The sequence below is a fragment of the Saimiri boliviensis genome, chromosome 4, assembly GCF_048565385.1.
Source record: "Saimiri boliviensis isolate mSaiBol1 chromosome 4, mSaiBol1.pri, whole genome shotgun sequence".
In the NCBI taxonomy this organism is placed as follows: domain Eukaryota; kingdom Metazoa; phylum Chordata; class Mammalia; order Primates; family Cebidae; genus Saimiri; species Saimiri boliviensis.
In genome coordinates, this window is record NC_133452.1 from 89,250,646 (window position 1) to 89,476,223 (window position 225,578).

The 225,578-nt window shown below is 50.6% G+C and overlaps 5 protein-coding genes and 4 pseudogenes across 25 annotated transcripts; 7 read left to right on the forward strand and 2 right to left on the reverse strand.

Annotated features, from left to right (window-relative positions):
- Positions 1 to 79,785: 79,785 nt before the first annotated feature.
- MRPL14 (mitochondrial ribosomal protein L14) lies at positions 79,786 to 96,062 on the reverse strand. Of its 2 annotated transcripts, none has more exons than XM_010333938.3 (3): positions 96,038 to 96,062; positions 82,648 to 82,736; positions 79,786 to 80,299 (listed from the first exon to the last, which is right to left on the reverse strand). In XM_010333938.3, exons 2-3 carry the CDS (start codon positions 82,716 to 82,718, stop codon positions 79,933 to 79,935), a joined length of 438 nt encoding a protein of 145 aa, XP_010332240.2. In that variant the 5' UTR covers positions 82,719 to 82,736; positions 96,038 to 96,062; the 3' UTR covers positions 79,786 to 79,932. The 2 variants fall into 2 exon arrangements, with proteins under 2 accessions (XP_010332240.2, XP_003923108.2); XM_003923059.4 differs by lacking the exon at positions 96,038 to 96,062 and adding an exon at positions 94,745 to 94,845.
- LOC141584295 (splicing factor U2AF 35 kDa subunit-like) lies at positions 84,497 to 88,492 on the reverse strand (annotated as a pseudogene).
- Positions 94,308 to 123,925, forward strand: TMEM63B (transmembrane protein 63B). Of its 6 annotated transcripts, none has more exons than XM_074397853.1 (25): positions 94,440 to 94,458; positions 94,993 to 95,046; positions 101,948 to 102,130; positions 102,397 to 102,476; positions 102,708 to 102,746; positions 103,709 to 103,799; positions 105,554 to 105,591; positions 106,514 to 106,656; positions 106,758 to 106,809; positions 107,282 to 107,390; positions 108,054 to 108,124; positions 114,520 to 114,600; positions 115,075 to 115,198; positions 115,948 to 116,081; positions 116,209 to 116,346; positions 116,486 to 116,639; positions 118,283 to 118,389; positions 118,600 to 118,686; positions 118,940 to 119,005; positions 120,199 to 120,361; positions 120,957 to 121,062; positions 122,091 to 122,258; positions 122,506 to 122,621; positions 122,795 to 122,875; positions 123,119 to 123,925. In XM_074397853.1, the coding sequence occupies exons 3-25, from the start codon at positions 101,972 to 101,974 to the stop codon at positions 123,308 to 123,310; spliced, it is 2,499 nt and encodes an 832-aa protein (XP_074253954.1). In that variant the 5' UTR covers positions 94,440 to 94,458; positions 94,993 to 95,046; positions 101,948 to 101,971; the 3' UTR covers positions 123,311 to 123,925. The 6 variants fall into 6 exon arrangements, with proteins under 6 accessions (XP_074253953.1, XP_074253954.1, XP_074253952.1 ...); XM_074397851.1 differs by lacking the exon at positions 94,440 to 94,458 and adding an exon at positions 99,274 to 99,346 and having other exon boundaries at positions 94,945 to 95,046; XM_074397852.1 differs by lacking the exon at positions 94,993 to 95,046 and having other exon boundaries at positions 94,308 to 94,458.
- Positions 123,926 to 133,903: 9,978 nt separating this feature from the next.
- Positions 133,904 to 155,366, forward strand: CAPN11 (calpain 11). Its single transcript, XM_003923056.4, has 22 exons — positions 133,904 to 134,090; positions 136,311 to 136,561; positions 136,901 to 136,970; positions 139,599 to 139,717; positions 140,255 to 140,388; positions 140,533 to 140,701; positions 145,519 to 145,602; positions 145,705 to 145,790; positions 146,032 to 146,106; positions 146,287 to 146,447; positions 146,679 to 146,857; positions 149,699 to 149,710; positions 150,029 to 150,240; positions 150,849 to 150,888; positions 150,986 to 151,051; positions 151,137 to 151,194; positions 151,321 to 151,385; positions 151,607 to 151,675; positions 154,308 to 154,386; positions 154,481 to 154,597; positions 155,065 to 155,123; positions 155,265 to 155,366. The coding sequence occupies exons 1-22, from the start codon at positions 134,060 to 134,062 to the stop codon at positions 155,289 to 155,291; spliced, it is 2,163 nt and encodes a 720-aa protein (XP_003923105.2). The 5' UTR covers positions 133,904 to 134,059; the 3' UTR covers positions 155,292 to 155,366.
- On the forward strand, positions 143,136 to 143,879 carry LOC101042017 (chromatin target of PRMT1 protein-like; annotated as a pseudogene).
- A 5,079-nt stretch (positions 155,367 to 160,445) lies between the features above and the next one.
- On the forward strand, positions 160,446 to 165,975 carry LOC101033337 (RNA polymerase II subunit A C-terminal domain phosphatase SSU72 pseudogene; annotated as a pseudogene).
- A 9,933-nt stretch (positions 165,976 to 175,908) lies between these two features.
- On the forward strand, positions 175,909 to 176,687 carry LOC120363286 (small ribosomal subunit protein uS14-like; annotated as a pseudogene).
- An 18,351-nt stretch (positions 176,688 to 195,038) lies between these two features.
- Positions 195,039 to 196,644, forward strand: MYMX (myomixer, myoblast fusion factor). Its single transcript, XM_039467789.1, has 2 exons — positions 195,039 to 195,081; positions 195,865 to 196,644. The coding sequence occupies exon 2, from the start codon at positions 195,887 to 195,889 to the stop codon at positions 196,139 to 196,141; it is 255 nt and encodes an 84-aa protein (XP_039323723.1). The 5' UTR covers positions 195,039 to 195,081; positions 195,865 to 195,886; the 3' UTR covers positions 196,142 to 196,644.
- A 902-nt stretch (positions 196,645 to 197,546) lies between these two features.
- On the forward strand, positions 197,547 to 211,838 carry SLC29A1 (solute carrier family 29 member 1 (Augustine blood group)). Of its 15 annotated transcripts, none has more exons than XM_039467132.2 (14): positions 197,547 to 197,643; positions 203,793 to 203,899; positions 204,980 to 205,059; positions 207,091 to 207,172; positions 207,287 to 207,489; positions 207,601 to 207,740; positions 208,042 to 208,176; positions 208,263 to 208,360; positions 208,506 to 208,584; positions 209,367 to 209,491; positions 209,724 to 209,832; positions 210,068 to 210,153; positions 210,532 to 210,731; positions 211,136 to 211,838. In XM_039467132.2, exons 3-14 carry the CDS (start codon positions 205,031 to 205,033, stop codon positions 211,245 to 211,247), a joined length of 1,398 nt encoding a protein of 465 aa, XP_039323066.1. In that variant the 5' UTR covers positions 197,547 to 197,643; positions 203,793 to 203,899; positions 204,980 to 205,030; the 3' UTR covers positions 211,248 to 211,838. The 15 variants fall into 15 exon arrangements, with proteins under 15 accessions (XP_039323066.1, XP_039323099.1, XP_010332247.2 ...); XM_039467165.2 differs by lacking the exons at positions 197,547 to 197,643; positions 203,793 to 203,899 and adding exons at positions 197,739 to 198,169; positions 199,687 to 199,786 and having other exon boundaries at positions 209,394 to 209,491; XM_010333945.3 differs by lacking the exon at positions 197,547 to 197,643 and adding an exon at positions 199,265 to 199,554.
- The last annotated feature ends 13,740 nt before the right edge of the window (positions 211,839 to 225,578 follow it).

Consider the following 225,578-nt stretch of genomic DNA (forward strand, 5'->3'; position numbering starts at 1 on the left):
CAGGCATTTAGACTCTTTCTAGCAATTTGACACAGTGATTTTTTTTCTCTTGAATCTCATGATACAAAATTGGAGTTTGGGCTAGGTGCAGTGGCTCATTCTTGAAATCCTAGCACTTTGGGAGGCCAAGGCGGGCAGATTGCCTGAGCTCAGGAGTTCAGAACAGACAGGCCAACGCAATGAAACCTTGTCTCTACTAAAACACAAAAAATCAGCCAGGCATGGTCGCAGGTTCCTGTAATCCCAGCTACTCAGGAGGCTGAGGCACGAGAATTGCTTGAACCTGGGAGGCACAGGTTGCAGTGAGCCAAGATCCTGACACTGCACTCCAGCCTGGGCAACAAAGTGAAACTCTTGTCTCAAAAAACAACAACAACAAAAAAAACTTGGCATTTGTACTTTGTCTTATTTTTTTTTTCTAATCATTCCTTTGCATTATATAATATTATCAGTTTATGACAAACTGGTATTTTTTTCAAGACAGAGTCTCGCTTCATCAACCAGGCCGAAGTGCAATGGTGCAGTCTCAGCTCACTGCAACCTCCACAATTCAGGTTCAGGCAATTCTCACGCCTCAGCGTCCTGAATAGCTGGGATTACAGGTGTGTGCCACAACACCCAGCTAATTTTTGTATTTTTTAGTAAAGATGGGGTTCCACCATCTTGGCCAAGCTGGTCTCGAACTCCTGGCCTAAAGTGGTCCACCTGCCTCAGCCTCCCAAAATGCTGGGATTACAGGCAGGAGCCACTGCACCCAGCCGACAGATTAGAATTTAAAAAAAAAAAAAAAAAAAAAAAAAAAAAACTGGTCCTTCTTTCAGGTAGCTTGAAAAGCACTGTATTGGAGGATATGGGCCCTGCCCAGCAGCTCACAGTCCCAGAGGGAAAACTCCTCTGGCCTTTCCACACTGAGGAGCAGCCTGTGGGTCTCCCTTCCACAAATGCCCCCTTCTCTGCCTGTCAGAATCCTCCAAGGCTCAGTTCAACACCATCTCTGCAGGAAAACTTCCAGGATGGCACCTGCCTGCACTCACTGCTGCCCTGGAGCTCCCACAATGCACTGCCTGCGCCTCAGGAGCTCCCACAATGCACCAGCTGCACCTCAGGAACTCCCACAATGCACCGCCTGCACCTCAGGAACTCCCACAATGCACCGCCTGCCCCTCTTTACCCTATTTCAGGTTCTTGTCTGGGTGGCCGTCAATGGACCCGTTTGGCATAGATTCAGCCTATGGGTCTGACACAAGCACAGTTTTGCACACAGTAGGCACATCAAAGGTAAGAGAGAAAGAGGAGCAGAGACAGGGTGGAAGAAGGAGGGAGGTGGAGGGACGGGCTCTATGGATTTTCACCAAGGATGAGAAGTCTGAGTCCAGGTTCTTCTGACACCACCAAGTCTGAGGAGAACTGTGGGTAGAAATCCTGGGTGTTTCCTAGCCTAAGTTGTCCAGGGAGGGGAGCAGGGTAGGGGGCCCACTGGAGCAGGAAGAAGGGGGTTACTCCAAACCAGCTCTCCCCAGGCACCTTGAAGCCAGTCCTGAGGAGGGGAATAAGAGGTGGGTCTGGGGGAAATGGGCAGGGCTGGGGGGCTGTTAATTGTTTGCCCTCAGAGGTGGCAAAGGGGGTGAGTCCTCTGAAAGTGGTGCTGGGAGGTCTTCACAGGGAGGGCAGAGAGCAAGCTAAACCCAGGCAAGCCCTCAAAAGTCATTTCATCCATCCTCCTGCCTCCTTCCCAAACTCTGGTAGCCACATCTGGACTTTCCATCCTATCATGCCCTGGAGCTGGGACATACAGACTCCCGTACCTATTGTTCCCACATCATTTTGACAGCTTCTTAGCTTCGAGATTGTGCTGTGTGACCTCAGGCAAACCAGTTGATCTCTCAGAGCCTCTGTTTCTTCATCTGTTCAATGGGGATAATAGCACCAGGGGTGCTATTGTGGGAGCAAAGTGAACAATGCGTGGGAAGTGCCTGGCAGGGGGCGGGTGTTGGTCTGTGCCCCATCTTGTCCCAGCAGCTCCCTGGAACAGCACTCAGACAGAAAACTTGAATATTATGTAGTGTGTTTGCTGTGGGTCTAGCAGTCCGGCAGGGCAAGGAGGAATGGGCTATCTGAGATGGAAAGGGGGCAAGCAAGAAGGCCTCCCACAGGAGGTGAGTTGCAGCCAGGAACTGATGCCTGGTGTATGGAGTAAAGGGAGAGCAATCTTCCCACGTGGGAGACCTGATCTCTGCAGAGACTCATGGGAAAGAACAAGCTGGGGTGGGAGTGCCGGGCAGGACAGCTGGGCCAGCTCCTGGAATGGAGAAGGGTGTGCAGAGGGGACAGGCTGGCAGAAAGGGCCATCGGTGCCATTCCTGAGGGTCAGCAAGCCTGGCATGCTCCTGGCCCTGTGGTGACGAGTCAGCAGGGGAGGAACCACCACTGGGCCAGGTGAGCAGCCCTGGCCTCAGGAACGAGGCTGCCAGCTCACCTCCAGGAACTGGCAGCAAACCTGGCAGGGACGGGGCGAGGGCCTGGGGAGCAGAACAGTGTGCTTCGTGTGCACTGGCCATGGTGGGGCTGGCTCCTGAAATTTTCCTAGAATGAACTGGAGCCCAGGGGCAGAGCTAGGGCTGCCTCTGCTGAGAAATTCTGACCCTGCACTCCACCCAGGGTGACAGGAGCCCCCACCCCAGTCCTCACCCCTCTATCTTCAACCAGACCCTTCACAGCCTATCCCACCCTAGCTCAACCAGTAGCTCCTCCACACTCAGCCACACCCTTCACTCCCCCCCACACACCCTGTGCTCAGCTTATGTACCGCCCCCACCACCACACACACACAGGCAGGGGTCACCCAGTGTCCAGTGGGTTTATGAAGACAGGGTTCTCCTTGTGCTAGACAGTACGATGAAGCCGTGGTGTGGGGGGCAGAGAGCAACAGACACAAAGACAGGAGGGCCTGATGGGAGAGTTAGGGGCAGAGAACAGGACGAGAAAGAAGAAAGGGACAGAGAAAGGGGAGTAGATAACAGACACAGAGAGACAGAGGCAGTGAGAAGAAGGACCTCAGCAGAAGAGCAGGACACTATCCCGGGGGTTCCGGGGGCTCTGGTGGTGGGCAGTGATGTGCTCTGCCCTTGGTCATCCACTCTGGGCCTCCCACCAAGAAATTTCCTAAACTCTCTCCTCTTCTCACAGTTCCCTCCCCCTGCCCTGGGTCAGGTTCAGGTAAAACAGTCAGGGCTCAACCACCACTTCTAGGGGGAGGAAGTCCTGAGTTCCCAGGTCCAGCCTTCACGAGCTGAGGACGAGGCTCTCGACTTCTGCACGGTGCCCCCCTCCGCTGTGTAGACTACAGGGCCCTCTGACATCTGTCCGTTCCTGGTGTAAGCAGACCTCACTTGAGCCCCAGGCCTACTTACCTCCAGGAACAGCATCTCTGCCACTCACTCACAGGAGCCCCCAAGATCCAGCCAGCATAGCTCCATTTTCTCCCCCAAAGTCATTGCCTGCTTTGGAAAGGAAATACTCCTCCCAGCTTTCCAGGCCTATCATGCCACCCCAGGACCACTGGTGGCTCCCATTGTCCTAGTCTCTTTTCTAGGAGCTCATTTCCTGACACTCAGAGCTCTTCATCTCCTGCCTCCTTCAGATGTCCATAAAGAGGCCAGGCAAAGCTAGCCTAGCTCAGGTACCGGGGAAGCCACTGACTGGCCAGATAAGAGTCTGGTCACCTTCCTCGTTTGTTTCTTGCCTCTCAACCAGTCTCCTCTCCGTGAGAAAATACTGTCTTCAGTCCCACCGACAGTTTGGAGGTGGATGTTTTGCAGGGGAGGCTGCAAGCCTAACTACTATATGCTCTTCATTTTTCCCTCAACTGGGCACCCAGAGTTTCCCCCTTAGGGAAGCAACTGTATTGCCTCTCTTCTAGAATATTAAAGCCACCCAGGGCTTCAGTGCCAAGCCCTTTATTATGAATTCCTCCAACAGGCCTGGAATGAAAGCCAGGCTGCTGACTGGAGCCAGCCCTCCAAATCCCCTCCGACCTGACAAGGAAGCTATCTCTGTGGAGAGAGAGCGGAAGAGAGAAAGAGATGGGGAGAGAGACAGGGAAACGAGAAACAAGAGTCATGGTAAGAAAGAGACAGGAACAGAGAGCGTAGGGTTCCCCTGGCTTCTCTAGACATCTCAGTGAGATTTAAGACCTCAAGTAATCCTGGAGATCAAGATGAAGGCTTGGCCTGGGGCTCGAGGATCAAACTGTCTCCTGGGAACTACCTCCATGCCCTGAACCCAGCCTCCGTGTCCTAGGACAGTAGTAGCAACAGGTAAAGGCAAGGGAATGCCTCTCCAGGGCCTCTGGGAAAAGAGACTGCAGGCCCCAATCGTGGTTAATGTCCAAGGACATGCGAGAATGCAGCAGGAGAGACTAGGATTAGACAACAGAGAAAACTCAATGACAGCTAGAGCCCTGGGATTCATTCCCCGCAAGGGCAGGGAGGTTGAGGGGGCAGAGGAGGAAGGAATCTGGAAGGCTGGAAATGAAGCACAGGCAGCCCAGTCTTCTCCCACCTCCCTCCACCCCCAGCGATGAGTCAGGGATTCCGCAGAATGCTGAATTCCTGTCTTCCTTTGGGCAATGATACTTGACACTCTCCTGGGTTTTTTCTCCTGCCACAGAAGTAAAATCTTCAACTATTCTCAAGGACTTCTTTCTCCTCAGCTCCCCAGACAGGCCCCTGCTTTCCTGTGAGTCACACTGTATCTGCAAAGCTCCTTCCTGCCTCAGCCTACCCTGATAGCTCTCAGGCTCCTGGCTTTGCATGTGTTGTTCTGTCTGCCTGGAACCCCCTTCCCAGAGCTAGCTTCTTCTCATCCACCAGAAACCAGTTTAGATGGCACCTGCTGCAACAGATCAGCTCACAAGAGCCCGGCACAATGCCTAGCAAGAGGCATCCCTGAGTGGCTGTGAATGAATGAACTAGAATGTGAGTCAATGAATGCAGAAGATACTATGAGGGGCAGAAACCACCTGCCTTACCCTTCGGGAGCCCACCACCTGATGTTGGAGACTCAGCCTCTGCCTTGGAAGCCCTCAGTGAGCAGAGCTATGGAACTCAAAGAAAGGAAAGCCTTGCCTGGGGCCTGAAGCCAGGTTCCCTCTGAACCTCCTGGCACAGAAATTGTCTTTTATGGTCAGGGCCCAGCCCACACCTGCTACAAAGGCAGGACCCAATAAACATTTCTGGAAGGGAGGGAGGAAAGGAAAGGGAGAGGAGGGGAGGGGAGCGGAGGGGAGGGGAAGGGAGAGGAGGGGAGCGGAGGGGAGGCATCTCATGGCCCTTTGGCTTTTCTTTGAAGGCTGTACTCTGGTCAAGAGGCTCCCTGGTGACCAGGACCAACTGGCCCTTTCCATCAGAGCCAGGCACAGGAGAGCACAAGTGGGTGCTTGCACCATATTTGAGAGCACAATAAAGCTGGAGGACTCTGGGCATTGAGAAGCCAGGCCCCAAGCCCAGCGACAAGACTACCTCAGTCTCCAGACCCACAATGAGAGCAACCAGAGGAAGGAGGGGAGAGGAGGCAGGCTGCCACAGGGCCAGGAAGAGGTGGCTAAGGCAGCATGGGACCCACCTGGGATGAATGGATGGCTGAGCCTCCAGGGTGGCAGCAGAGACCAGACAGGGCTAAGGGTTGCAATCCTGGTGGGATCTGAGCCTGGGGAAAAGGGAGGAGCTGGGGAGGAATCCTTCCACCAGCCCTTCAAGTTGAGCAAAGCCCCCTGCACTCCCCATGCCCCCACAAGAGCAGCTGGTTAGTGGATGAGGATCATTGCCTCAGGAAGGCAGGGGAATTTCTGTGAATGAATCTTTTCCATGCTCCAACCAAACCTAAGCCCTTAGTCCTGCAGGCAAAGCTGCCACTTCCTCTCTCTGCAAAAACCTAAGACACTGGGAAGAGACCTGCCACTTGGGACACCTCTTCCCCCTTCAGGCCATGCTGGGGGTGGCTGCTGTGGCAGAAGAGGAGGAGAGACAAGTCAGGATGGGAGACTTTCTCCTGAGCTGGCCTCTGTATTCTGCAGTGATATCTCTGCCCCAGGAGACAAAGTGCCATAGAGGATAAATAGTAGGGGTGGAATTTAAACCCTGAGAAAGTGAGCAGAAAGTAAGAGACTTCCTGGGTCTATGCAGGGATAAGAGCTAAGTGCCAGGGAATGAGTAAGTGCTGAGGCATGAAGCCAGGGGTTAGTGGGTCAGTGACCCACTCCATCCACCTATTCCTTAGATGGCCATCATTAAAGAAATGATGTATTTATTTAACCAACATACACATAGCACAAGGTAAAGCACAAAAACCTAACAAATATTAATTCAGTGAATCCCCAGAACAAACTTAGGAAGATAGCACTACTGTCATCCCCAGTTGCAGCTAGGGAAACTGATGCCCAAGGAGGTCACCTGACTTGCCCCACATCACACAGCTGGAAAGTGGCTGAACCGGGATTCAAACCCAGGTATCATGCTTCCCTAGATGAGTCTAACTGCTGCCACGATTTCAAGGCCTGAAAGGAGTCAGAGAAAGTCAAAGTTCAGAAGGCCAGCATCAGGGGTGGCAGGACTCCTTCAGTATGAGCTTACTCTTTCAGGGAGAAGGTCAAGGACCTCCCCAAGCAATGGCCAGAGCCTGAGAGAGAGCAGCTGATGTAATTGCACCCCTTGTTGGGGGGGTGGGGAGTTGGCCCAGGCCCAGGCCCAGGCCCAGGGGGTGGCCAATGGCAGGGCCCTCAGCCTCCCCCAGCTTGCCAGGGAGAAAAGGAACCCCTCCAGGGTATTTCTATTATCTGGAGGAGAAAGCTAGGCGGCAAGAAAAGTTGGCTGGAAAGCAGACTGAACTTGCAGCTTGGTTTAATAACCAAATCCCAGTTCTCCCTGTAAGCCAGGGCTCCCTCCCACTGTCCCCTCTAGAAAAATCCAGGCCAGGCCTGGGTCTGGGAACAGAGAAGCCTGTCCCCACAACTAACCCCCTCCCCCAGCTCCCAGCTCCCTCCTAGAGTCGCAGAAATGGGGTCCATTTCTCCTGGAACCTGCAATGGCCCCTCCAAGCCTCCAGTCCCGCTGTGGCAGGTCAGGTGGAGAAAACTCTTCCTGAACTCAAAGAGAAGAGGAGGACCCCAGGGATGGGTGACTGCATTTTCCACCCTGAATATGAGGCTGTGTGGGCTGGAAAAATAAATGGCACTGGTGGGGGCAGGGGGCGTGGACTGTTTGAATGAGGGCTGTCCTGAGAAATGCCGGTCATGTGGTCCTTGGTCCAAATGAAAGGTCAGAGCACCCACTGCGCAGTCAGAATGGCTGGGGAGGGGGAGGAAGGGGGGGGAGCAGAGTGGGCACTGCTTATACACACTCACACACAAACATTCATATACATCTTCACACACACCTACGCTCACATACACACACATATTCATATACACATTCACACACACCCACACCACATACATACACATTCACGTACACATCTCACATACACCCACACACACACATTCATATACACACACACACCCCCACACTTATACACATTCACACACATTCACACACACCCACACACACACACACACCCATTCATATACACATTCACACACATTCATATACACATTCTCACACTCACACATGCACATTCATAAACACATTCACACATACTCATACACACATTCATATACACATTCTCACACACCCACACTTATACACACACACATTTATATACATCTTCATGCACACTCACATACAGATAATCATATGTACATTCACACACATTTATATACACATTCACACACATCAACACACACACATTCATATACACATTCATTCTCACACACCCACACACACATTCATAAACGCATTTTCACACACACCCACACACACACATTCACATAACCTTCTCACACACATTCATATACACATTCACACACACGCCCACACACAAACATTCACATACACATTCTATACCCCCCCACACACATACAAAACACAATAATATTCATATACATATTCATACACACATTCACACACATCCACACACACACATTCATATACACATATTCATTCTCACACACCCACACACATTCATAAACGCATTCTCACACACACCCACCCACACACATTCATATAACCTTCTCACACACATTTATATATGTCTTCACACACACCCACACTCACATACGCACATCCATATTCATATATACATTCACAGACATTCATATACACATTCACACAAATCCACGCACTCACACACATTCATATACACATTCTCATACTCATTCGTACACACACACACACATTCATATACATCTTCACATACACCCGTACTCATATACATTCACCCACATTCATATATACAGTCACACACTCATACACATTCACACACACACATTCATATACACATTCACACACACCCACAAACATTCACATACACATTCTATACCCCCCCACACACATACAAAACACAAAAATATTCATATACATATTCATACACACATTCACATACATCTCACATACCCACACACATTCATATACATATTCTCACACATACTCATACAAACTCATATACACTCTTACATTTATAGACACATTCTCACACCTCCACACACTCAGACACACATGCACTTAACTCATACATGGAGACACTCAGATACTAATGTACACACCCCAACAGTCTTACATACATACATTCACCCCCTCCTGTGCACACACGCACACGTATATACACTCACATCCTGAGCCACACTCAGGCACACATACTCACTCTCAGAAACACACTTCTCCCTCAGAGGAGTAGGACCAGCCTTGGAAGGAGAGAGGCCTCTCTGGGAGAATGGCGTGACTGGTGGCTGCCAAGGGGTGGGCAGAAGCCTAGGACTGGGCAGTGAGCCCAAGAGTAGGGGGTGGTGCTGTGGGCCACTGTGTAGAGGCCAGGACTGTGAATGAAGTGGGCACTGCTCCTGCCCCTCCCAGGCCCGCCTCTGGCCAGGCCAACCTCCATCCCAGCATTGTCTCAGGCACCTCAGGCAGGGTTCCCAGAGCTGGCTGAACTGGGGGCCTGGCCAAACAGCCCTCCCCTGCCCTCCCGTTCCTCTCTCCTCTTGTGGAGAGGGGGTGGGGAACCTTCCCCACAACCGTGGCATTTCACCCCCAGCCCACACAGGTGGCTTTTGGAGAAGCTCAGGTGCCAGAGTTTGACCCCAAAACTCCAGGTTCCACAACACCCCCCAGCTTCCTTCCCAGGGCAGGTAGCCTTGGAAGTCTAGCCCGCCCCCACCTGTCCCCTCGACCATGATATTCATTTCTTCTTATTATTCCTCTTCTTCTTCTTTCTCCCCCTCGCCCCCTCCTCCTTCTTTTCCTCCTCCTCCTCCTTTTTTATTTTTGATACAGAGTCTCGCTCTGTCACTCAGGCTGGAGTGCAATGGTATGATCTTGGCTCACTGTAATCTCTGCCTCCTGGGTTCAACTGATTCTCTCACCTCAGCCTCCTGAGTAGCTGGGATTACCTGCCATCATGCCTAATTTTTGTATTTTTGTAGAGGTGGGGTTTCACCATGTTGGCCAGGTTGGTCTTGAACTCCTGACTCCAGATGATCCACCCACCTCGGCCTTGCAAAGTGCTGGGATTATAGGTGTGAGCCACTGTGCCTGGCCCATGATACTCATTTCTACCACATCCCAGGTATCCCATCTGCCCTCCTCCACGGGCTGAGTTTAGTGCAGGGCAGATTGTCTCCCTCCTCAAATTCCCCACCCAAAGCAATGGGAACTACTGGCATTTTAGTCTTAAAGGCCAAATGAATTCCCTGTGTGCATATGGTGGGGGCAGGCAGGGCAGGCATTAGTAGATTGATCTGAAGCAGCTCTCTTTTTGAGAACTGACTCTCTCCTGCCCACTCCAAAATGTCCTCCACCCACACCTCAATATCCAGTCCTGGCAGGGTGAACCCCACTTCTCCCTGTTGGTGCCAGAGAGCTGAGCCACCCTCACAGTGGCTATTTCTCAGCCAAAGGAAGGGACCCTATGGGCAAGAAGACCAGCCATCATCCGGACCCTGGTGGCCTCCCTTAAGAGGACTTGGATAACACCCTTTACAGGATGTAGTAGGGTAACAGCAAGATGATCACCATGATGTTTTCACAGGGCTTGCATCTGGGCTTGCACCCCTGTCTTGCAACTGAGCCTGGATAGCTCAGGTACCCTCTAACCTGTTCTCTACCTGAGCCAAAGAGGTTTTTCCAAAACACAAATTGGATCCCAGCAGCCCTTGCTTAAAAGCCTTCAAAGATTTCCCAATGCCCTCCAGATAATTCTTTCATGCAGCACAACATGCAAGATCTGCCGCTGCACCTCGCCTCCTCTTCCCCCTGTTGTCATGATCCTCACCCGCTGAAAAGAATGCCACCCCCTGCCAATTCTGGGATGCTCACTCCCACTCCCAGCTCACTCATCATCCTGCAGGTCTCAGCTCCTCCTTCCCTGGAAAGTCTTTCTAGATCCACCCTTGGGTCTGAAGCCGAAGTCTCCTCTCTGCTCTTGGGGACACTGCATCTCTTCTGTCCTGGCACTGATCACAGTGTGTTGAAACTGCCTGCTTGCTCCTCAGCCTTCCCATCTCAACCAGGAGCTCAGGAGGGAAGGTATACATCTGTCTTACTCATCATTAATCTCCTAGCCCCAAGCACAGCACCTGGCACAGAGGAGGTACTGGATAAACTTGAATTAATGAATCGATCAATCAGTCAACAGCCCATCACTACCCAGGGCCATTTTGCACACCTTCCAGGGCTGGCCTAAGGCAAGCATGCCCTCACCCCTCTGCTCATGCCCCTCAACCTACTGCTTCATATGGCACAGTAAGGCTGGCTCCCCACCCTCTGGAAAGAATCCCCTGTATAGACCCTCTCCCTTAACCAAGCCCCACCACCTTCAAGGAATGCTCAGCTCTGATTCAGGACACCACCCTAGGAAGTCCCCGACTGCCTCCACAACTTCACCTACTCCGAACTCCTGTAAAGCCTTTCACCAGGGCCACTCTTTGGTTTATATCATAATGTACTTTTCTGGGCTCACTGTCAGCTCCCCTAGGGCTCTTGGCCTCCCATGAAGGCTGGGGCCCTGGCAGACAGAACCAACAGGTGCTACCTGGGCTGCGCTTTGAGGCAGACCCTGTGCTGGGTCCTCTAGAAAGATAGGCCAGCCTGGCTCTGCTGAGAACTCAGGGTGGAGCAGGCTCAGGAAGCCAAGGGTTCTACTGTTTCCTTCATCATCCCAGACCCTGCTGGGGAACTCCAGGACCTGGAAATGAGCATCAGAGGAGGAAGGACCCAGTGTGGAAGGGTATCAGCCAGCAGGAAGAATCCAAGGAGAAGAAAGAGCTAAGATGGGGCCATCAGAAGCCAGACTCCCAGTCCTGGGGCAGGAACCCAGGGGCATCAGGGAACAGTCCCAGCAGAAGAGAAGGAGAATGGGAGGCTTCTCCCCATCCGCCTTGGCTGCTGCTCAGTCGGGAGAAGCTTCTACAGAGGTGAAGGGTTCATTAAAAGGGTATAGCTAGGTATGTGTCTTCCCCAAACCCCCGGAGCCCCACCTGCCCCTGCACCAGTGCACCAGCCTCTTGGCAGTGGCTCAGCCAGCCCCCTACCCAAATCACCAGTGGTCTCAGTACCAATCAGCAGAAGTTAGATGCGTTCTGGCCTAGTGCGTGCTGTCCCCTGGCAATGGGCCATAAGTACAGAAGATGGCGCTGGCATGACTGGTGGGCTCCCTGCACAGACATCCTCATGACCCCTCCCACACACAGACACATTTTCAAGCTTAAGGATGGGGCTTGAGAAGGTAGTTCATGTCTCCTGGGCAGCCATGAGATGTGGACTTAGGTCCCTCACTCACACTGGGGCATCCATGTTGATGCTGGCCAGGTGACCCATGTTAGCTCCTGGCTTTGCCATCAACCTGCTGGGCAACCTTGCATAAGCCTCATCCTCCTATCTGTGGTGCAGGTGCAATAATCTCTGCTCAACTCACCCCACAGCGTCGCCATAATGATCAGATGAAGTTGTGCCCATGAAAACACTCAGTGAACTTTAGAGTCTACAAAATGACATGTTTCTGATTATCATTCTTGTTGTTATCATCATCTAAGGAAACTTACGCTGCTGCCTCTTTTAAATACAGCAGTTTCATCTCCCTTTCAAGATCCCCTTGCTCAACAACCATCAGTGGCTCCCCTTTGCCTACAGGATCAAGGCCACATTCTGTGGTCTAGATGTTCATCTGGCCTAAGCCTACTTTCCACTTTGCTCTCCCTTGCCTTTTAGTCTGACTGGTCCTTTCAGAATTTCCCCAGCACATTGTTTGCCTTCCTGCCTCCATGCCTTTGCCCATGCTGTTCCCTGTCCTGGGAATACCCTCCCCCGTTGCCACCTATGGAATTTAACTCCATCTTTCAAGACCAGACAGTGGTACCAGCACCTATATGAAGCCTCACTCTCAGCTCAGCCAGAAGGGCTTTCCTTCTCTGTAAGGGATGTGCTTTACATCAAATGCCATGACAGTTTCTGGTACAGAGTTGGTGCTCACAAAATGAGAGTTGCAATGACCATGCCCTGGGCTCTACACACTAACTCATTTAATCCTTACTACCACCCCATGGTTGTGTACTATTGGCATCCCCATTTTCCAGATAGAAAAATCAAGATGTAGAAAGGCTAAATACCTTCCCCAAAAGAGCATCGGACCAGGGTTTAAACCTGATCAGCTGACTCTGAAACCCGTACCTGTCCCTAAGCATGAGAAACTGCACCATGGCTACTTACTCAGTTTTGCCATGCCCTGGCCAGTCCTGGGCCTGGCTTGGAGCAGGTGCTCAGTAAATACTGGTTGGCTTCAGCACTCATTCCTCAAGCCTCCTATACATAGTCATCTCACTGTCCTGGGAGTCTCTTAAGGACAAGGCCCAGTGGCTGGCTCAGAGGGGTCCCAGGAAATGTGACTAAATGGCTCCACTCACCTGCATATCCATAAATGTCCTCATGCATCAGAGTGCCAGGCTAAGGTTGGAAGAGATGGGGCAGCAGCTCTGTGGACAGCAGCCCGAGGCTGTCTGGTAGCACACTTGGTGACCGAGTTGACTGCTGGACAAGGTCAATGGTTAACCCACCCACTGTGGTCAGGACAGGGTGTTCAGGAGAGCCCTGAGCAGTGTGGGGAGGGAAGCAGGTGTAACTCTCAAAGTCTGAGCGCAAGCGACTGTAAGAACCACCTAACCATTTCTGTTCACTCCCATTTAATGGATGAGGGAATTGAGGCACTGGAGTTGGAATGACTTGCTCAAAGATGAAGCTCACAGAAAAGGTATGCAAAGGTGCCAGCATTTCTGGCCCTTCCTTCCTCATCCTGTAGGTGGGTGTGGGCCCCCTCCTTCCCCTTGGAGAGCTTGATAGTCAGCCCCGTGTAGACCAGGAACCAAGAGGCCTGTGCCCTTCAGCGATCTCAGCCCCGGAGAAAAGGGTGCCCTCAGTCGGATTTGCTAGGCTGCTGTGCCCAGCCAGCAGCAGGCCCTTCAAAGAGAACAAGGCGAGAGGTTGGGAGAAGGCCAGCCACTAATTGTGGAAAATAAATCAGAGACATCTAAACCACGCAGTTGAAGAAGGGCCAGTTACACATAGACATGTTTCCTTTTGTGTTCTTCTCACCAAGTGTAATTGTTAATTGAAAGCTGGGAGTTATATAAGTTACGGGCATACCAAAGAAGGAGTTGGAACAAGCTGTTGAAAATTACCCACTTGCTGAGTGGTTTGTGGGGTGGGGAGGGGTCTCAGAAAAGCAGGCAGCTGACCCCAAGTGGGCAACCGGGACAAAACCATCCCCTAATGAGAGCTCTCTCCATCGGCAGCCACATGATTCCCGGAGCTTAAGAGCAAAGAATGTGTGTTCAAGTTGCTGATTCCCCACAAGTGCATACAGAAAGTCAGAAGTAAGGCCGTGATATTGACTTATCAGTTTAATAATCAGACAAGACCTCCCACATCTCTGACCCTGCGCTACTTGTAAGCAGGGCTGAGTCTCTCTCTGAGGGGGCTCCCTGAGGACGGGGCTGCGTCTCCCTTCAGACTGGCGCTCCCCAAGTCAGGGCTGTGTCTCCTGCAGACTGGGGCTCCCTGAGTCAGGGCTGTGTCTCCTCTCAAACTGGGGCTCCCTGAGGATGGGGCTGCATCTGCCTTCAGACTGGGGCTCCCTGAGGTTGGGGCTGTGTCTCCCTCAGACTGAGGCTCCCTGAGGACAGTGCTGTGTCTCCCCTCAGCCTAGGTCTGAGCTGAATCTTCCCCTTGACTGGAGTGTCCCTGAAAACAGGAAGCTGTTTTTCCTCTCTCTGATTAGGGGCTCCTTGAGGCAGGGTGTGGTCTCTCCATTAAATCAACCTCTCCTCACCAACCTGGGCTGATGAACCAGAGACCTGCAGCCACCTGTCACCACTGGAAAATGTCAGGACACACCCTTGTGTCAGAGTGAGAAGGGTTAACAGAGGGCTTGGAAGCTGCAGTTCTCAGGAACACCTTTCTCATCAGTCAGCCCTTCCTGTCCTGACTGCTGCCAGGGCTTGGTTTTGACTCTGATGGGTTCCAGCTGACAGCCGGGCCTCCTGCATTCTGACCCTCAGGCAGTGATGTCCTGTAATGACCCACCCAGGGTATTCCCAGCCGCCTGCGCCAGGGAGGGCTGGCATTAGGATGGAGTGGGACGCAGGGAGGGAATGGGCACTCCTGTCATGGGGAGGAAGCAGAGCACAAGGGAGGGGACGCTGGGGGCCGGGGTAGAAGCAGACCACAAGGGAGGGGACGCTGGGGGCTGGGGTAGGAGGGGACTCTGGGGGCCCAGGGTGGGGAGACATGGGCTGCCCTTCCCACACGGGCTAGTTTCTTTTGCTGCCACCAGCCCTAGGAAGAGGCATCCCCATAGCCTCCAGCCTGGGCAGCACCCCATAGCTTTCCCAAGCCCCTCCTCAGCCGTGAGTCATTCCCAGCAGTCTGTGTGAGCCAAGGCATCAAACCCCATCCCACAGCCTGCAGAGAGCCCAGGACAAACTGCATGAGTAGCCAAATGTGGTGCCCAGCACTGGAGCATCCAGCCTGGTCTGGACGAAGAGACTGAATCTTGGATCTTCAGAAATCCCTGGTTTGGTTTCCCAAACACTCTCTCCTCCCCACCCTCACCCCCCAGATCCCTCCTTGCCTGGCTCTCTGAGATTATGGTACATTTCTCATTTTTACCTGGTCTCTCACCCAGACCTCCTCCAAGCATCCTGAGGCCTTTCAAGATTCAGCTCAAATGTCTTCCACCCTGGACAGTCCCCTGTTCACTGTTTTGCACCCTCGGCTGCATAGGCCCACGCCTCTTCCTTGTTAGACAGAAAGCTGCAAACAGCAGCCAGGACTCCCTTTCATCCTTTTCTGTCCCCCAACACGCAGCGCAGTGCCTGGCCCATAGGAGGCGCTCCTGGTAGCGTTTCCAAAGACAGATCCAGCCAGGGGTCAGATAAAACCACTCAGACCCTAATGACCAGTATTTGCTGGTCCCAGCTGCTGACAAAGTCCCACCAACTATTCCTGGACAGGCCTCGGAGGCTCTTTGCCAAGTACAATGACCTGCTACAATGACCTGGTATCACACTCCCCGAGGACCACACACAAATGGCACCACTGATGTGCCTGAGCCTTCAAGGTGTCCCCAAACAGTATAGTGGTATGTGGTAAAAAGGGGAGAAGCCTTCTTACTCCCCTTCTGTTCCTTTCTGAGAACATCCAAAACAGAGCTGCTGTGCCTGGCATCTTGCAGAAGGTTAGAAGACAGTGTGTGGTCAGTATGGAGGACTGACTTTCAACATCATTCCACCCCCTGCTGTGTGCCTTCCTGGCCTGCAGAGACAGGAAAAGCCAAAAAACTACGTTTCCCAGTCTCCTTCCCTGCCATTAGGATTGGGATATAATTTGGGTTTAGCCAATCAGATGCACGTGCATGAGATTTGGAAGGCTGTACTTCTGCGGTGCCAGCTGCTTTCTGGAAATAAGAAGCGGTGTGTGTTGTGTGTTGTTGTTATTGTTGTTTTGCTGCAGTCCTGGCAGAGGGGGTCAAGAGGAGAGACACAGTGTGTCTGTCTTCTAGCACTGACCCCAGCAGGTGCAGTGTGGAGAGCTGGCAGCAGTGGCAGCCTCCTAATCACACTGCACTTGGTTCTGGAGCTGGTGACCTCATGATTGCCAAACAGGCAGCAGCTCCCTTGGTGGCCCAGTTCTGCGGTGTGACTTTGAGAGCTGTTCCTAAAAGCTCAACCTCAAGTCTATGTCTTCAGCCCTCCCAATAGTTCCGTAGCTGTTTCCTACTCTGTGATAAATCCCTTTCACTTAAACTAGGCAGAGCAGATTCTGTTCTCTGCAACAGAATCCTGAGGGACACACAATGTCCTAGTCATATACAGAGCCACACAGCTCCTGGTTACAGACTGAGAATGGGACTAAGATCAAAGCTCCTTTAAATAAGGCCTGACTGTGCATGTGTGCACGTACTGGGGAGGCAGGGGCTCATCCGGCCCCATCGGAGTCTTCCTGGGAAGAAGACAGGGAGAACCCAGTGCCTGTGAAAGGTTAAACAGCAGTGCGTGGGCTGAGCAAGTGTGCCGGGGCTACGTGGCTGGGCATGCTAGGGGCTGGCAGCAGAGCTCAAGTGCCAGGGAATGGAGCCGCTCTGTAGGTTTAGACAGGAAGTGGAGGCTGGGATGGTGGGCTTCCTGTGGCCTGCTCTCTTTGAAACCCAGATATAAGTCTACCAGAGAGCTGGACCAGAGCAAATCCAGTGACGATCATCAGCCTGGCTTAAAAGTGCCCTCGTCCTAGGACTGTCCACCTGACTCTCTCTTCCGTTTGAATGAGTTCTCTCCTGGGAGTTTCCTTAGGTCTTATGCATGTCTGAATTCCAGCATGGCGTGGTTAATTGGGATGTCTTAGCGGGCCATGGAAGGTAAATAGATTCTCATTTCATCTCTCAACTCTGATCAGTAAATTGTGATGACCTGGACCAGTACATGAGAAAAAGTGTGAGGCTACTTCTGGACTTGAAAGGAGAAAGTGTTAGGATTGGCTAATGAGACCTGCCACGGGTGCAGAAGCAGATGTTGACAATATGTGTATTGTGTGATTGCTTACATATTTGCGGAAGAAATGAACAAAGGTGCTTCCCACTTAAGGCAGACTGGGATTCATCTAGCCATACACTTCCCCAGACAGCTCCTAGCCCTAATGCCACCCCAAAGATTCCTGACCCCACCCACCAATTTCCCCGACTCAGCATTTGTTCACTGGCCCATTTTATCAACTATTTTCAAAGCTTCCCGATTCCTTTTCCCCAGTGTAAGCCCTTTCCAACTCTTAAACAGTTCCCTACCCCATGCTCCAGGTTCACACTAACTCTCATGGTCACTGGGGTTCTGGCCTCAGGAGCTGACCTCAGGAAAGAGCTGGAGCTGACAGGGACTGATTCCTTGAACTAAAGAAAGTGCAACCCCCTCCAGGAACATTCCTGACCTTTCGGGCTCCCCACAGGCCCTTCCTCCTGTGGCCTCGTCTCAGGTGCCCAATCAGTGCTGGGCACTCAGCACTTGATAAATCTGTGGATCACTGAGAGGATACTCAGAAGTTTGGGAGTGACCTCACCAACCGCTGGTTTCCCTTTTCCCATCCTTACCTCCTGCCTATTCCCGTACTCAAATACCTTTGTTGACACTGACATTTGGCCTCTCAAATCTCCAGGAAGCCTGCACGCAATGGGGCACCCTGCATCGCCTCTGAGTCACCACTGAACCCACATCTGGCCTGCTGCAGAAGCTAGCTGCTGGGTGGGACAGAAAATTGTGCCCTTTGAGGGGCTCCCAGGTTCCCCTTTGAGGGAGGGCAGCCATCCCCTGCCCACTGCAGAGGTCAGGGTGGGTGGTAAGTCATTTTTCAAGGAAGAAAACAAGCCCTGAGCCCACCCCACAACATCCCTACTCAGGGTTCTTGCTCACCCGCCACACTGTTTCTGCTAAAGGAAAACAGATGGCGTGGTTAATTGGGATGTCTTAGCGGGCTCTGGTCCTCATTAAGGCTGAGGGTGGGGACAATGAGTGATATACCAGGTCACAAACAGCAGCTTGAGGGGGCAGGTGCCATGTGCCCACAGCCCCAAGGACTGAGGGAGTACTGGGCAAGGCCACTGGTCTTGGGCAGCCAGATCAGGCTGGAGTCTGACCTCTCCCTGATCACTGGGCTCTGAGCCCAAAGCAGAGCCCAGTGACAACTCCTGGGGGGTCCAGATGCTCACAGCTGGAGAAAGTGAATGTTGACTGCAGCGGGCGTGTGGGGCCGGGTGAAGGCAGCAATGGCGGAGGAGGCAAAGAAGCCCAGGGAAGGGTGGGCAGAAGCTGCTGGAGTCAGAGAATGCCCAGAGGCAAATCTGGGGCCTGCCTCTTCCCGCCAGAGTACCAGAGCTTGACTCAGAGAGCCCAGCCCCAGAAGCCCAGAGAGGGACATGAAGGAAAGGCACAGCCATCGTCTCTCCAGGGGGCCCCATGCTAGAGAGGGGCCGTGGCTAAGAGCCAGGCTGCCTGGGTTCAAGTCCCAGTCCTGCCAATCACTAGCTATGTGATGCTGGGCTCCTGCCTCAATCCCTCTGTGCCTCAGTTTCCCTATCTGTGAAATGGGATAACAATTCCTCTACAGAATTACAGTCATCAATGAATTCAGAACAGCACCTGGCACATAGTGTTATGTGTTCCATTTACATTATTATTCTTAAGGCAGAAGTCCCTGTGTTGGTGAACTGTGGGGGATGCACACCCCTCCCTGTCACCAGCAACAGCAACCATTTGGGAGCTTCTCCTTGCATAACCATCTTTGCCAACCTCTGAATCACTCCCTCACCCCATCAGGATCCCCAAGTGATGAGCGAGACAAGAGGTCCCACCCTCCCCAGAAAGTGAACCAGCCAGCTGCATTCTGAGGACAGTAATTATTGGGCATCTTTTATGCGCCAGGCCTGACACCGATGCTTATCTGCAGTGGCCTCATTCAGTCCTCAAGGTAGGTATCACTCATTACACAGGTAAGAAATCTGAGGCCTTGAGATGAATGTCCAAAGTCACCCAGAGAGCAAACAGAGAAGCTCGTCTGGAACTAAGACTCCCCACCCTCAGAATCTGTGATCCTTCCTTAGTAGTAGCAGGGTGTGCTCCTTGGCCATTAATGTCACAAACACTGGGGGACTTTTTTTCAGTGCAGAGTCCTATGGCCCTCCCTGGAGCTAGAGAAGCAGAATCTGTGGGTGGAATCCAAGAGTCTACCCCGGAATAAAACAGCTGCCCCTGGCCTTGGACCTCCTTCGATCTAACACAGCCCTTATCTCAGACAATTGGACCCTGAAGAAGGAGAAAGGAGACGGAGCCCAGTCAATCTGCACTGCTTACCTCTGAGGAGATGGATGCAACACCCCTTCTGTGCCCCCTTCATCCCCAGGATCCTTCTCTCTCTCCTGGTACTTGGGCCCCAGCAGGCAGAGTAGGACAAAGGAGGGCAGGAAAACATCTCCAACATGTTTTCCAAAGGACGGGGCTAAGAGGTGCAATAGGGTCAATGGGCCCCACCTCCTCTGTCCGCTGAGGGGTGCAAACAAAATGCAGAGGGACTGATAACCTGGACAGTGCCCAGGGGCTCCATCAGCTGATGGTGGAAGATCAGTTCTGGGGGTGGGGGAGGTTCTTTGAGACTGGCCCTGCCGCCTGCAGCACAAGGAGGACCCTCTGTCCACTCCTACATCTCCCTCAAGCCCCCATGCATGTGATTGGACAGCGCCCCAGGCTCTCTGTGCTGTGGGGGCAGCAGACGCTTGGTCCTCAGCGAGGAGTGGAGAGGGATCGGCACACATCACATCACACTTGGCACGGCCCCCATTGGTGGGCAGCATGCCACCGTGTTGGTGAGCCGTCTCCCTGCAGAACCTTCGCAGGCAGCAGGGGAGGGGCTGCCAGGGGAATCACTGCCTATCAGGAGTGGCGCAGCCCCAGGAAGCCCCCCAGACCAGCCCTAGTCCCTGCCTTGCCTAGTCCCAGCCAGAGCTGGGCTGAAGAGCAGAAAAGGGAGAAGGGCACTGGGACTGGGAGATGAATTCCAGGCTGGGCCATGCTGGAGACCTCAGGCCACAGCCAAGGGCTCCATCTCAGAGGGAGAGGCCTCCCACTAATCATATTCAGGTGACTGGAAGCTCTGAAGCTCTGGATCCTGCTCCTTGGAGATGTAAGCGGGTGGAGGGGAGGAGTTTCTTGGCTCTGGGTCAGTCCACAGACTTCTCCCCAGAGGCCCACGGGGCTGCTAGGGGTGAAATAGGAGGCCCACTATCAACTCCCACGTCCACGCACACCCAAATGGTGCCCCAGTCTATAGAAGCCAGTCCCCTAGAGTCGAGGGAGCTCACAGTCTGAAGGAGGAGACACTTCCTACTGTCTGGGATCTGCCAGTCTGAGGGCAGAGACATGTCCCCCGCTCCCAGAACATCAACCTCCCAGTCTCCTCATTATCTCCAAACAGAACTAACACACTCCTGTCATCCCCTTCATCCTGATCTCAGTCCTTCCAGACTCAAAGCACTGCCTTCCTCATCCTCAGAAACTTCCTGGACCACCACACAACCCCAATCCCCCACCCTGGCACTCCTAGAGCAGCTAATTTGGTGGTGGGCAGGTAATTCCGAATGGCATGCAAAGAACTCACATGTCCTGGACACCACCTGTACCAGAGGCCTGGTGGCAGCACCTCAGTCATGCAAACACGAAATATGATCCAGGCATGCAGGGAGCTTCCAGTTCAGGGGCGTTAGGATGGACCAAGAAGATACAGTAAACTGTCACTTAAACATCATCTTTTCCCAGACATTTCCATGTGTGTGTGTGCGCACGTGTGCGTGTGTGTGTGTCTGTCCCCAGCTAGGCTGGGACTTTGTGAGAGGAAGGCAGGAGCTCAGTCTAAATATCAGGCCACACCCCCATCTAAACTAAGTCCCTAGGATATCCTCCCAGAGCCCCATGTAATTTTCCCTCTCAGCACATGTTACAGTTTGTAATTCTTTTTTGTGTGACTACTAGCTTTAAGACTCTCCTTTAAGGCCAGGCATGCCAGCTAACGCCTGTAATCCTAGCACTTTGGGAGGCTGAGGTGGGTGGATCACCTGAGGTCAGGAGTTCAAGACCAGACTGGCCAATATGGCGAAATCCCGTCTCTACTGAAAATACAAAAATTAGCCAGGTGTGGTGGTGTGTGCCTGTAATCTCAGCTACTAGGGAGGCTGAGACAGAAGAATGGCTTGAACCCAAGAGGTAGAGGTTGCAGTGAGCTGAGATCTCACCACTGCACTCCAGCCTGGGCGAAAGAGTGAAAATCTGTCTATAAAAAAAAAAAAAAAAAAAAAGACTCTCCTTTTCCAGACTCTGCAAGAACAGCTGAGTCCATAGCTTCACCACTGTATCCTGAGCACTTGGCATATTTGATGTATGAATGAATGATTTGAATGAAAACACCACATCCCTATTTATATCCTTGCCCTTAACACAGAACCCGTAGATGCTCAGATTTGCCAGGATGGTAAAGTAAAAAGAAACCCATCTTGCCATAGCTAGGAATTCAAGGTCAACCCCAGAGCAATCTCAAGACAGTTAATCAAGGAAGACTTCCTGGTGGCGGAGGACAGGGACTGGGGGATTTCACCCTCACGTCTGTTTTTCTAGTTCATCATCTGTTTCTGGCAGGAGTTCCGGAGGACAGAGGTTACGTCTGGGTCTCAGGGCCACCCCCAGCACACCCCCATTCAAGCTGCGCATGACCTGCCCCACTGTCGACAGCCAGCTGTGACTCACAACTCATGAGCTTTTCCTCTTGGCCAGAGATCGGGGAGCAGATATTACAGTAACATTACTAACCACAGTAGAGGCGGTGACCGTGCTTACGCGCAGAGCACCTCCCCCTACCTCTGAGACCAGAGCAATGACCTCACACTCGTGTTTGGCAGCAAGCACAGACAGTCCTGCCCCGAGGCAGGGGGATGGCCCAGATGGCCCTGGTCTTCCTGAGAATCCCTGTGTCTGGCCTCTTCCCCTCAGCACTGGTCACGTTCTCCCCACCAAGCAGCCCACCTGTGGTAGGTGCCGAGTCCCCTGGTGCCCGCTCCTCCAGGTGAAAGCAAAATAAGCAATGCCCCACTCCCCCGCCTCCCAGGGGTGGGCTGGAGGAAAGAAAGGGAAGTGACAAAAGCTGCCCTATCCCCGTCCTTCCTCACTGCTGGGTCTAGGACACTTATTCTGGGGAAAGTGGCGTCTGAGGATGTGGCTGCAGTGGCCAGTTCCTGGCGCCAGCAGAAATCCCCAAGCCCGTCAGTAGACTCTGTTCAGACGCGTTCACTGACCATGGCACTGAGTAAGTGCTGAGAAGACACCTGCAGACGAGGTCACGCCCCTGCCTGCCCTCTCCTCCCAGACAGGCCCCTCCTAGGGCTCAGACCATTCCAGTTCCTCTTGTCAGGCCCTGGAAGGCCCAGGGCATCCACCCCTACAGGGAAGGCTCAACAGGAAAGAAAGAATTACACAGGAACTGGGCCCAGAGCCCAGCTGCGTGCTCTTGGGCAAGTTACCCAACCTCTTTAGGCCTCAGTTTCTCAACTATAAAATGGGACTAAGACTAGCTGCCTGTTGAGCTGTCGTGAGATAAATGAGCACACTGGCCTGGATCTGCGGACGGTGGACAGCAGCCAACAGCAGTGGGATGTGGCATTGTGCTGCTGCCTTGAGCAGCTCCAGGCAGTAACTACCAAGTAGTATCAGGGAAGAACTGAGACCTCAGAGAAGGGAGAGAACCAGGATTGCTTGAGGCAGGGAGTTGGGAAGGCCCCATCTACCCTCCACCAGTTGCCATCTAAAGGGGACAAACAGGCTTTGTGGCAAATGCTGTCTCCTAATATCTATTCTTAATTTATTCTCCAACTTTTAGCCAGACCCCCACAGAATAAAGATGATACTACCCAGCTTCCCTTGCAGCTAGGTGTGGCTAGATGACTGAGTTCTGGCCAATGGAATATATGTGTGTGACTTCTAGGAAGCTTCCTTGAAGGGAAGGGGTGTGCCCTTCTTCAGGATTTCTTCTTCCTTCCTGCTGGCTGGGGTTCCAGCAGCCATCCTGGGCAATGAGGTGACTCTGGAAATGGAAACCACACCTACCAGATCAGAAAGATAGAAGGAGCTTAGGTCTCTGACCACATGAGCACATCCTGGAAATGTTTTACATGAGGAAAAAAAATTCACTATCTATCTTGTGTAAATCAAAATTTAATGGATACAAGCGTCTTGTCTGATGAAATAATCTCAAGACTCATGTGCGGCTGGGCAGAGTGGGATGGATGAGGTGCCTAGAAGAGACGAGTTCCCAGGGATTTGATGTTCCCACCCAGGAGCACTTCCTTCTACTCGCCCTATGAGGCCAGGAGGAACCCAGCTGGGAGGACTTGGCTCCAGGAGGATGGATGGATGGATGGATGGATGGATGGATGGATGGAAAGGAGGGAGGAGCCAGGTAAATGCATGAGGTGAGAAGACATATCTAGAAGGATGAATTACCGGGGAACACTTCGGGTGACAGAGAGCCAGGCTAGGGGTGTGGGGACAGCAGAACAGGATGGCCTACCTGACTCACCACCCAAGTCTGACTCTCAGTTTTCCCATCTGTGCTTTGGGAATGGGCTTTATTGCCTCACTCAGGGAAAGCGTGAAGTTATTCAAAAACCAAACCAAAACTAAACAGAGAATCAGTCTAGCATTAAATCCAACGTTGGCCCCAGACAAAACCCTTCTCTGTGCCTGGGAACCACGGAACCCACTTCACCTGACTGTTGTGAGTATTCAGGGAAAGGGCTGTTGTAATGTGCTCATCACAGCGTCTGGCACAAGGCAAGTGCTCAGTAAGCAGACGGTGCTCATTATTGCCACTGTTGAAATCCTGCCCTGCGGTGTGAGGGGCAAGCAGCTGCCACCTGATTGGTCTGTGGCATGAGTTAGGGAAAGAAACCTGGACTCCTCACCCCAGAACAACATGTCCAGTGCTTCGGGGACCTAAAGGACCGGGTAATGCCTTGGGAGTGCCACACCTTAAACCCACATCAGGATCCCGACAGCATAAGACAGAATGGGGGTAGGAGGGAGACCTGGCAGGCTAGGAGCAGCCAAGGCTTCCATTTTGGTCCCACTGCCTAGGACCCCTGGAGGGACAGCTGTCAAGTCAGGCCCTGACCCCCAAGCTCTCCTCTTTAGCCAGGCCAGGCCACAGAGGTCACAGAGAGGGCAAACACAGGCCTGAAGGAAAGGGGGAAGAAATCAGGCTTGTTCCGCCTGGGCAAGAGAAGGCTCAGGGGTGACCTCAATGCCATGATCAGCAGTTAGATGAGTTAACGTTCAGGGATACTCTTCCTAAAATGCCTCAGAGAAAGTTGGAGGCTAAATTATGAGTATGTTCGCAGGTTAGTACCCTAAAAAGATGAGGAGCATGACCACTGTTAACAATGAGCAGGGAATTTAAGAGGAGAACTGAGGAGCTGCCATTTATCTCTGGAGGAGTGAAGGAGAAGCAATGATCTTACATGAAAGTCAACATGACTCCGGATGACCTAAGGGTAAATTCTGACTGTCCATGACACGAGCTCTCTGTGTACAAGGAGCTGTGAGCCGAGTCTGGAACTGAACAGGGCAAGTGGCCTCAGTGGCCTGGTCCTGAAACCCTAGCACAACCCCCAGGTTCTGGGCTTCTGTTCCCACCTGTGTTAAATCAAACAATTAGGGGTTTGGGAATCATACAGGGGTCAGTCTGAAGTCACTTTGGACAAGTTACCTAACGTCTCTGTCCCTTGTTTCTTCCTCTATCTGGAAACAAACAAACAAACAAACAAACACAAACAGAACTGGGTGCAAAGCGTTGCTGGGAAGATTAATTCAGTGGATGCCAGCTTAGAGCCTGGCACCCAGGACGAGCTCCGTAAATATTCTCTAGCAGGGCTGCTATTTTTCTCCTGTCTGGGTAGGGATTGGACAGTGTTTCTTGAGTTCTTTTCAATTCTAGAATTCCTTGATTCCACAATCCTGTGACTCACTGATTCTGCTTCTGCGGTGTGAGGACTGGGGATGACCTGATTGCACAGCTCTGCCCTGCAGGGCCCTGGCCCAGCACCTGGACATAGCCCAGCCTATAGTCTGCACCATTTTATTTCTACCAGTGGAGCTCACCTTGCCTACCATGTGCCCTCAGCCTCACGGGAAGTCTTGTGGCCACAGGTGGCCCTGCCAGCTGTCCCTGACCTCTGTGCTGCATCGTCACCTGGGGTGGGGCAGTGTGACCCCTCCAGCTAACTCCTTCCTCACACCTACGGTCCCCTGACAATGTCACATGCAGTACAAGTTGGCAGGGCTAGAGGGGCCACAGATGCCAACACAAACACCATTCCTGTGGAGGGAGAAGAGCCCATGGGTGTTATTTTTAACCTGCTGATTAGAGGCCACAGCTCTGCCCCTGGGAGTCCTGGGACTAGGGGCTCTCAGGAGGATGTGAGCTGTCAGGCCTCACCTCAACCTCACCTCAATGACTCCCAAGGGTATTGGGCTACAGAAACCCCAGCACTTCCACTACTCTGATGGAGAGGTGGGAGAGGGAGACACAGATGGAGACATGTCCCATCTTGCCCACTGGTTTCAGCTGGGGCTGAACTCAGCTAGGAAGAGCAAGGGTGCCACAAATCACAGAACATTAAACCTAAAGATGGGTCCTCTCCAGTCCCTGCGTTATACAGATAAGGAAACTGAGATCTGAGGCAGGAGGACCAAACTCACACTGCTGGTCAACACGAGCTTTCTACCCCTTTGCCCACCTGGAGTCTGACAAGGACATTTCAATAACTCTCCCAACGCCACATCCTGGGGATCACCTTGCTCCACCCTCTGCCCAGGTCACCCACCTTGCCTCTACCCTCTCCCCAGTCTGCCACACCCCAATGGGCTGAGCTTCCGACAACCCCTCGATGAGGGCCCCAGGCCCTGGCTCACCTTTCAAGGGCTTCCTAGGTGCCCAAGCAGTGCCCCCTAGAGGCCAGCGGCAGCAGCAGCCAGCAGGGCGGGCAGGACCGTCATGGCTGGAGGCCCAGGCGAAGACGTGCGGGCCGGGGCGTGCCTGTGTGGGGGGAACAGGACCGAGCTTCTGCCAAGGGCCCGCTGCCGGCTGCTGCTGAGCTGGTGCTCGCCGGGGGGTGGGGGGCGGCGGGCAGACAATGGACCCCACGGCCCAGCCTCCCGGCCTTGGCCCCTTGAGCTGGGTAGGCAGCTGCTGGCCAACACAGCCGCCTCCATTGGTCCCTCACGTAGCCCACGTCCTGCCTGCTGGGTGGCCCTTATCACCGGGTACGTGCCAGAGTTCCACATGCCCACACTCCACAGTGGCGGGGGGGGGGCGGACAACTGGGGGCCAAAGAGGAATGGGACTAGTGGGAAGTTCAGCTTCCTGTTTCTCTGCATCCCACTCCCAAGGAAGGGCTGAGCAGGCCTGAGCGCCCCTTGACGAGTCTCTCCTTCTGAGAGACCTTAGCCTCATCTTGCCAAGTCCCAACTCTCAACTACTGTTCCCCCTTCGGACTGAAGGGGTTGGGTGCAAAAGAACAAACAAAGAGGCCAACAGGTTCATTTGAATGCTCTGGGTCACCGGTCCACGAATACCAACTGTTCCTCTTAACCAGCTAACACAAGAGGTAGTATTATATTGTGCGTATTACTATGCAGGGAAACGGAGGCACAGAGAGGTTGAGTAACTTACCCACAACCATACAGCTGGTAGGGACAGAGTCAGGATTCAAACCCTAGCAGAGCCACTCCAGAGCTAAATCGCTCCTCAGAAAAGCAGGGACGGACTGGCTGGTACTCAGCCTCCTACCCCACAGAAATGATGGCTTTGGGGCCCAACAGGCATGGGCTGAGGCCTGGAACTGCATGCTCCAGGGCCAGTGAAGGGCCAATGGCCTTCCCCTGTGAAATGGGCGGAGTGTGGTCGTGAGGAGCCTCACTGGTGGACGCTGCTCACAAATGCTTCTCTCCTTCACCCAGCAGAGCTCAAAGCATCCTTCCACTGAATAATTAGAATGTCTTCTGCCTGGCCATCTGAAGCCCACCATCACAGCCTCCACTTCCTCTGTCCAAACCTACAGAGCAGCTCCATTCCCTGGCACTTGAGCTCTGCCGCAAGCCCCTAGCATGCCCGGCCAGGCAGCCCCGGCACACTTGCTCAGCCCACACACTGCTGTTTCACCTTCCACAGGCACTGAGTTCCCCCTGTCTGCTCCCGAGGAAGACTGTGAGTGCCCACTGGAGGGCCAGGGGAGGATGGGGCTGGGGGAGCCCCGGCCTCCCCGGTACGTGCACACATGCACAGCCGGGCCTTCTTCAAGGAGCTTGGGCCCTGGTCCCAGTCTCAGCCTGCTACTGGGAGCTATGTGGCTCTGCACAGGTCCTGTCACGTCACTGGGCCACATCTACATCCCAGGCTGAAGACACAGTCAAGCCACATCTGGGACACACCCCTCCCAAAAGACTTCCTCATGATTTCTGCTAGCAGATTAGGACTACAGTGTGTGCGGGCAGGGAAGGGGTCTGGCTAGGAGGACGGGAGAAATGGACATAGACGTCAGAGAAGGCAGGAAGCAGAAGGGTTTCCCCATCATGATGAGGCCGCCCAGGCAGGGGAAGAAAGTCCTGGGGGCTGACTCACTGTGTCTAATCTGCTGCCTTCCCAGTCACTGAGAATGAAGTGCCCACAGGCAGATCACAGGAGATCACAGGAGGGAGGGGGCAAGACTGTACAAGAAAGGGAGCTGCAGGGACTCTAGAGGAGGCAGCCTGAGAGGAGAGGCTCACCCCCTGCCCTCAGAAGGTCCCCTAGCTGATGGGGTAGTAGACACAGCTGCTGCTTCAGTGAGCTCCCAGTCTGACAGGGGAGACAGCCTTTTCTCTCAGGGGTGAAAAGAGGTCTGCAGGCCAGGCACGGTGGCTCACACCTGTAATGCCAGCACTTTGGGAGGCCAAAGCGGGTGGATCATGAGATCAGGAGTTCGAGACCAGCCTGGCCAACATGGCGAAACCCTGTCTCTACTAAAAATACAAAAATCAGCCAGGCGTGGTGGTGGGCATCTGTAATCCCAGCTACTCAAGAGGCTGAGGCAGGAGTATCGCTTGAACCTGGGAGGTAGAGGTTGCAGTGAGCCAAGACCGTGCCACTGCACTCCAGCCTGGGTGACAGAGCAAGACTCCCATCTCAAAAAAGGTCTGCCTTCAGGGAACTCCCAATCTGACAGGAAGTTTTATCACCTTCTGCCTTAAGGGAATTAGAACTGTGATAGGGGACTCTCAACCTTTGCTCTCAGGGAGCCCCAGCCTCAGGTGTCTATGTTTAAGGGAGCAGGTGCCTGAGTGAGTGCTGTACATGTGTGTTTTGACACCCTTCCTGGCTTCCTTCAGACCCTCCAATCTGATGGAGGAGACACAGCTGTGCTCTCCAGCAGCTCCTGTCAGATGGGGGAGACATAGTCTCCACAGGAGGCAGCCACTAAAATGAAGGGGGAGACTTAGCTCCTGCCCTCTGTCCTCAGGGAGCCCTGTCTGCACCCATGGGCACTCAGGTTTAGCAGGCATGCGTGTGCACATGGGAATGTGTGCAGGCCCTGTTCTAGCCGTCTCAGGCACCGCTCCCCACCACGCCCACCTGAGAACCCCTCACAGTAAGGAAGGAGAATCCTTGTTGGAGTCCAGGGTGAGGGGCTTCCGCAAGAGGGCTTCTGGGAGCCTAGAAGACAGAGGGTCGGGAGACAGAAGTGCTACCACATCTAGGGTGACTGGGCTCACTGTCCTGAACAGCTGAGCCTCATCTGGCTTCCAGACCTCCAACTCCAGATCCCTGATTCACCCCGGCCTCACATGTCCGTCGAGATGCAGGACACGGTCTCTCCACACATGCACAGCTCCAGCCCGTGGGAGACGGTGGCTGAGGCTTGGAGCTAGAAGGAGCCTCTTCTTTTCTTCCCCCTGGCCTTCATGTTGCCTTTCATGCAGCCACTCTGGGTGATGGGAGAGGGGTGACCGGTCCACCCCTGAGTCACTATGACTCAGTCTCCCTGCCTGGAACCCACATACTCGGTTCACAGACTCCATGCAGGGACAGTGAGCAGGCAGGGAGTCAGCAGGAATGACCCAGGGCAAGCTGGGAGCCCCAATTCCCCCACTCAATTCCCTCCTAGGGCAGGAAATCTTCAGGAGAGCAGAGGATGGGGCTGGGAGGGAAAATAACACGCAAGGGAGGAAGCAGGGAGCACAGAGCATTTCCCCTCAAGTGGGATTCCCCTGAGGGCAGGGCTGTGTCTCCCCCCTCAGACCGGGGCTCCCTGAGTCAGGGCTGTGTCTCCCCCCTCGGACTAAGGCTCCCTGAGTCAGGGCTGTGTCTCCCTCCTTTCAGACTGGGGCTCCCTGAGTCAGGACTGTGTCTCCTCTCAGACTGGGGCTCCTTGAGGACAGTGCTGTGTCGCCCTCAGACTCGAGCTCCCTAAGTACAGGGCTGCATCTCCCTCAGACTAGGGCTCCTTAAGGACGGGGCTGTGTCTCCCCTCAGACTGAATTCCATGAAGACAGGCACTGTATCAATCCCATCAAACTAGGTGAGAACTAGACTCCTTTAGCATCTAAAACAGCAACTCATCCACCATCCCCAACATCATTTGGGGGTTTTCAGACTGGGTGGGATGGTGCATCTACTTCCCAACAAGCCACCCTCCTGAGGAAGGACAGTCATGCTCACTGGCAGGGCTTCCTCCGTGAGCAGCCTGTTCCCAGTTCACCCACTCAGCCCTCTGGGTGGTCCCTCCCACAGTCTAGCCCCAGTCTCTCACATTAAATCACCATGGGTAGCTGGGCAGGCAGGACCCACAGGATGTGTGCGCAGGGCCTGCCTGGGCCTGGTGGGGGGTGTGTAGCTGAGAGCGCAGGCATTTTGTAGCATTACCTCATGCCCACTGCCCTCAGCTGGGGGCTCTTCAGGACCATTTGAGCATGGGGAGTGGGCAGACAAGCCTGGGCAGCTATGCCCATGGCCTGAGGAAGCCAAGCCTGGCAGGTTCCTGCTTCCAAGAGTCCAAATCAGCACACGAAGTGGGTCCCAACACTATTAGCTTTCCCTTCTCCTGTGCTCTGGCCCCCTGGACTAGAGGAGGGAGAGGTACCCCAGCGGGTCCCTGTTTCCTGAAGGAAGCAGGAAACAGCTGAAGAGGCCTGGGAATCCTTCCCCACTCTCTCATCACCTTTCAATACGAGGAGCTGGGCTTTCCAGCCCTCTATCCCTACACTCCTCCCTGCCTCCTCTTGACCTCCCGTGCCTTTTTCAGGGAAATAAAATGGAGCCATGTAGAGATTGGGACCGGACTTCTGTGCTCTCCCTGTTCCACTGACAACCCCATCTCCAGGCTGGCAGGGTCAGAGTCAGTGCCTCCCACCTAACACTGAGAACTGAGCATTGCTATGGCTGAGAGCACCCTAAGATGCCAACCCCATTGTATAGATGGGCAGACTGAAGTCTGTGGCTGTCACAGAATCAGGGCAGATCCTGCCTTAGGGTGATGCAGTCAGGTTGTGGTCAATACCCACTCCGCCTGAGTCAGGGTAGCTCCTCTCTCAGCCAGACTGTGAGCTCCCTGAGCTCAGGGACTGGTCTCCAGCTTCCTGAAAGGGGTTTGCTGCACAGGATTGAATGGGGGCAGGCTAAGTGCGGACCTGCGCTGCCCCTGGGATGGGGTTCTGTGGCCCCATCAGCCTGGCCCGTTTAGCTGCACGGCCTCCTTACCTCTGGACGCCTCCCTAGTTGGTTCCTGGAACCCAGACTCTTGGTGCCTGGGGAGGGAGGGTCAAGGCTGGCATGAGCAGCTGTGCATCCAGGCCAGAATGGGCCACCTGAAGTCCCCAGTGCCCAGTGCAGGAGCCCTCTCCCCCAGCTGGCAGAAGGGCAGGTGGAAGCCCACATGCTGTCCCCTGCCTCTGGGCCCCAGCCAGTTGGCTGAGCCAGGCCTAGCTTGGGCAGGTTCTCCCACATCCAGCGCTCCTCCCCCTTCCCCCACCCTGGCCTGATCCCTTTTTCAAGTACAGTCCCTTCTCCAGCCAGATGACCGAGCACAGGCTTGCTCCCAAGAAACCCATGCTCCTGCCCCACCAATCTCTACTCATCCTGCCCTCTCTCCCTCTTCTCCCCATAGAAGCCATCTCCACAGGGGCACTGGCCCACCACACTCCCTGCAGAGTCTGACCCTCTAGGAGAGCAAGCCCCACCCCAGGCCAGGAAAGGGTCTCAGCAGAGGTGGCAGGGAAGGGGCAAGAATCCAGCTTCCCCAGTACCCTAGCATGCCTCTGTCTTCCAGCAAGTCACCAAACCACTCTCCCACCTGTCCCTACTGTCAACCTATGCCATCCCTCAAGGCAGCAAGTTCTTAGATCTGCTTCCCATTGTGTGGGTGAACAAGCAGCCTCACTCTTACGGGACGCCAAGACTTCCCAAAATCGGGCTCAGCAACAGAGAGTTCTCAAGAAGCCCAACCCTCAAATACATACTCTGTAATCTAGATGGAGGCTCTCACAGAACCTGCCAGCTGCAATCACTAACCCTGCTTTACATACCTAAAAGTAGCTCTTTTAACTTTAAAAAAAAAGTTGGTGATAAAATACACAAACATAACATTTACCATTTTAACCATTTTAAAGTGTATGTTTCAGCGGCATTAAGAACTTTCACGTTGTTGTGCGACTATCATCACCATCCATCTCCAGAATTTTGCATCTTGCAAAACAGAAACTCTACTCATTGCACACTAACTCCCCAGCTCTCCAGCTGCTGGTGACCACTATTCTACTTTCTGTTCCTTTTTTTTTTTTTTTTTTTCCCTTGCTTATCACTTTGTTCAATGACTTTTCAGGACTAAGTGCCTGTCTACTTTCTGTTTCTATGAATTTGCCTACTTTAGTTATCTCATTAAAGTGGAATTATATAGTAATATAAAAATCCTTTTGTGATTTGCTGTTTTCACTTAGCACAATGTCCCAACGGCCTTAAAGTTCATCCCTGTTATAGCATGTATCACAGTTTTCTTCCTTTTTAAGGCTTAATAATATTCCATTCTATGTATGTACCACATTTTCTTTCTCCATTTGGGTATCTTTTTTAAATTGATAACTACTTTTTTTGTTTTTGAGACTGACTCTTGCTCCGTCACCCAGGCTGGAGTGCAGTAGCTTGATCCCGGTTTGATCCTTGCAACCTCTACCACCTGGGTTCAAGTGATTCTACTGCCTCAGCCTCCAGAGTTAACTACTTTTTTTCTGAGACTGAGTCTCATTCTGTCACCCAGGGTGGAGTGCAGTGGCGTGATCTCAACTCACTACAACCTCCGCCTCTCAGGTTCAAGTTCTCCTACCTCAGCCTCCTGAGTAGCTGGGACTACAGGTGCACGCCACCACACCTGGTTAATTTTTTGTATTTTTAGTAGAGATGGGATTTCACTATGTTGGCCAGGCTGGGCTTGAACTCCTGACCTTGTGATCTGCCTGCCTCGGCCTCCCAAAGTGCTGGGATTACAGGCGTGAGCCACCACCATACCCGGTCCAGAGTTAACTACTTTTTAAAAAACCAAAGTAAGATATTCTCATGGCAAAAATTCTGAAACATATAAAGTAAAAAGTGGATATTTCCACCCCTTCTCACTCTGCTCATGGAAAGCCCTTCCCGGTGAATCTTTGAAATTTTAGAGGTAGAAGGGCTAACTGGTTTTTATCCATTTTTTACACATATAGTGACATAGACATACTTTTCATCAGTACTTCTCAAACATTAAGTGTTCATCAGAATCACAGAGTCCCGTCTCAAAAAAAAAAAAAAAAAAAAAAAAAAAAAAAAAAAAATGCCGGGCGCGGTGGCTCAAGCCTGTAATTCCAGCACTTTGGGAGGCCAAGGCGGGTGGATCACAAGGTCGAGAGATCGAGACCATCCTGGTCAACATGGTGAAACCCCGTCTCTACTAAAAATACAAAAAACTAGCTGGGCGTGGTGGCGCGTGCCTGTAATCCCAGCTACTTAGGAGGCTGAGGCAGGAGAATTGCCTGAACCCAGGAGGCGGAGGTTGCGGTGAGCCGAGATTGCGCCATTGCACTCCAGCCTGGGTAACAAGAGCGAAACTCCGTCTCAAAAAAAAAAAAAAAAAAAAAAAAAAAAACAGAATCACAGAGAGAACATGTTAAAAACACAGACTGCTGGGCCCCAGCCCTAGAGTTTCTGACCCTGTAGTTCTGTGGTACCCAAGATTTAGGGTTTCTTTTTTGTGTTTTGAGACAGGGTCTCTCTCTGTAACCTGGGCTGGAGTGCAGTGATGTGATCTTGGCTCCCTGAAACCTGCTTCCCAGCTCATGCGATCCTCCCACCTCAGCATCCCTAGTAGATGGGACTACAGGCTAATTTTTTGTAGAGAGGTTTTGCCATGCTGCCCAGGCTGGTCTTGAACTCCGGGGCTCAAGCAATCCACCTGCCTTGGCCTCCCAAAGTGCTGATATTACAGGCATGAGCCACTGCTCCTGGCTGAAGATTTTGGGTTTCTAACCGGTTCTGTGGGATGTCGATGCTGGCAGAGGGCACACCTTTCCTTAAATAGCACCATCCAAACAATGTCCCGCTGCTTGCTTTTCCACTTAGTGAATATCAACACACAACCTCAACCTCACTCTTTTCAACCACTGCATACTACTCCGGTGTTTGGATGCCTCATGGCATATCCAATCAGTGCCCTATTAATGGACTTAACGTTGCTTCCAGTTTTTCAGGTGTGGAAGCAGAACAGCAATGAACACGCTTGTATGTATACTTTGAACGCCTGTGACATTTATAACAGTGAATCTATAAATTCCTGGATATGGAACCCTCAAGTCAATGGTTTGTGAATTAATTCTTCTCATGAATATTACCAATCCCCTTCACAGGTGGAGGTGTCTTCCCCTCAGCTTCTGAGGGTGCCTGTGTCCACACAGTAAGGGGTTGTCTGTTTTAGTTGTTGTCAATCAAATTGGCAAAAAGAGAATCTTCTCATGTCTTCATTTTGATTTCTTCTATGTTGACTGAGGGAGAGCATTTTCACCTGCTTGGTAACCATTAGTATCTCCTTACCGGTTTATGTGCTTTGCCCATTTTTCTATTTGTTTTTATTTTTCTTATTGACTTGTAAGAACTCATTTGTCATCTATGTTAAAAATACTTTTTCCAGATGGTTATTTGTCTTTAGGTTTCAGGATATTACTTTTCTTTTTTTCTTTTTTTTTTTTTTTTTTTGAGATGGAGTCTTGCTCTGTCACCAGGCTGGAGTTGCAGTGGCGTGACCCTGGCTCACTGCAACCTCCGCCTCCTGGATTCAAGTGATTCTCTTGCCTCAGCCTCCTGAGTAGCTGGAACTACAGGCACACACCACCACACCCGGCTAATTTCTTATATTTTAGTAGAGACAGGGTTTCACCATGTTGACCAGAATGGTCTCTATCTCCTGATCTCGTGATCCACCCGCCTCAGCCTCCCAAAATGCTGGGATTACAGGTGTGAGCTGCTGAGCCCAGCCAATATAAAATTAAAAAAAATTTTTTTTTTTCAGTGATGGGGGTCTCACTACAGTGCCCAGGCTAGCCTCAAAGTCCTGGGCTCAAGAGATCCTCCCACCTCAGCCTCCCAAGTAGGTGGGACTACAGGCATGTACCACAACAATTTTAACACAGCCAATTTTAAAAAATTCTTTCCCTTTGTGACTCCTAAGGTTTGTGTCATACTTTCCCCAACCCAAGCATATACACTTTTAAACTTTTAGATGTTTTCTTCTAGTAATTTTATGGTTTCCTTTTTACATTTAAATCTTTGCTCCATCTGGGATTTATTTCAGAATAAGAAATGAAGTGTGGAGCTGGCTTTCTTTTTTTTCCCCCCTAAAGAGGTAGCCAGTTGTCCAATTTGATTGAATAATTCATCTTTTCTCCTCTGATCTACAATGTCACTTTATCATATATTTAATTTCCATTCGTTCACGGGTGTGTGTCTGGACTCTACGCTGCTCCTTTGATCTGTCTGTCTGTTCTTGTGCCAGTACCCAACTATTTTATTACTGGAGCTTTATACAACATTTTAGTAGCACTAGGCGCCCCTTATAATACTTCTTTTTCAGGATTTTCCAAGCTCTTTTTGCATGTTTATTTCTCCAGATGAACTTTAATATAATTTGTCAAGTTCAAAAGATCTTGTTTTTCACATCTTCCAACAGATGTGATTTTCGGGTCGCAGCCCACAGCCAAATAGAAACAAGTTGAGAAGAATAGGGTGGGTTTGGTGGTCTGCCCTGGAGGCAGGGAAAGTGATGGTAACAGAAGTGACAGTTTATATGGAGAGAGTTGATGAAGTGATAAAGAACTATAAAAAGTAGACACAAGAACTATGAAAACGTAGCCTTCATGGAATGGCCCTTTAGTGTGGGGCCAAAAAAGGCCTTGGATTTTCACTGTATTACAACCAGGACAGTGATGGACCCTTGTAACCACAACCCTGAGTCATGAAGACTCACATGTTCTGTAACCTCTGATTAAAAGGCCGGAAAGTGTGTAATATCCACTAGTGATTCCTATCCAAAATATCTCTTTTTAAGGTTTCAGATATTAATGTCTGGAAAACTAGTATGAACTGGTTCATTCTTGGATGGTGACATAAACATGACATGTTACTGGCCTCTCTATAGCTTTCTGAAAGCCCATCTTCAAATTCCAAGGAGCTGCCAGCTCTGGGAGTTGAATTCACTCTCTCCGTGGAAACAAAGCTGAGGGAAATGTCCCCAGACTTTCAGCCAGTTCAAACACAATAATAATAATAATAAAAAAATTATCTCATACTGAGCCTCTGCCGCCAACATATGAGGCACGTTATAGGCAGATTATATTTTAAGCTTCGGCAGCCCCGCCAAATGAATTCTGTGCTCCCATTATACAGAAAACTGAGGCTCAGAGAGGTCAAACAACTGGGGGAAGTTCAAGTGAGTATGTGACAAAGAGCTCTCAGCCACCATCACCTACACGTTCCACAAGCCAGTCCCCTTCCATTCACTCCCATAGGGAGCTCGAAACATCACCAACCCTATTCAGACATCCCTTTGCAAGGCCCTGCCACCTGCCTTGCCCAATGCCCACCTACCAGGAGAGCCAGGATGCATATCCAGGCGGGTGGAGTGAGGTGCCAGCCTGGCCCATCCAGGGAAAAAAAAAGACAGCCCCTCCACTACCACCCACTTGCCAGGGGCCCAGGTGGCCAGCCAGCCGCCACCTGCCAGTCCCCTTCCTGATGAGGGATTCAGGAAGTGAAGAGGGTGCCCCTGGAACTCAGGAGACACCTCCAAGATGACGGCCCTGCCTGCCATAGCCTGACACAGCCTCCCTGTCCTCCCTGGATTATCCCAGGACGCGGACTCTGTGCTTACCATGCCACACCTCTGCCAGTGGTGTGGGCAGAGCCCAGCAGAGTCCCGGACACCCCGGGGAGTAGGAGTTGTGCAGGTGACATAGGAGGAGGTGACAGGGAAATGAACTCCCCTGGGAGTTTCCCATCCCAGAGGAAATAAAAGTCAAGGCACTCCTTTGTTTTTCCTTCCCAGGCCCTTATAAGGGGCTTTATGGAGCCTGCCTGGGATTGAGGTACAGCGAGGTGGGAAGGTGAGGGCCTCCAGGCTGAGAGATCCTGGGGCAAAGGTGAAACTATATGCTCACGAACATGGGTACGTGAACTCTGTGAACCCCTAGCCTAGGACCTGGCTGACTGTACATTTCGTAACCCGGCACTCCGTAGAAGCGCCTACTCCGCTCAGACGAAAGCACTATACCGGTGGCAACTGAAAACGCGTCTGGGTAGAGGCGGAGCTTTGCTGGAGGAGTAACAGCGTGAGCGGAGGAGAGGGTACCGGAGCTCCCCGCCCAGAATCCCCAATCCTTGGCTCAAAGGAGCAGCGCGCTCTGAAGCTCGGCGCGCACGATCAAAGCGAGCGCCGCACGCGCACGCGCGCCCGCAGCCTCTCCCCCGCCCGCGCGGCTCCGGTTCCCGCGCGCGCGCACTTGAGGCCTCCCTTGTGCGTCTCCTCCATTCGCTACGTGCAGAATGGTCCGTCGGCAGCAGCTGCAGCGCCGGGTGGGAGGGGGAGGAGGAGGGGAGGGGGAGGCGGCGCCCAGGTCTCGGGGAGGGGCCGCGGCGGCCCTGGAGAGAGAGGCGTGGGGGCGAGGGGCTGGGCCCCCCGCCGCGGGAAGGACCCAGGGAGAGTCCGGGTGGGCTCGAAGCTCAGCCCTCGCCCTCCCCCTCCCCCGCTCCTTTCTGCAAGGCCATTACGGCCATCTCCCCGCCCGAGCGTCCTGGAACGGAGCCGACCAAGAGGGGTTTTCTCCGTGTTGTCTCCTCCCCAAACCCAGAATCCAGACCCAAGAAAGAACCACTCCTCCAGACCCCTCTTCCCGCTTCCCGTCCCAACCGCATTCCCAAGCTTTCGTGGAGGTGACCCTACAGCAAGCACTGCCCCACTCCGCCTTTCATGGGTTGGGGTCCCTAAGAGGTACGGCAGGCTCACTCCCTTTTCCTCCCTGACCCCACCTAGAGGAAGAGGCATGGCCAGGATGAGCACCAGAGCACAATTCCCAGCGTTTCCAAGGGGAAAGGCCAGTATCTCAGCATGCACACTCTAACATGGCCACAGAAAGGTCGCAAGCTCCTCCCAGAGGAGCAAGCTGCCGCCCAGGCCCCTAGGGCCACTTCCAAAGGAGTGTGGCCAGGACTGGGTTGCTGCGGACCCTCTCGCATTACAGGTCTGGGCTCTATACACCTGTTTGTAAAGGGTCCTCCTGGAATGTAATGGTGAGGGACCACCAAGTGGTAGGTCGAGGATTCCAAACAGGCCAGCTCCCTGCCCTGCCGGGAAACCAGATGTGGCCCAGATGTCCACAGCACTGCCTCCCACAGGGTGGGACATCAGCTATTCTATGCAACCCCTCCCAAGCCTTCTTCCAGGGTCAGGGGAGGAAAGCTGGTGACCACCGTTGTCTCTTCCCATTTGGGCTGCTGGAAGGGAGCAACTCACTCATCCTCCTTTTCCTGCCCAGAGCCACCTGGGCTTACCTCTATAGCAGCCGCCTAGGTTCAACCTGTGCTCTAACCTCAAGCTCTCTGCTGACAGGTTAAGTCAAGATCGCCGGGAAGGAAAACATCCAGTTTCATTACACACATACGTATACACACACCCGACACCGACCCATGCGCCTGGGTTCTGCAGAGGCCAGACCCCAAAAAGCAGATTCTCCCGTTTCCTCCCTGGTGGCCTCAGACTTTTGACGGCGCCCTCTGCTGGCCACTAAGAAGTGCAGGAAAAAACAGTCTTCAGATAGACACTTGGTGGGTCCGAGAAAAGGGACAAGAGGCAGAGAAACAAATGAAAACTAGGAGTTGAGAGCAGCGCTGGGCTGGCCACAAACAAAGGAGGCATGGTGAAGCCTTCCTGGAGGTGGGGAGTTTTGAGCCAGCTTTCCATGGGCCCAGGGGGACAAGCCAAGCTGACAGACAGGGGCGGCCCATCCTGTGTGCTGAGCCCTACCTCTGTCCTGGATGGCTCACACACCCACTAACTCTGATGGCTGCTGTGCCTGGCTTGGGGGTCCTTCCTCTCCTAGGGTGGTAGGTGGGGAGGAGCAGCCATGGAAACCCTCATCCTCCTAGTCATAGCCTGGCTCCTTGGGGCTGTAAGAGGTGTCCCCAAAGAGAAGCTTGCAATTGACAAATCTTTGCCCCGCCCCACCTCACATACACACAGGATGGCCCAAGCCCAGGTCCTTGGCATGGTGGGGCAGGGGCCTGAGTCAGAGCCTGGCGTGACCCTGCCCGGTCCCAGGAGTGGCCAGCTCGCCCAGAGGTGAGACCCAGGTCAACAATCCATCATTCTGCCTCCTGCCGCCAGGTGTCCTCCCCATCACGTCCCACACGTGGGACAGGCCAGGACAGTGCTGGGCAGAGCTAGTGTTGGGCCTGTGCCTCACTAAGGGGAGCCCGGAGGAAAAGAATGAAGGGGTTTTTATCTCCTGAACAGCAGGAGGAGCCAGGTGGGGTTCCAGACAGGAGGGACTGAATGGACCCACAAGCATTTGGAGTCTCTCCCTACCTGCTGGGTGACGGAGCAGTGGGTGCCAAGAACTGCTAGCTTCTAGGACCTGTCCCTGCTGAGGAGGGACTTCTAGGGTCACCCTCAGGGCCTTGACATCTGCACAGGCCCTTCTCCAGGGACCTACCTCCAAAGGCAGCCTCTGCTACCAGCCTTCACAGGCTCCACTACAGCCCAACTCCCAGACCCAACCTCAGTCTGCAGCCTGGCCAAGTCAGAGGGCCTGGCTGCCTGGACCACTCCCAAGCAGTAAATGGCCCTGTGGGCTTCCTCCATCCTGCCTTCCCTGCCCCCCCTTCATTGATTCACTGACTTCCACCTTACTGGCCAGGCCCCCTTCGAGACCCTACCTGGGTAAAGAGGACTCCCAGGAGCAGTGAGTGCAGGCCCAGGAGGACACAGAGAGCCAGGTGCTTTAATTGGAGGTAATTAATTTACTCTGAAAGCAATGGCGGGGGGAGGCGGCTGGAGAAGGGGATGGTAGGGAAGGAGGTAGGGGGCTGTGGCCTAACTGGGCTCAAACTATCAAACTCTGGTCAGCCTCCTCCTGGACCAAAGCTACCCTGAGTGTACCCACCCACTTAGAAGACCCTCTCCTGAGCCCCAGGTCAGAGCAAGACCCAGTGGACTGGGGTGGCTCTACAGAAAAAGCAGGTGCCCTGCGGTGGTGGGAACCAGGCTTTTGAGGTGAGGCAGGTGTGGACTGGCATGAGGGGATTGGAGAGGTGGAAGGGGCTCTGGGATGGGAACTGGTCCCTCTCCTGTCACCGGATACTGCCATCCCTCCCAAGGTCATTGCTCCCACTTGTTAGGGGCCCAGCCCCCTCCTTTGGTCAGTGAAGTCCCAGGGCAGCCCATTTTAAATACAACGGGGCCTGAAGGCTAACTTCTGTCCCTCCTGCCTTGGGAAGCCCTACCAATAACTGGGAAAAAGGGGGACAGAAGACAGAGCCCCTGCCGGGCCCCAGGGGGCGTGTCGTCGGCTCCTCTGCGTCGCCGGCCGGCGGCGTGGCGAGGACTCTGGCCGGCAGCTTCCCGCGCCGTCCGGAGCAGCTGACCCGCTGGCGGTGGGCCAGGTCGCGGCAGGGCCTGGAGGCAGCAACGTGCGGCGCGGCATGTCGCGGCAGGGAAATGTGAGGGCGGACCGGCGCGCCCCTCCCCCCGCTACGCTGGCCCATTCATAAAACCTGCAGGCGCTGCCTGGCCTGGCAGGCTTGGTCTCCCTAATTGCAAACTCATTAAGGAGTTTGCATCTCATTTGCATGGAAATCATTTCCTGGCCCTAAACAGAGAAACTCTCCGCCCCTCCACCAGCCCCTCTCTGCCCTGCTTTACCCATGCACAGTCTGGGAAGGAGAGGGGCATATCTCCGACCTGCCCCCCTTCCCTGGCCTCATTCCCCGACTTTAGAAATGAGGGAGGGGATTGGCAGAACACCCACCCAACCAGGAGCCCTGCCTGTGCCCTAGGTGAGCTGGCCCTGCCCTAGTGGGTCCAAGTGAGGGGAGGTGTCTGCCAAGTCATTTGCCCCCCGGCCTGGCCGTGCCCAGAGAAGGGAGGAGGCGGTCTGCACTTGGCCCCAGCAGCTGGCTGTACCTGGCAGGAGTGGGTGGGTGAGGCTTTTCGTGCCCAGCCTCACGTACATGCCCTGCCACAGGCCTTGCCCCCACCCCCACACCCCTCTCCCCGCAGAACAAGCGCCCAGTGACTGCAGAAACAGACACCCAGTCACAGCACACAAAGGCACCCACACCAGGCCAGCCATCATGGCTGCCACTCTGGCAGCCACCCTAGAGGGCAGACAGATGCCTTCACAAGCCATTTTGTCTTTCTCCAGCTTGGTGCCAGGACTGGGGGTGGCAAAAGGGTTTCTCCTGAGACTTTTCTGAGTAAGGGGGCCCATAGAGGGGTTTCCTTATGCACCCCAGCTGTGGCCTCTTGCCCCTCTCTCCTGTAACCCATGATTGAGGCATCCAGGTGTTCTACCCTGCATGAGGACCTGCCCAGGCGAGGCGGGCACAGGAGCCTCCAACGCAGGAGGGGAAGTGGGTGATGAAGCCCCCCAGGAAGGGACACCTAGTGCCTCCCGAGCCAGGTTCTGTCCTTCCCGTCCCAAGTGTGTTTGATGGAGAGAGTGCTCCTCAATTTCCTGGGGGCTGAGGGGGTGGTATTTTAAATCTTTGGAAGTGGAATAGAACTACCTAAAGTATATGAAATTAGATACTACTTGGGACACTATGTCCTGGTTCTGTATGTCCTGGGACAGTGTAAAAAGTGATCACAAAATTTCAGCATCACAGTCTAAATCAAAACCTGCCTCCTGACTGCCTCCCCAGACACAGCGCTGCTTACGCCTCCCATCTGCCCACACTCCCACCTGCTGTATCTGAAGTTTCTCCCTTCCATTGCTAGGGCATAAAGGGGTGAAGAAGGATGTTCTAGAGCACTGACCACCCATCTGTCCTGAAGAGGGCTGGACTGACCCTACCCTCCCAGCTGCTGGAGGAGTTGGTTTCAGGTGCCATATGTGTGCATGGTTCAGGGGTGCTGGAAAAAAGTTTCAGAATGCCTATTTTTCATCAAATCCTTTTTTCATTAGTGTATTTTTACAAGGTAAACTATATAAAAATATACTCATGTGACAGGTGTGTACTCAACAATTTTTTTTATTGCCAAGGGCATATGATGAAAAAACTTCAGAGGTCACTGGCCTAGACTTCAGGTGGGGCAGCTGTGGACAGGAGATGGCTTGTCTTGTCCGTCTAAGTATCTAGCCTGACACATGATTCGTTCAGAACCTGGCAGGGAACAGAGGTCAGGGGACACAGCATTGAATGAACAAAGTCCACTCCTAGAACTGACAGCTGAGGAAACTGAAATAATTCTGGGGTGGGGAGATTGCTCAGAGGAGGATATGGGCAGGTTGAGTCTCCCCCCACTCATTGCTGCTATGTCTGTAGCCTACCTATGCCCAACACCCAGCACCCACCAAAACCCTATTTCTACCCACTCCAGGGGCACAGGTCCCTCCTCTGCCTGCCAGCAGAGTGGCCACCTGTCTTGAGTGCCGTACTGAATCCTGATTAGCAGAGCCAGACAGGGTTGCCACCTGCTGAATCTCCCAACCTGGCAGAAAGTCTGTGGCCAGCTTTGTATCCTAGAACTCTCTGGAAGTCAATATGGTGTAGGAGAAAGAATGTAGGCTCCAGACAGGCCTCAGTCCTCATCCAGCTTGGTGACCTTGGTCACAACACATAACTGGTGTAAGCCTCAGTTTCCCAATCTGTATCTTGGGACCAGTATTCGTACTTACTATACAGGGGTGTTGTGGATGTTGAGTAGCCTACTGTGTGTATAGGATCTGGCATAGACTAGTTGTTCAGTAAGATTCCTCTCTCTGTGTGCAGCAGGTGCCCCATAAAGAACCTGTTGCCTTGTGATTTGACATTAGCATGGGAAGAAGAATTCCGAAGGCAGACCACTGTTCCTGCTGGCATACTGATCACCCATCTGAGCTCTGTACTGCGCCTTCCTGCAGAAGTGAAGCAGCCACTCAGGCAGCCTTGGGGCCTCTCCAGACTCATTCTCTCCGTGGCGGGGTGTCCTCCCTCTTGTCTCCCTTACAGCTTCTTTCTGCACTGCCTTCTCTTCAAGCATGAGCTGAGGGTGACACCTGGTGGCCATTTCTATAACTGCAGAATGTTATAGGACTAATATGGAGGAATGACACCTCCATCTGGAAGTGTATGAAGTCGAGTGTGCTAGGAAGCCATCCTTTTTTGTTGTTGTTTTGGTTTGGTTTTTTTGAGATGGAGTTTCTTCGCTCTTGTTGCCCAGGCTGGAGTGCAATGGCGCGAGCGCAGCTCACCACAACCTCCGCCTCCCGGATTCAAGGGATTCTCCTGCTTCAGCCTCCCAAGTAGCTGAGATTATAGGCATGCACCACCATGCCCAGCCAATTTTGTATTTTTAGTAGAGATGGGATTTCTCCACGTTAGTCACGCTGATCTCGAACTCCCGACCTCAGGTGATCTGCCCACCTTGGCCTCCCAAAGTGCTGGGATTAGAGGCGTGAGCCACCATGCCTGGCAAGGAAGCCATTTTTTACAGCACTTTACCTATACCTCCCAACTCCTTATCAGGGCCCTGGGGAGCCCCAGGAGTGCCCACTCCCCACTCCACCCTCCAACGTTCTACCTCTAAGGGCTTCACTTACCTGATGGGTGGAGATGATCAAGGCGGCCTCTGCCCAGGTCATGCAGCACCAGGCCTGGCTCCAGGCAAAAAGGACAGTGGCTGCTCTTCCCCCAAGTGCTACTGAACACCTTGCAGGCATCATTTTCTCCAATTCTTATCACTAGAGCCCATGATCATCACAAAGAAGAAACCAAGAAACAGCAATGTTAAGCAACTTGCCAAGGCTCACACAGCTCCTTGGTACCCAAATAGTGAAATGGATACAGATGACACTCAATGGGATACCAGACCAGCCCCCAGGAGACAAAGGAAGCCTAGAGGAAGCAGCTTGCCATGGGGTTAGAAGACTCAAATTCTGATATGGCCTTGCCCCAACTAGTGGGGTGGCCTCCATCAAGGGCCTCTGCTCACGGAGCCTATGTCTCCTTGACAGCACCATGGGGCAGAGGACAGAGCAGTGATTCTCAGATTGGCTGTACATGGGACTCACTGGGAGAATTTTTCGAATACCCATGTTTGCCCAGCCCTTGCTGAGGAAATCAAAATTGGTAGGGGTTAGCTGAGGCACAGGTAGTATTAAGAAAATCTTTCTACGTGATTCTGTAGGCAGCCAGGGTTGAGAATGGGTCCTCTAGGAGTTCCCCATCTTCAAACCTCCCAGCCCTCCAGAGGTCAGCTCCCCAGGACTCCCCTCGGTCATGAGTTCTCCAGAGAAACTTTCTTAACTTGTCCACCCAGACCCACAAGAAGCTGCCTCCCAACCCCCCAAGGGGACCCTGGCCCATCAACGCTTTCCAGAGGGGACACAGCAGGCTTGAGCCTCTTGAGTCTCTGACCCCAAGCCTGGCCTCTGGGGTGGGGGGAAGAGAAAGCCATAGGGAGCTTAACCTCATCAGGATGAAGGCGCCATAATTAGGGTCAGGCGGTTGGCTCAGCCTGCGGAAATCCCCAGCTTAGTAGGGATGGGGAGTGGCACTGCAGCCTGGGGGAGGGGTCAGGGCATACATGAGGGGGCCGGGGAGCCCAGGCATGTGGAAACTCAGGGCCTGGTCCCCAGTTGTCTCCTGAGAGAGCCCACGAGGGGCTTCTCAACACAGTTCACTCCCTCCCTAGGGTTGCTGAAGCCCAGGGAGGAGGGGAAAGGCTAACCAGCCTCCCAACCCCAGAGACCCTGCTGCTCCCTCAGGCTGGGGTGCCTCAGGATCACCCCCGTACCCCAGCCTCTGTCAGGTGGAGGAGGGCACCGCTGGGAAAAGGCTACGTGAGTGTTCCTAGGGCGACCCAGGCTTCTCTCCTGCCTGTAATCCTCAGACCTTGAGTGAGGGTTCACTTTTCACTGTGGAATTTAACACCAAGGAGACAAAATGGGGCAGGGAAGGGGGGGCAGAAGCCAGGGAGGGAAGCTTGCAGGGGAGTACTTTTAGCCCCCAAAAGGCCCTCCAGGAGGCAGCTGCACAGAGAGAACCCCTATCCCCATTACTCCTTGAGCCCGTCATGTGGCTCACCCCAGGGCACAGGATCTCAGGCTGTGCTGTCCAGGTAGCTCCCAGCAGACTCCTGCCACGCATCCCAGTGCAGAGAGAGTTTCGACCAGCACCCTTGCCAACCACTCATTTTGAAAGGGAGGAAACGTTCCAAGAGATGAGAACTAGCCAAGGCCATGCAACACCAACCACACCTAGAAGCCCCAGCTTCCCAAGAGACAGCTTCAGTGAGCCAACAAAAACGAGCCTGCAGCCTCAGGAGTTCCCACACACACCTAGGCCAGAATCCCTCTGCCCCCACAGCAGGACACCCTCTATCTTGCCCTTCAGGGTCATAGGTTGGACATAGCAAGGTAAGCAGAGGGCAGATACATACTAGTCCACACGAGCTTGTGACGGCTGGGACTAGGGGCCAGACTAGTGACTCCCACATCGAGAATAAATGCCAATTCCAGGAAGCCTTCCCAACTGACCCCCAAAAAGCTGGCAGTACTTCCCTCCCACAACACAGCCTTGGCCTCTCAAAGGCTGTTCTTTCCCCCAAGCCTCACCACACCTGATGCATCATGTAGGTTCTGCATGGGCCTCAGTTCTCCTGGCCATGGGCTCTCCCCATACCTTAACCTGAGAACCTCTGTAGGCAGGACCATGTGGGACAAAAATGTCCTGTGCCAACCCAGTACCAATCACAGGGAGGCTCAGGGATAGGGAGGGGCTCTTGGAAAGGGGGCAGACTGGGCTCAAGTCACAGAACTTGGGAAGGACCTTGAGTGGGAAATCGCTTCAAATCTCATCTAGGATGAGCATGGTAGCTCACACCTGTAGTTCTAACACTTTGGGAAGCTGAGGCTGGAAGACTGCTTAAGGCCAGGAGTTCAAGATTAGCCTGGGCAACATAGTGAGACCTCATCTCTTTGCATTTTTTTAATGTTAAAAAAAAATTAAGGTCATCTGGTCCAGTCCCTCATGCCTGCCAGCTAGGAGGCATCTAACTTCTCAACACTGCAGAGATGGGCATCTATTCATGTATTCATTCATTCAGCCACTCATCAAATGAACCTTGCCCAGCTATCTTCTACATCTCTGAAGAAGATGGCAACCCAATCCATTCTCAAGGGCACAGGCTATATCCTTACCAAACAGAGCCAAGGGTCCATCCATTGCCCCTCCTGGGCCTAGCATGCTGCTAAGTGGAAGCAAAAGGTGCTGATCAGCAACTGCCACCCACTTTTATGTTGCATGGTGGCATTCTCACCTGTTTGCACATCATGGGGTTCATTAGAGATTCAGCCACCATTCCAGACAGGTTGGCCCTCACTGGCAGATGGGAAGCTGAGGCTGAGCAGGTGAAATGGTCTTGCAGCTGGAAGAGAGGCAGTGCCAGGACTTGGCCCAGGCAGCTGAGCTCCGAGCCCCGGGTTCATTTTACACACCCACTCCCAGCCTTCCACCAGCTTGGGTTTCATGTGGAAGACAGGATTTACCTGGGGGGTGAGGGGCGGGGCGGGATGAAAATGTGATTTTGGCTTTTGATTATAAAAATAATAACAGTGAAGATGTATCAGAGGCATGCTGGTCTCAGCACCGTGCTGATTTTGCTAAATGCACAGGAGTCAAGTGTTGCACACAGAACCTTCCTCAGGGCCAGACTCACAATGCCCTTGGCAGGCACAGCTGCACATGCAGAGACACACGCACGCACACACATGCATGCATGAGTCCCCGCACGTCCCAGGAGATGTGTCCCACCCCTTTCATTCCCTTCTGATAATCCAGCGGCTTCCAGCAGGACAGACACATACCCTTCAGGCTTCCCAGGCCAGGCACGTGCCAGACCAGCTGCCAGGGCCCAACGCCTCAGGCCTGCTGGGCCCCAGAGGGTGACCTGCTACATAGTTGACCCTGCTCAACCTCAGGAAGGATGGTAACTCCCCGGGATGTGAGACCCCACCCAAGCCCTCTGTGGAGTCAGTGTCCATGTAAGGTAGGGTTTAATGAGAAGCCTCAGGGAGCCCCTCAGCTTCCTGTGGGCACTCAGCCCCCACTGGAGTCCTGGAGAGAGTGGGCATACTCCAAGGAGATGCAGAGAAACAAGCAGAAGCTCAGGCGGGGCCAGCAGGGCTCCAGCAGGAAAGGGGGTGAATCTGGGAAGGGTGGAGGTATGGCGGGGTGGGTAAGAGATGCATGGCAAGGGCTTGGCTGAGGAGTGCTAACTGGTCAATGGTTGGAATTTAAGAAAGGGAAGACCCATGTGACCTGGGAAGAGATTAGAAAATGGGCTCTGGAGCAGGCAGAGCTGGGTTTGGATCCTGGCCCTGCAGCTTATAAGCTGGGTGACCTTGGGCAGGTGGCTTACCCTCTCTGAGCCCCTCAGTGTCATCTGCAAAATGTGGATACTAGTAGTACCCAGCTCACAGATCGTGAGAAGAAAATGAGGTCCTCAGTGTAAAATGCTAAGCATTGCATCTGGCACACAGGGCCTGCTCAATTCACAGTAGCTATTCTTTGAAAAGTACAGAGGCTCTGAAAGAAAACCCTGAGAAGCGAGCCACAGCCTTGCCTGGGGGCTGTTAGAAAGGGGGTCCACATAGGTGAGAGGCAGCAGAGGGTCTGGGGCCAGGGACCAGGGCAGCCTCTGTCCTCGTCACTCTTGTCCTTGAGGGGTATGACAGGGTGAAAAGGGAAAGACAGCCACTGCTGCCCTACTGGGGTCTTCCAGGGGATTTGTGAGGGTCCTGGGGAGCTTCTCTCCACCCCATGACTGCATCATTCAGATGAGGGGGCCAAGGGCCACAGAGGAGAAGGGACTTGCCCACAGTCACTCAGAGAGTGAGGATAGAGGCAGACCTGCTAACCCCAAGCCAACTTCCTTTTCCCTGCTGCTGCTCAGAAAGAGAAGCCAGGGGCCAAAGAAACCACATTCCCCGGGAATCGAGATGCCAGGCTCTACTCCTGTTCCCACCCAGAGCTTTGAATAAGACCTTGCTGAGGCCTGGAGAACTCTCATGCTTCCTTTAAAGCCCAGACTGAAGATACCGCCTCTAGAAAGCTCACCCTGACCGGTGATAGCTGTCCTGCCAGACAGCCAAGCTGTGTTCTGCCAGGACAGGTGTGTTGGCATGCATCAGACCAGCTATCAGGGCCTGCGGCCTCTTTGGGGCCTTGACCCGGCCGCCACCCTGGTTTGTGGACTTGTTATTTCCCCATGGTGGGCTTCAAGGTTCTAAGGCCAGAGACAGGGTCGTAGTCAAGTTTGAGGCCTCAGACCCAACACCATGACCCAGCCCAGTGCTTTTGTGTGTGGAATGAAGGAATCCTGACCATGCTGGGCTGAGACTTGCCAGGACAAGGGCCCCAGGAGTAGGGACAGGGCCCTGGGGCATTGCCATCCTGCCCTGGCCTATCCCTCCCCCATGCCCGGCCCCATGCTAGAAGCAAGTTCCTGTTGTAAGCTGTACCCTGTCCCAGACACCTGGCATTTACCGAAAGGGCAGAGACAGAGAAGGGCCTCCCCTGTGCCATCCACTCACGAAGGAACTGGAAAGGCCAGCAGGAAGGAGAGGAGTCATATTTCAAAGGGCTCTGAAGATGTCAGAATGACGGTAATACTCTCCACGTTAAACCGCCCAAGGAGTGATATCCAGGTTAGACAATATAAGAAATGGCTGCAGAGCGGCAAGAAAACAGCAACCCTATCCCAAAAATGGACATGAGAGGTGAACAGACAATCAAAGAAAACAACTGGGCCAGGTGTTCGAGACCAGCCTGGGCAACATAGTGAGAATCTGTCTCTTCAAAAAAATTTTTTAATTAGCTGGGCAACATAGTGTTTGCCTGTAGTCCTAGTTACTCAGGAGACTGAGGTGGAAGGATCACTTGAGCTGAAGTTCAAGGCTGCAGTGAGCTATGATCATACCACAGCACTCCAGCTTGGGTGACAGAGTGAGATTCTGTGTCAAAAAAAAAGGAAAGAAAGAAAAGATGCTGAAAAAAATCATTATACATCACTTTACCTCTGGTAGATGAAAAAAAATTCAAAAGCTGGAAAAAGCCCAGCATTGATGGGGATGTGGGTGACAGCCCCATCGCTACAGGACAGGTACTAGGGGAGTCTGGCAGCTCATTCATGGGGTGGGTGGGCAGGAAAATGTGTGGCTGCACATCATAGGGTTCCATGCCAGTTGGAAGCAACAAGGCTAGATTTTATTTTGGTTGACTGATCATTTGAGGGACAGGATCTCACTCTGTCACCCAGGCTGAGTGTGGTGGCGTAATCATACCTCACTGTAGCCTCCAACTCCTGGCCTAAGTGATTCTCCTGCCTCAGCCTCTCAGGTAGTTGGGACTACAGGGGTACACTACCGTGCCCGGCTCAAGGCTAGATTTTATACAGTGTTGACTCAGTGAGATCTATAACACAATGACATTTACCAAAGTAAAAAGAATACATGTTTACAAAAGAGTAATGCCCACCTGAAGGAACCATACAAACAAAGGCATTAAAGACAGTCAAATGAGGAAACAAGGGAAGGGTGTAGGGAAAGGAGGAAAGGCATAAACACAAAACAAGGCCAGTGATGCCAGTGAACCTGCCATGGCCTGAGTAAGACTAGCCACACCCCCTGGTCCACACTGAGGACCACATCTGAGGTTCACAGGGAGGGACAATCCCCAAGGCCCTCAGCATAGGCTCAGATGGAGCCAGGAGCTGCATCCATGAGGGTCAGATCTGGGCCTGACCTCAGAGGCTGCCCTTCCCCTCCACAGCGGGGGAGGGTCTTGGCTAAAGTCAAGCCGCTGTACACACAGGGTCACACCCACCTTGGGCCCCTTTTATGCCCTGGAAGTGGAAGAGGATGGAACCTCAAACTAGAGCAGTGATTCTGGCGTGAGCTGGGTGCCAGGAGAAAATGAGAAACAAGTCCTCCCCTTACAAAAGGTCCTGCGGGACCAAGTGCAGTGGCTCGTGCCTGTAATCCCAGCATTTTGGGGGGCGAAGGCAAGAGGATTGCTTGAGGCCAGGAGCTCAAGACCGGCATGGTCAGCATACTGAGACCCCCCCAACTCTAAAAACATGTGTTTTTTAAATTAGTTGGATATGGTGGCTTGTATCTGTAGACTCAGTTATTCAGGAGGCTGACGCAAGAGGATCATTTGAGCCCAGGAGACTGAGGCTACAGAGAGCTGTGATCATACCACAGCACTCCAGCCTGGGAGTAAGACCCCGTCTCAACTTTTTTTTTAAAGTTCCTGGAATTCAGGTTATTTTTTTTTTTAAGGAGAGTCTTTATCTTTAGACACACATTTAGAAAAATCTGTGAAATGACATGGTATTTTAGATGTGCTTAAAAATAATCCAGGTGTGGGGGCGGGGGAGAGGGGGCAAGGAAGTGGATGAAACAAGCTTGGTCATAAGTGATAGCTGCTGAGTATGGGAGTGAGTGTGTGAAGTTCATTACAGTTTATTCTCTATTTTTGCATGTGTTTGAGAGTTTCTCTAATAAAAACTTCAAAAAGAAAAACTTCCCAGTAAGAAACTCTCCCATATGAGGAGACTAGCCCCTGACCTAACGGAACCCCACCCAGTCTGCCAGCGACGCACAGACCCTGCCCTGCATCTTCTTAGCCTGCCTCCACTGGCCAGCGGCCACATTGTAGGACACAGGCCTGGGATCCTGACAAATGCTCAGCCTCAAACCTGGCCCTCATCGCTGAGGCCAACGGTCAGTCACTGGAACCACATCTAAGCAGACCTGGTTCTGGTTCTAGCTCCACCTTGCACGTGGCTTGAGGCTCCTCACCTGACCCACACCTGCCTGGATCCGAGAAAATATCCAGTGAGTCCTGGGCCATTAGCAGTGAGAAAGTCCCCTTGCTCTTATTGTGGCTGCTCCGCTCACTGCCTCTGCCTCCAGGTCTGTATGACGAAGACTGGAATCACCAGGCAAGTTTGCATATATTTGAGGCAATGCTCAGTGTGCACCCCAGAAAGAGCTGCCAAGACCAGGGAAGGGAGCTGGCCACAGTCATACGGTCAACTAGTGGCAGAACTGGGTTCTTCACATGAGCAGGGCACTGTGCCAGCTGCCACCCCAACCACCACCATGAGGCCTGCAGGCCAGTGGACAGCATGTCCTCGTTCAGAGTCTGGACAGCATGTCCTCGTTCAGAGTCTGGACAGCATGTCCTCGTTCAGTCTGAGACAATGTCCCTGAGACCCTTCCCTCCAGACCCAACTCCCATTCCAGGAGCCTCTGACTCAGGGGAGTACCAGGAAGCCTGCACAGGCCAGATGCAAGCCAGGAAGGAGAGGGCTGGGGAAGAAGGAGGCAGAAGCCTTTGTCCTGCCCTCCTGGAACACAGAAGAATCCAGAAACATCCATCTGGGAGAGTGCGCCCAGACTTAGGGACTCTACCAGGAGACTGCTGGGTGACTCCTCGGTCAGAAGTCTTAGCCTTGCCCAGCCTTTCCTAACAATAATAATAGTCAACATTTGTATATCTCCTACTGTGTACAAGACAGAGTGTGTTCTGCTTTAGGTATATTATGTCATTTACTTCTCACAACAACCCTCAGAGGCCAATGCTATTATTGTCTTCATTTTACACATGGGGAAACCGAGGCACAGACAGAGTAAGTAACTTTCCCAAAGTCAGCTTGCACACAGCAGAGCTAGGATTTGGTCCCAGCCAGCCTGCCTTGAGTTTGTGCTCTTACCCACCCCAATGCACTCAAGACAGCATGGCCTGGCTTTTCCTGAGCCAGTACTTCTGATTTCCCCGGAGGAGTAACAGCTGATACCCTGTTTATACCACAACACCTGGGATGGGAGCTTCACCCAGGGATGGCAGTGCTGGCACCTGGGCAGCACTCCCACCTTGTCTCTTTTTCAGGAAAGCAGAGTAGAAGGGAAGTGAGAATGACACTATCAGAAGGATAGGTTTTAACTCATTTCTTCTTTCTCTTCCTCTTCTTCTTCTTCCTTCTTCTCCTTCTCCTTCTCCTTCGTTAAGACAGGGTTTCACTCCCATCGCCCAGGCTGCAGTGCAATGCCATCATCTCAACTCACTGCAACCTCCAACTCCTGGACTCAAGTGATTCTCCTGCCTCAGCTTCTGAGTAGCTGGGACTACAGGTGTACATCACTGTACCTGGCTAATTTTTTAATTTTTTTGTAGAGATGGGGTTATTCCATGTTGTTCAGGCTAGTCTCAAACTCCTGGCCTCAAGCAATACACCTGCCTCCCAAAGTGCTAGGATTACAGGCATGAGTCACCGTGCCCAGCCTTCTTAATTTAAATCACTCATAAAAAAAAGTTAACCAAAATCTGGGCCAGGTGCAGTGGCTCAAAAAATATGTATACAAAAAATTAGCCGGGCATGGTGGCACACCTATGGTCCCAGCTACTAGGGAGGCTGAGGTGGGAGGATTGCTTGAGCCAAGGAGGTAGAGGTTGCAGTGAGCTGAGACTATGCCACTGTACTCCAGCCACTCTAGCCTGGGCAACAGAGGGAGACCCTGTCTCAAAAAAAAAAAAACAAAAACAAAAAAACAAAAAACGAAGATCAGCAACAAAGTAGTCATGAAATGCCCTCACAACCAGTCACAGCAAGGCCCTGGAGAATTTCTTTCCTCTACTGAATGCAAGCAGCTGGGGTATCTCCTCCAAGCTGAAACATGCTGAAAGAAGAGTGGTTATGAGCAGAGGTCTCAGGGTGGGTGCTGCCACTTCCAAGCTGTAAAACCCTGCCCCACAGATTAGTTCACTTCTCTGGGCCTCAGTTTCCCCATCTGTAAAGTGGGGATGATAATAGCATCCCCTCGAAAAGTTGTTAGGTTTTTTTTTTTTTTTTTTTCTGCCTCAGGTTTATTTGTACAAATAGCACAGGAGGATCCCAGCCCTATGCAGACAGCAGCCCAGGGTGGGTCACACCAGTCCTGTCCTCACATTGGCAGACAGAGCTCTCTACTCTGAAGCCTTTGTAGGGGCGTGGGCACCTCTGGACTCCTGAGCTGGAACTGAAGCTGGAGCTGCAGCCTGGGCCTTGGTTTGATCCTTGGCCTTGACCTTTGCTGGCACAGCCTGAGCCCCTTGGCAGTGCGGGCACGAGCACACTTCCCAGGCTTGGGTTGGACAATGCAGGCAAGTCAATCGGGCTTATGGCCGACGCCCTTTGAGATCCTGGCCTTAACCTCCTTGGGCTTTACAAGGGCCTTGATGGACTCAGCACGTGCACTCACGGCCTTGGCACTGTTGGCCTGATCTTCTTTATGCCCTTCTTGTTGTGCTTCTTGGCAAAGTGCATGCTCCTCAGGAACTTGGGGTCCACCCCCTTAAGAGATTCGTATCTTTGAGATCGGGGTTTCCTAAGGCCATTTCTGGTACTGGTTGTGTGCGGTGTGGTTCTTGGACTTTGCCATGTCTGTATCTTAAGCCATGGCTCCCGAAGCACCTAGAACCAGAAGAGCTAGAAGGTTTAAATGAGCCTTCTAGCTTCATTGTAAAGCATTCAGCCTAGGGCCTGGCACATAGAAGGTGTACAACATGGGCTATTAGCACTACTACTGCGATCAGGACTGCCCCAACCAGTCATGAGCTCCTTGGGGAAGGAACTGAGTCTTGTTTATCTTTGTCTATTTGAGTATTTTCCACGGGGCTTGGCATACAGTAGGTGTTCCACGTCTTAGGTCAGGTTCCCCAGAAGCCGATCCTGAGACAAGAATTCACAGCTAAATGATTTGGGAATGCTCCCAGGGAAACTGGAGAGGGGCTTGGGGAGCAAGACAAGAAAGGAAGAGACCAAGAAGGGTGCAGATTCAGGCAAAGCTCTGCAGGGGACGGCTTCAGCCTGATCTCGCAGGGGAACTGGAAAGTCTAAGTTACACCTCAGGGTTGTCCTTGCCCTAGGCAAGGAGCTGGAAACTTACTCTCCTGCACCCCAGTCGTTGGCTAAGAGCCACCATGGAGGGGACAGACTTCCAGGCACTTCCCATTATGCTCCAGTAGCAGAGGGCAGTGCCAAGAGAGCATCCAGAAGGGAAGGCACCAGGGGCCAGGAGGGTCTGTGAAAATGGAAAAGGGAGGAGGGGACCTGCCACCCCCCCATAAATGTCATAAATGTCATCCCAGCCTCTGAAGAGTCACAGTTCCCCAGGAAGTCCAGGACAGTGGAGGCAGAGTGGGCAGGGGCGACTGCCAGGCAGTGGGAGCAGCTCTGACTTACACATTGGTCAGAGCCGGGAGGGTCCTCTGAGGTCCAGCCTCCCTACCAGCTGACTAGGGCAGGCCTGGGACTGTCTGAGTTAGTCTTAAGGGCTCCTACTATGTGCCTGGCATAGATGCTGAGTTCTTCACATGATTTTCTCATTTAACCCTCACACCACCACTGGACAGATGACTCTGAGGCAGAGGCATGGCATGGAGAGGCCTACCTGCGGCACTCCAAAGAGTTAAGGGCAAAGATGGTCAATGTCATTAAGAAATTCAAATAAAAACCACAATGAGCTACCATTTCACACCCACTAGGGTGGTTATAATAAAAATCTTTAATGAAACCTAAGTGTTGGTGACAGTGTGGAGAAATGAGATCCCTCACACATTGCTAGTGGGAATGTAAAATGGTGCAGGTGCCGTTAAACAGTTTGGCAGTCCCAGCATAAGCTGAACACGGAATCACCACAGGACACTGAAATTCTGCTGTTAGTACAGACTAAAAAAAAATTAAATACAGTTATTCAGACAAAAACTTGCTGGCCAGGCACCGTGGCTCACACCTGTAATCCCAGCACTTTAGAAGGCCGAGGCAGGCGGATCACGAGATCAGGAGTTCAAGACCAGCCTGACCAATACAGTGAAACCCCGTTTCTACTAAAAATCCAAACATTAGCTGGGCATGGTGGTGTGTGCCTATAATCCCAACTACTCAGGAGGCGGAGGCAAGAGAATCGCTTGAACCCAGGAGGCAGAGGTTGAAGTGAGCCAAGATTGTGCCACTGCTTTCCAGCCTGGGTGACAGAGAGAGTGAGACTCTGTCTCAAAAAAAAAAAAACTTGCACAAAAATGTTCACAGCAGCACTATTCACAACCTCAAAGGTGGAAACAACCCCAGTGTCCACCACTGATGAATGGATAAACACAATATGTTATATCCATAAACAGAATATTATTCAGACATAAAAAGAAACAAAATACTGATACATGCTACGACATGGATGAACCTTGAAAACATTAGGCTGAGAAAAGAAGCCAAAAGCAAAAGGCCATATAGTGTACAATCCCATTTATAGGAAATGTCCAGAATGGGCAGATTAACAGACAGATTGCAGATTGTTGGCTGCCAGGGGCTGAGAGGCAGGGACTGGGGAGTGACTCCTAATAGGTGTGGAACTGGGGAGTGGTGACAGTCAGGCAGCACTTTCTTTTCTTTTCTTTTCTTTTTTTTTTTGAGTCAGAGTCTCACTCTGTCACCCAGGCTGGAGTACAGTGGCACAATCTCTGCTCATCACAGCCTCAACCTCCTGGGCTCAAGCAATCCTCCCACCTCAGCCTCCCAAGTAGCCAACTACATGAGCACTCTATCAGAACAACTCATTTTATTTTTTTGTAGATACAGGTCTCCCCATGTTGCCCAGGCTGGTTTTGAACTCCTGGGCTCAAGCAATCCACCCGCCTAAGCTTCCCAAAGTGTTAGGACTGCAGGCATGATCCACCATGCCCAGCCCACACAGCATTTTCAATGTACTAAATTATACACTTTAAGGCCAGATGCAGGGCTCACACCTGTAATCCCAACACTTTGGGAGGCCAAGGTGGGTGGATTGCCTAAGCTCAGAAGTTTGAGACCAGCCTGGGCAACATGGTAAGACCCCACCTCTACTAAAAATATAAAAAATTAGCCAGGCGTGGTGGCACACATCTGTAATCCCAGCTGCTCGGGAGGCTGAGACAGGAGAGTCACTTGAACCCAGGAGGCAGAGGTTACAGTGAGCCAAGATTGCACCACTGCACCCCAGCATGGGCAACAGAGTGAGACTGTCTCCTAAATAGATAAATAAAGTATTATAAAATGGTTAAAATGGCAACTTCTTTGTATACTTTACTAGAATTCTCTTAAGTTAAAAAGAAAAAAAACGTGAGTTTAGAATCTCCCCTCCAAGGGCCCAGGAGCTGCCAACACAGTCAGCCACAGTGTTTCCAGATGGACAGAACAAATCAAAAACATGTCTGCCAGACACTGTGCCGATAGGAAGATGGGACGCAAGTTGCTTTTAAAATTTTTTGTGCCTTGGCCTGCTGGAGAAATAAAAGCTCTGACCTTGAGTTCATGCAGGCCTGAATGTAAATGCTGGTTCCACCACTGGCTGTGTGACCTTGGGCACATCACTGAGTCTTTCTGGGCCTCAGTTTTCTCATCTGTAAAATGGAGATAAGCAGCAGCTCTTCACTAACTCATGAAAAAGCCCTAAGCATAGTGCAAGACACAGAGTAAGGACCAGCAAAGGTTGGTTTCCTTCCTCCCTCTCGTTTCCCTGCACATGCCCTTGATATGTATCCCAGCCAGATTTCACCTCCCAGGAGGCTGTGCACAGGGCACCACTTGTCCAGGTTCCCTGATGGACCCTGCCTGCAGGATGTTCATACTTTCAAAGAGAGAACAAGTTAATCCACAGGAAGCCTAAGTGCAGAGGGGACTGAAGAATTTCTGGACTAATCCAGGAAATATTCTGGACTAATCCAGGAAATATTCAGGCTCTTTCCCTCCCATCACGCCACCAGGTCAGCAACCTCCTCCAACATTATGTCCCTTCACACGCACATGCTCTCCAAACTTCTAACCCAGCAATTCCCAGGAGCTGGTTTCTGACCTTGTTCTCCCCTGTCCACAGCTCAAAATGTCAGCATAAGAATGCTGATCGGCCTTTCTAGAGAATAACTATTCTTTTTTTTTTTTCCAATTTTTTTGGTATTAATATATTCATTTTTTAGGGTACAATAGTAGAAAATTAATTTTTTACCTATTCTGTGTCCTTACTTGACAAAATAAGATGCCATCAACCTTTATGCCAGTTTCCAAAATGAATTTTTGAAATTTTATTAATAAATCCTTGTGCCCCCTAACCCCAGTCTCCCTCTCTCAGCAAGAAGTGAATCCTGCTTCACTTGCTCAGTGAGCATGTGGAGGGCATGGGCCCTGGGGTCCATCCCTGCCAGGTCACTTGCTCCAGCCCTCCCTGTCATTCCCACAGTAGCAGACAGGCAATAGCACTCCCTCTTCCCAGCATCGCTGATGCCAGGCTGGGTACCATAGCCTCTGCATACCAACAGACTGGTCCCTACGTCCTGGTGCCAGAGGAGGTGGGTAACATGGAGCCATCACACCCAATTACCAGACCTCTGGGTCAACTTAAGAAGGGATGGTCTGTATTCACAGAGCAATTTTCCTCTGAACTAAATGAAGCTTCATCAGACTGTGTGGACCCCACTCTGCATGAGCAAGTTACAGCCCAATCTCCCCACTGAGGGGCCTATGGGCATCACTGGGTCCTCTTGGCCTTCTCCAAGTCTCTCAGGTTTGACCAGACCATTCTAGGTACTGTCCTACCATGCAGGGTAATGCTAAAGACACGGCCAAGGTCCCTAACGCTACAGCCAGTAATATACAATATACCTCAAACTCTCCACTCAAAATTCTGTCTTGGGCTGGAAAGCAAAGTAAGTAGCAGAGACATGAAGCCAGCTCATGGGTGCTCCCATTCTGGGAGATATCAGGCTGAGCCCCACAGGCAACCTGCAGCATGTGTTAGAAACCATCAGGAGATCACCAGGGGCTGCAAAGGAAAAAGGCTGGGGAAGACAATGACAGGCAGGCAGCAAATACAGGCTAAGGGCTCACTATGGGGTCAAGAAAGCAAACATGAAGGAGACATGATGCCCTGCCCTGAAGGGGCTCACAGATGAGCAGGTGTGACCTGCGGGAAGAGAAGTCAGGACTAACACATACCAAGTCTGTTCATCTCCTGTAATCCCAAAGAAAAGAGCCCATACTCACAGAGCTGACAACCAAGCCAAAGAGTAGGGAAATTTCAGATTGAGGTAAGCCCTAGAAGAAATAAACAAGAGAGTGAGATGAAGTAGAATCAGGTGGAGGATTTAGAGAGGCTGGTCACAGAGGGCCTCTCTGAGGAGGTGACATTGGAAATGAGGTGGAGGATGGAATGAGAAGGAAATATTCCAGGTAGAGAAGGGCAGGTGCAAAGGCCAGGAGGCAAGTTCGAGGAGCAGGGACACTATGTGGGTGAGATGTGGAGAGCAATAGGAGAGAGGAGGAATGCAGGGCAGGCAAGGCCTTGCAGGCTCTTGTGAGGAATTCAGGTTGAATGATAAAGAGGTTTATCCCCATGTATTAGGTGAGCAACTGAAGCTCAAAGAGGTTAAGTAACTTGCCTAGGGTCACACAGCTAGTGAATAGCCAAGCTGAGATTCTACCATACATTCTAGTAACAAAGTCCACATATTTTTTTCCTCTAGTCACTGAATAGGAACTGGCAGGCTGTGACAAAATATGATCACTGGTAAGTGATTAATGACAAGTGGTTTATGAGAGGAGCCTAGGGTGGGGGGCGCAGTTTGCCAGGGAAGTCTTCATTGGTCCCTAAGGATGAAGAGGATTCTGCCAGGTGGAAAAGTGGGGAGGAAGAGCACACAAAGCAAGGAGAATAACTTGAGCAAGGCCAGGGGTGTGGAACACAAGGCCTGGTGGGAACTAAGAGGCAATGGACTTGCTGAGAGTAGAACTGGCAGGAGACAGGCATGGAAGGCAGGGTGGGCCAGACCAGAAGGGACCCTGAATGCCTACCAAGGATGTCTCCACTGAATTTCTGGGCAATGAGGAGCAAAGACAGGTTCTTCAACAGGCTGAACTGTACTGTGCTTTAGAAAGATGACTGTAATGCAGGAGCCTGGAGAGGCTGGTGTGGGGGCAGGGGCAGCTAAAATAAATGGCCAGAGGCTGCAGAAAGAGGTGGAGCAGAACAGGGTCCCTCAAGCCCCAGAGGTAACCAAGACTTCCAGGTCCCCCTTGGACAGGAACTCATGTATCCTAATCACACACAACCTCAATGACCTGGCTGGGGGGTATTTGGGAACAAACTGAGCAGTAGATAAGAAAGCATTTTTGGTTTGGTTGTTGTTTTTTTGGCTGTTGTTTTTTTGAGATGAAGTTTCACTCTTGTCACCCAGGGTGGAGTGCAATGGCACCATCTCGGCTCACTGCAACCTCCACCTCCCAGGTTCAAGTGATTCTGGCCTCAGCCTCCCGAGTAGCTGAGACCACAGGCATGTGCCACCATGCCTGGCTAATTTTTGTATTTTTAGCACAAACAGGTTTCCATCATGTTAGCCAGGCTGGTCTCAAACTCCTGACCTCAGGTGACCCACCAGCCTCGGCCTCCCAAAGTGCTGGGATTACAGGTGTGAGCTACCACACCCGACTAAGAAAGCATTTTTGCAGACCCCAAGAATGTGGTGTCCGGCTGGGAGCAGTGGCTCCCACCTATAATTCCAACACTTTGGAAGACCCAGGCAGGTGGACTGCCTGAGGTCAGGAGTTCAAGACCAGCCTGGCCAACATGGTAAGCCCTCGTCTCTATTAAAAATACAAAAAAATTAGCCGGGCATGGTGGCAGGAGCCTATAATCCCAGTTACTCAGGAGGCTGAGGCAGGAGAATCACTTGAGCCTGGGAGGTGGAGGTTCCAGTAAGCCAAGATGACACCATTGCACTCCAGCCTGGGCAACAAAATAAAAGAATGTGGTATCCCCAGCCCCAGTCTCTACCCTGCTTCATCCTACCTCCCTCCCCAAAGTTTGGCCTGGGTCTATGGCTGGAGTCCATTCCTAGCCCATAGCCCCAGGTCCTGCTGCAGTGACCCCTATCAACCCAAGGCATTCTGTTCATGCTCTGTGACTCCCATGAAGGATAAGGGCAGAGTGCTGGCTTTACAGGAATTGGGTAATTCCTGTAAAGATACGCTTAAACACAGCCCTGATCTTGAAAGGGGGCCTGTTTTGACTCACTTCATCCCTACAAGGTAGGTACTATTGCAAGGAGGGGAAACTGTGGCAAAGGGGACTTGACCAAGGGATGTGAACCCTGGGGGCAGTCTGGTGCCAGCAGGGTCTGTCCTCTGTGCTCCACCTCAAGGTATTCACTGCTTTCTCTAGACTCTGAGTGTCTCTACCTGCTCTCCTCTCTCCTCTGCTTTCATGATGATCCTGCCAGATACTCCATTTCCTGCCAGGAGGGAGGGATACATGTGAGAATTTGGCATCAGAGCCCCAGCCGCTCCCTCCTCAGGAACCACCTGCCTCCCCGCCACAGCAGGCAGTAAAGAGCTGGCCCTGAGCTCAGACAGCCCCTGGAGGAGGCAAGCAGGCCTGTCTGAACCCTCCTCTCCTCCATAACAGAAATGGCTGCCAGCCCTGATGGACAGGCCTACAGCAGACTGTGCCTGTCCCCCACTCCACAGGCAGCACTGACCCCTTACCTCTACTCCAGGGGGCCCAGCTGAGGTAGCACCTGCCCAGGATGTCATGGTGCCATGGTTGCACAGCTCCTGGACCAAGGCAGCTGAAAGCCTCTTTGCCCACTAGATGGTGCAATGTGCACAGAAACATGGGTTGACCACTTGGCCTCCCCTCCCACCTGCAGAGAAACTGGGTTTTACAAGGCATTTATCTCATTTTTATCCTCATTCCTCCTATTTTAACCCATAGCCAACAATTTGTATCTGTCTTTGCAAAACAAGTGCATATATTTTTTAGTTTCACACTTAGTACATTATACATATACATATATATATATATATATATATATACACACACACACACACACACACATTATATGTGTGTGTGTGTGTGTGTATTTTTTTTTCACTCAGCACTATATTCTTAAACCTCATCCACGTTACTGTGGGCACATTTAGTTCCTGGTGGGCACCTTCCACATTTATTTACTCACTCTGAGGGTGAAAGGCACCCAAGTTCCCTCCAACACCCCAGCAACCCTGCCACGACTGCTTATTGACGGGAACCCTTACAGTTCTGCCTGAAAACCTAGGAAGTGGAATGGCCAGATTACAGGGCAGGCAGCGACCTCATTTGGCACAGTACTGACAGCCATCCAGCTCTCAATCCACCGAGTTCTTGGAGGGTTCCTGGGGAAAAGCCCTGGCCTCCTAGGACTACTCAGCCTAGCACCCCTTCCTGTGAGGAGGGGCCCCAATCCTTTCTGCTTGGGCCCAGGGGAGGTGGAGAGCCAGTAGCCTCTGTCAAGAGCATCTTGCAAAGGTAAGATTTTAAGGTTCTACATCTATCCTGGGCCTGCACTCCACACTTTTTTTTTAAGTAAAGGGCAATGCTGGTCTGTTAAATCCCCCACATCCCTCTCTTCAGGAGTCTTTCTGATTACAAAGCCCATTCTTTTCCCTTCCCCTCCCACGGAACTACCCCCGTTTCCTGCATTTTCCCATTTCTCTTCCTCAGCCCATCCCTTCCATGTGAACACTCTACACTTACTAGCTATGTCTCTGTGATCAAGTTGCTTAGACTCTCTCTGTCTATAATATGGAAATAAGTAATATCATTACTAATAATAGGCACACAGGCATAATCCCTCCCTGGCCTCCATACAGCCATCTCTCTAACTCAGTGCTGCCCTGCTTCCCACATATATTTAAGTAGCTCAAGCTCCTCCTCCCCCAGGAAGTCATCCCTGATTGAACCAGATACAGTCCCAACGGCCTTAATCCAACTGTCACCTAGTAAGAGCTCAAGTGGTTATTTTTGGCTGAAATCTGAAATAACAATAATGGCTATAATGCACTGAGCACCTACTATGTGCCAAGAATTGTCTGGCCTACTCGATATCCCCACAAAAGCCCTGAAAGGCAGACAGTCATCCCCACTTCTCAAATGAGGAAGCTGAGACTCAGGGTAAGGTGACCGCCCAAAGTCACTTGCAGGTAATTGTCAAGGTCAGGACTAGAATACAGGCTTGTCTGATATAAAAGCTCTATCCCACAAAACCTCCTTCAGAATCCCTTCCTCTTGCCCTCATTCCCCCATACACGTGTGTGCAATGCATTTTAAAATTATTTGTGGTTTTACATACACAAATAATACAGGGATATATTCTCCTTATTAAGAGCTGTTATCACCTTTGACCAGGAACCTTCTACCCTCCTTCTTCCCCAAAGGAACTCTATTAGTACTGTCTTGGGTATTGTTCTAGTGTTTTTTTGTTTTTTTTGAGACAGGGTCTCTTGCTTTGGGGCTCAGGCTGGAATGCAGTGGTATAATACTGCAGCTCACTGCAGCCTCTGCCTCCCAGGTTCAGGTGATCCTCATGCTCAGTCTCCCAAGTGGCTGGGACTATAGGTGCATGCCACCAGGCCCAGCTAATTTTTTTTTTTTTTCCTTTTCTCCCTTTTTTTCTTTTTTCTTTTTTTTTTTAAACAGGGTTTCACCATGTTGGCCAGGCTGGTCTCGAACTCCTGGGCTCGAGTGATCTGCCCAACTTGGCCTCCCAAAGTGCTGGGATTATAGGTGTGAGCCACCACACCTGGCCCCATAAATGTTTCTGTATCTGTAGGAAATAATGTTGAGTATTTTTAGTTTACATAAATAATGTGTGTGGGGCTGGGCACAGTGGCTCACGCTTGTAATCCCAGCACTTTGGAAGAATGAGGTGGGTGAATCACTTGAGACCAGGAGTTCGAGACCAGCCTGGCCAACATGGCAAAAAGTCATCTCTATGAAATACAAAAATTATCTGGGCATGGTGGCACACGCGTGTGATCCCAGCTATGTAGGAGGTTGACACACCTTGAATCTGGGGTGTGGAGGCTGAAGTGAGCCAAGATCGCACCACTGCACTCCATCCTGGGTGGCAGAGTGAGACCCTATCTTAAAATAAAATAAAATAAACAAACAAAAAAAACACAATAATTTATGTGTATATCACTCTTCAATGTGCTTTTTCCCATTCAACAATATGTCTTGGAGAGCTCCTATACCTATACCATCCTTTCTTGGAACAACTGTGTGCTATGCCATGACACACATGGACTTTGCTTATTTACTCAGGCCCCTTCTGATGGCTATTCAGATTGTTTCCAATTCTCACTATTAGAAACAGGCTGAAACGAGTATGCACAGTCCTCTTTGGGCACTGCGATATGTGCTGTGCAGGGCATGGACAGTCATCTCTTCCCATCTGTTACATCATTAGGAAACACCTCTCACGGGGGTTCTCAACTTGGGGTCACTGGAGGTTTCAGGGGGACCTCAAATCCCTGAAATTGTACCCAAAGTAACCCATGTATGCCTCTGCATACATGTACTATCTGGGGACTGGGTCCACAACCCTTATCAAGTTTCAGGGTTTTGAAGGGCCCATATTAACTTTCATGTTCTGGATAATACCATGTTATCTGCTCAAAAGGACAAGCTGGGCAACATAAAGCCCCTTCTCTCTCTTGTTCTGCCAACAAGGATTCCATCTAGTGCTGAAAGAGAGGACCTCTGGAGTCAGACCCAGGCCCAAATCCTGGCTCCATCCCTTACTGTGCAACTTTGGGCAATTAATTAACAACCAAGCCTCAGTTTCCACATTACACACTGAGGTGAGTAAACCGGCTTCACAGAGTTGTTGTAAGGAGTACACGAAATCCCTTGCGCCAAGCATCTGCCATGCACAGAAGGTACTGTTATGCACCCGTGCCCTTGGTTTCCTTTAGTTCTGGCCAAGAGTTTCAGGCAACTGGGACCTTCTCAAGGGCAGAGACAAAGGCTCACCCAGAGTCTGCAACCCCCTTGGGCTCTGAGCCTAAATCTGTCATGGACAAATTAGGAGTGATTACACTGAGAAAAGAGTCCTTGTCCAGGCTCTCTGGGTCACACCACAGCAGTGCCACTAGGAGGCTGCAGGATAGGCCCTGGGGCTGGAGAGACTCTGCAGGAGCAGTTCTGACTGAAATAGTGTGTGCATGCAAGTGTGCATGTATTATGTGCTCATATATTTAAGTGTGTAAATAAGTATGCATGTCTGAGTGTAAGCCTGTGTCTGTGAGTATACATATATTGGCATGTGAGCGTGTGTGTGTGTGTGTGTACATGTGGGTTGGGAGAGGCAGAAACTTAACGGGAGACAGGGCTTCCAGAGAGGCAGCAGCAGCCCCGGTTCCTCCGCTTGCGTGTCCAGGCCACTGTAACAAATATTCCACCACCTATTGTGTGCCAAGCACTGCTCCTATCCTTGAACTCAGAGGAAGACAAAAACAAGACAGTGAGTTCAAGCAGTATTTCCAGGTGCCAGCATTGTTCTAGGCACTGGAGATATAAAAAGACACATTCCTTGCCCTCCACCAAAGTCAGACATGACATATCTCCTGGAGTCAGTGTCACTTCAATGAGTACAGCCCTGGATGGGGCACCCAAGAAGAGCTATGTTCAAGACCAGAAACAGTGGAGAAAAGCAGGGTTGACCCTGTCTTGGGCAGCAAACCCTCTTGAGAGGGGCCTCTACTCTGCCCTGCAAACTCAAACACAAAATATCTTGTTTCTCCTCCTTCACTTGGCCACCAAGCCCTGCTGGTGGCAGATCTCCTCTGTCAGGGGAGATCATGGGGCCAAGTATTCTAAGTATACTGATAACCCTTTTTCCATCCTCACCTTCCCTCTGGCAGCTGGCCCCACCTTTCCCCTCCCAACCTTCCCCTCATTCCCAACAACCTACCTCCCTCTCCCAACTAACATACAACCTTGCTTCTCTGAGCACCCAGTCCCCCCACCAGGCTCAGGGAATGAGGTGCCCTTTCACTTGCTCAGGTTCTTCTGCTTCCTCCTCCATTGGGGTCTCCTTCCATCAGTCACCACTGCCCCCTGCCCCCCAACCCCGACTTCCACCCATGAACAATCAATCATGGTGCAGAGGCACTGTAGTGGGGTTAGGCAGCCCAGCGCCACCATTTCCCAGGCCTGAGACCTTAGACAAGTTACCCCACCTCTCTGGGCTTTGGTTCTCATGCCTGTAGCACAGGGCAAAACCCAGTGATGCCGACAGAACCTACCTCACGAGGCCACTAGGAAGACTAAGATTATACTGGGCACATAAAATGCTGAGGACTGGGCTAGGGAGTGTTTAGTGAATGTGATCACTGCTGCTGTAAGCCCTTGACAGCACCTATGGTATCTGGAGTAGATGGTCTAGCAGATGGTCAGAAATACAGTCCAGGGATGGCATCAAATAGTTGTTTACTTTCCCCATTAAATCACCCTTCAGTCCAAGTCAGATAAGCCCCAGACTCGGTGCTCCCCAGGGGTCTCCATCCAGAGCCTAGGCTCTCCATCTCCAATTCCCCGGGTCTGGGCATCACCGGACAGCCTTCAGGGTAACACGCAGACCATACTAGTGGGTCTTCTCTTGCTGATAATATTGATCTCTTAGTAACTTACTATGCCAACATCTTCTTACCAAAGACCCCCCTCAAAACAAGGGGAGGACCACCCATCTACAGCAAGAGTTGCTCAGGTGTCTACCATCCTAAAATCCTTGTCAGCCTCCAGCTACAGCCCATCTCTCTCCTTCCCTTAGCCAAGCTTCTTGGCAGAAGTCACCTGCACTTTCCCCTCTCACCCCACCACAGGCTGCCTGACCCCACTGCTCCACCAGTGACCGCCTGTGGCCACTCCACTCGTCCCTCCACAGGCCTCGCTTCATGTGTTGAGGTTGACCACTTCCTCTTGGAACATCATCTCCCTGGCTTCCAGGACTCCACCTCCCTCCCCAGTCCTCCTCCATCTTCTTGACTGTCTTCTTGACCTTCCACCCAGCTTCCTCCTGCCCACCTGCCTCTTCAACACTAGCTTTCCCAGTACTCCAGCCTGGCTTACTGTGCCTCTCTCCCCAGCCTCTCCTTGGGTGACCTCATGATTTGAAGCACAGTATTTCTAAAGCCTCTCAAGTCTCTCTCCCTCTGTTCTCACTCCTGACCTTATGTTTGGTATATTCCACTGTCAACAAAACACATGCAACTGAACAAGCAGAAAAGAACTCCCTCCCTTCTCCTCTCTCCCCTCCCAAGATCCTAGACTCCATAAAGAGCCCCATCCACCCCACCAAGCCAGAGCCCTAGAAGGTACCCTCACCTCCTTCCACCTCCAAACTTTCACCAGATCCTACCTATTCCACCTCAGGGGAAGTTTAACAATTGAATAGCCCAGTAGCTTTAAGACTCCAGGTGCAGGGAGGCATGGATGCACTTAATTTCTTGGACATGGCTTAGAGGAGGGGCAGCTCCTGAGCACAAGCGCAAGGTAAGGAACAGCACAGGCCAGCAGGAGAGAAATCTCTGTGGCCCAGATCACAGGCAGTCTCACCAGACCCCCAGCTGTGCATAGCTGCTGCAGGTATCTCCCCTCCCTACCTCAGCCCAGGCCTCCACCAATCAGTAGCTGAGCTGGCCCAGCTCCCCTCCACAGGGACAGCCTACAGCGTGCCCTGTGCTCACCCCAGACCTTCCCCACCGACCCCATTCTCCTTCACTATGAAGTTCCTCTGAATACAAAGCCCACCTCTCAATAACCTATTCCAAGATAATTTGGTTGTGCTAACTTGAATTGCTGAACCCCCTGACCTGTTTCCCAGCATGGCCCTTTCACCATGCCAAGCTACCTCAACCTACTAAATAGCTCTTTTCCCTCAAACCTTTCTTAACTCTTAGCCTCCATCCCTGCCTTGCCCTACCATAGTATCAACTCTTTTTTTTTTCTTTTTTCCAGATCAAGTTTTGCTCTGTCATCCAGACTGGAGGGCAGTGGCTTAACACTGGCTCGCTGCAACCTCCACCTGCCGAGTTCAAGTGATTCTCCTGCCTCAGCCTCCCAAATAGCTGGGATTTCAGGCACATGCCACAACACCTGGCTAATTTTTGTATTTTTAGTAGAGACAGGGTTTCACTGTATTGACCAGACTGGTCTCAAACTCCCGACCTCATATGATCCCCCTGGCTTGGCCTCCCAAAGTGCTGGGATTACAGGCGTGAGCCACCACACCCAGCCATCTCTGACATTTACTGAATTCCCTGCCCGCTTCCTGGCCCCTCACACTATCCCTTTTAGAGGGGTTCTTTGCACAGCAGCTGGTAATCAATGTCCAACTGGGATGGGGAGCCGATGGTCAGTTAAAGCAGAGCAGTGACAGGGTTAAAGTCCCAGCACCTACTGCAACCCATGTAGCCTTCCCTGGCCTGGCCCATCAGCCACCTGAGCCCCACTGCAACCCTCTAGGGTCCTAAACGGTGGGCACATCCCATCTGGCATCACGTTTCTGGTTTTGGCTGGGATTAAAGGGTGTTCCCACTTGAGCCTGGCATGGGACTAGCTCTGTCCAGCTTCCAGGCTCTGGGCATCTCCTCAGGAAGCCTTTCTGACTCTCTGGGTCAGTGCTGCCATAGCACATGGGCTCCTGTCATCTGCTGCAGGAGGCAGAAACTGCTCATAGGTCTGTCTGCCTTGCAAGAGCTTATCCAGAGCAGGATCCATATTTTGTCCATCTGGGCACATCCAGTAAATGTTTGCATCAGTCAGCGTGCAAGCAGGCAACAGGGGGCCACTTAAATTGGGATAGTTTGAGGAGAGCTTAACAAAGGGACTGTTTACAAAGGTGTGGACCAGTACAGTGGGTGCTGCAGTGCCCTGAAGCATAGGCCCCAAGAGTATGGAGCACTGCCTGAGGGGGCTGTGACATGCGACTGAGGAGTGTGGTCAGCCCTGCAGGAGGACAGATTTGAGAATGGGAGCCCGCTGATGCAGTCCATATAAGTCAGCCTCCTGGGGCATAGGGCAGGGTGGAAAAGGGTAAGAGGGATCCCAAGGAACAGATTAACATGTCCAATCTGGGGCTCAGTCAATGTCAATTGAACAGAACTTCACCGATGAGATGTCTGAGCAGGGTTCCACAGGAAGACCAACCATCTCTCCAGGGAGAAAAGGACATTTCAGGCCAAAGATGTGTCAAGGCAAACCTGTGGAGTCAGCATGGCTTATGCCAGTGTAAAGACAGCAACAGTACTGACAAGGGTTGGAGAAGCAACGAGCAAAGTCGAGGTCTCCAAGTGGGACAAACCCCTGCCTCCAGGTTGAGAGCACAGAGTAAGCAGAGGTCCTCCACCAGCCTGCAAGGGACTTCCTTGGCTTGGGTTCTCCAGATGAGGAATTGGGTTTGGAAGTGAGTGGTAGCCCTTTGTGGGGATAGGGAAGAACCCACATTCTTTCATTTGATAACCACAGCAACATTAGGAACACACCTGGAAATGGGTGCCAAGAGCTCCAGGGTGAGTCAAGACCCAGGAAGCCCCTAGTCGGCCAAGTGCAGAGAATGAAGACTGGCCCATTTCCTTGGCCAGAGTAGATGACCAAGCTATGGAGTGACAGGAAACAGTGGTGTTAAACAAGGCCAGGAGCCAACCTCCAGCAGGAAGCACTGCCCTTAGCTTGGGCCGGAAGGTGCTGACCTAAGGCAACTGGAAGCAACTACGAGTATCCACAGTGGTCATCCAACGATGCTTCCAGAAAACTATTTTAATAGGTGAGGGAGGGCACATTACCAAGAAATATTTCCACCACAGGTCAGCACAGCAGAAAGAGCAGAAGCGATGAGGTTAGGTGGTCCTGACTTCAAATCTCAGCCTGCCACTTGACCACAAGTCCCTTAACTCTTCTCAGCCTGGGTTTTCTCACTCATAAATCAGACTTAATAATCACACAGCATCACTGTGAAGACTTGGAAGAGAATATGTGAAGTGTCCAACACAAAACTGGCACAAGGCAAGCACTCAATAAATTGGTTTCTCTTCTCTGCTCCTACTACCATGTGCTACAGACCCAAGCTGAAAGAGATGTGGCTTCTACCTCCAAAAGCTGCCTCTAGTGGGCAGCTAGATTGTCACAAGAAGTTGGCAGCATGCGAAGACCAGGTCAGAGCCCTAGGGTGAAATGTGAAGTTCCAGAAGGAAAAGGAACCACACTGCCACTACAGGAGGATGGATAGAACTTCTCAAAAACCAAAAGTGAAGCCAGGCGTGGTGGCTCATGCCTATAATTCCAGTACTTTGGGAGGCTGAGGTGGGTGGATCACCTGAGGTCAGGAGTTCAAGACCAGTCCGACCAACATGGAAAAACCCCATCTCTACTAAAAATAGAAAAATATCCGGGCATGGTGGCACACACCTGTAACCCCAGCTACTCGGGAGGCTGAGCCGAGATTGTGCCACTGCACTCCAGCCTGGGCAATAAGAGCAAGACTCCATCTCAAAAAAAAAAAAAAAAAAAAAAAACCCACAAAAATGAAAAGGGAAAAGTAAGCCAAACCCAAAAGTGACTCCAAAGTTGTAAGATTTGTAAGGCAGGAAGATTGCTAGTGCCACTGCTAAGACAGTCCTGAGAGATAAGGGCAGAGGCAGAAACCAAAACTCTGAGAAAAGTGACCAGCCAAAGTGACCTGACATGCAAGCCAGTGGCCAAGCCCGAGCTAAAGCTTTGGCCTCAGTCCCCAACCCAAAGCACTGCACGTGCAATCATGTGGACCAGGTCTCCCCACCTCACTCTGTGAGCCAACTGGTTCCAATCCTCCAATGGCCTTGACTGCTGGCGTCAGCCCTTCAGTAAGCTGCAGCCTTTCTAAATTTTCCATCAACTGCTCCAGCTTTAGGACCCAAATCATGGCAATGGGCAGATAAACAGTGATCAAGTACATATTTCCATGAATTGCAATGTGGCTTCATTCTTGTAATTCTACACCACTATTTATGAACCATCGGCTCATGACGACTCCCAGATGCTCTCTGTCCTCCTTACACACAACAGGTCTCACCTAGTGCCACCCATAAGACTGTCAACACTTGGGGCCAAGGAGTTCTTTGCTGTCGAGGTGGTCCTGCACATTGTAGCATGGCCAGCAGCATCCTTGGCCTCTACCCACTAGATGCTGCCCCCAGTTGTGACAACCAACACTATCTCCAGACACTGCCAAATGTCCCCAGCTGAAAACCACTGCCTTATCTCTTGTACAGCTTTTTTTTTCCTCTTAAACTTGAAAAGTAGGCCGGGCGCGGTGGCTCAAGCCTGTAATCCCAGCACTTTGGGAGGCCGAGGCGGGTGGATCACAAGGTCGAGAGATCGAGACCAACCTGGTCAACATGGTGAAACCCCGTCTCTACTAAACATACAAAAAATTAGCTGGGCGTGGTGGCGCGTGCCTGTAATCCCAGCTACTCAGGAGGCTGAGGCAGGAGAATTGCCTGAACCCAGGAGGCGGAGGTTGCGGTGAGCCGAGATCACGCCATTGCACTCCAGCCTGGGTAACAAGAGTGAAACTCCATCTCAAAAAAAAAAAAAAAAAAAAAAAAGAAAAAAAAAAGAAAAGTAAAAACAGTCCAGCTTAGTGGGGTTATAGACATCATAGGACATCTTAAACTGGAGTCATAAACTGGAGTTTAATGGGGAAACAGGAAACACTGGGCATCTGGCTAGTGTGGGTGAAGCCCCTGGGATAAGGATCTATGTGGAGATATGCAACTCTGTCCACCACGGGTCCTTGTAGACACTCCATAATGTCTTAATTTTTACCAACTCCTAAACTAGATGTCTATACACAGACTCCTAAATTGAGAATACAGCAAATTCCTGATGAGAGAGATCCAAGATGGCTGATCACTAGCAGCTCGGGATTGTAGCTCCCACTGAAAGCGCAAAGAAGGAGAGGACGCCACACCTTCACATGAATTCTTGTTGCTCACGCACCAGGAGATTCCCAGCGGAGGAGCCCCACGGGTCGCCAGCGCGACTCTTGTGACCGGCGAGGCGGTTTTGCCGGCGCCTCGGAGCGTCGGTTCTCGGTGCAGAGTCGGAAAAGCACCCTCAATCTTAACGCCGCTGATTTAGTCGGTGCAGTGGGTTGCTCAGATTTCGGCGCTGGGAATCAGTAAGTTGGACGTCCACTCAGAAACCCAATTACAAAGACGGTAATTATAAAGACCACAGATGGATAAATCTACAACGAAGGGAAGAAAACGGTCAAAAAAGGCTGAGAATGCCCAAGATCAGAATGCCTCTTCCTCAGCAGGGGATCCCAGTTCCTCATCTGCAACGGAACAAGGCTTGATGGAGAACGAGTGTGTTTCAATTACAGAAGCAGGCTTCAAAACGTGGATAATAAGAAACTTCTGTGAATTAAAAAAACTTGTTATAACACAATCTAAAGAAACTAAGAACTTTGAAAAAAGGTTTGACGAAATGTCAACAAGAATACAAAATTTAGAGAGGAAAATAAGTGAATTGATGGAGTTGAAAAACACAATACGAGAACTACGTGAAGTATGCACAAGTTTTAACAGCCGAATTGATCAAGCAGAAGAAAGGATATCAGAGGTCGAAGATCAACTCAATGAAATAAAACAAGAAGACAAGACGAGAGAAAAAAGGATAAAAAGGAACGAGCAAAGTCTCCAAGAAATATGGGACTATGTGAAAAGACCTAATCTACGCTTGATAGGTGTACCTGAATGTGACGAAGAGAATGAATCCAAGCTGGAAAATACGCTTCAGGACATTATTCAGGAAAATTTTCCCAGCCTAGTAAAGCAGGATAATATTCAACTCCAGGTAATACAGAGAACACCACAGAGATATTCCTCAAGAAGAGCAACTCCAAGGCACATAATCGTCAGATTCACCAGGGTTGAAATGAAGGAGAAAATACTAAGGGCAGCCAGAGAGAAAGGTCAGGTTACCCACAAAGGGAAGCCTATCAGACTTACAGCAGATCTCTCAGCAGAAACCCTACAAGCCAGAAGAGAGTGGGGGCCAATATTCAACATCCTTAAAGAAAAGAACTTTCAACCCAGAATTTCACATCCAGCCAAGCTAAGCTTCACATGTGAAGGAAAAATAAAGTTTTTTGTGAATAAGCAAGCACTCAGAGATTTCATCACCACCAGGCCTGCTTTGCAAGAGCTTCTGAAAGAACCACTACACATATGAAAGGAACAAACAGTATCAGCCTTTCTAAAAAAATTATCAAAAAGAGCATCAATATAATGAAGAATTTACATCAACTAATGGACAAAATAGCCAGCTAATGACAGTATTAAACTCACATATATTATTATTAATTCTAAATTTAAATTGACTAAATCCCCTAATCCAAAGGCAATTTGAATAAAAAACTAAAACCCATCAGTATGCTGCATCCAGATCCATCTCACATTCAAGGATACACAAAGACTCTAAACAAGGGATGGAGAAAGATTTACCAACCAAACAGAGAGCTAAAATAAATAAATAAAAAGCAGAAGTTACAATTAAGCAACAAAGATCAAAAGAAGCAAAGAAGGACATTATATAATGATAAAAGGATCAATGCAACAACAAGAAGAGCTAAAGATCCTAAATATATACGCACCCAATACAGGAATACCTAGACATACAGGACTTATAAAGAGACTTAGACTCCCACATAATAATAGTGGGAGACTTCAACATTAATATTAGACAGATCAATGAGACAGAAAATTAACAACGATATTCAGGTCTTGAACTCAGATCTGGAACAAGTAAATGTAATTAACATTTATAGAACTCTCCACTTTAAACATACAAAATATACACTCTTATCAGTACCACATCATATCAATTTAGAAGTTTAAATGAAATCTTGGTTGGCTCCTTGTTTGTTATTCTCTTCCCTCATTTTCTTTCATGTCTCCATTATTAAGGACAATTATAGGCATACCCATATTTAGACTGCATTCTAGCCTGGGCAATAAAGCAATACCCCCACCCTCTCTCCCTCTTCCTCTTTCTCTTTCTTCCTCTTCTTTATTAAAAAAAAAAAAAAAAAAAAAAGAGAATACAAATTTTAACTTTTCAATTCTCATATTTTTGTGCCTCTACTACTAAGCATCAGTGACAACTATGAACAAGACAGAGACTGCTCCTGAGCCCATAGGCTTGCCCAATTTCACAGTGCTGTAAGAAGTGCTATGCTGGGAGTGACAGAGCTCAGCCTGAGCCCCACAGAAGAACACTGGCCCAACGCCACCACTTACTTAGTTTTCTATCTTTAAAACAGCGACACCAGCCCTACCTACGACTCAGAGTTGTCACCAGGGCCTAGAGTCACAGAAGTTCTAGGCTGGAAGAAACTTTCTAGGACTAAAAGGTGAAGTCACTCTGCAAAAGTGCTGCACAGAGGTAGAGGTCTGCCAGTGGGGTTCAGAAATCACGTGGATCCCTTCCTAGTGAGGAAGCACCTATTCAGAAGAAAGAAAAAGCAGTGAGATGGGCTCTGAAGCTCTCAGATCCAGTGAGGAATACAGAGGTCGGAGAGGTTTCAGACGACAGCTCACAAGCATCCTGCCTCCCTCCAGCCCACGAGCACCACGTACTCCAACCGCCTGATCCACATGCCTTGGGAAGTCCTGCTCCTGAGGGCAGCTGAGATTCTCCCAACTCCTCACAAGCAATGATGCTTCCTGCCCCTACAGGCTGGAGAGGTATAGCCCCATCCAAAAGTATTTTTCAGGCCAGGTGCGGTGGCTCACGCCTGTAATCTCAACACTTCAGGAGACCAAGGCAGGTGAATCACTTGAGGTCAGGAGTTCGAGACCAGCCTGGCCAACATGGTGAACCCCCATCTCTACTAATAATACAAAAATCAGCGGGGCGTGGCAGTGAGTACCTGTAGTTCTAGCTACTTGGGAGGCTGAGGCACAAGAACTGCTTGAATCTGGGAGGTGGAGGTTGCAATGACCCAAGATCACACCACTGTACTCCAGCCTGGGCGACAGAGTAAAACTGTCTCTTAAAATACAACAACAAAAACACTATTTTTCAGAAAGTTCATCAGGTTTTTAAACTCAGTGGTAAAAGAGAGTGCTCAGTGACGCTGTCAGATGCAATGAAAAGAGCTGGACTGGGCATTGGAAAACTCTAGTTCCTGTCCCAAATCTGTTACTCTCACATGCAAAATTTGGGTGGCTCCGCAGCCCTCCATGTCGACCTTGTCATCGTGAATGGTCCAAACCAAAACGGTGGGAATGTCAGCTTTGTTTTGAAATAAACTATTCTGAAACCATAGGTGAGTTACCTCCAACAAAGCCTTGCCCTCAATTATTGAGACCCAGCCTGGAGAAACAAAATGCAGAGATAACCTTGAAAGCTCATTTCAGCAAGGATTTCCTTCTTCTTTACCTGCAAACCTTTTACCAGAGCTGGCAGCAAACTGATGAGTTAATGCAGTTGGTTGACAGGATGCCAGTGAGACACATGGACAAATGAAAGCCCCACTTATTGACCCATGTGTGCCTGCCTCTTTGCAGATAACAGCCATGGCCAGCCAGGAAGGGCACTGGGTTAGCCTGTGGGAATGGGGCACCAGAGCCTACTCCCTGTCTGGGAAATCCACTGGAGGCCAGGTGTGGCATCTCTTGAAAATAACACACACATCTCTCTTTCTCTCCTCTTCCTGTGCTAGGCAGCCCCCTGAGAACTGGTGCCAATCAAAAGGGAGCTCAGTAGGGGGGAGGGAGTGAAGCTCTGATCACATACTGGATCATCAGTCCAGATTGGCCAAGAGCTGTCTTTATTGAGCATGTAAACACTTGGCCTCAAATCAATTGCCAATCAAGGTTTTGTAATATCCAAAGGTATCACAAATATTCAAGAGCTCTTGTGAAATTCCCAAAGTAAAGTTTAATATTCATTTTTAAAATGCCTGTGGTGTGTCTTATGAAACAGCCTGCCATAATAACCAAGCAATGACAACAGATCATTACTGTTTCCAAATCTGGCTGGGAATCACCATCTTTATACTGAAAGTTGAAAAGCAAACTCATCACCACTTTCAGCCCAGGAAGCCCAAATAATTCAGAAAATTACTAGTATTTCGCAAAATAATTTAGCAAGAAGGTGTCCAAAATGCTGGGAAGAACTGAACTGTGATCTGTTACCATCTTCTAAGTGGGAAAGAATAAAACAAAAGTCCCACGATTTTAAGTTTGAATTACAAAATTAGAAGAAAAGAAATGCAGCTACTGCTACAGATTCAAATTTCGATTAAGGATTTGATTCCAGTATTATACAATTTTTGTCAGAAGCAAGATTTCTCAGCCACTGAGAAAGAAAATTAAAGACCATGAGAAGAGGCCAAGAAAGGTCATGAGAGGCCTGAGCAAGGACACTGCGGCGGCTCCACATAGGGAGGTTGCAGTGGAATGGCCCTGGGCTCCTGCCTGTACAGTAGGACCTCACCTCCAGGGAGACCCCCGTCCTGGCCCCCCTCACTCTAACACAGGACGAGGCACACCTCCAGTGAATTCTGCCTCAGTGGCCGCTGCCCTCATAAGTGCAAGGCTGGGCTTGAGAGTTTCAGGGGAGAAACTCAGTGGTAGGTGAGGTGATTTTTCCCAGCTGCAGCAGCTGGTACTTGGGAGACTCTTAATTTCCCTCCTTTCTGCGCTAATTCCCAAAGACACACAGGAAGTGGACTGGACATCTCTGCCAAAGGTGACAAACTTCAGGAGTGCTGGTGGTGGCAAGGCCTCTCTGCACACACTTTGGCCAGGTCCTCCCTCACCCCGTGAGAAGCCAAGGGGGCACATTCCTCAACATGGCTGGCCCTTAGGAGTCACACCCACTGGCCAGAAGTCCTGAGCACCAAGCCCTCCAGCAGTAAGCTCCTAACTCCTCGAGAGGCTAGTTAGCAGCAGGGTTCCATCTGGAACCCAGGTCTCTGACTACAAGAGCTAATCTAGAGCTCTTTTCTCACATTTTTTCAGCAGTGGTCTAGCAGAGGGAGTCAGACCGTAAGTGGAGCCAGCCCCTTCACCAAAGAAAGTGTGATGAAGTCCATGAAACCAGAGAATAAGGCCCTTTGACCTGTCAGGGGCAGATTCTTAAGGGCACAGAAGGGGGAAAAAAAAAAACAAAAGCAAGTTTATACTCATAGGGAAACATAATCTGTGATTATAAATATTTCATGAACACTGGCTGAGAGACTAGGGTTGAGAGGGTGGACAGCAAATTAGATCCCAGCCTGCAAAGTGATAGGGCAGCTGGAAAAGCAGCAAAGCCGAGGCTATTCTGGGCTGTGCTGTGAGGGCCTGCGTCACAGGCCCTGGCCACCGGCTTTGTTGAAACCACAGCCTTCCAGCGGTCAGCACAGAACACCTTGGGAAGAGGGTTTAAGTCTATGAAGACCAGAGGAGGGGACAGTGAGGACAGAGGAAAGTCATCTAAATGACTCTGATGAACCTGAACAGCAGGGAGGCGGGTGAGGGGTGGCAGCACCTTGCAAGCACATGAACAGAAGACACTTCCTGCTAAGGGCAGAGGAAGAAGTGAGGCTGACCCCAGAAAGCAAGGGACCTGAGAAGCCAGAGGGCAGCTTGGGTAAAGCTGCGCCAGTGAGAGCAAAGGTCCAGCCCTTAAGCAAGTGGTGCCAGGCTGAGAACAATTCCACCTTCCCTTTGCTTCAGGCCAGGGTTCTCTTCCTCCCACAGCCTTTATGAAGTAGCACAGAAAGCAGGGACGTTAAGAACCTACTGAGGGCCAGGCGCAGTGGCTCAAGCCTGTAATCCCAGCGCTTTGGGAGGCAGAGGTGGTGGATCACGAGGTCGAGAGATCGAGACCATCCTGGTCAACATGGTGAAACCCCATCTCTACTAAAAATACAAAAAATTAGCTGAGCATGGTGGCGCGTGCCTGTAATCCCAGCTACTCAGGAGGCTGAGGCAGGAGAATTGCCTGAACCCAGGAGGCGGAGGTTGCAGTGAGCCAAGACCGCGCCATTGCACTCCAGCCTGGGTAACAAGGGCGAAACTCCGCCTCAAAAAAAAAAAAAGAACCTACCGAGTACCAGCTGCTGCTGCTGGAGAGAAACACTCACCACTGGCAAAGCAGGCCCTGGTTTCAATGATTCCTCCTCCTTGGCCACATCCAACCGCTGCGGCAGAGCATGTCAGCCTTACCAGAGGGCCAGATGGAGAGGATATTAGCTCCTAAAATACCCAGAGTACCTTGAATCAGGCTTAGTCAGAGGAGCCCTGGGGAGCAATGTGCTCCTCCAACGGAAGATGTAAAACTGAGAGCCTCTGCCTCATTGCAGTCAAGGCTCAGTGGGCAATGGGCTCCAAGGTATGCCCACAGAACTCAGGAAAATCAGAACATCAGCCTCTAGGATCACAGCTGGTAAGAATCAAGTCAAGATGAAGTGGACTCATCAACTACAAAAGGAAGACCCAATGATGTGGAAAGACCCTGGGTTGGAAGTCACAGGATCCAGCTCCGAGACCAGCTTTACCACTTACTAGTTGGAGAACCCTGAAAAATCACCTCTTACCTCTGAATTACCTCTGAAATACCTCTGAAACTCAGTGTCTTCAGTGTTATTCCAATTTAAGACATTATTTATAGCCAGCGACCTACTTGACATCTCTTCGATGTCTCAAAGGCACCTCCATTCAGCTTGCCCACACCTGCTCTTCCTCCCCAATCCTCCGGCCTAGCTCCAGGTTCAACACAACCAACTATCCAGGCACAGAAGCCCAAAACCTCAGGAAAACCATCCCTGGCCTTTCCCCATTAGTATTCCCCATTACTAACCCACCTCCACTAGTATTCCCCAAGTCAACTCCACCTCCTAAAGATGCCCACTGCCCTCCACCACAACCTGGTCCATATTATCACCTCGCACAGTCTATTACAAAGCACACTCTTCCATTCTGGCCTCCCCAAGATCTCTCTCCAGAGCAAATCTAACCATGTCTTATCCCACTGGCTAAATTACTCTTCAACAGCATCCCAATGACCTTAGTAAAAGGAAAATCTCCCGAGGACTCATGAGGCCCCACTCCTCTTTTGGCTTCAACCCCCCGCCATGTTCCCTCTTGCTCTCCCTGTTCCAGCTAAATTGGCTTTTTCTTCTAGACCTGGTATTTACCACATTCCCTCCTGTCACAGGGTTTCTGCACATGCCCTTCCCTCTACCAGCAACATTTCCTACTCTTCTCTTACCTAACTAATTCCTATTCATTTATTTCACTATGATATAAAGTGCACTGAAGTATACAGCTCAGTAATTGTTTGTGGATGTCTATGCTCATGGAACTTGCACACAGATCTAGATTTAGGACATTCGTAAGACCCAGAAGTTTCCCTCTTTCCCCTTTCCAGTCTACACCTTCCCTATCCCCAGGTAACCACTGTTGACTTCTATCACTGTACCTATTCAGACTGCAGCTGATGCAATCCTTCTTCAGGGAAGCTGCCTCCAATCCCACTGAAACTCTAGCTCCTTTATCACAGACCCTTGCTACACTTGGGACTTTGCACTTGTTTGAGGAATTATTGATTCACGTTGGTTTCCCCTGAGACTATATGAACTCCAGGAAAGCAGGGACCACACTTGCTTTTACTCTTTTACTTACCTTTGTTTTCTCAGTGCTGACCCATGCAGAGTCGTGACAATAGTAAATAGCTACTTCCTATTCCTAAAAGTACCTACTGTTTGGTTGTTTTGTTTGTTTGTTTGTTTTTTAAGAGACAGGTCTTGCCATGTTGCTCAGACTGGACTCACCTCTTGGGCTCCTCCTACCTCAGCCTCCTGAGTAGTTGAGACTACAGGCCTGGGCCACCATCCCTAGCCTGAGTGCTCATTATTGCCAGGTATTGTTCTAAGCACTTATAAACTCATTTAATCTTCACATCAATTCTATCAAGTAGGTACCATTACTACATCCCCCTTTTACAGATAAGGAAACTGAGCCAAAGAAAAGTAAAATAATTTGCCCAGTCATTAAGTGGTAGAGTCAGGATTCAAATCCATACAGTCTGGCCTATGTTCCTCATTATTATCCTACTCTGACTCTCAGAAGCCATTGAGATTAGTTATTCATTTAATGAGTTAACTACCTAAGGTATTCTAAATGAATTAAAAAAAATTATAAATAAGTTGATGAGATTCCAGCAAAGGAACTTAGAGAGCCTCTAAATCTTTGCAAGCAAACCAACAGATGAATGGAAGATAACTGTCACTGAATCACCTGCACAGACCCAAGATTACGTCATCTGCAAAATGTAAGAACATCCATTTCTCCAGCAGTCCAGGAAGTCCAGTACTGGGCACAGTGGAGTGTTCTGGCAGATGATCAGAATAAAGAAAAGATTACTGTCTGGGATTTACTGTGACCTGAAGGAAATGTTCGCTAGATTAAATCAGCTTCTTTGCTCTTATTCCATGCTAACTCAGTAATCTTTATAACCATTTAAAGTCTCAAGCCCACTAATAGAGGAAGAGATTTTGGATGAGAAAAATAAAAACAAGTATCTTTTGGTGAGAAAGTGGCAGACTCCACGGTACATTTATAAATTGGTACATGGTGTGTACCTCAGTTTTCCAGGGCCTGTCAGTTCTGGATGAACTCACAGGGTTTAAATCGGAAAAGCAAGGGCTTGGACCCTGGCACCACGGCTGCTCCGTGTAAAGAATGCCACCCTGTGTGGCCAGACTTGGGTAAGCCACCTTGGAACTGCTCCAGTGTCATTTACTTTCCCACTACATCCCAGAAAGCTCTGGAAGAACATAAATTAATATATTTATTCTCTCACAGGACACTGTTACCCAGTGTGAAGGGAGCAGCCATGTGGCTCCCAAGCTCCCTTAGCAAAAGTGTGGTTCTTGGAACTGTGCCATTCACAAACCCTCATGCAACCAGAGGCCTGGGCTCAACTCACACAAAGTTCTGAGCAATGGCCAGCACCTTGGAATATTCGCCTTCCCGCTTGCGCAGGCTGGTGGGGATAGGTATCTTAATTCGGGTCCCCACAGGGTTCCCGTTGTCCTCAATGAGTACCACGTTGTTGGAGTCGAACCTGGGAGTCATTCGGGGGCCAGGCATGCGATGCCCCACAATGAGCGCCTTTTTCTTCTGTCCCCTGATGGCCAGGAGTATCCGGTCGCCCACCTTGCCCACCCCATTCTTGTTATAGACGTGGATGCAGCGAGGAGCCCGATGGTATGGGCTGTTCCCCAGGGCACTGTTGTCCACCACTCGTACCCGCGTCATCTTCTGAATCGCACTCAGGCTCCCAGTGGTGCTGGTGGGAGAAAAAAAGTCTGCAGTCTGTATCTCTCCTGGTCAGGGTACACAAGCCTCTGAGGTCAAGGCTAGGGAGAAAGTACATGTCAGCAACACACACAGAGCAGAGTGCTGTACAGGAGCCGCAACCAAAAAGTCAGGACTTTGTGAAGACTTATCTGTACCCACACAGGTTCCTCACAATTGAGAGCTTCTGCTGTTGTGTCAAGATCTCAATTTGGATGGGTTTTAAAGAGAACCCAATTTTTCTGTGACAATGAACTTCATAGCAGCCATAACTTAAAGCCTTTGATTTCCAAAGGGACTCTGGGGACTTAAAGGAATCCCTAAGGGGCTATGCCTCACCCACTGCCTATCCTGAAAAACCTGCTTCCCCAGAATACACCCATTCCCTAATTTTCTTATTTACATGTTGCTGAGAACTAGAAGATATGGGTAAGTTTGCTAAGGGAATTCCTTGACACAGCACAGCAGAAACTGGAAATAAGTCAGAGTAACAATCTTTTAATACATTTTTTCTCATTAGAAAAAAAAAATTTAGACAGTACTTATTAAAGGCAAGGTATTAGTGAGCAAACTGATAACAGTGGGATTCCTATTTTCCTGATGCTAGCACCTGATGCTGGTGTTTCCACAGGGTAATCCTAGGACCTCTTCTCCTGTTTTTTTATGTCTACTCTGTGCAAGCTTACCCATTAGCATTGCTGCCAACTAGTAAATTCCGTCTCTAGTCCCACCTCTCTTCTATATTCTAGTCTTATATATTTCCACTTTCCTCAGCTCCCTACAACATGCTCTACAGTTACTGCAAACTGTCGGTCCCAAATTGACCTCACTGCCTCCCCTTGCAAACTCCCTCCTGCTGCTATACTTCTTATCCAGATAATGGCTTCTCCAGGAGCACCAGAAACCCAAGGCATAATCTCTCTCCACCAACATCAGCTGGCCACCAAGTCCTGTTGATATCACCTCCTAAGCACCTATGTCCTTCCTCTTCAATCCCACCAACAACTTCCTTCATTTGGCAGCTCACTCTCCTACACCAAGACTGTGGCGTTAGTGTCCTAGCTGGTTCCTAGTACTTTGCTGAAAAGAGCTCTTTAAAATATGAAAGTGATGCCACTCCTCTGCTCAGAATTGTTCAATGGTTCCCCACCGTATGCACCGTCAACAGCCTTGTCCCGATTTACCTACCGTCTAAGGCCACATAGCCTACCACTCTGTACAGTAGCAACCAGGAACTAGTGGAGTTCCCCAAGCACACAATGCCTCCCAATTCTTCCTGGAGGCCTCGACAGGATCTGCCCCAAACTCCCTTCTGAGAAGACTGCCTCCACTCTTTCTCCTCCTCTTCCTCCACTAGCAGCTTATATATGAGGCCTTCCAAAGCACTGTACGATCCTCTATTATAACATTCTATCACATTTTCTTAGAGTTACTTATTTTCAAGTTGGCTCCTGTGGGTGACAGTGAGCACCCTTTCAGGACAGGAAGCAATTCTCACTCAACTCTATATAGCCAACCTCAGGCTCAGTGCTCAGGAAACACCTGTGGGATGAGGAGTTGACCAGACCAAGAAGCATGTCTACCAACGGGCGTGCCTCCGGTGCTCTCCTGGTTTGGCAACTAAAAGGAGGGGAGGGTGTCACACTTCTATCATGCTCAAGTTCTTCGTAATAATAATCATGTATTGTTTTTGTAATTTAAAAAATTCCATTTTTGGCAGGCGCGGTGGCTCACACCTGTAATCCCAGCACTTTGGGAGGCCGACGGGGGTGGATCATCTGAGGTCAGGAGTTTGAGACCAGCCTGACCAATATGGAGAAACCCCATACCTACCAAAAATACAAAATTAGCCGGGCGTAGTGGCGCATGCCTGTAATTCCAGCTACTTGGAAGGCTGAGGCAGGAGAATCGCTTGTACCCGGGAGGCAGAAGTAGCAATGAGCTGAGATTGCACCATCACATTCCACCCTGGGCAAAGAGAACGAAACTCTGTTTCCAAAAAAAATTCCATTTTTAAAAGCAAGGATTTTAATGCTCTAGGGGAATGACAGGGTTGAGAGATGTGAGATTCACTATAAGAGTCTTGCAAGGACCGAAGAGTAAAAGCTTCCACCATATGCCATTCCCTGTTGCACTTCTAACACAGCAACATCACCTCCTTACCTATCTCCCCATCCTGTGACCTGACCAACCAGGCCAGCTCAGCCTGATCCCTTTAGCTTTTCCCCAACCGCATGCCTGTCTCCCTGGGTTTTCACTCCTGTTCTAGTCACCATAATACCCAGCCCTGATAGGAAGCTTACACAAAGACACAGTTTTAAGAACTTAATGGAAAGTTACCTGAAACAGCGATGGATCAGTGCTCTGCGTACAAAGGTGAAGGGGCCCCAGAGCCCAGTAAAGAAAGCCATGGGATCCCAAGATAAATCCTGCAGAGAAAACAGGAGGGGGAAAAATTGATTTCTAAGTCAGAGCCCTTACAGCCAGTTTTCTTTGGGGACCTGTGTGGGAGATGGCACTTCCAGAACAAGATCATTAGTCACAAAATATAAATCTCAGTGGTTAAAGGATACACAGATGATTAGATAGAACTCTAGTTCCAATTTTGCTGATTCATGTTCTAACTCTGGGGTTGGAGAGGTGGAATGGCCCACAACAGCTTCTGCTATTAAAAAAAACAGCACAGAGAATGCCTTCCTTATTATATCACTTCCACACGCAGGAGGAAAACGTGGGACTTCTTGAGTCCTCCGTAGAGGAAGAACTGCACACTATTGCCCTTGTTGATGCTCAAGTGCCTTCTGAAACAAGCACTTTAACTCCCTAAAAGAAAGTAAATTATCTAACCACACCCATTTTTCCACCCAAATGTTTGGCTGCAGAAGTGCTCATTCAAGAGGTCTGCCGAGAAAAGCCTCTACACTGTAGTATTTACACACAGCTTTGCTTTGTGCAAGTTCAAACCACCTCAGATAAGATTTTATTTGGGCAGGGTGCGGTGGCTCAAGCCTGTAATCTCAGCACTTTGGGAGGCCGAGGCAGGTGGATCACGAGTTCAAGAGATCCAGACCATCCCGGTCAACATGGTGAAACCCCGTCTCGACTAAAAATACAAAAAATTAGCTGGGCATGGTGGCGCGTGCCTGTAATCCCAGCTACTAAGGAGGCTGAGGCAGGAGAATTGCCTGAACCCAGGAGGCGGAGGTTGTGGTGAGCCAATATCGTGCCATTGCACTCCAGCCTGGGTAACAAGAGTGAAACTCCATCTCAAAAAAAAAAAAAGATGTTATTTAATAAGAATGTTGGGGTGCGGCACGGGAATCCACTTTTCCTCTACCTAAACACTCCATCAATACTTTTTTCTCCTTTCCTTGAAGCAGTCTTGCTGTGTCACCCACGCTGGAGTGCAGTGGTCCACTGCAGTCCAGAACTCACCAGGCTCAGGTAATCCTCCCACCTCAGCCTCCTGAATAGCCAGGACCACAGGCAAGCACCATGATGCCAGGATAATTTTTTGTTTTTTTGTAAGATGGCAGTCTTGCTATGTTGCCCAGGCTGGTCTTGAACTCCTGAGTTCATGCAATCCTCCCACCTTGGCCTCAAAGTGGTGAGATTATGGGTGTGAGCCACCCACCATGCCTGCCCTCTAAATACTTATTAACTACAATTTAGCCTCAAATCCCAAACTTACTCCCAAATGTTTTCCTTAAGACAATCCATGAAGCATTAGCCAAAATGTAATTATGATTAGAAAATTAAATGCAAAAGAAGGCAGCTAATGTATGCAAGACTGTGACATAACATCTGACACACAGAGAATCAGACTGCCAGATGAGACCATCTTTACTTTTACTGCTGAGGTGACCCTGGACAAGTAACTAAACTGCTGAGCTTTGGTTTCCCATCTGAAACACAGGGATAATAACAGAATCTAGCCCCAAGGTAGTTATGAGGATTCAATTAGATAAGCCATGCAAAGCACCTAGCACAGTGCCTGGAACTCATTCCCTATTAGCTATCATCATTATCATCTTCATCATCATGATGTCATGTATCATTTTAAAGATTAGAAAAATGATATACAGGCAGATTGACTTGTGTAGAGTCCCACAATTAGTCAAGAGCAGAACCAGACTGGATCCAGGTTCAGTCTCTGGGTGTCAAGCAGCTTGAAGGGTCATTTGGCCTCTTTCTGTCTTTTTTCTTTCTTTTATTTTTTTACTATTATCATTACAAATTTTATTCAGAAACCCATCTTTGCAGGTTTCTTTTTTTGTTTTTCTAAAAAAAATTCCCATTATGAACTGGTCTGGTCAATAAACCACAACACTTTCTAGCAGACATAAGGTAAGAATGGCATGGTTCAGAATCGCCCAGATCTCTCATGATCTCTCGAATGCCTCCTGTCACACTCCATCTGCCTCTGCTGCCACCTTCACCACCGCCACCACCACGACCACGGTCTCTATACCGAGAATGACGCTCACAGGATTGGGATCTTGATCTATGTTTCTTGCAACAGTGCCCATGCAGCTCCCACTGTAGCTCTCTGGATATGGGCTTCAAATGAATGAAGTTTCAGGAGCCACCTCGTGTGGATTCTCCCCTCTCATACTGAGAGGGCTTCTCTGAAGTCTGTCACAGGTGACAGCTCGGTGTGGATCAGCTGTCCGTTAAACCAATGGTTATTCAAGTCAATCACAGCCGTTTCTGCATCTTCGTCAAGGCGAAACTCGATATACGCGTTCCCCACCAGGTGGTCTCCCAGGTTATCACAGAGGTCATCTCCTCAACTTCCCCATACTTCTCCTCCATTACGGTAAAAACCTCAAAAAATTCATCAAGTGTTCCTGCATCTTAACAGGGCTCACGGCACAGCGCAAACCGTTAGCAAACTAGGAAGAGTTCTGAGTTACAGTAAATGTGCAAGAGGGCAATAGTCTGCCTAAACATTGGTTTATTGTGCAACCGAGAGCACCTGTCTCCATGACGACATGCTCCAATTTTGAAATAAAATGAACAGTTGACTTTGTCTTTCTTGGTGCTGAAGATGGAGGCCAGATACTCCGCCATTTCCCACCTGCTAGAATGCCAAAATTGCTTCTGTGTTCTTTCTTTATGAACACTTACCAAATGGTTACAATGTATCAGACACCAGGCTAAGTGCTTTACATTACCATCTCATTTAAACCTCACAAAAACTCTACAAAGTGGGTAATATTATTCTTAGTCTCACTGTCATACACAAGGAAATAAGGCCCCCAAGAGGTTAAGTAACTTGCCCAAGGTCACATGCCTTGCCCAAAACTAGGAGTGACCAGGATGAAATTTGAACCCCAGCTGTCAGCTTCCTAAACCCATGCTCTTACTCAACAGAGTAAACATGGCAACTTTAATTTAAATATTAATATTTTACAACTAATATATCATGCTTGCTCCATCAAGAATACTGACATCAGCCAGGTACGGTAGCTCATGCCTGTAATCCCAGCACTTTGAGAGGCCAAGGCAGGCGGATCCCTTGAGGTCAGGAGTTCACGAGACCAGCCTGGCCAACATGGTGAAATCCCTTCTCTACTAAAAATACAAAAATTAGCCAAGTATGGTGGCAGGTGCCTGTAATCCCAACCACTCAGGAGGCTGAGGCAAGAGAAACGCTTGAACCCAGGAGGTAAAGGTTGCATTGAGCCGAGATGGCACCCCTGCACTCTAGCCTGGGCAATGCAGTTGAGACTCCCCATGTGAAAAAAAAAATACTGACGTCACATGCACATTTCACTCACAGCCAATTCAGTGCTTGCTGAATGAACTGAAATGTAGACACATACCAGGTGAAAATTATTCACTTTAAGTTTCAAAGACAATTTGTAGTACAGAAGGCAATAAAAAATCCACAGTCAAAGCAATAACTAAAAATTGGTGGAAAACAAACAACAAAACTTTTGAAAAGCAGAGTCCTTCCGGTCCAGGCTACAGTTAGCTCAAATCCCTGCCAAGCTGTTCCCATCTGATACTGGCACACCCTTGGTCTCGATCCCTGGGAGAGAAGAGTTTCCTGAACAACTCCACAGAACCCTCAAGATTAACCCAGTACCACCCACATTCCCTCTCCTGAGAATTGCAACACCCTGCCTCTCAACACCACACTGCTTCCTCCAGAGCATTGATATTCATCCAAGAACTGCAGAAGCACTTAACAGCTTCCCAGAACTTCCCTGACTCGGGTATCATCACAAAGCACCTCCCTAAACTCTGCAGGGCTGTCAGTGCACAAACACAAACTTAGGCCTCCTCTCTGCACCTTGCTCACAAGCCATTTCTACAACCGACACATCTTTGTCTAGACAAATGTGACCCAGCTCCACAGTGTCTCCTCCCACGAAGTCTTGTGCCAAACTGCAACATCAATTGCTACCCCCCCTGCACACTGGGGACATCCTTATGCCAGTGTAACTCTCACTGAGCCAATATTCACCATCCAAACATGGACACTGAGATGAGGCTGATGTCCTTTAACATTCTATTTCTTCCTACTTACTATCCAAAATTCAGAAACCAGAGATCCTGACAACATGGCACCTGAACATGCTACAGGAATTCAGGAGCCACACAGACTCTGATGGTAAGGATTACCTGTACTGCTGTCAAACACAAGCGTGATATATTCATGTCTCTAGGGAGCACTTCCATTTTCGTAAGAAAAGGCCCAATTCAATGACTTTTCACTAGCTCTTCAGTGGATCTGATACTGACCTCTCAACCTAAAATGGACAGCAGTTAGCATTACTATCAACTTGAAAGCACAAAAGAATCAAATACATTCACTTATTGTATATATGTCCCTTATTCCCCCCCACACACACAAAAACTGTGGTACCCTCCTCTTCCTAGCAAAAGACCCCAGACAGTCCTGATAAACAGTAGGAGTGCGATAAATACCTGTTGAATAAAATAAATGAGGTAGCCAGGAGAAAGACAGATCCCCCTACTTTGCCCATGGCTCTAACAGAGGGAAATCCAGACACGGTAGAGCTCTTATCTGTATTTTGGGAATCAGGACATCTCAGGCAAACATGCTTTAAGAGAATGATGGTGCTAATCATGGAAGATTAGCCTGTGCTTTGTTTCTAGGCCCCCTGGACTCATCTCTTGGGCCTGGTGCCTACATACACTGCCCACTATGGAAAATGCCTCATTCCGCCAATGAAATAACTGCTTCGGATCACGGAAGAGTAATGGAGGCAGCAATTTACTTCAAAGCAACTTTGATGGACCCCGATATTATTTCCTAGCATATATCCACCCTGTGGACACAGACTCTGAATCATTTTGGACCTAGTCTATATACAATGCTTTGTTTTACAAGCAATGTCATTCTGAGTCTTGTGCAAAGACACTGGCATCAATGACGGTTCCTTCTCTACAACACTCTCACTTAGAGGAGGCCAAATATTTGGAAAGCTTTGGTGCCGGGGATGGCTTTTCATGCCACTTCCTGGTCAGCACCAAGTATTACCCTCCAGTTTCAGAGTATGAATTACTGAATCACAACCTCTCCTTAAAAAGAGCCCAGGGTGGTGGTTGGGGGAAGCAGGGAGGAAGAGAAGGTGGGTGGAAGGAAAAGGAAAAAGAAATTAATACAATCCAAGCCATGCTCATTTTCCATCTTGCTTCAAGATCTCCCTTCAGTTGCAGAGGCAAGGGAAGACTGTGGATTTCAGAGAATACCGGGGAGTTGGCACCGCCCTACAGATCCCATTGGAATGTATGCTCTGTGAGAGCAGGGACCCACCCTTGCTCTGCTCAGTGCCAGACACTCAGTGCCCAGAACGGTGCCTAGCACAACTACAGCTGAGTAACTCTGAGTTAAGTGGACAGAACTGATTTATGGTCATGCACAGCTGCTCATGCCTGTAACTCCAGCACTTTGGGAGGCCAAGGCGGGCAGATCACCTGAAGTCAGGAGTTTGAGACCAGCCTAGCCAACAAAGTGAAACCTTGTCTCTATCAAAAATACAAAAAAATTAGTGGGGCATGGTAGCATGCGCCTGTAGTCCCAGCTACAGCCAGTCCCTAGATGAGGCAGAACTGCTTGAACCCAGGAGGCAGAGGGTGCAGTAAGCCGAGATCACACCACTGCCCTCCAGCCTAAACGACCAAAAAAGAAAGAAAGAAGGAGGAGGAAAGAAAGAGGAGGGAGGGAGGGAGGGGGAGGGGGCAAGGGGAGGGAGGGATTGATAACCTCCAGCTCCAGAGAGGCTCCATGTCAGTGGGGTTGGTGGTTTTTCTTGTGCCCTTTACCCAGGCTCCCAGTGACTTGGGAAAGCCTCATAGGCACTGAGAGCTCATTTTTAGCTAATCTGAGTTGGAAGGGCAGACACAAAGAGCCTGGACCTCTGACGCTTTGCGGAAAACTGGAATGTACCATTACTTTAAGTTTTGAGGATCAGCAAAATATATTTAGTATCACAGATCTATATATAATTATACATTGTTTCTACCTAAATAATTTCAATCTTTAGATGCCTGGCAGGTTACCTTTTAAAGACCTTTCAAGGGGATGGACTCTACAGAAAAAGGAGAAGACAAAAGTGCAATCACAACTGAGCATTTAAAGGAGGTTCTGCTAGTATGTAATGGAAGGGAAAAGAGACACTGAGGAAATCAAATGGAAAGCCCAGACACAAAAAGGACAAACTCTGCCAGTGTGAGAGTATAAATGTCCTTCTTAATCAGTGTAGAAAAAGCAAAGGCCTGGTAGCTCTGATAAATCAAAAATAAAAAGGAATTCTTGGGACCCTCTGTCCTGTCATGCAGACACAACCCCTCCCATCTCAGGTTTCTCCCCAATTATTCTGGACCAATAAGTGCTTTCATTTGCTACTTAGACTTACTACTGTTTTTGCTACCCAACTTTCCTTTCAGAAGCGTGTGTGTGTGTGTGTGTGTGTGTGTGTGGTTTTTTAACCTCACACAATAGCATGTTACAATTCTCAAAGTGCTTTCACACAGATCATTTTCTTTGAAGATTTCATTCTGATCTCCCAATGGAAACAAAGACAAACAGGAAAGACCAACAGTCTGCAAGGCAGCTGAATCTGCTAATGATTTGGAACAGTTCTGCAGGCTCCACAGAGTTAGAGAAATGAAGACAGAAATGCTAAGACTTGTTGGTTGACTCGTCCAAGGTTAGAAGGCAACAAGGTCCAGACCAGAGCCCAAGGTTTTTATGAAACACTATACGATATTTGCACAGTGAATATGCTGCTTTAGCCACTAATAAGCTTCATGGACACAAACAAATGCGCCACACATGCAGGGCAAGTACTCCTTCTCCTTTGGCAAGGGTGCCACATAATCTTTTAAAAACTCAGGAAATAAAAAGCCATCTCTTCATTAAATATCTGCACTACACTCAGGATAGCCTCAGACCAAAGCTAAAGCTGATTCTGAGTCATCTGCAAAGGTGTGTGTTTTCACAGCAGCACTATCAATAAGTAGTATCCCTCAGTAGCATGATGGGCTGTTTCCCCCAAAGCTACCACTGAGAAAATCCCATTTCTCAAGCCCATTTCACCAAGGGAAAACATGTCTAGGATTCTTATCCTACATTTGCTTTTTTTATCTAACTTCTGCCCCACCTTGTTGCAAAAATATTTAAAGCAGGCTGGGCGTGGTGGCTCATACCTGTAATTCCAGTACTTTGGGAGGCTGAGTGGGGGAGGATCACTGGAATTCAGGGGTTGGGTGCTGCAGTGAGCATAATTTTGGCACAACACTCCAGCTTGGGTGATAGAGTGAGACTCTGTCTCAAAAAAAAAAAAAAAAAAAAAAAGGTAAGGAGTAGGAGTAGTTAGACAATTCTCAATTATTCAAGATAGTTTTTCAATGCATAGATTTGCATATTTTATCTACTCCAGTTTTGTTCCCCCTCCCATCCCTACCTCACAAGTGTACAAACATCTATAATCCAGATATAAATTTGTAATATTCTTCATATGGTCAAACTCAAGAAAAACGGCACAAGGCAAAGTAAAATTCTACTTAATTGCATACATAATTCCTTTCCTATTAGCACCTATATTGGGCCAGGTTTAGGTGGGCTCCAGGTTTATGGAGATGTCAAATAGGCAGGAGAGCAGTGTGGAAAAGTTAAAGACTGGGGTTGGGAGATCCTGCTGATGGAAAGCATGTATCTCACTCTATCCTCCCCGCATCTCAAACTAAGTCTGTGATCCTGGAATCACTTGTCCAGGTCTCAACGACTCTGTCAAAAAAAGATCTTATTGGGAAAAGCAAAGAGGTCTGGAAATGGAAGTGCTTTAGCTTCATCATGTAAGAGATCATTTTAATGTGGACAATCCTTCTCTGAATTATCCAGTAGGGACTAGTTCTGCAGGATAAATAGTTTGTTTACCAGATCCTGGCCAGCAAGAACAAGCTCGCTCCCTGATTCTCCAGGCAGCACCATGGGTGCCACTTTAAGATAACAGCCCTGAAAGTGTTTTCAGTTTAGAGTAAACATGGTAAAGTGCTTTCTGTCTTTTCTAAAGACATAAACAATTTTTTAACTTTATTTTCATTTTTATTTTTGAGATGAGTCTCACTCTGTAGCCCAGGCTGGAGTGCAGTGGTACAATCTCGGCTCACTGCAACCTCCACCCTCCTGGTCCCAGTTCAAGAAATTCTCCTGCCTCAGCCTCCTGAGTAGCTGGGATTATAGGTATGCGCCACCACACCCAGCTAGTATTTTCAGTAGAGATGGGGCTTCACCTTGTTGGCCAGGCTAGTCTTGAACTCCTGATCTCATGATGTGCCCACCTCAGCCTCCCAAAGTACTGAGACTACAGGTGTGAGCCACAGTGCCCAGCCAATGTTTAAAGTTTTGTTTTTTGTTTTTTTGTTTTTTGTTTTTTTTTTTTTAGGTTGAGACAGGGTTTCACCATTGTAGCCAGAATGGTCTCAATTCCTGACCTTGTGATCCTCCTGCCTCGTCCTCCCAAAGTGCTGGGACTACAGGCATGAGCCACCTCACCCGGCCCCGATTTTTTTTTTGAGTTTTTAACAGAGGGCTTTCCTACTCTGAGCTATTTCACTAATGAATGGTAAGCTACTTTACTACTGCCTATTTAAATATTCAGCATATTACCTGACCCAGAACATTTCTGAGATCTGAACCACAATCTTCTCTTGCATACTAGTTGTCACTGTCAATACACATGTAAAATCATAACAGGATAAGCTACAACCCAGACAAACCATCAGCCTATTAAAAAGAAGGCTAAACCATAACCTGCTTTTCAAGCCCCCATCCCCTCCCCTCCCCTGTCAGCCATAAGACCTATCTAAGTAACCTGACAGTGGGAAAATCCATCTTAGGTGGGCCCAGGTATCATAATCCCAGAGACAGGAGTGGAGCAAAATAGGTTTTAAAGGATTGTCCCAACACTGAAGATTCTAGGAGCTAAGGAGAGTCTAAATAACCATGTTCAGTGCCCAACCACCTGAAAAACGAACTCCAGGGAAATTTTGTTGTTGTTATTCCTCACCGCCCCTCCCACCCAGGGAAACATTTTATTCTTAATATTCAGGGGCAATAATAAAATATTTTGGCCACTGTTCCCTAATGGATTCCACAAGGCACTCAATTCTCATTTCAGGCTTTCTGAAATGCTTGCCCTGGAAAGTGTCACTTGATGGTTCACACACTCCTTGAGGATTAGGTGCTAACCCTATTTAGGCACAGGCAGAAATAGCTCAAGAATCCACATGCTCAGATTCATAACTATACTATTTTGTAAAAAATAAAAATATTTTTAAAATGTCTTCTGGCTGGGCAAGGTGGCTCACTCCTGTAATCCCAGCACTTTGGAAGGTCGAGTTGGGTAGATCAAGTGAGGCCAGGAGTTGGAGACCAGCATGGGCAAATGGTGAAACACCATCTCTACTAAAAATGCGAAAATTAGCCAGGAGTGGTGGCGCTGGCCTGCAGTCCCAGCTACTTGGGAGGCTGAGGCATGAGAACTGCTAGAGCCCAGAAGAGGCTGCAGTGAGCTGAGATAGCATCGCTGCACCCAGATCTCCCCAGCCTGAGCAACAGAGAGGCTCTGTCTCAAAAAAATAAAATAAAATAAAATAAAATAAAATAAAATAAAATGCCTTCTAGTGATGCTTAGAAGTCCAAAAACCAGGTAACTATGGCTTCCACTTCCATTTTTCAGATATCCATTATAGTGCTATTCAACCTTAAAGTGGATTTTATTGTCCACACAAGCAATTTCAAAACTCCCAGAGTCTGAGCCTACAAGACCCTTCCCACCAGGTACTTTATCAAAAACAGGCTTTATCTCCATCTTCCTTTCTGTCACAGGTAAAAAACTGCCCTTCCTAATTAAGCCAACCTACTTTTTTTTTTTTTTTTCCTGGATGAAGTCTCACTCTGTCGCCCAGACCAGAGTGCAGTGGCACAATCTTGGCACATTGCAATCTCCGCCTCCCAGGTTCAAGTATTCTCCTGCCTCAGCCTCCCAAGAAGCTGGGACTAAAGGCGCATGCCACCATGCTTGGCTAATTTTTTTTATATTTTTAGTAGAAAAGGGATTTCACCATGTTAGCCAGGATGGTCTCTATCTCCTGACCTCGTGATCCAACCACCTTGGCCTCCCAAAGTGCTGGGATTACAGGCGTGAGCCACCGCGCCCAGCCAAGCCAGCCTACTTCTTAACTCAATAAAATCCCTGTTTTTCAATAGCACGTATAGTATTTCCAGTGATGAATAGTCAACTGTCTTTCGTCTTACACAGTAAACTCCATGAAGAACATCCACTTTGTTCTTTACTGTGTATTCCTAGTATGCTGATTGCATAATCACGGACAATTTTAAGTGACTGAAAACTCAGACAAAGAAAGGCAAGAAGGCAAATAGCAGGATACAGGAGACCACTGCTTTTCAAGCTTTTCTCACTGCTACCTACAGAAACACATTGTAGAACACCTACTCATACACTCACACGTGTGTGTACACCTGAAGCAAATGTCAAGAAACAATACCCTTAATAAGTGCAACACCCTCTGATATTTTCTATTTCTTTTTTTTTTTTTTTTTTTTTTTTTTGAGACGGAGTTTCGCTCTTGTTACCCAGGCTGGAGTGCAATGGCGCGATCTCGGCTCACCGCAACCTCCGCCTCCTGGGTTCAGGCAATTCTCCTGCCTCAGCCTCCTGACTAGCTGGGATTACAGGCGTGCGCCACCATGCCCAGCTAATTTTTGTATTTTTAGTAGAGAGGGGGTTTCACCATGTTGACCAGGATGGTCTCGATCCCTTGACCTCGTGATCCACCCGCCTTGGCCTCCCAAAGTGCTGGGATTACAGGCGTGAGCCACTGCGCCCGGCCTATTTCATTTTTTTTAAAGGCAGTGATCTAATTTCCAACTCACCAATAGGATTCACTTTGAAAAACACTGCAAATAAATCAAACCTTACAGTTGCATTCCGCAAGCTACTAATGATCCCTTGAAAAGCCAGCATACAGCAGAGAAGCTGACCAACTACAAGACCCAAACTCCCCAGGTAGGCAATGTCCTTCTGTCCGGCAGTGGCAGTTCCCACCACCACCCGCCCGGGGAGTTAAGTATCTCCCTAACTCCCAGAGTTTCCCAAGTACCCCAAGGTGTCTGTCACATGCCCTCTTAAGCTCTTTATATATTCAGTCTCATCCATCTCTTATGGTGGCAAAGTTCATTTATCGTCCGCTGTGGAAAGCATACTGCCTTTTTGTCCCCTCCAGGAACCAAAAATTAAATCACCAAGTTGGTGTCCGTTGTGCCTCTATGATCGTATTTGTGTGGGTGATACATACAGTCTCAGTCTCCCCACCTTTCCAGTCTTAATCACTGGCAGATGCAATCTCCAGTGAAATGAGAAACCAGGGAACCCCCTGGCCTGGGGGGAGGGCGCACTCATCAGCGTGACAGAGTGAAAGCAAGAACTCACTCCACACACCACAGAGGCGTCTGGCTAACTCATCTCCAAAACCAAGTCGGGAAAGGGGAGGGCGGCGCGGAGAGTGGAGGAGACGCGCCGGAGTGACCTGCGGCGGCTGAACGCAGCCCGACCTCCCCAGTACTGCTCCGCAACCCGGGGAAAGCAGGTGAGCGCAGGCCGCGGACTTAGGGGTCGCAGAAGACGCCCAAGGAGAGCAGAAGGGAGGAGAGTCCAAGTCATGGGCCTCCCCTTCCCGTTGGGACCCCTCCCACCGACCCTCTACCCCAAAGCGCCCACAAGCCTCCCACTCTGGCCTCTCCTCACCCAGGAGAGTGGGCCTCCCCTACTGGAGGAAAGGAGGAGGCGAAAGAGAGACTTAGGGGCTTGACGCCCACCCCTGCCCCCCAACAAACCGCTCTCGCTGCCCGGGAAAACCCCGCAGCGGGACCCACCGGACAAGCGCCGCCTTCGCCCCACGCGGCCTCCCCTCAGCGCCTGCGCTACAGGCCCAACGCGGTGGACGCGATCTGAGAGTGCGCGCACGCACGCCCCTTGCGTGCGCCGGCGTGGGGGGCGGGCCCTGCGGAGCTCCGCCCCCTCCTCCTCCCTCCTCCCGCTCCCCCTCCCCCATACACTGCCGCGGCCGCCGCAGGAGCCCGGAGCTCGAGCCGCCCAGTGACTCCCCCTCCCCCTCCCCCAGCCCCGCCCCGCCCCAACCTGGGGCTCCGAGCTGGAGCCGAGTCTGCGCCTGGGGGTGAGTACGCGACCCCTCCCCAGCCCTCGCTCTTTTCTTCGAAGATCTCACCACCACCACCCAAAGAAAAAACCTGGACTCAGCTGCGCGTCCCCTCCCTTCAACCTCCTGCGGGACCCAGAGGTGCCCGGGCCCGCGGGACTCAGCGGTAGTGCGCGCTGCCCCCAACCCCGCACCATCCCGAGCCAAATGTGAGTCCTCCACCCGCTGCCGGAGGTCCAGATAAGCGCCGCCCGCTCTCCCCAACCCCGGGGAGATCCCAAGGGGTGGGACCCCCGCCCCCGGCCCCCTAGTGCACTCTTCTCCCACCTGCCCGGTGCAGGTGCGCGTCCCCAGAGCGCCCCTCTGGGGTGTCGGCAGCGCCCCGCCTGCCCGCTGCCGCTGTGGAGAACTAGCGGCCCCCGCCCCCGAGTTTTGGATCCCGGGGTCGTCAAGTCTGATGCCCTCGATCTCTCTTATTTTTTTCTGCTGCTCCCGGGGGCTAGTACACCCATAGCCGGCTCGGGCTCGGGCTCGGGTTCCGGCAAGGGCAGGGTTCGCAGGTGCTGGCACGAGGCCGGCCGCTGCCCCCGGCCGGTCTGGGGACTGACTGGTCGGCGGGCTGGGGAGGCGGCCGGACCCAGGAGCGTGTCCTCTCCTTGCGCCCCACACAGTGCAGTTCATTCATGAGCCGCCCGGGCCTGCGTTGGAGGGTGCGGTAGGGAAAAGATTCAGACACGGAACCGAGAGTGGGGCAAAGGCCCTGTTGGGGGGAGGGGGCGCCGTTTCGTCCCTCTTGGCTTTCTTGACTGTCTAGGGGGAACAGTCCCAAAGCTTGGCGTCTTGTTCCCCAGAAAAGGAAAGGACGCTTGGGAAGTGGGGAGGAGAGGTCAGAGGGGCTGGCTGCCCTTGGGGCTCTGTGCTGCCACCTGCCTGGGTCCCCTAGGCAGAGGTCTGGCCGCTCAGGGCAAGCCTGAGCACTCTACTGCTCTGGGGGCTGGGGCTTGCCTACCCAATACCGGTCTGCAGCAGCCGAGGAGCAATGGGGCTGTGTGTGCCCAACACCTGCTAAGGAGGGGCCCGTCCTGCCTCCCACGCCAGGGTGAGGAGGGGAGTGGGAGTGTCAACCAGGCTTCAAGTGGGGGTGTGCTGGCAGCATGATTGTCCTCCAGGGCACCAGAGGGTCCAGGCCCTGGCATGTCCCAGGTGGCACATGCTGGGGCCTGCTGTTGGCTCACTCAGTGCAGTCTCAGCCTGTGGGTGGGTGGGGACATGGCAAGGTAGAAGGCAGGCAGTGGGTAACTAAGAACCCCCTTTGGACATCATACAAGTTCCCTTCAAGTAAAGCAGAGTCTCAGAGACCTGGGTTCAAATTCTACCTCTACCATTCTTCAGCTGTGTGACCTTGACAAGTTACTTAACCTGTCTGAACCTCAGTTTCCATTAAAAAACTACTTAAGCCTGTAATTCTGGCACTTTGGGAGACTGAGGCAGACAGATCACCTGACGTCAGGAGTTCAACACAAGCCTGGCCAACATGGTGAAACCCCATCGCTTCTAAAAATAAAAAAAATTAGCCAGGCATAGTGGCACACACCTGTAATCCCAGCTACTTGGGAGGCTGAGGCAGGAGAATGGCTTAAACCTGCGAGGCGGAGGTTGCAACGAGCCGAGATTTCACCACTGTACTCCAGCCTGGGTAACACAGTGAGACTCTGTGTCAAAAAAAAAAAAAAAAAGTGTGGTTACTACCACCTCTTTACAAGGTTTATCATGGGGATCAAACAAACAAGGTAACAGAAGTAAAGAGCTTGGCATCCTGCCTGGTAGTTGATCAATAATGGGTTATCGCCTCTGAACTTCTGACCCATCACTCTCCCATGCCTCCACCTCCCAGGCTGCTGCAGATGGATAGGGTATGTTCAAAGAGTGAGAATATTTCATGTCACTCAGTGGTCTTGTCCTTAACACAGTGTAAATTTAGGTCTAAATAAGAAGCCCAACATGACTGAGGGGCTCTGTCATATTTCTATCACGTTAAATTCTGTGTTTTTATCTTATTTCTATTTTTACCAATTTTCTTTCTCTAAGCCAACCCCTTTTATTCCACACCTTATTAATAACAATAGCTAATTTCTGGAGCCCATTATATGCCTTGAACTATATTAAGAGTTTTATGTAAGTCATCTTGTTTAATCCCCAGAACAACGACACAACTGGATTATTGTCCTGTTTTACAAATGAAGAAACTGAGGCCCAGGGTGACTAAGTAATTTGCCCAGGTTAGAAGCCTGGTCTGTCACGTCCTAGAGTCTGTGCTCTTAACCATCAGACTGTGGTGCCTGTCCCCTACACCTGCCTCAGAACCTGAAATCACAAACCCAAGGCCTGAGTGGAGGGAAGCTACAAGCAAGAGGAAAGGCAAATGGGTAGAAATAGGGTAAGGCATTTCTCCAGAGTGGTAACTGGCTGCCTCCGGCTGCCTGGTGGAAGTGGCTCTTCTGTTTGCAGATATCTCTGCAAAGTGTAGTGGTTAAGAGCATACACTTGAGCCAGGCAGCCTGGGTCCATATCTGGGTCTACCACAGACTGGCTGTGTGACCTTGAGCAGCTCATATAACCTCTCTGTACTTCAGTGTCCTCCTGGGGTTGTGATGCGGGGTAAATGAGTTATATTTACAAAGTGCTTACAACAGTGCTCGACACAAAAGAAGAGTTAAAAAACATTTAATACATGTGTTATTTTACTACTTTTTTTTTCTTTTTCTGTTTTTCTTTTTTCTTTCTTTTTTCTTTTTAGACAGGGTATCTTACCTGTCACCCAGGATGGAGTGCAGTAGCACGATCTCAGCTCACTGCAGCCTGGAATTCCCTGGGCTCAGGTGATCTCCCACCTCAGCTCCCAGAGTAGCTGGGACTACAGATGTGCACCACCACACCCAGCTAAATTTTAAGGGTGTATCTTTTTATAGAGACAGGATTTTGCTGTTACCCAAGGTGGTCTCGAACTCCTGGGCTCAAGTGATCCTCCCACCACAGCCTCCCAAAATGCTGGGATGACAGGTATGAGCCGCTACCATGCCCGGCCTTTTTTTTTTTTTTTTTTTTTTTTCCTCAAGGCAAGGTGTTGCTCTGTTGCCCAGGCTAGAGTGCAGTGCATGACCATAGCTCACTGCAGTGTCCCAACTCCTGGGCTCAAGGGATCTTCCCCACTCGCCCTCCAAAACTGCTGGGATTATAGGGGTGAATCACCCCACCCTGCCTACTACTACTTTTATGCTTACTTGTAGACACATTCTTACCTATCCCTCTGAAGTGGGTAGAGGGTATTCGTATCTCTTTATTACAGATTGGAAGACTGAAACTCAAGTTACATTTAAGTAACAGCTAGTTTCCGTCTTCACCTCCTCCCCTCACACCACACGGCCCTGCTTTGATCCCAAGCCCTAACTTAAATCTTGTCCAGTAACTAAAAAGCATATAATTTGGCCGGGTGCAGTGGCTAACACCTGTAATCCCAGCACTGTGGGAGGCTGAGGCGGGCAGATCATGAGGTCAGGAGATCAAGACCATCCTGGCCAACATGGTAAAACCCTGTCTCTACTAAAAATACAAAAATTAGCTGGGTGTGGTGGCAGGTGCCTGTAGTCCCAGGTACTTGGGAGGCTGAGGCAGAAGAATTGCTTGAACCCAGGGGGTGGAGGTTGCAGTAAGTGGAGATCATGCCATTGTACTCCTGATCACAGAGTGAGACTCCTTCTCAAAAAAAAAAAAAAAAGCTTATAATTTATAGTTCTCCAATCCCTACCATACACACACTCTTTAATGGTAAAATAAAACCTTAAGTTAGCTAGAAATAAAATCCTCCATCACTCTCTCTACACATTTCTAGCTAAAGCCTCAATATCAGACTAGAGAAAGTCTGGGTTATTGCTGGTACAGGCACCTTCTGGAGTGAAAGAACTGCCACCTCCCTTCCCCAAGGTATTCTCCCTGTGTCTTCCGTCTTCTCAGCTGCTCAGGCCAATGCTGGCTTTGAGAGCAGCTGCCCTTGATGAAACAGCCCAGCAACCCCGCCCCCACAATTAAAAGCTTGGAGTAGCCCTGTCTACCAGCGGAGCTGCCAGCCCAAGCTCCACCCCTTACCTGTCCTGTCACTGTGCAAGTTGCTTCCCCTGCTGGGTTCTTGCTTTCTCCCTGTAAAATGGGGATTGCGATCTGAGTGCGCCCTGCCTTCCTCCCGTGCAGGTGGGAGCATTAATGCAGTTGTGGAGGGAAGAGTGCTTTGTGACCCTAAGGAGGCGGGCAGCAGAGGAGCATGGTGATTTCATTTACTAAGCATCTACCTAGACCCTCATCCACCCTGCTGGATGGATGTAGAAGCTTCCAAAATTTTCTACCTTTCTTTGCTGTGGAGAAGACAGGAGGTGATGGGAATGGTACTCTGGGACTTGTTCTCATTTCATTCTGATCTGGTGGAGCCTTGGAATTCAGAGAGAGAACCAGGCAAGGGGTGGGAATGGAGTGTTGAGATTGCTGGAGTCTGTTGGAGTTGAGAATTGAAAAATGGGGGCCGGGTGCGGTGGCTCAAGCCTGTAATCCCAGCACTTTGGGAGGCCGAGGCGGGTGGATCACGAGGTCGAGAGATCGAGACCATCCTGGTCAACATGGTGAAACCCCGTCTCTACTAAAAATACAAAAAATTAGCTGGGCATGGTGGCTCGTGCCTGTCATCCCAGCTACTCAGGAGGCTGAGGCAGGAGAATTGCATGAACCCAGGAGGCGGAGGTTGCGGTGAGCCGAGATCGCGCCATTGCACTCCAGCCTGGGTAACAAGAGCGAAACTCCGTCTCAAAAAAAAAAAAAAAGAAAAGAAAAATGGGGACTAGTTGGAGCGCCCCCGCCGACCCAAGATACCTATACCTACCTTTAACCTGCCATAGTGCCCCAGGGTTCTGTGCATCTTATGTTTACATACCCAGGCTCCCAAACACACCCATATTCACACCCCCACTTCGAAGCCAACTGCTCCCTTCATTTCCATGGACTGCCATGCAGTCACCTTGCTCCTCCTGCACGCAGGTCCACACATCAGTGCACATTTACATACCTGGGCACACATATTTCCACATGCCTGGACATGCACATTTCCACAGCACCCTCAGATTCTCTGACCTGAGAACATTTAATGAGCATTTATAAAGCTTTCATGGTCTGCCGAGTCCCATTCTAGGTACATCAGAAAAACATCGTGGTGCCCTAAAAAGTGTTCTAGCTCTAGAAAGAAGGTGAGCTAGGTTTGAGTCCCAGGTCCCTCATTTTATTAGTGACTTTGGATCACTTAACCTGAGTCCCTGTGTCCTCACTTTAAAATGTCATGACACTCAACTCAGGATTGTCCAGGATTAAATGAAATCACATATATATTGAAACTGAGGACACTGGACAAATGGTGTTTGATACAATTACTAAATTCGTGTGTTTTTAAAGGCAGCATATACTGGAAAAGGGGGAGGCATAACACACCGCAGTTATTCCTTTAGTCTTCCTAATCCAGGCTTTGCAGAGACTCCCTGGAACCAAGTGAAACACATAAACAGCTCCATCCTCCCCTCCGAGGGCTTATACCTCTTGCCCTGTGGTTGAAGTGTTGGGAAGAGGCAGGAGAAATCCTGTGAGTCACCCCGGGGGGCTAAGAGACCCTACTCCCAAAGTTGTAGTCAATGTTTCTAGTTTTGTTGTTTTCTTTGTCTGGTTTTCCTTTTTCTTCCCTGAGGACTTCCCCCTCTCTCCGGCCCCAAGGCAGAGCTTCACTGTTGTCAGCAGAAGGGTCCCCCAGGGGCCCCCCAGTAAAATGGGTGGGGCAGTGCTGCATCTGCCAAGGCCACACTTCTCTGCCATCCTGGGATCCTCCCCAGGGCCCCTCTCTGCTCTGTCCCCATGCACTTTGAGAACCCAGGTACTCAGGCTGGCTGCCCCTTCCCTCCTCCTCCTGCCCACCCCATCCACCCTGAACATCAGTGCAGCCGGCCGGTGGCAGGGAACCAGGCAGCACCCTGGCTCCCCGGGCAGGCTAAGAGGCCCCCACCCATTCTCCCCTCCTTTGCCAATGGAAAAGCTCGCTGGAGGGCATAGCTTTCCCAGCCTGCCCTGCTTCAGAGGCAGGAGCATGGCACTCTGGGAGTTGTAGTGCTCATAACACTCAGGTAATCCCTGAGCAAATAACGGGAGAGAGGAGAATGGTATAGGGAAGAGAAACAAGAATATGCAGGAGTGGCTGGAGCCAGGCAGATAACTCAAACCCAGAAGTCCTGCTATTTACTTGACTTCCTACTCTGACCCATTGTTGAACCTAAGCCAGTTATATTGAGGTGATTAACAGAGTTCAAAACTCTAAGCAAATGAAATCATGCCATTTTTCTAATAGGCACAGAAAGAAGAGATCAAGATGAGGCAGCTGGCTCCTGACCCATTCTCCCCTAGCGTGGAGACCCCTTTTCTTACCCTTGAGTCCTCAGGCCTAAGACCCATCCCTGTCTTCCCAGGCTCAGCTCCAACCCCTGCCCTAAGACAGAATTAGAGGAGGAGGGGAGGGGGGAAAGGGTGGGATAGGGAGAGATTTAACTAGATGTTAGAAAATCACAGACACCTTCCAACTTAATGAAACCAGCCTCCTCAGTCCAAGCCTGGAATCTGGGCTGAGTTCCCCAGACCCAGGATGGGGTCACAGCCAGAGAGCCAGTGAAGGTAAATCCATGTGACTCAACTCTCCCCTCCCTAGGCCCTTATCTCCAGAGGCCAGAGCTTCCATCCACCCAGGCAGCCTGGTGATCTGCCCTCACTGCCCCCTCCCCACGCCCACCCTACCAGGCCATGAAGGGGATGGGGGCAAGCCCAGCTGACTGCTCCACCCTCTGCCCAGGAGGACCATGCGGCAGTAGCAGCCATGCTGCCCTTTCTGCTCGCCACACTGGGCACCACGGCCCTCAACAACAGCAACCCCAAGGACTACTGCTACAGCGCCCGCATCCGCAGCACTGTCCTACAGGGCCTGCCCTTTGGGGGCGTCCCCACCGTGCTGGCTCTCGACTTCATGTGCTTCCTTGTGAGTGTCTGCTGCCACCCCTTACTTTGGCATCTGTGCCCTGTACACACCTGGCAAACACCTCCAGCTCTAACCACCCTCCCACCTGCCCCTGGCTTCCCAGACTTAAATGCAGGAGGAATTCCCATCATCCAGCCCAAGCCTTGCCTTTGACCATTCACCCAAGCCAGGGTCATCCCCTTCTAAGACAAGATTTTGGACCCTCTGCTTCTGCCCCATAGTCCAGCAGGTGGACAGCCTCTGCCAACTGCCCCCTCTTCCCTCAGGCACTGCTGTTCTTATTCTCTATCCTCCGGAAGGTGGCCTGGGACTATGGGCGGCTGGCCTTGGTGACAGATGCAGACAGGTAAGGGTCTGGGACCCTCCCTCCAGCTCTTCACACACACATCTTGCTCCACACTCCTCAGGAATAGGAAGGAGCCAGCCCTCTCTCATTCCCCTTTGCTGGGGGGATGAAAAGGGACTAGTCCCAGCGTGGGCATGGGGGCAGAAGGGCCTTAAGTTGGGCCTCTGTTCCTCACCCATCCCCAAGGACTCTCCCCCGCCCCTGCTAACCCTGTCTGTTCTCTGTCCCCAGGCTTCGGCGACAGGAGAGGGACCGAGTGGAACAGGAATAGTATGTGGGGCACCAGCCCCCTCATTCCCACTAAACCAGCTTTCCCTTTTCTTCTCTCACGCTTCTCTTCTCTTCCTGCCAAGTTGCTGGTTTCTCTTTGCAGTTTTCTCCTCTGCAGGCTCATGTTTCGGATTAACGCAGGCGGTGTGCTTTGCAGAGCAGGGGGCTCCCCAGCTTGTCTCTGCCTCACCTCCCCTTCATCTCTCCCTCCGGCTCCCTGCGGGGGAGAAGTCCCTCCCTTTGTGCCCCTGCCTTTGCAGCCCTTGTTGGCTGGAGGAGAAGGGCTGTCCTCCAGGAAATCCTCAACACAATCACACAGAGACAAGATTGGGTGTCACCAGCAGCTTCTTGTCCCCTAACAGCTAGATCTTCATATTCCAGGGTTCCCTGCTCATCTCTTCTGGAGGCCTGGGAGGGGGGCTGCCCAAGGAGTCCCCCGTCTGGACTTTTTTGTCACTTTGTCATCTCTGTCTATCGGATTGGAGTTGGAGTTGCAAAAGCTGTTGAGGTCAGGGAAGAGGGAGGGTAGGGTCCCTCTCAGGAGACCTGACAGTCTCCCCAGCTCTTCCAGGTTCTCCTGGTCCATCCTTTCCTCCACCTCCTCATTGCTCTTTGCATAATATTGACTCTGTTGCCTGCCCCCAGCCCCCGGCGGTCAACTCTGGAACTGCAGGGCCCTTTGGCATTCTTGCTTCAGCCTCCTTAGGGTGATGATGAAGATAACCTCCTCCCTCAAGGCCCCACTGCCCAGCATCCGTGCCCATCTCCACTGCTACCCTGAGTCCCTCTGAAAGGAAGAGGCATATTTGAAGGAAGTAGGGTAGAGAGCAGTCACTCCTCCCTGCTTCAGCCTCTGCGCTTCCTATGCCTTCTATAGCCCTGGAGCTCTGGAGCACTCAGCCCTGATCCCCTGGGGCTCAGACTCACCAGGCTCTCTAATCTCTCATCTCCCTCACCCCCAGTGTGGCTTCAGCTATGCACGGCGACAGCCATGACCGGTATGAGCGTCTCACCTCTGTCTCCAGCTCCGTTGACTTTGACCAAAGGGACAATGTGAGTACTCTCCCCCAAACTTCTTAGCCCTCCATCGCACCCCCAGGGCACATGGGCTGAGAAGTCCCTCACTGTCAGTGATGTTGGAGTCAGGAATGCTGGTTTGGCCTCCTCCTCAGCAAGGAAAGTGATTCATCCAAGGAGCCACAGGATGACCCCCCTGGCCCAGCACTCCTGGCTCCTGTCCTCTGTGTCACAGCCGCCAAACTAGCACAGCTCTAACATTCATGAATTACCAACTTTGTTTGCTACAAAGAGTTCTGTGCCCACATCTGCTGATTAATCTTAAGGCCACCTTTTTTCCTTAGTCATGGTTTTAGAAATAATAATATGCCCTCCAGCCCCGCCTAGCAAAACAAACAATCTGTCAGGTTGCTCAGAGGTTACAGGTGGGTGGCCCTGGCTCTGTGGGGCCAGTTGACCTGCTTGTAGATTGGAGCTGAGTGCCAGTGGTCCCTTTTAACAAGGCACATGAATGGCAGTTCCTAACACACCCCAGACCCCCTTTCGTGTCAGACCTAACACAAAGGTGTTACCTGCCTGGCCCTCCATCATTAATTTGATGAGAGTGAGGGGCCTAGTCAGAATGATAATCCTCAGACACTTGGTGGCCTGATCAGTCCCTCTTAGCCTGCAAGTCCTAGGGATGGCAGCTCTTCCAGCAATCCCAGCAGAAGATGGCTGTCAGCTTCCTGAGTTGGACTCATACTGGTAGGTGGCAAAGTTGTCACACCTACTAGCCAGAGGGGTCCAGATGGCCCCCAGACTCAGGTGATCTTGGCAACAGGTAGCATGGTCCTGAATCATGGCTGAAAGGCCCTTTCTCCCCCATCCTGTGTTACATCTAGACCTTCTCCTGGATGGAGTGCCCTCTGCCCAGCCCCGCTGAATATCCCCACTCTCTGCCTTACAGGCCTGGAGGGTGGATGGGGGAGATTTTTTTTCTTTTTTTAATTTTTCCCTGAGATGTAATCTTGCTCTGTCACCCAGGCTAGAGTGCAGTGGCACAATCTCGGCTTACTGCAACTTCTGCCTCCTGGGTTCAAGCAATTCTTCTGCCTCAGCTTCCCAAGTATCTGGGATTACAGGTGTGCGCAGCACCACACCCAGCTGATTTTTGTATTTTTAGTAGAGACAGGGTTTCACCCTGTTGGCCAGGCTGGTCTCGAACTCCTGACCTCAGGTGATCTGCCCACCTTGGCCTCCCAAAGTGTTGGGATTACAGGCATGAACTGCCGGCCCGGCTGGAGGTGGGGATATATCTTGCTGTTCACAGTGACCCTGGGCTTTAGTAAATAGCAGGAATTCAGGCAGCAAGGCCCTCTTCTCTGCTTTTGGTAACCATGTGTAAACTCCTATTAGCTGGAGGTCTGGAGGCCTTGCTAACCTTAGAACCCCAAGCTCCACCCATCCCACCCTGGCCCACATAGCCACAGGGTAAAATTGGAGAAATCTGTAGATCTGGACATGAAGATTCACTGATAACCCTGTTTAGCGTTGGCCTTTTTCCTTTGAGGGCGGAGACCTTCCCTATCCCTCTCTCTCCCCGTTTTTGGGGATAAGCTAGTTCCTAGGGTATAAGGATTTTTTTTTTTTTTTAGTGAGGGGTGTGGAAGCTGTGCCTAGAGGTAATTATGAGAAAGGTGGATGGGACTTGGTCCTCCCATGGGGGAGGGTACTCACATTGTCCCTTAGGAAGAGAGGTTCGGGTTGGTGGGCTCAGGACTCCCACTGACAGCCCTCTGTTCCCCTAGGGTTTCTGTTCCTGGCTGACAGCCATCTTCAGGATAAAGTAAGTGGACTCATCTTCAAGCTCTAAAGAAAGAGAGAAACAGAAACTTCAGAACCTGGCATCTCCCTACGAAATTCAGAAGCCAGCAGCTTTCAGGACCTTAGCGCTCCTCGACACCCCAGCACCCTCCTCCCTGCTCTGGGAGGCCAATCCCTGGGGGCCCCAACCTCTGTTCTCCCCTGAACACTCACTTGACCCCACAGTCTCCTCTGTGGTCCCCCTGCCTGGGGGGCCAGCTCTGCCCTCTTCTCTCCCTACCCTGCCCCACCTTAAGAGGTGGAGCCCCCCCTCAGCCTCTGTACAGCCAGGGGGTGGGGGCAACAGTAGGCTGGGAGCAGCCAGCCAGCAGCAGGCAGAGCCCGTGTCCAGCAGGCAGAACTCAGGAGATCCAGCCAGAGTCCAGCAGGCAGGCAGTGAGCGCTGAGAAAGTCAGGAAGCCGGGACAGGTTAGCACTGCCACCTCCCACTCCCTCAGGCCTCCCCCAAGGGTTCCGCGCTTCACTGCGCCAGTCTCAGCCACACCCATGTGCTGCTGCCCCTCCTCCCATCTTCCTTCACTTCTGCCTCTTTCTTTCACCACTCCTCCTCCTCGCTCCTCTTCCTCCCTCCTCAGATACTCTTCTTTTTCTTTCCCTTTTCTCTGCATTCCTCATTCTTTTCTTCCCCTTCCACTCTCTGGAGTCTCTTCCTTCTTTTACCTCTTTCCTTCCAGCCCTCTCCCTTCATCCCTCTCCTTCTCCATGCATTTCTCCTTTTTTTTTTTTCACTCCCCTCTCTCACAGAAAGTAGGGGTCTGAGAAGTCCTATTTCAACCCTATAGTACTGCCAGATCAGCTGGGGTTGGGGTCAGGGCAGGCAAGTTGCAGCCCCCTCCTCGCCCTGGTCCTAACCTAACTCCTCTGTCCACTCCGTATGGCTGCAGGGATGATGAGATCCGGGACAAATGTGGGGGCGACGCCGTGCACTACCTGTCCTTCCAGCGGCACATCATCGGGCTGCTGGTGGTTGTGGGCGTCCTCTCCGTAGGCATCGTGCTGCCTGTCAACTTCTCAGGGGACCTGCTGGGTCAGTGAGGGCCAGGATGGCTGGGGTGGAGAAAGGATGGGGCTGGAGGGGATGTGCTCTGACCCCACCATCATCCTCTTTCTCTTCCCACCCCCCCCCAGAGAACAATGCCTACAGCTTTGGGAGAACCACTATTGCCAACTTGAAATCAGGGTAAGGTTCGAAGCTGGTTGGCCACACCATGGTCTACAACCAGAGTCTGGGCCATGACTTGAGGCAGGGAGGAAAGGTGGCTGTGTTGGGATCAGAGGCTACAGGAATGGCTGTGGGTCCCTGAGGGCTTGGGTTGGAGACAGAAGAGGGAAATGCCTGCTGAGGATCCCCTAAGGATGGCAGAAGAGGAGAGTGAAATCTCAGGAACCAGGGAGGGTCAGCTGGGGCAGTTGGAAACACTGTGGCCAGCGGGTAGGGCATAAAGAGATGACCTGTCAGGGACATTTTCATTGGAATGGAAGAATCTTGGGGTCTAGGGGATGTGGGATGTGGGCCTGCCTTGTGAGGAGTCAGTGCCAGAAAGCTGGTGGCAATAGAGGGCCCTATCTGTATCAAGGGTTTGACACTGGCAGGCTGGGGTGTCAGTGTAAAAGCCCCAGCGTCTTCCATGTATCCTTTCTGCTCCTCCCAGGAACAACCTGCTATGGCTGCACACCTCCTTCGCCTTCCTGTATCTGCTGCTCACCGTCTACAGCATGCGTAGACACACCTCCAAGATGCGCTACAAGGAGGACGATCTGGTGCGTGGAGCAGAGCCCCGGTCCTGCCCCGCCCCCAGCCTCTCCCTTCCCTTCCCTGCAGGCCTCTCTTGTCTCAGCCCCGAGAGGTGTCAGCTGGGTTTGAATGCTGGCACAGCCGCTCAGGAGCTCCCATACTACAAGTTACATAACCTCCTAAGCCACAATTTCCTCATTTGTAAAATGGGATAACAACAGTACCTCTCCCAAGGTTGTGGGGAATACGCAGAAGTGCTGGTGCTGTGCCTGGCACTTGGGGAAATAGCTGTGGTTGATATTAGGATAGTAATATTCCTTCCCCTTCTACATTCACTCACCAAGCCAGAACCGGACACCTACTCCATGCCACCCACTGTACTGGGTCCTCGGGATCTAAGGATCTGAAAGTAGTACCCGCTTCGTCTGCCTCTATAAGCCTCAAAGTGCACAGGACTACGTGACTCTTCTGTTAGACTCACTGCCTGATTTCTATTAGAAACACTCCCCTGCTTTCCCTAGGACCTGACTTATCCTTTAGGCCTCCTCCCACCCATCTGTTCCTCTCTGCTCACCTACTTCTCTACCCCCCAAAACAAAGCCTCCTTCTCCAGTGCCCCCCACCCCCCACATCCTCTGGCTCCACTGGGATCAAGCCTCAGAAGGCAAACCCACTCCCCTGTCACCCAGGTGAAGCGGACCCTCTTCATCAATGGAATCTCCAAATATGCAGAGTCAGAAAAGATCAAGAAGCATTTTGAGTGAGTAAGCCCCCCAGGCTCAAGCCCTGCAGTAGAGTCTTCTCTGCCTTTGAACTCCAAGGATATCCTTATACCCTAACCTGGAGCTCTGCTGTGGGTGGGATGGAGATTAGACCCAGGAAGAAATGTCCGATTCCAGGGTGGTTTAGCACTTGGGCTGGGTGATAGGCCCCTTTAAGAATAGGAGAAATGGGGTAAATATTTGAAGAGGGAGTCATTCAAACCCCCTTGTCTCCCAACCTCCTCCTGGCTTGGGCTGGGTCATAGGTTGTTGACCTAGGGTTCACCGGAGTACATACCTTCTTCAAAGTTATAAGCAGCATTCTGGAGTTTGTGTGCAGACATGACAGGGAGAAGCTCCTTAGTTTCCAATGGTTTCCAAGGAGTCCAAGAGAACTTGAACTGTGTATTTTTTGAGGCTTTTTTAGCTCTGGAACCATGTCTTAGGGTGGGAAGAGCAGACCTCCAGGACTGCCCAGTGGCCAGAAAATAGAGAAAAGGGATGTGGTGCTACGAGGCAAAGAGGGAACTCACCTGGTCACCCCATGGCTAGGGATGCACCTTGGGGCGCAGCTCATGGGGTGGGGAATCAGAGTGAAGGGCCCTTCCATGGGGGTGTGTAGGGATGTAGGGACAATCTCTATTCCACAGGATTAGGGCTGCTCTCACACATTCATCTGTTGATGCAGCAAACTTTCTCCAATGCTGTTAGTCATGTTACTGTGGTGGGCTTTGGGACTGTAAAAAATGAGTAAGTCCAGGCATGGTGGCTCATGCCTGTAATCCCAGCACTTTGGGAGGCCAAGGTGGGCGGATTTGAGCCCAGAAGTTGAAGACTTTCCTGGGCAACATAGTAAGACCCTGTCTCGTGCCAGGCATGGTGACTCATGCCTGTAATCCCAGCATTTTGGGAGGCCGAGGCAGGTGGATCACCTGAGGTCAGAAATTCGAGACCAGTCTGACCAATATGATGAAACCTAGTCTCTACTAAAAGTAGAAAAATTAGCCAGGTGTGGTGGCATGCACCTGTAATCCCAGCTACTTGGGAGGCTGAGACAAGAGAATCACTTGAACCCGGGAGGCAGAGGTTGTAGTGAGCCGAGATCTGCCATTGAACTCCAACCTGGGCAACAAGAACAAACCTGTCTCAAAAAAAAAAAAGAAAAGAAAAAAAGAAAATGCAGATGAAAGTGGCAGAGTTTAACTGAATGACTCCCATCTATAAAAAAGAAAAAAGGAAAAGAAGAAAAAAAGATCCTGTCTCTACCCAAAAATACAAACTTAGCCAGGTATATTGGCATGCGCCTGTAGTCCCAGCTAGTTGGGAGGCTGAGGTGGAGGATCGCTTAAATTCAGGAGATTGAGGCTGCAGTGAGCCATGTTTGCACCACTGCACTCCAGCCTGGGTAAATCAGAGCAAGACCCTATTCAAATGTTTCAAAAATTAAAAAATAGAAGAAGCCATGCACAGTGGCTCACACCTGTAATCCCAACACTTTGGGAAGCTGAGATGGGAGGATTGCTTGAGACCAGGAGTTTGAGACTAGCCTGGTCAGCAGAGTGAGACCCCATGTCTTAAAAATAATTTTGTGGTGGCTCACGCCTGTAATCCCAGCCCTTTAGGAGGCCAAAGCAAGCAAATCACAAGGTCAGGAGTTCAAGACCAGCTTGGCCAACAGGGTAATACCCCGTCTCTACTAAAAATTAAAAAAATTAGCCAAGCATGGTAGTAGGTGCTTGTAATATCAGCTACTTGGGAGGCTGAAGCAGGAGAATCACTTGAACCCAGGAGCCAGAGGTTACAGTGAGCCAAGATAGCACCACTGCAGTCCAGCCCAGGCGACAATGTGAGACTGTCTCAAAAAAAAAATAATAATAATACAAGATCATTGAGGGCTGGGTGTAGTGGCTCATGCCTGTAATCCCAGCACTTTGGAAGGCCAAAGTGGGCAGATCAAGAGGTCAGGAGTTCAAGACCAGGCTGGCCAATATGGTGAAACCCCATCTCAACTAAAAATAGAAAAATTAGCAGGGTGTGGTGGCACATGCCTGTAGTCCCAGCTACTCAGGAGGCTGAGGTAGAAGAATAACTTGAACCCGGGAGGTGGCAGTTGCAGTGAGCCGAGATTATGCCACTGCACTCCAGCTTCATTGACAGAGTAAGACTCCATCTCAAAAAAAAAAAAAAGAAAAAGAAAAAAAGATCATTGATTTTCTCACGGGGTTCATAGTATGGAGATCAGCTTTAGGAGCTAGTCCAGGATCTGATCAGAGATTGCTCTGAGGTCATTCTGTGGTCTGAATCAGGAGCTGGCCAGTGGTCATGATAAGGGACAGTGGTGGTCTGGAGCATGGCCCAGACTAAGGTTGAGATTTGGGCTCAGTCCACCATCAGAATCAAGGTTTAGGCCAGGTTTGGTGGCTCCTGCCTTTAATCCCCTTGGGAAGATTGCTTGAGCCCGGGAGTTCAAGACTAGCCTGGACAACATGTCGAAACCCCATCTCTACAAAAAATATAAAGATTAGCCAGGCATGGTAGCGTGCACCAATAGTGCCAGCTACTCAGACAACTGAGGTAGGAAGATGGCTTGAGCCCAAGATGCTAAAGCTGTAGTGAACTGTGATTGCGCCACTGTACTCCAGCCTGGGTAATAGGGCGAGATCTTGTCTCAAAAAAGAAAGAAAAGAATCAGGGTTTAATCTGAGGTCCAGATCTGTCAGTTGGCCAGAATCAGAGAGTTTCCTCATTGTCCTGGGTCAGGCCAGTGTGTGATCCAATCAGAGACAATGTTTGGGCAGAATTGAGAGTGAGCATCTATCTGGTCAGGGTCAGATTCCAGAGCCTCTGTTAGATTAAGGACTGCTTTGTGATCAGCATCAGTAGATGGATAGTCATTCATACTATATGCAATTATTGATGACCTTCTATGTGTCAGGCACAAATAAATTAGAAACAAGTCCCTGCCCTCATACAGGTTATAAAACAGCAGTTAAAATAGATCATTCTTGGTCAGTATGAGAGAACTATTTGGGGTCCTATCTGGGGTTCAAGCTGTCATCAGCATTAAAGGGCACTCTGGGGCAGGATTACGAACAGTGTGTACTCAGAATTAGGTGACATCTTTTTTTTTCCTTCTCATATCATCTTTTGTAACAATGAATTAGATGACATCTTAATATTAGCATACAGTTGGAATCAGTTGTCATCCTGTATTGAGATTTTTTTTTTTTTTTGATACAAATGTCTAGTGAGCACCTGCTATGCGTCTACATGGAGAAGAGCTGGGGGTATAGCAATAAACAGCAGAAGACCTGTCCTCATTTGCTTACCTTTTCGTGGGGAGGGGCAGACAGTGAACAAATGAACTGTGTCAAATAGGGGTAGGTGCTAAGAAGAAAACCACAGCAGGGAAACCACAGCAGGAAAGTGGGCAGGGCAAGAGGGGTCGGGAAGGGTTGCTATTTCTGATGGGGTGGACAGGGAAGGACTCTGACAGGGTGGCATTTGGAGAGAGACCTGAGTGCAGTGAGAGAGGGAACCCTACTAGTCAACCGTCTATTCATTTACCCCACATTTATTGTACACCTACTATGTGCTTCATGCCTGGGAGACAGAATAGAACCAGACATGATCAGTGCCCTTGGGATGCTCAAGATCCTAGTTGTGTTTCAGGGTTGGTCTGTAGTTTTGTTTAAGAGAGGTCCACCTATAACCAGGGGTAAGGGAGACTCTTAACTGGAGTTTTTTTGGATTACTAGGATGAGCATTATGGAGTAGCCATTTCATTGATTTGCTCATTCAGCACATGTGTATTGAACACCTATTATATGCAAGCTGTTGGGACAGGGCTGGGTACATGGTGAGGAATAAGAGACAACCCTTGAGCTCACTGTCAGTATTAGGCAGGGCTTGTGGTCCAAGTCTGTGGTCCTTCTGGATTGGAAGATTGCCTCCGCAAAATTAGGGGATATCTTGTGTGCAAATCAAGGGGATTGTGTGGTTGGATTTAGAGGATTAGAGATTAGTCTAGTGAGAATGAGCGCTCACCCTTCCAAAGGGGAAACCTAAAATGGTTTGAGGAACAGTATTGGAGGAAAGGTCTTTAGCTTCCTGGGAAGTGCATTTCAAGAACCCTATCCCAGATTTAAGCTTCCAAATTCTCATGGGTTTATGAGGTCTATCTTAGTGCTTTAGAACAGTAACTCATGCATTCAGTACTTGGTGGTCCTTCATGAAAAAAAATTTTTTTTTTTTTTTTTTGAGATACAGTCTCACTCTGTCTCCCTGGCTGGAGTGCTGCTATACAGTGATGTGATCACAGCTCACCGCAGCCTTGACTTCCTGGGCTCAATTGATCCTCCTGCCTCAGACTCCCAAGTAGCTGGGACTACAGGCACTAATCACCACACCTGGCTAATTTTTTTTTTCTTTTTTTAGAGATGGGGTCTCACTATGTTGCCTAGGCTGGTCATGAACTCCTGGCCTCAAGCAATCTTCCTGCCTCAGCCTCTCAAAGTGCTGGGATTATAGGCATAAGCCACTGTGGTCAGCCTAAAAATTTTAATAAAATATAAAAAGATGGGGACTCAGTCTAGATTAAGGATTAGGATCAAAGAACAGTGCGTGATCAAATTTTAAAATGAACTACTGGCTGGGTGCAGTGGCTCACACCTGTAGTCCCAGCACTTTGGGAGGCTGAGGCGGGTGGATCACAAAGTCAGGATTCCAAAACTAGCCTGGCCAAGATGGTGAAACCAACCCCACATCTACTAAAAATATGAAAATTAGCCAGGCATGGTCGCACGTGCCTGCAATCCCAGCTACTAAGGAGGCTGAGACAGGAGAATCACTTGCACCCAGGAGGTGGAGGTTGTAGTGAGCTGAGATCACACTGCTGCCCTCCAGCCTGAGCGACAGAGCAGGACTCCATCTTAAAAGAAAAAATCTATTAGGCCGGGCACAGTGGCTCACACCTGTAATCTCAGCACTTTGGGAGGCCAAGGTGGACCGATCACCTGAGGTCAGGAGTTTGAGACCAGCCTGGCCAACATGGTGAAACCCCATACTAAAAATACAAAAAAAAAAAAAAAAAAAAAAAAAATTAGCCAGGTGTGGTGGTGCACACCTATGATCCCAGCTCCTCAGGAGGCTACAGCACAAGAATCACTAGAACCCGGGAAGTGAAGGTTACAGTGAGTCGAGCACACCACTGTATTCTAGCCTGGGCAACAGAGTGAGACTTTATCTCAAAAAAAAAACAAAAAGAAACTTTCCAGTACTTTGGGAAGCTGAGGCAGAAGAATCACTTGAACCCGGGATTCAAGACCAGCTGGGTATCACAACAAGACCCCATCTCAAAATATTAAAACAAACTGAATTATTCCTTCACTCAGCAAGCATTCCTCAGGCCCTGCCAGGTAGCAGGTACTAGTGAGACAGTTTATCTCTGGTCAGTCTGAAGTCAAGGTAGAGATGAATCTTGGGTCAGGGTTAGGGGGTCAGTCTTGGGTCTGGGTTACAGGTAAATTTGGGGTGGGCTTAAGGGTCAGTCTTTGGCCAGGGTTGGAGGTCAGTCTCACCCTGGTCAAGGGTCAGGATCAATCTCTTGTCTGTCTTGGGCCAGAGTTAGAGGTCATTTTGTAGACTGGGCTGTGGGTTGGTTGGGGTCAGTCTGTGGTCAAGGCTAAGTGTTAAGACTGTGACCGTGTCTTCTGGAAACAAGGTTAAGGAAATATAGCCTATGACTAGACACAGTTTCTCTCAACCTAAGGTCACAGTCCTGGGCAAGAATCAGACCATAGCCCTGGCTTCCCTAGCTGTATGCAGTGTGTCCCACACATCCTGGTCCACCAGCCTAGCCTGCACTCACACAGTCCTCAGACCTTCTGCTCCCACTTTCCTATTCAGATAAGCATGAGGAGGAACTCAAAGCTTTATTCTTAGGGAACTCTGAGTTTTGTAGACTAAGAAAAAGGCAGCTTGAATTGGACATGTGTTTTTTTTGTTTGTTTTGTTTTCAGATGTAGTCTTGCTCTGTCTCCCAGGCTGGAGTGCAGTGGTGCAATCTTGGCTCACTGTAAGCTCCGCCTCCCAGGTTCAAGCAATTCTCCTGCCTCTGCCTCCTGAGTAGCTGGGACCTACAGGCATGTGCCACCATGCCCAGCTAATTTTTGTATTTTTATTAGAGTCAGGGTTTCACCATCTTAGCCAGGCTGGTTTTGAACTCCTGACCTCAGGTGATGTGCCTGCCTTGGCCTCCCAAAGTGCTGAGATTACAGGCATGAGCCACCATGTCTGCCTGGAGCTGTTTCTTGAAGGTGATGGGGTCATGGATGAAAAGCAGGGGCAGGTGGGTGGAGCCCCTGCACAAGATGATACATGGACTGTGTTTCAGGGAGGCCTACCCCAACTGCACAGTTCTTGAAGCCCGCCCGTGTTACAACGTGGCTCGCCTCATGTTCCTCGATGCAGAGAGGTAAGGGGCTGGGTGCAGGGGAGGGTGACACCAAGGGCCCCCTGCCATTATGGAGGACATCTTGACTACAACACAGGCTCCCCTTGAGATTTTTCCTAGGGCATTTGATTTTAATTCAACTTGGAGTGCTGGTTAATTCAGCTCTGGAAAGAGCAAGGCCTGGAGATTAGAGTTTGTTGTGAGTGGAAGCGGGGGGTGGGGGGGGGGAGGGGGCCATGGTCCCCACTGCATCTGAGGACATGCCCTTCTTTGCCTACAGTGTGAGAAATATAGGCCAGCCTGCAGGAATGAACTTCTGGCCCTCTAGGGATGGGTGGGGAGACCTTGGAATGTGGCCACATCTGAAGCATATGTCCTAAACAAATTCAAGAACAAAACAGCCCCTGTCCTTGGGGAGTGAGCTAGATGACCCCCAAGCTGAGCCAGCCCCAGCCCCAGATGCATGGTAAGTGACCAGGCACCTGGGTCCCACAGGAAGAAGGCCGAGCGGGGAAAGCTGTATTTCACAAACCTCCAGAGCAAGGAGAATGTGCCCACCATGATCAACCCCAAGCCCTGCGGCCACCTCTGCTGCTGCGTGGTGCGAGGCTGTGAGCAGGTCCGACACGGGCTGGCTGTTGGGTCTGGGAGGAGCTGGGTGGGTTCTAGGGAGGCAAGGCTGCAACGCTGCCTTCATTGAGTCCCCCCATTCGTGGAGTCCTTGAAGCCTCAGTTCCCACTGTTGGGTTTGTCTGTTGTCCCTGGGTCTTCAAACCTCAAATTAGAAGATGTCAACAAAAAAGACAATGTTGTACTGTACCCACTGACTCTGGGGCTTTGAACAAGTTGCTTACTGCTTGGCACCCTAGTTTCCTCATGGCGTTAATGTTCCTACCTAATGAGAGTGTTGTGAGGATAAAGTGAGTAATACATGTAAAAAAGTTTAGAGGTGCCGGGTGCTGTGGTGCATGCCTGTAATCCCAGCACTTGGTGAGGCTGAGGCATGCAGATCACTTGAGCCAGTAAGTTTGAGACCTGCCTGGGCAACATGGAAAATCCTGATCTCTACAAAAATACAAAAATTAACCAGGCATGGTGGTACATACCTGTAGTCCCAGCTACTTGGGAGGCTGAGGTGAGAGGGACACTTTTCATTGGGAGGTTGAGGCTGCAGTGAGCTGAGATTCCACCACTGAACTCCAGCCAGGACATCAGAGTGAGACCCTGTCTCAAAAAAAAAAAAAAAAAAAAAAGTGCTTAGAGGAGCAGTGCCTGGCTTGTAGGAAGCCTCAAGTCAGTGTGGGCTGGATATGCAGGCAGCAGCCTGGCTCTCCAACTCGAGGCCCTGTCCCTCACCCTCCCACACAGGTGGAGGCCATTGAGTACTACACAAAGCTAGAGCAGAAGCTGAAGGAAGACTACAAGCGGGAGAAGGAGAAGGTGAATGAGAAGCCTCTTGGCATGGCCTTTGTCACCTTCCACAATGAGACCATCACCGCCATGTGAGTCCCCAACCCGGCCCTCATCCCTGAGCAGCCTGCCAGGGGTCCTAGACCCCAGTGCTCCTGGTCCTCTGCCAACAATGTGGCCACCGGCTAGGTGTGTGGTAACCAGTGCCCATCTTTCTAGCATCCTGAAGGACTTCAACGTGTGTAAGTGCCAGGGCTGCACCTGCCGCGGGGAGCCACGCCCCTCATCCTGCAGCGAGTCCCTGCACATCTCCAACTGGAATGTGTCCTACGCCCCTGACCCCCAGAACATCTACTGGTGAGCAGACAGGTGGCAGGGCAGGCTTTCTGGGGCCTGGAGTGGGCTCAGTAGGTAGCGGAAGGAGAGGGATTGTCTTGGTGTCACTGGGGGCCAATCCTGCCCTTGGCCCCCGAGTGACCGCCCCCCACCTTTCCAGGGAGCACCTCTCCATCCGAGGCTTCATCTGGTGGCTGCGCTGCCTGGTCATCAACGTTGTCCTCTTCATCCTCCTCTTCTTCCTCACCACTCCAGCCATCATCATCACCACCATGGACAAGTTCAATGTCACCAAGCCTGTGGAGTACCTCAACGTGAGTCCCCATGCCCCTGTCACTTTCCACACTGGATTACAACACACAGGTCCTGATCCCTTTTCCTTCTGCCCAGCCCAGCCCGTTCTGCTTGTTCCAGCTCTGTGCCACCAACCAGCTCCCAGAAACCTCTGTGTGTACTTCCCTTGGGCTCCCTGCCACCTTCCCCCTCAGAGAGGCCACCCTCAGGTTTGCAACCCCTAGAGCAGGGGTCCCCAAACTTTTTACACAGGGGGCCAGTTCACTGTCCCTCAGACCGTTGGAGGGCCGGACTATGCAAGGTGTGACACCCTTCACAGCCAGCCCTGCTGCCTCCACTATCCCAGACAGCGGTATACAGTGTCACAGGCCCAGCACCGCCTCCAGTGCTGTATACAGGGATGGCGGTGATCAGCCTGTGACACTGTGTATACAGCGTCCTGGACATCTGCAGCAGCGGTGGGCCTCTTCTATGGGAAGCCCACTGCTGCATGTTTCCCCTATTATAAGACACCTCCTAAAAATAAGACAGCCCCCGTCTTTTGGGGGTAAAATTAATATAAGACAGGGTCTTATAATAGGGGAAACACGGTGTGTAGTAATGTTGGGGGAGACTTTTGGGCAAAGGGAGGTTATAGGGGCCATTATGTTGTCGTACATTTGGGGGAGTATGGGGACCATTGTACTGTGTAGTAATGGTTATAGTGCTTTGCCTTTCTTCCTACTTCTGCTGTTATTTCACACTGCTTCCGGTGATGTGGGGGCCGCAGCTGCAGACTGGATGTGCGTCATATGACGCGCTTCTGGAGCCGTGAGGCGTGCATCCCGCGTCACCGGAAGTAGTACTGTATGTGAGCGACGCAGCGCTTTGTGGTGCCGCCACATACTGTGCTCCTCTCACTGACCACCAGTGAAAGAGGTGCCCCTTCCTAAAGTGTGGCGGGGGCCGGATAAATGGCCTCAGGGGGCCGCAGTTTGGGGACGCCTGCCCTAGAGAAACACCCAGGGAAGAGAGAGCCTGGATTTAGTCCTGATCTCAGAGAAGTCCCCTTTCCTCACCCTTTAGTCTTTCTAACTGAAATAACAGAAGGGTTCAACTAGATCAGTGGCTTTTAGATCTGGATTCTGATCTCTTTGTCAGCGTGAAAGCCAACGTGGAAAAGCAGGGCTGCTCCGATGACAGTAGGGTGATGTGCACGTCTGCCTAGCCTCCGCTCACCCTTCCTGCCGGGCACAGAGCACACCTCTTTGGAACCTCAGAGTTTGAAGAAGAACAGTTTGCAAATCACTAGGAGTGATAATAGCATAATAGATAAGACCTAGACTGCACATTTCGAATCCTGACCCCACGACTTGCTACCTAGGGAAGCTATTGAATCTCTTTTTGCTCCAGTTTACTTATCTGTCAAATGGAAAGTACATCAGCAGTGCTTAGCACATAGTAGGTGTTCAGCAAATGCTGACTGTCAGTATTATTCACCCTGGGGTTATACATGTGGCCCTGGCCCCCACCCTCACCCCAGCCCTCCAGATGTTCTAGACTTCCAGCATGGGATCCCTTAGAGTTGCGGGGCCCAGGGCTCAGCTTGGGAGGAGGCACATAAGCAAATCCACCTGGGCCCCCTAGACTCCCCTGCTTGACACCCCCCTGTGCCCTGCTGCAGAATCCCATCATCACCCAGTTCTTCCCCACCCTGCTGCTGTGGTGCTTCTCGGCCCTGCTTCCCACCATTGTCTACTACTCAGCCTTCTTTGAAGCCCACTGGACACGGTAAGGTGCCTCCACCCACACCACACCTCACTGTGGCCTGCCCTCAATGACCCGTCCTCACTGGCAGCACTTTGCCCTTCAGGCTCCTGGCTCTGGGCAGTCTCAGAGCTGGCAGGGAAGGGTTAGTGTCCAGCACCCTCACCTTGGGAGGGTGGGGTATGGGGCCTGGGTTCACTTGACCTGTCCTATTCCTTGCTCCTCTCCCTCCAGCTCCGGGGAGAACAGGACCACCATGCACAAGTGCTACACTTTCCTCATCTTTATGGTGCTGCTCCTGCCCTCACTGGGACTGAGCAGGTGAGTTTAGGGGGATGGGACAGAAGCCAGGGTGGGGGGATTGCAGGACAGGGAGAGGAGAGCAGTTCAGGCTTCCTACCTCCCCTACAAGGCAAGGGATACAAGATGGGAAGCCTGGCTACCCCCAGGCCTCCTGACTTAACCCACCCCATGTCTGGGAGTCTCCCCAGTGGCTCACAGAGGAGGAACTTCCCCTCTCCTGGTGTTCTGCCCCACTCCAGCCCCACCCCATCTCTCCTTTGCTTCCCACCAGCCTGGACCTCTTCTTCCGCTGGCTCTTTGATAAGAAATTCTTGGCTGAGGCAGCTATTCGGTTTGAGTGAGTGACTGGGGCCCCTAGGGAAAGAGACCGGATCGCAGGGTGGGTATGTTTGAGAGACACTGCCAGCCCCATGGGAGGGTGCGACAAAGCTTCCAACCTCTGGAAGGGGAAGAAGAGGGTCTGGCGGGGTCACCCCAAAGGTGTCTTGGGTATATACATGATAGAAGTCCCTGGGGTCTGTGTTAAGGTTCACTGTCTGGTAACCTGTCTGGATGCTAAGATCACCCTCAAGGTATATTTAGGGATTGGGGGCCCACATTCTGGTAGTTTCTGGGGGGGTGTCTTGTACCCATATTGTGGGACTAACTGTGGACGTCTCGAGTTTCAATTGGGAGGTTTGGGGAGCTATCTCTAGTGACAGCTTGGTCCTACTTAGGGAGTGTCTTGGAGGCTACTAGGGGTATCCCCGAAGGTCTCTAGAGCCCATATTTTTGGGTGTCTGTGGAAGGCCCTTGGCTTTATAACTCTGGGGTATCTGTAGGGGGCTAAAGGGCTCACACTTTTGGTTGTTCATGTGGGACACGTTCTCTAAATTTTGAGAACATCTCTAAAATTTCAGGCTTTTATTCAGAGATGTGACTCCGGAGTTCTGTATGGGCATCTTCTCTGAGAATTATGAGGCTATTTTGGGGTCATGCACCATGGCTGCAGGCACAAACTCTAGGGTTCTTGCTCTAGGGCATCTATGGTGATCTTTGACTCACATTTGGGGCATCTCAGGCACTGATAGAGGTTCCTGGGCTCCCCCAGAGATGTTGAGGGGAGGGTCTCAAAGCTTGCTTGTGGAGGTATCTGAGGCTCACACTCTAGGGGTAACTCGAGTTAAGTTATGGTGTAAGTGGGGGAATCTTCTGGGTGTTCCTCGGGCGCTCAGCCTTTGGGTTCTTTGAGGGTCTCACTGGGTTGTCTTTGGGGATCCTAGGCAGTTCTCCCCTGAACATTCTGGTAGCCATAGATGGTCTTGAGCACTCTCTCCATGGGTCTTTATGGGGCACAAGTTCTTGGAGGTGTCTGTTGCCACTCTGTCTGTCTCTGGGGGGAACAGGGCACAGGTGTTTTGGGGGCTAAGCTGGGGGTATCCATGTGGAAGAAGCACGTTGGTGGAGGTGTGGGGTGCTGTAATTCTGGCAGTGGGCGGGCAGCCACCGGGTCACCCCAGGGGTCAGTGCTGGAGCACCTGGTGCCCGCAGGTGTGTGTTCCTGCCCGACAACGGCGCCTTCTTCGTGAACTACGTCATTGCCTCAGCCTTTATCGGCAACGCCATGGACCTGCTGCGCATCCCAGGCCTGCTCATGTACATGATCCGGCTCTGCCTGGCGCGCTCGGCCGCCGAGAGGCGCAACGTGAAGCGGGTACGGCCGCCTGGGGCAGCAGCGGCCCGCACAGCGCCCCCTGGTGGCCCAACAAGAAACAGCAGCCATTGCGCTAGGGTTGGGGGGCACAGGAGGGCTGAGACTTGGGGAGTCCAGTTAACTTACGGTGGCTCCAGACCATCCCCTTCCCATTTCTGGGGCCTTCGTATTCTGCCATGGGTGGACATAGGTAACCCTGAAGACCCCTGCCAGTTCTGACAGTAGCATTCTATGATGGGAGTTGGGGAGGTCTGGGTCCCTAGCACTAGGATCCCTCTGTCTTAATTCAACAAGAGGGCTCTGGGCATCCCACTCCCAAGTCCACCCAACTCTTTCCCCTACCTGCCAGGTCCCGACCCCTTGAAGGCCCCTCTCCATGCCCTGTCACTGCAACTGCATCCACCCTGACCGTCCTCTCAGCCATAGCCCCTCTCTCCATCTGCTCTGCCCTGCTCTACCGTAGACATTAGGTCCTATTCCCCATGGCTTTTTTTACGGCCCCAGAGGTCCTGGCCCCCTTCCCCCTCCCTCTTTCCTTGCTCCTCTGGTCAGTCCCAGCCTCCCTGAGCCATCCTCCTGCCCATCTCCCCCCCAGCATCAGGCCTACGAGTTCCAGTTTGGCGCAGCCTACGCCTGGATGATGTGCGTCTTCACGGTGGTCATGACCTACAGTATCACCTGCCCCATCATCGTGCCCTTCGGTAGGCACCGCCGCGCCGGGACCTGGGCCCTGCTCGGGGGGACCCAGGACCTTATCCTCTCCACTCTAGGAAGGCAGGCCACCCCGAGTGGACAGGGCCCGGCTGGGAGACCCGCCCCTCGGGGCTCCCGCCCAGTCCCTGGCTCAGTCTGGGGCCTGGTCTGCAGGGAGGAGGGGGAGAGCCATCAGCTCAGGCCAGACCCAGCTGGCATGTCGGTCCCTGAGCAAAGTCACCCCAACATGGCCATACTCTCACAGACCTATGCCTTCACTCAGCATGATGTGCTTGGACACATATCACATATATGCTGACATGTTCACACACGCCCACACAGGCATCCATGCACACACTTGTACACCACCCTGTAAACTCAGGAAACACCTGGATTCCAGGGTGGGATGGGTCCTCACCACTCATGGAGATAGTCTGCTGTATCTGAGCTGTGTGACTTGGGCAGGTCTCACTTTCTGAAGTTTTGCAAAGTTTCTTTTTAACCATCACCCCCACTGGTAGCCTCTACTTTTCTCCCCAATAACATCCTAACTCCTTAACCAACCCTTCCTGGTTATTGAAGGCTCCAACTTCCCAAACTAACTTCCTCGTCCTCATTAGAAACTCCCTATCCCTCAGCCTCCAGGAGAATAGAATAGAACTTGTCCCTTAATTTATACTCATCTGTTTAGGGACAGGGATAGAGATAACTAATACAGATTTTAAGAAGACACTTGTTGATCCAAATGACTAGATTTCCAATAGTAGAATTCCTAATAAGGTGTGCAGAATGAAGGAGTTGAACTGGAGGAAAGTGAAGTTCTGTGGTCATGCTGGGGCGTGGGACACTGTCCGGTCCTGGGGCCCGGGCAGGAGTTCTGAGATCATGCTGGGGCACAGGACACTGTAATGTCCTGGGGCCTGGGCAGGAGGAGGGATCAACCCTTTGCAGCCTCAGGACCAGAAGAACCTGAGACAGAGACACAAAGGTCCGGTGGCACTGGTTCCGAGGTCAGGGCCCATGTGGCTTCCCTTAGGGCTAATGTACATGCTGCTGAAGCACCTGGTAGACAGGTACAATCTCTACTACGCCTACCTGCCGGCCAAGCTGGACAAGAAGATCCACTCGGGGGCTGTGAACCAGGTGGTGGCTGCGCCCATCCTTTGCCTCTTCTGGCTGCTCTTCTTTTCCACCATGCGCACGGGTGAGGGATGCCCACCTAGGGAACGGGGGGTGAGCAGAGGGGATTCCAGCCAGAATCCAGGCAGAGCAGGTCACAGGAGGAGCCGCATGGCAGGGGGTGGCAGGCAAGGAGCCTGGGAGAGGCGGGGGTAAGGGTGTAGCACCTAGAAGAGTGAGGATTGCATTCAGAGGGTATCAGAAGCTGGGACAGAGAGGCCCAGGGGGACCACAGGAGAGATAGCAACCCCATTCTTTGCCCCCAACACCAGGGTTCCTAGCTCCCACGTCTATGTTCACATTTGTGGTCCTGGTCATCACCATCGTCATCTGTCTCTGCCACGTCTGCTTTGGACACTTCAAATACCTCAGTGCCCACAACTACAAGGTGTGGGGCAAGGGTGGAAGGGGGATGGCTGTGGGCAGGAGCTCAAGGGGATGCAGAGGGCCCCCAGGGCTGGCAAGGGCTGAGGGCAGCACCAACAGAGCCAAGTGGGCGTGGGGCCTTGATCAGGGCTGAGGACATGCCCCCACTCCCTGACTCATTCTGGACCCTTCAAGATTGAGCACACGGAGACAGATACTGTGGACCCCAGAAGCAATGGACGGGCCTCCACTGCTGCTGCTGTCCCCAAATCTGCGGTGAGTGCCCCTAAGGGTTGGGAGGGGCCTCTGACAGATTCTGCCTCAAAGCCGGATGTCCCCTTAGTCCTGCAGAAAGGGAAACCTGTTCCAGACCCCATGGGTGGGGAGAAAACTGGTCTCCCTGGAGGGCCACCTCCACCCCCAGGGCCCTGCCCACTCTGCTGTCCTACAGGCCCTGGTGTTCCCTCCATCCATGAGGGGCAGCTGTTCACTTTACCCCCAATTCCTCTCCCCCTTCAGAAATACATCGCTCAGGTGCTGCAGGACTCAGAGGTGGACGGGGATGGGGATGGGGCTCCTGGGAGCTCAGGAGACGAGCCCCCATCATCCTCATCCCAAGATGAGGAGTTGCTGATGCCGCCTGACGGCCTCACGGACACAGACTTCCAGTCTTGCGAGGACAGCCTCATAGAGAATGAGATTCACCAGTAAGGGGAGGGAGGGCCCTGGAGGCCGCATCCTGCCCCACCCCACCCCCACTCCCACGGACACTAAAACGCTAATAATTTATTAGATCTAAAGCCCCTTCCTCCCAAGCCCCTGCTTTCATTAAGGTATTTAAACCTGGGGATTTCACCGCTCTCCCCCATGATGGAGGGAGGGAGGGAGCCCCCCAACCTCAGTAAGGAGAGCCCCGAGCCGGCCCCGGGGCAAAGAGGCAAAGAGGGAGTTCCCCCAGATCAGTACCCCCACCCCTCCCCAGCTAGTAGCATGACCAGGAAAGGGTTAATGAGAACTGAGAGGAGTACCTGGTGCCATGGCTGGAGACCTGGGGAGGCAGGTGGATCAGGGGCTGTCTCCCGGGTTCCTTCCTCCCTACAGTTCCTCCTGGGATCCTGCCCTCCAGGGAGGTGGAGCCTCCAGCCCCTAGGGGATGCATGAGAGGGGAGGGGGTGCTGAGTGGGAGGAAGAGTCAGGCTTAGAGCTGAGGTGGCCTGGGGGTGGGGGTGGGCAAGGCTGACACTGGAAAATGGGTTTTTGCACTGTTTGTTTTTTTTTTTGTTTTTTTTTTTTTTTCCTTTAAAATAAAAACAAAGAGAAAAGCTCTGAGGCAGGTGTCTGACTTGTGCTGCCCTGGGCATCTGGGCTGGGCCTCCCCACCCTCCTGTCTGGAGGGCCTGTTTGAGGTCCCTGTGTGATGCTGGGCAGGGGACTTGTTCAGAGTCTCATTTCCGTGTCAGGGAGATGAGAGAGTGGGACCAGGGAGAAACTTCAGGGGTATCTCAGATGCAGGAAGGGCCCCTGTGCCCAGGTGGCCACCACACCAGCCCCACCCGCTCTGATCCTTCCCCTGAGTCCCTGAGCAACACACATGGGACAGAAATCAAAGAGAAAAGGTTGTGCAAAGCCACAGGGTCCATGCTGGGCCAGGAAGAAGGCCCTTCTGAGCACCTCAAAACAAGCCTGGCCCCAGCCCATCTGTCCCTTCCCCAGGAGGGCCTGAGCTCCTTGCTGAGAAGCCCCCTCCCACCCGCCAGTCAAATCTTACCCATTCTCCAAGACCCAACTCAAATTCGCCTTCCCTTCAGGCGTCGTGGCTCACGCCTGTAATCCCAGCACTTTTGGGAGGCCAAAGTGGGCAGATCACCTGAGGTGAGGCGTTTGAGACCAGCCTGGCCAACATGGAGAAACCCTGTCTCTACAAAAATACAGAAATTAGATGGACATGATGCTACACGCCTGTAATCTCAGCTACTTGGGAGGCCGAGGCATGAGAATCACTTGAACCTGGGAGGCGGAGACTGCAGCGAGCCAAGATTGTGCCACTGCATTCCAGCCTAGATGACAGAGCAAGACCCTGTTCCCCAAAAAATTTTTTTTTCACCTTCTTGGGAGAAAGGTCCTGTGACTGCTGTAGCCCACCCTGCAAAGGCCCACAGGGCCATGTGGTCCACACTCACATACGTGTACACATGGTGTGTGCTGCGTGTATGGCGAGAGCCAGGAGGCCTGCATTCCAGTCCTTATTCTGTCACTAAATCGCTTTGCAACCCTGAAGAAGAGGAAAGAAAAGGAACTCCCAGAGGGAAGAAAAGAGACCTCAGAGGAGGAGGAGGAGGGGGAGGGGGAGGAAGGAGAAGAGCCAGGTTCCACAAAGTTCAGCAAAAAGCCACCAACAGCAGGAACAGCAAACACAACCCAGATAAAGATTGCCCAGGTGCCAGCAAGGAGCTGGAGCAAAGAGTGCCCAAGGTCCATCTGCAGGCTGCAGAGAGCTGCGGCAAACAGCTTGGAGGGGCAGTGTTCATGGTTGCTGGCTGTGAGTGGAGGATGGGCCAGTGACTGAGGTGAAAGTTGAGGTGTTGGTCCTGGCCCAGCCTCCATTTATATGTCAGATCTGCAGTGTCGTGAAACACGAACTCTCAGGTAAAGTCCCCAGAGTCTTGGGGCCAAGGGAGCAGAGTTCCTGCTGGTGGTTGGGCAGAAATTGGCATGGGAAGGAGTGCCTTAGTTGTGTGAAAGCTTCCTGGTGCTCCCAAAGCCTGTTTTCTGTATGGATGGGCAGGCACACCACTGCTATTTGCCTGGGAAGCCCCCTTGTCTGCACAGCATGGGCTGGACAGACCTCAGCCCCCACCTCTAGTTAGCCGAGACCCCCTCGTTCCTCACCTGCCCGGCATGCCTTCCCTTTCCTGTAGGGTATCCTGGCAGGGCCTGAAGTTGAAAACCAGGTTCCAGCACTTCCAGATGTGAAACTCCAGATAATGCCCAAGTAGTACGCAGAGCAAGGGTCCTGAGGACAGCCCTTCCCAGGGTGGGAGGCTATCATAGAGAGGAACACCTGTGCCCACCTGCACCCTGCCCCTGGCACCTTGTCACAGAGCTCACATCCAGGCAGATCACAGCAGAGAGATCCGAGGGGTGCAGTCATGGAATCAGAGTGAGCAGGGGAGACCACAGGATCCCCAAAGTCCGCTTCCTCCTTTCACAGCTGGGGGCAGCAGAAGATAGGATAAGAGCTGAAGTTACTGGTTCAAATCCTGGCTTGACCACTTAACAACCTCACTTTCCTCATCTGTAAAATGAGACTAGGGATGTCATGTCCTCGAGCTGTTTTATGGATTAAATAAGTGGGAAGTTCTTAGCCCAGTGTTTGGCACATAACAACTGAATAAACTGTAATTAATATTCTTATAGATAAGGAGATTGAGTCCCAGAAAAGGGGAAGGAGGGAGCCTTGCCCAAGGTCAGCTCCAGTGTCAGAGGCTGGAACAAGGTTCTGTGCTCCCATCGGGTGCTCTCGCACCTGTTCTGTGCCAGATTAGCACCAGGCAGGGCTGAGGGGCACTGCGATGACCTTGACCATCCCTGTCCTCAGCCATCATGCACTCCGGAGCAGAATTCTTAGCTCAAAGCATTCCCCCTTTCCGGTGGAGAGGCAGGACATAAGGTCAGACAAGTGGCCTAACCATGCCAGACTGGGGTCCCGCAAGGAGGGTGCTGCAGGTGGAATCGTCCCCCAAAAAGGCATGTTGAAGTCCTGGCTCTCAGTACCTCAGAATGTGACCTCATGTGGACATAGTGGGGTTGCGGATGTACTTCGCTAAATGAAGATGAGGTCATGCTGAATGCCTGGGCCCATAGCCCCATATGACTGGTGTCCTTGTAAAAAGAAGAGACACAGAGGAGGGTGCCGTGTGAAGACAGCAACACAGGGAAAGTGTCATGTCAGTGAGAAGGGGTTTTGGGAATGAAAAGGCCCAAGGTCAGGTTGTAAATGTCAGGTTGCTATGTCAGGGACAAACCCTTCCTGGAAACCTTGGGCTGAAAGAAAGGGCCTGGGACCTACCCTGATGGGATGACAATGATACAGTGAGGACAGCCAGGTGGAGGCTGCCCACCGTGGGGATGCTGGGTCATCTGTCCCTAAAGCGTGACCCTCAGCTGGGGAAGGGGCTGGGTTACCGAGAAGGAGAAAGTGGGAAGGCAGCTGTTAAACGGGCTGCTGGCCTAGGAATCCACTGCAATGAGAGAGTTCTGGGGGGAGGGTTTCTTCTCCCCCTCCCACCAGAACCTTCAACTGTCAAGCACTGAGCTAGCCACCAGCATGCAGCCCGCCCCAGGTAGGCACTCCTGGGGCCCTGCTTCTATGCCTCCCGCAGGCTAGGGCCTCCCCTCAGGGAAGGTGCTATGTCCTCCATCATGCTGAGTACTCCTTAAGGGTGTAGGCAGTGACTCTTCCATCAGACTGGATGCTCCCTAAGTACAGGACCTGAGCCTCTTGCTCAGACTGTTTGGGGACGCATAGGCCACTGGTGGTCAGCCTGGGTGGTAGGCCAGGCAGAAATTCTTCCTCCTCTCCACTGACAGTTGGAGTTGGGGAGAGGAGAGGGGCCGGCCATCCCGCTATCATGGCTGCTGGGGAAAAGGGTTTATGTGAAAAAGCCCAAGTAGAGAAGAAAACTCTAGGGAACAGAGAAAACTTCTCCCAAGCCTAGAAAAGCTGGTCCCTCAGCCCAGGAAGATGAGCTCCTCAGGGTGTCAGGGGCAGGACTGCCTGAGGCAAGCCTGGGACCAAACCCCAGGAGCTGGGGGAGAGTGGGCTGGGGGGAGGGGGCCGGAAGGGCAGAACTGAACTGTTCCTATGGGGCTGGGATGGTCAGAGGGCCGCCAGCCTTGTACCTCACTGTCAGCCTGGGGCACTGTGAGACCGTGGACCCTTAGACCCAGCCTCCCCGCTTCTCATGCCTTCCCTGTTTAACATCTGACCCTAGGAAGTTTCGGCCTAGCAGGTGACCCCAGACCCAGTTCTTGTTCTTCAGAAGTGCCCTGAGCTTAAGCCCAGAAGTTCAACACCAAGGTTGGGCAGCCTAGCAAGACCCCATCTCAAAATATAATTAATTAATTAATTACTAATTTTTAAAACGTCTCCTAAGATAACATCTTAGTTTTTTCCCAGCACCAGAAATCAAACTGTCCCTGAATCTACAGTCCCCTAATAACAATATATTGCATTTAGAAAATCACTGAGAGAGGCCAGGTGCAGTGGCTCACACCTGTAATCCCAGCACTTTGGGAGGCCAAGGCGAGTGGATCACCTGAGGTCAGGAGTTTGAGACCTGCCTGGCCAACATAGTGAAACCCTGTATCTACTAAAATACAAAAATTAGCCGGGCGTGTTGGGGTAATCCCAGCTACTCAAGAGGCTAAGGCAGGAGAATCTCCTGAACCCACGAGGTGGAGGTTGCAGTGAGCCAAGATCATGCCACTGCACCCCAGCCTAGGCAACAGATTGAGACTCTGTCTCAAAAAAAAAAAGAAGAAAAGAAAAGAAAAAGAAAATAGGCCCGGCGCGGTGGCTCACGCCTGTAATCCCAGCACTTTGGGAGGCCAAGGCGGGCAGATCACAAGGTCAAGAGATTGAGATCATCCTGGCCAACAGGGTGAAACCCCGTCTCTACTAAAAATACAAAAATTAGCTGGGCGTGGTGGCGTGCACCTGTAGTCTCAGCTACTCTGGAGACTGAGGCAGGAGAATTGCTTGAACCCGGGAGGAGGAGGTTGCAGTGAACCAAGATTGTGCCACTGCACTCCAGCCTGGCGCCTGGCGACAGAGCAAGACTCTGTCTCAAAAAAAAGAAAAAAGGTGGCTCATGCCTGTAATCCCAACACTTTGGGAGGCCAAGGCGGGTGGATCACGAGGTCAAGAGATCGAGACCATCCTGGTCAACATGGTGAAACCCCGTCTCTACTAAAAATACAAAAAATTAGCTGGGCATGGTGGCGCGTGCCTGTAATCCCAGCAACTCAGGAGGCTAAGGCAGGAGAATTGCCTGAACCCAGGAGGCGGAAGTTGCGGTGAGCCGAGATCGCGCCATTGCACTCCAGCCTGGGTAACAAGAGCGAAACTCCGACTCAAAAAAAAATAAAAGAAAAAGAAAAAAGAAAAAAAGAAAAGAAAAAGAAAATCACTGACAGTAGATTTTAAGTGTTCTCACCACAAAAAAGTAACAAGTATGTGAAGTAATGCAGCTATTAATTAGGTCAGCCGAGCCATTCCACAGTGAATACATACTTCAAAACACCATGTCATACACAACAGATATATACATTTTTTTGTTAGTAAAATAAAATAGATTTAGTTAAAATCAATCTACAGGTTCTCAGTCTGAAGGAGGAGACAGGACATGCAGCTGCAGCAGAAGGCTTCCGGTCTGGTCATGCCTTTTCATATGCAGCAGCCCTGCTTCCCACGCTTTGCAGTTTCAATTACCTGCTGTCAACTGCAGTGTGAAAACATTCAAATACCTTCTTGTGAGAGAGAGACCACATTCGCATCACTGCTATTGTTTGTTTGTTTGTTTGTTTTGAGACGGAGTTTCGCTCCTGTTACCCAGGCTGGAGTGCAATGGCGCGATCTCGGCTCACCACAACCTCTGCCTCCTGGGTTCAGGCAATTCTCCTGCCTCAGCCTACTGAGTAGCTGGGATTACAGGCACGAGCCACCATGCCCAGCTAATTTTTTGTATTTTTAGTAGAGACGGGGTTTCACCATGTTGACCAGGATGGTCTCGATCTCTTGACCTCGTGATCCACCCGCCTCAGCCTCCCAAAGTGCTGGGATTACAGGCGTGAGCCACTGTGCCCGGCACTGCTATTGTTATAATTGTTCTATTTTATTACTTATTATGGTTTACCACTTACTGTGCCTAAGTTATAAACTAAACTTTATCATAGGTACGTACATAAAGGAAGACATAGTATTGATATATACAGGGTTTGGTACTACCTGCAGTTTCAGTGTCCACTGGGGGTATTGGAAGGTACCCCTAGGTATAAGGGGATCTACTGTGTTGCTCTGGCCATCTGTCTGTGCTTCCCACAGGCAACCTTGGTCTGTCTGTCTCAGCCTCCTGAGTAGCTGAAACTACAAGTACATGCCACCACACTCAGCTGATTTTTGTATTTTTAGTAGAGACGGGGTTTCACCATGTTGACCATGTTGGTCTCAAACTCCTGACCTCAAGTGATCTTCCCACCTCAGCCTCTCAAAGTACTGGGTTTACAGGCGTGAGCCACCTAAGACAGTTAGGTGCCCAGCCTAGAGACATTTTCCATGACAACTGTGGTGGTGTGCACAGGTGTGTCACTCCTTCCTACAAGTCAGAGCTGAGTAATGAGCTCACACCCTGGGGGCTGGGTATGCAGCTTCGAAGCCGGGTTTGGGTGCCAGACAGTGAGAAATGTCTTGTTGGGCTGGGTGGTGACTAGGGGACAGAGGGCTCTGGGGAAATGAGACAAGGGGAGGGAGGTGGAACCTGCATCGCCTTGGCCTACCCTCTGATATTCTTCCAGTCTTCTCCAACAACGGCATCTTCCCTGGTCCTTCCAGGCCCCCAGGAGAGCTCAACACCCTCAGTCCTCAGGGAAGCCAGGGTAGAGGCCGCCTGGAGGGACTGCATGGTGGCAGGGCATGGAGTGGTTTGCCTCATCGTGTGGGTGGCCTTAGATGATTCGCTCAGCCCAGGTGTGTCAACCTCAGATCTCTTGACATTTTGAGCTAGAAAATTCTTTATTGTGGAGGATTTCCTCTACACTGAGGGGCACCCAGCAGCATCCCTGGTCTCTACCTACCAGATGCCAGTACCCCCCACCCAAGACCTGCCCTAGTTATGACAACCAACATTGCTTCTAGACATTGCCACCTGTTCCCTGTGGGCCATAATCACTCGGGTTGAGAACCTCTGACTCAGTCTCTCTGTGGAGGCCCCTGGCTTCCACCCAGGTCAGATGGTATGGTCACACTGATTTGCCAGCTTCGCAGACAGGGATCAGGGGATGACAGAAGAGTTCAGCTCTCTCCTCCCAGGCCTGCTCTCCACCCTACTCTCGGAAGCCCCTGGGGCTCCACTGTTTATCGCCTGAAGGGGTGAGGGAGCTTTCATTACCATTTCTAAGAGAATCCCAGAGGGCTTGGGTTGTAAGAAGCAGGGTTTGAGAAAAATGGAGGGGAAAAGAGCCAGGAGAATTCCCAGATTCTGGCTCTACCCACCCTTTTCCCTGCTCCCCAGCCCTGATGCTTCCAGAACCAGGAAGTCAAAGTACACCCCACCCTCAGGGGAATGGGGCGTGCTTAGCGAAGGGAAAGGGGGATAGTCACTCCCCCACAGAATCTCCCTGATGATCCCAGCAGCCTGGTAGCCCTTCTTCCTTACACCTTCTTCTGTCTCTGTGGCCCAAGGAGCTGAACCTGGGGAGGAATCACATGGGAGGGTCCTCTCCACGCTCTGTGTCGGGGGTGAATTCATCTGGACCCCGCAATGCCCAACCCAGAATAAATGCTCCATAAAACATGCCTGGTCAGGCACGGTGGCTCATGCCTGTAATCCCAGCACTTTGAGGGACCAAGGCGGGCGGATCACAAGGTCAGGTGTTCAAGACCAGCCTGACCAATATAGTGAAACCCCAACTCTACTAAAAATACAAAAATTAGCCAAGTGTGGTGATGTGTGCCTATAATCCCAGCTACTCAAGAGGCTGAGACAGGAGAATTGCTTGAACCCACGAGGCTGTGATTGCAGTGAGTCGAGATCGTGCCACTGCAGTTTAGCCTGGGCGATAGAGCGAGACTCCATCTCAAAAAAAAAAAAAACCACAAAAAGCAAAAAACACACCCCTAAGGCAAGCTAGGGTTTGCCCTCAGGAGCTCAAACCAGTGACAAAGGCAGACAAATGCACACATGACTCCAATATGGGAGTAGTGTCACTAGTATCATTAAATCCTATGATGGAGGGGTCATGTGATCCTAGAAGGGGATCAACAAACACCAGTTGACCAGCTAGGTCAGTGGGGAGAAGGGGTCATGTGATCCTAGAAGGAGCTCAACAAACACCAGTTGACCAGCTAGGTCAGTGGGGAGAAGGTGACTAACATTTTCTGAGCACCTGCTAAACTCCTGTCTTTTTCACAAACATTGCATTCTTCAATCCTGGAACACCCTCCCATGTAGAAGGCAGCAGCCTCTATACATAAGTGAGGAAACCAAGGCTCAGGGAGGTCAAACAAGTGGCCCAAGGTCACACAGCTAACACGCTGGCTCCAGTGCAGCCCAAGGCACTAGCTCTGCCAGCTGCTCCACACAGGGAAAGTGACTTCACAAAGACCACACACACGCTGCAGTACAGTGGATGCAGGGGCGCACTGAGGGCACCTCCCTCTCCAGCACAACCAAGGCCCCTCACTGCGGCAACCTTCCAGCACGGCAGCGAGCGTGCCTATGTGTGAGCCCTGACACAAATGCCCACCAAGTCTGAGGAAGGTCAGCCTCTCTGTGCCTCAGATTCTCTGTCTGTAGCAGAGAAAGTATAATACCAAGCTTAACCAGTGGGGTGGTTGTGAGGATTCAATTAGCTAATGCACATAGGGTGTTTAGAATGGTGCAATGCATGTCGTGAGCCCTCATGTGCTGCTATTATTTTTAGAAACGCTATATAAGTGCTCAATACTCATAACGGAGGCAGGAGTCCTAATATCTTCTCATCACAAGCCACAGGCTCCATGGAGATATGAAAGCCAGGATCCCGAGTCTCCTCAACCTTATTATTTTTTGTTTGTTCGTTTTGGAGATGGGGTCTCGCTTTGTCACCCAGGCTGGAAAGCAGTGGAAGGACTATGCCTCACTGCTGCTTCCAACTCCCAGGCTTAATCCATCCTCCCACTCAGCCTCCCAAGGAGCTGGGACCACAGGCCCATGCTACCATGCCCAACTAATTTTTTAAAAATTTTATTTTGTATACACAGGAGTCTCACCGTATTCCCCTTGCTGGTCTCGTGAGGCTGAGGAGGGAGGATCACTTGAGCTCAGGAGTTTGAGGTTGTAGTGAGCCATAATTGTGCCACTGCACTGCAGCCTGGGCAACAGAGTAAGACTCTGTCTCAAAAAAGTATATAGCCAGGCGCAGTGGTTCCCGCCTATAATCCCAGCACTTTGGGAGGCTGAGGTGGGAGGATCACAAGGTCAGGAGTTCAAGACTAGCCTGACCAATATGATGAAACCTTATCTCTACTAAAAATACAAAAATTAGCTGAGTGTGGTGACTTGGGTAGATCTCCCGAGGTAGGGAGTTCTAGACCAGCCCAACCGCCTTGGAGAAACCCTGTCTCTACTAAAAATACAAAATAGCCGGGCATGGTGGTGCATGCCTGTAATCCCAGCTACCTGGGAGGCTAAAGTATGCGAGTCGCTTGAACCCAGGAGGCGCAGGTTTCAGTGAGCTGAGATCTAGCCACTGTACTCCAGCCTGGGCGACACAGCGAGACTCTGTCTCAAAAAAAAAAAAAAAAAAAAGGGGGCCATTTGCGGTCTGGGGGTTGTCTGGAAGCCCTGGCCTTGGACACCAATGGTAGAAATGAGAAATTAGGGTCCTATGAGGAGGTTCCTGTATGAAGGACTCCGTGACTGTTTTGATGTGGGATGTGGTGTGTTGGGATCTTGGGGACCGGGAGAACAAGGGGTCATTACAGGAACTGAGGAAATCCCAAGGAGGCACTCATGTGAAACAGGAAAAGGGTTTGCTTGGGGCAGAGGCCAAAGGGAGGGGGTGTCAAGACATAAATTCAGTAGCAAATTGCCTGTGGATGCCTTTGTCAACAGAGATGCTGCGGCTTCTGCCAGCCTTCGGTTTAGGAGAAACACTTTCTCTCAGGAGGTGCAGTGTAGGGTGGAGGCTGCAAGCTTGGCTCAGGGTCTGCAGTCGAACTTCATCCCACGCCCAACCCTCACTCTGTGACCTTGGGCAAGCTGCTTAGCCTCGGGGCCCTGCTCCATTTCGCCATAATCGGTGTCGCAGGAACCCCCTTGGAGGGCTGGCATGCCTGGCACAGAGAAGGCACTCTGCTGTCCGCTCTGCTGTTGCAGTTAGCGTCCTGGTTCTGTCACTCAGGGGACCTGGAATAACTGAGACCTCCTGCCCTTGCCTCCGGGGGACTCACTCTTCTGTGGGCACAATCAGGGTCTCACCTCTAAACAATCCCAGAACCCTGCTGCCCTCCCTGTAGCTGCCGCCCAACCCAGTTCTTTTCCTCATTCTAAAATCATCCTACACCCCGGCCCCAGCTGGGCTCTGTTTAACTTTAGACCACAGCCTTCCTCCCCTCCTCCCACTCTCTTTCTTATTCTAGGACCGAATCTTCCAGAGTCAGCGGAGAGCCTGGACGGATCACGGGAGGGTAAGCCGGGCATGCGTGTCCTACCCTGGGGCTCACGTCTGGGTAGGACTGCAGACCCAGCTGTGGCACTGCAACCTCCCTTTTTCTTCCTTCTCCTTCACTCTCTTCTCTTCCTCTGGGCCTGCTGCTGGGGGAAGTCAGTTGCATTGTGTGGGAGGGCGGGTGAGGCGGGGGCAACCCTCAGGAAGGGATGTGAGCAGTTTGCAATCCCACTGAGGGCGGAGGTGTGGGCAGGGTGTCCCAAGCCGCCTAACAGGCACAGGCTCCGTCAGCCAGCCTGACTTGACTCTTACCCTGACAGTCGCCCAGTGCCACCTGCTCGGCCATTACCTGACCCAGCCCACCCGCAGCACCCCCTTCCCTCTGCCTTCTGCTCTCTATAATCCATTATTTTTACTCTCCTTAAAAGAGGAATGTCAGGCCAGGCACAGTGGCTCAGGGCTGTAATCCAGCACTTTGGGAGGCCTAGGCGGGTGGATCACCTGAGGTCTGGAGTTCAAGACCAGTCTGACCAATATGGAGAAACCCTGTCTCTACTAAAAATATAAAATTACAGATGCATACCTATAATCCCAGCTACTCAGGAGGCTGAGGCAGGAGAATCACTTGAACCCAGGAGGTAGGGGTGGTGGTGAGCTGAGATCGCACCATTGCACTCCAGCCTGGACAAGAGTGAAAGAGCAGTGTCTCAGCCGTGTATGGTGACTCAGGCCTGTAATCCCAGCACTTTGGGAGGCTGAGGCGGGCGGATCACATGAGGTCAGGAGTTCGAGACCAGCCTGACCAACAGGGCAGCATCTGTTTGGATGGTCTGGAGGCCACTTTAAAAACAAACAAACAACAACAACAACAACAACAACAAAAACAGCTTTATTGAAAGACAATTCAAATACCCTACAATTCACCCATTTAAAGTGTACCATTTGGCTGGGTGCGGTGGCTCATGCCGGTAATCCCAGCACTTTGGGAGGCCAAGACTGGAGGATTGCTTGAGCCCAGGAGTCCAAGACCAGTCTGGGCAACATAGTGAGATCCTGTCTCTACAAAAAATTAGAAATTAAAAAATTAGACAGGCGTGGTGGCTCACACCTGTGGTCCCAGCTGCCCAGGAGGCTGAGATGAAAAGGCCTTGAGCCTGGGAGGCCAAGGCTGCAGTGAGCCATGATCAAGCCACTGTACTCCAGCCAGGGCAACAGAATAAGACTCTGTTAAAAAAAAAAAAAAAATCCAAAGGGTAATTCCAAAGTACAATTCCAGGTAGGTATGGTGGGAGTACAAGACCAGCCAACAGGACAAGACTTTGCCTCTTAAAAAAAAAAAAAAAAAGGAAAAAAATTAAACAAAGTGTATAATTAAATGGCTTTTAGTATATTCACAGAGTTATGCATCCAACACTATAATCAATTTTAGATTGTTTTCATCACCCTCCCAAAGAAACCCCATACCCTTAATAGCCATCAATTTCTAATCCCCCATCTCCTTAAGCACCAGGCAATCCCTAATCTACTTTCTGTCTTTCTATATATTCGATATTTTATATAAATAGAATCAAACAGTATGGGGTTCTTTGTGACTAGCTTTTTTCTTTTAAAAAAATTATTATTTTTTTTTTTTGAGACAGAGTTTCTCTTTTGTCACCCAGGTTGGAGTGCAGTAGTGTGATCTCGGCTCACTGCAATCCCCATCTCCTGGGTTCAAGCAATTCTCCCGCCTCTACCTCCCAAGTAGCTGGGATTACAGGTGACTGCTACCAAGCCTGGCTAATTTTTTGTATTTTTAGTAGAGATGGAATTTCACCATGTTGAGCAGGCTGGTCTCAAACTTCTGACCTCAGGTGATCTGCCCACCTCGGCCTCCCAAAGTGTTGGGATTACAGGCCTGAGCCACCACACTTGGCCTGTTTACTTTTTTTTTTTAGAGACAAGGTTTTGCTCTGTCATCCAGACTGGAGGGCAGTGGCGCTATCACAGCTCATTGCAGCCTCAAACTCCTGCAGCCTTGACCTCCAGGGCTCAGGTGATCCTCCCATCTCAGCCTCCTGAGTAGCTGGGACTACAGGCACATGCCACCATGCCCAGCTGATTTAAAATTTTTGTTTTGTAGAGATGAGATCTCACCATGTTGCCCAGGCTGGTCTCGGACTCCTGGGCTCAAGCGAGCCTCCCACCTCTGCCTCCCAAAGTGCTGAGATTACAGGTGTGAACCACTGTGCCCAGCTTATTACATTTTTCTATGATGTTATTTGTTTTTATTCTTAAGCAGAGCCCACCTTTGCTGATACGGGAATGGTGGCTCACATAAACAACAGCCGGCTCAAGGCCAAGGGTGTCGGCCAGCACCACAATGCCCATAACTTTGGTAACCAGAGCTTTGAGGAGCTGCAGGCAGCCTGTCTAAGAAAGGGGGAGCTGTTCGAGGACCCCTTATTCCCTGCTGAACCCAGCTCACTGGGCTTCAAGGAACTGGGTCCCAACTCCAAAAATGTGCAGAACATCTGCTGGCAGCGGCCCAAGGTGAGCACTGGAAGGGAGGCATGGCTCCTTGGATGGAGGGGAGCTTATAGTGATCCTCCTGTTACTTTTATAATCATCGACCTCCACCACCCTCTTCTGACCCTGGGACTAGGCCCCACCTTCATCAGAGCTGGGGACAGTTCTGAATATGCTTAAGTCAGACCTCCCAGGTAACCCTAAGGAAATCACCCACCAACCCTTGCTATCGTGCCAGGTTGGTCCTGTACCGTCTCCCCTCCCCCATCTGTTCCTCTGGAACTTCAAGGTGGACATCATTCCCCAGCAAAGGTGGGGAGGGGGTGTCCTGGGTCCCCTGAAACCTTTATTCCTTCACTGCAGGACATCATAAGCAACCCTGTATTCATCATGGATGGGATTTCTCCGACAGACATCTGTCAGGGGGTCCTTGGTGAGTGGGGCATGGGAAGCTAGCCTCCACTTGGGGAAGGGGGGTTGGGGAAGAGGTGTCAGGGTGTCCTTTGAAGCTGGAAAACAGGGATCCCTGAGTTTCAGACAGCCTGCTTCTGTTTCCCTGTCCCTTTCCTTCTGAGGAGATGACAGTGAGAACACCATGCATTCTCCCTGCCCCTCCTGAGTCTGGATGTCACTCCCGGCCTGCTGCTGTCTGGGTCTTGTGGGGGATATTAGTTATCTAGGGCTACATAATAAATTACCCAGGACTTAGCAACTTAAAAAACAACAACAACAAATTTTCTTATCTCACAGTTTCTGTGGGTCAGAAATTCAGAAGCAGAATCACTGGGTGGGTCTAGTTCAGGGTTTCTCAGGAGGTTGTAGTCAGCATGTCTGCAACCTGCGATCATCTGGAGGCTCGCCTGGGGCTGGAGGGTCTGCTCCTAGGAGGATGTGCTCACATGGCAGGAGCTCTCAGGTCTTTGCTGGCTGTTGGCAGGAGGCCCCAGTTCCTCGCAATATAGGCTTCTCCATAGGGCTGCTTGAGTGTCCACACAACATGGTAGCTTGCTCTTCCAAAGCGAGTTATCTAAGAGAGAGGACAAGGAGGAAGCCATAATGCCTTTTCTGACCTAGTCTCAGAAGTCACACATCATAATTTCTACCATATTCTATTTGCTAGAAGCAAGTACTGAATCTGGTCCACACTCAAGAAGAAAAGAATTAGGCTCTACCTTTGGAAGGCAGAATGGTCGAAGAATTTGCAGAAAGCACTAGAACCTGCTAAATCTGGGGTATCAGATAGGACGGCAACAGGGTCCAGTCAGCCCACTCTCACACAGGCTCCCACAGAAAGCCCCAGGGTAGATCTTCCTCCCTAAGGCTGGTCCTGTTCCACGGTTTCCTCCAGATCTCTCGTTGGCTCTTTAGTGATAAAGCCAGGGTGGGCTTTCTCTGAGACTGAATTCTGTCCCCTTGGGGCAGAGAAAATGGCAAGGTGTGGGCAGAGCAGAAGCCAAGGAGACTTTAGGCCCCAAGGCCGCTGCTGTGGCTGCTGGAGGGACAATGAGCTGGAGGAGGAGGGAATTAGCTTCTCCCAGGTACTCTAACAGTGATAGGGATTGGAGCATCCTTGATATTCCTCTCCCCAGGCAGCCAGGGGGCCACTAGTAATTATAGAAACTTTCTGGTCCCTCAACCTCAGCCTGGCCCAGGATGCCCATCACCCTGCCCCTGGGCCCCACCCAGCAAGGACTGAGATGCCCAGGAGACAGGTGGCAATGGAGGACTGCAGTGTTCGTCTGCCATAGGATTCCCTTCAGCTGAACTTCAGCCCAGGGACACTGCCCATACCCCCATCGATGCCTAGTTCCAGGGATCCTGCTGGGGACACATTCAGCCCTGGGTACCCAATATAATGTGGATGACATGAGGGAGAGATCTCTTGGGACCTTCGTGGTCACACCAATGTACTCACAGGGTACAGGAAGGTGACTGGATCTGTTGGAAGAATGTGGAGAGTATTGGCTGTCCCTCAAAGAAAGCTGGTTACTGGTCAGTGCAGTGGTTCACACCTGTAATTCCAGCACCTTGGGAAGCCAAGGCAGGAGGATCGCTTGGGTCCAGGAGTTCAAGGTCAGCTTGGGCAGCATAGTGAAATTCTGTCTCTACTTATATATAAAAATTTACATTAAAAAAATACTAGGAAGGCCAGGCACGGTGGCTCATGCCTGTAATCCCAGCACTTTGGGAGACCGAGGAGGGCAGACCACAAGGTCAGGAGTTCGAGACCAGCCTGGTCAATATAGTGAAACCCCATCTCTACTAAAAATACAAAAATTAGCCAGGTGTAGTGACAGACACTTGTAGTCCCAGCTGCTTGGAAGGCTGAAGTAGGAGAATCACTTGAACCCGGGAGGCAGAAGTTGGCAGTGGGCCAAGATTGTGCCACTGCACTCCAGCCTGGATAACAGAGCAAGACATGTCTCAAAAAAACAAAACAAAACAAAATAAAAACTAGGAAAATAGGTTCCTAGAGCCTGAGGCCAAAAGTACCTCTTTCTCAAACTCAAGAAAACAAAAGCATGTGGCTCTCATGCAATGGAAAAGGTACAGCCAGGCGCAGTGGCTCATGCCTGTAATCCCAACACTTTGGGAGGCTGAAGCTGGCAGATCTCTTGAGGCCAAGAGTTCAAGACCAGCCTGGCCAACATGGTGAAACCCCATCTCTACTAAATATATAAAATCGGCCAGGTGTGGCAGTGGGCACCCGTGGTTCTAGCTACTCAGGAGGCTGAGACAGGAGAGTCACTCAAACCTGGGAGGAGGAAGTTGCAGTGAGCTGAGATCACACCACCACACTCCAGCCTGGGTGACACAGCAAGGCCCTGTCTCAAGAAAGCGTATAGAAACTCACATCACCAGAGTGTCTCTGCCTTCAGTGTCTCCGTTTGCCTCCTTCCCGAACACTCTTCAGTGGGAAGGTGGAGGGAGGGTGGGTTTCTGCCAAGGGGTGAGAATGGGGTAGAGGGTCAAGTTTCTGTTCCCCTAGGCCTTGGATTCTGAGGCCCACCCAGTCATATGGGGGTGCTCAGGGGTGGCGAAGCCCTGCCTGTCTTTCCAGGGGACTGCTGGCTGCTGGCTGCCATCGGCTCCCTTACCACCTGCCCCAAACTGCTGTACCGCGTGGTGCCCCGGGGGCAGGGCTTCAAGAAAAACTATGCCGGCATCTTCCATTTTCAGGTGAAGGACAGTGTGAGAGCCACATGGTTTCGTGGGGCTTGTGGGGGGGCGGGGTGGGAGAATCATATATGCTTTGAAGTTTACCTTCTTTCTTTTGGAAAATAGCATTTATTAGGGTGTGTTTTTGGCTAATTATCAGAGAAATATCTGCCCACCAAAGAAACCATGTAAGCTAATTTTTTAAGTCCCAAAAGAAAAGAATCCTTAACAATTTGTGGCTCTCTTTCTCCCTTCTCCTTCTCTTCCTCTCCATTGTGTGTGTGGGTATATGTGACTTTGGTAGTCTTTGTCACATAATTTTTGTAATCTGCCCCTTTAACTTAGCAACATATGGACAAATTCCCCACGGGAGGTCTTGGCAGAAGCAGGAGAGAGGCCGGGAGGGGAGGCCAGGCTCAGGCTTTGGGTTACCTTTCCCGCACTATTCAGTGATTCTGGAGAGTGGAGCTTCTGACACTGGCGTGTCATCAGGCCTGGCCACTAGGAGGCGCTTGATGACAGGGTTCCCACGCAAGGGGTGTGTGTTGCTACCCACAGATTTGGCAATTTGGGCAGTGGGTGAATGTGGTGGTGGATGACCGGCTGCCCACAAAGAATGACAAGTTGGTGTTCGTGCACTCAAACGCACGCAATGAGTTCTGGAGCGCCCTGCTGGAGAAGGCGTATGCCAAGTGAGTGCTGGGAGCTGAAGAAGGGGGCTTGCATTGCCTCTGTGGGGGCAGCTGGAATCAGGGGGAAGGGAGGGGGTGGCAGGACATCTCTCCCTCCCCTCACCTCCACCCTAGAGCTCAACAGTGCCCTCTTTGTGCCCACAGGTTGAGTGGGTCCTATGAAGCGCTGTCAGGGGGCAGTACCATGGAAGGCTTTGAGGACTTCACAGGAGGCGTGGCCCAGAGCTTCCAACTCTGGAGGCCCCCTCAGAACCTGCTCAGGCTCCTTAGGAAGGCTGTGGAGCGATCCTCCCTCATGGGCTGCTGCATTGAAGTAAGCAAAGCATGGTCCCACCTCAGGGCCTTTGCACCTGCTGTTGCTATCACCTAAAAGGCTCTTCCCTCAGTATCTGCATGGCCAGCACTTCTCATTCATTTCAATTGCCCTTTCCCCAGACTAGCCTTCCCTGCCTCCCTACCTTGTTTACTTTCTACCTGGTTTTTACCTTCTCCCCAACATTTATTGTGACTGGAAATTCTCTTGCTTCTCTATGTTTTCACTCATAGCCCATCTTCTCCAGATAGTACTCACGTTCCATGAGGACAGTGACCTTATTTGTCTCATTCACTGCTGGACCCTGGAACTTAGGAAGGAGCCCAGCATGCAATAGGCACCCAACCAACATTCGTTGGAAGAAATACCTGAACCCAGGGTGCTACATACGACCCTGCATTCTTGCCACTTATCCCAGAGAAATGAAGACATGTCTCCAAAAATGTCTGTTCACATATGTTTACGGCAACTTTATTCATAATAGCCCGCAAAAAGGAAACAACCTAGATGTCCTTCAATAAGTAAATGATTCAACAAACTGTGTTGACTTCACACCGTGAAATACTACTCAGCAATAAAAAAGAACAAACTATTGATACTTGGAGAAACTAGGACAGATCTCAGAGGAATTATGCTGAATGAAAAAGCCAACCCCAGCCAGGTCCAGTGGCTCACGCCTGTAATCCCAAAGCAGGATGATTGCTTGAGCCCAGGAGTTTGAGACCAGCCTAAGCAATATAGTGAGACCTCATCTCTATTAAAAAAAAAATTAATTAGCTGAGAAAAAGGGGAAAAAAAAAGACAACCCCCCAAAGGAGGTTACACACTGCATGATTCCATTTAAATGATATTTTTTTTTTTTTTTGAGGCAGTCTCACTTTGTCGCCCAGGCTGGAATGTAGTAGTGCCAGCTTGTCTCACTGCAGCCTCTGCCTCCCAGGTTCAAGTGATTCTCTTCCCTCAGAACTTCCGAGTATCGGAGCTTACAGGCACCCGCCACTATGCCCGGCTAATTTTTGTATTTTTAGTACAGACAGGGTTTCACCATGTTGGCCAGGCTGGTCTCTAACTCCTGACCTCAGGTGATCCGCCTGCCTCGGCCTCCCAAAGTGCTGGGATTACAGGCATGAGCCACTGTGCCTGGCCTTAAATGACATTCTTGAAATTACAAAATAATATAAATTAAGATCAGATGAGTGGTTTCCAGGGTTTATGGAAGGGGAGTTGTGAGAAGAGATGGGTTTGGTTATAAGAGGGCAACACGAGGGATACTTGTGGTATCTTGACTGTGGCGGTGGCTACACGAAACTACATGTAATGGAATTGCATAGAACACACAGAAGTGAGCACTAGTAAAACAGGGGAAATCTGTATAAGGTTCACAGATTGCATCCATATCAACATTCTGGGCAGGATGCCGTGACTCACACCTGTAATCCCAGCACTTTGGGAGGCGGAAGCGGGCAGATTGCTTGAGCCCAGCCGTTTCAGACAAGCCTGGGCAACATGGCAAGACCGCATCTCTACTAAAAATGCCAAAATTAGTGGGCATGGTGGCAAAAGCCTGTAGTCCCAGCTACCCAGGAGGCCGAGGTGGGAAGCTCACTTGAGCCTAGGAGGTCTAGGCTGTAGTCAACCGAGATCACACCACTGCACTCCAGCCTGGGTGACACAGTGAGACCCTGTCTCAAAAATGATAATAAAGCTGGGTGCAGTAGCTCAGGGTTGTAATCCCAGCACTTTGGGTGGCCGAGGCAGGAAGATCACCTGTCAGGAGTTTGAGATCAGCCTGACCAACATGGTGAAACCCCGTCTCTACTAAAAATACAAAAAATTAGCCAGGCATGGTGGCAGGTGCCTGTAATCCCAGCTACCTGGGAGGCTGAGGCAGAAGAATCACTTGAACCCAGGAGGCAGAGGTTGCAGTGAGCCAAGATGGCACCACTACACTCCAGCCTGGGCAACAAGAACGAAGCTCCATCTCAAACAATAATAATAATTGTAAAAATGTTCTTTTTATGCTATTTCACTGTCGTTTTGCCAGATGTTACCACTGGGGGAAACTGAGAATGGGATACTTGGGATTTCTCTGTATTATTTCTGGATACATGTGAATCTACAGTTATTTCAAAATAATGGTAATAATTTAAAAGCTTAGTTTTGGTTTTGGACACCAGGCTAGAGCTGGCAGCTGCTGCAGATGAAAGGCAGGAAAGGGCAGGCCGTGTGAGCAGACGGATGAGCCGACTAGGTAGCCAACCAGTCACAACACACTAAGCTCACATACTACCGCTTGTGCATCTGACCAACTGCCCATCTAGCCAACCCGAGCCCCTCCACTGTCAACTCAGGTTGGGCGGGTCCGGGCCCGCCTGCCGTGGCAGCCCCAGCAGGAACACTGGCATCTGTTTCCTTCAGTTCTGGGGATTTGAAGATGGCTGGACAGTCAGCACCAAAAGTTGTGGTGAAACGCACCACCAAGATGTCTCTAAATGAGCGCTTTGCTGAGGAACAAACAGCTGACGCCAGTGACTATTCCGGCTTTGATGCAGCAACAACAGCAGCCAGCCAGTGCCAGGAACAGAAGACTGGCCCAGCAGAGGGAGACGAGACCCTCTGTCCAGTCAGCATTCAAACTTAAGCAGGCCGGGCACGGTGGCTCACGTCTGTAATCCCAGCACTTTGGGAGGCCAAGGTGAGCAGATCACCTGAGGTCAGGAGTTCAAGACCAGCCTGACCACATGGAGAAACCCCATCTCTAGTAAAAATACAAAATTAGCCAGGCGTAATGGCACATGCCTGTAATCCCAGCTACTTAAGAAGTTGAGGCAAGAGAATCACTTGAACTCAGGAAGCCGAGGTTACAGTGAGCCGAGATCGCGCCATGGCACACCAGCCTGGGTGACGAAAGTGAAACTTCATCTCAAAAAAAAAAAAAAAAAACTTAAGCAGAAGAGCTTAAAGCAGTGCCTGGGTAAGAGTAACATCCAGACATGGTTAGGCACAGGGGCCCTGGCCAGGGGAGCAGAGGGAGGACGAGGCCCTACAATCCAAAGAGGCTTGCACAGAGGAGGACTGTGTGGGGGACAACCACCAGAACCCTGCTTAGGGACTTAGGGGCGGGATGTCGCTCAGAGGCCAAAACCTGCTCCGAGGTGGATGAGCCATAGCTCCCCGAATGGGCTTAAGAGAAGATGGTGGTCAAGATTGTAGAGGTCCTGGGAGAGGGAGGGAGCCTAGGGTGTGGAGCTATGGGTCATGGCAGAATCGGTGCTAGAGGTCCAGGTATGATAGGTCCGGAAGGAGGGGGCTTTGGAGGCCGAGGCCAAGGCTGTGGACAAGGAACAGGTGCCCTTGCTCCCCCTGCATTGACCAAGGAGCAGCTGGACAACCAACTGGATGCATATGTGTTGAAAACAAAAGGACACCTGGATGCTGAGTTGGATGCCCACATGGCGCAGACAGATTCCGAAGCCAATGAGTGAAGCCTGCCCACTGCTCACCCTCCTATGAGAGACTCTTGTTAGTCAACACATCTGTAAATAACCTTGAGATAACAGACGAGAAGAAATCTGACTGATGCTAGATGGACCCATCACAATAGGCTGTGGACTCACTTGCCACCAGCTTGCGCATTTAGTGTGTTCCTTTTACTTTTTGATACTGTGTTGTATGACACCCTTTGTCCTTTGAAATGTGTTAGCCTTGTGGCTAGAATTCCCTTTTCCTACCTCTGCCTTCCCTCACTCGTCACAGGCTCTGACATGCTAACATTTCTTTTGTTGATCTCTGTTGCCCCCACAAAAAGGTCCCAGAAGAAAAATGGTCGGTGTTCATCCCTGATGCTTACGTTTCTGACATAGCGTTCTGTTACATCCTCTTCAGCAGCCTCTTTAAAATGTTTAGAAAGTCTGGAGCTCAAAAATGCATTCTCTCACACTGATACTTTAGTAAACTGAGAACATTGACTCATTACAGGGCAGCATCAGAGGTTGACTGAAGTTGCTACCATGTACATTGACACCACATGTCATAACCAGCGTGCTGGGTTGAATTGTACTTTCTACCCTTGTATAAGATTGACAAACTTTCCTCTTGGCTTTGTATCACGTCCAGAAGAGTACTATAGGGTTGGTTTATACCTACAATATAGAGGAAGAAACCATTTGATTTGGCAGGTGTGTGGGAAGGGAGAAGGGTGGCAGGGGAAGGGCTGGAAGAGGTCAGAAGATACCCATGCTAAAATGTCGTTATCCTCCTGTTTATCCCAAACCAATCTTGGGCTTTTCCACTCATAAACTTTGTTTCTTCCTTATTTCCCTTGAACGTTTGATCAAGTTCAAGCATATTCTGTCAACTGTTCCAGTTTAATTGGAGTCTTTTATTTCTTTTTTCTTTTTTTTTTTTTTTTGAGACGGAGTTTTGCTCTTGTTACCCAGGCTGGAGTGCAATGGCGCAATCTCGGCTCACCGCAACCTCCGCCTCCTGGGTTCAGGCAATTCTCCTGCCTCAGCCTCCTGAGTAGCTGGGATTACAGGCACGTGCCACCATGCCCAGCTAATTTTTTGTATTTTTAGTAGAGACAGGGTTTCACCATGTTGACCAGGATGGTCTCGATCTCTTGACCTCGTGATCCACCCGCCTCGGCCTCCCAAAGTGTGGAGTCTTATATTTCTTATAAATCTTATATTTAAAATCTTAAGTTTTAAAAAAAAGTTTAGTTTTAAAAAATGAACCTGGAGAGCTCTCACCTTCCTTTGGGTGCCCCATCCCTCTGACCAGGTCCTCCGTGCCCTCCCTCCCTCTCTGTTCTGTAGGTCACCAGCGATAGTGAACTGGAGTCCATGACCGACAAGCTGCTGGTGAGAGGGCACGCTTACTCAGTGACTGGCCTTCAGGATGTGAGTCCTGAGAACTGCGCCCTACCCTGAGGACCCTAAGAAGGAGGAGAACGTCCTCCTGGCCCCATAACTCTGACCTTTAACCCCCCCACACACACCCAGGTCCACTACAGAGGCAAAATGGAAACACTGATTCGGGTCCGGAATCCCTGGGGCCGGATTGAGTGGAATGGAGCTTGGAGTGACAAGTAGGTGCCCCCAACCCAGGTGAGGAGTGGTTGGAGGATGCAGCAGGCAGTGCCAGGTGGACCCACTGGTGTCCCATTTGGGAGGACAACCTGTGTCCCAGGGGAAAACCCCTCCCTCTAGATTCTCTGTCTAGCTCCGAAATCCAAGGGGCAGACATTCAGGGAAGAGGGAGTCTCTTGGAGAGGAAGGAGGTGCCACGTGACCTCCTCCCCTCTCCTTCCACCACCATCTCTGCTCCAGTGCCAGAGAGTGGGAAGAGGTGGCCCCAGACATCCAGACGCAGCTGCTGCATAGGATGGAGGATGGGGAGTTCTGGTCAGTGTGGCCTGGGGTGGGCTTCCTACCACCGCCCCAGGCCCTGGTCCTTATCTCCCTGCTCCACTCCTCTCTGTCCCTTGGATGGGGAGGCTCCCGGTGGGGTTGGGGGCAGTTCAGGGAGAGGGACCTGAGGATGCAAGTGTGCTGTTGATGGGCTCCACCCCAACCCCACCACAGGATGTCCTACCAAGATTTCCTGAATAACTTCACACTCCTGGAGATCTGCAACCTCACGCCTGATGCACTCTCTGGGGACAACAAGAGCTACTGGCACACCATCTTCTACGAGGGCAGCTGGCGCAGGGGCAGCACCGCAGGGGGCTGCAGGAACCACCCCGGTGGGTGCCGGGGCTCAGGGGAAGGGGCACGTGCAGGGAGTGAAGGATGGGCCACAGCTCACCGTGACACCAGACCTGGGGCACAAGTAACCTGGGTCAGGTCCATGGTCAGATTTCACAGCCCCTGTGGAGGAGACAGATCCTGTGTGGCTGCAGAAGCTCAGTCCACCCTGGGAAGGGCGTGGCCAAGGAAAGCCCCCATATAACCTTGCTGACCTGCTTCCACCACAGACACGTTCTGGACCAACCCCCAGTTTAAGATCTCTCTCCCTGAGGGGGACGACCCAGACGATGACGCAGAGGATGATGCAGTGGTCTGCACCTGCCTGGTGGCCCTGATGCAGAAGAACTGGCGGCATGCCCGGTCGCAGGGAGTCCAGCTGCAGACCATCGGCTTTGTCCTCTACTCGGTGGGTGCCTGGCTGGTCCCCGAGGGCCACTCACACTCCCTCATCTGGCCTCACTTTTTTGGAGACAGAGTCTCACTCTGTTGCCCCGAGTAGCGGCGCAATGGAGTGTCGTGGCACAATCCCCATTCACTGCAACCTCCGCCTCCCCAGTTCAATAGATTCTCATGCCTCAGCTTTCCCGGTAGCTGGGGTCGCACACCACCATGCCCTGCTAATTTTTGAATTTTTGGTAGAGACGGGATTTCACCATGTTGGCTAGTCTGGTCTCGAACTCATGACTTCAGTTAATCTGCCTGTCTCTGCCTCCCAAAGTGTTGTAATTACAGGCATGAGCCACCACACCTGGCCTCCTGGCCTCACTCCTTTCTCCCCAGGGCCACTTCCTGCCTGGGAGAGGTATAGGCTCCAACAGGCTTCACAGCCCTGATTTTTTTTTTTTTTTTTTTAATACAGAGTCTCACTCTGTTGCCCAAGATGGAGTGCACTGGCATGATCATGGCTCACTGCAGCCCTGATCTCCTAGGCTCAAGCAATCCTCCCACCTCAGCTTCCTGAGTAGCTAGGATTACAGGCAATTGCCCTGCTAGTTTTTTTGGTTTTTTGTTTGTTTGTTTGTTTGTTTTGTAGAGACAGGGTCTCACTATGTTGCCCAAACTGAGCCCTGACTCTTGAATGGTGCTTTGTGCTTTTCAAGGCAGAGCCGGCAGTTTTCTCTTCATGGGTTTTATCCTTTGTGCCAGGCATCTATCATTCCAAAGGCCTTAGGAATACTAACTGCTAACGCCTTTAAGGAAGCGGAAAGAGCCTACGTACCAGAGACACGAAGTCACTTGCCCAAGCTCACACATCCAAGGGTCAAGGCTAAGCCTGTGTCCTGATTCCCAGCGCTCTGAGAGTTCCCCACACCCCCACCCCCACAATCATCCATCCCCCTTGCCTGCCCCACCAGCAGCACTCACTCCAGGAGCCAAGAGAAAGCCCTGATAAGCATTTCCCAAGCAAACCATGCTTTGCAAAATTCTCCAAATGGCCAGTTGTTCATTCACTTACATTCCCTTATATAAACAAGTATTTATGGAGCATCTGCTGTATACCAGACCCGTGTCCAGTCTCCAGAGGTTCAATAGTGAGCAAAACAGACACAGTCCTTGCCCTTCTCCTGGGGCCATTAGTCCACCAGGCTAACAGACTGATGCCTCCGAATAATATTTTTGCTGGGGGAGGTGGCTTATGCCTGTTACCTCAGCACTTTGGGAGGCAGAGGTGGGAGGATCACTTGGAGGATGCACAAGGAATTTAACACCAGCCTGGGCAATACAGCAAGACACTGTCTCAACAACAACAACAAAATTAGCAGGGCATAGTGGCCCACGCCTGTGGTCCCAGGTACTCGGGAAGCTGAGGTGAGAGAATCTCTTGAGCCCAGGAAGTTGAAGGTGCGGTGAGCCATGATCACACCACACCACTGCACTTCAGCCTGGGCACAGAGTGAGACCCTGTCAAAAAAAAAAAAAAAAAAAAAAAGACATCTTCAAGGTTAAATAAGCTCAGGAAAGGCTCCAGCCTGAGCTCTCCAGTGTGTGCAGCACATGGAAGGTGCTGATAAGCTACCTCTGCAATAGAGCAACCTGTTTAACTTGGTTTAACTCACATTTTTACAAACTTACTTGTCCTCGATCCTCAATTTTAGTCATCTTCTATTCACTTCCTGCAGGATATGATTGTTCCATGGAAAAGCAAAACACTCTCCTAGATTTTTAGTTCTTTCACTTTTCAGCCATCTGAGGTTGGACAAATCACCTCACATCTTTGGGATTCTGTTTCCGTTGCTTAACCTGGAATAATAAAAATCTACCTTGTATAAACTGTACTTTGCTATCCAAAGCTGAGGGCTATTTATTTATTTATTTATTTGAGATGGAGTCTCGCTCTGTCGCCCAGGCTGGAGTGCAGTGATTCAATCCCGGCTCACTGCAACCTTCGCCCCCTGGGTTCAAGCAAGTCTCTGCCTCAGCCTCCTAAGTAGCTGGGATTATAGGCACCCACCACGCCCTGCTAATTTTTGGGTTTTTTTTGTTTTGTTTTGTTTTGAGACAGAGTTTCGCTCTTGTTGCCCAGGTTGAAGTACAATGGCACCATCTCGGTTCACCGCAACCATTGCCTCCTGGGTTCAAGCAATTCTCCTGCCTCAGCCTCCCGAGTAGCTGGGATTACAGGCAGTACCACCACGCCCCGCTAATTTTGTATTTTTAGTAGAGGTGGTTTCTCCGTGTCGGTCAGGCTGGTCTCGAACTCCTGACCTCAGGTAATCCACCTGTCTTGGCCTCCCAAAGTGCTGGGATTACAGGCATAAACCACTGCACCCAGTAATCTTTGTGTTTTTTAGTAGAGATAGAGTTTCACCATCTTGGCCAGGCTGGTCTTGAACTCCTGACCTCATGATCCACCTGACTCAGCCTCCAAAAGTGCTGGGATTACAAGCGTGAGCCACCACTCCTGGCCATTTTTTTTTTTTTAGACAGGGTTTCACTCTGTTGCCCAGGCTGGAGGGCAGTGACATGATCACAAATCACTGCAGCCTTGACCTCCAGCTCAAGCAATCCTCCCACCTCCACAGAGAGGGATTGTTAATGCCAGGACCTTTGAACTGTCAGAGCCCATGCCCCACCCCGCCACCAGTGTCCTAGTGCCCTTAATACCCCTCCAGCAACACACACACACACACACAAACACACAGATGCACATACAGATGCACACTATACACATCCCACTTGGCTTCCAAAGGCCTGAGCCCCTACACCACCCTAGAGAACTGACGCTCCTCTTCCCTTTCCTTCCCAGGTCCCAAAGGAGGTACAGAAGATAAAGACATGGGGCTTGTTCCTGGACACACACTCCCCACCCCCAGCTGCAACTGGATTGGCAAGGGGTGGAATTTGGCGAGAGGCTTTGGGGGTCACTGGGTTGGGATTCCAGCCCCCTTGGGGCTTGTTAGGGCTGGGGAAAGGAATGACCTTGTTGGAGTTATAGGCCACTTGGGTGGTACCCAGGCTAGGTCAGTTGGTGGTGGCACCTACCCCCAACCCTGCCTGACCAGGCTGTTCACCATGGGGGATCCTCCCTCCCTAACCTCCCATGGCAGTCCTGTACCCACCTCCAGGGTGCGTATAGTTTCAGAACATCCAGGACGTCCCCTTGAAGAGTGATTTCTTCACCAAGTATCAGGATCATGGCTTCTCAGAGATCTTCGCCAACTCACGGGAGGTGAGCAGCCAACTCCGGCTGCCTCCGGGGGAATATCTCATTATTCCCTCCACCTTCGAGCCACACAGAGATGCTGACTTCCTGCTTCGGGTCTTCACCGAGAAGCACAGCGAGTCTTGGTGAGGGGCTGCAGCTCACTGCTCCAAGGCCTGCCACCCAAGAGCTACAGGATATCAAGCGCAAGGAGCTGCTGTCATGCTCTCAGGCTGTCCCTCACTTTGTCCCTATTTTTTTTTTTTGACAGAGTCTCACTCTGTCACCAGGCGCCAGGCAGGAGTGCAGTGGTGCGACGTCCGCCACAACCTCCGCCTCCCCAGTTCAAGCGATTCTCCTGCCTCAGCCTCCTGAGTAGCTGGGACTACAGGCGCGCAGCACCACACCCGGCTAATCTTTGTGTTTCTAGTAGAGATGGGGTTTCACCATGTTGGTCAGGCTGATCTCAAACTCCTGACCTCGTGATCCGCCCACTTCAGCCTCCCAAAGTGCTGGGATTACAGGTGTGAGCCACCGCCCAGCCACTTTCTCCCTATTTTACAGTCGGGGAAACTGAGGCATGAGAAGGTGAAGCCCCAGTCAGTGGCAGAATCAGAACTAGAGCTAGAACCCAGATTCCACGGAGCTGCCCTATATTGTTTCCAAGACATGACATGACCCCCAGAGCACCCTGCTGAAATTCCCGTCTCCCTGCCCCTGGGTAACTCCTGAGCTTTAAATCACTTTTGCCCAGGGCATTGGATGAAGTCAACTATGCTGAGCAACTCCAAGAGGTGAGGGGAGGCTGCAGGGCTGGGGGCTGGAAGGAAGCTCCCAGGGTTGTGAAGGAAGTTTTCTGACTGGGTTCCTCTCCTGCTCCCTTGCCCGCAGGAAAAGGTCTCTGAGGATGAGATCGACCAGGACTTCATACATTTGTTTAAAATAGTGGCAGGAGAAGTGAGCAGGCCAAAGGCGGAGGGCTGACGGAAGGGGGATGAGGGGCTGGAGGGGCCTGAGTGGGGTTCACAGTCCCTCTTCCTAGGGCAACGAGATAGGCGTGTACGAGCTGCAGAGGCTGCTCAACAGGATGGCCCTCAAATGTGAGTCTTCCGCCCCTCCACGCACAACCCCCCCCATAGTTTTGTGTCCCTCTTGATCACTCCGGGTGTCCCCCATGATGCTGCATTCACCCTGCCTCTCCTTTCTACATCTTCCCTTCCTCACAGTCAAAAGCTTCAAGACCAAGGGCTTTGGCCTGGACATTTGCCGCTGCATGATCAACCTCATAGATGTATCCTCCTGTCCCCTGCCCCCAGGCCTGGTCCAGAGATGGCCACCCGGGCTCTGGCATTAGGCTCTGGGATAGCAGAAGATGCCAGTTCTTCTGGCTGCTACAGTAACGGGACTCCAGGGCTTGTGTGCCCCCTCAGGAAGCCCCGCTGCTTCCCTGTCCTTGCCTTCCCTAGGAGGCCCTCTTCACTCCCTTCTCTGCTGTCCTTGACCGCATTCCAGAAAGACGGCTCTGGCAAGCTGGGGCTTCTAGAGTTCCAGATCCTGTGGAAAAAACTCAAGAAATGGACGGTAAAGGGCACGAAAGGGGCAGCCTTAGGGATGAGGAAAAGAGGGTCTCAGGAGAGATGGAAATAGTGAGGGGAAGCTAGAACCAGAGCCCTAACTATCCACCCACATACTCAGACACACAACCACACCACACACACACATGCTCACACACAACCACATCACACACATATACACATGCCTACACACAACCACACCACACACACACACGCTTACACACAACCACATCACACACATATACACATGCTCACACACACACAACCACACCACACACATGCTTACACACAACCACATCACACACATATACACATGCCTACACACAACCACACCACACACACACATGCTCACACACAGCCACATCACACACATATACACATGCTCACACACACACAACCACACCACACACACACGCTTACACACAACCACATCACACACATATACACATGCTCACACACAACCACACCACACACACACGCTTACACACAACCACATCACACACATATACACATGCTCACACACAACCACACCACACACACACATGCTCACACACAACCACATCACATACACACACATGCTCACACACAACCACATCACACACATACACACATGCTCACACACACAACCACACCACACACACATGCTCACATTACATCACACACATATACACATGGTCACACACACAACCATACCACACACACACATGCTTACACACAACCACATCACACACATATACACATACACACAACCACACCACACACACGCTCAAACTCACACACAACCACACCACACATACACATGCTCACACACAACCACACCACACACATACACACATGCTCACACACACACACAACCACACCACACACATACACACATGCTCACACACACGCAACCACACCACACACATACACATGCTCACAAGACACACACAACCACACCACACACATGCTCACACACAAGCACACCACACATGCTTACACACACACAACCACACCATGCACACACACGTTTACACACACAATCACATCACATACATATACATATGGTCACACACACAACCACACCACACACACATGCTCACACACAGAACCACACCACACACGTATACACATGCTCACACACGCAACCACACCACACACATACACATGCTCACACACACACATGCAACCACACCATACACACGCTCACACACACACAACCACACCATACACATATGCTCACACAACCACACCACATACACAAATGCTCACACACACATACACATGTTCACACACACATGCAACCATACCACACACACATGCTCATACTCACAACCAAACCACACACATACACACATGCTCACACATGCAACCACACCACACACATACACATGCTCACACACTGACATGCAACCACACCACACACACACATGCTCACACAATGCAACCACACCACACACACATGCTCACACAGACACAATCATACCACACACATGCTCACACACACAACCAAACCACAAACACACATGCTCACACACACATGCAACCACACCACACACATACACATGCTCACAGACACACAACCACACCACACACATGCTCACACACAACCACACCACACACATATACACATGCTCATACACACACACAACACCACACACATGCTCACACATACACAACCACAACACACATGCTTACACACACAACCACACCACACACACATACTTACATACAACCACACCACACACATATACACATGCTTACACACACACAACCACACCACACACACACATGCTCTCACACACAACCACATCACACACATATACACATGGTCACACACACAACCACACCACACACACACATGCTCACACATGCAATCACACCACACACATGCTCACACACACACAACCACACCACACACACACATGCTCATGCACACACAACCACACCACACACACACACACACATGCTAATGCACACACAACCACACCACACACACACCTGTTCACACACACACAAACCACACCACAAACAAACATGAAAAGGGTCTGTTGGAGTCTGGCATATTACCCAATCAAAATATTTCATAACAAGTATAGCTCAGGTATCAACTAGTCATAAAGGATGCATGCAGAGAGCGCCGGGTAGGGTACCAGTGTCCCCCGCAACCCATGCTTGGAATTAACCCTTAGGTCACAAGATGATAGGAATATCAGGAGTGGGCCAGGGTTGGAGGGGAGTATAGGGTCTTAGGCCAATACTGTGAGCCAATGAGCCAACTGTACTAAAGTATTTCTTTTCTTTTCTTTCCTTTTTTGAGACAGAGCCTCACTCTGTTACCCAGTCTGGAGTGCAGTGGCATAATCTCTGCTCACTTAACCTCCACCTACTGGGTTCAAGCCATCCTCCTGCCTCAGCCTCCCAAGTAGCTGGGATTATAGGCATGCACCACCATGCTCAGCTAATTTTTGTATTTTTAATAGAGATGGGGTTTCACTGTGTTGGCCAGGCTGGTCTCGACTCCTGACCTCAGGTGATCCGCCCACCTCAGCCTCTCAAAGTGCTGGGATTACAGGTGTGAGCCACGGTGCCTGGCCTAAGTATTTTATTATTTCAACCACCATGCCATACACATGGCCCTACCACATCTCTCTATTCAGGACATCTTCAGAGACTGTGACCAGGACCATTCAGGCACCTTGAACTCCTATGAGATGCGCTTGGCTATTGAAAAAGCAGGTGACCAGGGGTTAGGAGTGGGCCTTGGGACAGGGAAGAGGATGGCAGTGTCCAGAGGCCTGGACTTTCCCCTCCCCACTTGTCTCTTTCTCAGGCATCAAGGTGAACAACAAGGTAATGCAAGTCCTGGTGGCCAGGTATGCAGATGATGATCTGATCATAGACTTTGACAACTTCATCAGCTGTTTCCTGAGGCTAAAGGCCATGTTCAGTGAGTTAGGCATCTACCCACTCCCTAGGTTAGACCAGGGGCCACGGGCCCTGTCCCAAACACCGTCCTGAGGGATGCTGCTCCAGAGCCCCTCCCCCTTACAGGTCATACATGAAAGGGGTTCAAAACCCAACTCCACCCCTTGCTGGCAGCTATGACTTGAGCAAGTCACTTAATCTTTCTATGCCTCCATTCCCTCCTCTTTAGAATATGGATAATAATAGTACTGCCCTCATAAGACTGAGGTGCAGGTTAAACCAGTTAGTCTATGGAAGGCACTCAGAACTGGGCCTGGCTCCTGGTAAAGCTATGTGAGTGGCTATCAAATCCCCACTGAGCTAGGGGATTTATGTGGGGAACAGCCAGGAACAGCTGGTGTTGCCCCTTCTAACATCCTACCTAGTTGGGAATGGTTCTTTCAAAACACTGACAGCACTCAGCCCCTCTCCGCTTCCCCTGTAACACAGCGTTCTTTCTAACCATGGACCCCAAGAATACTGGCCATATTTGCCTGAACCTCGAACAGGTACTTGGAGAGGGTTGGGAAGGAATCTGCAGGATTGCGCCTGCCTCCCCTCAGCCCACCCCCGCCCAGTTCTGCTGTCCCCCAGGCCAGCATCTTGCCCGCACCTCGTCCCACCCTGGGATCTGCTTCCTTTCTCTGCAGTGGCTGCAGATGACCATGTGGGGATAGAGGCGCTGCGGGAGCCTGGCCATCTCTACCAGCAGCAGCGAGGTTCTAGCCCAGGAGGGTGGGGTGCTGCTTGTAGCCCTCAGCTCTCCAGTCTCTGCTGATGAAATGGTCTCCGAGTGGCAGTGCCCGGGTCCCAGGTGCCATATTTACTGCAGCAGTGGGACCTCTGTGCCCACTCCCCTAGCTCAGAGACTTTCTCTGTTTTCCACAAGCAGGCTTCTGATGGCTGGCTTTCCCCCACCATCCCTCTCTCTCAGAGTATATTTTACCAAAGATTAGCTGATGCTTCCCAAGGGTCCCCTTGGCTGGGGAGGTCAAGAATAGGGAAGGGGCTTGTAGCCCACTTCCTACCCTCCATGCTTGCTGTCCTACTCACACCTACCCACTGGCCACTCGTCCCAGCACAGCCCCTTCTCTTTTCCTCCCCACCTGTGGAAACTATTCTAATAAACATCACATGCCATTGACTTTAATGTCTCTGTGTTTTCATGCCAAGAAAAGACTGGTGGGGGTGGAAATCACTTCCCCGGGACCAAAGGATTGGGTAGCTCTCAGCCAAGGGTGGTAGGGAGCATTTAGAAATGTGCAGTTGTCGGGCCGGGCGCGGTGGCTCAAGCCTGTAATCCCATCACTTTGGGAGGCCGAGGCGGGTGGATCACAAGGTCAAGAGATCGAGACCATCCTGGTCAACATGGTGAAACCCCATCTCTACTAAAAATACAAAAAAAAAATTAGCTGGGCATGGTGGCACGTGCCTGTAATCCCAGCTACTCAGGAGGCTGAGGCAGGAGAATTGCCTGAGCCCAGGAGGCGGAGGTTGCGGTGAGCCGAGATCGCGCCATTGCACTCCAGCCTGGGTAACAAGAGCGAAACTCCGTCTCAAAAAAAAAAAAAAAAAAAAAAAAAAAGAAAGTTGTTGCCTGCCAAGCTACTGCCCTTGCAGGAAGCATGAAAAAAAAAACAATTCTTTCTGGGTCGACGTGTTTTTGACCTTGGGGTCTCTGCCCCAGAGGCCCACACCCCACCCCAGCCACAGCCTCCTGCAGTAGTGAGATGACGCAGACGGCTCACAGCAGCCCTGAAACCACTTTTCCTCTTGTCCTTCGAGAGCTCTCCATGGCTCTGGTTTCTGGCAGGGACACTGGAGCCCAGGCACCTGAGCTTCTCAGCCTCTCAAGTAGAGACAGCCCCCCATCTTCCCCTAGGTTAGAGATCTGTCATCCCCAATGAAGCTAAACCCTTCCTGTCTCTGTGCAGCTTCCCAGGGTTGCTAGCTTCCTTCCATGTGCACTAAATCCAGCCCTTGTATGCTTAGTGGGGCAGGTGGGATTCTGATCTTCCTTAATCTGGTGACTGATTCTCTGCACCAGCCCTGGCCCCTGCCTCCTTTGTGACTTCAAAGACTAAAGCTAGTCTGCCTGAATATAAAGCCACATTCCCTCCATATCGCCACCCCCCACCGCCTTCAGGGGAATCATTTTCTGTCCTGCCAGCCCTCCCTGCTTCCTCTCTGTCTCCAGTCCTGCCTGAGAGAATAGGTCACACCCTCTTCAGGAGCCTCTTGAAAGACCGTTCTCCCACTCATCATCCTCCCTCCCTCTCTAAGAGATGGTAGCCACCTGCTTTCCACAGAGCTTCTCTGGTAGATGAGCAAAAGTCTGCAGGGGAGGGCAGGGAGAGGTCACTGACAGCCTCAAACTAACAGGTCCATGCTGGGCATGGGGGCACATGTCTGTAATTCCAGCTACTTGGGAGGCTGAGGAGTTTCAGACCAGCCTGGGTAACACAGGGAGACTCCATCTTTAAAAAAAAAAAAAAAAAAAAAAAAAAAAGAAGAAAAACAAAAACCTAGCAGATCCTTTGAGCCTCTGGGAGGTCCCGGGCAGTCCCAAATGATTCTGGGAATTCCAGGAAGATGCTGACCCCACCCCTTGTTCCATGGCCTAGGGTGAGATGCTGCCAACTTCAAGCCAGGATAGAAAGGAAGCAGAAAATTCCCAAATCAGGACTACCGCTTCTGGTTTGGAACAAAGCTGAAGTGACTCATGAACACACTGTAAACATAAAATGAGGCAACTGAAGCAAACTTTATGGGAGTAGAGAGTTTATTTGGGCCAAACTTAAGGATTGCAACCCTGAAGAATAGCTTCAAATTGTTCTGAATAGACATCCCAAGTGGATTTTTAGGGTGGGTACAATGGCTCACACTTGTAATCCCAGCAGTTTGGGAGGCCGAGGCAGGTAGATCACTTGAGGCCAGGAGTTCAAGACCAGCCTGGCCACATGGTGAAACTCCATCTCTACTAAAAATACAAAAATTAGCCAGGCATGGTGGTTCATGCCTATAATCCCAACTACTCAGGAGGCTGAGGCAAGAGAATTGCTTGAACCCAGGAGGCGGAGGTTGCAGTGAGCCAAGGTTGTGCCTCTGCACTCCAGCATGGATGACAGAGTGAGACTGTTTCAAAAGGAAGAAAAGAAAAAGTTGGCCAGGCCTGGTGGCTCACACCTGTGGTTCCAGCTACGTGGGGAGCTGAAGTAGGAGAATCACTTGAGTCCAGGAGGTCGAGGCTGCAGTGAACTGTGATCATGCCACTGCACTCCAGCCTGGGTGACAGGCTTTGTCTCAAAAAAAAAGAAAGTTTGGCAGGGCACAGTGGCTCAAGCCTGTAACCCCAGCACTTTGGGAGGCCGAGGCGGGTGGATCACAAGGTCAAGAGATCGAGACCATCCTGGTCAACATGGTGAAACCCCGTCTCTACTAAAAATACAAAAAATTAGCTGGGCATGGTGGCGTGTGCCTATAATCCCAGCTACTTAGGAGGCTGAGGCAGGAGAATTGCCTGAACCCAGGAGGTAGAGGTTGCGGTGAGCTGAGATCGCACCATTGCACTCCAGCCTGGGCAACAAGAGCGAAACTCCGTCTCAAAAAAAAAAAAAAAAGAAAGTTTTTATTTTGTTTTGTTTTGGTGTGTGTGTGTGTGTCTGTGTGTGTGTGTGTGTGTGTGTGTGTGTGTGTGTGAGGCTATCACCCAGGCTGGAGTGCAGTGGCACAATTTTGGCTCACTGCAACCTCTGCCTCCTGGGCTCAGGGGATTGATTCTCTTGCCTCAGCCTCCTGGGTAACTGGGACTACAGGCACACATCACCATGCCCGGCTAATTTTTGTGTTTTTAGTAGACATGGGGTTTCACCATGTTGGCCAGGCTGGCCTCAAACTACTGACCTCAAGTGATCTGCCCCCACTCTGCTTCACAAAGTGCTGAGATTAAAGGCATGGGCCACTGTGCCTGGCCAAAATGCATTTTTAAAAGTAAAAAAGGGCCGGACGCAGTAGCTTATGCCTGTAATCCCAGCACTTTGGGAGGCTGGGGCGGGTGGATCACGAGGTCAGGAGGTCAAGACCAGCCTGGCCAAGACTGTGAAACCCCATTTCCACTAAAAATACAAAAATTAGCTGGGGATGGTGGTGGATGCCTGTAGTCCTAGCTACTCAGGAGGCTGAGGCAGAAGAATTGCTTGAACCTGGGAGGTGGAGGTTGCAGTGAGCCCAGATCGTGCCACTGCACTCCAGCCTGGGTGACAGAGCAAGACTCCATCTCAAAAAAATAAAAAATAAATAAAGCTAAAAAAGGAGGACAGTGAGTTTCGAATGATATAAAACTGTCAGAAATTCTCATTGGTTATAGCGTCTGGTGTCGCATTATTAGGACAATTTACAGCTACTTGTAGCAATAGCACTCAGTTCCAAGGGAGGAATACATAGCTTAAAGGGGTGAGCAGGGGGTAGGGTGCGATTGTGTCTCATGTTAATGTCTCTTTGGGCCTGGTAATTGAAAGGACTTACATTCCTCAGATAAAAGTTATTTTTATTTTATTTTATTTTATTTTTTTGAGAAAGAGTCTCTCTCAATTGCCCAGGCTGGAGTTCAGTGGCACGATCTCAGCTCGCTGCAACCTCCGCCTCCCGGGTTCAAGCAATTCTCAGGCCTCAGACTCCCAAGAAGCTGGATCACAGTCACCCACCACCACATCAAATAAAAGTTATTTTCTTTCCCCAACACTTTGCATAGTGGCGCAAGGTGAAGATTCACGAGCTGGGGGTCTTCGGGCAAATTACTTTACCTTCCTAACACAGTGTCCTTTTGAATCTGTCAATCAGAGGTGACTATTCCCGTCTCAGACGTGTGTTGTATGGACAACTGGGATAATGAAGGTGAAGCACTTAGGCACATCATTCTTTTTCTTTTAAAAAACAAATTTTCAGTTATGAACACATTATAGTCAGGCATGGTAAGGCATGCCTATAGTCATAGTTACTGGGGAGCTGAAGCAGGGAAATCACTTGAGCCCAGGAAGTCAAGGCTGCAGTGAGCTCTGATCAAACCACTGCACTCCAGCCCGGGCAACAGAGGGAGATGCTGTCTTAAAAATAAATAAATAAATCCACATTAGAGATTATACACAAGATAAAATATCAAACCATTGAACTAAATAACATAAACGGCATGAAGGTTATGACATGGAGTTGAATAAGCAAGATGCATATTAGACTTAGAATAGTCCTTGACATTAGTGAGTGTTTACCACTTGCCTACATTAAATACTATTAGCAATGGCTGTATACAATATTATTTAGAATTTGGAAAATGAGGCTCACTAGTCTTCTAGTCCCCTTGGACTCCATCCCCATCCAACTTCACTAGGATTCCATCCCAGCTCAGCCTGAACGCGCTGGGAGGCTATTCCCACTACACCCTTGCTGCCTCCCAGGGACCCGTAACCACAGGCAGGCAGCCCCACACTTTCTAGTCCTTTTTAGTCCTCTGCTCATAGAACCAGGTGGCTGAGTTTTTCTGGGAAAGGGCACTAAACCATGCTGCCTGCATCGTCCCGATCACCCCAATGGAGGCCACGTGGCAAGCTAGATTTCTTCTCCTGATGACTGACTGCCATTCTACACACCACTGCCCCCATGTCCGCCCAACCTCTTAATAGAGCCTCCATTTTTACTGCAAATAATGAGGCTACATCAGAGAAACAACCTCAGCCTGACTTCTCTTCTCCCTCAGAATATCTTAGCGGCTTCATCCTCTGGTCTCTGAGAAAATTGGGTTCCAAATGTGCTGCTATGCAACAGAGACAACAGACTAGATGCCGCCAGGCCACAGCTGTGGCGCTGACAAGATGCTGAGTGAAGAAAAAGTAAAGCAGGATGAGCTCATTAGCTCCCTTTGTTTGTTTGTGTGTGTGTGTGTGTGTGTGTGTTTGGTTTTTCCTGAAACAGAGTCTCACTCTGTCGCCCAGGCTAGAGTACAGTGGCACCATCTCAGCTCACTGCAACCTCCACCTCCCGGGTTCAAGCAATTCTCCTGCCTCAGCCTCCCGAGTAGCTGGAATTACAGGCTCACATCACCACACCTGGCTAATTTTTTTATTTTTTACTTTCATTTTTAGTAGAGACGGGGTTTCACAATGTTGGTCAGGCTGGTCTCAAACTCCTGACCTTGTGATCCACCCTCATTGACCTCCCAAAGTGCTGGGATTACAGGGGTGAGCCGCTGCGCCCAGCCCTTGTCTTTTAGTTTTTGGGGGGTTTTGTTTTCTTTTGTTTTGCACAGGGTCTCCCTTTGTTGCCCAGGCTGCGGTGCAGTGGTACAAACATGGTTCACTGAAGCCTTAACTCTGGGCTCAGGTGATCTTCCTGCCTCACTCTCCTGCGCAGCTGGGACTATGGTTGGACACCAACACGGTCATTTTGTATGTGTGTGGAGACAGTCTCACTATGTTGCCAGGCTGGTCTCGAGCTTCTGGGCTCAAGTGATCCTCTTGCCTTTACCTCCCAAAGTACTGAGATTACAGGCATAAGCAACTGTGCCTAGTCCAATAGCTAGCTTAGTTTTAAAAGCAATTTTAAAAATACATATCTTAGAGATATTTTTCTATTAGTATACAGAGAAGTGTTTTGGTTTTTTTTGTTTTTTTTTTTTTTTTTGGTTCGTTTTGTTTTGTTTTGTTTTGTTTTGTTTGAGTCAGAGTTTTGCTCTTGTTACTCAGGCTGGAGTACAATGGTGCCATCTTGGCTCACTGCAACCTCCATCTCCCGGGTTCAAGAATTCTTCTGCGTGAGCCTCCCAAGTAGCTGGGATGATAGCCACCTGCCACCACACTCTGCTAATTTTTTTTTTTTTTTTTTTTTTTAAGTAGAGACGAGGTTTCACCATGTTGGCCATGATGGTTTTGAACTTCTGACCTCAAGTGATCCTCCCGTTTCAGCCTCCCAAAGCCAAAGTGTTAGGATTACAGGCATAAGCCACCATGCCTATAGCTTCCTTATTTCTTTTTTTGTTTTGTTTTGTTTTTTGAGGTGGAGTTTCGCTCTTGTTACCCAGACTGGAGTGCAATGGCAAGATCTCGGCTCTCTACAACCTCCACCTCCTGGGTTCAGGCAATTCTCCTGCCTCAGCCTCCTGAGTAGCTGGGACTACAGGTGCATGCCACCATGCCTAGCTAATTTTTGTATTTTTTTTTTATAGCTGCACAGTATTGCACTGGATTAAAGTCTCATTATTTAGCAGTTCTTTGTTGACAGGTGTTTCCAGTCTTTCATTGTTATAAATAATGCTGCAATAAACAACATTATACATGTCATTTTATCTCAGTAAAATATTTTTATATAATAAATTTCTAAAAGTAGGATTATTGGGCTAAATAGTATATACATCAGTAATTCTGATAAAAAGGAAATTCCCCTCTATAAGGGTAATAATAATTTGTACTCCCACAAGTAAGAGACTACTGTTTTCCCCTACAGCCTCATAAACATCGTGTGTGGGCAACTTTTTACATATTTCTTTTCTTTTCTTTTTTGAGATGAAATCTTGCTCTGTCGCCAGTCTGGAGTGCAGTAGTGCAATCACGGCTCACTGCAACCTCTGCTCCTGGGTTCAAGCGATTCTTCTGCCTCAGCCTCCCAAACAGTTGGGACTACAGGAGCACACCACCATGCCCAGCTAATTTTTGTATTTTTAGTAGAGACGGGGTTTCACCATGTTGAACAGGATGGTCTCGATCTCTTGACCTCATGATCTGCCTACCTCGGCCTCCCAAAGTGCTGAAATTACGGGCATGAGCCACCGTGCCCGGCCTTTTTACGTGTTTCTAATCTGGTAGAAGAAAAATGGTATCTCAGCAAAGCTATAATTTGCATTTCTCTTAAGGAAAATGAGACTGAGCAACTATTCATTTTTTGCTTTTGCTTGCATTTTATTTTCTATATATATGATATATATATATATGTTCCCAAAGAATATAAAGAGATAGTTATATAGATGTACACACACACACACACACACGCACGCACACACACACATATATTCAGGTCTCACTACGTTGCCTAGGCTAGAGTGTGGTGGCTATTTGTAGGTGGGATCATCAGGTACTACAGTCTGGAACATCTGGGTTCAAGCAATCCTCCTGCCTGAGCCTCTTGTCCTGGCCTATTTTTGTACTGAGCATTTTTTCTTATAAAATCCTTTTTTTTTTTTTTTTTGAGACAAAGTCTCGCTCTGTTGCCCAGGCTGGAGTGAAGTGGCAGGATCTCTGCTCACTGCAACCTCCATGTCCCGGGTTTAAGCGATACTCCCACCTCAGCCTCCCAAGTAGCTGGGATTACAGGCAGTCACCACCACGCCTGGCTAATTTTTGTATTTTAAGTAGAGACAGGGTTTCGGCATGTTGGCCAGGCTGGTCCCAAACTCCTGACGTCAAGTGATCTGTCCACCTTGGCCTCCGAAAGTGCTGGGATTACAGGCGTGAGCCACCGCACCCGGCCTCTTCCTGCTCTTTATCAGTGCGGGCGCGTGAGCGTGTGTTTGCGTGTGTGTGTGTGTGTGTGTGTGTGTGTGTGTGTGTATGCACGTGGGGGGGGTGTGTTTATTTACAAAGTCATTACAAAATAATTGTGTTAAACTTACTCCATCCCTGTGGGAGTTTGTAAATGCACTTTCCTATCCCTTGCACAGCTCCCTGAGCTGCTTCTGTCTTCCAAGGACGGTGAATGAGGTGCTGACATGGGAGTCTCCAAGTTCCCAGCCTGCTCATCCCCACAGCAGCTTCATTCTCCCCTTGGCCCCCCTCCCCCATCCGCTTTTCTCTTGCCCCTCATCGACCCCTCCAGAGACGTCACCCTCTAGGTTTCATACGGCTTCAGAATCTTGTTGGGAAGCTGGATCATCACCTCATCCCCCGAAAGAGTCCTGGTTTCCCTGTTTCTGGTTTTTGGAAGACTAGCTCCCAATATATTAACGTGGATTCCAGATGTCTCAAAGTGATCAAGTGGTCGGTGAAAAGAAAAAAAAAAAAAAAGACAAAAAAACAGTTTTCTTCGAAGCTAGGTCCAGGGGAGATACCACAGAAAGCTACTCCGTGAATATCTAAAATTCCCCTGAAAAATCTCAGTTTTTTATTAGACTCAATAGGGGAGGGGGAGTGAGGCCATACAACAGTGTGGTAATGATCATACAAAAAGAATACATTTGCAAAACTGGTGCACAAAAATCACAACGTGATATTGTAAAAGCAGAACAATGTAAAGATAACTTTCTGTGTGTCAGCATAGAAACCATACACCTTAGCAAGAACAGAGGTTAAACATAAACTTATAATCATCAGCAAGAAAAGCATTGGACTCACAGCTGCAGGGAGAACAGGATCTGACACAGGACAACCAACCCGACCACAAAACTGCAAGAGGGGGGAGACCCCCATGCAGGCCTGGAGGAGCAGCGGGAGAAGAAAGACTTTCACATCCTTATCTCCACCACAGAGGTTTTTCCTCAAGACAGACACCCCACTCATGTGTCCGTTTGCAGGCTCTCCATAAGGGTCGCATTCCCTTCCCGGGGCCATAATCAATATGCTTTTTCTGGGAAAGGAATCTGGGCAATAAGCCTCTCCATTACATGTCGGTTTCTAGGCTCTCTGCAAAGAGAAGCTTGTTACCTGCTATCATTTCTCTCCCGCAGTCAGGCTACGTGGCTTGTCTCTTACATCAATTCCTGTTTTTACAAGAACAGCTCAGCAGAGCCAAAGTTCCAAGCTACATTTTAACTTTTCACATTATCCTTCATTTTCTCAAATATAATTAATACTGTAAGTAACAGGCATCACAAAGCAAGTAACTCATTTTTGGGAAACCAAATTCTAAGAGAATTTACAAGTTAAAATTCAACAACAATTTCTTTTTGTTATTTCAGATAGCTCGGGCTTTGCCAGTTCTTCCAGAAGCTTGGAGTTGCTCAGTCACCACCAAGGGGTCCACAGTGTTCCCAGCATCTGTTAGTGACACAGCCAGGAGGGACGTTCAGGACTTGCCTGGGAGCTGTTGCTGGCCCACGCCTCAGGTCTGCTAAGCATTTCCTGAATCACCTTACTGTCTGGTCTTCCATCTGCTCCTGTTCTTCCTTACCTGGACTCTAACCCCTCCCTACAGCATGGGTAGAGGGGCTGTTGGTCACATTCTACCCATCCTTCATCCCCAGGACAATCGCTCTTTTCCTCCTGGAAGCCCTCCTCCCTCTCTGGCCACTCCTCCAGGCCTCAGGTTAAAGCCCCACCCTCCAGAAAGCCTGCTCTCACCTTTCACATTGGCCAAGTGCCCTGGATGCCTAAGCTGCAGGCATTTCTCTTTCTGCCTTATAATTTCCGGCTTCCTCCTGTCTCTCCTACTGACCACACCTTGAGAGCAGGACTGTCTTCACTGATGTACTTCGAGAGCCTGCACAAAAGAGTGTGTGGACTAAAGCAACCAATGGTTGTCCCAGCTAATGTGACTGCTCCTTATTTGGAACCTTCAAAGCTCTCCATCAGGGATGTCTCTGGAGGGCCAAAGTGTTCCAGCTGGAACTGGAACCCTCCCAGGTCTGATGGGCAAACATTTTTACCTTGACTGTCTTCCTACCACCCTCTTCCGTCACCGAGGCTCTCAACGAACTTCAGTTTACTCATTTCTCAAGGAAGAGAACAGTCAGGGGAGAAGTATAAGGGCCAATTGAACCATATACGTGTAAATAATAATGTGACAAGGCTGTGCGGCCACTGCCATGTCGTCCGCTGCAGGTGGCATCCGTGTGCTTGAGCAACCGGAACTGGAGCGTGGAGGTGCACAACATTCTCAGCAAATGGGGATTCGGCGTCCAGTCCTTTGGAACAGGGACTCACATGAATCTTCCAGGACCAGCTGCAGACAAGCCCAATGTTTATGATTTCAGAATCACATATGTGACCAGATGTACAGTGATCTTCTTAGGAAAGACAAAGAACTCTATACACAAAATGTCATTTTGCATATGCTGAACAGAAATAAGAGAATCGAGTCCCAGCCAGAAAGGTTCCAGAACTTGCACAGACCTGTTTGATCTGATCCTCACTTGCCAAGAGAGTATATGACCAGGTGGTGGAAGATCTGAATTCCAGAGAACAGGAGACCTGCCAGCCAATGCACGTAGTCAATGTGGACATCCAGGACAAGCACCAGGAGGCCACCCTGGGGGCATTTCGCATCTGTGAGCTCTGCCAGTGTTTCCAGCACACCGAGGACATGGAGAACCAGATTACCGAGCTGCTGCAGGCGTTTGAGGAGAGGAGCGGGTTTACCTTCCTGCACACTGTCTGCTTCTACTGAGCACGGAGCCCTCTCGGGCAGCCTTCTCCAGCTTCCTTTTGTTCATACTTTCTCCTCCCTGACGTTTGCTTTTACTTATAGGTGCTCTGCTGGTGACGGTAGCGTTACCCAAATAAACCGTGTATATGAAACAGAGGAGATGTCTAAACACCACATTAAAGCAATCAAGATTTTTCCTTCCCACTTTTAGAGTGGGATATTGATGGTAGTATTTTTCTTTAACCAAAATGGAAAGACAGCAGTTTGTGTTCACTTCCCCGCCATTCCTGTGCTTCCGGGCACCCCATCCCTCCCTCCTCCCCACCTGGCCAGACTGCACAGACTCTGCTGCCAAGACCTGGAATTGTCCAATAAATAGATGCTGCTGTCAAAATAATAATAATAATAATAATAATAATAATAATAATAATGTGATAAGCCAGATGCGGTGGCTCACACCTGTAATCACAGAACTTTAGGAGGCCAAGGTGAGCAAATCACGAGGTTAGGAGTTCAAGACCAGCCCGGTTAACATGGTGAAACCCCTGTCTCTACTAAAAACACAAAACAATAGCTGGGCATTGTGGTGGGTGTCTGTAATCCCAGCTACTCAGGAGGCTGAGGCAGGAGAATTCCTTGAACCTGGGAAGTGTAGGCTGCAGTGAGCAGAGATCACGCCATTACACTCCAGCCCAGTGACAGTGTGAGACTCAGTTTCAAATAATAATAATGTGGTAAATAAATATGAGTTATGGGGTATAACAAAGAATACTACTAGTCTTTGAATATTTACATTGTCATGTTTTCTTTTTTTTTCTTTTTTTTCAGACGGAGTCTCGCTCTGTCACCCAGGCTGAGTATGATCCCAAAGTGCTGGGATTACAGGCGTGAACCACTACACCCAGCCTGGCATGCTTTCTATACCAGATACCACTCTAATATTTAACCTGTATTATGCCCTTAATCCTAACAAATTGGCTCCATTTCACAGAAAAGTGAACTGAGGCACAGAGCGGCTAATGACTTATTTGCCTAAAATTCCATACTGGCAGTTAGAGGAGCTGGGATTTGCACGTGGGCACCATAGTTCCAGAGTCCATTTGCTTAACTATCACCCCATGTTGTCTTTCTATGAAATAATACTATTACTATTGCTTGATCTCAGAGCTGCCCTCTCCACCAAAAATGAATCCAGTCACACAGCCGCTCTCTTCCAGCATGATTCTAACTCTAATAATAAATTCTGGCCCAGCACGGTGTCTCACACCTGAAATCCCAGCACTTTGGGAGGCCAAGGCCAGCAGATCACCCAAGGTCAGGTGTTCGAGATCAGCTTGGCCAACATGGTAAAAACCTGTCTCCACTAAAAATTGAAAATTAGCAGGATGTGATGGCACATGCCTATAATCCCAGTTACTCCGGAGGCTGAGACAGGAGAATTGCTTGAACTCAGGAGGCGGAGGTTGCAGTGAACTGAGATCGTGCCACTGCTCTCCAGCCTGGGAGACAAGAGCAAAACTCCATCTCAAAAAAAAAAAAAAAACGCCGGGCGCGGTGGCTCAAGCCTGTAATCCCAGCACTTTGGGAGGCTGAGGCGGGTGGATCACGAGGTCGAGAGATCGAGACCATCCTGGTCAACATGGTGAAACCCCGTCTCTACTAAAAATACAAAAAAAAATTAGCTGGGCATGGTGGCACATGCCTGTAATCCCAGCTACTCAGGAGGCTGAGGCAGGAGAATTGCCTGAACCCAGGAGGCGGAGGTTGCGGTGAGCCGAGATCGCGCCATTGCACTCCAGCTGGGTAACAAGAGCGAAACTCTGTCTCAAAAAAAAAAAAAAAAAAAAAAAAAAAAAAAAAAAAGCAGCTTCTGTGCATAGAGTTTTGTGCAGGTATCCACTTTCTTGGAGATATGTTCAAAATGTAGCAGCTCTTTAAAAAGAACTATTCCCATATTTTCTATTCTTTTATATTTGTGCTATCAGATCCAAATAGAATACTCATCAGGTGAACTAAACACAGAGAGGTTTAACAACATCTGTTGTCATAATTGGTATGGACTTGCCTTTATGGTATTGACAAATGTGTTTTCCCCAAACCTACCATTCCAGGTCCTCATTGCTCTTAGAATGAGTTCTCCAGTCCCTTCCCTCATATTTCCAGAATTCTCTTATTAAGAGGAAGATGGGGCAAGGGTGGAAGGAAAGAGGCCAGCCTGGAACGGGCATTCGCTAGATTTTCAAGGAGCAGGAGGAGAGTGATAAGCAGAGCTCTGCTGGGCACCAGCGGTCCTTCTGGGCCATGGGGAAGGGAGCAGGTTGTGCTCCCAGGATTGGCATGGAGTGGCTTGTCAAGGTCACCTCCAGCCTCCCTCTTTGCCCATCCTGTTCCCTCTCCCCTGACGGCAGCCTCACCTCCAGCAGGATTCCTCATCCCTGGCACAAAGAGCCAACTTCTGCCTATGGGGGCTGGAGAGGAAAGGCAGGGTGGAAAGGGGTCAACTCTATATACCCAAGGAAACACTGAAGACAGAAAGGAGCATACTCGGGGCCAGCTGGAAGCAAGGGGTCTACCTGCCAGCGCCACGCTCCCTAACTGCCAGGACACACTGCCTCAATTTCTGGGGAGCCAGAAACTTGCAGGAGGTCAGGAATGAAAGTGAGGGAAAAGATGGAAGAGAGTTTGGGAGATCCGGAGAAAGAGGGCAGTGGTTGGGGAGACCCGTACGTTCCACACCATGTTAAATAGATGGCATGCAGAATAATAATAAAATACAGAGGACAGCAAATAATATATAGAATACTGCCATATATTCACCACCAAAATTAAAGTGTTAACGGTTTGTCTTATTTCTTTCCACTTTTTTTTTTTTTTTTTTTGAGATGGAGTCTTACTCTGTTGCCCAGGCTGGAGTGCATGGCACGATCTCAGCTCACTGCAACCTCCTCCGCCTCCCCAGTTCAGGCAATTTTCCTGCCTCAGTCTCCTGAGTAGCTGGGATTACAGGTACGCACCACCACACCCAGTTAATTTTTGTATTTTTAGTAGATACGAGGTTTTGCCATGTTGACCAGGCTGGTCTCCAACTCTTGACCTCAAGTGATACGCCCACCTCAGCCTCCCAAAGTGCTGGGATTACAGGCACCAACCACTATGCCTGGCCACTTTCTTTATAGTCCCCTCCCCTGCCTGTGGAAGTTTGCCACCTCTGCCCCTTCCCCTGAGAGGGAGCCACTCTCCTGAAGTTCTGTCTTTTCAGCCTATGCTGTTATTGTGTGTGTGTGTGTGTGTGTGTGTGTGTGTGAGAGAGAGAGAGAGAGAGAGAGAGAGAGAGAGAGAGAGAGAGTCAGGGAGACAGGGTCTTGCTCTGTTGCCCAGGCCGAAGTACAATGTTGTGATTGTGGCTCACTGCAGCCTCAACTTTGCATATCCATCTTCGTGGATATGCAACCACAAAAATATATATTATTGCTCACGTATCATAAATTCTTACAAATATGATGTAATGTGGCCTAGATTCTTTCGCCATTTGGTTTTATTTTACTCACATCATGTATCATGTTTTTGATACTTATCCCCCTTGATACATGAGATAGTACTTTCATTTTATCTGAGGCATAGTATTCCATTTTATGAATAAATATAAATTTCCTTTCTATTCTCCTATTCATGGACATTTAACTAGTTTCTAATTTTTTTGTCATTGTTATTGTTATAAAGAACATAAAGAGCCGGGCACAGCACTCACGCCTGTAATCCCAGCACTTTGGGAGGCTGAGGCGGGCGGATCACAAGCTCAAGAGATCAAGACCAGCCTGTCCAAAATGGTGAAACCCCATCTCTACTGAAAATACAAAAATTAGCTGGGTGTGGTGGTTGGCGCCTGTAATCCCAGCTACTCAGGAGGCTGGGGCAGGAGAATCACTTGGCCCTGGGAGGCAGAAGTCACAGTGAGCTGAGATCGTGCCATTGCACCACTCCAGCCTGGGCAACAGAGCAAGACTCTGTCTCAAAAAAAAAAAAAAAAAAAAAAAAAAAAAAAAAACGGAACATGAATGGACAACTTTTTTTTTTTTTTTTTTTTTTTTTTTTTTTTTTTTTTAAGACAGAGTCTCACGCTGTTGCCCAGGCTGGAGTATGGTAGCACAATCTCAGCTTACTGCCACCTCTGCCTCCTGGGTTCAAGCGATTCTCCTGCCTCAGCCTCCTAACTAGCTGGGAATACGGGCACCTGCCACCACGCCCAGCTAATTTTAGTATTTTTAGTAGAGACGGGGTTTCACCATATTGGCCAGGCTAGCTCAAACTCCTGACCTCAAGTGACCCTCCTACCTTGGCCTCCCAAAGTGCTGGGATTACAGGTGAGAGCCATGATGCCCTGTCTAGACATCCTTGTGTGTGTTGCCACATCACACATACGGGAGTTTCTCTAGAGCCATAACTACAGTTTAGAATTGCTGGGTTCCAGGGAAATGATAAACATGCAATTCCATGTTTATCAGATATTGCCAAATTGCCCTCTGAAGTGATTGTGTCATAAACTCTCCCTCCAGGCCGGGAACAATGGCTCACACCTGTAATCTCAGCACTTTGGGAGGCCGAGGCTGGTGGATCACCTGAGGTCAGGAGTTCCAGACCAGCATAGCCAAACATGGTGAAAACCTGTCTCTACTAAAAATACAAAAATTAGCTGGGCATGATGGTGCATGCCTATAATCCCAGCTACTCAGGAGACTGAGGCAAAAGAATCACTTGCATCCGAGAGGCAGTTTTCCTCAGCCTGGGTTAGAGGGAGACTCTGTCTCAAAACAAACAGGCTGGGAGTGGTGGCTCATGCCTGTAATCCCAACACTTTGGGAGGCCAAGGCGGGCAGATCACCTGAGGGCAGGAGTTAGAGACCAGCCTGTCCAATTGGAGAAACCTTGTCTCTACTAAAAATACAAAATTAGCTGGGTGTCGTAGCACATGCCTGTAATCCCAGCTACTGGGGAGGCTGAGGCAGGAGTATCACTTGAACTCGAGAGGTGGCGGTTGTGGTGAGCTGAGATTGTGCCACTGCACTCCAGCCTGGGCAACAAGAGCAAAACTTCATCTCAAAACAGACAAACAAACAGGCTGGGCATGGTGGCTCATGCCTGTAACCCCAGTACTTTTGGAGGCTGAGGTGGGCGGATCACCTGAGGTCAGGAGTTCAAGACCAGCCTGGCCAACATGGCAAAAGCCCATCTCTACTAAAAATACAAAAAATTAGCCAGGCGTAGTGGCACAAGCCTGTAATCCTAGCTACTCTGGAGGCTGAGGCAGGAGAATCGCTTGAACCCAGGAGGCAGAGGCTGCAGTGAGCCGAGATCAAGCCACTGTACTCCAGCCTAGGGGACAGAGACAAACTGGCCAGGTGGTATGGCTCATGCCTGTAATCCCAGCACTTTGGGAGACGGAGGCGGGCAGATCATTTGAGGTCAGGAGTTCAAGACCAGCCTGACCAACATGGTGAAACACCGTCTCTACTAAAATTACAAAAATAAGCTGGATGTGGTGGTGGACACCTGTAATCGCAGCTACTCAGGAGGCTGAGGCAGGAGAATCAATTGAACCCAGAAAGTGGAGGTTGTGGTGAGCCGAGATTGTGCCACTGCACTCCAGCCTGGGCAACAGAGCAAGACTCCCTCTCAAAAACAAACAAACAAACAAACAAAACCCACCTCTCCCTCCAGTACCCTATGACTTGCCACTTCTCAGTAGCGTGATGTGGTAGCTCTTTCTGGATAGACTTTGCAGTTCTTCATTTGCTGACGGGGATAACTAGCTTTTCACATTTATGGATACTCACTCATGTTTCAGGAAATGGCCACCTCTGATCCTTTGTTTCTTTTTCTTTTTCTGCCATTTTCTTTTTTCTCCCAGCACTTTGGGAGGCCAAGGCAGGCAGATCACTCTGTCATCCAGGCTGGAGTGTAACGGCATGGTCTCGGCTCACTACCACCCCGCTACCCAGGTTCAAGCAATTCTCCCATCTCAGCCTCCCAAGTAGCTGGGACTACAGGCACGTACCACCACACCTGGCTAATTTTTGTATTTTTAGTAGAGATGGGGTTTCACTATGTTGGCCAGGCTGATCTTTAACTCCTGACCTCATGATCTGTTTGCCTCGGCCTCCCAAAGTGTTGAAATTACAGGTGTGAGCCACCATGCCCGGCCTCTTTTTCCCTCATTTCCTTATTGATTATTTTATATAATATTATGGGTTTTTTTTTTTTTTTTGAGACGGAGTTTCGCTCTTGTTACCCAGGCTGGAGTGCAATGGTGCGATCTCAGCTCACCGCAACCTCCGCCTCCTGGGTTCAGGCAATTCTCCTGCCTCAGCCTCCTGAGTAGCTGGGATTACAGGCACGTGCCACCATGTCCAGCTAATGTTTTGTATTTTTAGTAGAGGCGGGGTTTCACCATGCTGACCAGGATGGTCTCGATCTCTTGACCTCGTGATCCACCCACCTCGGCCTCCCAAAGTGCTGGGATTACAGGCTTGAGCCACCGTGCCCGGCCTTTTTTTGTTTTTGAGACGGAGTCTTGCTCTGTCACCCAGGATGGAGTGCAGTGGCTCAATCTCGGCTGGTTGCAACATCTGCCTCCCAGGTTCAAGTGATTCTCCTGCCTCAGCCTCCTGAGTAGCTGGGATTACAGGCACCTGCCACCATGCCCAGCTAATTTTTGTATTTTTAGTAGAGATGGTTTTCACCATGTTGGCCAGGCTGGTCTTGAACTCCTGGCTTAAAGTGATCTGCCCAACTTGGCCTCCCAAAGTGCTGGGATTACAGGCATGAGCCACCACACCCGACTTGAAGTATCTTTTGTTAATCAAAAGATTTCAACTTACTATGGAAGCTAGGTGCCTCATGCATAGGAGTTTATTATACCATAACAAAAAGTTCATAAAAATCTGTACAACACATAATCCTCTATGATCCCAAATTCCTAAAGATCTGTATGTATATTTTAATTAATTAATTAATTAATGTTTTTGAGACAGAGTCTTGCTCTGTTGCCCAGGCTGGAGCGCAGTGGCTCTGTCTCAGCTTACTGCAACCTCCACCTCCTGTGTTCAAGTGATTCTGCCACCTCAGCCTCCCCAGAAGCTGGGATTACCAGTGCCTATATTTTATAGTTTGACTTTTCATATTCAGATCTCTATGCCACCAGAATTTTTTTTTTTTTTGAGATGGAGTGTCACTCTGTCACCCAGGCTGGAGTGCAATGGCGCAATCTCAGCTCACTGCAACCTCTGCCGCCTGGGTTCAAGCCATTCTCCTGCCTCAGCCTCCCGAATAGCTGGGACTACAGGCTCATGCCACCACGCCAGCTAATTTTTTGTATTTTTAGTAGAGATGAGGTTTCACCATGTTAGTCAGTGATCTGCCCGCCTTGGCCTCCCAAAGTGCTGGGATTACAGGCATGAGCTACTGAGCCTGGCAGTTTTTTTTTTTTTGGACAGAGTTTCACTGTGTCGCCCAGGCTGTATTACAGGTGTGTGCTACCACGCTCAACTAATTTTCGTAATTTTAGGAGAGATGGGGTTTTACCATGTTGGCTAGGCTGGTCTCAAACTCCTGACCTCAAGTGATCCACAGTCCTCGGACTCCAGACCTGCTGGAATTATAGGCGTAAGCAACCGGGCCCTGCCCAGAATTTATTTTTGTAACTGATATGCCAGAGGATCAAATCTCATTTTTCCCTTTGGGAATAGCCAACTGTTCCAGACCTATTTCTGCCCATGTACGTCTGGTCTCCACTGACCAGCAATTCCCCCTCTGCTCTATGTGTTCTTGGATCTGTTTCTAATCTCCATTCCATTTCTTAGTCACTGTGTCTGTTCTTGCATTTTGCCACGCTATTTTCGTTCCCAAATAACCAGATTGGTATCTATAGAGCTAGTGCCCTCTTATTTTTGTTTTATTTATTTATTTATTTATTTATTTATTTTAGGGACAGATTCTCACTCCTGTCACCCAAGCTGGAGTGTGGTGGTGCTGTCATGGTTCACACCAGCCTCGACTTCCCAGGCTCAGGTGATCCTCCCACTTCCGCCTCCTGAGTAGCTGGGACTACAGGTGTGTGCCACCATGCCCCCCCTAATTTTCTTTTGTATTTTTAGTAGAGACAGAGCTTCACCATATTGCCCAGGCTGACCTCGAACTCCTTGGCTTGAATGAACTGCCTGCCTCAGCCTCCCAAAGTGCTGGGATTACAGGTATGAGCCACCATGCCCAGCCCGCTTTTTTTTTCTTCTTCGGCATTAATGTAGTTATTCTTGATCTTTTTGTCCCATGTAAAATTTATCATCAGCTTCCAGAAAGAAAGATGAAAAACACAGATTGGTGGATTCTTGGTCAGAGTTGCACTGAATTTCTGTATTAACTTGGGGGAGAACTAACTTTTTTTTTTTTTTGAGACAAGGTCTTTCTCTGTTGCCCAGGCTGGAGTATAGTGGCATGATCATGGCTCACTGCAGCCTCGACCTCCTAGGCTCAAGGCATCCTCTCACCTTAGCCTCCTAAGTAGCTGGGACTATAGGCATGTCCCATCATGCCTGGCTAATTTTTGTATTTTTCAGTAGAGACTGGATTTTGCCTTGCTGCCCAGGCTGGTCTCGAACTCCTGGGCTCAAACAATCCAACCATCTTGGCCTCCTAAAGCATTGAGATTACAGGCATGAGTCACTGTGCCTGGTCAGAACTAACATCTTTATAACAATTATAGCCAGGCAGAGTGACTCACAGTAGCCTGTTCCTGTAGTCCCAGATTGAGGTAGGACAATTGCTTGAACTTAGGAGGTCAAGGCTGCAGTGAGCTATGACTGTGCCACTGAACTCCAGACCTGAGAGACAGAGGGGGAACCTACCTCTAAAAGATAAAATAAAATATCATGATACTTTACTGACCATTACCTTGGCTCATTCATTCAAATTTTCGAATATTTAAGTCTTCCTTTTTGGTTTCTCTGTAAAAAAAAAATTGTTTTCTCCACTGGAGTCTTACCCAGTCTTTATTAGATTTTTTTTCCCTGGGGCTTTGTGGTTTTTGCTGCTCTCCCTCCCTACATCAGATATGCTAGGCATGTCTTTCCCTACCTCCTCCTCAACCCCTGTCTCCACCCTCATCCCTCTCACTGTCCAGGGAACAGCTGTCTCCTGCCCCAACAGTTGACCGTTCCCTGTGAGGCATTGCAGGGAGGGTCGGGCCCCCACCTCCCACCCTCAGGGTCCTGACAGCTGAGTCAGGGGGGCAACAGCTGTCTCAGTGGGGACAATGGCTTCTATACAAATGCATTCTATACAAGCTCCTCTCCTGGGCCACCTCCTCCTCCCTGGCCAGAACAACTGCTCTTGTGGATTGGGGAGGCCCCACCTGTTCTCTCTGGTCACTCTTTCAGGCAACTTCCAACTCCCTGGCCCATTTTGCTGATGTCTTACAGGCATGTCTAGTGTGTGTCCTACTGCCTGGTCCATTGTGCATGGGTCTGTCATTGCCTGGAATTGGTGGGCAGAGGAATGATGGTCATGGATAAGGGACCATCTCTCCAAAGTGCATCATCTCTTCTTTCAGCGGTGACATTCAGGCCCTAGCTCCTCACTCAGGTAGATGGTTTCTGGTCTGCTGTCCCAGGGGAAAAGGCACTGTGATAATGGCAGGGCTGAGCTCCCAGCTTCTGGGCTAGAATTCTGCCCTTTCCCCACCCACACTGCCTATACCTGGCTGGCTCTGGTTCCTGGTCCCAAAGTCTCCCCACCTGCTCCTTGGCAACATCACTTCTTGATGCTGCCTGCCCTTGATGAGACCTCCCTGGCTCATTGTCAGAACTCCTTGTTTAGGGGTCAGCACTGTCCTCAACCTCCCACACAGAGGAAGGGCTCCATTCCAGTGCTGATTTCCCAGACAGGATAACAGGCTGCTGAAACATGACAGAGCAAGGGGTCACAGCCTCCGCCAGCCTCCCTCTCAATTTTTCAGGCATTTACAGACCCCCAACTTCTGATCTAAGCGCTGCCCATGAGCAGCAGGGTGCCTCGCATCAGGCCTCCAAGGAGCAGCCAGTTCTCTGCTGGCCTCTGACATAGGAGCCAAAGGAAGGAAACTAGTATTTATGAGACACCTGCCTAGGAGCCAAACTCTGAGCCTCACATTCTCCTCATCTCTTTATCTGGTCAGCTGCAGGTATTGTTATAATTCCCACTTTCGGCCGGGCATGGTGGCTCACACCTGTAATCCCAGCACTTTGTGAGGCCAAGGCAGGCAGATCACCTGAGTCAGGATTTCAAGACCAGCTTGGCCAACATGGTGAAACACTGTCACTACTAAAGATACAAAAATTAGCTGGGCTTGGGGGCGTGCACCTGTAATCCCAGTTACTCAGGAGGCTGAGGCAGGAGAATCGCTTGAACCTGGGAGGCAGAGGTTGCATGAGCCCAGATAGCATCACTGTGCTCCAGCCTGGGCGACAGAGTGAGACTCTATCTCAGAAAATAATAATAATAGCTTTTTACCTCATTGCACTCCTGAGAGCAAGGTGGGTCACCAGCAGCTGTACTGGAACCACCCGCAAAAATTTGGTCAAGGTTTTTGCTCTTGTCACGTCTGTTCAAACTAGCATGGTCTGATCCGGAAATGCGGCCTCAATATGTGCCACCAGTGTTGCCGTCAGTACGCAAAGGATGTCACTTTCATTAAGTTGGACTAAATGATCTTCTTTCAAAGGATTATCCAAGGCATCTACCATGAAAAGCCATGATAGTTCTTTGTACATAAACATTTTTAAAAACCATAAAAAATAATTCCTACATTAGGAGGAGGGCCACCACACAGCACAGCACAAGAAGGTGCCACTCCACCCCCAGTGGTGCAGTGGACAGACTGCTCTGGCATCCATGGCGGCCCTGAGAGAGGGACCCAGAGTCGGCGTGTGGTTCCAGAGTGACCAACTCTGTAAGCCAACTTCACAAGCCGGGCCCCAGACACGTATTTTTAATGCAAGTCATGTGGAGGCAGCGGCCTGTCACAGCATGCTCTGAGCATCTGGGTGAGACATGCCGAAAGCAGTGGGAAGAGCAGGCCTCTCGGTGCTCGTGGGTCTGGCAAGAACCCACTAGCTCTAGTGCAACTCTTGCTACCATTCCTGCTTTCTCCAACTCCTGTCCATCACTCTAATGGCTCTTGGTGTGTCTGTCCTCTTCACCACTGTCGCAGAGCCTTGCACGGGCCTGGCATACAGTCGGCATGCAATGTATGCTGTCGTGACTGGCCCTATTAACTGATGCCTGTGTATGGGCATCATCCAGAATGTTTCTGGATGGCCCTGGCGACCTTGGGAGGCGACCAGGAAGGCAGACCCCAGGGGCCACTTAGTGTCAACCCATAGTCCTCATCTTCACAGGTTGGTATTCAGACACTCTGTTTTTTTTATAATTGACCTCGAGGAAACTGGAGATTGGGTCAGTTTCCTCAAAGTTGCCTGCAGAGCACAGGAGGCAGAGGTCAGGGAAGCACAGGAAGGATCCATGACACAAGGCTAAACTGGGAACTGGGAGAAACTGCTCCCTGGCAGCTTTGTTCCTGACCAGGAGGATTATTTTTCCAGGAATGCTAAGGAAATCCACAGCAGATTTAGTTTTCCTGCCTTGGAGAAAATGTCTCAGCCAGGCCAAGGGAGGCGGAGTGGAGTTAATGGAGGCGAGGATGAGAAGGTGGTAGAGAGGGGAGTTAATCCCAGGAAGGGTCGGAGGTTAGACAGTAAACTAAGACCAGATCCATTCCTTGGAGCCAGCCAGCCGCTGCCCCTCCTCCGCCTCCCTTCCCAAAAGCCCCTGGAGTTCCCCATTGTCCCCAGAGACAATGGCCAGTTTCCTTGACTTGCCTCACCATCCCAGGCCCCAGGAATCCGTCACTCTGTTTATAAGAGGCAGTGGTAAGGTAGGAGTATCTGGGCCTTGCCCCAGATCCAAGGATCTCACAGCTGGAAGATCCCACAGCGACGGAAACCTGTGGGGGAAACCCCCGCAAGAGCCGAGGCAAGGGTCTGAAGCCTCAGCATGTTCTCATATACACACAGAACTAGACATGAATTAGAGATATAGTTATATAGTCATTCCTATATATATCAACTCATAAGTAATTACATAGCTATTCATATGCAATCATAACTAAATACATATATATAATCTCATAATCTTTTTTTTTGGAGATGGAGTTTTGCTCTTGTTACCCAGGCTGGAGTGCAATGGCACGATCTCGGCTCACCGCAACCTCTGCCTCCTGGGTTCAAGCAATTCTCCTGCCTCAGCCTCCTGAGTAGCTGGGATTACAGGCACACACCACCATGCCCAGCTAATTTTTTGTATTTTTAGTAGAGACGGGGTTTCACCATGTTGACCAGGATGGTCTCAATCTCTCGACCTCGTGATCCACCCGCCTCGGCCTCCCAAAGTGCTGGGATTACAGGCTTGAGTCACCGCGCCCGGCCGCTAATCACATAATCTTTAATCCTACTAAGTCTCAGGTCAAGAAGTATGGGACTGAAGTGATACTGGAAAACAGGTGACCCTAAGGCAAGATGCTCTAAGTCCTCTGTCACCCCCACATAAGGGCTGCTGGAGGACGCCTTGGCTGTGCCACAGTATCAGCGCTGCGAAAGCACCCGCTGTTTAGCTGGCTAGGGAAGGAGACATCCAACATGGCCAAGACGTCTCCTTCCTCTGGGGAGTGAGGAGAAAACTCCGCTCTTCCAAGCTCTTGTGGTAAGCCTGATGGCTGTCAGGGAGGCCCACAGACATCTGGGGACTTGATTGTCTCTATGTGGTGCTGTGCTTCAGCAGTCACGTTCCATGTCTCCTTTCAAGTTCTGCTTCTGCACCTGGTTCCTCTTTTCCTTAAACGGTAAGAATTAGTAACAGTAACATAAATTATTATAAGTTATTTCTTGACAAGTATGAAAAAAGTGCTGATGCCTTAGGTTTTCTCTTCGCCCGGCTTCTTCAAAGTCTTGGGCCCCTGTCTCCAAGGCACGTGATTTACCTGCTCTATCACTGACCACCATCACCTCATCCTACCTACTGTTCCCCCAAGTCAGAGCGTCCAGGCGCTCGGCGCCACTGCGGGACTCTGCGCTTTGGCCGGCAGTGGACCCCTGGGCCCAGACCCTTTTTTCTTTCTCAGTGTCTTGTGTCTTTTATTTCCACAGTTTCTCGTCTCCACACTAGCAGAGAGGGGCTCACACGACCCTGTAGGGCTGGACCCTACAGAAACTGAGGCTAGGAGGAGAGGGATGTGACTTAGCCAAGGTCACAGCAACCACAGATGTGGGCCAGTGCTTGGTGGCGCCTCCACTGTTCCCTGCAGAGAATGCACTTTGGCCGTTCCCAGAGGGAGCCACCAGGGCCTGCCATTCCTCCCCTTTGCCCAGCGTGCTCAATTCCTCCCCATCGAGGCTCTCTCCAGCTGTCTGTGCAGCCCAGGAGTTCTCACACACATCCTGGGAGAATGCTCAGATCACTGGAGCCTTGGAACCCAGCTGCATAGACTCTGAGGCAAGCAAACCTGGGTTTGGATCCCACCACAGAACATTTATTTGTTCCATAAACCAAAAATAGTGTCTGAGACAGATCTCCATTAACTTAGCAGTTTATTTTGCCGAGGCTGAGGATGAGCCTGGGAAAAAGAAACAAGAGTTACTGGAGGGTCTGTGGTCTGTCATTTTTCCAAAGAGGGTTTTGGGATTTCCATACTTAAAGGGGAAAGAGTAACAGTAGGGAAAAGAGGAACAGTCCATTACGCCTTCATCTTGGCTCAGTAAATCTGCATTTTATGTTAGATAAAGCAAACGTAGAATAGAGGAAGAAGTCAAACATGCGTTTGTTTTGGTGTGGGCAAAGGAATGATTTCTAGTCTTGTCTTGGTCCCATGCCTGTAAAGACAAGCTATTAATTTACACTATTAGGGTGAGATTCAATAGAACTCTGCCTTAGGCTGAAGATTTTGGATAATTTTTCCCTTTGTAAGTTTGGGGTCTCTTTTCCTTTCACATTTCTTACAACAGTTTTTACAAGTATTTATTGCCAAGTACTGGGCCATGACAGGAGACAAAATAATTTCTACTCTTAAGTCCCTTCTCTCACGGAACTTATATTTATTTATTTATTTATTTATTTAAGATGGAGTCTCACTCTGTAAACCCAGGCTGGAGTGCACTGGCACAATCTCGGCTCATTGTAACCTCTGCCTCCCCGGTTCAAGTAATTCTCCTGCTTTAGCCTCCTGAGTAGCTGGGATTACAGGTGTGCACCACCACACCCAGCTAGTTTTTTTTTTTTTTTTTTGAGACGGAGTTTCGCTCTTGTTGCCCAGGCTGGAGTGCAATGGTGCGATCTCGGCTCACCGCAACCTCCGCCTCCTGGGTTCAGGCAATTCTCCTGCCTCAGCCTCCTAAGTAGCTGGGATTACAGGCACGCGCCACCATGCCCAGCTAATTTTTTGTATTTTTAGTAGAGACAGGGTTTCACCATGTTGACCAGGATGGTCTCGGTCTCTTGACCTTGTGATCCACCTGCCTCGGCCTCCCAAAGTGCTGGGATTACAAGTGTGAGCCACCGCATTGGTGGAACTTATCTTTTAGTAAGGGAGGCAGATAACTAACAAAATAAGGGAAAAAAATATAATATATAGCATGTCTGACAATGACTTAGCAGAGAGGTAAAAAAGTAGAGGAAAGGATGGCAGGGCAGCTGGAGGTAGGGTGAAAGGTTTAAATAGGATGGTTGGGTAATATTTGAGCAAAGATTTGAAGGAGGTCAGAGATGGAGCCAGGTAGATTTCTGGTGCTTTGGGAGCTCAGGACACACCACTCCAAAACAGAACTGCCAATGACTAGACTATGCTACCCCAAAATATACCTCTTTGGCACATTGATTATTTCTTTCTTTTTTTTTTTTTTTTTGAGATGGAGTCTCACTCTGTCACCCAGGCTGGAGTGCAAAGGCACAATCTCAGCTCACTGAAACCTCTGTCTCCCGATTCAAAGGATTCTCCTGCCTCAGCCTTCCGAGTAGCTAGGATTACAGATGCCCATGACTATGCCTGGCTGATTTTTGCATTTTTAATAGAGATGAGGTTTCACCATGTTGGTCAGTCTGGTCTCGAACTCCCAACCTCAGATGATCCGCCTGCCTTGGCCTCCCAAAGTGCTGGGATTACAGGCATGAGGCACTATGCCCAGCCAGCATGTTGAGTATTTCAAGCGTGTTATTTTGAGAAACTGCAGACATAAGAGTTACTCTGAAAAGCTGTTCTTTTATAAAGGAAATTTACATTTAAAAGGGACATTTTCATTAGAGAGGGTATCTATTTCAGGAAGAGATCGACTCTAGACAATTTTTGTCATCTGACAGACTTTTATCTGCATAACAAGACACCCTTTATTCACCACCCATTTCCTCCCCCAACTCTCCTATGTCTCCATCACCCCCAGAAGCCCCAAACCCCTAATCCGTAGCTCAGGATAGCATATAAGCCTCAATTTTCCGGCTGTTTCTCGGAGTCTTATGTTTTTGTGGGACTCCTGTGCATACATATGAAATTAAAAATGTTCTTCTCCTATAAATCTGTCTTTTGCCAATTTAATTCATAGACCTGCCAAAGAACTTAGAAGGATATCAAGAAGCAGTATTTTTTTTCTCTCTTGCAGTTGCAGAACCCCAAAAGCTCAGTTTGAGTACCTTATGGAAGTCAAACAGAGGCCAATCAGTGCTTTGGAAGAGAGAATGGTTTATTTGATTTGGCCAATGTGTGAGCATGGGAGAGACAAACTCTCAAATCTGACCTCCCTTTGAACATCACTGGGGTCTTTTATGAGTAAGGTAGGTTGTGGGAGGTGAGATTCCCCAGTGATTAAAGCTGTGAACAGCCCCAGGTTGATCAAACTTTCTGGGTGCCATCAAAAAGGTCTGCATGACCTAAAGTTCATAGTTCTTTGGAAAAAAAAAAAAAAGGTTAATTAATCTTGCGGGCAGGACCCAGGGTCAGGATATGAAGTTAACCAATTACTAGTGACTAACTTCTACCAAAATGACTAAGTATAAGCAGTTATGCATGGAAGAGGAAAAGGACAAAGAAAAAGGAAATAGCAGTGGTTCACATCTGTAATCCTAGCACTTTGGGAGGCCAAAGCTGGTGGATCACTTGAACCGAAGAGTTTGGGGCCAGCCTGGGGAACATGGAGAAACCCTATCTCTACTAAAACATAATAATAATAATAAAGTTAGGCCAGGCGCAGTGGCTTACACCTGTAATCCCAGCACTTTGGGAGGCTGAGGCAGGCAGATCACCTGAGGTCAGGAGTTCAAGACCAGCCTGACCAACATGGTGAAACCCTGTCTCTACTAAAAATACAAAAATCAGCCAAGCGTGGTGAGGTGGAGAGTGCCGTGAGCCGAGATCACACCATTGCATTCCAGCCTAGGCAACAGGAGTGAAATTCCATTTCAAGAAAAAAAAATTAGCCAGGCGTACTGGTATATACCTGTAGTCTCAGCTACTTGGGAGGCTGAGGTGGGAGGCTCACTTGAGCCTGGGAGCTAGAGATTGCAATGAGCAGAGATCACACCACCACACTCCAGCCTGAGAGACAGAGCCAGCCAGACCCCGTCTCCAAAAAAAAAAAAAAAAAAAAAAGCTCAGTGCAGTGGCTCACACCTGTAATCCCAGCACTTTGGGAGGCTGAGGTGGATCACAAAGTCAAGAGTTCAAGACCAGCCTGGCCAAGATGATAAAACCCCGTCTCTACTGAAAATACAAAAATAAGCCAGGTGTGGTGGCAGGCATCTGTAGTCCAGCTGCTCGAGAGGCTGAGGCAGAGAACTGCTTGAACCCGGGAGGCAGAGGTTGCAGTGAGCAAAGATTGCATCACTATACACTCCAGCTTGGGCAACAAGCAACTCTGTCTCAAAAAAAAAAAAAAAAAAGAATAGCTCGTGTGTGTGTGTGTGTGTGTGTGTGTGTGTGTGTGTGCATGTGTTTCTGTTTTAGTAATATAGGCTCTATTACAAAAGGACCTCACTGACTGGGACCTGCCAGCTCCTGTACTGCTACAAATACAGAATTCCAGGTAAGATTCTTGCCATAGCTTCTAGATATCTGCCTGCAGGGTATGGTCAAAGTGAGAGTGGTAAATGTCTCTTTGGTTTTGTTTCTCCTCTTTATTTCTCTATTTTTAAATTTATTTTCTTTTTTGAGATACAGTCTCACTCTGCTGCCCAGGCTAGAGTGCACTGGCACGATCTTGGCTCACTGCAACTGCCATCTCCTGGGTTCACGTGACTCCTGTGCCTCAGCCTCAGATAGCTGGGATTACAGTCGTGCACCACCATGCCCTGCTAATTTTTGTAATTTTTTAGTAGAGATGGGGTTTCACCATGTTGAGCAGGCTGGTCTCAAACTCCTGGCCTCAGGTGATCTGCCTGCCTTGGTTTCTGAAAGTGTTGGGATTACAGGTGTGAGCCACTGTGCCCAGCCTGTTTTTCCCCTTTCTGAATTTAGATTAGCAAAAGAAAATATTTGTGTGTTCTTGTGTGGCACACTAGTGTCTGGGTTTTTTCCTTTTGTCTTTTGGTCTAGTACTGGTTTTCAGATCCCTTCCCTCCCTGGGATAGTCATTTTTGTTTGTTTTTTGCCTCTGTCTTTTGTGTCCTTTGTCATAAGGAAGAGAATCATGGAATGAGGGTCTCCTTTTGTCTTGTTTTGTGTCTTGATGGCTTGGCTTTGTGACCAGTGAGAATTTTCTCTCTGGTCTCTGCCAGCCAGAGGGTGCACGTGTTGGCTTGCATCAGGCAGCCAGTCTAACAGGCTGGGAGCCTGAGACATGAAGTGACAAGCAGCCTTCTTTCCATGTGACCTTGCCAGCTCTTGAAGTGTCTGCCTTAAAAAGAGGTCCCAGTCTATAAGGGGCCAATGACATCTCAACCTCCATTTCTTGGTTAGTGCTGGGAAAGTCCCCTCCAATTAATGCCTGCCCAGAGAGGACAACTGCTGTCGTAGATTAGCAAATTAGCAGGTTTATGACTAGAGCTGTCCCACATTCCTTGGCAAACCAAGCTTCCATTTTCACAAACACTATCCTTAACTGCCTGTGGCAGGAAAGGTCTTTCTTTGCCTTCTTAGGTTGTCTCTGGGAGTGAATTTTTTTGATTATGGGACTGCAACTTCTGCATCTACATCGGGAATGCCATTTGCACCCACAGTAGATTTAATCTGAGCCTGCAACGTTTCCCCCAGATCTTTTTTTGTTTGTTTTTAAAATGGAGTCTTGCTCTGTCACCCAGGCTGGAGTGCAACGGCATGATCTCAGCTCACTGCAACCTCTGCCGCCCAAGTTCAAGCAATTCTCCTGCCTCAGCCTCCCAAGTAGCTGGGTTTACAGGCACTCGCCACCACACTGGCTAGTTTTTGTATTTTTTAGTAGAGACAGGGTTTCACCATGTTGGCCAGGCTGATCTCAAACTCCTGACCTTGTGATCCGCCTGTTGAAAAATGCGTGCTTGGAATGAAGAGACCTTCCAAACAGTCTTTGTGTGAGCAACACGGCTGTTTATTCACCTGGGTGCAGGTGGGCTAAGGCCAAAAAGGGCATTAGCAATGGGCAGTGGGATTGGAGTTGGTTTTATAGATTTGGGTAATTTTTTGGGGGGCGGGGGTGTTACAGAGGAAGTTCAGTTACAGTGGTGAAGGGTAGGGGCAAGGAATATACATGACCACAAGCTCAGTTACAATGGCAGGGTTAGGTGAGAGATATGTACATTATCATAAGAACAGTTAAGATGGTAGGGTTGGGCGAGGGGCTTGTCTGGGGAAGCTCCACTGGGCAATCAGGGACAATAGCGGGAGACATCAGCCGAGGCAAGCTGGACTTCAGACTTTAAGGCTCCAGGCTTGCATATGGAGACCTGACACCACCCACCTCATCCTCCCAAAGTGCTGGGATTACAGGCTCGAGCCACCGTGCGCAGCCCGTCTCCAGAGCTTTAAATGAAAAAGCTTATTGGTTTGAGTCACTTCTGAAATAAACAAATTGGCACTATTTGAGAAAAGATAAAAAAGATCGAGTGCAGTGGCTTATACCTGGAGTCCCAGCACTTTGGGAGGCCAAAGTGAATCGCTTGAGCCCCAGAGTTCAAGACCAATCTGAGCAACATGGCAAAACCTCATCCCTACAAAAAATACAAAAATTAGCCAGGCATGGTGGCGTATGCCTGTGGTCCCAGCTACTTAGGAGGGTGAGGTAGGAGGATGACTTGACCCTGGGCAGATTGCTTGAGCCCAGGAGGTAGAGGTTGCAGTGAGCCTTGATCACACCACTGCATGCCAGCTTGAGTGACAGAGTGAGACCCTGTATCAAAAAAAAAAAAAAAAAAAAAAAGAAAGAAAGAAAAGAAAAAAAATCCCAGCTCTCCTAAACAGCTATCTTATTAATACTATTAATACCCATGGGAAGATCAAATTGAAAAGAGGTATAAAGGCTAACCTTGGGGACTCCCTTAATGAGATCAAAAAACAGGAACACAGAAATCAGCTACAACAAAGTTGAAACCCAAATCCGCCATAAATATCCCTTCTCCACCTTCTTATACTCCAGTTTACCCCAACTCCCTGGCCCTCGCCCTCCAGAAGATGTCTTGGATCTCTAGATCCCCTAAACTGCCCTCCTCAAAATCTGGCCTCACTTCCTCAGCAAATTCCTTAAATTCCCCAAGCTCCTCCGGCTTCCCCAGAAAATCGGTTAAACACCAGATGCCTGTTTTCACTTCCCTTTCCCTGAAAGAATTACAGAGAGGACTGACCTCCAGGCCTGGGACATAATAGGTTCAGTTACTTTGGCAGAAACACCTGGGATGGGTGGCAAGGTTCACTTTGGTGTTCCTTATGGCTCCCATTGCCAGGGCTCTGCAGTCAAGCTTTGCCAGCTTCAGGGGGTTCCCCACTCACCTTTATGCTCCCCATGCTGTGTCTGCCCTTTCACAAGTTCAGAAGACCCAGTGCCTCTCTACACAGTGGCAGACCACTTAGCAACAGGCCCTGTGAACTAATTCTTCTTCCTACCCAGTCTCTAAACTTTAAGCTCTCCTGCTCTCTGTCACTCTCTTCTATTTAACTTGTAGGTTTTCACTTTCCCATGTATTTAACTTGCAGGTTTTTGCTTTCATGATACTTGCTCAACATTCAAGTGCTGTAAAATAGTTATCAGGGAAATAACTTAATAATGGCCAGTGTTGTCTAATGTTTCATAAGATTTTCATGCATAATTGTTGCCCAAGCATAATTGTTAAGAACAAGTGACTTAAATATACGTTAAATAGGATAGAAGTTTTAAAATAAACCTTTTGGCTGGGCACAGTGGCTCAAGCCTGTAATCTCAGCACACTGGAAGGTTGAGGTGGGCAGATCATGAGGTCAAGAGATCGAGACCATCCAGGCCAACATGGTAAAAACTTGTTTCTACTAAAAATACAAAAATTAGCTGGGTGTGGTGGTAAGCGCCTGTAGTCCCAGCTACTTGGGAGGCTGAGGCAGGAGAATCACTTGAACCCAGGAGGCAGAGGTTGCAGTGAGCCAAGATCACACCACTGCACTCCAGCCTGGCGACAGAGTGAGACTCCATCTGAAAAATACATAAATAAATACACAAATAATATATATACCTTTTAACAATAATCATGCTTTGTTTTACTTTTTTTCATTTTGGAGACAGGATCTCCTTCTATCACCCAGGCTGGAGTGCAGTGGCTTGATCATAGCTCACTGCAGTCTCAAACTTCCAGGCTGAAGCGGTCCTCCTGTCTGAGCCTCCTGAGTAACAGTCATGCACCACCACAACCAGCTGGTTGTTTTATTTTTATTTTTGTAGAGATGGGGTCTTGCTATGTTGCCCAGGGTGGTTTCCAACTGCTGGCCTCAAGTGATCCTGCTGCCTCAGTCTCTCAAAATGCTGGAATTACAGGTGAGCCATCATGCCTGGTCAATAACTATGTTTTATTATATGTCTGTTTAAAAATAGTTTCCCAAATCTCTTTGGTAACTTCTTAAAGTTATACTAGGTTAAATTACATGATGGCTATTCATTATATATCTAGATCATTTCCCAACAAAATAAAATAGTGAAACATTAATTGCTGATGAACCTAAGTTCATCTACTCTTGTCTTATTACAAAGGAACTAGAGATATTTGGGTCTGTTAGTAAATATGTCCTTTGTCACTTTATGCTGGAGTGCAATGGCAAGATCTTGGCTTACCACAACCTCTGCCTCCTGGGTTCAATCGATTCTCCTGCCTCAGCCTCCCAAGTAGCTGGCATTACAGGCATGCGCCATCATGCCTGGCTAATTTCATGTTTTTAGTAAAGATGGGGTTTCTCCATGTTGGTCAGGCTGGTCTCGAACTCCCGACCTCTGGTGATCTACCTGCCTCAGCTTCCCAAAGCACTGGGATTACCAGCATGAGCCACTGCTCCTGGCCCCTTTACCACTTTAAAATTGTACTATGAGGCAGGGTACAGCGGCTCACGCCTGTAATCCCAGCATTTTGGGAGGCTGAGGTGGGAAGATCACTTGAGGCCAGGAGTTTGAGACTCCAGTGAGCTATAATCATGTCACTGCACTCTAGCCTGGGTGACAGAGCTGTAGCGGTACTAGCTACTCACGAGGTCAAGGTAGAAGGATTACTTGAGCCCAGGAGTTTGAGGCTGCGGTTAACTATGATGGCTCCACTGGGCAATACAGCAAGACTCTGTCTAAATAAATAAATAAATAAATAAATAAATAAATAAATAAAATTATTCTACGAGACAGCACATACTTCTAGAAATTATAAAATGGTGTATTTATAGATTTGTCAATCTACAGAATGCTGATGTAACAGATAGTTTGTAACTGCTTACTTCCTAGTTTTCACTAGAAATTAAGGTTACTAAGGGTTAAGAACTCTCATATATGTAGTTAAAACTGGAGATAATAAGGGAAACAACTCTGTATGCAAAATCTACAAGAAAGCTAATGCATACTTTTGGTTAGGGAAAATTATAAGGTATGAGAATTTTTTTTTTGTTAGTAAAGGAAAAGATTAATTTTGTCTAGTTTGGACATTATTTAAGGCTGTTTCAGATAGAAAGAAGGAAGAACAAAAACAATAGGAAAAGGGAAGGCTCTGGTCAATAAGAGCAAAGCTATAGCTAGATAGGAGGAATAAGTTCTGGTGTTCCACTGCACAGCAAGGTGACTACAGTTGATAAAATGTATTATATATTTCAAGATAACTAAAAAACCCTATTTCTTTTCTTTTTTTGACATGGAGTCTCACTCCGTCGCCCAGGCTAGAGTGCAGTGGTGTGATCTCTGCTCACTGCGACTTCTGCATCCTGGATTCAAGTGATTTTTGTGTCTGAGCGTCCTGTGTTGCTGGGATTGATTACTGGCATGCGCCACCACGTCCAGCTATTTGTTTTGTTTTTGGTGTTTTGTTTTGTTTTGTTTTGTTTTGTATTTTTAGTAGAGAAGAGTTTTTGCCACGTTGGCCAGGCTGGTCTCAAACGCCTGACCTCAAGTGATCTGTCCACCTCCTCAGCCCAACGTGCTGGGATTACCCATGTGAGCCATCATGCCCAGCCTAGGATTTCTTTTTTGAGACCAGATTTTACTATGTTACTATTTTACTATGTTGCCCAGGCTGGATTTGAACTCCTGGGTTTAGGCAATCATCCTGCCTCAGTTTCCCAAGTAGCTGAGAGTATAGGCACGTAGCACAATGCCTGGCTAAAAGAGAGCATTTAAAATGTCTATCAGTTATGGTGATTCACGCCTGTAATTCCAGCACTTTGGGAGGCCAAGGCAGGAGGATGACTTTGAGCTCAGGAGTTCAAGACCAGCCTGGGCAACATGGCCAAATCCTGTATCTACTAAAAATACAAAAATTAGCCAGGTGTGGTGGCATGCACCTGTAGTCCCAGCTACTGGGAAGGCTGAGGTGGGAGGATCAGCTGAACCCAGGAGGGCGAAGCTGCAGCGAGCCATGATCATGCCACTGCACTCCAGCATGAGTGACAGAGTAAGACCCTGTCTCAATAAAGACATACATACATACATACATACATAAAAGTTTTTAAAAATAAATAAAATACTGTCACCACGAAGAAATAATAAATATTTGAGGTGATATATAAACTGATTATTCTGATCTGATAATTCCATAATGCATACATGTATTGAAATATCACTTTGTATCCCATTCATATAAATAATTATTTATCAATAAAAAGAAACAAAAAACCTAAATGGATGCAGAACATTGGGAGAAAGAGAATTTTCTGACTAAAATTGAATAAATTTATTAAAAAGATTTTACAAATAAGCCTTAATATAAAAAAATACACTTAAGCAGAAGTAGAATTTGGGCTTGGCCAGGCATGGTGGCTCATGCCCATAATCTCATCAATTTGGGAGGCTGAGGCAGGAGGATCACCTGAGGCCAGGAATTCAAGACCAGCCTGGGCAACATAGTGAGAACTTATGTCTACAAAAAAAAAAAAAAAAAGAAAGAAAAAATGGCTGGGCAGGTGGCATGCACCTTTAGTTCCAGCTACTGGGGAGACTGAGGTGGGAGGATGGCTTGGGTCCAGGAGGTCAAGGCTGCAGTGAGCTGCGATCGTGCCACTGTACTCCAACCTGGGAAACAAGGCAAGATCCTGTCCCTAAATAAAAATAAAAATGAAAGAATAAATCAACAAATAACAAGGTTTTCTAGGAGTTTTGGTCTGCTCCTAGAGCGGTTTTGGTCTGCTCCAAGAGACTGCAAAAGGTTTTTCTTTACCTTTTTTTTCTTTTTCTTTTTTTTGACAGTTTTGTTCTTGTTGCCTAGGTTGTAATGCAATGGCACGATCTCGGCTCACCACAACCTCTGCCTCCTGGGTTCAAGTGATTCTCCTGCCTCAACCTCCCGAGTAGCTGGGATTACAGACATGCACCACCATGCTCAACCAATTTTGTATTTTTAGTAGAGACAGGATTTCTCCATGTAGGTCAGGCTGGTTTCAATCTCCTGACCTTGTGATCTGCCCACCTCTGCCTCCCAAATTGCTGGGATTACAGGCGGAAGCTACCTTGCCAGGCCTTGTTTTTTTTTTGTTTTTTTTTGTTTTTTTTGTTTTGAGACCAAGTTTTGCTCTTGTTGCCTAGGCTGGAGTGCAGTGGCACAATCTCGGCTTACTGCAACCTCTGCCTCCTGGGTTCAAGCGATTCTCCTGTCTCAGTCTCCCAAGTAGCCGGGATTACAGGCACGCACCACTATGCCTGGCTAATTTTTGTATTTTTAGTAGAGCTGTGGTTTTTTTCATGTTGGTCAGGCTGGTCTCAAACTTCGGACCTCAGGTTATCCACCCACCTCGGCCTCCCAGAGTGCTGGGATTACAGGCATGAGCCACCGTGCCCAGCCTCTAGTATTGTTTCATAATGATCAGTGATCCCATGCAACCAAGAATTTTAAATATTTTGACATTTTTTACAACTTCCTAAAATTAAATTCTAAATATATTTTTTTTCTTTTTTGAGACAGGGTCTTGCTCTGTTGCCCAGGCTGGTGCGCAGTGGCATGAACATGGCTCACTGTAGCCTTGAACTCCTGGGCTCAAGCGATCTTCCGATCTTACCCTCCTGAGGAACTGGGACTACAGGTGTGCATTACCATGCCCAGCTAATTTATTTATTTATTTTTGAGGTGAAGTCTCACTCTGTCGCCCAGGCTGGAGTGCAATGGAGAAATCTCAGCTCACTGCAACCTCTGCCTCGAGGGTTCAAGTGATTCTCCTGCCTCAGCCTCCTGAGTAGCTGGGATTACAGGCCCTCATCACCACACCTAGTTAAATTTTGTGTTTTTAGTAGAGACAGGGTTTCACCATGTGGTCAGGTTGGTCTCAGACTCCTGACCTCGTGATCTACCCAGCTTGGCCTCCCAAAGTGCTGGGATTACAGGCGTGAGTCACCACACCCAGCCTAATTTTCTTTTTTAAAATTTTTTTTGTAGAGACAAAGTCTCATTATGTTACCCAGGCTGGTCTTGAAATCCTGGGCTCAAAAGTCAGAACCTTTGGCTTTAACTCTGAGTGAGATGTGAGCCATTGGATAATTTGAGCAGGAAAAGGATAGGACTCAGTTCCTGTTTTATAAGCATCATTCAGTCCACTGTATAGAAAAGAAAAACAGGAACACTGTGGGGTTCAGTCAGGATGGTGGGAGAAACTGTAAAGTTATAGGAAATAGTCACAAACCTTCTTGGAAGGCAGCGGGGTTTGCATAGTTTCAGTAAAACTTCTGGCTGAAGGCAGCCTAAACATCTTTACCTGGAATTAATAGCAGAAAAGCCAAATATAGAAGACTTTATCTAAAAATAGCTTGTTTATTCATGTGGTCCTAAAAGTAACCTTTAATCATTGGAGGCCCGGATGGCTCTCTGGTGGGGGAAGGGGGGAATGTTAATTACCTTCTAGTGGTGTTTACTCACGACCTTTGTCATTTAATCTGATCAAGGCAATACTGCAGGCTAAGGCAGCAGAGCCCCTAGTCTGACTGACAGGCAGAAGATCTGTGTGAGTATATGTTATTCATCCGCCATGCAAGATGGGGTCTGCGGGTCAGACCCTGGCAAGTGGTGACCCCAATGAGACAGAACACCAGTTAGGTGGCTACTGCAATCATTCTGGCAATGAGAAATGAGATGATGGATGCTCAGATGAGGGAAGTCATGGTGGTATCAGTGACAAGTGATGAGATTCTGAAGATTTTGAAAGTAAAACCACCAGGATTGGCTCATGTGGGTAGTGATCTATAATAGGAAGAGAGGAGTCAAGAATAACTTCTAAGATTTTGGCCAAAGTAACTAGAAAGATATAAATTGTCACTTAGAGATGGGAAAGCATAAGGAAGGAGCAGGCCTAGAGGAAGATCAGGCCATTTATACGCTGTAAGGCTTTAGGTGAGTTGCTTAACCACCTGAACCTCAGTTTCCTTATTTGTACAATGGTTATAATAATTGCTCCCCTGCAGGGTGGTGGTGAGAATTTTTTTTTTTTTTTGAGACGGAGTCTCACTCTGTTGCCCAGGCTGGAGTGCAGCGGTGCAATCTTGGCTCACAGCCACCTTTATCTTGCGAGTTTAAGCAATTCTCCTGCCTCAGCCTCCTGAATAGCTGGGACTACAGGCACACACCACCACGCCTGGCTACTTTTTGTATTTTTAGTAGAGATGGGTTTTCACCATGTTGGCCAGGCTGGTCTTGAACTCCTGACCTCAAATGATCTGCCTGCCTCAGTCTCCCAAAGTGCTGGGATTACAAGTATGAGCCACTGTGTCTGGCTAGTGGTGAGAACTGAGTGAGATCCTGAACTCAGAAGCTTGGCATATGTGTGTACCCAAAGTACATGTCACCCACGGCCCTAGGATAGCACATGATCATCATACCTCCTCAGGAAGCAAGTGGAAGGAAAGGAAGACTCTGCCTGCAAGTCTATACTTTCTTGCTCCTCTCCTCTGCTTCCTTTGGACAGAAGTGGGACGGGCCTTTTCGACCTCATAAGTTTTCTTTCTTTAAGGTCTGACATGCTGATGGAGACAATGATACTAATGGCAGCTGGTGGTGGGGATGACGATAAATGCTCATATTCCCAAGGCTTTGAGGTATACAAAACACTTCATGGACAGTATCTCATCTGACCTACTTAATTTATGAAGTAGAAGAATGAGGTAGGTATTTAAAAAATAAAATAGGCTGAGCACAGTGGCTCACGCCTGTAATCCCAACACTTTGGGAGGCAAAGGTGGGAGGATCTCTTGAGCCCAGGAGTTCTTGACCAGCTTGGGCAACACAGTGAGACCCCTGTCTCTACAAAATAATTTTATTTTATTTATTTATTTATTTTTTTTGAGACGGAGTTTCGCTCTTGTTACCGAGGCTGGAGTGCAATGGCGCGATCTCAGCTCACCACAACCTCCGCCTCCTGGGTTCAGGCAATTCTCCTGCCTCAGCCTCCTGAGTAGCTGGGATTACAGGCACGCGCCGCCATGCCCAGCTAATTTTTTGTATTTTTAGTAGAGATGGGGTTTCACCATGTTGACCAGGATGGTCTCGATCTCTTGACCTCGTGATCCGCCCACCTTGGCCTCCCAAAGTGCTGGGATTACAGGCTTGAGCCACCGCGCCCAGCCCTTACAAGATAATTTTTTTTTTTTTTTTTTTGAGACGGAGTTTCACTCTTGTTACCCAGGCTGGAGTGCAATGGCACGATCTCGGCTCACCACAACCTCCGCCTCCTGGGTTCAGGCAATTCTCCTGCCTCAGCCTCCTGAGTAGCTGGGATTACAGGCACGTGCCACCATGCCCAGCTGATTTTTTTTTGTAATTTTAGTAGAGACGGGGGTTTCACCATGTTGACCAGGATGGTCTCGATCTCTTGACCTCGTGATCCAACCGCCTCGGCCTCCCAAAGTGCTGGGATTACAGGCTTGAGCCACCGCGCCCGGCCAAGATAATTTTTTAAAAGAAACCGGGTTTGGTGGCACCTGCCTGTGGTCCCAGCTACTCGGGAGACTAAGGTGGATCACTTGATCCTGTGAGGTTGAGGCTGCAGTGAGACATGATCATGCCATGGCATTCCAGCCTGGGTGACAGAATGAGACCTTGTCTCAAAAATAACATAAATAAAATAAATAAAAATTAAAAACAGGCCGGGTGCGATGGCTCACACCTATAATATCAGCACTTTGGGAGGCCGAGGCAGATGTATCACCTGAAGTCAGGAGTTTGAGAGCAGCCTGGCCAACATGGTGAAACGCCATCTCCACTAAAAATACAAAAATTGCCGGTCGTGGTGGTGGATGCCTGTAATCCCAGCTACTCTGGAGACTGAGCCAGGAGAATTGTTTGAACCTGGGAAGTGGAGGTTGCAGTGAGCCGAGATCATGCCACTGCACTCCAGCCTGGGCAACAGAGTGAGACTGTCTCAAAAAACAAATAAAAATAAATAAAAAAAACAACATAAAGCCCAGGCTATACACCTAAAGAGATATACCCAGCTATCTCATAGAATCTCATTTAATTTGAGGGGGGAAAAGCAGGTGGAGAAGAAGATCTGGAAGTAGGCATCCCTCTTCCTTTCCCTGAGGGGGAATGCCGCCCAGCTATGTCCAGCTGTGCCCAGCTAGGAGAGACTGTGCCTCTACTTTTCTTCCCCAGGAGAGGGCCCACAGGGGCCCGCTGGGGTCCTAGTCTTCCACTGTGAGCATGCCTGGTGTTCAGGTGTGTGTTCGGGCTGCAGACTCACTGCTTCTGAGGTTTAGGCAAATGGGTCTCATATATTGTCCTGTTCCCGTTACTCCTTCCAGTTACTCCCAGTTACTGAAGGTACAGCGGAGAGGCCTGGAGCCCAGAAGAGTCAACATGCTTAAAGAAACACAATTAGAAAATGCCGTCTAGGCAGGGTGCGCTGGCTCAGGCCTGTAATCCCAGCACTTTGGGAGGCCAAGGTGGGTGGATCACTTGAGCTCAGGAGTTCCAGACTAGCCTGACCAACATGGTAAAACCCCGTCTCTACTAAAAATAAAAATAAAAAAAAGCTAGATGTGGTGGCACACGCCTGTGATCCCAGTTACTTGGGAGGCTGAGGTAGGAGAATCGCTTGACCCCAGGAGGCAGAGGTTGCAGTGAGCCGAGATTTCGCCATTGCACTCTAGCCTGGGCAACAAGAGCAAAACTCTGTCTCAAAAAAAGAAAAAAAGGAAGGAAGTGCAGTCTGGGTTCCAACTCAGAGGAAAATCCTGCATATGTTCCCTGCCCTCTCCTCCTCCTAGACTAGAAGGGCGGCCAGCCAGCTGCCTGCTCTCCTCAATGTACCAGGTGCCAGAACACAGCTGTCTCTTCATTGTTCCCCCACCCAGGCAGGCTGTAATTGGTGGGCATAAGCTGGGCGGGGTTACCCCATGTTGAATCCAATGGGGCTATCTCTATTCCAGGCAAATCCAGCCAGAGACTGATTCTGAGCAGCAGTTCTGCCCGGTGAGAGCTGCCAGGGATCGGTGAGGATAGGGGACTGGGAGGTCAGGGAGTGTCAGGTCAGGGTGGATTGGGAGCCCCCACCTCCAAAAAAAATTAGAATTGCCTGGAGAAGGCCGGGCGAGTTGGCTCAAGCCTATAATCTCAGCACTTTGGGAGGCCGAGGTGGGTGGATTACCTGAGGTCAGGAGTTCGAGATCAGCCTTGCCAACATGGTGAAACCCCCGTCTCTACTAAAAATACAAAAATTGGCCAGGCATGGTGGGGGTGTGTGCCTGTAGTCCCAGATACTGGGGAGGTCGAGGCAGGACAATCGCTTGAGCCTGGGAGGCAGAGGTTACAGTGAGCTGAGACGGCATTATTACTCTCCAGCCTGGGTGACAGAGCGAGACTCCATCTCGAAAAAAAAAAAAAAAAAAAAATTGCCTGGAGAAGAACTCCTGCTAGACTGAGGGAGAAGGGTTAAGGGATACAAGGGGGGATGGAGGCTGTGCCAGAGGAGGGGGTGACTAGAGGAAGGGAGGGGCCAGGGAGCTGTAGGAATGCCTGGAAGAAGCTGCAGGGCTTGGTTCACTCTCCTCGTCGTCGATGCTATGGTGAGAAACTTCCTGCCCCAGCTACTTTGCCAAGAGAAAGGGCTCTGTGAAAGCAAAATTGACCTCTGTATTAAGCTCAGGAGCACAAAGGTGTAAACTGAAGGGAGGGGGAACTCCTGCTCACCCCCTGTCCTTGGCAGGTGAGATGGAAGCAGGACAGACAAGCCTAACGCCTGTGTTGTCTCCCCAGGCACTGACTCGCTGACCCTGCCATGCCGGCGCCGCTGCTCCCGCTGCTGCTGCGATTGCTGCTGTCCCGCCTGCTGCTGCCTGCTGCCCGCCTGGCCCGCCAGTACCTCCTGCCCCTGCTGCGCCGATTGGCCGGGCGCCTGGGCTCCCAGGACATGAGAGAGGCTTTGCTGGGCTGTCTGCTGTTCATTCTCAGCCAGCGACACTCGCCAGATGCTGGGGAGGCCTCAAGAGTGGACCGCCTGGAGAGGAGGGAGAGGTTAGGCCCCCAAAAATGAGGCTACAAGTCCTGACAGCAGCTGTACCCCTCAAAATACTTTATTTTGGAGTAGGATAATCCCGGCACCAGCACTGACCGAAGGCTGCCCAGTGGAAAGAAGATACAGTAAGGGCTGTGCATGAGAGGGATCTGCCACAGACATGCTTCTCCACTCCCAACAGAAATGTCTTTCTGGAAGAATGCCTTGCATCTAGCAGAAAACTGACCATTGCCCCTCTCCTCCAGCAGTTCTTCCCAAAGACCACTCCTAATCACCTCTGCCCTCAGGTGGGAGGGAAAATAACACCCACCTACCCCTGCCCTCCCTGCAAATGAGAACGTCAAGGTTCCCAATGCTTAACTGAGGGACAAGTAACAATTTAGCAGAGAGGCAAGGTTTGAATCCAGACTGTCTTCCAGACTCAGGACCTACCTTAAAAAGAATATCTGGGTTCCCTATGGAGGCTGATTTACCTGCAAAGCCCGGCACTCAGCAAGTGCTCAATAAATATTTGATTTGAATTCTTTCTATGCCTTTGAAAGTCTAATCACCCAGACTGTGGCCCTGCAAAAGTTTCACCTGGCCTGGCACCTGATGGGGGTCGGGGAGAGGAGAGATGGACAATCTACGAGGCTTTATTTTGCCACCTATTCTTTTTTTTTTTTTTTTTTTTTTTTTTTTTGAGACGGAGTTTTGCTCTTGTTACCCAGGCTGGAGTGCAATGGCGCCATCTCGGCTCACCGCAGCCTCCGCCTCCTGGGTTCAGGCAATTCTCCTGCCTCAGCCTCCTGAGTAGCTGGGATTACAGGCACGCGCCACCATGCGCAGCTAATTTTTTGTATTTTTAGTAGAGACGGGGTTTCACTATGTTGACCAGGATGGTCTTGATCTCTTGACCTCGTGATCCGCCCACCTTGGCCTCCCAAAGTGCTGGGATTACAGGCTTGAGCCACCGCGCCCAGCCTTTGCCACCTATTCTATTGTGGTCTCAGTCCTCACAGCCTGGAAGTTGTTTCCCCTTAGTTTTGGTCAGTATGTCACACTGTGACCCAGAAATGGCTCAAGTGTATCTAGGAGGAAGTTTGGCTGGCTAGCTCACAGTAGGGAAGAAAATACCCTCCAGGGAGTTTGAGGATTTCTCAGCTAGTGGTGGTGGGAACAGGGTGATCTGTTTGCTAAGAGACTGGGTAGGAGGCCACCCAGGGAGGCAGTGCAGAAATGCAAGCCCTTGAGGGTCACCCCACCCTAGAAGTGACAAGGGGTGTGTGAGTGATCTTACGAACTGGCTTCATTATGTCCTCCTCCCCAGTGGGAGGCCCTTCAGGGGTCAAATAAGAGTTAGACACATTTGCATCCCAGCCTCTGGATAATTTGTTTATTGGTTCTAGGCAATAATCCTCCCTCTCTGGGTGAGTGTTGTGCTCTATCTAGGTCCCGAGGAGGACAGTGAGGAGCACAGGACCCAGTCGGGATCCTCGTCCCCTCTCCACGCCCGTCAGAAGCCTGGATTGGGGAAGAAGGTGAGCCCCGAGCTGTGCACCCCACCCCCAGACCTGCGGGGCTTCCTGCCAGCCGCAAGCCGTCCCTCCCCACCCCTCCCCATCGGCTTCCTTCAGGAGCCCTCAAAGACACTGCACTTGCTCCCGGGTCTCAGGAAGGCGACCTAGCGGGAGGGGCAGGGAGAAGGGGGTCCGAGGCCCGAGGCCCCTAACCCCGTCCCTTTCCGAAGCCTCGGGTGACCAAAGGCGCCGGCCGCGCGTCCAAGCCCGACGGGCCCCTCCCACTGAGGCGGCTCCGGTCTCCCCGTCCCTGGGCCGCGAGGGCTGGAAGGAGCCGGCTGCGGAGCGCCAAGCGGGCGCTGGGGTCGCCGGTGGCAGCCGCTCTTCCGCCCGGCGGTTCGCACCGGTAAGGTCCGGCGCGGGCTGCGCCCTCCAGCCGTGGGTATGGCCCCAGCCCCGAGATGAGGAGGGAGAGAACCAGGGGCCCCCGGGCCTGGGAATTTCCGTCCCCCGCCAAGTCCGGATGCCCGCTCCACAGTCTCAGCAGGTGCGTGGGGCAGGGCGGTGGGGGCCTGGCTGGGTGGGGTGGGGGCGAGGTCTGCGCTGTTCTCACGCTGCCCTGCGGGACGGGCAGCTGGTAGGGGAACCTGCTGGGCTATGGCGTCTCAGTGGAGTCGGTATCTTTGATTTCTGGATGCGAGGCTACTTTTCTGGGACTCCGAAGGCCATATTAGATGACTGCCTCCCCGAACTCCCCCAACCCCTTACAGATGACCCGGGAACATAGGGTAGGGAGAAGAGGTCTGGGAAATTAAGCTAGAAGACCAGCCCAGATCTAGCTGAACAAACAATTAAGTCTTTCTGAACCCTGATCCAGTACCCACCCTGTGAACACACCTGTCTTTACTTAGAATTTTAATGTTTTATTCATCATGGAGTCTTAAAAAAAAAAAAAAAAAAAAAAGAGTCTTGCTCTGTTGCTCAGGCTGGAGGGCAGTGGTGCGATCACAGCTCACTGCAGCCTCAACCTAATGGACCCACGCCATCCTCCAGCGATCCTCTCACCTCAGCCTCCCACAGTGCCGGGACCACAGGTGTGCGTCAACATGTTCGGCTAAAATTTTTTTTTTTTTTTTTTTTTTTTTGAAGAGACAGAGTCTACCTATGTTGCCCAGGCGAATCTTGAACTCCTAAGCTCAAGTGATTCTTCCACCTCTGCCTCCCAAAGTGCTGGGATGACAGATGTGAGCCTTGATTCGTAGACGTTGCATTAAAACTTATCTTGGTCACAAAATATTTATCTTTTTTTATGGCGGGACAATTGACAGTAATATATGTGTGTGTGTGTGTCTGTGTGTGTGTGTGTGTATATATATATATATATATATATATATATATATATATGTTTGAGACAAGGTTTCTCTCTGTCGCCCATGCTGGAGTGCAGTGGCAGGATGATGGCTCACTGCAGCCTCAACCTCCCGGGCTCTGGTGATCCTCCCACCTCAGCCTCTGGAGTAGCTGGGACAACAGGCATGAACAACCATGTCTGGCTAATTTAATTTTTTTGTAGAGATGGGGTCTCACTATGTTGCCCAGGCTGGTCTTGAACTCCTGAACTCAAGCGATCCTCCCATCTCGATCTGCTAAAGTGCTGAGATTTCAGGCATGAGCCACCACTTCTGGCATAAAATTTATCTTGATTAATGAGTTTTTTGGCTCCTTATTACATTTTACATCTCCGGCAAGTGCCTCACTGGCCTCTACCCAGACCCAGCCCTGTCACAAAAACAACTGAGAACATAGTCATGAGCCATGTGCTGGTTACCAACCCCCAGGTCAAGCAAACACACCTCCAGCAAACACAGATGGCTTGTTGGTGACAGCTGAGAGGACACAGGCCTGGGGAAAGAGAGGACTGTGTGTGAAGTGGTAAGGCATGCTTGGGGCCTGCCAAGTAGGGGAGGGATTCTGGGGCAAGCCACAGTCCCATATAGGGTGGTAGATAAAGTAGAGAGTAGGGGTGCAGCAGGACCAACCCTTCCCACCCCACTCCTTCAACAGGGACCTGAGGGAGTTCAAGGAGGGAGAGAGGCCAGAAGACCAGGCAGAGGGTGAAGAGATCTGGCAAGGCCTGGCTGGAAAAACTCCAGGCAAGGCCCTTGTGAGTTAGGGCTCCCGGGGCTGTCCAGCAGGGGGCCCCGGCACCCAGCAATCTCCTCTGCTTGGGAGGTGGCTACAGAGGGGTGTGGGTGCTGGCTAGGAGCCCAGCAGGGCGCATGCCAGATGGACTTCTCTCCAACAATAACAGCCCTGGCTGTTGCCATCAGCCAAGCTGGCAGGGACGCAGTGTGGGTGGGGAGAGGAACAGCCTTCCCTAGTCTGGCCTGGGACCCTCACCACTTCCCTCCAGTTTTCTTCCACCCCCAACCCCCTCTGTACACAATTGCGGCCACTGGCCCCCAGCCTGGTCATGCCTGGCAGATCTTCTGACCACTAGGCCTGCCACCCCCATAGACTCAGAAACCAGGAAAGGAAGGTGGGGAGCGAGGAAGGGGTCAAAGCAGAGGAGAGAGGAGGGCTAGGAGAGGAAGAGAGAGAGACTGGACAAACATGAGGGCGGGAATTCGGGGGCTGTGGACAGACATGAAGCCACTCTCCACTCATGGGGCAGTGCCTAGAAAAATACCACTGAGACTCATCTTCCTGCTCTCTGGTTAGGGCTGGCGGGAATGGGGAGATGTAGGGGAGGGTTGGGAAGGAATATGTGTCATCTCTGTGGGGCATGGAAACAGAAGGCTGGGGACACCCATTCTGGAGTAGCTTGGGGAGAGCCACTGACCCTAAGTGGAAAAGCTACCTCTCTCCTTAGGGTCCTGTTTCTCTGGGGACAGGGTAGGAATACCTTATCCTTATGATGTGAGTACTGCTAGCTGTTAATCAGTGTCTGTGGCTTCTCTAGGAAACAAGCCCTTCCGGTCAGTGGGCTTGGGGTGGACAGCGTGGGTTGGATTTTCTCCTCAGGACCTTTCCAGCCTTTGGATCATCCTCCAGCACAGAGTGGTGCTGGAAGGGCAGGGACTTCCCCCGACCCCACGCCATTTACTGCCCAACAAAGAAAAGGGTCTCCTTCCCCCTCCCTTGGAGAAATGCGCTGGACTACCCCTCAGCAAGCCCACCCCTTCCACGTTAGTGAAGCATGTGCTCAGCAACGCTTCTGCCTCTCAGGAGTATCTCCGACTGGGACAATAGGATTCACTCAGGATGTAAGGCTGTTTGTTGCTGGCTTTTTCTCTTCCCATCTCCAGCTGTGCTTCGGTTTTCCAAAGTGCTGGATTTAGAAAGGGTGAATTAGAAGGGGGCTGCAGGGCTGTGCCCCGTCCCCCTCCGCGCCAACACAAGCACAAGGCAGAGCCACACACCCCCTCCAAGTCAAAGTTGTGGGTGGTGTGGTGTTTGCACGTCTGTGGCGGGGACTGGATGTGTCAGGGATGGGAAAACCCGTCATGCTGGTCACAGAACAGGGGAGGTGGGGACAGAAGCAGTTTTGAAGGAAAAGAAGAGGAGGGGGCCTGAAAGAAAGAAGGGGGAGTTGAAAGGGAGCGCGCTGGGAGGAAAAACGTGCAGTGTGGAGGAAGCGCGGCGTGGGCGGGGCTTGGGGAGGGATAGCGGAACCTCCGAGGTGGAGTGGGCCACGGGGGCGTCGGAGCCGGTCTGAGCAGCAGGTGTGTCGATGGAACAGTCCCGAGATAGATTTTCATGGGAGTTTGCGCAGGTCCCCAATGTGGGGCTGTACCCTCCAGCCCTATGTGCCCCACACGATGGACAGCCTTAGTATGGCAGGGCCCAGAGAGGTCCTATCTACTGAAATAACACGACCACGCGGCCCTGGGGGCGCAGGGGCTCGGGGTGGGGTCGCAGAGGGCGAGGAGGCGCCGCGGGGTGGCAGGGGCGGGCAGGGGGCGGGGCCGCGGGCGCGCGGTTGTCGCGGAGGTGGCGGCGGGTTGGGGCGGGCCCAGCGGAGGGCGGGTTTGAATGTGCCCCGGCGGGCGCGGGAAGCTGCAGGGAGAGCGCAGATCTCAGCGCGGGAGCAGTGCTTCTCCGGCAGGTGCTGCCCGGGGTCGGAGACTGGGGACGGCAGGGGCGTGATGCCGCTGCTCGCCTGCCACGGGGGCCGGGAGGCCAGGCGTTATCCGCGGCCCGTGGGAGGGACGCCGATGGGGCCCCAGGGTGGAGCGTGCGGAGCCGCGCAGCACGTGGCGCGCACGGGCCGGAGAGCCGGAGGACCCTGCGGGGACCAGGACGCAAGTGGGGCTGGGTGGCCTGTTTCCTGGGCCTAAAACAGGCTGCCGTCATGGTGACCTCTGCACGGGGCAGGCGAGTGGACGGGTGATCCCGAGCGATCTGGTCGGTATCAGGGAGGGGCCTCCTGCTGACTGAGCTGGCGGAGGAGGATGGGGTTGGGGATGGGGATGGAGGCTCGCGGGCTGAGATGCTGGGCTGTGTCTTTAACCCCCGGGCTTTTACTGGCCAAACTCGTGCCCCTGGCGTCTCCTTCCTGGGCGCGTCCTCATTTACTGATTTACTGTGAGAGCAAATGAGAGAGCAAAGACAAACACCTCGGCTTTGCTTACCTGGAGAGAGCACTCGTAGGTCAAGGCTGGCTCCAACCTTGCCCTCACACCTCTAGAGGTCTCTCTCCAGCCCGGTCGTCCCTTTGCCTGCTCCTCTCGGTAGCCTACTCCTCTCCAGACCCTCCAACTTTCCTTATGCTTGGGTAAGCTCCCCATGCCAGAATGTGTGTGAAGGGACGAGGCTGAGGTGCCTGACACTCAAGTCGGGCTGGGAATGAGCCTGGTGTCCACCTCGTTTTTCCCTTTAGTTGGGATCAGAGTTCCCCCCCACCTCCCAGTCTACAGGCCTAGCTAAGAAGCAACTGTTATACCTCTCTCTCCATCCCCAAAAGAGCCTAGAATAACTTGAACGTTGAATTTAGATCCTAGCTCCTCCACTCTTGAGCTCTGTGACCTCAGGCAAGTGACTCAACCTCTCTGTTTAGTGCTAGTACTGGCTTATACCTGGTTGTGAGAAAAAGAGGAGAGACCTGCAGGTAGTGGCTGGACCCGTATGAGATCCTGGGAGTGGAGAACTTCGGGAGAGGTGCCGGGAGTCTGGGGCAGGGAGGTACTCAGTTTGGTGGCTGCTTTCACTTCAGCAGGCCAAAGCATGGCTGGAGGGACACCAGATGCTCTGAGCTGGTGTCAGATCCCTGGTTGCCGCTGACCAAAGGCAGACGAGCAAAACACGAAGCCTGGCCAGCTGAATGTTAGGATATGGGTAGGAGGAGAGGGCTGCCCATGGAGTTGAATTGTGCTCAAGACTGGGATGGAGGCTCCTGAGAACAGAGAGAGCAGGGATGTTGCTGGGGGAGAGGGCGGAAATACATACTTCTCTAACAAAACTGGCCTAAGGCAGTTTTACCCAGGAAAAACGGAGCTGATCTCCTGCCCCAGTCCTCCATCTAGTTTGAAGCTGCAACTCCATCTTAACTGCTGGGAACCTTGCCTGTGGGGTGGGAGCAGAGTACAGGGCATGTGGGTATGAGGTAAGAACCTAGAGGAAGGGTTCCTCCTACCTCATAGAAAACTGAGCCCTGAGCCTTTCCCCACCCCCACCCTAGTAATGACCTCTTACCTCCATCCCTCTAGAAAATTTAAATGTGATTATTCACCACTCTGGTGCCTAGGACAGTGACTGGCTGGCATGCAGAGGTCCTCAGTAAATATTTTTGAAGGGGTGATTGGAGGAATCCTGACTCCATCTGGAGATGTGTGGGCCAAGGGGCCAAGGAAGACCTCTGAGAGCTTGGAGTTTCTCCAGCGAGGGTTGAGAGGAACTATGGGGAGGTGGGAAAGCCCTTGGGGGTTTCAGGGCGCCCAGCTGCCTCTGTTTGTCTGAGTGGAGCGTTGAATGTTGCCGCACCTGCAAGAGCTCCCCTGCTGAGACTCCCTGTTCTCTTATCTACTGAGCTACAGGGGTGGCTTTTTATCTCCTGGGTGTGCTTCTGCTTCTTTGCTTGCAAGGCTTCTCAGAATGGGGCCCCATGAAGCCTGAGGGATTCTCTCCTGATACGCCCTGTGCCACCTTTTTCATTCTGGATCCGAATCCAGGAGCCCGTGGACAAGGCCCGCTGCCTGATCCTGAACTAGGAGCACCTCCCAGGGACTTCCCAGGCCCAGTCTGCTCCAACCCTTCTGCTGGCCAGTCTGGGCAGCCGGTGAGTCCCCAGAAAGGGAGGAAGGGGAAGCAGTCTTTACACCCAAAACAGCAAGGCCTGGGCCAGCTAGGCCTGAGTGTAGGGGATGTGCCAGCACACATCTGCCTGGCTTCCCATGCCGGCCAATGGGAAAGCTGGTTAATCTGGTGCCAGGGGGTCTCCCCCTACACAAATGAGGAGCAGGAGAGGGACAGTGAGGGAGAAGGATAGGAGCTTTGGGATTCACCCCTCTAATCTTCTTTTCAAGGTCACTTTCAGCAAAGGTAAGAGGACAGGAGCCTGTGACCGAGAGGAACTAAGGGGTTACTAGGTGACCCTGGGGTCAGGACTTGGGGCCCGGCCAGGCTGTGTGAAGGGCTGTTCCCCCACATCCATTATGAAATATTTTCCTGGAAAACCAGCCAGCAACTAGGAAGCCCCTGGGCAGTGGCTGCAAAGGAAGGTTAAGGTGCCACCCGCAGAGAGGCTGGAATCTGGGGTGCCTCCAGGAGAGGACAGCCCCACTCTAGCCATGAATCCAGGGCCTCCCGGGGAGGGTGGAGAGACCAGACTTGCGGAGAGGGACGTGGGGAGCCTCTGGCTTGGCCTCAGTCATCGTCACTGTTGTGGCTCTGCAGCTCTGCCTGCTGTGTCCTTCCTCCTCCTCCCCCGACCTCTTCGCTGTGTCTCCTCCATTCCTTTCCCTCCTTCCTTTGTCAACACTGTCCCTGACCCCTCTCGTCCTCTTCCCTGCCTTCTTTGACTGTCTTTCCCTCCCTCCCATCATCCTTCCTCCTCCTTCCCTCCTGCTCTCCACCCTCCTGTTTCCCAGCTTATAAACTGCTTCGCCTGCTGGATAAAAATAGCGGTGGCAGCGGCCAGGCCGGGAGCCAGGTAGAGCCTGAGCAGGCAGAGGGGACGCGCAGGACTGGCCTGCTGGGCCAGGGGCTGGGCGGGGGTCAAGTTGAGTGGTCCAGAGGGGTTCCTGGTGGACTCTGCGGCTGGCCTGTTCTGTCAGCCCTGCCCCCTCTCACCCTAAGAGCCTGAGGAGGCCTGTGGCAGGGCAAAGACAGGGCCTTACACTGTTCCTGCCCCCAGCAGGCCCCTGAGGGAGGGAGCTGTCAGCCAGACAAAACCGAGAACACCATCGCCATGACAACCAGTCACCAGCCTCAGGACAGGTAAGGGGTAGGGGGCTGGGCTGTGGATCCAGGGAATGGGTTTTCAGGGAGCTGGGTGCAGTGTCCTTTGAAATTGAGGGTTGCCACTGCTGCCTGGCCTTCCAGCCAGGTAGCTATGAGTCAGATCTGCATCAGGGGGAGGGACCCCGTGTGCCTTGGCTGGGTCCTGGCGGGGGTGTCTTCGGGGAGGGTAGGGGGGGTGGGCAGCAGTCCCTCCCTGGCCCGTCAGTGTTTCCACTGCTGCTCTCCAGCCAGTCAGCGGCTTCCGGCTCCTCCCGCCACCACTGTGGGGAGATACTTGGCTGTGCCCCTCCTTTCAGCTCACTTCTGGCAGAACTGCCCTGGGGCCTCTGCCTTAGATGACCTGGCCCACCCTGGTTCTTGGGCTGATCTTCCTCTCAATTCCCTACCTCTGGAGCTTGTGAACTCCCAATCAAATTAGACTTGCAGTTATGACTGAAAATGTGTCTTGAAAAAAGAGGCTGTAGCTTAATTCAATTTCTCAAAGGGATCTGCGACCCAAGAAGGCTGAAGGAGGTGATGCCTGAGATCCCAAACTCCTCCCAAGTGTCAGGCCCTGTCCTTCCCTCCAGCTTAGGCCCCTGAAACCCATCACACTTGCCCTACCCACCCCATCTCCCTCCCGTGCCAAAGGCTCTGAAACTAGGCCACTTGTGCCTGTGGGGGCCTTAAGCACGTAGCTTCATCCCTCTGGGACCATTTTCCCACCTGTGAAATGGAACGAAAAGTATCCACGTCTCAGGAAGTGGATCTAGAAGTGACGGAATGTAAGGAGGCACGGCAGTAGGTACAGGCCGCAGGGTGCTCCCGCACCTCTGTCCTCCGTTCCCAGGCTGCCTGCCCTCTCTGTCCTCACCTCCGCTCTCCTGCCGGCCGTTCCCTGAAGCCCTCGCCGTCTCCATTTGCCTTGTTACACAGCTCGCTCGTCTCCCAGTGCCACCCCCACCTGTATGACTTCGGGAGTTTTTCCTTCCACTCTGGGGCTCCAAACCAAGCCTTTAGCTTCTCCAAGGGAAGCGTGTGTATGAGGGGGTTGGAGGGCTGCAGTTGGCATTAACCCACACTGTTCACATGGGGGGCTTACCACACCATCCCTGTGTGAGGCCTGCCAGCAGTCCAGGCTCCTGCACTCTGGCCAGACCTGCCTTCTCACTGCCTTGGGCTTTATCCCCACCATCGCTGAAGAGAGCTGGTGTTGGCTCTAGGGAGGGTGTGCAAACCCATCTGGAGATCTCCATGGGCCCGCTGGGGTTGCTCAGCTTTCAGGCAAGGCCTACCTGGGAGAAGCTGGCCTGACCTGGAAGGGCCTTGAGGTATAGGGCTTGGGGCATTGCCCTGGCCAAAGGCGGGCAGCCCTTATTTACACCCTGAGGCCCAGATGACCTCTAGTGGCCCCATACCTCCTCGGCTGGCCTGGGTGATGTGAACTACAAAGGTCTGTTTGGCCAGGGAGAAAGCAGCTCTAACGCCCTGGCTTCACAGCTGCCCTGAGGCACCCCGCCCGCCTGCCCCTCTAGGTCCAGAATAGTATGGGAGTTTCTCGACCTCAGAATCCTCTTTAGGGAGTCACACAGTCCCTGACCAGACAGCATAACTGTTTCCAGCCTGCCTGGTGGGGGTGGAAGACGCTTGCTGTTTGCTTTCTCACTCATCCGCCTGCCCCAGCCCTTCAGCAGGAGTTCCAAAACCATCTCCGGATGTGTGGGTCACCCTGGTTCCCACCCTGCAGGGTCCCCCGAGCCTTCCAGGGATGAGAACCATGCTCCTGTCAGCCATTCCATTCAGTCCTGTGACCCTGGCCCCCCCCAACCCCGAATTCCAGTGGACCATGTTCCCTTGTCTCTCCACCCCACCCACACCCACAAGAGGACACATGCACATGGACGTAAACACAGGTGCCCTGTGCCCCGGGACCTAGAGAGACTGACAACAGACGGGGTTCCCTGGGGCTCATCGTGGAGGGGGGCAGGGTAGCGTGTCACTTGGCCCCTCTCTCCTCCTCCATTGCAGATACAAAGGTGTCTGGCTTATCTTCTTCGTGCTTGGTCTGGGAATGCTGCTCCCGTGGAATTTTTTCATGACGGCCACTCAGGTGAGGCCGGAGGGACTGGGCTCCAGGGGTCATGTCCACTGTGCCTGCAGGACCTGACTCTGCCCATAGGCACAGGCAGAGAGATTTCAACATGCCTCTCTGCAACCCCTGCAGTATTTCACAAGCCGCCTGGACATGCCCCAGAATGTGTCCTTGGTCACTGCTGAACTGAGCAAGGACGCCCAGGCATCAGCCGCCCCCGCAGCACCCTTGTCTGAGCGGAACTCTCTCAGTGCCATCTTCAACAATGTCATGACCCTGTGTGCCATGCTACCTCTGCTTCTCTTCACCTGCCTCAACTCCTTCCTGCACCAGAGGTGAGCGCCCACCCCCTCCCCAGCCCCCAGCCTGACCCTCACTGCATCCTGCAGCCCCTTGGCTGACCCCAGCCTTGCCCACTTGTCTCTGCCACCCTTGGCTTCTGGCAGGATCCCCCAGTCCGTACGGATCCTGGGCAGCCTGGTGGCCATCCTGCTGGTGTTCCTGATCACTGCCATCCTGGTGAAGGTGCAGCTGGATCCTCTGCCCTTCTTTGTCATCACCATGATCAAGATCATGCTCATTAATTGTAAGCTGGGCTGCTAGGGGGCCTATGGGAGGAGGCCTGCCCACCTACCCCCACTCTTCTTTCAGACCCACTGTCAGCCAGAGAGGAGCCCACCCCTCTACCTGGAGGGAGTGGATGCTGTGAGCAGTTGGAATTCAGAGGCCTGAGTGGGCCTGGATCAGGTCTGGGAGGGAGCAGAGAGAAGGGCAGCTTAGCCTCAAGACTCACTGGGAGTAAAGTAAAAATGAGAAGGACCTGTCTTCCTGGGCACCCCTAACCGCCGGCCCTAGCTCCCCTGCTCATGCCCACCCTGTTTCCCCAGCATTTGGTGCCATCCTGCAGGGCAGCCTGTTCGGTCTGGCTGGCCTCCTGCCTGCCAGCTACACAGCCCCCATCATGAGTGGCCAGGGCCTAGCAGGCTTCTTCGCCTCCGTGGCCATGATCTGCGCTATTGCCAGTAAGTCCTGCTGTCCACCTGCCCAGTGCCCTGGTGTGGCGGGGAGACAGGATGGGGCCTGTTTCTGATCACTGATACCACCCCAGGTGGCTCGGAGCTATCAGAAAGTGCCTTCGGTTACTTTATCACAGCCTGTGTGGTCATCATTTTGAATATCATCTGTTACCTGGGCCTACCCCGCCTGGTGAGCAAATGGAGGGAGCTGGGGTTTGGGGTATAGGGGTCTGGGGTTCCAGACCAAGGGTATTCTGAGGCCAAAACCTGGGGGAGGCTAGGATTCTGGAGATTCTGCCTCTGAATCCACCTTCCCCGTCTTCCTTACTTGATAGGAATTCTACCGCTACTACCAGCAGCTCAAGCTTGAAGGGCCCGGGGAGCAGGAGACCAAGTTGGACCTCATTAGCAAAGGTCCGAAGAGCCTGAGGAAGCTGGGGTGGAGGATGGTATACCGAGGGGGGGCAGCATGAGCAAAGAGGACAAGGATGAGTGCCCTGTGTTAGCTGGCAGCCCTGAGCCAGAGGAGGACCGAGGGACTGGGGTGGGGAAAGGGGGACAATAGGAAATAAGGGCCAGCAAAGATAAAATGGGGACAGATACCGGATACCTTAAATGCCCGAGGTGTTTGGACTAAAGGCAGTGGGAAGCGATTTCAGATTTTTTTTTTTTTTTTTTTTTTTTTTTTTTGAGACAGAGTTTTGCTCTTGTTACCCAGGCTGGAGTGCAATGGCGCGATCTCGGCTCACCGCAACCTCCGCCTCCTGGGTTCAGACAATTCTCCTGCCTCAGCCTCCTGAGTAGCTGGGATTACAGGCACGTGCCACCATGCCCAGCTAATTTTTTTGTGTTTTTAGTAGAGACGGGGTTTCACCATGTTGACCAGGATGGTCTCGATCTCTTGACCTCGTGATCCACCCGCCTCGGCCTCCCAAAGTGCTGGGATTACAGGCTTGAGCCACCGTGCCCGGCCGATTTCAGATTCTTGAGCAAGGAATAACATGACCTGAGGCTCCTGGGAGAGGCCAGGTCCCTGGGGCTTGAGCTGTAGGGATTTAGAGGCGAGGTCTGGGTTAGGGTTAGGGTTAGGGTATGGCTAGGACTGGTTAAGGAGGCGTCTACCTCCAAGTAATCCCAGTCCCTTTGGGGAATGTTTGTGTTGTCTCCTGTTGCTCTGTCCTCCCCACAACTTGAAGAGTCTTCCACAACCTGTCACCCTGCAGGAGAGGAGCCAAGAGCAGGCAAAGAGGAGTCTGGAGTTTCAGTCTCCCACTCTCAGGCCACCAACGAAAGCCACTCTATCAAAGCCATCCTGAAAAATGTACGTGGGGCAGGTTCTCCTACCCTCTACCCCTGTCCTGTGTCTCTCCTTTTGCTCCCTCCGCCTGCCACCCATCTCCTCCCTTTCTGACCTGAGAGTGGTCAATCCTGGATTCTTTTGTGTGTGCGGGTGTGCCCATACACAAGTGCCAGCATTGGGGATTCCTGGTTCTTTTAAAGCACAGCCACCATGAAGACACAGGGGCCTGGGTGACTCTACCCCTTCTATCTAGATCTCAGTCCTGGCTTTCTCTGTCTGCTTCATCTTCACTATCACCATTGGGATGTTTCCAGCCGTGGCTGTTGAGGTCAAGTCCAGCATTGCAGGCACCAGCGCCTGGGGTGAGGATGCCACAGGTTCCCAGAATGGGAACAGACAGGATCTTGAGCTGGGCTAGAAGTGGGGAAGAGAGGGAGCCTGGGTCACCTTCTCCCCATTTCCTGGGTTCATTTTGCCCTTCCCTGGGCTGGAAGTATCTTCTCCATTTTATTGGTGGGAAAGCTGAGGCCCAGTGAAGGTTAGGCTTGTTATACCTGCCTCTGAGCCTGATAACCACCCATTCATCTTCTCTTCCAGAACATTACTTCATTCCTGTGTCCTGTTTCTTGACTTTCAATGTATTTGACTGGTTGGGCCGGAGCCTCACGGCTGTATTCATGTGGGTAAGTGGAGGAAGAGAGGGCCACAGGCCCCTGGGGGAAGTCAGAGTTCAGCCTGAGACCCAGAGAGGAAACCCAAGAAAGTCTAGTGGTAAGGGGACCATTTATTTTAGTCGAGGCATAAAGTATGTACGGCTAAGTACAAGTCTTCAGTGTACAACTTAATGAATATATATATATGCATACCTGCCTAGATCGAGACGTAGACTATTTCTAGCACTCTGGAAGCCTCCACTGTGCCCCTTTCAAGCAGTAACCCCCTAAGAAGAACCAGGCTTTGAGGTTTCAGTTCAGGTCCAGAGGGGCCCCAGATGGCTCCCTGGGGGCCTGGCTGTGCCCTGGGGCGGCGGCCTGGGCTGAGGCCCTGCCTGGTGTCCGCAGCCTGGGAAGGACAGCCGCTGGCTGCCGGGCCTGGTGGTGGCCCGGCTGGTGTTTGTGCCGCTGCTACTGCTGTGCAACATCAAGCCCCGCCGGTACCTGACTGTGGTCTTCGAGCACGACGCCTGGTTCATCATCTTCATGGCTGCCTTTGCCTTCTCCAACGGCTACCTCGCCAGCCTCTGCATGTGCTTTGGGCCCAAGTGAGTGGGGCTGGGCAAGGAACTTGGTGGCATCAGACAGGATCTAGAGTTCCAGTGGGGGACACTCAGTAGAGGGAGGGCAAAAGGAGAGTCCTTGCTCCCAGGGCTGAGAGGAGGGATGGCTCAGGAGGGGCTCCCAGGCTGAAAAGATCGTGACTGTAGTGGAGGGGGTGCCCAGGCTTACTTGGGTGGAGGTGGAGGAGAGGGGCTTGCAGAAGACGACCCCACCATACATATTCCCTCAAGGGGGAAAAGCCAGGTTGGGGCTAGGCAGCCAGGAGGGGTTGATCAGCTGAAAGAGGTCCCACAGTCAAGTCGCCCCACCCCACCCCTCCTTCCACCCAGAGGCTCTGGGCTTGGGTACAGCCATTCTGAGGTAGCCTTGCCCTTCCTTCCTCCCTCAGGAAAGTAAAGCCGGCTGAGGCGGAGACTGCAGGAGCCATCATGGCCTTCTTCCTGTGTCTGGGCCTGGCCCTGGGGGCCGTCTTCTCCTTCCTGTTCCGGGCGATCGTGTGACCAAGGATGGACAGAAGGACTGCTTGCCTCCCTGCCTCCTGCCCCTTCCTTCTGCCAGGGGTGGGCCCCGAGTGGTCTGGAGGTTTTTTTCTTCTAGCTGACTTCTGCTTTCCACAGCTTGTGCTGGGCCCGGATGTCCAGGCCCTGGGGACAGTGGGACAGACAGTGGGGACATTGTGGGCTTGGGGCTCAGAGTCAACGGATGGGGTACAGCCTCCGCATCTGCTTGAGTTTCCCCACACTTGGCTCTGACTGATCCCTGTGCAGGCCAGCGGAGGCTCTTGGGCTCGGAGAACACGTGTTTGTGTGTGTGTGTGTGTGTGTCTGTGTCTGCGTCCGTGTCTGTCAGACTGTTTGTCTGTCCCAGGGGTGGCTAGAAGCTGGGTCTGGCCGTTGTATGGTCCCATCTGAGATGCCCCCTCCCTCCTTTCTGCCCCATGTTCTCTCCATGTCCCCCTCCCAGCTCCCCACACCTAGTTCCTACCCATCATGCACCCTGTACAGTTGCCATGTTATTGCCTTTTTAAAATATGACAGATACCAGGTGCCTTCAGAGGCTCTCTGATTAAGTAAACCTTTTTCGTTTTTTTCTTCATGGCTCCCTGTGTCCTCCATCCAGGCCTTCATGCCCTGGGAGGGTAGAGGGCCGGCAGCCTGAATCTGGGAGATCAGCATGACCCAGCTGGGCCCTGGCCAGGACTGGGCCTGGGTCCAAGGGGAAGGTAGGGGTAGTCCTCCTGGCCTCAGAGGGGCTGCGATGCCCCCTGCTGGGGCCACAGAGGAGGGACAGGCCTGGAACCAGGATACCAAGACTGTTAGCCAACACTGAGAAAGAACAGGTTTTTCTTTGCTGCTTCATTCATTCTTTCAGAGGACGGAGGATGGAGATAGCACCCCATCTTTCCTTTGTCTTCATTGCCACCCCCTCCACTCTGTCCCCAGCCCCAGCAATGAACTCTACAAAACTGGCCAGCTACTGGCTGCACTCCCACACCACCAGGCAAGAAGAGACTGAGGCCTGAGGGTTCTCCCCTACCTGGCACGCAGCCCTGACACCAAAGCTCAGCCTGCCAGACTTCCTGGGGAACAAGGGGCCTGTGTGTCTGCGCGGTGAAACCAATCCTCCCCTTCTCAACCCAAACTCTGGCCTAGGGAGGGGTGGGTCGATGTGGAACTATGGGAGTGTCTCAGTGGAGGGGCCCTACCAGTGGAACCCCCATCTCAAGAATGATCTCCTGACTGGAAGTGGGACCCGAGCTCTGGCCACAGTGCAGCACCCCCGTAATCCACACCTCCTACCCTCCCACGTGTCTCAGACTCCTCCCAGAAAGCAGAAGGCATTCCTGAATTCTCAGCCTGGGCTGCTCACTCGCCCTGACCAGCAGACGGCTACAGAGTTGGCACCTTGCTCAGGCATCCTTTCTCACAAGAGTTTAATTTAATTGAGAGCTTCAGGCCTCATTAAGGGCTGTTAGCGCATTTTGAAGGCTCTTTGATGAGCTCTGCAGGCCTAATGGGGTAGCTAAGTATACCACGCACTTGGAACTGAAGTTTATATGCTATTAATCATTTGTCAGACCACAGTATGTATCTGCCATGCTGGAAAACAAAACATTCCTTTTGGATCAGGTTCAAAAGCTGAGGGGTTCCCTGAGTATCCTTCCTGCTGTCTGCAGTGCTGTTGGGCAGTGAGTCAAGCTGAACATACAAACTGAGCTCTTATCCTCAGTCCTCCCATTGTACCCAAGCCCCAAAGAGCCCTATTGGTTTGCTTCATTGGCACCAGCAGCGCCTTACAGTCCTGTAGGTCTTCCTGAGGTTGCTTTACCACCTCCTGCCTGGCCCACTGGGACTTCCTCCCGGGTCTCTTCCAGTCCATCCCACACATGGACACAAAAATAATCTGAAAGCAGACTGAGCGTGGTGGCTCACGCTTGTAATCCCAGCACTTTGGGAGGCCGAGGTGGGTGGATCACGAGGTCAGGAGTTCAAGGCCAGCCTGGCCAAACATAGTGAAACCTCGTCTCTAGTAAAAATACAAAAATTAGTCTGGCATGGTGGCGCACAGCTGTAATCCCAGCTACTCCGGAGGCAGAGGCAGGAGAATTGCTTGAACCTGGGAGGCGGAGGTTGCAGTGAGCCAAGATCGCACTATTGCACTCCAGCCTGGGCAACAGAGCAAGATTCTATCTTAAAAAAAAAAAAAAAAAAAATCTGAAAGCAAATCTGTCAGGTGCTGCCTGCTCTCTGGAGTATGCGCCTGTGTCCTGAGTGTTTTCTGATCCTCCACCACCAACAGCCAGTTTGTGCAATTTTTTTTGCACCTCAGAGCTTTCATAACTTTGTGACTTGTCTTCTATCATATTCTTATCTTACTCCAGCTATGGGACTGTCATGTTTTTGAGGTTATGGCCTACTTTTTACTCCTGTTTTGGCTTTTCAAGCTATGTTATACCTGGCTCCCAGAGGTACTTGGCAAATATTGGCTTGATGGCACGTGCGATATGGAATTCATCCCCACAATCTTCACATGCCCAACTCCAGCTGTGTGGCAGCATGCCTCGATTGTGCCCCTGGGATAGAGATGGGGATGTTAAGTAGGTTCCTCGACCCCAGCACTGATTTGAGAGGAAAACCCATGTAGGATACAGTTCCTTTCTCCCTTCCTGTACTTCAGTTGATGTTGAAGGAAATTGCTAGAATATTTTCTCCCCAAAATTTAAAAATGCAAATGCTAAAAAATGTCAGTCTCTTCATTTCCATTCTCCTGACCTAATTCTTTTCACAGGGAAAGTTGGAGGGGGTGAGGTTAGGAAAAGCAGCTCCTAGGTCTCCTGCCCACCCAGCTGCAGGGATGGCTCCCGACCCCAAGTGGGCGCTCTGCAGGCCCCTGCCCTTTGGGGAGCAGGAGCCTCCCCTGGGTCCTCTCCACTTTCCTGCTAGCACCTTGCTGCCTATAAGGTAGAGCGAGCTGAGCATGAAAACCCACCAAATATACCTGGCTGCTGTGACTTGCTTCTGGTTGTCATCTTCCTTCCATGTCACATTTCTGCTCAAAACAGTCAGTATTCAGCTGCTGTCCCTGGAGTGGCTGCCATTGCAACACAGGAATGTTCGTCTTGTTTAATCTTTTATGGTGAAATGCTGGAGCCTTAAACACTTGAAAAGCTAAGAGCTGTGGTAAATCAGCCATCCTGGCAAATAGAAATGATGCCTCAGGTATAATCTACGAGTCAGAATGTATCTGTGTATCTATTCTTTGAGGCAAATATGGAAAAATTCTGGTGGAGGCAATATAAAGCCAGGGCCAGGAGAAGCATGTGACAGGAGAACCCCAATTAAAGTTTTGTTTTGTTTTGAGTCAGAGTTTCGCTCTTGTTGCCCAGGCTGGAGTGCAATGGCATGATCTCGGCTCACTATAACCTACGCCTTCTAGGTTCAAGTGATTCTCCTGCTTCAGCCCATCTAGTAGCTAGGATTACAGGAGTGTGCCACCACACCTGGTGAATTTTTGTATTATTAGTAGAGATGGGGTTTTACCATGTTGACCAAGTTGGTCTCAAACTCCTGACCTGATGTGATTCGCCCACCTCGACCTCCCAAAGTGCTGGGATTACAAGTGGGAGCCACCATGCCCAGCCTTTTATTTGTTTGTTTTTTGAGAGAGTCTCCCTCTGTCACCCAGGCTGGAGTGCAGTGGTGCAATCTCAGCTTACTGCAGCCTCTGCCTCCCAGGTTCAATTGATTCTCCTGCCTCAGCCTCCTGAGTAGATGGGATTATAGGGGTGCACCACCATGCCTGGCTACTTTTTGTATTTTTAGTAGAGATGGGGTTTCACCATGTTGGCCAGGCTGGTCTCAAACTCCTGACCTCGTGATCCGCCCCCTCGACCTCCCAAAATGCTGGGATTATAGGCGGGAGCCACCACGCCTGGCCCTGAATTAAAGTTTAGAGTTAAACTTTGATAGTATTTCAAAATGGATGTAAACAGAAAAATGCAGTCACCTTAAAATAGGCCTGTTTGTCCAGCAGGCGTTGCCTGGAAGCCAAGTCTTCACACACACAGGAAGAGTGGCAGTCCCCAGGAGGTCAGCCAGCAGATCTGACTGGGAGGCCGGATTGGCAGTGTCCCCCGCAAACCCTTGGGCACCAGCTGTTTCCTGGGGCAGATTGGCACTGAGGGTGGAAACTGGCAGAGCCCAACTCCCCCGGCCCCAGCCTCATCAATGGGCCTGTGTCCTGGCTAGGCTCCTCCAGCCCATCTCGGTATAACCTGGCTTCCTGTGTATATGCTCTCAGGCAGAAGACGCGCCCACTCAGAGCCCTCTGCAAACTTGACAGTCCTCGCTGGAAGTGAGCAAAATTGGCATTTTGGCTCCAGACTGCAGGGTGGCTGCTACGTGTGAGTCAGCAGGGCCCCACGAAGGCCTCTGTCCTCTCTCCCGGGCTTGCCGGGCACCAGCTGTGATCCTGGATTAGTCACTCTTCCCCTAGGCCCCGCCTCCTCGTCCTTCCAAGGGTATGACAATATATGTGTGGACTTAAGGAAATTAAAGTGTGCAGGAGAGCACAGATACAGAAGGTGAGGTCCCCAGAGCTACGTGGCACCATCAGTTACCAGGATGAGCCTCAGGATGGCCCTCCCCGCACTCCACGTTCCCCAACCTAGGCGATTCGCCGCTCCTTCCAGCCTGCGTTCATTCCCCTCCCCCGCACCTCCAGTCCCCGGAAGCTTAGAGACCGAAGCCGCATTTCCTGTACTCCAGGTATTTCCAGCATGAACCACCACGCGGGTCCCTCAGCCCCGCGGACAGCCGGGAACCGTGGGACTAGGGGTAGCGAGAGGGGCGACGAGGGCCAAGCCCCCGCCCCATCCCGCGGCCAGGAGCGGAGCGGGTGACGTCACCCGGCCCGCGCGCCCCCTGGCGGGAGCATGTTCCCACTGCTCTGCGCTTTTGCGTCCTGGCGGGTGGAGATGACCAGACTGCGTGTCACATCCACGCCACTGCCCCGTGTCCGGGTGACCTTGAGCCAGACTCGTTCCGTCGCAGCGCCACTCATTTGTAAGGCAGGGATAGTGACACTTGCCCTGACAACCGCGCCGGTCGTGAAACTTGTTATTCACTGAGATAGTAACAACGTTACTTGGGCCAGCCACCCCTGTACTCACTGCCTTACCTCATCTAATCTGATCTCCCAATAACCCTATAAAGTGATGACTATTTCTCTGCTCATTTTACTCCAGAAAACTGAATCTGAAAGATTAAAGGATGGAAAAATATTATGTAAGCTGCAAAGCACTAGGTAAATATAATTGTATCTCTCTCCCCTCCTCCCCCTTTGAGAGTTCCCAGGCAGTGAAGGGAACAGAAAAATACAAGACATCATGTAGCACCGTAATGCCAATGTGGTCCACCTTCCTCCCCTATTTTGGATACAAGACAACTCTTGTCTTCTCTTTTCACACCCTTGGGGATCCCAAGCCTCCTGGGACATTGACCTCTCATATCATCTTGCCCAGGTAAAATCAGCAAAGTCCTTCCTGATGTCTAACCTCAGCCCCTCCTGGGTGTGAGCTCTCCACCCAGCAGCACTATCATAGTTCTACCATTCCATCATCTGGCTGAGATGGCAGTGAGGCCAGTGAATGGCCCAGAAAGCCAGCCCGTTGAAACCTGGGACAGGAGAGGTGGCAGGCAGGCAAAACAGTTATGTAGGTCAGGGTTGCTTGTGGTGCCACCTGCCCCCTGCACTTTCCACTGACTATACTCTGCTCTGGGATGAACTGATTTGGGGTTAAGTTTTACCTTCTTAGTCAAAGGGGAGCCTGGAACACTGAACAATGCCCAAGAAAAAAAGGGATGCCTGGTAGGCATGATGACAGAAGGCGGACAGACATTTTGGACTGGGCTGACAATGGCAGCAAGGTAGGGCTTAGTCACACCCTTTAGGCCACTGATAAATCCTTAAAAAGGTGACACATAGTCATATGTGTGTGTATTAATAGAGTAGGTTATTAAATATGTGATTCACAATTCAGGGTGTCTTAGACTACGATTTCTGACCCTTTTCTCACTGCACTCCCTCATGTGATTTTGTCCTTGCCCATGACTTCAGCCATTAGCATGATGCCTAGATAGATCCAAACCTGCAGCCCAGGCCTCTCCCACATACCCCTCTGCCTACTGGACATCCTTCCTCGGTGCCCTACAACATGCGTAAAGCAGACCTCCACCTGAGTGGTCCTCCATCCCTGCTTTCTCCCAGAGTTCCCACGTCCTATCATTCTTCCTCAGACAAGGCTTATACTCCCCCTCTTCCCCATCCCTGACTGGTCTCTCTGCCTTCAGCCTCTCTCTTCTCCAAGCTATGTCCTGTGCAGCCTTCAAGTAGGTTCTATTTTTCTCCAGTAAAGGGCTGCACTCCTGCCTGGGTGACAGCGTGAGACACTGTCTCAAAAAAAGAGAAAAAAAAAGTCTCAAATACAAAAGCATGCAAGGCGTTTTTTTGTGTGTTTGTTTTGAACAACACAATTAACAGGTTTGATTTAATAGATTTAACCTAACAACTAGATTTTTTTTTTTCCCCAAGCACATATGGAGCATTTGTAGATACTAACCGCATTCTAGGTTACAAACGAAGTCTCAAATACAGGCCCGACACAGTGGCTCACATCTGTAGTCACAGCACTTTGGGAGGCTGATGCTGGCGGATCACTTGAGCATTGGAGACCAGTCTGGGCGACAAGGCAAAACTTCCTCTCTACAAAAAAAAATTTAAAAATCAGCCAGGCGTAGTGGCACATGCCTGTAGTTCCAGCTACTCGGGAGGCTGAAATGGAAGGATTGCTTGAGCCCAGGAGGTTGAGGCTGCAGTGAGTCATCTGCATGCCACTGCACTCCAGCCTGGGTGGCAGAGTGAGATTCTGTCTTAAAAAAAAAAAAGAAGACAAAAGTCTCAAATACAAAAGAGCCAGTAACCACCACATTGTATGTCTACAACATAAATGATATATAAAAAAAATTGAAAACATAAAATACTTTTAAATTGGTCAAAGAAGATCCCAAAGAAATCAGAAAAGTCCTTCAAATTGACTTGTAATAAAAACATTGAATTTGCTGGGCGCAGTGGCTCACACCTGTAATCCCAGGACTTTGGGAGGCCGAGGCGGGTGGATCACGACGTCAAGAGATTGAGACCATCCTGGTCAACATGGTGAAACCCCATCTCTACTAAGAATGCAAAAATTAGCTGGGCATGGTGGCGCATGCCTGTAGTCCCAGCTACTAGGGAGGCGGAGGCAGGAGAATTGCTTGAACCCAGGAGGCGGAGGTTGCGGTGAGCCGAGATCGTGCCATTGCACTCCAGCCTGGGTAACAAGAGCGAAACTCTGTCTAAAAAAAAAAAAAAAAAAAAAAAAAAAAATTGAATATTATTTAAGATTTGTAATATATTGAAATGTGTGGAATATAGTAACATAGTACTTGAGGAGAAATTTGTAGCCTTAAATCCTTAGGTTGGAAAAACAGAAAGGCTGAAATTAATGTGTTAAGTACTGAAGTTAAGAAAATAGAACAAGAACAACAGAACTAGGTCAAATGTGGTGGCTCACACTTATACTCCCAGTAGTCTGGGAGGCTGAGGCAGGTGGATGACTTGAAGTTAGGAGTTCCAGACCACCCTGGCCAACACGGTGAAATCCTGTCTCTATTAAAAATACAAAAAAATTAGCTGGGGGTGGTGGTGTGCGCACCTGTAGTTCCAGCTACTCGGGAGACTGAGGCAGGAGAATCGCTTGAACCCAGGAAGCAGAGGTTGCAGTGAGCCGAGATTGTGCCACTACACTCCAGCCTGGGTGACAGAGCGAGACTCTGTCTCAAAACAAAAACAACAACAACAAAAAACAATTAAGCAGAAATTAAAGATGTTGAAAACAGATATATAAAGATAAATATAAATAAGATAGGCAAACCTTTGGTGAACTTGCATAAGAAAAAAGATAAGACAAAAAAAAACAATTTTAGAAAAGAAAAAGAAGACACACTTTATTTTAAATTTTTGTTTATTTATATATTTGGAACCGAGTCTCACCCTGTCACCCAGGCTGGAGTGCAGTGGCGCAATCTCGGCTCACTGAAAACTCCGCCTCCTGGGCTCAAGTGATTCTCCTTCCTCAGCCTACTGAGTAGCTGGGATTACAGGTGCCCACCTCCATGCCTGGCTAAGTTTTGTATTTTTAGTAGAGTTAGGGTTTCTCCCTGTTGGCCAAGCGTCTCAAACTCCTGGCCTTGTGATCTGACTGCTTCTGCCTCCCAAAGTGCTGGGATTAAAGGCATGAGCCACTGCGACCGGCAGAATACATATTTTAGATAGAAGAGAAATTGGAAAAATAGTAAGAGGCTGGACATGGTGGCTCACACCTGTAATCCCTGCACTTTGGGAGGCCAAGGCAGGAGGATTGTTTGAGCCCAGGAGTTTGAGACAAGCCTGGGCAACAGCGCAAGAGTCTGTCTCTACAAATAATTTTAAAAATTAGCTGGGCATGGTGGTGAGCGCCTGTGGTCGCACCTACTTGGGTGGCTGAAATGGGGGGATCACCTGAGCCTAGGAGGTGGAGGCTGCAGTGAGCCATGTTAACTCCACTTCACTACAGCCTGGGTGACAGAGACCCTGTCTCAAACAATGATAATTTAAAAGAAACATTGTAAGAGAAAACAGTACGCCCATAATGTGTAAAACTTTCAAGAACTATTCAGAAAAATTATTAAGCAAAATTGACTCAGGGATAGAAAGAAAACTATTTTAGAAATTGAGTTCTTAAATATTCCCATATGGAAAACAACAGACCTGCGTAGTTTTTACAGGCAAGTTCTATACAACTTTAAAGAAACAGACCATTTCAGTCTAATATTAGAAAGTCTATTTATAAATTAACCATATAAACATATGAAGGGAATTAAAAAATAATATTCTCAATAGAAACAAAAAATAACTTGACACCTATTCACATTAAACTTTGCAGCAAGTTAGGAATAGAAAGAGTAAATGTGCTCAGCTAGGTGAGAGTGGCTCATGCCTGTAATCTCAGCACTTTGGGAGGCCGTGGTGGGAGGATCACCTGATCCCAGGAGTTTGAGACCAGCCTGGGCAACATAGGGAGGCCCCATCTCTACAAAATAGAAAAATTAGCCAGGCATGGTGGTCCCAGCTACTTGCGGGGTTGAAATGGGAGGATCGCCTGAGTCTGGGAGGTTGAGGCTGTGGTGAGCTATGATTGCACCATGGTAAATCAGCCTCTGTTTCAGAGCAAGACCCTGTCTTAAAAAAAAAAAAAATCGTACAATTTGGTGAAGTGTTAGTAGCTTTCATTTTCTGATCAGGAATCAGACAGGGATGCTTAGAATCACTATTTCATCATTGTTCTGTGATCCTAGCTGGTGCATTAAAACAAGAAATAAGACATGCAAGAATCAGAAAAGGAGAAACCAAACTGTCATTGTTTTCAGATGATATGGTTGTACCTCTAAAACACCAAAACATTTACAGACAAATTAAAAATTAATAAAGTAGCTTACCAACTTGCTAGATCAATAAACAAAAATTCAATTGCTCAATTGCTTTTTGAACTCTGGGAAACAGAAAATGAACAAAAATTACCATTTTCTATGGCATCAAAAAATAACAATACTAACAATACAGTGACCAAAAGTTGTACAGGAGACTTCTCTTGTGTCCTAGTGGAAATGTGAAAATGGAGGCAAAGAGGTGGAGTCCACACGGGCTGTGCAGACCTGCCCAACTGTCCAGTGCATCTGAATGTCAGGCTCACTAGTACTGAAGGGTGTCAGTTCAGGAATTCAGTTCCTGAATTCCCTCAGGAATTCAGATCTAAGCCTCATGGAACTGGGAAGGCCCAGAAAGTAACGGGACACACCTGGCAGGCACTGAGCTTAAGAGGCTGCTTGTTCTAGGGGTTCAGGGTCCACAGCTACTCTCCATGCTCATATCCCTGGTGTCCTCTGGCCCTCAGTAGTTTTATTCATCCACTGAGCTTTTTTTTTTTTTTTTTTTTTTTTGAGACGGAGTTTCGCTCTTGTTAGCCAGGCTGGAGTGCAATGACGCGATCTCGGCTCACCGCAACCTCCGCCTCCCGGGTTCAGGCAATTCTCCTGCCTCAGCCTCCTGAGTAGCTGGGATTACAGGCACGCGCCACCACGCCCAGCTAATTTTTTGTATTTTTAGTAGAGACGGGGTTTCACCATGTTGACCAGGTTGGTCTCGATCTCTTGACCTCGTGATCCACCCATCTTGGCCTCCCAAAGTGCTGGGATTACAGGCTTGAGCCACCACACCCGGCCCCACTGAGCTTTATCTAACTCCCCTCAGTGGCCTCCTTGAACCCCAGACTGTGTCCAGATTGAGTCTCTATACTCCCTGCAAGACTTTACTGAGCTTTAAAATAGCTTAGGGTCTGCAAACGTTTTCTGTAAAAGGCAAGAGAGTGAATATTTTAGGGTTTGCAAGAGTTATGGTCTCTGTCACAACTATCGATTTTGACCTTATGGCACAGAAGCAGCCAAAGACGAGAGCTGTTTCAATAAAATTTCATTAAAATTGGCCAGGCACTGGCTCACGCCTGTAATCACAGCCATTTGGAAGGTTGAAGCAGGCAGATCATCTGAGCTCAGGAGCTGGAGACCAGCCTGGCCAACATGCTGAACACCATCTCTACTAAAAATACAAAAATTAGCCAGGCGTGGTGGTGGGCACCTGTAATCCCAGCTACTTGGGGGGCTCAGACAGGAGAATCACTTGAACCCGGAGGTGGAGGTTGTAGTGAGCTGAGATCGTGCCACTGCACTCCTGCCTGGACGACAAGAGCCAGACTCCATCTCAAAAACAAAAACAAAAAACTTCATGAAAACAGAAACTCAAATTTCATATAGTTTTCCCATGTTAAAATAATATCTTTCCATTTTTTTGTTTCAACCACTATAAAGCATAAAAACCACTCTTGGCCCACAGGCCATTCAAAAACAAGCAGCAGGCCCACCAGCTGCAGGTCTTGGGTTGTTAATCCCTGTCTTAGCTGGCCACCCTTCAATAGCAGAAGGCTGGGCTCGGCCTAGGAGGTTTCATGGAGGAATACCACGGATCTTGGGAACATCAATGGTCCCAAGTGCCGCTGGAAATAAGGCTTCAGAAAATGTAGTTTTTTTTTTTTTTTTTTTTTTTTGGAGACGGAGTTTCGCTCTTGTTACCCAGGATGGAGTGCAATGGCGCGATCTCGGCTCACCGCAACCTCTGCCTCCCGGGTTCAGGCAATTCTCCTGCCTCAGCCTCCTGAGTAGCTGGGATTACAGGCATGTGCCACCATGCCCAGCTAATTTTTTGTATTTTTAGTAGAGACAGGGTTTCACCATGTTGACCAGGACGGTCTCGATCTCTTGACCTCGTGATCCACCCGCCTCAGCCTCCCAAAGTGCTGGGATTACAGGCTTGAGCCACTGCGCCCGGCCAGAAGATGTAGTTTTAAGCCTGTCTTTTATAGCCTTCCTTTCTCTCACCCTTGAGGTCAGAACGTCTTACCAGGGGCGTTTGCTGCCCTCTGTGACCTAACCCCTGTCTGCAGGACTACTTTCAACTCCTTGTGCTTCCCTTTTGGGTTCCTGAGCTACGGTTCCTCTAATGGGGCTCTGTGCCTTTCCATGCTTTTCATGTCATGGCCAGTCTAGCCATGGTCCTAAGACTGCTCCCTTCCCCAGGCTGAGCTGAGGGCCTCTGCTGCTTCTCCCATCCTCCTATGGTTCATACTTGGCCTGCTGCAGTCCCCCATGGGCTGAGGGCTCCCAGTCCTAGGTATGAATCTCTGCATCCCCACGATCACCACACAGTGGAGATTAGTGAGTGTCAATGAGCGGAAAAGGATGGAGCTTCTGGACACAAGTAGGTAGTCTCCTGAAAGGCTTCCTGGAAGAGAAAGTGGAATTTCTTTTCTTTCTTTTTTTTTCTTTTCTTTTTTTTTTTGAGGCAGAATTTCGCTCTGTGGCCCAGGCTGGAGTGCAGTGGCGTGATCTTGGCTCACTGCAACTTCTGCCTCCTGGGTTCAAGTGATTCTTCTGCCTAAGCTTCCCGAGTAGCTGGGATTACAGGTACCCACCACCACATCTGGCTAATTTTTGTATTTGTAGTAGAGACGGGGTTTCACCCTATTGGCCAGGATGGTCTTGAACTCCTGACCTCGTGGTCCACCTGCTTCGTTCTCCCAAAGTGCTGGAATTATAGGCGTGAGCCACCACAACGGCATGGTCTTGGCTCACTGCAACCTCTGCCTCCTGGGTTCAAGCGATTTTCCTGCCTCAGCCTCCCATGTAGCTGGGGTTATAGGTGCCCACCACTACATCTAGCTAATTTTTGTATTTTTAGTCGAGACGAGGTTTCACCATGTTGGCCAGGCTGGTCTCAAACTCCTGACCTCAGGTCATCCACCCACCTCTCCCTCCCAAAGTGCTGAGATCACAGGCGTCAGGCACTGCGCCCAGCTGAGAAAGTGGAATTTATATGCTGGTATAAGATTTGAGATTTTCCAATTTAGAAAGTCTTCAGGAAGCCTCAGAGTCTTGACACTGAAAGGATCCAGCTCGGGAAGCCCATCCACAGGAGTGATTCCTGCTTTGGATTTAGGTCCTAGGAGTGAGATCACATCCCTGCTCCATTTGCGGAGCAGGAAGCGAGCTAGTGCAGCAAGGGCTCTGAGAAGAGGGACCCTGGCAGTCACTGAAGCCATTTTCCTGTTGATAGAATGTGCACACTGCCTTTCATCTGCTCACAGGACAGTGAGATTTCGTGAAGGCTCTGTAAACTGGGGAGCAGATTTTTAATGAGCTAGGCCCCTCTGCTTAGAAGGAGACGGCATGTTAAGGGATCACACTCCCTCCGGTTTGCGGTTTTGGTGAGGAACAGAGCCTCCAACGCCCCTTCTTATAGACTTCTCCCAGCCATAGGCTTTTTGCAGACCATAAATAAAGGGAGAAAGGATATAAAATCGGGGTGGTGACGGTGGGCACGGCGAAGTGGACAGTGGATGGGGACAATGGAGAGGAAAGCATGGGACCGCCTTTGTTTTTTGGTATTCAAAGCTTGTTAAGGAATGTAGATGGGTAACAACAGGGCTGGTGAGGGAGGACGATGTGGGTGGTCGTGGAGAAAACCCTTCCCAGGCATCTCAGGGGTGGGCCAGGAAGGGGAGTAGATGGACGTCTACAAGGCACAGAGCAGGGAGTGGCTATTCTCTCCTGGAGGGGCTGTGGGTCCAGCAGGCTGTCGGATGAGACCTTGGAAAGGCAAGGGCAGCTTGCCAACTGGAAGGCAGGCAAAAGGGCTGAGACAGGCCAGACATGGCGGTCCACTGCTCACTGGCCAGGGGCATGGCCTAGCGGCTCTGACATCAAGGCTGAAGGCAACAACTTGGCCAGTCGCTCTCTGGCCGGCGTCGTCACACGGCCTCCCAGAGCTCTGGCTGCCCTGCAGTGGTTCCTAAAGACTCCCCACCTTCCCATGTCCAAATAGCTGCAGGAGGGAAGTGGGCGGAAAAAAAGCAAACCAGGTTGAGAAAGGGCTTGACGTCCCTGCGTAGGCAGGGTGCATGTCCCCGTGCTCCGTGTACGCGGCGGCCGCAGGGCATGGAAGGGGTCCCTCCAGTAGCGACTCCGTTTCCAGCCTCAGTTGGCAGAAGTGGACGCCCGCAGAGGCGTCCCAGGTGCCCGGGTGTTGTGTGATTGACTGGGGGAAGAAGGGGTAGGCCGATCCCTTCCCAACGCTCCAGCCCATCCCCGAGGACCGGGCTAGTACGTCGGATGGGTCAGAGCCGGACGCCGGGCTGAGTGGCCGCAAAGACCCTGCTCCAGCCGGGCCACAGCCAGAGAGGCGGAGCTTCGCGGGGAGGGGGCGGGCAGGGGCCGGACCGCCGAGACAGGCCTGGAAACTGCTGGAAAGGCCGCAGTGCCGCCGCCGCCGCCGCGCCTTCCGCCGCGTGCCGGCAAAAAGTCCCCGCCAGACCCGGCCGGCGCCCTCTCTCAGCGCTGACTTACCCGCCGTCGCTAACCCTCCGCCCTTCCTGTGCTCCTGGGAGAGTCGGATCTGGGTCCCGAATTCCAATTCTTTCTACCGGGATGGGAAATGTGTGGGGCAGATTCTAGGAAGAAGATTGCGTCTGGGAGCGGCGGTCAGGGTGGTTAGCCGCCTCCGCTCTTTTTAGGTGTCCCCCCCAGCCCCACCCTTAGGGTGTGGGGACGCCTGCCCTACAGGTTTTCAGGGAGGACAGTGGGTTC

What these genes read in the sequence shown, in the direction of transcription:
- MYMX (XM_039467789.1), top strand. Translation starts at nt 195,887, where the DNA reads ATGCCGGCGCCGCTGCTCCCGCTGCTGCTGCGATTGCTGCTGTCCCGC.
- MRPL14 (XM_010333938.3), bottom strand. Translation starts at nt 82,718, where the DNA reads ATGGCTTTCTTTACTGGGCTCTGGGGCCCCTTCACCTTTGTACGCAGA. An exon ending in CTGATCCATCGCTGTTTCAG is followed by an intron (nt 80,300 to 82,647) that starts GTAACTTTCCAT and finishes TTCTCCCACCAG; the next exon opens with CACCACTGGGAGCCTGAGTG.
- CAPN11 (XM_003923056.4), top strand. Translation starts at nt 134,060, where the DNA reads ATGCGTGTCCTACCCTGGGGCTCACGTCTGG. An exon ending in CTTGGCTATTGAAAAAGCAG is followed by an intron (nt 154,387 to 154,480) that starts GTGACCAGGGGT and finishes TCTCTTTCTCAG; the next exon opens with GCATCAAGGTGAACAACAAG. An exon ending in TTTGCCTGAACCTCGAACAG is followed by an intron (nt 155,124 to 155,264) that starts GTACTTGGAGAG and finishes CTTTCTCTGCAG; the next exon opens with TGGCTGCAGATGACCATGTG.
- SLC29A1 (XM_010333942.3), top strand. Translation starts at nt 201,658, where the DNA reads ATGTGCCCCGGCGGGCGCGGGAAGCTGCAGGGAGAGCGCAGATCTCAG. An exon ending in AACTCCTTCCTGCACCAGAG is followed by an intron (nt 207,490 to 207,600) that starts GTGAGCGCCCAC and finishes GGCTTCTGGCAG; the next exon opens with GATCCCCCAGTCCGTACGGA. An exon ending in TCAAAGCCATCCTGAAAAAT is followed by an intron (nt 209,492 to 209,723) that starts GTACGTGGGGCA and finishes CCTTCTATCTAG; the next exon opens with ATCTCAGTCCTGGCTTTCTC.
- TMEM63B (XM_074397851.1), top strand. An exon ending in ACAGCCATCTTCAGGATAAA is followed by an intron (nt 105,592 to 106,513) that starts GTAAGTGGACTC and finishes GTATGGCTGCAG; the next exon opens with GGATGATGAGATCCGGGACA. An exon ending in CTTCTCAGGGGACCTGCTGG is followed by an intron (nt 106,657 to 106,757) that starts GTCAGTGAGGGC and finishes ACCCCCCCCCAG; the next exon opens with AGAACAATGCCTACAGCTTT.